Source organism: Daphnia carinata, chromosome 4 (genome assembly GCF_022539665.2).
Source record: "Daphnia carinata strain CSIRO-1 chromosome 4, CSIRO_AGI_Dcar_HiC_V3, whole genome shotgun sequence".
NCBI lineage: Eukaryota > Metazoa > Arthropoda > Branchiopoda > Diplostraca > Daphniidae > Daphnia > Daphnia carinata.
In genome coordinates this window covers 6,798,743-7,053,342 of record NC_081334.1, presented here as the reverse complement: position 1 = coordinate 7,053,342, position 254,600 = coordinate 6,798,743, and the positions used below count along the sequence as shown (strand labels likewise).

General features: G+C 41.0%; 29 protein-coding genes, 6 long non-coding RNA genes and 1 pseudogene across 50 annotated transcripts; 17 read left to right on the top strand and 19 right to left on the bottom strand.

Moving 5' to 3' along the window:
- Positions 1 to 24,407: 24,407 nt before the first annotated feature.
- Positions 24,408 to 83,386, top strand: LOC130687628 (teneurin-m-like). The gene is made up of 16 exons (XM_057510797.2): positions 24,408 to 24,715; positions 50,758 to 51,255; positions 68,680 to 69,129; positions 69,897 to 70,023; positions 70,246 to 70,445; positions 70,947 to 71,099; positions 74,403 to 74,680; positions 74,764 to 74,980; positions 75,076 to 75,270; positions 75,372 to 76,128; positions 76,426 to 76,452; positions 76,638 to 76,854; positions 76,949 to 77,361; positions 77,499 to 77,671; positions 77,761 to 81,717; positions 81,799 to 83,386. Exons 1-16 carry the CDS (start codon positions 24,505 to 24,507, stop codon positions 82,734 to 82,736), a joined length of 8,811 nt encoding a protein of 2,936 aa, XP_057366780.1. The 5' UTR covers positions 24,408 to 24,504; the 3' UTR covers positions 82,737 to 83,386.
- LOC130687640 (transcriptional enhancer factor TEF-1-like) lies at positions 50,566 to 129,996 on the bottom strand. 3 transcript variants are annotated; one of them, XM_059495137.1, is made up of 13 exons: positions 125,206 to 125,424; positions 123,505 to 123,725; positions 123,273 to 123,411; positions 120,799 to 120,926; positions 120,611 to 120,658; positions 120,157 to 120,297; positions 120,014 to 120,051; positions 119,629 to 119,947; positions 119,401 to 119,463; positions 119,174 to 119,340; positions 118,863 to 119,097; positions 118,646 to 118,772; positions 50,566 to 50,597 (listed from the first exon to the last, which is right to left on the bottom strand). In XM_059495137.1, exons 1-12 carry the CDS (start codon positions 125,267 to 125,269, stop codon positions 118,659 to 118,661), a joined length of 1,677 nt encoding a protein of 558 aa, XP_059351120.1. In that variant the 5' UTR covers positions 125,270 to 125,424; the 3' UTR covers positions 50,566 to 50,597; positions 118,646 to 118,658. The 3 variants fall into 3 exon arrangements, with proteins under 3 accessions (XP_059351120.1, XP_057366796.1, XP_057366795.1); XM_057510813.2 differs by lacking the exons at positions 50,566 to 50,597; positions 125,206 to 125,424 and adding an exon at positions 129,878 to 129,996 and having other exon boundaries at positions 117,347 to 118,772; XM_057510812.2 differs by lacking the exon at positions 50,566 to 50,597 and having other exon boundaries at positions 117,347 to 118,772.
- LOC130687634 (exocyst complex component 1-like) lies at positions 84,562 to 88,801 on the top strand. The gene is given in 16 exon segments (XM_057510807.2): positions 84,562 to 84,841; positions 84,922 to 85,014; positions 85,125 to 85,329; positions 85,386 to 85,549; positions 85,613 to 85,840; positions 85,911 to 86,043; positions 86,108 to 86,217; positions 86,289 to 86,556; positions 86,633 to 86,784; positions 86,865 to 87,139; positions 87,199 to 87,362; positions 87,365 to 87,408; positions 87,497 to 87,650; positions 87,754 to 87,899; positions 87,976 to 88,170; positions 88,223 to 88,801. Coding segments are annotated over 16 exon segments (2,652 nt in total). The 5' UTR covers positions 84,562 to 84,673; the 3' UTR covers positions 88,376 to 88,801.
- Positions 93,742 to 95,087, top strand: LOC130687662 (uncharacterized). The gene is made up of 7 exons (XM_057510837.2): positions 93,742 to 93,838; positions 93,892 to 93,963; positions 94,022 to 94,161; positions 94,232 to 94,415; positions 94,478 to 94,569; positions 94,640 to 94,822; positions 94,894 to 95,087. Exons 1-5 carry the CDS (start codon positions 93,811 to 93,813, stop codon positions 94,540 to 94,542), a joined length of 489 nt encoding a protein of 162 aa, XP_057366820.1. The 5' UTR covers positions 93,742 to 93,810; the 3' UTR covers positions 94,543 to 94,569; positions 94,640 to 94,822; positions 94,894 to 95,087.
- On the bottom strand, positions 97,139 to 98,254 carry LOC130687664 (uncharacterized). The gene is made up of 6 exons (XM_057510840.2): positions 98,188 to 98,254; positions 97,990 to 98,129; positions 97,736 to 97,919; positions 97,582 to 97,673; positions 97,329 to 97,511; positions 97,139 to 97,265 (listed from the first exon to the last, which is right to left on the bottom strand). Exons 1-4 carry the CDS (start codon positions 98,249 to 98,251, stop codon positions 97,609 to 97,611), a joined length of 453 nt encoding a protein of 150 aa, XP_057366823.1. The 5' UTR covers positions 98,252 to 98,254; the 3' UTR covers positions 97,139 to 97,265; positions 97,329 to 97,511; positions 97,582 to 97,608.
- On the bottom strand, positions 98,909 to 100,429 carry LOC130687670 (uncharacterized). The gene is made up of 4 exons (XR_009000206.2): positions 100,037 to 100,429; positions 99,870 to 99,972; positions 99,390 to 99,783; positions 98,909 to 99,308 (listed from the first exon to the last, which is right to left on the bottom strand). It is a non-coding gene; the product is annotated as an uncharacterized LOC130687670 (long non-coding RNA).
- On the bottom strand, positions 100,973 to 109,581 carry LOC130687642 (lachesin-like). 2 transcript variants are annotated; one of them, XM_057510815.2, is made up of 12 exons: positions 107,199 to 109,031; positions 106,605 to 106,688; positions 105,091 to 105,156; positions 104,711 to 104,808; positions 103,298 to 103,456; positions 103,194 to 103,242; positions 102,955 to 103,110; positions 102,734 to 102,862; positions 102,514 to 102,651; positions 102,282 to 102,434; positions 101,710 to 101,808; positions 100,973 to 101,551 (listed from the first exon to the last, which is right to left on the bottom strand). In XM_057510815.2, exons 1-12 carry the CDS (start codon positions 107,263 to 107,265, stop codon positions 101,298 to 101,300), a joined length of 1,452 nt encoding a protein of 483 aa, XP_057366798.1. In that variant the 5' UTR covers positions 107,266 to 109,031; the 3' UTR covers positions 100,973 to 101,297. The 2 variants fall into 2 exon arrangements, 1 of the variants encoding a protein (XP_057366798.1); XR_009000203.2 differs by having other exon boundaries at positions 101,527 to 101,551; positions 101,954 to 102,434; positions 107,199 to 109,581.
- On the top strand, positions 111,930 to 112,448 carry LOC130687666 (small integral membrane protein 20-like). Its single transcript, XM_057510845.2, has 3 exons — positions 111,930 to 112,106; positions 112,180 to 112,236; positions 112,298 to 112,448. Exons 1-3 carry the CDS (start codon positions 111,992 to 111,994, stop codon positions 112,351 to 112,353), a joined length of 228 nt encoding a protein of 75 aa, XP_057366828.1. The 5' UTR covers positions 111,930 to 111,991; the 3' UTR covers positions 112,354 to 112,448.
- Positions 112,366 to 114,148, bottom strand: LOC130687652 (WD repeat domain phosphoinositide-interacting protein 4-like). The gene is made up of 8 exons (XM_057510828.2): positions 114,008 to 114,148; positions 113,863 to 113,937; positions 113,598 to 113,790; positions 113,310 to 113,490; positions 113,037 to 113,245; positions 112,858 to 112,959; positions 112,667 to 112,788; positions 112,366 to 112,565 (listed from the first exon to the last, which is right to left on the bottom strand). Exons 1-8 carry the CDS (start codon positions 114,060 to 114,062, stop codon positions 112,456 to 112,458), a joined length of 1,047 nt encoding a protein of 348 aa, XP_057366811.1. The 5' UTR covers positions 114,063 to 114,148; the 3' UTR covers positions 112,366 to 112,455.
- Positions 114,266 to 115,603, top strand: LOC130687676 (uncharacterized). The gene is made up of 3 exons (XR_009000216.2): positions 114,266 to 114,616; positions 115,260 to 115,366; positions 115,437 to 115,603. It is a non-coding gene; the product is annotated as an uncharacterized LOC130687676 (long non-coding RNA).
- On the bottom strand, positions 126,525 to 155,496 carry LOC130687530 (suppressor of fused homolog). 2 transcript variants are annotated; one of them, XM_059495139.1, is made up of 9 exons: positions 155,167 to 155,496; positions 154,949 to 155,041; positions 154,582 to 154,892; positions 154,413 to 154,518; positions 154,254 to 154,342; positions 153,853 to 154,165; positions 153,578 to 153,785; positions 153,323 to 153,440; positions 126,525 to 126,538 (listed from the first exon to the last, which is right to left on the bottom strand). In XM_059495139.1, the coding sequence occupies exons 1-8, from the start codon at positions 155,385 to 155,387 to the stop codon at positions 153,369 to 153,371; spliced, it is 1,413 nt and encodes a 470-aa protein (XP_059351122.1). In that variant the 5' UTR covers positions 155,388 to 155,496; the 3' UTR covers positions 126,525 to 126,538; positions 153,323 to 153,368. The 2 variants fall into 2 exon arrangements, with proteins under 2 accessions (XP_059351122.1, XP_057366689.1); XM_057510706.2 differs by lacking the exon at positions 126,525 to 126,538 and having other exon boundaries at positions 153,069 to 153,440.
- On the bottom strand, positions 130,357 to 131,478 carry LOC130687663 (small ribosomal subunit protein eS10-like). Its single transcript, XM_057510839.2, has 5 exons — positions 131,338 to 131,478; positions 130,917 to 131,058; positions 130,744 to 130,857; positions 130,506 to 130,685; positions 130,357 to 130,445 (listed from the first exon to the last, which is right to left on the bottom strand). Exons 2-5 carry the CDS (start codon positions 131,055 to 131,057, stop codon positions 130,404 to 130,406), a joined length of 477 nt encoding a protein of 158 aa, XP_057366822.1. The 5' UTR covers position 131,058; positions 131,338 to 131,478; the 3' UTR covers positions 130,357 to 130,403.
- On the top strand, positions 131,625 to 136,156 carry LOC130687633 (breast carcinoma-amplified sequence 3 homolog). Of its 4 annotated transcripts, XM_057510803.2 has the most exons (9): positions 131,625 to 131,757; positions 131,829 to 131,983; positions 132,121 to 132,251; positions 132,323 to 132,481; positions 132,550 to 134,274; positions 134,333 to 134,424; positions 134,493 to 134,623; positions 134,690 to 134,872; positions 134,940 to 136,156. In XM_057510803.2, the coding sequence occupies exons 3-9, from the start codon at positions 132,123 to 132,125 to the stop codon at positions 135,377 to 135,379; spliced, it is 2,859 nt and encodes a 952-aa protein (XP_057366786.1). In that variant the 5' UTR covers positions 131,625 to 131,757; positions 131,829 to 131,983; positions 132,121 to 132,122; the 3' UTR covers positions 135,380 to 136,156. The 4 variants fall into 4 exon arrangements, with proteins under 4 accessions (XP_057366786.1, XP_057366788.1, XP_059351071.1 ...); XM_057510805.2 differs by lacking the exon at positions 131,829 to 131,983; XM_059495088.1 differs by lacking the exons at positions 131,625 to 131,757; positions 131,829 to 131,983 and having other exon boundaries at positions 132,011 to 132,251; positions 134,943 to 136,156.
- On the top strand, positions 136,361 to 137,593 carry LOC130687673 (uncharacterized). Its single transcript, XR_009000214.2, has 3 exons — positions 136,361 to 136,589; positions 136,738 to 136,893; positions 137,259 to 137,593. It is a non-coding gene; the product is annotated as an uncharacterized LOC130687673 (long non-coding RNA).
- Positions 137,602 to 140,529, bottom strand: LOC130687646 (UNC93-like protein MFSD11). 2 transcript variants are annotated; one of them, XM_057510820.2, is made up of 11 exons: positions 140,235 to 140,529; positions 140,010 to 140,127; positions 139,315 to 139,484; positions 139,147 to 139,238; positions 139,004 to 139,088; positions 138,804 to 138,942; positions 138,580 to 138,742; positions 138,397 to 138,519; positions 138,165 to 138,333; positions 137,964 to 138,099; positions 137,602 to 137,893 (listed from the first exon to the last, which is right to left on the bottom strand). In XM_057510820.2, the coding sequence occupies exons 2-11, from the start codon at positions 140,100 to 140,102 to the stop codon at positions 137,702 to 137,704; spliced, it is 1,362 nt and encodes a 453-aa protein (XP_057366803.1). In that variant the 5' UTR covers positions 140,103 to 140,127; positions 140,235 to 140,529; the 3' UTR covers positions 137,602 to 137,701. The 2 variants fall into 2 exon arrangements, with proteins under 2 accessions (XP_057366803.1, XP_057366804.1); XM_057510821.2 differs by lacking the exons at positions 140,010 to 140,127; positions 140,235 to 140,529 and adding an exon at positions 139,553 to 139,717.
- On the top strand, positions 141,099 to 142,849 carry LOC130687651 (sorbitol dehydrogenase-like). Of its 2 annotated transcripts, none has more exons than XM_057510825.2 (7): positions 141,099 to 141,297; positions 141,367 to 141,400; positions 141,512 to 141,676; positions 141,733 to 142,077; positions 142,140 to 142,315; positions 142,371 to 142,492; positions 142,561 to 142,849. In XM_057510825.2, exons 1-7 carry the CDS (start codon positions 141,244 to 141,246, stop codon positions 142,715 to 142,717), a joined length of 1,053 nt encoding a protein of 350 aa, XP_057366808.1. In that variant the 5' UTR covers positions 141,099 to 141,243; the 3' UTR covers positions 142,718 to 142,849. The 2 variants fall into 2 exon arrangements, with proteins under 2 accessions (XP_057366808.1, XP_057366809.1); XM_057510826.2 differs by having other exon boundaries at positions 141,257 to 141,297; positions 141,367 to 141,434.
- On the bottom strand, positions 142,371 to 144,620 carry LOC130687648 (uncharacterized). Its single transcript, XM_057510823.2, has 5 exons — positions 144,398 to 144,620; positions 144,072 to 144,239; positions 143,863 to 144,010; positions 143,220 to 143,796; positions 142,371 to 143,154 (listed from the first exon to the last, which is right to left on the bottom strand). The coding sequence occupies exons 1-5, from the start codon at positions 144,403 to 144,405 to the stop codon at positions 142,847 to 142,849; spliced, it is 1,209 nt and encodes a 402-aa protein (XP_057366806.1). The 5' UTR covers positions 144,406 to 144,620; the 3' UTR covers positions 142,371 to 142,846.
- Positions 144,603 to 145,572, top strand: LOC130687675 (uncharacterized). Its single transcript, XR_009000215.1, has 2 exons — positions 144,603 to 144,865; positions 144,931 to 145,572. It is a non-coding gene; the product is annotated as an uncharacterized LOC130687675 (long non-coding RNA).
- On the bottom strand, positions 145,376 to 151,238 carry LOC130687668 (metal regulatory transcription factor 1-like). The gene is made up of 6 exons (XM_057510848.2): positions 150,503 to 151,238; positions 148,839 to 149,496; positions 148,473 to 148,641; positions 147,950 to 148,181; positions 147,625 to 147,880; positions 145,376 to 147,505 (listed from the first exon to the last, which is right to left on the bottom strand). Exons 1-6 carry the CDS (start codon positions 150,733 to 150,735, stop codon positions 146,297 to 146,299), a joined length of 2,757 nt encoding a protein of 918 aa, XP_057366831.1. The 5' UTR covers positions 150,736 to 151,238; the 3' UTR covers positions 145,376 to 146,296.
- A 249-nt stretch (positions 155,497 to 155,745) lies between the features above and the next one.
- LOC130687533 (putative inorganic phosphate cotransporter) lies at positions 155,746 to 160,283 on the top strand. Its single transcript, XM_057510709.1, has 14 exons — positions 155,746 to 156,018; positions 156,230 to 156,420; positions 156,767 to 157,000; positions 157,105 to 157,192; positions 157,266 to 157,489; positions 157,554 to 157,706; positions 157,781 to 157,913; positions 157,981 to 158,102; positions 158,170 to 158,289; positions 158,340 to 158,361; positions 159,390 to 159,562; positions 159,623 to 159,762; positions 159,832 to 159,963; positions 160,025 to 160,283. Exons 1-14 carry the CDS (start codon positions 155,925 to 155,927, stop codon positions 160,221 to 160,223), a joined length of 2,025 nt encoding a protein of 674 aa, XP_057366692.1. The 5' UTR covers positions 155,746 to 155,924; the 3' UTR covers positions 160,224 to 160,283.
- A 310-nt stretch (positions 160,284 to 160,593) lies between these two features.
- On the top strand, positions 160,594 to 162,217 carry LOC130687532 (GDP-L-fucose synthase-like). Its single transcript, XM_057510708.2, has 6 exons — positions 160,594 to 160,906; positions 160,969 to 161,083; positions 161,164 to 161,292; positions 161,355 to 161,513; positions 161,578 to 161,758; positions 161,833 to 162,217. The coding sequence occupies exons 1-6, from the start codon at positions 160,770 to 160,772 to the stop codon at positions 162,066 to 162,068; spliced, it is 957 nt and encodes a 318-aa protein (XP_057366691.1). The 5' UTR covers positions 160,594 to 160,769; the 3' UTR covers positions 162,069 to 162,217.
- Positions 162,218 to 173,185, bottom strand: LOC130687529 (vesicular glutamate transporter 1-like). Of its 2 annotated transcripts, none has more exons than XM_059495136.1 (12): positions 172,744 to 173,185; positions 166,906 to 166,971; positions 166,146 to 166,336; positions 165,131 to 165,210; positions 164,947 to 165,065; positions 164,514 to 164,628; positions 164,279 to 164,453; positions 163,762 to 164,210; positions 163,591 to 163,672; positions 163,391 to 163,518; positions 163,073 to 163,294; positions 162,218 to 162,991 (listed from the first exon to the last, which is right to left on the bottom strand). In XM_059495136.1, the coding sequence occupies exons 1-12, from the start codon at positions 172,800 to 172,802 to the stop codon at positions 162,770 to 162,772; spliced, it is 1,908 nt and encodes a 635-aa protein (XP_059351119.1). In that variant the 5' UTR covers positions 172,803 to 173,185; the 3' UTR covers positions 162,218 to 162,769. The 2 variants fall into 2 exon arrangements, with proteins under 2 accessions (XP_059351119.1, XP_059351118.1); XM_059495135.1 differs by having other exon boundaries at positions 166,146 to 166,345; positions 172,744 to 173,183.
- An 8,073-nt stretch (positions 173,186 to 181,258) lies between these two features.
- On the top strand, positions 181,259 to 187,036 carry LOC130687329 (kinesin-like protein KIF3A). The gene is made up of 14 exons (XM_057510471.2): positions 181,259 to 181,683; positions 181,749 to 181,954; positions 182,010 to 182,200; positions 182,263 to 182,390; positions 182,466 to 182,675; positions 182,752 to 182,926; positions 182,999 to 183,099; positions 183,165 to 183,280; positions 183,339 to 183,756; positions 183,810 to 183,935; positions 184,010 to 184,164; positions 184,231 to 185,204; positions 185,274 to 186,251; positions 186,320 to 187,036. Exons 1-12 carry the CDS (start codon positions 181,453 to 181,455, stop codon positions 184,238 to 184,240), a joined length of 2,067 nt encoding a protein of 688 aa, XP_057366454.1. The 5' UTR covers positions 181,259 to 181,452; the 3' UTR covers positions 184,241 to 185,204; positions 185,274 to 186,251; positions 186,320 to 187,036.
- A 167-nt stretch (positions 187,037 to 187,203) lies between these two features.
- LOC130687334 (pancreatic lipase-related protein 3-like) lies at positions 187,204 to 190,953 on the top strand. Its single transcript, XM_057510482.2, has 7 exons — positions 187,204 to 187,919; positions 188,585 to 188,741; positions 188,965 to 189,113; positions 189,255 to 189,503; positions 189,776 to 189,985; positions 190,058 to 190,232; positions 190,309 to 190,953. Exons 1-7 carry the CDS (start codon positions 187,868 to 187,870, stop codon positions 190,364 to 190,366), a joined length of 1,050 nt encoding a protein of 349 aa, XP_057366465.1. The 5' UTR covers positions 187,204 to 187,867; the 3' UTR covers positions 190,367 to 190,953.
- A 248-nt stretch (positions 190,954 to 191,201) lies between these two features.
- Positions 191,202 to 192,977, bottom strand: LOC130687342 (pancreatic triacylglycerol lipase-like). The gene is made up of 8 exons (XM_057510491.2): positions 192,851 to 192,977; positions 192,699 to 192,774; positions 192,476 to 192,618; positions 192,288 to 192,405; positions 192,059 to 192,195; positions 191,751 to 191,957; positions 191,517 to 191,685; positions 191,202 to 191,370 (listed from the first exon to the last, which is right to left on the bottom strand). The coding sequence occupies exons 1-8, from the start codon at positions 192,924 to 192,926 to the stop codon at positions 191,307 to 191,309; spliced, it is 990 nt and encodes a 329-aa protein (XP_057366474.1). The 5' UTR covers positions 192,927 to 192,977; the 3' UTR covers positions 191,202 to 191,306.
- Positions 192,978 to 193,119: 142 nt separating this feature from the next.
- Positions 193,120 to 194,823, bottom strand: LOC130687336 (inactive pancreatic lipase-related protein 1-like). Its single transcript, XM_057510483.2, has 8 exons — positions 194,667 to 194,823; positions 194,521 to 194,587; positions 194,290 to 194,432; positions 194,113 to 194,230; positions 193,908 to 194,044; positions 193,630 to 193,842; positions 193,376 to 193,544; positions 193,120 to 193,298 (listed from the first exon to the last, which is right to left on the bottom strand). The coding sequence occupies exons 1-8, from the start codon at positions 194,803 to 194,805 to the stop codon at positions 193,241 to 193,243; spliced, it is 1,044 nt and encodes a 347-aa protein (XP_057366466.1). The 5' UTR covers positions 194,806 to 194,823; the 3' UTR covers positions 193,120 to 193,240.
- LOC132087892 (uncharacterized) lies at positions 194,772 to 195,335 on the top strand. The gene is made up of 4 exons (XR_009420832.1): positions 194,772 to 194,909; positions 194,987 to 195,058; positions 195,113 to 195,166; positions 195,232 to 195,335. It is a non-coding gene; the product is annotated as an uncharacterized LOC132087892 (long non-coding RNA).
- Positions 195,098 to 196,868, bottom strand: LOC130687338 (inactive pancreatic lipase-related protein 1-like). Its single transcript, XM_057510487.2, has 8 exons — positions 196,712 to 196,868; positions 196,585 to 196,654; positions 196,371 to 196,513; positions 196,191 to 196,308; positions 195,976 to 196,112; positions 195,690 to 195,902; positions 195,443 to 195,611; positions 195,098 to 195,354 (listed from the first exon to the last, which is right to left on the bottom strand). The coding sequence occupies exons 1-8, from the start codon at positions 196,779 to 196,781 to the stop codon at positions 195,297 to 195,299; spliced, it is 978 nt and encodes a 325-aa protein (XP_057366470.1). The 5' UTR covers positions 196,782 to 196,868; the 3' UTR covers positions 195,098 to 195,296.
- Positions 196,869 to 197,085: 217 nt separating this feature from the next.
- Positions 197,086 to 197,956, bottom strand: LOC130687561 (lipase member H-like; annotated as a pseudogene).
- A 456-nt stretch (positions 197,957 to 198,412) lies between these two features.
- LOC132087894 (uncharacterized) lies at positions 198,413 to 199,351 on the top strand. 4 transcript variants are annotated; one of them, XR_009420843.1, is made up of 4 exons: positions 198,413 to 198,553; positions 198,614 to 198,827; positions 198,892 to 198,994; positions 199,081 to 199,351. It is a non-coding gene; the product is annotated as an uncharacterized LOC132087894 (long non-coding RNA). The 4 variants fall into 4 exon arrangements; XR_009420842.1 differs by having other exon boundaries at positions 198,419 to 198,827; positions 199,081 to 199,249; positions 199,325 to 199,351; XR_009420844.1 differs by having other exon boundaries at positions 198,425 to 198,528; positions 198,598 to 198,827.
- A 4,642-nt stretch (positions 199,352 to 203,993) lies between these two features.
- Positions 203,994 to 205,070, bottom strand: LOC130687341 (uncharacterized). The gene is made up of 6 exons (XM_057510490.2): positions 204,974 to 205,070; positions 204,849 to 204,920; positions 204,651 to 204,790; positions 204,397 to 204,580; positions 204,243 to 204,334; positions 203,994 to 204,172 (listed from the first exon to the last, which is right to left on the bottom strand). Exons 1-5 carry the CDS (start codon positions 204,999 to 205,001, stop codon positions 204,270 to 204,272), a joined length of 489 nt encoding a protein of 162 aa, XP_057366473.1. The 5' UTR covers positions 205,002 to 205,070; the 3' UTR covers positions 203,994 to 204,172; positions 204,243 to 204,269.
- Positions 205,071 to 209,231: 4,161 nt separating this feature from the next.
- On the top strand, positions 209,232 to 210,241 carry LOC130687560 (U1 small nuclear ribonucleoprotein C-like). The gene is made up of 5 exons (XM_057510734.2): positions 209,232 to 209,360; positions 209,439 to 209,481; positions 209,548 to 209,656; positions 209,720 to 209,794; positions 209,857 to 210,241. The coding sequence occupies exons 1-5, from the start codon at positions 209,353 to 209,355 to the stop codon at positions 210,192 to 210,194; spliced, it is 573 nt and encodes a 190-aa protein (XP_057366717.1). The 5' UTR covers positions 209,232 to 209,352; the 3' UTR covers positions 210,195 to 210,241.
- Positions 210,242 to 210,570: 329 nt separating this feature from the next.
- Positions 210,571 to 214,725, bottom strand: LOC130687326 (ubiquitin carboxyl-terminal hydrolase 31-like). Of its 2 annotated transcripts, XM_057510469.2 has the most exons (13): positions 213,457 to 214,724; positions 213,211 to 213,389; positions 213,087 to 213,150; positions 212,892 to 213,030; positions 212,556 to 212,821; positions 212,291 to 212,502; positions 212,113 to 212,218; positions 211,915 to 212,055; positions 211,729 to 211,855; positions 211,417 to 211,647; positions 211,117 to 211,357; positions 210,891 to 211,047; positions 210,571 to 210,780 (listed from the first exon to the last, which is right to left on the bottom strand). In XM_057510469.2, exons 1-13 carry the CDS (start codon positions 214,381 to 214,383, stop codon positions 210,730 to 210,732), a joined length of 2,841 nt encoding a protein of 946 aa, XP_057366452.1. In that variant the 5' UTR covers positions 214,384 to 214,724; the 3' UTR covers positions 210,571 to 210,729. The 2 variants fall into 2 exon arrangements, with proteins under 2 accessions (XP_057366452.1, XP_059350950.1); XM_059494967.1 differs by lacking the exons at positions 210,571 to 210,780; positions 210,891 to 211,047; positions 211,729 to 211,855 and having other exon boundaries at positions 211,126 to 211,357; positions 213,457 to 214,725.
- Positions 214,726 to 215,121: 396 nt separating this feature from the next.
- On the bottom strand, positions 215,122 to 219,873 carry LOC130687343 (uncharacterized). The gene is made up of 15 exons (XM_057510492.2): positions 218,663 to 219,873; positions 218,518 to 218,601; positions 218,324 to 218,432; positions 218,186 to 218,247; positions 217,960 to 218,109; positions 217,819 to 217,886; positions 217,675 to 217,761; positions 217,232 to 217,606; positions 216,471 to 216,605; positions 216,199 to 216,400; positions 215,962 to 216,119; positions 215,808 to 215,891; positions 215,643 to 215,719; positions 215,421 to 215,569; positions 215,122 to 215,320 (listed from the first exon to the last, which is right to left on the bottom strand). The coding sequence occupies exons 1-14, from the start codon at positions 218,943 to 218,945 to the stop codon at positions 215,524 to 215,526; spliced, it is 1,920 nt and encodes a 639-aa protein (XP_057366475.1). The 5' UTR covers positions 218,946 to 219,873; the 3' UTR covers positions 215,122 to 215,320; positions 215,421 to 215,523.
- A 797-nt stretch (positions 219,874 to 220,670) lies between these two features.
- LOC130687331 (uncharacterized) lies at positions 220,671 to 237,331 on the bottom strand. Of its 2 annotated transcripts, none has more exons than XM_057510476.2 (6): positions 237,203 to 237,331; positions 230,104 to 230,442; positions 229,139 to 229,417; positions 226,900 to 226,984; positions 226,693 to 226,740; positions 220,671 to 221,691 (listed from the first exon to the last, which is right to left on the bottom strand). In XM_057510476.2, the coding sequence occupies exons 2-6, from the start codon at positions 230,425 to 230,427 to the stop codon at positions 220,832 to 220,834; spliced, it is 1,596 nt and encodes a 531-aa protein (XP_057366459.1). In that variant the 5' UTR covers positions 230,428 to 230,442; positions 237,203 to 237,331; the 3' UTR covers positions 220,671 to 220,831. The 2 variants fall into 2 exon arrangements, with proteins under 2 accessions (XP_057366459.1, XP_057366460.1); XM_057510477.2 differs by having other exon boundaries at positions 220,671 to 221,685.
- Positions 237,332 to 242,146: 4,815 nt separating this feature from the next.
- Positions 242,147 to 253,283, top strand: LOC130687324 (serine-rich adhesin for platelets-like). Its single transcript, XM_057510467.2, has one exon. The coding sequence runs from the start codon at positions 242,369 to 242,371 to the stop codon at positions 248,513 to 248,515; it is 6,147 nt and encodes a 2,048-aa protein (XP_057366450.1). The 5' UTR covers positions 242,147 to 242,368; the 3' UTR covers positions 248,516 to 253,283.
- Positions 253,284 to 254,600: the final 1,317 nt, after the last annotated feature.

Here is a 254,600-nt window from a genome sequence, read left to right as displayed (position 1 = left end):
TACTATTTAGTGCCATTTTTCATCCTCCCATCCAGGCTATTCAAGTCTGTTATCATCACCCAACACTGTGATCCAGCTATGTAGCAAATTCTCCAGCTATTGACTTTCGATTTTCCTATGGTATTTCTTAAACTTAAAACAATTTTCTCAAGCCATTTTCTATCATTATCAAGCATCTTCTTGCGGTATCTGCCCAACTGGTGGTGCCATCTAGCTGTAAATTATACAAGGGACAAACAGACTACACAGATCAGCGTGTCTTGTGAAATTCAGATCGTGGCGCACTAGCGACTCTAAATCAAATATGGCAGCAAGTTAGCGCCTAGAAATTTTAAAAATTGTGCGTGGTGTCTTTCTGTTTTGTCTACCGCCTTCCTGTTCATGTTGTGTGCAAACGGTGTTTTTGGCTTTAGATATGTTTAACCACCTGGCTTTAATTTATCAAAAAAGGCACTAAAGATTGCCATGGGTCGATTGACAGTGAACCAGAAACAATGAAGTTACTGTAGTAGGCTACTCAGTAGTAACAACTCTTGCACAGGAACCAGTAGCTTGAAATGTATTTTTAATTAACTGAACTACATAAAGTAATCTACTTCTACTTTTAGGTTGTAGACCATGGAATGCTTACCAGTTATCTGCGATGAAAATCTACTTGACAGAGCCCAAATGGGCCAAATATCTGAGACTGAGAAAACATGATTTAGCAAAGAAAGGATACTTGAGGTAAAATGGCAGAATATAGTCTTGAATTAGTTCAGCAGATAGTTAAATGTATTTTCTATTAGACACTGTTTAAAAAGTTCTACGTTATATTTTCAGAATTCCTGAAAATAGCATTATATTCTGGGAATGAAATAAAAAAATCAAACAATGAATTACTTGTGGAAAAGCAATCAATCCAAAAAAACTAAGTTGAAGTGTGAATCAAATTTTGGTGTCTGAAGTAAAAAATAATGAGAATCAAACTTGGTTCAGAATAACATTACATTCAAAACAGCAGTCTTAGATGTTTGGTTACAGAGTGTGTTCCGCCATTGCCTTACGCCATTTTACTCGGCAGCTGCACAACATCTTATTCATTAGTATATTATTAGTTCAACATTGTTTTGCGTTCATATAGCGAGCGAAACTGGGCTGCATTGAGAAAGGTGAATCCTCTAGGCAATCAAGGTCGAATCTATCGATATCGTTTGTGACGTGTTAGGTGACTTATTTGGAGGACGTGGCGGTGGCCATTTTACGTCAAAACCTAAAGTCGTAAATAAAAAATAATATAGTTATAGTAAATATAATAGTTATCACAATTTGTCTTAACTGCTGTATGTTTTCAGATATTGCTTATTCATGTAATTTATGCTTTTATTTTGTAGAAACATTGGAAGCTTCCAGAATCAGATCTTAAATAACAATGGAAGAGTGAAATAGAGCAAACGGGCAACGCGCACGTGGCAACGTCGCTTTGTAGAAGTGGTCGCAATCTGTTAATTGTGTGACTCATTAAGTTCTTCGCGATCAACGAAGCTGCATGCACGTGCATTAGAAGGTGGTGTGTTTCAAGGTATTGTGTTTTATTAGTTTTATCTGTATCCATCTTTATTTTCGTTTACCAATTTCAAGCAAAAGTTATAAAGCGTAGAAAATAATTTTGATTTTCTTGTCTAAATGTATTGAAACTTAGAATTTTATTTTCATGTTGAACTTACAACTAGTCAAAATTATGTTTGAAGCTTGAACAGCTTATAGACGTACACCTTTGTCTGTGATCCAATGTGTTATGAGAAATTTTAATTGATATGAAAATTATATCGTTTCGGTGTGACATGCTGGTTGTAGACTTCCAACATGGAGAGAAGCCACTTCGATCTGGTGAATGTTCACTGCCGTAGCCCTCGGCGTGGAAGGAGTCGAAAGAAACGTCCAAGTAGTAAGTGAACTCATTTTATATTTTACATAGTTTTCGTGATTGCGTATCTCTATGAGCCGACGTATTTTTTCAAAAATAATTTGTGTTGGTAGAAAAGGCGCCATGCTTTCGACACAAGTTTTCTGTAGTGGCTAAAATTCGCTCGCTAGGTGGCGTTCTGTTACTGTGAAAGGAAAAATGTGGGTTTTTGGCGCCAAGCGTTGGTTGCTACATTACGTGTTAGACAAATTGAATTTCGATCCTTGTGCTGAGAGAACTCTTTTTGTTTTCTGGGTATAGGACTAGCAGTTCTTTTTGGAGGCTTTCGGTAGTTGTTAAATCTCATTCGTCAGTAGGATTTTTTTTCTTAAGCTCTTCCATCTTCTTCCTCATCTCGTTATTTTTGTTTCTTCTTTTTTTTTTCATTTTGAGTTGCTATAGCAGCAAAGCTCAATATTTGTTTTGCGAGTGATTCCTAGAAAACTGGGCGTCTGCTTTGGTGGTTTTTCTTAAAATTTTGGATAAGCAAATAAACTATAGAAAATCGAAAGGAGCTTTTCTTTCCTTTCGACATTCTACTGATAAGAAAACATTGAAATCTCGCACTGCCACTTTCTCTTTTTGATTGAAATTTTCTTACTCAAAATTGAATTTGTCTTTTTTTTAAACTTCCAATCTGAAACTTGATCTATTTAGTGATCCAAGTTCTTTCGTTAATTTAGGACTGATTCCTCGAATTTTATCGCAACGGTTGAAAAATCACAACTCATTTTTGTTACTCTTTTGCCCGCATCATCCATCAGTTTGCTTTAACTTCAGCGTTTCGTTTACACGCGGGATAGTTCCCGGGTTTCCGTCGAACCATCGTTTATGTTTATCCATCACCTTTAAAACGGGAGTTTTTACATTGCGCGTTCCAGATTTAGAATCTTAAACATTGCGTATCGGTCTAAAATGCCCCACGGACTAAACGTTGTTGATCTTCCCGATACTTTCTCTGGCAGAATGTTTGAACTTCGACAATGTCTAAAGCACTGAGAGGTCAGTGTAGGGAAGAGAGTGTTTGCGAGATGGATCCAGCTGTTAATGGAAGGGCGATAGACAGTCTTGTACGCCAACGATTGCCCGTACGCCAGATGTAAAAAGAAGGTGATCTAATATGGGTCCTCTCCCTCTTGGTTCCTTCTCGTTGCCGTTTTCTTTAGGCGTGAAATGCGTATAAAAAAGCGAAGGGAATATAGTCTTTTTTTTTTCTTTCGTGTATGGAACAACTCGTCGGGAAATGGGGAGGACTGAGTAAAAGACTTCCTGTAACAGCAGCACTAGGCGCATTGATTGGATCATCCATCATTCGAGGAGTGGGGCAACATTTCTTCCTTTTTAAGACCGTAGTTTTTCTTTCTTGGTTCCTTTTTTTTCGCTCTGTATTCACCGGTGATCCGTCAAGAGCAATAGGTTAGCGTGGCGATGATGGATTCGACAGCCGAGATTTTTCAAGAGTCATGACGAAGGAGAACGTGAGTTGCAAAGGGAATGCCTTTTCCTTTTTGAACCCTATGGTTTCTTATCTTTGCTAGCGAAAACTGGGGAATGAATTAGAGATATCTTTTTCCCATTTATTTTTTTTTTTTTGACAGACGTTTCTGTTTGTTGGGGCCTATTTTAGCAATCCAATTTTCTTGGCTCCCCCTAGAAAATATTCGCAATAGTTTTACGCCATCAAACGAAATGGATACTCTTTAAATCTGTTTGGTTCGATATATGTTCCCCTTGTATACCTTTTTGATTCCGCTCTTTATTGTTGTCACCACTGGTCTTTCTCTCTTTTTACGCATCAACAATAACCGATTTCCAATTGCGGTGCATCCAACGACAAAGCTTTATTGAAAGCGTATTCATTTTTGTGTTGTGCGGATTGATAGGGGCGAACCGGGGATGCAATTTGCTGCCTGCTGTATTGAAGCTTTCGATCATTTTGAATGATCGCAGTTGCAATAATGGCTAGTAGATATAGTGCCAGTAACTAAGGGTGGCGCGGGGCTAGAGGGTTGTTTTGAGGCTTGCAAAAGGTTTTGTCCCTGATCGGTCCCCGATGGCTGAGTCACATTGCGTTATTACTAACTTATACCAGACGGATCCATCACACGTCCATCCGGATGGTGGGGAAAAACAGCAGCAAGATGTCAAACCCCATTGAATCCGCCCAACCGACTCCCCCCTCTCTCTCGACAGTTTTCAGGTTATCGTCATCACTTATCGATCATTTCATTTTCGGATGGAATAAAAAAAATAGATTCAAAAGAGTGGTGGTAGTCCATGAGCGCATTCCGTCATCGTATTATTTCTTTTTTTTTTTTTTTTTTGCTATTGAAAAGTGAATGGCCAGAAATTGAACTGGTGGCCGATAGGTGGCTCGAATAAAGGCGCAGACAATAGGAGAGAGACTGTAGTAGGAAAAAAAAAGAGAACAGACAAAAGCCGGAAGAAAAGCGAAAATCCCGGAAGACTGTGGGGGAAGAGGAATGAAGGGAAACGACAAAAGTAGAGATGCGCCCCATTGGATTCGATTCCGGTTATGGCTTCTTCTCTTAGTCATCTCTTTATTATCTTTCGTTTATATTCATTTGATTTTTCTATGGCCTACAGACTCTTTTCGATTGGAACCCCGGACTTTTTTTTTAGGCTTTTTTTTCCTTCTCTCTTTCAATCTCTCTCAAGAGCTTCCCCTTTTTTTTATTATTTTTACGATGGCAGAGCCGACGGTATTTCATCACTATACGACTCCGGATGATCGGAGTTGCATCCAGTAGCAAGCAGCAAACGGTTCGCTTCCGTTGCTGTTTTGGGGCGTCTGTTTCTCTTTCCCTCTTAATTCGATTACGCTCTGCATGCATTGTGTCGGTAGGGAGACGTACCAAGCAAACACAACAGACGCAAACGTTTCTATGTTTATGGTAATGGTTGCGTGTAAACACACGCAGTGATCAACGGTTATGTGAAAGAATAGAATGGCGCTGGGAGGGGAGGGGGTATACTCAAAGACGAGTTGTTGCTCTGTTGGCCGAAAAGAAACGGCATCTGATCCGGAAATGTCAAACTGCTGTTGCGATGTCGCTGTCTTTTCTTGTGTCCTTCCTCTGTTGTTGTTTTTGGTCGAGGACGGACGATTTGTTTGGTATTACATTTGTGCTGATATAATCGTATTGTTCTTAGAGGAAAACATAAAATCTTGTTTGATTTGTGTACCTCTTTTCTTTTTACTTGTCTGTGCGGATGCCCCCCACGCACAGACGATGAGAGTGATGACGTGGTTTTCCGGTCGTGAATTATCTGACACGGCGGAGTGCCGGTTCGAAGTTGAAAGCTTTGCGTTCGTTTTCCGTGAAAGGGGAAAGAAAAAATATCAAAAGAGGTTTTTCAACGGGAAAGTCAAGCGTCGTTGCTTACTACTGAAAAAATGCGATTAATATCAGCTGGCCCTTCATTTCTTCGCACGCTAAGCGTTCGATGAGGATCAAACGCGGTTTTTTTGGGGGGGGGGGCACTGACCTTGGTCTACACGAAAGATGGTGATGCAGTTGTCAATACTTTTTTGTTTTTTTCCATCACCTCAAACAACTTGAGAAAAAGCATTGAAAAAAAGGGATCTTTTGAATTAAGGCGAAAACAGCTAGCGCACACACATTGGAAAATAATTTGGGAAGAGAGATGAAAGGGCGGGTACTTATGGGTCTAACACTTTTTTTTCCCCCGTAAAGAGTCTTTCTGTGTAACACACGATGATGGATGCTGGCTTAGCTGAATCGATATGAAATAAAAGGAATTTTGCTGAGTTGAGATGGGGCCGAATCGGAATGAGTCGAGAAATCTATACCCACTGAATAGGAGAAGACGCCCGTAGGCGAAAGGAAGCGTGTCACGAGCGTCAATTGAGAAAGGCATATACACGCTAGTGTGTTTATCGATGGCAACTGGAAAGCCCATCGCATAGGAGAGTGGAGGATAGAGAGCTCCTGAACTTTGGGTTGTCATTTGCATCTATATTGCCTGTTTTGCTGGATTTTCCTTTGCGTGAGAACCATCCACCAATACGCCTATCCTCTTACCTGCTGTATAGCGCGCTAGGCAAATGAAGAAGCTCTTCCACCTTGATGGACTCGCTCTCAGCTTCCATCAACTCGATGGGCCTATTTGAACCTATTGACTTTTCCTTTTTTTTTTTCTTTCCTTCTTATTGTATAAATTTTTTTTTCTCAAAGAAAATTGGAAAGGAGGATAGTGAAAAAAGGTCTTGCCACTCCATTACACACAAAAGACATTGACTTTCATCAAAATGAGAGTCGGCAATCGATTGCCAAGGACTCTTCAAAAAAAAAAAAAAATATAAATCTTTGATTCTTCTTTTTATTTTTAAAGCAAAGTCTGTTATAAAAGAATGAGGTTTCTTTTTTTTTTCCCCTGTTTCCTATAACAAACCAATAGGTAATACCCGCAACAGACTAAAATCACAATGAGGTATGGTCGTACGGGAGAGTAGTATTGCGTTTGCCTTTCATTGCTCGATGGACTAGAGCCATTCTTCAACGTCGGAAAGCACTTTCAAATTGTTTGGAATCCTCTTTTTTTTTTCGCTCTCTTTTCTCCCTTCCTTCCATTTCTTCTTTTGACGTGTATATATTTAACAGCTTTAAAAGTGTGCCACTATGTGTAGGTAGTACTTTGTTTGTCATACCTATCGGAGTATATCTACTGGTAGCGAAAAAAAGGAAAACAAGGCATGGCCGCCAACGCAACGTGACACGTTGAAGCCCTCGGGATATTGTTTTTATTTGGCCAAAAAAAAAAAAGAAAAAGTCAACAGATGCGATCAATAATATCATTGCATGATGTTTGGGAGGGCAATGCTGTAAACTCTTATAATACTTTAACATTTATATAGCTAAAGAGATTTGAAGTTGACCGTGATTGGATTCATCACTGACCAGGAGCTTAAAAAGGGACAGAGTCCCATTTTCCTCCCTCCCCTTCATCTCTCTGTCATACGTTATCATTTGGAATACTGTCCAACCGGATTTTATATCCCCCCTCTTGCTCACATACACACGACGAATGGTCATCGTTATTTATCGGTTTGATTACAAACGGTCGAGACCGTCCAATGATGAAAACTCTACTGAATCATTGGATCCCTTTTCTTCTTCAATTGTCAATGTAAAATTATAAATTACGGATATACTGGAGAAGGAAAAAAAAATAGGGGTGTGTCACCCTATTTTTTTTTCTTTTTATTTTTACTGCCGACGAAACTAATGCGATTGATCCAAATCGTGTTACACACCAGGGAAACAGGAAAAAAAAGGATCAGGTTGACTCGACGCCCTATCACGGCTGAATCAACACACAGATGGAGTTGTTTCGAATCTTTTTTTCGGTTTCCCCTTCATTTTTTTTTATCTTGTTTTCGATTGTTCAATAGTGGACGCGTCCATGTTTGTTTGAGACCTAGAAAGGAGAGGGGAGTTCATCAAATGATTTATGCAAATATGTACGACTTTATACGAGAGACATCATAGCCAAGTCCGAAAACTTGGGCCGGGGGTCGTTTCGTATTCTTGCGATGGCCGATCTTATTTAGAAACTGTGGGGCGGCTTGTACAAGTGAAACTATACAATTCCTGAGATGCAGTAGGCTACACCCTTTTTTTTTTTCATCCTCTTGACTAGGCAGACGGTCGAGTTGTTTGCAGACGGAAACAAGGGAGGACAGTTGACAGAGAAACCGTATATCAGATGTAGGATCCATGCAAATTGGGAGACTTGGGATGTCTCTGGTCTCTAACTTTGTAATTAGATTTTTCTTTGGGGGCGCTTTAGTTTGGTGGTGAAACAAGCGCGTTGTTTCAGAGTCTCTGTCGGTAAAAGTTTTTGCGCTCCAACAATCATTGACTTACAATCTGGCCGTCATCAAGCAGCATTTAAAAGAAAATTAGGTATATCTACTTTTATTTGTCATGTTGCCGACTAGCTCGTGTCTCTACGACTTGACCATCTGCTCTTGTTAGCAACTTGTTTACCTCCCATTTCTCCCCTCGTACGACGTAATGCAATAGATGGCATTATGTTCGGTCTATCCTTTTTTTTTTTTTAATGTATATTCCTATCGAGTAACTACACATTTAGGAATAATGGCAGTTTCCCCCCTTATGTCCTTTCTACCTATCCTCGTTGATGTGTGTATGTCTCCAACCACCTAGAAAAGATTTGTCCTTATGTAACTGCACGCAATATCTTTCTATGTACCTGCACCCTCCTTTTGTATCACACATCCGCCTGTGTGTGATGGACGACAATAAGCGGGTTGCCGTGATTTATTCCGGCCTGTTTGATATTGATTGCGCATTGATCCTGGCCGTAGTGGAGGGGATCAAGAACGCGACTTGGAAATAGAAACCATTTTTTGAGGGGGGGGGGGGTCGTACCGCAAGCGGTCGTAGGCTGATCGGCCGCACGATTTGTTTAAATGGCTACGCTATGCAACAACAGCTGTTTGCTATAAAGACATTGGGTGGGAGGCAATCAAAGACGGTTCGTGAGTCTTGGAGGATATATGCATATGTATATTTTTAAAATAAAATAAATGAACAGTTGATTAGATTTTTTTTGTCTGACAACTCCATTCTTAATAATGGTGGGATTCTTACATGACTTGTTCATTGATGATGAGGAAGAAAAAAAAATGAAAACAGACGACGCTGCCATTTCAACAATACAGAACGAGAAATCTTTTGTCTTTTTTATTTGTTGATAAACGAAGAATGCTTCATATTGACGAAGACACACGTATAGGCCACTAAATGAATTGAGATTGCATTCGTGATGACGAGAGTAGAAGAATCAAGGTACAGAAATTTAGCCCGCCGATCGATATCCCTTTTTTCTTAATACCGCCGCTAACCTTGGTTTCTTATGCTCACCCCCGCGTTCCTCCCTTCTGCCATTGGACGTATCCAATCCAGATCGGATGGATCTGTAAGATGAAAAGGAGGGGCAAAAGAATCGCCGACTTGCCGACCGAGGGAAAGAAAGAGACAGAAAACAGATGACAAAGCACAGCAGCACACGGGGGGAAAAAAAGGCGAACACAATACTCTACATACAAAACTTGTATGGAATTTCTGTGTATATAAATCACGTTCTTTTTGTTATTTTTTCATGAGCCAGAACTATAATCTTTTTGGGATATATATATATAAACAAAAAAAAAATTTTTTTTTTATCCCTCTTCGTCTAGTTGAAATGCCGAGTCAACTGCGGACTTTATTTGGCATTGTTGCAATTCCCTTTTGGAATCTTTTTTGTTTTCCGGCCATGTTTTTGTGGATAATTTTTTTTTATGTCCGTGATATTGTCTTCGGTCGGATATGTTTGAGTCGACTGTTGCGTGTTGGATGCGGCATCGTTTACTTAAATAGGCGTTAGATGATCTAGGCCTGGGAGCTAAACAAAAAAACAAGACCAATTTCCGCTAACGAATCATCAGCATGGCCTATCTTTAATATGAGAAGGAAAAGAAAAGGGGTGGGAAATCGATTCATTTCTTCTCCCCCCCCCCAAAAAAAAAGAGATTGAGGACCGCGACCCAACCTCTTTCGATATAGCCTTTCTGATTGAAAGGAGATGGAGCGTCCTAAAAGAGATTCTCTTTTGTCTTTTACGTCTCCACCACAGAAACACTTTTATTTTTTGATAGTCTTTTTCTTTTTGCCTCATTGAATAAGTAAAACAAAACAAAAAATGTAATCGATTATCGATCGCATTTTTTTTTCGAATGTAAATTGATAAAAATTTTCATGCGAAAAATTCCCTTTTTTTTTCTCGTGAGCGTGAATTGTATCGTGAAAACTAAATTTCGTCTGCAGTCGTATACAAGTGAGCCAAAAGTAGCTTTTGGGGGTCTATTATATGTATATAAATCCGGGGCACTGGCGTCTTGCGTCTTTGTATATGTTAGCGAAAAGGAAACAATAACAAAGATGGGCGACACGGGGGAAAGGAAGAAGACGCGTGTTTTCAACAGGATATAAGCGTCGAAGACAGGCGCTATCGTCCCACCTTCTTTTTTTTTTTTTGCTGCAAATTTTCTCTAATTCGCAATTTCCGTCTTTCTCTCTCGCCCCTTTGAAATTACACGCCCGCAGGCATTCTAAAATTATTTTCCATTTTTACTTGAACGGAGCCAGTCTTAGTGCTAGAAACTTGTCATGTCAACAAGTCGATGATATCGATCATGTGTATCGAATTGATTTCTACACGGCCAAGGAAATAGCGAGGCCCAACTTGTTTGCCAACTGCTTTTGAAATTCGATGCCCGTACACAGACATTTTGTTTTTGAAAGACGAACAATTTGGCGGGCCTTGAAAAAAAAAGGGGGGAAATTGCAAATGCGATCAAGCACGAGTTCATACAGTCATCCCTTAATTTTTAAACCCCATCTTCTTTTTGGGTTTCTTTGAATGGCAATCGACTTTGTTTTCTAATGGCAAAAAGGTTTCGATTTTCTCCTTTTTTAAACGATGCAAAAAGAAGGCGAAGAACAGGCCAGGTCGTTTATTGCGTGGAAAGGGGGGGGGGCTAGTACCAAGGGAGTCTCTGAGCTTCTTCGGCGCTTTACACACACACAAGGAGAGAAGCTTCTTTCGTTGTTGAAAATCAGCCCAAGGGCCGGGAGGAGGGTTCAGTCGGCTTTAGCCTCTGTCAGCGTCGACACCAGCGCGCTCCCGCGTTCGCACTTTGAAGGCTATTTTTTCCCCCCATCTATTTCTGTTGCGCTTGTCATTTAAAAACTGTCATCAGGTGTGTTTTGTTTTTTAAAAAAAGAGACATAAAAGTCAAGAAGCCGTCACACACACACAAAAAAAAATCTTTATTTTCCTTCGCTCTTGTGCGTCGAACGAGTTGTGTTTTCGTACGTGTGTGAAGTTCGTGTTAAAGACGTTTTCCATCGAGCAGAGAGCTGTCATTTAATTTCGGAACTATCGCGCCAACGTGAGTTGTTTGCCGACTTATTGTATCGTCAGCGGGACGTGTCATCCTCGCAGTTTGAGTGATTCGATTGTTGAAGAAAAAAAAAAAGGACGTAACAATAATAAGAGCAAGTGTGACAGTTTAAATGGCACGATGATGTCCTGGTAAGTTTCCCTTTACCAGTTTAAAACTCGACATCTTTTTATCTCGGAATTTCTTGTTTAAAAAAAAAAAAAATAGTTTAGATCAGGCGTGAGAAAAGACGAGATGCATCGTTAAATTTTAAATGATTTACTCGATTCGGCTGTATGGATGAAATGTCAAAACATGGGTCTATCTTTTTCCTATTTTTTTTTTTTTCTTCGTGGGGTTGGTGGGAATACACTAAATGGAACACTTGAGGCGTGTAAGGAAGGACGTTGTATGATGACCGACCGAGTTTATCGCTGATGGCAGCTGCTCCTTTTGATTTCATTGGCCCTTTGCTTTTGGTGCGTTCGTGTCATTCGTCTGACCGGACTATTGACCTCTTGAACGGGGCTCACTTCCTTTGCCATCCCAATCTGTTAACGTTTGTTTGTACGAGAGTACGTGCGGGACGGTATGCTTATATAATGGCTGTGCTAGATTCCATTGATTCTTATTATCTAGTCTCGTCGGATATCGGCCCGTTTTCTTTTCTTTTCCGCCATTCTCCTTGGCGATGACTAAACGGACACTGTTCTTTTTTTAAAACTGCTGGAACAGCCAACTGCAAATTGTTTGAAAACGGAGCATTTTAATTGCCAGTTCGATCCCATTATTTCAGGAATTGCTTGGCACGTGATTCTCCAATTAATCCAACGTTGGAATTCTTGTTTTTCACATTAAATTTTTAAAAATTTCTTATCGTGTTGCACGACATGATGGGAGAGGGGGGAATGTTGTTCTCTCCCCTTCTGTTTTCACGGGGCTTCGTTTGGCTCGGTTCCTTTAGTGACACCAAAAAAAAAAAAAACCTCCTCCTTTAAAGTTATGACGTCAGGTCAGTGAGTAGTGATAGTATTGTGGGTGGTGGGCGTTTGCGGGATTCCGTATGTCCCGGAAAAAAAAAATAGCGGGAACGATGGTCGGCCGCAGCTGCAACGGAAGCAACAAAAAAGAAGAGCCAGAAAGGAATGCGTGTGTTCCAGCTGGGTTGGAAAACGAGCCGCGTCGCTCCTATATACAACGCACTACATCTATTTAGAAACACAAATAAATAAAAAGCATTGAAGCCGAAACGACCGCGGGATCCTGCGGTACGATCATGCCAATTCGTTTAAAAGTTTAAATGAAAGTAATTTTCACGCCAATTGTCACGTAAATGCGTTGAGATTTTATTGATAGGATCATGATCCCGTTTCATAAATATTCTTCGTATTTGAAAGTTTTCGCGCTCAAATTCTCGCTCATCGTTTATTGGCATCGCTCATGAAAAATGCACGAGGAAAATCGTATAGGTAACTCAATGTGGAAAATGCGGAAATGTCACGGAGGGGAGAGAGGAGGGAATCTATTTAATTAAACATACTCAGCATCTATTATAACACCTACTCACACTACCCCGATTTTTTTCCCTTTCCCCCTTGTTGTTTTGCTCAGCCGTGTCTGAGAATAAAATGATGAGGATCATCGTGCGCGTCTCCCTTCTTTCGAAAAAGAAGCCCATTGCCGCTCATGATGAATAATCGATTGAGACAGTGAGAGACAGTTCTTGTATTCCCATCGGCTGCCACACACAGGAACGATGAAACTGCAGCAAAGAAGAAGAAGAAGAAAAAAAAGACATCTTTCCTCGTCAGACGTTGTCATCATAGGATTTCGAGTCTCATCTCTCCTGGATCGATGTCTAATTACCAGCGTGGGCTTCATAGCAAGAGGAACATTTATTGTGGGGTGGAAGAGAGGGTTGGAGGGGGGGGCCCTATTCTCTCATCCCCGAGGAGAGAGTCAGTCGAATGTGTGTGCAACCGATATAATATAAAGAAAGAGAGAGAAAAAAAAAACGGAGCTTGATCCGTTGATTCCATCATCATCGTGTGCGGAGGGACGATTTCCAGCCACGGATGCGTCCATCTAAACAGATTCCTATTAGCTCTTAGCTGATGACAGCGTCGATCTCGTAGACTAAGAAAAGCTCTTTTCTCTTAATACCACCTCTTCATTTTTATTTTTTAAACAGTCTATCCCCCCTCCCTCCTTCCTTCCGTTGTATTAAGTAAACGCATGAGGAGAAGGGAGAAGAGATCGTTTATTGTTTTTGCCGTATCACGAAAGAATAAACAAGTAGGCATTTTGTTGAATAAAAGAACAAACAAACGAAAAATCTTTTCTTGTGAAAGAGAAGGGGGGGAGTGTAAAGATGGCGCATGGTTACGTCCGTGCACATGCAGGTACACGTAGCGACAGATGAACACTGTTGCAGCTGGCTCTCTTTTTTTTCTTACGCCGTTACTATGGGTCTTCTCCCAACGGGACTGTTCGGGACACGGCACAATATTTAACCAAGTAGAAGTCGATTCAAAAGGACAGGACGAATGCGCGACAGATTGGAGGAATATAAGTAGGGAGAAAAAAAAAAGAGAAAAGATGGAAGATGTTCATTCAAGTGGAATCGATAAAAAAAAAAGGGAAACCCGTGTGTCTTGCATAGTCACTGCCAGACGAAAGTCTGTTCTTATGTTTTCGGAAGACCGCCATTTTCCCGCCTTCGGTGTGTGTGTATATGAAACAAAAATACTAAGTCCCTTGCAATTTGATTTTACACGTCACTTGCTTCACTCTGGTGCACGTGAATGTAAAAAAAAAAAGAGGAGCTCTCCTCACGAACCACGACATTTCTGCATCCGCTGAACATGTTATTCAAATTTTTGTAAGTTGAACAACACAAAAAAAATGGCATTTCCCTTTCACGAACAAACTCATTAACGTCAGGCATATTGCACACGAGCCTCTTGTGTTTCGTTCCATCATACGCTCCACCCTGACTGACAATTAGTCATGCGGTCGTCGGTTCCGGTCCATAATAATAATGTGGGGGGGGGGAGCGTTATGATGGAGGAAGTGTATATGGAGTGAGAGGGCAATATCGTAATATCAAATGAGCACGTCGTCATCTTTTTCTTGTCCGACCACCCACTTTAAAAAAAATTCATTTCTTCAATTAAAATTGAATCTTCGTGGCGGTGAAAGGGAAACATTTTCTTGGGGTGTTCCAGCGCAGTAGCGGAATCCGAAATGTTTTTTTATTATTTCTTTTAATGGTGTATTTATATCCCGTACAGATCCTCCTTTTTTTTTTTATTACCACCGTCTTATGTTTCCTTTTTTTTCGGCTCCTTTTCGGCATCCCTGTGAATCTTCTCTTTAAGCGGCCAAGACATTTGATGTAATAAAAAGCGGAGAGGTTATTCTTGTTGTCGGTGCTGTCTGTGAGCGTTCCTTACACCTGCCTGGTTTTGATTTGATTAGAAAAAACGTGTTGAAATGCGCAGAACTTAAAAAAAAAAGAAGAAGATTTCGTAAGATTATTGTGCGTATAAGGTTCGTACGTCAGCAACGGAATGTATTTTAAAACAGCCCTATACATGGGGCTTCAAATGTTTCTTTGCAAAGGTGTCAAGTCTTATTTTCAACACACAAAAATTGTAAGAACGGGAAAAAAACGGGAATGATTAGCTTAACTAGATAACGCACGCAAGACAAATAGGATTTAAAAAAAAAACGAACATGTCTAACCCTTCTTGTCAAATTCCTTTTCTTTTCTAAACTGTGGATATGTCTTTTCGAAAAACAAATAGCGGAATATCCATTAGGGGCTGTATTTTTTTTTGTAACGTTAACGGACGACGAGGAAGAAACAAAGTCTTTTGGTACGTTCGCAGGATATTTATTATTTTTTTTTTTTTAAAGGTCCAATTGATTGCGAGAAAACTCCTTGTTGTCCGTGAACTGTTTGAACTCATCCTAAATAATCTCAATCCGTATCAGATTGGTTAGGGCCTTTCGGGAGGGTCACGTTAGGATCTTTTTTTTTCCGCTTGCACGCTCTCACCAATTAAGGAAAACTTGATTAACTTTCTGACGTGTGTCTAGAGAGGACAGATTTTTCGGGATTTATTACAAAAGCACGTGCCCTTATCCTGTTTTATTTTTGTTGACTAGTACGACTCCCGAAAAATCATCCCTACCCTGAAATTAAAAAAAACGCGTTCCGGATGACGTTGCATTAGAACTGCGTGATTTCACCCTTTGTACCTTTAAAAAAAAAAATATGGAAGACGAACATCATTTAAAAGGTATTGAAGCTGAGTAGCTTGGCCAGTTGGGACGATCAATCGACTCGTTTAAAAAAAAAAAGGCGGGGGGAATCGTTGTCGACGGGTTCTGCTAGGAAGGACGTGATCACCATTGAAATGGGGGCATGGTCGTTGTTGGTCAGGAAAAAAAAAGACACGCGACACATTTCCCTTAATCTCGTCACGTCGGGGGCTCGCCGACAATGGCGTCGGACCACCAAGTTCTTCCCGTCTATTGGGGAATAAGAAGGAAAGGGTGGGGTTGACGGTAGGCTGAATCGAATGCAATCAGCCGTTTGGCGGCTTCACTGTAGAGAAGGGGGGGTCCGTGTTTTCGTTTTCTCGCTTCTTTCTTTTATATTTTTGAACAGCAAGCCAAACAGAGTAGCGTCAAAGTGACTTTCAATATAATGAAATGCGAATTGCTAGCGATCGATTGATATTGAAAGAGACTTTGCTTAGACGCATCTGAATGTTCCACTCGTTTTTTTTTTATTTCTTGCTGACTCTACCGATTCCATTGGACATGCAAAAATAAGGCGCCCGTACAATTTCAGATTCTTTTCGCAATTGAATTTTCTTTTCTTCCGTCTTCAATTGAATCCCCCGAGCGAGAGGTGCGGCTACAAATTTCGTATTCATTGGGATATACTGTATAATATATATATATCTGTTCGTCTGGAACTTGCGTGAAAAAAAAGAGGGGAAGAGGGATGGAACGTATTCGCTTGATTTGTGAGTATTGTACGTAGAGCTACGACGCGTCCATTGAGTTGAGTGTTTGAAGGGGGGGGGAGTGTGATCCACTCGTCAGCACTGAATCTATTTGAATCGATCAAGTTCTATCTGTGTGTAAGCCATTCGACATATCTGCCTACGTTTGGTCAATTTCTTATGCAGATAGAAAGATGTACGTGAAAGCCAAATTGAATGTATTTTTTTTTTTTTGTTACTTGGTGAGTTGGTTTATGCAACTCGATTTGGAACACTGGCAAATCGTGTTTCAGCGTTTGAGAATGAAATAAAAAAGGAGCCCCAGACATGGATAAAAATAGGATAGGCAAACTCTGCGTAATGCATTTATTTCCAGTTGATGGATTTGCACGTGTGTCATCGAACCCCCCAGCCTCCAAATTGCGTATGCGGCCAAAAGTTTGACGACAAAGACTCTCTACGCGTCTTTCGAAAAGACAAAAACTTTTTCGTGCGTGTAAACAGAACATATTTTTATATATACATATATTTAGGAAAACGTACGTGTACCCAAAGTTCGTAGACTTGTGGGTTGTTAGGGCCATTCTATCATGTACACTGCTAGGCTACTTATAATGAACTAGAAGAAGCAGATGGAGGGACTGTGCGTGTGTATCCTTTATACACATCAGCTGATAGTCTATCTGTTTGTTCATTGTGTAATATTGCTTTTGACGCCACAACCAGGCACATGCTTTTCTTCTCGGATGTGATTAGAAAAACAGCTTGCTTTTCACATATATATATATATATAGAGTGTCTGGTTATTATTATCTCCTTCTTGTGTATAAGACCCCATCACAAGACACCACAACTCTTTTGCCAATCACATCTTTTGATGAATGCCAATTGTTTGGCGGTAGCTGAAAAGAGGAATAATGTTTTATTCCTTTTGATGTAACCTATTTATAAAAGATGTCAGTAAAAAAGAATGTTATTTTTTTCCCGATGCTGCACTTGTGTGAATAATCGATGATCAGTTTGTCGGCATCGATCGGTAAGCCTTGCCTTTGAGGAAGTGTTTACAATATCAGAGAAATGTCCCCCGATTCCTTCTGATCGCACATGTACAGTCCAAAAGTGCTCGAGTATAGTGGTGTTGTCTTCTTGAAAGCTCTCTCTTGTTTCTTTCACGCCAACGCGAACGACACATTTTTTTTTCTCAGCGTCCCACACATGGCCGCTTCTTATTCCCGAGCGTCTAGTTGGAATCTTTCAAAAACATCGGTGCAATCGTTTGCAAAGGTAGAAATAACACATTGAACGCGTGTGTGCGTCATTACGTTTTCATTCAAATTTATACACGCGCGATTAAGTATTTACTTGTAATAGCGTTTTGTATCACCTTCTGAATTTTTTTTTTTCCAAAAAACGAATCAAAAAGAAAGGGTGGGATTTTTATTTATCTTCTTGTTTGTGGATGTGAGGGTGAAAAAAAAAAAGGAGAGAGAGAGAAACTGCTGGCGTCGCCATTGATCAATGTCACTTGGCTGTCGTTTTTGATAATGGACCGGGCGCGGTTGCAGCAACCCACGGCTCTTGCAGCACTTTCTCTCACTGTGTGTGCCTTAATAAAAAGGCGCTGACATGCAGATTGTAACAGCAGCCAAGAGGAATAGACTTTGAATGTACTTTGGGTATAACATTTTATTTGGCTGTTATATGTGTGTATGTTGCTATCAAACAAAATGTTTCTTTGTGTTGTTTCACATGATGGAATAGGCCGCCATATTTTGTTGACCTTCTTTGGACGTTGTATAAAGATTGCGTTAACTGCGCGTGGGATAGGTTTGAAAAACGTTCACGCGTGAACGCACTTGAATGTTGAACGTGATGTCATTTGAATACTCGCAAAAGAGGCGAGATCTCGCAGCAGATTGACACATGAAATTTGAAAACATCGATCATCTCGTTAATTCTCAGCTATTTCTTTTTTACAAACTTTTCCGTTCGTGTTTTTCACATCGTTTTTCGCCTGCGTGAAAACGGCTATTTTCTAAAAAGAAAAAAAAAGTTCCATCGTGTGATGCGCGTTCTTCGATTTGTTTATTTCGCCTCTGCTACCCAACAGAGGGGGTGCGTGTGTATATTAAAAAGCCCTTTCAAATCGTTAGATGACGAATGAATTTTCTACGCCTAACAAACAAATAATTAAAAATCCAATATTAAAAGCTAACCAGCGCGCACCGTTGTCGGCCCCAACAGCGGTAGCCCAAAATGAGCCCGATGAATATTAATGAGTGAACCTTTTTTTTTTTTTTTTATTTATTTATTTATTGTACTGTGCGACGCATCTACTATATTTCGAATTATGTGACGCGCTCGGGGTAAAAAGGGACCATGTTATTGTGGGCTTTTTGCGCAGAATTACGGACGATGGGGGGGGGATAGATTCCATTATGTCACGCAAGTCGACGCGCGGCCATCAGGAACGCGTCAAGAGAGACTCGGAAGAAAAGGTGTTGGTTGAATGGCGGGGGGGGAGGAGGGTATAATAGTAGAGGATACCCTTTTGTTAGGGGGTTTTCTTCTTTTTACACGTGCCATTCAAATAGTTCTTTACTTGCACGGCAAACGTTGCCAGTACACAGAATGAATGATTATCCAATGATGTCTCGACTGTCAGTGACGTTCTTCGCTTCATTAAACCACCTCCCCCCTCTCCCGTTCAATTGTATAGTCCTGCGTTTTTCTTTTGAAAAATGGCATAATCTGTGGAAAAAAAAACCTCTGGCGGTGAAGGAATAAAAACGAGGGACTGTCACCGACTGCTGCCACATTAGCGTCGTAAGAGTTCCAGCTGTAATAATGACATCAAGACAGAGGGGGGGTATTTGTAAGGCAGGTCACGTTGGTGGACAACGAAGTGGGGAGACAATTCAGAACGGAGAAAAAAAACAAAAATTGAATCATTCCAGTTAATAAAACAAGTTAGGGACTAATATGGGGCTATTGAATTTAGAACAAAATTCCGAGGCACTGCGCCAATGCGTCTAATGCCCTGCAGCAGGTTCGTGAAGCCTTCCCGCTTGAATTTCAAATCGCCATTTTCTTTTTTGTTTTGCACGCGCAACGTTTAACCTGCCCAACAGAATATCGTTTCAAGTTAAACGCGTTATTTTCATTGCCCCATTTTTATTTTTTTGGAAATCTCTGGTTATTGAAATTGTCATAAAAAAAAAATAAAGAATCCTTTGCTCGTGGTCTTGCATCTAATTCCGGGCCGGAAGTTAAAGCTCTTTTCTGTCTCTCATGTTTTTGCAATCCGGATTGAAAAAAAAAAAAAATTGGAATGAGAAAGAGTTCCAGTTATATGCGCACACTCTCTTTGTTATGTCGGGAACGCGTTTTCTTTTTTTTTTTTTTTTTTACCCCTCCATTCTCGTTTCTCTCTCGATATGTATTTTTATTTGGCTTAGACTCGAGAGAGAGAGAGAGAGAGAGAGAGAGAGACGCTAGAACGCATCGTAAAATGCCGTGAAACTCTTTTGCTCTCTCGAAGAACTTAGTTTTTCTTTTTACTCTTCGGCTGTTTCCGGAATTATCTATATGGGATGCGACGTTTTAGAAAAGGAAAAAGGAAAAAAAGATCCGTCGCCGGAATGGATCGTGAAAATAGGATAGAAGACAAACAAATGCAGAATAATATATATATATATAAAAGAGGCGAACCTATAAAAAAGAACAAAAAAACAATAACATTCTCTCGTTCTTCCGTCGACACTCGACAAAATAAGGGGCCGGAATCCTTGCGGATATTTCCCCAGAAATGCATCTCGTGAATAAAACTGTGGGCTTTGCTTGCCAATTGAATCGTTTACTAGAAATCTTACCGCATTTGATGACGTCATTAGACTCTTTTTTCTTTTCTTTTCAAACAAACACATAAGGTGAAGAAAAATATGTTTAATCCGGATGGGCTAAAAAAAAAAAAATAAGGAAAAACATTTGGTCCGTGTTACCTCCAGCGGAGGAGCCGACAGCTGTCTATCCGTTTTTGACGGATTCGTTTGCTGACCTTTCGTCTTCTGCCTCTTTTGCTCCTGATTTCCAACACCCGATATCACTTCCGCCTGGCATGAGACAAGGAGGGGGGAGGGGGAACGTGATACTAGGGGGGTGGATCTAGAGGGGGATTGCCTACTGAGCGAAATTGAAAATAAGGATAGACATAAAAATCTGACTTCATCTAGCCCATCGTTATTGGCCATTGGGTAAAAAAAAAAATGCGTCTTCTATTTTTAATATTAGTAATGAAATAAATATCCCCTGTTAGATCGCGAGTCTGTATAATTTGGTCGCTGATTTGCATGCCTTCTCAATCAACTTTGAAATGAGTTGGGCAAATGGCTCATATCAAATTCCTTTTTTTTTTTTTTTTTTTTGCTCGGTTAGCGAGTAAGGAGGGGGAGAAGGTTATTGACAACAAATGGTGCCAACTTGGTCCTTAAATATATTTTTTTTCCTCTCTATCTATCTCTATTTTACCACTGTATTGGTTCTCCCTTCTTTCGCTGTGCGGTATTTAATGAAGCGGCCGCCGTGTGCGTTTTATGCGTGCGCTACCTAACTTTGCATTAGACCGTTTCTCCGCAGCCGGCACTCCCTCCATATTCCTGCCCTTTTTTTTTATCGATACGTTTATTACTCTATGCCTGTACAAAGACGAAAGCAAAAAAAATTGGGTTTATGTATATAAAAAAAAAAAAAATCTGAATCTACCCTCCTAGAAAAAAGAAAATATTATTCATGTTTATAGGAGAAGAGACTTGGCTATTGTGATTATTGCTGACGTTTGCGATGTAAAAAAAAAGGAAATCGGTGGTCGAACTATTATGCAGTTGACGCGTATAGTGTAAAAGCCATATCATTAGTAACATTTAAAGATTTCTTTTTACGTTACGTAAACAGGGAAAACCTCGTGAGGGGGGAATAACGAGCTGTTCTACCAATAGAAGCATGTTTTCGATGGTGGGGGGGCTGATGGTAAAGCTGTTAGACTTGTTAGTAGAGGATTTGGTCAGTGGAGCAGTTGCAGAATCAGCTAAAGACCCTCCCAACACTCCCTCCGCAATTCTATTTTCTTACCGAGTTCATTCCTTTTTTTTTTTGTTATGTTGTTGTAATAATCTGCGAGTGCGTTAATATTTAGTAGCATTACGTTTACGAAGGGGAAATTTACTATTGTTTGTGTATAGCAGTTTTTTTTTTGTCTTTCGTGTCAGCAATCGAGCGTGATTGCTGTTTAGTATGACCAGCATGTTTGTAGCGATTCTTCTCAAACTGGACGCACCACTCTCGTTCTCGTGCGTGTCAAGTGTGTCAATGTCTATTGGTGCGTCGCTTTGAAAACCTAATCAACTCAACACTTCCTTTTTTCTCCTTTATCTCGCGCAATTGAGACAATTCCTTTTGCCTAAAACATAATATTCATTATCTTTTATCGTCGGCAGAGATAACAAACGATCCGGGGCGCACCGTTGATCAACTTCTTCGACCAGTTGTGATGAACAATCCTTGTTGATTGATATTAGCGTTTTCTGTTAGGATCTTTCAGATGAGTCTCTAACACTCGCGAGATGAAGAACACCAAAGCTCGAAGATCATCAATACGAATAGAAAAACTTCTCCTTTTATTTTTGTTGGCTGTATGATAGCGATAGACGTCAAAGGAGTTTCCACCACCCCCAATCAGCTTTCCTTATAAAACAAGAGACAACTGATGAGGTGTAGGCGAGAGCAAAAGTTAACTCTTCTCGAACAAAAGGTCCGCCTCTCTCAAAGTCGGCCGTACAAACATAATACGCATCAAAAAGTAGGGCTCATAGAAATCGAGGATAGTACACGTATATAATGTCTGCTATGATTCTTTGGCCCTTTCACATCGTCTTCATGCTTCTTGTACAAAGTGCTTTGATTGGCCGGCCGAATCATTGTGACTTGTGGATGGGGCACTACTACACGTAAATGGATACTACGTCGAGGGATTCTATAGTCTGAACTGATGGTCTTCCGAATAAGAGAGCCATCGTCAGCAAATCGGTGCCATCTTTTTTTTTTGGCTCCGGAGACTTAAAAGAGCAATCAAGAGACAAGGAATAAAAAGTGAGACCAATAACAAAAGAAAAGTGGCACATTTTTTTTTTTTTGTTGAATCTGTACGTCAGCAAGAAAACGGCAATTGTTCCCTGCGTGATCTTTCAAAAAAAATAAGCTAAGAAGAACGTCCGTTTTGTACATGCGTGAACGTTTGTTTTTTTGTTTGAATAAGGCGGGCATGATTTCAGAAGGGAAATAGGAAAGCCCCTCCGTACCGAGAAAAAGAAAAAGGAAAGTCCGTTTCTCTCGAGAGACGAATTTATCGGACTGCCGGCCTTTAGCTTAACTTATTTTTTATTTTGTGTATGTGTCTGCTCTTATTTGAATCAGCTGTGTTGTTCCCCAATGTCCTCTTTAGCCCTCTAGTGGAGCAATTTTGCTTGGAAATGTTGCAGAGAAGAAAAGAAAGTAACTGGAACATTGGATATGATGCGTTGAGCTTCCTCGGTGATATACCGCTAAAGCGTGGGCCTTTTTTTATATATATATATATTGAATACCTTGTTATATCCACGGCCGATTCGTTTCTCCCGCGGGACAGCCACGCCCCTCGTCTTGAGGTCCGTCGTCTTTCCGTTTCCCTAATAGGAAACGGGGGAAATGGCAAAAGGATTTTTCTATCTTCCCCCTCAGAAAAAATTCAGATATAATGAAGCATTCAAAGCTATTGACTTTGAGTCATCAAAGTTGATGTCGACGTTGTTGAGTGCTGCGATGGCACAGCCAATCCCAACTCATTATTCCGCCATTTTGTTTTTATATCAAATGAATTTTGAGAAGAATAAAAATCGGTGTGGGGAGCTGCACGGTGGGGATAAAAGTTTTCAACTATTACTTCCACCACTTCAAAGCTATTTAACAAAAAGAAGGATCTATTTCTCTGCTCGAGTCGACAAAAGTCAGGCGGATGACAAATAAGCTCTTTGATGATTTTTCGTTTCTCGCTCTGACTTTAGCGCTAACAAAAGTTGGGCCAATCACAATCGTCTCATTTCTATTACTTCTCGCTCTTTGATTCAAGTTTTTTGTGTTTTGAATATATATATGTATTTTGCATTGGATTAATGAAGCGACGCAGGCCGATCGATTTCGAGAAAGATAAGGTCGTGTTACGTTGATGACAACGGTGAACAAATTGGACTGGGAGCGTTTGATATCCCAACATTTTGGACATAAAGCTTTAAAGAAATTTATATTTTTCATATTCAAAAGTTGTGGGAAATTCGATGTTTGATGAGTAGAATGCTAAGGAAACGATATGGTCAGTTAATCAAAAATAATAATAAAGATGAAGGGTGCATTAAAAAAACTCGTGGGTGCAATGATGTTGTCAAAGCGTCTTGATCAATGCACAAAGAAAACGAAAGAAGGATGAATGCCTAACGGTTATATCCCGAAAAGAGGGTGTCAAGTGATTGCGTCTTAGATGAGTTTTTATGTTATGGTAAGACTATAGAACGTAAGATATGATTAAAGACTAAAGGGAGCACAAAGCATACAAAGTTCGGCCATCTTTGCAGTCGCATGCTGTTTTTTTGTTTTGTTTTCTGATGTAGAGCAAACTTGACAACGTTGCGTCACTGTTGGAATTGATCCGACCAATCGAAAGAGTTGTTACATTTTTCATATTGGAATGCATTGACTTTAGATGGACATGCCTGAACTTGTTGCCCCTGATCTAACTCATGACCTAACCCCGCGCAATTTTTCATTGTTTCCCTTTCCCCTTTCTGACTCATGCCCAGCCCCAATTCGCAGATCATTAGGCAGTTGGGAGCCAAATCTCGAACGATAAGGACGTTACTTTCGTACTCGATTAAACACAAAAAAAAAAAACGTGGTTCAGATTTGCTCGGCTCATTTTAATCTAGTTAAAGTTTATGACAATCATCGAGATGTGTGTGACTAAGCAAAATAGATTGCAAAAATGTGGTTTCGAAGCTGTTGTTAACGAGGAGTTTAGTTCTGATTGGCTCGCGTGGCGCACAGCACTAATGAAGATGGCGGGAAATCTCTTCTCCTCACAAAAGGTTACCAGGGAGCTTCTGTCTCATTTTTTTTCTCTTGTTCTGAGCTTCATGAATTAGACATTCGGTAGATGTGTGTGTTTACATCTTTAAGGATTCTTGTTTCCACGGCAGCCCGTTCTGCCTTTGTCTTGTTGTTTAGGCTCAATCGAAAAATGTATAATTAACTCGTGTTTAACAATACCATTAGACGTATCACTGAATTTGTATTCGCTTGCTTTGTTTGCAGGTGTTTTTGAATAGACGCTGTCCACACACTCGGTTGGTGCAGTACAAAACGAGAGATCGTGGAACACGGAATTGCCACGCAGTTGTGGGACGTAATAAAGACGTCTGCAATTCGGCCGGCATAATTGATAAGCGCATCGGGCAATAATGGATCGAGATTCCCTAAGAAGTGGTGGCGTCGGCAGGAGGAGCGGGTCGCAATCGCGCGGATCGATGCAACAACGAAAGCCGCTCAGTATTCCGGCCAGCAGCGCTACCGACACTCCAACGACTGGATCAGCATTCGATCTTTGCGCACTCGACGCCCAATCAGCTCTTTACGAATCCATCGACGACGATGACATAGTCTACGATCAAGGTCAGTCTTCATTCCAGTTTTTTCTTTTTTTTTTTTTGGAGGGTTTTATTTTTGCTTGTTTTTGTCTCCACTCCCGCCTTTTTTTTCCCCTCCATTTGCGGTTCCACAATTCGTCACTTTGATGCAGGGAATGAGAAAGGGCCGTTCCGTCGACGCCCGCCAATAATACATTCAATTTTCCTCGTTGGCATTTCCATAACGAAACGAGAGGGAAATTGAAGTGACGTTATTCCGATTGTGAAAGGCATTTTTTTCGTTAAAAACAATAGACCGCAATGGCCTCGCTAAAATTGCCATGACCTCGTGACCGGGGTCTTTGTCGTTATCCTTTTTGCTCCGCTTTGTTATTATGATTACAAACGGCGACAGTTGTTTGGCCCGTCGTCGTTTATAATATCAAATGTTACATACAGGGCGAGGCGTTCTTTTCTTTTCTTTTTTTGGCGTGTTATTATACAGAAAGAAACTGAGAGAAATGAAGATAGACCTTCTCATTTAATAGCTTTTAACAGAGAGAGGGATGTTTAGATCTCTGATCCCTCTGGCGTCGTATGGCGTCGTTTTACCACCTCGTGTGCCAGTTGCAGTAAAAAAAAACGAGCGGAAGGAAAAAGAGATAAAGTTCTCCTTTTTTGCTTCCCACTTTATTGTCGTGATTTTCTTTTGTTTCTTCCTTTTTTTTTGGGGGGGGGGGACCGGTTCGCTCAGTGTGGTGGAGAGTCCGGGCGTGAAATTTGATGTTGGAAGTGCTGGAAATGACAGGAGGAAGGAAACAAAATGTCGTATGTTTCCAATCGAATGGACAAGCGTCCATTCACGTTTATCTTGATTGTACACATTGTTGCTCGTCTACGACCACTCTTTTCGTCAATATGATTGAAGTGTGTGTTCGAATTTTTGATTTCCAATCCTCGTTGGATGGCCCTTGACCTAACAAAACTAGCCGTTCGCATTTTGTTTGTCTGTTTATTCACTTTTCAAGTAGATGGGTCCGTAGAATTCCAGGGATCCTTGTCGAGCGTTATGTTTTTTGAATTTTGTCTTCTTTTAACGCGTCTCAGTCTTTTTTAAAGAAGAAATTAAAATAGGGAACAGACGGGAAAAGCCCCTGCGGTCCGGCGACGCGGACGCCGGCCCCTGTGTCGGGAACAGATGCCTCTTTTCTCAGGATTTTTACTTGTGAATAGCTGTTTCCCCTCTTTTTTATTTATTTTTCTTTTTCCACGGGATACATGTAACGTTAGAAGCTTTACACAAAAGACGTCACCTTAATAGTTGGGCTATATTCTACATTTAGAGATTTTTTCCCCCTTTTTTTAAAACGTGATGTAGCGATTTCCAGTAGATGATCCCATTTTTAGATTTTATTCCTTTTACATTTAAAAAAAAAAGGACCTGGGTAACTGTCCGTGCTGTAACAGAGGGTGGGGGGGGGGAAGAACGTCATATTCTCTGGGTCATTATCTGCTGGATGACGGTGGCGAATTGGATAGCCCTGAGGGCCTGTGTTGGACAGCCAAGACTTTTCATCTCCTGTCCAGGATCGAACTCTGCCGGATCTTTCAATACTTGCACCGTCCAAAAACCGTATCTGTCGACAACATAAATGCAATTTTCCTGATGATTTGGTTTATCTGTCAGTCTATGTGTAGGACGTACTTAAAAAAAAAAAAAAATGGGAGTTTGATATCATTCCAGGGATAGGGAGTGAAATGGAGTGTAGAGTTCCTGTTGCCTTGGGGGTTTTTTGTAGCGCGGGAAAGTGATGATTTCGTGATTGCGCCATTTCAATTGGAACCGTCAAATTAGCCAACTTGCTCTGATGGTCAGTTTTTTTTCTTCCGGTTGATTGACAACGTTTATTTTTTATTTTCTTTTTGAAATAAAAAAGGAAAACAATTTTTCTGGTTGAATGGCGAACTGAAAGATGAAAAAGAGGGAGTTATATTTTTTTTTGACATGGAAATCTTTTTCCTTCTCCTTGTTTTTTTTTTAACCCAAGAAAATGATAATCAAGATCATACGAGACGATCTTTTCATTCTCAACTTGTCTTGTGTTTTCCATTTTCTCGACCCCCCGTTGTTTTGGGGGCCCCTATCGATTTTTCTCCTTTTTTTTTTTTACGTTTAAAAATATTGTTTGTTTTTTTTTCGACTAAAGAAAAAAAAGGAGGAAGTTTTCCTTTCCTTTTTTTTCTTTTTGCTTAACAAAAACAAGAGAAGAGCAACACATTTTTTGATTGATTCCCCGGGACGGGAAGGCACGAAGGCGGGGGACGTTGTGTGATGTGTCTGTTTGTCTGCTCTTGTACACACGCACGCACTATCGGTTCATCGCTTTAACAAAAGGAAGAAAAGGGCAGAACAAACAAGTTTCAACTTCTTCCTTTTTTTCTCTTTTTTCCTTAACGGCCATCAGTTGCACCTGCCGTTGACGTCAACTTTATCCGGTACAAACGCATGTCCCTCTTTATTCGTTACACACACACAAAAAGGGTCCCAGGTGTTGGTGTCGTCTGCTTGTACAAAAGATACGTCCCCTCCTTCAACAAAGTGGGGAATTTGTTTCGTTTTTTTTTATTGATTACCTTGTCTCGTTCGATGTCGTGAAATGCCCCTCGATGTTTCTCACATATTCATTCAATTTAAAAGGGGTTTGATCGATCATTTGTTACCACCCAACTCCTCCCTATAATTGGGTTAATAATAGTAATAATAAGGCAGCGAAGAAACCCAGGAGGAACTGATCACGAGCCACGCAGAGAGACGGGAGGGAAGGGGGGTATGTTTTGCAGTGAAAAGGAGGCGGAGGGGTTGGGTTACCAATTACCGGGTTTGCTAGCCTTCCCTCTGACCGTCGTAACAGTAGTTCTATTATACCAATCTTCCTCTACTGATCCTCCCTCCTTTCCAGCCCGCCAATTTTGAACACGAAAAGGTCCGCTAGTGAAATAATAAGATGGGCGACGGACACCTGAAACCCTCCCCATGCCATCGTCTCTCTCCCCTCGCGCTTTTTAGGGGGTTTTTAACTTTGATTTTCATCTTGCCGTGCTCTCATGTGTTCATGTAGGAGAAAATCTCTGTCTTAATTCCCCTAGCGGTTGGGCATCATCGCCAATCATCCTATATCGGTTGTGGTCGCGGAACGGGATTACGTTATCAGCCCCCTCCTCCTCTCGTTCACGACGCACCACCGGTTTTTTTTTTTTTTTTTCATTCCCATCATCCCTTGCGGTTTTGTCTTATACACGGGCCCTCCCCATAGCACGTTCCTAATATAATGATGATAATTCTACCTGTCGTCGTCATTATGGAATCGATCGATCGATTCCCTCAATCCGATTATGATTTTCTTTTCCTATATGGGGCATTTTCTTTTCTTTTTTTTCGTTGAAAGGTCGGGCCCAATTTTGGTGGTCATCGTCAATCTGATGGTCGATTTATTTTGTGCCATATTGGTTAGATTGTAGGACGTTGAAATATGATTGTTTATACGATTATATCTCCCCCCTCCTCCCACTGAATATCCTATCCGTTTTTTTTTTAACGACTATCCTCATGTGGCTAACATCTTATGTACTGTACCAGGAAACAGGAATATGTAGGTCCATTTCCTCTTCTTTCTTTTTTTTTTTGCGCGCGCCCTCTCTACCAAGAAAAAAGGGGGTAGGGGAGGGGGTCGGTTACGTGATTCACTACTGCGGCTAACGGGGGGTTTGTTCCGATTCTGTCTACCGCACACACATATACATGTATTGCAATAAGTCCAGGATTTCCTGCTCTTGAGAGAGTTTCGTTGCAGGGAGAAGGAAAAAAAAAGAAAAGAAATCCGGTCGAGAGAGAGAGAGAGAGAGAGAGAGATTGCACCGAGAGTAGGTTAGTTTTGTTGTGTCTGCATGCAACCGCATCGTACAGTTCCGTCTATTATCAGCTTGAGGCGAAATTTGATGGCGATCAAAGATGAGTTGAGTGAGGAAATGTGTTTCAATCTGATGTTACTGAGGATTCCAGTGGCCGCGACGTGGTTTCCCAGTTCTAGATGAAAGATTGAAAGATTTTTTGTTGTTTTTGAATTTTCTTTATTTTTGTTTTTCTTGTTAAGAAAAATAAGAAAAATCGTGAGGATTTTGGAACGAGTTAGGGAGGAGAGAAAAAAAGATGAAAATGTGAGGGCATCTGGTGGACGGTATAAATCAGGAGAGAGGGAGGATGAAACAAACACACAACCAGATGAAACATATGAGCTGAAACGTGCGGGTTTTCAATCTTTTCGTTATCCACAGTTTCTCTTTTTTTTTTCGTTTTTCGTTTCTTGTGTCACGACCAACAAAATGGGAAAAAGGGGGGGGGGGCGGACTTGGGAAAAAAAAAAAAATAAAGTAAAAATGGACGGGCATAGGAGCTCATTTTCCAGTCGGAGAAACGTCGTAGAGAAAAAGAATACGATGCGTGAGACATTCTTGAAATACCGAAAAGAAAAAAGAAAGTGTGGAAAGGAAAAAAAAAACAAAAAAAACTGTAACATTATTTTGGGAAAATAAACGTAAACTTTTCGACCTCGACTTCGTAGATGCTATGCGTCATGGAACAAGCCCAAAGGATTTTATACCACCAAAGAACCGATGGCTTTTTCTTTTCATTTTGTCTGAAACACGAATAAAACAAAAGGGATATACAACAAAACGAGCTTTTCGCCATAGTAAAATTGCGCGACCTTCTTTTGTTTTCACGAAAATGCCGCAGCTGTCGACTTCAATCTTTTTGCTTTTTGGAATGTCGACTGTTGTTTCTCACTTGTGCCTTTAGTCTCCAAATATAACGTGGAAAAGGTCTACACCGTGTAGGCTTGCATTACGTTATATTGCGTAGTAGCTCTCGTGAAAATGCATTTCCTCAATGTTGTTTTGTTGAAAGGTGGGAATGTTGTTCTATCATTTGCAGCTGAATTTTTATTTCAAACACATTTCAATGCCCCATCAAATCATTCCAATCCACTGCGCTCAGTTTTTTTTTTTTTCTTTCAGGCTATCGTTGCGTTCGCGAAAGTTGTTGTTGTTTATTCGAAGGGAAAACCTTTGGACGTGCCCTAGCGCGTCCATCACATCCACTTTCGTTTATTGAAAGAAAAACCTGCTCAACATTTGCATAAAAAAAGAAGTTTTTATTGCCAAGTTTAACATTCTTTTTTTAAAAAGAAAATTTTGAAAGGGAAATTCTTTTGTTTTGGTTCCAGCACAACCCTTTTTAAAACCCCAAATCGTAAATTATCATTTTGATAGCTTTTATAAAAATTGGGGGAAGAAGAACAAAAAATGACTCATGGGAAGCGGGACTTTGGTAACTGACCGCACGCCGGTCTATAATAAAAAAAAAAAGCGGAACAGGCCTACTGTAAATTATGTTTTCACGTTTCTTTCGTATTGTTTTCCCCCTAGTGTATTGTGGTAAAAAAAAACCAAAAAAAAACAACAACAAAGAAATGACAACTTTTCAAACGGGTCCCATTTTGTCTCCGGCAGTTGCAAAAGGGAGGGGGTGGGGGGAGGTTAAAATAAGCGGGACAGATTCAAACCATGTAACGTAAAAGACAGCAAAAAAAAAACTGGACGAAATGGAGGGGAGAATACAAAATGTGGGGCCTACCAAATACATGTACTGTATACATTTAAAAGAGGCAGCTGCATATTTAGTATTCACGAGCTCCTCCCTCTCGTCGTCAGTCTCTTTTATAAACTGTGTCAAATGTATTTATCCGCGTTTTTTTTTGTTTTTTTTGAGATAAATATAAATTTGATTTCCTCTAAATATGAACAACCCTAAAACGGTTGCTGGGCGGCGCTATATTTTGGTGTACCCCCTATAGTTTTCCGTAATGGAATTTGTTTCAGTAAGAAATTTGAAAAAAAAAACTAAAAATCTTCTTCCTTTCAATCGCGAAATGCGTCCATTATGCGTTAACGTAGCCGCAGATGCGTCTCTTTCTATCCGGGCGGAATGATTTGATGATGAAGTGTTGTGGCTCATTTCTAAATACTTGTCAGAAAAGAAAATAGAAGAAAATGTTACATAATATTGAGAATGCAATGGATCGCTATTGCACGCTAACTTTACTCCCCCCCCCCCCGATTTTTTTGTGCATAAAAAAAAAAAAAAGAATCACTAAGCAGCATCTCTTAGAATGAATTCCTCGTGACATCCGTTCGTTTGCCGCTCCACTGGCTCCGCCTATCTTGTTCCTATTTTTTTTTTTTTTTTTTTTTTTTGGCCAAGTCTTTTCACTTTTGCTGACACACGAATGTTTTTTTTTTTTTCCTCCACCCCATTCAATGCGGCTTCATTGAATCCATCGCTACACTTATGATGTTTGGAGAAAAATGCATCATTTTAACCTTGTGGGAAAAAAAAGGTTCTTAAACTCTTGAACAAAGGCCCTGTGGAAATCCGTTAAAATTTCCTGGTTTAGATTTTGATCAAAGTTGGTGGTTGTGTCTTTCTTCTGGTCATCAAAAAATGGTTGAGGGTTTTTCTTTTTTTTTTTTTTTTTTACAGCGGGTGGTCTCGTACAAGTAGTTAAAGCTTATAAGGGGTCGTAGTTTTTTTTGTTGAATAATGTGTCTGAAAGGAACACAAACCCCAACATCATTAACTATTTGCTACACACCGATTGCAGCGGGCGCACTCTACCGGACAGTTGAGAGTAGCTAAATACTTTTGGAATAGATGAAGAATTTTATTTATTATTTTTTTTTTTTTTCGGATGTGTTGTGTGTCATTTGTTTGGTTTTGAAGGGCACTTGGATCGCTGTATACCCCCTGAAGTAGAAAAACAAATTGTCTACCACTATACGTACCCCCACTTGCCACGACCATGGGGTCTTGGGTCCTTGATAAATGACAGCCTTCAAACCATGTTACAGCACTTCTCAATCCCTGTTGCTCTCTGTGCTCAATATTTGCGACGTGCACACTCGTACGAGTTGCTCCTCCAAATTATAGGGGTTTGTTCTTTAGCGCCAAACATAATTTTTTTTTTTTTTTTTCAAAATCAAAACATCAGGAGATGTCATCATCTGTTCGTGCCTTCCACACACATACCCATTTTTTTTGGTCACCTATTCGCACCACAGATACCTATTGTCGTGTTGTGATGAGCAAACGTACTGCTAGTAACGTGAACGGCGTAGCGCATGCGCCGCCAGGGGGTAGGAGGGTCGCCCCTTCGACGTCGTGTGACGTTAAAGGCGTCGGGACTTTTAGTCGAGACCTTCGCGTCAACCGAACAGGTTGTGTCTGTGCGTGTGCGCGCTGGATTGCGTTTTTCAGGCAATCCGATCAAGTTGTTTTTGGACATTGTGTTTCTTATTTTTCCTTTTGTTTTCTTCTTTTTTTGAGTGATGCGCATTTTGAAAATTACTGGCATTTTCTTGTCGCCTTGACGTTTTGTGCCAAAACGACAATTTGAAATTGAGCGGGTGAAACTCCATCGGATTTTTTCTTGTTGAAAGTAAAACTGATTATTGTTGCCCAATTGCCCGTAGACAATTTTTATTTTTTTGTGGAACAATCGGCTGTTATTAACCCCGAACGAGGAAAGAGAAAAAGGAAAGGGCACACCGCCCGTCCGATTGTCATTTCTTATCGATTCCCCCGTGAAAGAAGAGAAACAAAAAGCGGAACGTCTAGACGGAAAACAACAAAAAACTTATTTTTTTTTAATTCTTCTTTTCCTCGTCTATTATTTACCATAATTCCACCTCCTCCCTCCCTCAAAGGATCAAAAAGGTAAGAGTGTGAAGAATTTATTATTTAGTTTTTGACCCTCGTTAGTTTTCATAATAAAGAGAGAAGAGAAAAAAAAGGGAAAGCATTTCTGGATCGTAGTTTCCTCGTCAAATCAGGCAAGGGTGATTAATTTGGTAGACGATTTAATTGTCATAACATAGAGGCGACGTAAGGTTGGGCTGGTGGGAGGGGAGGGGAAGTGACTGAGGAAGTTACACCGTCTAATAGATCGACGCCACGCGATACCCCAACACGGAACACAAGTTACAGACGCAGGCACAAACTCCGTACGATGCGTTCAGTACGCGATGTTGTCATGGCAACCGTCTCCTTTTCTTTCTTTCTTTTTTTTTTTCGCTTTCTATTTGTTAGGTTCCTTTTTTTTCGACTCAAATTGAATGGCATCGACAATGAGACTCGGCTCTGATGCGCTGCTCCGTGTATATGTGTCAGAAAAAAAAAGGGGAGGACAATACCTCTTGTAATTGAGTCACGCCCTCTCTATATAACTGTGTGTGTGTGTATAAAGCCGCTGGCTGCTGCTGCTGTCCAGGTTCGTTTCCTATCGTCCTTCTATATGTGCGTTTGTATGTTTGCATTCGAGAAACGAGGGATAGAAAAGGGAGGGAAAAAAAATCATCTGGGGACTGAAACAACTTTGGCACCCCTTTCACACCGAACGCGCATAGTCGACTGACGCCGTACAATAAAGTCGTCCGAACGTTTGATTCGATTTGCTGCGAAACGTTTTTTTTTTTTTTTTTTTTTATTTTCTCTTTTTCGGTTGTTGTAGTAAAGTTTCACTTGAAAATTGGATCAAGTCTGAAATATGAAGACAGCGTACTAACTGCGTAAAGACGAACGGAGGGAAGGGGGGGGGGGTGAGCCGAAAACTTGTCTTGACAATACCAGAACGGAAACGACACTTTAAATCAAACGTCTCTGTGTGTGTGTCCGTATCTGGAAGTTGGCCAAGTGGAGGACATTTGGTAGCGGGGTAAAAAAAAAAACTAAAATAAAATAAAATAGATGTTGTTAAAAGAGATACAAGAGCGTGTACTACTATGTCTTCGTTTGATGACGCAATTGCCACTGCTCAACTATATAAATTGTGTGGATCGATATTTTGTGCTAGTTTCACGGAAAAAAAAGCAGGGTCGTAACGAGAGGCTCACTCAAACTGTTTCTAATGACTTCCGATTCTTCTTTTTGAAAACGAGACGAGACGAATGAAATGGCAGGAATCAATTCAACACGTTCTCGTTATTATTGATGGTCGTGTCAACTTTGCGAGAGTCACGAAAACTTTCTTTTTGATTTGTGTCTGTGTGTCTGTTGAATCGAGCGCGAATGAGTGTCTGAAAAGTAAGGAAAGAAAAATATTTTGGAGGATAAGTTTTAAAATTTGCAAGCGGCAAAAGTCAATGTTTGGGTTGGTTGGATTGTTCGCATTTTTCTTTCATCTCTGTTAAATTATCTTTGGAAAAAAAAAAGTTGAGATTTTAGGGAGGGAAAGAAGTTGACCACCTTTTTTTTTCTTTTCGGTTTGGGATTCGTCTGGAAATGTTTTGTCATTGCGGTTTATGGAACACTCTTGTCGGCTCTTTAAAAATAAAAATGGGGCAGCACTTTTTTTTTACCCATTTCCCTTAAAAACTTCTTCTGCCGTTTAGTGACGTCGTCACCTTGGAGCAATTTCACGCGGCTGTTTTCTTTTTCATCCGGACCAACTGAGAAGAAGAAGAATACGTCAAAACTAGGGAGGTAAAAGGGGGGGGGGGGAGAGGAATAAAAATGAGAAACGAACCTTTCTGTCTTGTCTGTTCTCTTTTCGGTTTTGAACGAAGGGGAAATACGTTTTTACAGCTTCTCTTATTGACGGCCCACACAGCGGGTTGACCTCTTACACCCCCGCCGGGGTCAAAACCCCACTCTCTAGAAAACTACTCACACATGTGAGTTCTTCCTACTTTTCCCTTTTTTTTTTTTTTTCTTTTCTTTTCTTTACTCCCTTCACTTTTTGAAACGTGGAATAAATAGAGAGAAGCAGTACACGAACAAATTGGTGAGCGTAAAGAAACCCCCCCCTCTGCCCCAATCCCAGTTAGTTTCACATCTGTCGGGACCATTTTATCCCTTTTTTTTTCTTCTTCCTGGAATAGAGCGCATGAGATATGACGGCGTCGAATGATATGTCTCTGTATGGGGGGGGGGGGTTCGTCTCCGTTGTATAATCTCACGCTCATTAAAAATCGTCGCAAGAATCTTCTTTTTTTTTTTTTCTCTCACTGGGCCGCGCCCTTTTTTCCCCCGTTTTTATCCCAGTCAGTCAACACCTTGATTAAAAAATGATGACGCCACTGCTGCTTATCTGCGTGGTGAATATCCTCTTTTCCCTGACGAAAGAGAAAGATGCAATCGCTGGCGTTTCTTCGTGTTTAAGCCGAGATGATAAATATATTCATCAGGATTGAAAACAAAAAAAAAAAAAAAAAAAAAAAAAAAAAGAGGTTCGTTCTTGATGATTCTCGTGTGACTGACCATACTTTCCGCGTGCGTGTAAAGCTTTATAAAAAAAAGGAAGAAAAATTCCCGTTCTTTAATAGGCTAACAGGCTTCCTTTTTTTTTCAGTAGGGGGGGGGGTTTAACTATTGATCGCTTGGGAACTAATTTGCTAACCTCTACGCCCAAAAGTCTCATGTGAAGCAGCAGCAGTGCGTGACTTCTCTTGATGGTCTTTCTTCATGGCTCTGTCATGATATTATTACCGACCTCTGATAGCGCATCGATGAACCAAGAATTCTCGTTATTCGAGTCTTGCGTACGGCGTTCGAATCTGTTGGATGTTGTTTCTCCCTTCCGCCCTTTGCATCTTGATTATGACCAGGTTAAGTCCGGCCGCTTCTCAGCGCTTCTCTAATGTTTCCATAACACTCAACTTTCTGTCAAAGGTCCCTCCAACTCTCTAACTGCAAGAAAGTTTTCTGCTCGCCAGCCAAACTCTCGACTGACTCTTGTACACAAGCCATGAAACGTCAATGATGTCTGCTGGATTGAAGGAGGGAGGGGGCACACATTCGATGACATGACAGACGGTCCGAAAAGTTTTTGGCACACACACACACACACACACACACACACACACGCACACACACACACGCACTGCTGTGTTCGATATTACGGTCTGATGGGCCTTCTAATCTTGGAGGGACTCAAATAGATTTGCGCTCTCTGAAGACGTCAAAAAGAACAGGGTTGATTAAGATTTCTGTCAACAAATGGGAAGTCATACGTGTTACCTGGGCGCCACCTAATTTCGAAAGAATCTTGGAGCGCGATCCTCTTCCACGTGTTTGAATTACGACGGCGAGTATTGATCGTCACGTGCAAGAAAACGTCACATACACTGGGGCTAGGCATAAAGAAAAGCGTTTTGAAAATTGTAGTTTGTGAGGCGTAATATCGCGGCGAAGCTTTTCTTCGTTATCGTTGTGCGTTTCGTAGATATTGTGTTATCGCTTTTCGCAGAGCATGTCGACCGACTTTGTATTGCAGGGCACCCGGTTTGTGTGTTATATTTACACGGGCTAACAAACGAGTATAGACGGCGGGGCGTATATCTACACAAAAGCTCGAGCACCTCATTAACTCTTTCCAACTCCACTCCTTTTTTTTTTTTTTGCTGCTGCTCCTCCTACTCTTCCTTACACATCCCTCATTTGTTATTTCGCCTTTGTTTTTGTTCCAACTTTTTTTTTTTTTTTTTTGTATTTGATTTTTGCTGCCTTTTCTCTCCTCTCCTCCAACGCTTGTACTGGCTACTAGCCCAGGATCTAGTTATATTCCAGGCAGTTGCTCTATTATATAGCCGAAAAGGAGGTTGATGTGATGCGACAGACCGTGAAAGACTTTTGGTTATTTTTATTTATTTATTTTTCAAGCGAAAAGAAGAGAAAAAAAAAGGGAGCCAGAATAACTCATTACCTTTTGCCCGCATCCCGTGATGATGACTTTGCTTTGGCGCCAGCCAACGTGTTGACAGATGAATTCCTCCCGCTTCTCGCAACAGAAAATAATAGCCCGTTCGTTATTTCGTTCATCCCTTTCGTTCCCTTCTTCTTTTCAAGACTAACGACCTGGTTCAACAAAGGAACACACTACCACCCCGAAGCCCCTATGTAAAAACAACAACAACAGCCTACGACGACGACGACGACAAAATATTTCGTTTGTTTCCTTTTTAAGTGCCTGGTTCTTATCTCTGAAGACGAGAGACTCCTCATTTGCACCTGTTATTCCTTAGCGAACATTGGCACTTATGGTTATGCGATAGCAGATGAGATTACGGAGGGGGGAAATAACGACACGACAGCCTGCTAGAGATATTAAATTGTGTGTTGGAATATCTCTGGAGTATCTTGATATTTTAACATGCCTTTCAGTTGTTGTTGTAAACTATTTCAAGAATTTTCTTTTTCTTTTTTCTATTTTTTTTTTTTTTTTTTTTTTTTTTTGTTTTCTTTGTTTTCTTTGCTGGTGTTTTGATATCAAGAAAAAGGGAAGAGAAAGGGGTTGTTCATTTCGGGAATCCCGCAGTGAGGCTTGTGTACATACATATTGACTGGCATAAAAGAGGGAACTGCTATCGTTACAGGGGGGGTTCGAATGTGGCATGGCCTCGCCTCGAAAGGTATTTTGATTTATTTCTTTCTTGTTTGTTTTCGTCGTACCCGTTTCGAGAGAAAGAAACGGAGACGAGGTAAACAAATAAGGATGCGCATCAATTGAAATCGCTCTGTGTCTTTGTCAGTTTCTCTTTCTTCCTCTGTCAGAGACGCTGTTTTCGATGACAGGAGAACTGAAAATCAACACATTTTCTAGTTTTGTGGCTCTTTTTTTTTGGGTCTTGGGATGTCCCTCTTTCCTCCCTGTTTTTTACGATGAGAACTATTCCAAAAAGCATAATAAAAGTTGGGTTTAAAAAAAAACAAGGAAACGAGGACGAGTTAGAATGTCTCCATCAGAATAGAGTAGAAGCAGAGCTATATTTTTTTATACTGCATATAGCTCTACTCTGTCTTCATCCTAAATCATAAAAAACAAAACACAATCGCGGCTTCTGCCTTCGCATGTTTTTTTTTTTTTGTTTTTTTTTTTCGACGATGTAATGCTGTTTAAGTTTGTCGTCGTTGTTTTTAAACCGTGCAAGTTCCGCGTATTACCCACCAATAGTCAACCAGCGGGGGGGGGGGGGGGGGCACTTAAGTGCGCGTGTCCTCCGCCTCTTTTGGGGGCTTACGACTTTTGTGAAATAATTGAAAGCCATTCGGACGAATCACATTTTTTTTTTTTTTTTTTTTTTTTTTTCCTCCAGTCGCCAGTCTTATTGTTTTTTATATTTGATTGTGTTTTTTTTTTCTATTCTCTTTCAAGTTTTTTATGAGGAGGTATATATATAGAGCAGAGCAAGGGAGAGACAAGATGTAGGGGAAGAAAAACATGTTCTCCATTCCCCGAGTCAAGTCTATGTGTGTGTTTGGATATATATCTATATATACAGCCGAGGGAGCAATTACGTCGTCGGGTCCCTCCCTTTTTTGCGCGCTCTCCGTCGATGTGTTACTATCTTGTTTGCTTCGCTATCTCTTTCGTGTCTCCGGTTCTCTGTTTGCCGTCATCGCTCGTTTTGTGGCCCGTTTTTTTTTTTTTTTTTTTTTTTTTAACATTTTGTCCTTGCGATGATTTTATGGGTTTTGAATGAGCGACAGATAACTATTCGGTGAGGCTTAAGGACACAGCTAGACTCGTTTCATAATTGATTTGTCGACTCTTTTTTTTTTTAATTATTATTATTATTTTATGCCCTTATCCCTGAGAGCTAAAGATCGAATAGTTCCGCAACTTTCGAGAGTTTCCTCCAGCTTTAATAATGTCGGATATAATCAGTCGACAGCCCCCCCCCCAAGGCAACGGTATTTCCCGTTTTTTTATTTTCGCTCAAGCCGGGGATGTGTGTCGTGTACGTCATTCACCTTGGCCGTAAATTCACACGCACTGGGTGGGGAGGGGAGGAGAGGAAGTGGTGCTCACAGCCCGAAAAGGGATCAATACTTTTACTTACTTTATACAACATTGGATGTCGGAGGAGTAACTCAATGCAAAATGTGGAGGCCACGATGGCGATACTCTGCGGGATAAAATCACGTCAGATTGCGCAACCTTGTAGTCATTTCTCGCTAAATTTTTTTTTTCTTCTTTAACATCAATGTCTGGTTTATAAGTCGTGAGGCGATTCGACTGAAAAACCTTGTCACACATTTGGTACAAAAAGAGAAACATTCAAGGTGGAAAGGGTTTGCCGGTATTTCGTCGTTTTGTTGTTGTACTCAAACACACGAGGGGCTACGGTTGGTCATGCGGTGCTTCTGATATATGCCGCCACTTTGTGAAAGAGAGAGAGAAGAAGAAGAAGAAGAAGAAAAAGAAAAGATTCTAAACAAAGAGATAAAGACGAACCGCTTTTCTTCAATGTTTCCAGGGACATGGGCAACGAAGGCTCTAAAAAGATAGTCGTATAAGTCGTTCTGTTGGGGAGGGATCTTGGCTGTCTTCACAACTGGCTCAAAACGAATCCTAATGTCCTCCACAACCCTCCTTTTTTTTTTTTTTTTTTTTTTTGAGTTGTTGAGACACCGTGAAACGTCAGGGAGGCACTATACCATACCACAATCCCCCCCCCCCCCCCCAACAAAAAGTGACAGTTTGGTGTTTCTTTTTTTTGTTTTGTTTTTTTTCGAACGGAAGATGGAAGCAAACTAGGTGGTCGTGTCCCATCATAAAAGCCCCCCGTACACAAGGAGAAAAAAAACAAAAAAAAAAAAAAAAAGCTAAAAGACGAAAGGCTGGACTGTATAACAGTTGACCTATGACTGTCATTCTAAACGTGTAGCAACTTAGCAAGTCTTGAGGAAAAGAAGACAATCAACTTCATGTTTCTCTCTTTTCTAAATGTCGAATACACCTAATAAAGCTGGCCTTGTACATAACAAGTGTGCGCGCTTGTTATGCACAGGCACTTTGTTAGTGCCCACATTGATTTTCTGTTTTGTTTGGGTCATGGCTCACATTTTATGATGTCAAAAGTTTAAAAAGAAAAAAAAAAAGGGGGGGGAATTTGAAAGAAAAGAATTTTGCTCGAGGTATTTACAAGATGTTATGAAAGAATCTTTAGTAGTTTCGGGGAGATGTTATTAAAAAGAAAAAATGCTTTTTTTTGTGTGTATGTACCCTTCTCTCCTGTCTTGTTTGTATAGAGCCAGAAAGAATATAACATGACATTGCGTGAAAACGTCCATCACTCACGGGCCCAGGTTAGAAGAAAGAAAACAGGGAAGAAATGTCCGGTTTCACGGCTCGCACGAGAACATCGTAGATGGTTTTTTCTTCTTTGTATGATTATTTTGTGCGTAGCGGCCGTCTGTCTGTCCGGCTTTCACGAGTCGTAATAGAAAACAGGAAAATCCTCTTTGAAATTCATGGGACAGAGTTGGGAAAGAAAAAAAAAAGAGAGAAACTAAAATAGACGAGCGGGAACGACAGAAGAATTAGTTGAAGCGCACGAACCTTCAACTTGTAATAACTACAACAGGGGCATGGCGGGGGACGTCAATTTTGATCGGACGGGAGGGAATCACGTTGAACCCACCTTGAGCCACTTGATAATGTAGAAGGGAAAACAACGGACGAGACCTACGAGTTCCCGATGACAGATGTAAATAGATGACGGGGAGTTTGAATCAAGAACGGCCAGGCTTTCATGGAATGCGTTGCATTTTCAAAATGTCATTGCCGATGGGACGGGACGAAGAAAACGGCCAAGAAAATCGGCACCTATACACGTCTATGTATATGCAAGGGCGACCATGTCAACTGCGATACTTTAAATAGTTGATGTGGTTTATGTGTACGAGCACCGAGTATCGTTAATCCCGTATGCGATGCAACTTTTTTTTTTTTTTTTTTTTTTTTTTTTTTTTGTCCCTCGCTTCCTTTGTTTCCGTTTCCTTGCCCATTTGAATAATGAATGAATTTCCCTGAATGACTGATTTATCGCATCCAGCAGCGCACACGCATAATCTATCCGCTTGCTATTGTACCAGAAAGTCTATTCTACTATTTACCTTCATCCCCTCCCTCCCTCTCAGTTCGTTTGATGATGAGGGGGGGGGGGGGGGGGGGGGGCAAAGTCTGTAGAGAAACTTTCAATTTCTACAGTTTTCCACCATTTCCGACTGTGTTTGGAAACTTGTCGCCATTTTTATTCCTCGTAAAGTTTTATTATTTATAATTATGCAGTACTTTTCTTTCGTTACGGAACTGCCCACCTCTTTACGTTTGGTCGTATGGCGGCATTTTTAACCCTATCGTACCCCCCCCCTCCCCATTTTCGATATTTTCAAACTTCCACCCCCTCCACCGGTTTATTTTATTTTTCCCCGGTTCCGACGCCCAACAGAACACACGCGCCATTTCATTTTTGGTAGGCTACGTTTTTACAGTTGTTGGGGGGGTTGAAGGCGATGTTCATTGGGCTTGAAAGAACGGTTGTTAAACGTAGCGGTATAACCCTCCGTTTATTTCTCCCTGCCTATCCCCTCGCTCCCACCCTTTTCTGATGCGTTAACCGAACTGTCACGAACCTTATAGACAGAGGGAAACAGGAGCAAATCAGCTGATAATATTATATAGGCAGTCAGTAGCACGACACGAGTCCTCTTTCTTTTTTTTTTTTTTTTTTTTTTTTTTTTTTTTTGTTTTACCCTCGTTTATAACGGAGCTTTGCGTGTTTCAACCAGATGTGATGTATAGCTTCCCTTTTATGTTCCAGACGATAGAAGCACTTAAAAAACTGGGGAATTTATCTGTCGACAATGTGTAGGCGAAAGCTGGGGCATGGAAGATGCACTTTGCAGTCGGCTTGAAAAAAAAAAAAAAAAAAAAAAAAAGAGATGGCCGATCAATCGTCTTTGGGTACGAATTATTTGATTGAAACGTGAACTGGTGGTACATGTGGCACCCTTTTTGCTTCTGTTCATCTTGATTTGGCATTTCTGTGAAAAAGAAATCAATGAAGAAAAAGCGAGTAGTAATGTCTTCTTTGAATTGTAGAAAAATGGAGGGGACCAGACGGAAGTGCATTTGAAACTTAAATTTTTCTTTTTTCGTGGAGAGGCTTTGAAAGATCGTATAGAAAAGTCGAACATCAAACGCACTTCGTTGGCATGCGATCGATAAATTTAGGGTACTGACTTCAACCGATTCGTTGTTTTTTTTATTTTCACTATCTGGAGAAAAGAGAGACGTCGAATCCATGAGCGCCATCAAAGACCTAAAACAGCAGCACTCCCGCCGACATTTTCCCCTTCGTCGTTGGTGCGCTCTTTTCTCCCAACTGATATTCATCTTCTTCAAGTTTCTGTTGTACACGTCGATCGATTGTACACGAAACTGCTCGTTTCTTTGTATTCTGTCTCGATCGATTTTTTTTCTTCTTCTTCTTCTTCTTCTCTTCTTCGTGTTTAGTAATCCGTAGTTTTTTTTTTTTTATTCTACTGGAGGCAAACCTGTTCGCTCTTGGAATTCAAATTTTTCTGTTGTTCAAGGCAAATTGATTTATCGTTCCTCTTCGCAATAGTCGTTTAATATCGCATCAGTTATTCCCTTTTTTTTTTTTTTTTTTTTTTTTTTTTTGGCCTTCGAATTATTAACGTCCTGATTACAAATAGGCCGACATCAGCGTTGGTAATGAATTGGTTATTTGTCTAATACCATAGGATTTCCCATAGGCATTTTATAGGCTCCGTTTGACTTGTGCACGTTTTTTTTTCTTTATTGAAATATTTCTTTCATTTTTTTTTTTTTTTTTTATTTCTCTTTTCTTAATTGAAAAGAAAAGGAAAATGGTTGAAGCTGAACAACAACGTCAAGCCCAAATAGATTGAAATCAAAACATACCGCCCTTGATTTGTGTAGATATTCCATCGTCATCATCACGGGGGGCCCAGCATCTCTCGTTTTTTTTGTTTTTTTTTTTCTTCTTCTTCTTTGACTTGATGTTGTGGACGTATAAGCCCTCTCCATCTTTTTTTTTTTTCCCTTTTCTATCTCTTTTTTTATCTGGTGGTCTAATCTCCGTCAACAGAACCACACACACAAAAAAAAAAAATAAAAAACCTGAAAGCCATCAGCCAAACGGACAGAAAGGAATATTATATTAGTGTGTGTGTGTACCTCGATTACATTCCCAAGTAAAATAAGTTAACGAAAAAAAAAAAGAAGATTGAAATCACGGTACAAACGTTTTTCTTGTTTAAATTGGGGAATTGATTTATATGCCACAGTAAAAAGTAAAAAGGAGTAAAGACAGTCTTGATACGACCGTGGTCCTCTTATTGTTATCTCGCTTTAATTCTATTTTCTTCTCGAAAAACAAACCCCCCTTTTTTTTTTTATTATTATTATTGAAAGTAAATTCTATCAAATAGGAAAGAGGGGCCAACAGCAGGCCCATTCTTTTGTATTCGAAAAGCGGTTGGTTTTGTATATCAAAAGGAAACAATGCGAAACTTTGGGAAAAAAAAAAAAAAATAAGAACTTGTACGTGTATTATTTCTTTAATATTAGCCATTGTACGTAGCCGATTGTTTTGTTCGGCCCCTTTTTCTCTCTCTTCAGACCGCGTACCCATCGTTCAATGAGTGTGCAATCAAGCCGAAAAACGATGGGCCTGTCTGTCTTAATCTGCATGGAGATAGTAGGAAATCCTATCGTCACTCATCCGATAAATAGAGGCCTCTCTTTCAATACTTTTTAGACAGGCACTTTTCACTTGCAGCTGTGCGGTACAGCCGTCCTTCGTTTGTTTTTTGTTTTGTTTTTTTCCCTTCTTCTTCGCTATCCTATATTCGAAAGCTTGATTGAATTTCATCGAAATAACTAGAGAAAAACGGAAGGAACGGTGTGCCAAAAAAAAAAATGAAAGGGTATCCTGGTGGTACATCTTTGTTGTTGTCCAAGATTGATGTCTATTGTTGATTCACCTATTTCTGTGGCAGCGTTGACGTACTCGCTGTTGTCCACAAATCCAGAAGCTAAAAAAAAAAAAAAAAAAAAAGAAAAAGAATGGCGGAAAAGACATGGAATATATGACAGATTTCAAGCTGAGGCCAATCTGTCCGCATCGGGGATACACAATAAAAACGTGTAGGCTCGATCGACACAGGAAGCCAAAAGCTACTAGGATCATTCTTGTATGCCTTTCTGCTTTTTTTCAATCTTTTTTTTTTCTGTGTAAAATTTCATATCGTTGTAGAGGGTATAGGGCAGCAAGCAAACAATGCAAGTAGCTTTTCGATATATATGTATACATGTATAAAAAAAAAGGGGGATCGTATGTCAGACAAAGAGCTCCCCCGATTATAGTCAAGAGGCAAAGTTGACATGAAAGTAGACAAGTCATATGGATGCAAAAATGTGTAGTCCTGCCCTATCGATATTGGAAGACATACGAACAATCAGCTTTTTTTCTTTTTCCGATGCTCTTTGATGTGAATCCCAGTGGAGAGGCAGACTTTAATTTCCCTCTTTTTGCGGACGCGTAAGTTGCACACGGACCCCACCTTCACGGTTCGTCTCAAATTTGTGTGTGTGTGTGTGTGTGTGTGTGTGTGTCGGTATAGCCGCTTCCTCTCCCAACACCCTGTCACTGATCCATCAAAACTCTTTTTTTCTTTCCCCGACTGAAAGGAGCGAACCAAAAAGTCCGGAGATGAACGGCATCGATAAAAAGTGCATTAGCCGATTCTTCCTTTTTTTTTTTTTTTTTACTTTATTTTTTTTTTGCGCCTCCTACTCAATCCCCTCTGTGTCCTACCCTAATCCATCATATTGCCTATAGTACCGAAAAAGACGGGGAAAGAAAAAGAAAAAAAAATGCCTTGTGACTTCTCTTTTTACTAGGCCTCCACACAACCCCCATCCCCCCATACAATTCCATCTACTAGGGAAAAAAAAAAGGAAACCCATCGGATAAGCAATCAGCCTTTTTTTTTTTTTTTTTCTTCTTCTTCCTCCTTCAACTGCAGAGGATGCGGACGGCGAAATGAGGGGGCTATCTCCTCCCCCAATTTTTTTTTTTTTTTTTTTTTTTTTTTGGGGGGGGGGGGGTTGTCCCTACTGTACAACCAGCAGAGGCAATGGCCTGCGCCATGCCTGATAATTGGTCTGATTGGATTCACTCCGTCTCTCTCTCTCTCCGTCCCTCTACTCTCAGGCGCGCGCCGCGCGCACTATCAGAGGCACGCACACAATGACAGCACGACTTTTTTTTCCTTCCCTTTTTTTTTTTTTTTTTTTTTTTTTTTTAAAAAAAAGATGGGTGGCTGTTTTTTTGAGAGAGAGGGTCTATCGATATACCACCATAACAAGAGGGAAGAGGGAAATATGAAAGAAAAGAGGGAGATGTTGCTAGTTAAGTCAGGTGACTTTGCAAGAAAAAAAGAAAAGGAACAATCAGACATCGTTAAGGGAACAGTGGCAGCAGAAGCGAACCGTTTTGTTGCGACTTTTATTTTGGGTATACAACAACAATCACACCCATTTCTCGTGATTATTAGCTGGCCTATTGTGATGCCCCGATTTTTTTTTTTGGGCACGAGAGCCTAAAGCGTTTTTTATGACTAACGTTTTTTCCCCTGTTAATAGCAGCTCAGCTCTTTGCCCTTTTTCAGCTGTTGATTAAGTCAATTTGAATAGAGCAAAAAAAAAAAAAAAAATGTCTATTGTTAAAAAATATGGACAGTTAAAATCTATCCCGGATGTTTCGTGTTGTTCGTCTTTAGGTTTCGAATTTTTGCACATGGGACATCTATCGGATGTATCCAGTTTTTTTTTTTGTTTTTTTTTTCTTTCCCTTCTTTTTTAAACCAGTTTTTTCCTTGTGTCTGCGCTGACATGGGCGGAATTATAAGAGCAATCCGTCAAACCGATCGGTGACAGTCGACTCGGCGGACGGTGCTGTGCGTGTCAAAAGCCAAAAAGCTGTTTTTCTCTTCTTCTATTTTTTACTTATTGGTCTCTTCTTCCTCCTCCTCCCTGTTGGTTCCTGTCTCTCCCTTTTCCCCTCGTCCATATGACTCGACACAACACGTTTTCTGCGCACACACCCGATCCGTCCTCAGCAGGAAGCAGCCGTGAAATTGAACCGCGTGCATTTTTGAAAGAAAAAAAAAAAAGCGGCATAGATGGCGTACAGCATTAAATGAGAGATTAAACAAAGCAGACAAAAAAAAAAAAAATATGAAAAAGAAAATCGGACCAAATAAGGACAAACTTTTCTTGGAGCCGCCAGATTTTTATAGGAAAGTTTCGAGTAAGATCTCGTGTCGTTTTCCAGTCAAGTAATTTCATTTCGTTTTTGTCTTGTTTCATTGAAAAACGAAGTTAGATGGAACGAAAAAAAAAAAAAATGAAATAAAAATCCTCTATACTAACACGGTGGCGTGATTGAAACCACTTTCTTATTTCTTTCACGTTACCTGGGCTGTTATCTCAAGTGGATATATATCCCACACACACACACACACACATACACACAGACACGTAGAGAAGAATCACGACCGCGTGTCTTTATAGTCGTAGACATCAGCAGGTGCTTCACATTTTGATTGATTTCACGTGCGTGAATAGCATCACGCCCGCCTTTCACTTTGGAGTTCTTCTTCGTTTTTCTTTTATTCGGTTTTTTTTTTCCCACTTGACGATTGATGACAGAGACGGACGCGACAAGTTGCCTTGTAAGGGAAATAAAAGATACAAAAGTCGGGATTTCGTGTGCGCTCGCGCCCCGCCACAATGCGCGCTTGAACCATCATCCGGCCGAAGGCGAACGAAACGTCGAAAAAACATATCGATTCAATCTAACGACTCATTCGTCCTGTTGTTATTATCATGATTATTGCGTGTTCGAACTGGAAGAAAGAAAAGAAAAAAAAAAAAAACAAGTATGGAGGGGTTAAATATTTTTTATGGGGCTCACTCACGAAAGACACGATGACATTTCACGAGTTCAAATTCATATTTATTGTTTTTTTTTTTTCAACCTTATTTTCCTTGTCTATACTAAAAAGAAAACGAGAAAAAAAAAAATTATCGACTATTTATTCATCTTCTACCTGGGGGCGCTGGAAGGCAAAGCCCCGAGTTTCTTCTTTAAAGCGTGTAATGTATGCAACCAAATGGAAATGATGGAAACAAACAAAACAAAGTGGTCGGAGAGAGGGAAGAAACGAGGGTTTTTTTTTTTTTCTTTTTTCTTTTTTCATCTCTGATATTTGAAAGAATAATATTAGTCACGGTGAATCTAGATATTTTTTTTTTTCTAAAATTCTATTGTTCTTGTTTTTGTTTGGGGAGGGGGGGGGGGAGGGTAACGTTTGTACTGTACAGTCGGTTGCGGCACGGGGTTATGGCAAACTGTACAGCGGAGTCGGTGCAGCGATGGGCGTAGTCGACACCATCTGTCAATGTACGCTGATGGCGTCGTTATTGAATTTTAATTGAGGGGTCTTGATGAGCCAGTGGGAGGTTTGCCTTCTTCCCTCATCATCTCTTTTCAAAAAAGCACTGCCATGGGTGCTGATGTATTTTTCACGCACTGTTTGAACCTGTACGAGCATCGATGAATAGACTCTTGTACCCGCGCACCGATACGGCCGTGGAACAATGGAGTTTTCTTTTTTTTTTTTTTTCTCTCTGTCTCTCCCTACGTAGGGGGGGGGGGGGAAACAGCTGAAGGGGAGTTTTGAACTCTATAAGGTTTGACTTCATTAGACGGAAAAATTGGACGGATTCGTACACTCCCACAAGGCCCTTTTTGCCCTACGTTCCCCAATTGGAATGTTTTTATTTTATTTTTGCTTTTTGCTTTTCCTACCTGTTTTTGTTTTTGTTTTTCTTGTGTTGTTTTCTTATTGTTGTTTGATGGATTTCTAAATGAATGCCGTCATTAACATTTTTGTTTTCGGTCAGCATTGTGTGCCATGCCAAAAAAAAAAAAATTAGGAATTCTAAAGAAAAGCCAACTGAATATTTTGTCCTACTTTTTTTTTTCTGATGTGTTTTTTTTTTTCTTGGCCTCCAACTACGAAATTCGAATTGGTTTTAGTTTTTTTTTTTTTTTACATTTCTTTTCCACCCACATTCGATTGGATCCATTGACTCACTAGGGAGGGGGGGGGTATCAATCCACAATTACATATTCATCTGGAATTATTCGAGGAACCGTATAACGGGAGAAATGTCTTGAAGGAGGCGGTCACGAATATTATGCGAGGCTCAACCAGTGCGTCTCGAGTTAAAGGGAAAAAGATTAACGGTGTGAAAGGCGGGGGGAGGGGGGGGGGAAGGAAAGGTGGGAATGATCCGAATAATCACATTTGTTGTTGGAGAGAAATTGGCCTTGCCCTCTATACAACCGTCATATTTATGGATGGAATCGTAAAAGGTTGTAGATCATTTTGTTTGGGGCCAAACGTGTCAGAATGACGATCCACTTTGCTGCTTCACTGCCGTTTTCCAGTGAATTGTTAATTTTATTTTGTTTTATTTTATTTTATTTTTTTTTTTTTTTGCGTCGCGTGCACATTGCTGCTTGATTCCTTGGCGCCCCGAAAGCTATTAAACACGCGTCTAAAGAGAAACACACACACACACATTCAAAAATGTAGTAAACCTTCAAAAAGTCTTTGGGGTTAGGAGGGGAGGAAAACGGCCATCAGTGGCCTCTGTTTTTTTTCTTGAAATTTCGAAGAAAGGGGGGTGGGGAGAGAAAATGAGGAATCGTTGATGATGAAACCCTCGAAAAGAAAAAGGAAAAATTGAGGGGGGAAAAAGAAAAGGTGTGATGGAAGCCATCAGTGTGTGGTGCGTGCGCTAACGATGAAGTTGTTATATACCTGAGCGCCACATCTATTCTTCACCTAGTTCATTTTCATTTCAGCTTTTTTTTTTTTTTTTTTCCTAACGCAAGAAAAAAGAAATAAATAAGCCTCGATTCCCAGCAGGAGAGCATTGCATATTCTCAGTTTTTTTTTTTTTTTTTTTTTTTTTTCTTCTTCTTCGTCTTTTATATATTCCTAATGCTTCCACTCTCATTCTCCGATCGTAAAAAAAAAAAAAAAAACGAAAGAAATTCTAACACAACCTTTTACTTCTCTCTCGCTCGTTTTCCCTCGACACATTCACCTTTCAACGCCCCTCTCTTGAATTAGACAAAATATCGCACCTCACACACATCCCAGAACTCCCATCTTTTTTTTTTTTTTTTTTATTCCTATTTTCTTGTTTTGTGTTTTGTGTTTTTTTTTAAGGTACGATTTCGTTTTGTGAGTAGGACTAATTTGTTTTCTTTTGCTAAAAGTACCGAAAAGAAAAAATCAACGCAGCTTGAATTTTTCATGCCATTGAAAAATTGCATACGTCCTTTTCTTTTATTTTGAATCATAAAAATTGTTTTCTTTTTTTTTTTTGCTTCTTTTGTTGCCTTTCTTTTTGTGTTTGGCCTCTAAAAAGCAAAATCGAAAGGCGGATGACGTCGATTTGGCTCAATGCCGCCGACACGCCGAAACTATAACAATCGTTCAGCAACAACAACAAAAAAAACCACATGTCGTCGCGTAACCAAAAAGATTGGCATAATTTTTTTTTTTTCCAGGGCTCTCTGCGTGTTTCTTTATTTTATTTTTTACATAAGGAATCGAAGAGGGGAAAAAAAAAAAATGCATCGCATATTACACGCAGTCACAAGCGGTGTGTAATTTATTGTGACTCATGTTTCGTTGCCGCCCCCTTGTGATCGCATCACACACACACACACACACACACAAAACACACACAAAAACAACTCTGAGAGATAGAAGAAATGGAACCATACGGTAGCGATGAGTTGGGCCAGATAAATACAGAGATCTCTACCATTTTTTACGACATGCTTACACACAGTGCCATTACGACTACCACTCTATAAGATGTATACGGACAGAAGAATCCAATTAAAGCGCCATGGTATATACAACCAGAGATAAACAGCTGATTTGAAAAAGAAAAAGAAGAAAGAAACAAAAAAAAAACTCTGACCGCGATTGCCTTTGTCGTGTAATGAAAACTCGAAAAGATTTCAGTCTGTTGTACTCTGAGAATAATAATAAAAACATCGAGTGAGGACTGGGGATAGGAAATGCGGCGTAGTTATAAATATAATAGTGCACCCCTATAAACGCAAGCAAATGTTTGTATCAAGTTTTTGAACAGGGACATGTTGCGTTCACGGAGTGTATGCACAGTATCACGGCGTTGATTGCCGTTGCGTCTTGCAGATGGGCCACACGGCCCCGCGGTGTGTGAAACACACACGCAGAGAGCCGGCCGGGAAAGAAAGAAAGAAAAAAAAAAAAAAAAAAAAATAAAAATCTAGAGATATACGACGGGACCATTTATTTTTATATAGACCATCTGGACTGATGGGAAAGATGAGAGTGAAACGAGTAAAAGGAAAAGATGGGGTTCTTTCTTTGACAGAAAGCAATTGGGAAATCTGTATTCCGGTCCCGCACACATACACACACACAAACAGGCGTGCCTTGTTTCCTATCTGATATTATGTCTTCTTTTTCTTTTTCTTTTTTTGGGGGGTAACCAACCCCTTGACCTTCCGGAAGCAAAGTTGGCGGACTGTTTCTTTCTTAGTATTTTTTATACATTTATTTATTTTTTTTTATTTTATTTTTTTGTGTGTGTGTGTGTGTGTGTTTCCCTTCTGCCTATTTCGAATCCATTTAAAACGAATTGAGAGGAAGAAGAAAACGAGCACGACATTCAGTTACTTTCCATCCAGATTCTTAGCCATTACGTTTATATTTGTTTTTTTTTTTTTCTTTCTCTTATACCCTAACCATAAAGATAAAGACATCAAGACGATAAAAAGATGTGGAGACGTAAAAGAGCCTCCCCTCTCTCTCTCGCTCTCTCCTTCGTCCACCCCTCACTTCCATAACATATCCAGTCATCAAGTCGCTTGTATTATATATTGTTTGTCGACTGTGATATTACTAGACTCCATATTCACTCTCCCATCATCTTGATTTGATCGGTTTTATTTAGCTAAAATTGATGTTCTTTTGTTTTTCGTTTTTCCCATAAGGTTTCCCAATGTCTTCACGGCGCCAGACCGTCGACAAGCTCGACCGGACCATCACTCGGCTTTATACATATCTGAGTGGCTCCGAAGAGGGCGAGGACGCCAATGATGTTGCATCATCGACGGCCAATCATCAAGCATCGCCCAGTCATCCGATGCAACAGCAGCCACAGCGTGGCAGGAGGTCGCAGCAGCAGTCGCAACAGCCACCGCATCCACCGCAGCGCAGCAGCAACAACAATAACTTCCAGCAGCATCATCATCAACAAGAGCCCGAGTACCAGCAACCGTACGCTTACCCGCCGGCCCATGCCCATCCGTTCAATCCGTCGTCGCAACAACATTTCGGCGGGGGTGGCGGCCCACTGGCCGGCGCGGCCAACTCGCTCGGCGGATCGACGCCCACATCCAACAACAGCAGCGACCACGCCTCGGAGATTACCTTTACGGAATCGGAACTGGCATTGACTCACCAGGGCACGTTGCCCATCTCCAACAACGGTACCGTACCCACTTTTCATTTCTCGTTTTTTTTTTTTTTTTGTGTTTTTTTTTTTTTTTTTTTTTTTTTAAAAAAAAAAACGTTTTTTTTTTTTTTTTTTTTTTTTTTTTTTTTTTGGCTCTACGTGCAAAAGAGACGCCGCTCTGTGAATAATTAAGCGGCGCGCACAGTCGGTGCGCTAACAAGTAGAAAATGATTTGGCTTTCAAAAGCGATTCGATGGACGTTAAAACCAGGCGAGCATTGTCGGTTTGTGTGGAATAACACGCGCGCGTTTCTTATCGATTGCGAGGGCTATCGTCAAAAAGTTGGATAATGAGAGACGCATTATGCATGTGTGACTGGGTTATTCGCAACAACTTTTGCTGGGCGGTCTGGCCCGTTTTCTCCTACAACGACATCATAGACTCTCTCTCTCGTTTATTCTCTCTTTTTTTTTTTTTTTTTTTTTTTTTTTTTTATTATTATGATTTGGCCTGGCTGTTAACAAGGTTTAAGGGCACACGACTGACTCGGGCAACGGCAATTTTTTTTTTCTGGGGGTGGGGGGGATGGGTGGGATGGGTGGGTGGGTTTTTTGAAAATTTAGTTGACAGCTAAAAGTCTGAAGAAACGAGTTGTGGCCTCGCATTTAATGTCGGCCATATCTAGCGACGGCCAGTTGTGCCTCTCATCATCTTTTTTTTTTTTTTTTTTAACCCCCGCAAGCTTTTGTTTTGTTTGTTTTGTTTTGTTTTGTTTTTTAATATGAAAAGGAAGACTGGTGATGAAGAGCTCCCACATTTGAAGGAGCTTTCGTCTAGCAGCTTTTGAGGTCTTTCATGATCCCCTTTGACGTTGATTTTCCCACCGACTCGAAAAAAGATTCTTTTCTTATTTTCCTGTGCCTCGTGTTATATAAGGACACGTTCCATCCCTAGTTTTACGTGGGATTTAGCGACAATGTCCCTCTGGCCAGCAAGGGTCGTTTTTTTTTTTTTTTTTTTTTTTTTTGTGTGCATGGTGTCGAATAAAAACAAAAGACTACAGCCGACGCCCTTTTTTTTTTTTTTTTCCTTTCATGTTGTTGAACGAGGCCTTTTTTTTTTCTTTCTCATACGTCGAGTAGTTTTTGTTGATGCTGTATTTTTTTTTTTTTTTTTTTTTTTTTTTTTTGATCGATTTTCGTTTTCGCTTTTGTCTTCACGTCTTCATCAAGAGGCAGAAGTGCTTCGTGACGAGGGGCGTGGCGCGTGCAAAAAGAATGATAAGTTGCCATTCTTCTTGCATTGTCTGTCGGTCTGCGATACTCAAATGTGAGTGTGTAATCAGAGAAGGGGCTTTTGATCTCGGGATTAGACTTGTCTCTATACTCACCCCCCTGCCGATGAATAGCGTCCCACCCTTCCCCGTCTCATTCATTTCGATTCCGATATGAAAAGGACATAACTTTTTTTTTTTTTTTTTTTTTTTTTTTTTAAATCGGCAGTCCCTTTTCATTTGATGTGGATTTTGCAATTTCTTTTTTTTTTTTTTTTTTTCCTGACCATTGAAAAGGAGCCGTCTAGCTTCCTAACACAAACATCACATTCACATGTATAAGATCCGTGGGATCAATCGTGTTTGATCCGCCAGAAAACACAAAAGGGAATCCCCTCTTCATCGATGTATGAAGAAAGAAAAAAAAAAAAGAGATTGAAAGGAGGTTTAACAAAACATAGGGCCGTATGTATCTCTTTCTTTTTTTTTTTTTTTTAAGCATTCTGACATTTGTTGTATGTGTGTGTATGTTACGGTGGATGCGACGTTCGTCACTAGTAGTTTTTTTTATTTTTTTTTTATTTTATTTTATTTTATTTCATTTTCGTCACCTTTTCTTTTTAAATGTGTGTGAGAGACAAACCGGAACGGAACACGGGGGGGGGGGGGGGGGGGAGGGACACTCGGCTATGTGACATTCTTTTGTTGATATTTTTAAATGAAACAAAAACTCATTTTCTCGTCTTAAAAAAAATGTTTTTCAACTCACGGCGTTTTCTTCGGAATTTTTTTTTTTTTTTTTTTTTTTCGACTTGAACTTTCAAGTTTGGTGGACATTGGAAAATTGGATTTGAATTCCTTACAACATATTTATTTATTTTTTTTTTTTTTTTTCCTGAATCGAGAGGAGGAGGGGGGGGGAAAGATTCTCGGATGCCTTTTCTATACCCCAACTGTCAAGAGAGTTTGCTTTAGCATGGCATCTTTTGCTCGGCTCATGTCTGAATCTTTCATGAACGTGTGTCGGGAACGATATCCCCAAGTTCGTATAGTGGCTGCATTTCTTTTTATTCCCCCCTCTGTTCCTTTTTTTCTTCTTTTCTACATACACACACACACACACATGATGATGACGTCGAGACGCGCTAACCCCATGCAGAGCAGACCCACCACCGGCCTTTATGGGTCGCTCTTCTTGAAGGCAGACGGTACACCCAAACACGAGAATAAAAAATGATTTGTAAACACTATACACATATAGAAGAAGAAGAAGAAAATGCACCTTACATATGTACACAATTATACCGTGTGTGTGTGTGTGGGGGGGGGGGATGAGATTTATAGAAATGTTTGAGGGAAAGGTGGGGGGGGGGGGGAGCCAGCAGTGATGATGAAGTCGTCTCACAAAAGTCGTCTTTGACTTTGTAATCGCAGACGCGGCAGGGTGCGTCTTTTGCTCCAGCACTCTGAGGCCTCTTCACGTTCCATCTTTCTGGTGTGCTGATCGATTTTTATTTAGTTTGCGTTTTATTTTTGGCTTTTGAACAGTGCGTGAAGGGAGACCTTTGACTAGTGTAGTAGGTTGGTTGGCTTGTTTTTTTTTTGTTTTTGTTTTTTTAACTTTACGATATCAGATTTGAAGGGTATTTGTTTTGTTTCGTTTTGGGGGTTCGAAATCGTAAAGCTCGTTAAAGGGTCGTACGTTTGTTGGAGAAGCCGATCAATTTACCGTATTTGTAGTAAAACCCACCCTTTTTCTCATTGTGGTACGTGAAGGGGGGGGGGGGAGTCGGAGAAACGGTACCTTATTCGGGAGAGAGAAAAAAAACAAGACAAAAAAATAGGTGGTTTTTTTACCAGCTCTCCAATTACTTCGTTACTAGGGTTTTTTTTTTTTTCAAAAACAAAAAAAAAAAAACGTAAAGCGCACCAGACCGCGCCATTTGCAGGGGAGTTTAACCGTTTAAGTTCCATATTTTTCCCCTTTCAAAAAAAAAAAAATGTAGGGTTAAAAAAAAAAAAAAAAAAAAAGGCAAGACAAAAACAAGAAGAAGAAGGAAAACAAAAAAAAAAAAAGCCCCAACCAAGGTCCTCTCTCTTCGACTCTCCTGTGTGTCTTGCTGCACACAAGCCGCGTCCATCTAATCCTTTAGCGACCTTGTCGGTTGTGTATATTTATATGCCCTCATTCGTTCCTCACTCTTTTTCTTTTTCTTTTTTTTTTTTTTTTTTTTGACTGACAATAAATAAATAAAAATCAAATACGTAAATATCTCCCTCACCCTCTTTTGAGAGAAAAAAAAAAGCGAGTTGAACAGAGAGGGTGATGTAGACGTCAGTTTCGAAAGACTGTCCCCTGGACCATTCAACTGCCAATCTGGACGTCATCCATGCAATGCGCCCTTTTTATTTAAAAAAAAAAAAAAAAAAACTAAACGCGTACGAGTAATGCGCATTCGTAGAGCCCGTTGATGTGAAACGTGTTAGACATACAAGTACCTTCATGGTAGGATTTTTTTTTTTTTTTTTGTTCTTCTTTTCTTTTTTGTAGCCCAATTCACTGATGCGGTGATGTGCTAACCGGACCGAACGGCTTTCACTCACTTTTGATTTTCCCGCGCTCTTCTTCCTCCCTGTTCCAGCACCCCTCGCTCTCTCTCTCTCTCTCTCTCTCTTTTTTAAAATGCAGACGTGATGTGTGTAAGGCATAGGATAAAAAAAAAAAAAATCTCTTTTTATTCCTCCATCACATTTTGGGTTAAACTGATGGAAATTCGACACCAAAGAGAGAGAGAGAGAGAGAGAGAGAAAAAATGAACGTCGGCCGTTGTAGCGAATGGTGTTTCAACCACCGCGCCCTCTCATTTCTCTGTATTTGTGCGTAGTAGGGCATTACTATTCAGCCCCATTCCTTGATGGGCATGGCCAGCCTTATTTTTCATTCCAACCAGGAAAAAAAAAAAGAAAAAGAAATACTTTTTCAACTTGATTCATTCAAATTCTTTTTGATAAACTCCCCACTGGAGAAAGAAGAAAAAAAAAAAGAAAAAAGAAGAGTACTTTTGGACTGTTTCAATGTCGCTTATTGTGTGGAACCGGCGGGATGACCTCAACTGCGTCTGTATCCACTTGAAAGAGAGAGAGATGAAGATCTTGCTATACACATAGAGAAAGAGCATTGGCCGCCGTTGTGGCCAGCCGCCTGATGACATTAGCCAGACAGGCCTCTTCCTTTTCTTTCTTTCTTTCTTTCTTTTTCCATTTTCATTTCTCCTCTTGGAGAACTAAACCATGGAATCATGTACAACTAGTATCTGGTCGTAACGTACGCAGTCCGATGTCCTATATAGAGTTTTTTTTTTTTTTTTTATTATTGTTGTGCGCGTTTCTCTCTATCTGGACAGGATGGAATGATGTTGTGCGCCTGCCTTTTTGCCACATCTCTTCATCTCTCGGCCACAAACGACTCGAGCACTCACTCGTTGACTCTACAGTCGACACATACCGGCCCCCAATTATAATCTCGACAGAGTGGCATGCCGTCTCTCCCTCCTCTCCCCCCTCTCCCCCCCCCCTCTCTCTCTCTCTCTCTCTCTCTCGCTCTATCCCATCATCTGTCTGCCTGGTATAGTGGACAGCATCCAGCATGTACGGCTGGGCATTGTATAATATCGATACGAAACAGGTCCGCCACGAAAAGTTCAATTTAGTTGTTGGGAACGAGACGAGATTCGACGACAATAGAAAATAATTTTTGAAAAAAAAAAAAAAAAAAAAAAAAAAAAAAAAAAAAAAATGGAGAGCTTGATGCCTTTGTATGTGCTGTTAACGTCCTCCCCCATCCGGGCTGGACGTTAGCGCATATCACTTCCGTCCATAATGTCCCCTCCTCTTGTTTAAAATTTGGGATTGGGATCATCAAAAGAGGGACAGTCACGTCGCCATCACATGATGGCCGATTTCAATTTGATTTTCGATTTCTTTATGTTTTTGAATCAGTTAGATGGTGTGAATTGGTGCTCGCATGCTCCGTTCGCACATTCTTGGCTTATTGGGCAGTCATTGAACGGGGTAATCCCTTATAAAAATAGAGACATGCCCGTCTGCCTGTCCGTCTTCTTCTCCTTCCTTTTTTTTTTTATGATGAACTACTTTGTTGGCTGAGTCTGTTTCAATTGTAGACGAAATGGGAAGGGAGGAACTTTGGTGGTCTCTAGAAAGTATGTTTTTCAAGGGAAAAAAAATGTTTCATTAATGGACTTCCTTTTTTTTTTTTACCCCTGTGAAGTGCTTCATACCACCACCTACTTGAATTTTTTTTTTTTTTTTTTTTAACTCTTCCCCCCCCCCATTCTTTTTGTTGAAAAGAAAAAAAAAATGAATTCACGTTCAGAGATTCAGAATAGCACCTGGGCAAATCAGGGTAGATGATGAGAACGCGAGAAGAAGCGAAAAGAAATAATAAAACCTGACGTGTTAGAGTGGGAAGGGGGGGGGGGAACAGAGTAAAAAAAAAAAATGGGGGGGGGGGGGGGAAGGAGAAGGAAGGAAAGAGCATTCCTCAGCTATCACCAGCAGCTCACCGGAGCAAAGTATTTTCCACTTAACATTCCACATCATTGTATTGCATTGTACTTGTACGTTTCTTTTTTATGTATATATATATATATATATATATTTTAAAAAGGGAAAAATAGCGGGAAGATGCTGTGTGGGATAATGGCCGGGAATGGGACCAATGTGTGTGTACGTAAAGCGCACGCAGGTGTTGTTGTTATTGTAGCTGGTCCATCAATGTTCAGTTCCCCTTTTCTTCTTTTTTCTTCTTCCGCTTTTTCATTCTTCCTTGTGGTGGGAAATTTTGTGAGTTTGGAAGGAGAAAAAAAAAAAAAAACTTGTTCGGAGCCGTAAAGATCTTGTGTCATTGTGTCTAGGAAGAAGCTCACGGACTAATATCCGTTAAAGTTTTAAAAGAATAAAAGAAGATAACAAGCAAAAAAAAAAAAAAAAATAAATAAATTTTTTGAGGAAGAAGAAGAAGAAGGTGGAAATGGGGTAGGGGGGGGGGGGATTTAGAGTTTGTTTCATAGAAAACTGCCGGTCCGTGACATAACACAAAAACGAGTGTCTTTCAACACTACTAGAAAGAGAGTCTCTTTCTCGTAGTGCTATCCATATCCAACGACGAAAAGGAAAAAAGAAAAAATACTACAACATAGCCCATTCAATGCGTGTGTGTGTGTCTCTTGTCTTTCTGTAAAAAACTTAAGACTCCGTCGTCGTCGTTGTCCCCTCTTTGTCGATGACCCCCCCCCCCCTCCCCCCGCTCTATTCTTCGTCGTGGAACCCAGGAGCCATCGCAAGGATTACGCTCTTCATCCTTTCTGCCTTCCCTCCTCTCGCAATGGAACATTTGTGTGTGTTGCTCTACGGGAGTAGGCCTCCTCCTTGTTCTACCAGGCCGTTCTTCCAATCCAATCTCCCCGCCGCGCAAAACTCCTTTTTCTTACTGCCCTTCCATCTTGATAATATTTTATTTTATTTTATTTTATTTTATTTTTTTGTTTGAAATGGGGATAAAAGAAAATAGCCAAGTCGGTCTTTTTTCACAGAAAAAAGAAAAGAAAAAGAGAATGTAATATGGTTTTACAGTCTTAACTGCCATGGAGTAATAGCATTGTCGTCGTCGTCGTCGTCTACGTCGTCTATATGAGTTGTATTTCTGCGGTCAAATGTTCTGTGTCTCTGTACGCACGTACGTTCCAAAAAGGATATTGTGGGTTTGCGGGGTACTTTGGAGTCTTCTTTCGCTGGCCGTGTATCCGCCCTTTTACCCCGCAGGGCGAGAGAGAGAGAAAGAGAGAGAGAGAGAGAGACCGAAAGTGCTGCTGCGCTGGAACACACCAAACCACGGCTCTTGTAGTTGAAGGGTGGGTGAAGAAGAAAAAAGAATCCGGTCGTGGGGTTTCTCACAACATTCAGTCGATTGCCGTACGCCGAACAGGACGGACGTGTGTTTTTTGTTTGTTTTTTTGAACGAGCCAAACTCGTTAGTGTGTCTCAGTCTCCTTTTTTTTTTTTTTTTTTTTTTTAAGAAACATTTTTGTTTTCTTTCAATCATTTTTGAAAAGGTTGTGTGTTGTTCCATGTTGATCGTTGACGTTATATTGAACAATCTGGGATTTCTCACATTTTGGACAGTGTCAAAGCGGACGGATTCCCTGCCAAAAGTACAAGGTAAAAAGGATACAAGATATCAAAAGGGGAGATTGGGTTTTTTTTTTCATTGATACGTGCCGTTCTTCTTCTTCTTCTTTTTTTTTCCTTTTTACGGGATGGACGGATCACTCCCGACGTTCAGATTCCTGATTTGATGTCGTTGTCAAACAGCTGCTGTTGATATTTCTTTTTCTTTTTCTTTTCTTTTCTTTTATTTTCGGCTGTGTCTCGGTTGACAAAAGGCACATAGCATTTGGCCCCCTTTTTTTCTTTTTATTTTATAACGATGAAGATCAGTTTATTCTTTTCTTCTTTTTTTTTTTTTTTTTTTTTTTTTGTTTTCCTCTTTTTGCCGTACGTCGATGACGTCTCGCTCCCTTCGACTATTTTATTTTTATTTCGTTTTATTGCCGGACATTAAAGAGGAGAGAAACATCTGGGCACGAGAGAAGAAAAGCGGAGATAAAAAAAAAAAAAAAGAGAGAAGATTCCGATCGGTTCGCATCTTCTTTTTTTTTTTTCTATTTTTATTTTCTTGTTCTCCCAAAAGTTTTTTTTTTTTTTTTTTTTTTAAAGAAAAATTTACTTGTTCTTTTTAAACGCATCGCTTTACGATCGTTCCAGCCCGATTTACACAACGTTTGGGGAAAACGGATAGGCGATTAAGGCAACGAAATGAAACCGTTTGAATAAGGCAATGTAATAATGAAAGGAAAGGCCTGCGATTGATGGATGGGGACAAGACACAAACACACAACCGAGCGAGGAGGAGGAAGAAGAAGAAGAAAACACGAGGAGTTTTTCGATGGCGTGTTTTGTACCTTGATAACCTGCTGGGAAATCTAGTTCTCTCCTTCCTATCAATCGACAGATTCATTACCGTTTCTCTCTCTCTTTTTTTTCTTCTTCATGTTTAAAAACCCTTTTCATCGCTGTCTCGTAACACCTGATCAGACGACCAAACCCCTTGACTTATAACGTGGCCAAACAGAATCAGAAATGCCCAGATTTTGTTTTTGTTTTTGTTTTGTTTTTTCCTTGTAAAAAAAGAAAAGACTGACACAAACACGAAAAGGAAAAGAAACAAGAAAAAAGAAATAGACTTTACTTAGTGCCTTACAAGGAAGGCCATTAGATTAGCATATATATCGGGTCCAGCTGGTTCTGTTTTGTTTTTTTTCTCTTTTTCTTTCAACTTTTTTTTTTTTTTGTTTTTTTTTGTGTTGTCTTCTTTTAACTCTGCACCCGATCTCCAGTGGCACGGCAGCAGCTGACACAGAGACGGCCATTGAATATATTGAAATAACCCCCCCACACACATAGACACACAGACAAGCCGTATCTTTGTGTGGGTTTATTCCTATGATAGCTCGTACATCTCCGCGCGTTTTTCATGTTGTCGTCGTCGTCGTCGTCTTGCCTTTTCCGGTTATAATCAAGACGTCGCGCGTTCAGCGGCGTCGATAAAAGATCGTCACGACCGCCGGCCCTTCTTGTATGCGCGTGTCTGTGTGTGTGTGTGTGACGCTTCGACATTGATTTGCCCAATGTTTTTTGTTTTCCTGCCTGTCTCTCGCTCTCTCGCCTTTGCTGTTTGTATCGGCAAAACACACGGTCCCGGCCGAGAAAAAAAAAAAAGGAAGAAGTTAGGGAGGTAAAAAATGGACGAAAGGCATATGCTGTGCATAGATGAGATATCATCTTTCTCGAAACGTTTGGGTGTGTGTGTGTGTGTGTCTTGTGTGTAACGAGCCAGTGAGACAACCGTTTCCCACCCCTGGCTGCTTTTCATCTGGCCGTTTTGGGGGCCCCCGTGTTGTTCTTTCTGTTGGGTGGGCTCAATTTTTTTTTTTTTTTTCTTCTTCTTCTTCTTCTTCTTCTCCTCTGACATAAAGCTAAAAGAAAGAAAAAAAAATATTTATATATAAATAGAAAAATATTGGCACTTTTACGACCGGCGCTTCTATTTTTTATTTTTTTTTTTTTTTTTTTTTGTGTGTGTTCGTGAAAAACCATTTGGGTTTTGTTTGCCTCATTTATCCGATCTGCGCAATCCATCCATCGTTGGAAAGTTATGAGACGGGGGCCAAAACACAAGATGAGAAGGGCTGACAAACATTTTTTTTTTTTTTTTTTGTCTTTCTCTTGATATTTATCGATTGATATCTACACTGCGTGTTACATCCAGCCGAGATGTTTCTTTCTTTCTTTTTTTTTTTCTTTTTTTTTTTTCTTCCGCAAAGTTCCCGACTCGTTTGTTTGCCATTTCACGTTTGGCTTTGGCCAAGTGGTTGGTTACGTCGAAAATGATAAAAGATGTTGCGTACCGGCGACGTGCAACATTTTGTTTGTCAACTCCGAAGGACACCAATGAAATGTTTTTCGCGACGCATTTATCGGTATGTGCCTTGAGCGATCCTGGTGGCCACGTAGTGGCAAGCAAAATTCCCATCTTTCAAAACTCGACTCTTTTTTTTTTTTTTTTTTTTTAATATTTATTTTATTTTATGTCTCTTCAATCAACCCCGTTTTCGAGGCGTCTTTGCTACTCTGTAGGTTTAAAACAAAACAAAAAAAAACAAGAGTCCTGTTTCAAATGCCTGTAGTTATAGCTGACCAGCAGCGTTCCATCATCCAACTCCTTTGGTATGTGACTGTCTGATGTGGATGGAGGGGGAGAGAAAAAAAAAATCCCTCGTCATCTACAACCTCAAATGTTAAGGAAAACAAAACTTCGAAAAAAAAAAAAACAAAAAAAAAACGTCCGTGATTCATCAGTGATGGATGATCGACAACATCACAAACGGCCATCATCAATTTCTTCGTTTTCGATTTCGTTAGAAAAGAGTTTGTCTTCAACAGAAAAAAAAAAAAAAAAAAAAAGAAAGAAATGAGACGAGTCTATGAAAATAGTGGACATGGTGAGGAACGTTCACGAGCAGGCATGTTTTCCTTTTTTTTTTCTCCTTACTCGAAACGTACGCTGGAGGCAAACAAGATGGATCTGCTCTTCAAAGTCCAGTCGAGTCCAGGAAGCTTTTCTTTTTGTTTTCCTTCTTCTCTGGGAATTACATCTTGTTAGATAAAACTTCTGACGAAAAAAAAACAAAAAACAAAAACCATCGTTTGGAACACCAAGACACATCCATTTGTAATTGCAGCGTAAATGAAAAACTAGCATTACGTACTGCCGCAGGCAACGGAAGGGGCGCGTGAAATTTTTTGAAGAGAAAAAAAAAAAAAAAAATCATTTTTAACGAGCTGGGCTTGTATATGTAAACGTTCATAGAGACCGGTCATCAAAAAAAAACCCTCCGCCCTTGTGTTCCAGTACATCCTTAACGAGTTTTTCATTTCTTTTTTGTTTTTTTTTTTTTTGTTTTGTTTTTGTTTTTGCTTTCGAGAAAAATACTATCAAGACATTTCTGTTGGCATTTTCTGAACACGGATCATTAAGATTGCATTTGTTCCGGTTCCCGATATCTTTCCGTCCATTTAGTTCCGTTCCGTTTCCTGTCGGCGTCGATGAAATTTTTTTTTTTATTTTTGTCTTTTCAAAGTAAAAGAACAAGAAAAAAAAAAAAAAAAAAAAAAAAAAAAAAGCCGAGCAAAAGTCTGTTGAAACCAACGGGCCGGAATGTGTGGATTGTGCTGGACGGACGAGTCGCACAGGAGACAACACCCCGCTGTGTGCGAGATCACTTTCTCTCCTGTGCCTGGCCTTCTCCACATTGTATCCGGCCTTCTTCCCACCACATCGCCCCTTCCCCCTTTTCTTTTTCTTTTTCTTTCGAAAAGAAAAAGGGATGTCTGTCTGTGCTTTAGCCAATAAGGAACCAAACACCTTTCGCTCTTCTTTTTGCCCCCTGATTTAATTAGTTATAGCTCTCGCCCGTTCTCTTGTTTTCCTCCTCGAAAAAAAAAAAAAACAAAAACAAGGGAAAAGAAAGATGAGAGATTTCAAGCTGACAGATCAGCACTGAAACGAATTCTGTGGGATTTTTTTTTTTTTTTTTTTTTTTTTTAAACTAGAAAACATGTCACGCGCAGTTCCCTTTTTTTTCTTCTTTGCTTCACAGTCCCCCGGTGCGAATGGAAGAGCTTGTGGGGTAGTACCAAACTGAGTAGTTGGTATCGATACGTGCGTGTGTATACTTTTGTTCGTACACAGATATTTGGGGCTTGGAAACAGGGTTGAAAACACGGGGCTGGTCGACCATTTTCCATAAAACCAACAAGACGTGGGACTCGTGAAAAAGACCTAAGACCCCCAGTGTGTGTGTGTGTGTGTGTGTGTGTGTGTGTGTGTTTAAAGGGGGGACGGGTAGTAGTAGTGGTAGTTGTGGTAGTTGTGGTAGTAGTACAAAAGTCCTATATGTAGACTGTGGCCCTCCACTTGTCCCGTCTCGTCTCTTTCCTGTTTCCAGCGTTTTCACTGGTTTGATCAATTGATCTCGCGACCGACTCTTCCCTGCCGAGTGACGAGCTCTGCTTGTTTGTCTTGCCAGCCTCAAATGGCAGAATGCACATCAGACGTTGTACACCTCCCTCCCCCCTCCCGCCAATCCGTCTCTCACGCACCGACAGGGGGTCCCATCTCCTTCTCTTTTTTTTTTTTTTTTTTTTTTTTTGGGGGGGGGGGGGAAGGGTGTGCAAATATTGGCGTGGGACACGACAGATAAGAATGCGGACCAACTGCTCAGACACAAGAGTTGAAGAAGTTTTTGAGAGGTCCTTCGTTTTTTTTTTTTTTTTTTCTTTGCTTTTCTTTTCTTTCTTATTACTCCGGAGCATACCAGGGTAGTATAAGAAAAACAAATGCGGTACCGCCAGGCTCTTCCGGTGCTCGTTGTTGTTTGTTTTCAAGGGGGTAAAAAAATATTTTTGAAATAGAAAAGAAGGGCTGGAGAGGCTGTTTGTTGATGGACGAACCGCGTGGCGAATGATGAGCAGAATAGGAAAAGGAAGAGTTGAAGGAAGTCAACGGATCGATGATGATCCATTGCTGGATGGATAGAAATCAATACGCAATTGTTGTAGGTATAAAGTGTACCTATTTATAAGAAAAGGGGGGGGGGGTTAGTAGCCGAGAAAGTAGTGCTCCAATAAGACGAAAGTCTCTTCGTCAGAAACTGTATATCCATATACAAAAGAAAATAAGAAGTGGGGGGAGGGGGAGGGGAGCGGAGGTGGAAGTAGGGAAAGAAAACACACAAAATTGGAGAAGAGTCAAGAGATTCCGGATTTCGTGAGAGCTTCAGCCGGAAATGATGCCAATCCCGCAACCGTTCCTTCTATATCGATCGTGACAGTGTTGTCTGCTCTGCCTCTCTTTCAAAAGTGTGTCTCTCTCTCTCTCTTTCTCTGTGTGTGTGTGTGTGTGCGTGTGTTGGGTAGGTTTTGATATTGTGTGTGTGTGTGTGTGTGTGTGTGTGCAAGTGCAAACGCGTTCTATACACTTCTCTCTCGCTCTCTCTCTCTCTCTCTCTCTCTCTCTCTCTCTCTCTCTCTTTCCCCGCCCGATGGATGGATGACAGATATGTTATTGTATACACATCCGAGCCAGAAGCCATTAGCTAACGAAGCTTATATAGAGCGCCATGCGATCGTCGTCCTCTTTTCTGTTGTGGTTTCCGTTTGCCGGAGTCGTCGCAACGTGAAATTCATCAGCTGCCGCTCCAACTTCCGCATCATCGTGAATATATCAACAACAAAAAAAAAAAAAAAAAAAAAAAAAAAGAAGAAGAAGAAGGGGTGCAAGAGGGTTGATTTGCAGAAAAAGGGATCGACTACATTTGCTTCTGCTTCCTTTTTTCTTTTTTTTTTCTAAATGTGTTCGGTAGAAGAGAAGACAGGGAATGAAAAAAAAAATAATTTGTTCAAAAGTTCGAAAAGGGAGTTGTTGTTGTTGTTGATCTTTCTGTAAACGCCAGCCGCATCTAAATGGGAGAGAGTTTGGGTCGATGGCGCAGCAGCCGGTTATAATTCCATCGTGACTTTGCACAACAAAAAAAAAATCTGATTCTCTTTTCTTGCCTCTACTAAAAGATCTCTTTTTGCTGAGCGTTTGTACGCAACAAGAACATTGAATTACGCCGATTAATGATAGCCTAACGATAATACCTCGTTCTTTTTCCCCACCACAATTTTGTGTGTGTGTGTGTGTGTGTGTGTGTTAGTTGAACCCTAGGAATTGCGTGCCCATTATCACAAGGCGCCATCGTCAAAGCGAATTGCTCCCAACCGCTTTGGGTGTGGACTCTAGTAAGAACTCTCTCTCTCTTTCTCTGTCTCACTTCCAGTAGGGGGAAAAAAAATGAAATACTAGGAAAAAGAAAAATTCTTGAAAAAAAATAAAAGGCGAATTATTTTTGAAAAAAGAAAGAAAAGAGAGTGGATGTTGATAGTGCCATCCATCGTCTAGTGTGTGTGTGTGTGCATCAAGTATAAAACATGTAACTCGTATAAATATGCCAACTAAAAACAAGGGCTATGGACCTCCACCTTCGTTACCACCAGAAAAAAAAAAAACAAAAAAAACAAGCGATGGAAGACAGGCCCCTTTTTTTTTTTTTTCCTCTCCTCTATCCTTCTTTCTCTCTCTCTCTCTCTCTCTTTTTTTTTTTTTTTTTAATTGCGCGTCGTCCTCCACTTGATTTGTACACTCTGCTCGGGTGACAACGATCCGCTCTTTCTCTTTCTGTCTGCCCGATATTTTACGACCTGATGGCGCAAGTTGTCGCCACACTCGTTTTTATTTCTCCCCGAACGATGTTGTCGTCCATTTTCTTATTAAAAAGGGCCGATAACACCGAAAGCGCCGTATAGCCTTGCCTGCGTGTCGTTCGTTGCACGGCCACCAGCTGATGTCGTAGAAATATTTCAAGATGAAACAAACACACACACACACACACAAAATCCCATATGGCATTGCGGCGCAATTCACTCTTGTAATTATTCAAAAGGTGTTTTTTTTTTTTTTTTGCTTTAGGTTTTTGTACGTTGATTTTTTGATTTTTGTTTGCACTTTGCGCGCGTCTATCTAAATTGCTCTTCTGCTATTAATCAGTCGAACTCAGTCACTGTCTTTGCCGCTTGTCTTCTTCGGTGACAGATTGATGGCTCGCAAACGTCGACTCGTGCGCGCCCTCTCCGCCTCCGCTTCAGACTTTCAAACAAGAAAGAAAGAAAGAAAGAAAGAAAAAAAAAAACATCTATTTTTTTTTTTTTTTTTTTATTCTTTACGTGTATATGTTTTGGATTGCCTTTGGCTTCCCCGTGGTGATACTTGTATAGTACGCTAGTAAGTACAGTGTGGCCTATCTCTGTGCTAGAGAGAGAGAGAGAGTATGGAAGAAGGGGGGGGGGGGGGGGGCGCGACCAATCTGCCGTGAAAGTGCTCCCCGAGAGACGCTGATCTCGACTTTTCTTTCTTGCTTTTTTATTTTTTATTTTTTCGGGCCATGGACGATCTGAGAATAGCTCTCTTACTCTTGTCTATCTTTTGATCGATGTCGCTGTCTCGAGTGCTCGACTAGTCAAGTGGAACACACACACACACACACACAGACACACACACATCAAGTTAAAAGAGAGTGAAGGTGGTCATGAATGTTCCATTCATGAATAGAGGCCTTGCGTGAAACGAGCAAGTCCGAACGAAAAACGAAGGAATGAGATCACGTAGAAAACGCTCAATCATCTGCGAAACAACAACCACTCCAACAACATAAAAAAAAAAAAAATGCGTTTGAATGAATGTTTTAAATTCAGTTCATAGAGAAATCAGTTTAGCCTTTTGATCTGCGTTTAAAATCGTGATTTTCCTCTTTATCATCAATCTTTTCTGTTCAAGCAAAATCATTGATTAAAATAAGTGAAAGTCTTTTATTATTATGATTATTATTTTTTATTTTTTTATTTTTTTATTTTTTTATTTTTTTTATGCCTCGCGTTGTCGATTGCTTGTTGTTATTGATTGGGACGGAAAGAGAGCGCGCCCTTGGTCAGGAAGCGTGTCTGGCTATTTATTATTATTATTTTCTTCTTCTTGTCACTCGTGGCGAAATTCATTTGAAGTGGGTTTGGCCTCTCACTTTGTGTGCGCCTTTCTGTGTGTTTTGTGTAGATATTGCGATGCAACGAATGTCGAGTGTCCAAATGCGCTCGAGTCTCCCTCTCTACGTGTGTGTGTGTGTGTGTGTGTGTGTGTGCGCAAAAGAGATCGCAGTGTGAAAATGGCTTCCGCCCCTGAAAACTGTGCGAGCTCTTTGATGATTCGGTTCCCAACCGTGTCACACAACGTTGTACGTCTGCATGCAGGTCTTCAATAACACGGGATTAAAACACTCCACCCAACTCTTGACAAATATTGTTCCAGAGTAACGTATTTTCTCAGCTCTGTCTCGCTCTCTCTCTCTGTCTGCGGAAGTCTTTTCTCTGACGGCCAGCTTCGCACAGCTCAGCGATCGAGAGTCGAGTGCCACTTGAACGTGTCCAACGTGCATAGCACTTCTCTATTTATTAGCCATTTTCCCCCTCTTTTTGCTAGCACACCCCTTACCATCCAAAATAAAATAAGGTTAAAAAATATATATATATATATATATATGGAATGGAAATTGCCAAACGTGTTGGGAAGAAGCCCACTGAGTCAACATTCTGCGTGTGTATGGTTACTTCAAAAGTTTGGAAAAGAACGGACAGGGGAACGCCTTCGACCGCTCAAAGTTGACCGCTATTGATTTCGTCCACTCCTTTTTTGCGTTCGTGTTCAAACTTCTTTTTTTTTTTTTTTTTTTCCTTTTCACCCCTGTTAAACTTTTTTTGTGTGTGTGTGTGTGTGTGTGTTTGCACCTTTCAAGAAGAATGAAATGGACTTCTCTCTTTTTTTTTTTTTCTTTACGTTCCATTCCACGCGTCGCCTCCCTTAATACTTTGACAGTGTCAAATCCACGCCTTCCAAATAAGCGCCAGACCCAGATCTCCTGCTGCGCACTCTCCCACGCTTCGGCTTGTTTCTTGTTCCGCCTCTTCTTCTTCTTCTTCTTCTTCTTCCTCCTCTTTCTTCTTTTTTGCTATGGATTTTTCTCAGCTTCAACTTGAACGCCTTCGTCCCCCCCCCCCCATCGACGTTTTGCTCTCGGAATTCTTTATTATTATTATTATTATTCCTTTAGTTTTTTTTTAGTTTTTTTATCATCATCGGAAATCCTAGAGATGAAAAATAGATCCCCCTTTAAAAAAAAAAAAAAAAAAAAAATCCTGATCATGTACTGTTGTTTTTGATCATAGACGAAAATGTATGGATCTAGGCAAAAAAAAAAAAAAAAAAAGAAATGGCAAAGACTATTTTGGGACATCATAGGATTATCCAAGGTTGAGGCATAAACGAAATCGATCTGGCCCGCTGTTCCCCCCCCCCCATGAAAATTGATGCGCAACGGTAGCGTGCGGCACGCTATCAACAAGCCTCTGACCGTCCAATAATTAGACGACAGCCGTGATGACAATGTCCCGTCTTCGATTCGAAAGAAAGAGATGCGACCTTTTTTTTTTGTTTTGTTTTTGTTTTTTTCATTTTTTCAACGGCAGTCATCGCCGTTGAAGGATCGAGTGGAGGAGTATGTGCAAAGCTCGTAATGAGACTCGTTAATGACATTCGCTGCCGTGTTCTTGTTGCGTAGTTCTACTTTATCTATGACGACACACGTGGAATGATGAGTAGGATCATTTCGCATGCAATATTCAGAATGAGCTGCAGCTTCTTTGTACCCACCGGCGGGAGTGGGAATTTATCGATTCGGTTCTGTCACAAAAAAAAAAAAAAAAAAAAAAATGAGCAGAGCAAAGCGGATTCAGCTTCCCCTTTCCTGCCCTAAAAAAAAGAAAAAAAAAAATAGGCGAGGATCAATGAAGAATTAAACGTAATTTTTCTGTTTTGTTTTTATATATTTTTTTTTTTAGTTGGACTTTTGGTGTTGGACGACGAAGACGAGGAGGATCACGACTTGGATGATCACATTGCCGGGCAACATCAGCAACAGCAACAGTATCAAACGCCTCCGTCGAGAGGTACGAACAGCAGCAGCATGGGCCGCCTGAATGGCCGCCAAATGGGACATGCATCGTCGACGGGCATGACGACGCTCGTCTCGTCGTCGTCTTCGTCGAGCGGATCGACGTATCCGCATCGCGGCGGAATGATGATGGCGCAGCACGTCCCGCATTACCAACTGCCGCCCACGCCGCCCCACCATCCCATCCACGCGCACCTCTCGGGCTACGTTGTCCAGCATCCACACCACGTCGCCAATAACAGTTTTAGCACAAAGGACGTCATGGACAACGAGATGGACAGCGATCCCACAACTCTGCTGAAACAGGCGCCTTCCAGCTCCAAGTTTATTCCTGCCGGTAATCAAACGTTGATCCTCTTTCTTTTCTCTTTTCCTATTTCCGCTTCGTCGCTCGTCCGTCTGTCCCACTTTGTTTTATGCGTTTGCCAGAAAAAAAAAAAAAAAAAAAACGGGGGCCGTACCGTTTTACGCTCTTGGTCCTTGCGTCGCATTAGAACGCGGATCAAACAGATCTAGCCAATAAAAACGGGCAATAACTTTTTTTTTTTTTTTTTTTTTTGGGGGGGTGCCCGTTTTGCTGGCATTGTGCCTCCGCTTCTCTCTCAGTTATGTTTTCGGATGTTGTTGTTGTTGTTGTTGTTTTATTTGATGTGGACAGTATTCATTGGTTTATTTGTCTCTTGTCTCTCCGCATTTTGGCCCGTCTCGCTTTATTGTCGTTGCCTTCGCTCGGGATGCCGTTCCCCCTTTTTCTTTTTTGTTCTTTTTACGGCTCAGTTCCGCTTTCATTTTTTTTTTTTTTTTTTTCGGAGAAAAGCGTTGACGTCGCAATGGTGGGTAAAACGCGCTAATACGGCAAACGAAATGAGCGGAGGGGAGGCTACGTCATTTAAATAAAGTCGGCAACACCAACTCGAGAGAAATAACCGACTTGTCGTGTGTGTGTGTGTTTGTGTGTGTGTGTGTGTGTCGCTAATGTCTTTCTAATGTCGTTCTTGTTTGTTTTCTCCCCTTTCTTTTTTTTTTTTTTTTTTTTTTTTTTTTTTATATGTGTGTGTCTCTGCTATGTCTGTCTGCCGGGATTCGATTACGAAAACTGCACAGACCTGCCCAAGAGCTCGACGCTGGACTACAAACACAATTTGGCCGGCAGTCCCACCAAGAGTAATAACGACAAGAAACAGCAGCAGCAACTGCAACAGCAGCAGCAGCAGCCACAGCAACCCGATCGGTAATGGCTCCGCTTGTCCAATTGGTTTTCCATCGAATCCATCATCCCGTCCATTGCAGCTTTCTCAACCCTATCTCTACCCTCACCCTACTCCCGTCTCTTCTTTTTTTTTCTTTTTTTTTTCTAATCGACTAATCAAAGAAAATCCATTTATCTATGTGCGTGTGTGTGGGGGTTTTGATTACTGGATGATGATGATGATGGTGATGATGGGTTGTGTAGGTGTTTGCTGAGAATGTCCGGCGTCCGACCGCAGTCGAGTCTGTTCAGCCCGACCAGCCCACACAGCCGGAATGTCATGGGAGGTGTAGGTGGTTTGCGCAAAAGTCTCAGCTTCTCTTCGAGATGCTCCTGGAAATGCACGGCCATCCTCCTGATGTTGACTTCGGCCGTCCTGGCCGCCGCTGTCGCTTATCTCACAGGTAAATATTTGATTAGCCCCGCGAGACCTCCCATCCCATCCCACACCCCACACCCCCCTCGGCCCAACATTCACGAATGGGGGACGGACGTCGGGACGAAGAAACGAATCAGCACAGAGATCCATTGCCTTGCTTTGTTTACGTTTTCCACTGGTAACGAAAAAAAAAAAAAAAAAAAAAAAACGATCAATCGCATCGGTTTTTTTTTTTAAAAGGATACAGCTCCCTTAAGGGGCTGCTGATCATTAGTATCAATGACCGAACGAGGGCTATCGTTCCACTCGCCTGACTTTGTCTGTGTCGTGAATACGGTGTGACGAATCCCCATCGTCTTTTGTTTGTCTCCCTTTGTCCGCCTGTCCAGCTTTTCTTGAACACAGCTCAATCGATTGTCCGCCTGACCTTTTTCTCCCTCCCTCTCTTTTTTTTTTTTTTTTTTTTTTTTTTATTTTGGTTTTTTTTTTTTTTTTTATTGTCTATTTATTCGTTTGGATAATATAGCGGCCCACTTTGTCAACTGGCCACCGCAGCCGGCCAAGTCTCACGTTGTCATGGTGGACGGCGGCGCGGACGGTAACGGCTACGTGACGACGGTCGTCGACGGTGTCAACGGCAGCCTGGCGACCAGCGGCAACAGCATCGCCAATCACGGAGGTAATAACGCGTTAGCCTCTATCCTTGTCCGTCTTTCCGAGCAAGAAAAAGGCCATCTTGGCCGGCTGGCCCGTCGCGTCGCTTTCAATCAGCGACGTCGGCCTCGCCGTTCGGCCAATGTCCCAACTCTGCCCACCACCACCACCACCACCACTGCTGTCCAATTTCCTCCTCTCTCTTACCCCGCTCTCCCTTTGCGCGTCGTACACGGCCGTCGGGCGAAACGCAACGTCCCGGCCACCACCGTCGGCCAGCGGAAAGAAGGGCGACGTCAAGAGGACGATCGAAACGATGACGATGATGCCATCTGGGAAATGCTGCGCGATTGGATAGCCCAAGAGCAGCGCATGATGGCGGCCGATCAGCCGCCGTCGGAACGGCCTCAGCGCAATGAGGAGACATCCGAGGCCGGGTCCGATAACGTCGAGCCGTTCGAAAGCAGCGGCGATATGAAAGAGTTGGCCATTGTCAGCAAAGAAAAGAAGCAATTGGGGAAAGTCGTTGGGTCGGAGCCGAGCGGGAAGGAGAAGAAAGTCGATGCGGCCACGACGCTGGATGAAGGTCGTCCTGTCGATGACTGGGTTGTTCCGTCCGAAATGGCCGCAGCCGAATCGCTTATTCTTCTGCTGCCAACTGCCACGCCGTCACCTCCACGTCCAGCTGTTGGCTCAATTTTCGCTCGAGATGCGACACAACGGCCGAATCAGCCAACCTCAATAACGAGCCGGCTCGGATCGGATTCGTCATTCAACCGAACGCAATCGACTGCCGTTGGCGACGGGCATTTGTTATTGGTGGCGGAGAGAGGCGAGGGCGAAGACGAGGACACTTCGACGGAAGAATTCGCGTACGACGATCACGTCATCGAAATCGTTCAGCTGGATCCGTTGGCCGACGCGGTAATTCCCGTTCCGGCGCCGCAGCTGCGTCACGAAGACAAGGAGGAGGAGGAGGAGGAGGAGCTGACGGCCGCTGCTCGGCAGCAACCTCTTATGAATAAAACAAGATGCAATTCGACGGCGGTGGTGGATGTCGTCGTTGCCGACAGCCCGTCTCATCCATCAAACGGAGGCGACAACGAATTAAAGCTGGAGCTGGAGCTGGAGCTGGAGCACCTCGCTGCTTCTCCTCTGCCGACGGACGATGGAGTCAGCACGATGCAGCCGCAAAATGATGACGTTGCCAGATTAGGCTCTGTCGAGGCTGGCGGTGGGCCGACAACAGCATCCACCCAAGCGGCCAGCAGCGCATCGGATTTCGTTGGCACCCTCGAAATTGGCCGTCGTCTAAATGCTAATGTGTCGCAGTCGATGCCGTCGTTGTTGAACATCACTAACGACACTCTTCCGCCGGACGCCGATGAAACGGAGCCGGATGCGAGCGTCAACGAACGAACCACTTGGCCCTTGGTGATTGTGCCTCTGGCTAGTCCTTTGGCGGTTGCAGACGATGCTAATGGCCTTGCCGTCGACTCCTCCTCCTCCTCCTCCTCCTCCTCCTCCTCCTCCCCCTCCTCCCAACCGATTCTTTCCGTCAGCCTAGCGGGCAATATATCTGAAGAACTCTTGTCACCCTGGGCGCCGCCGGACGTCATCAGCTATCGCGGGCCTGTTGTTGTCGTCCAGCAGTCGGCTGTCTTGACGCCCGATGAATCCACCACCACAACCACCATTGACAACGCCGCCGGATGCGATTGTCAATGCCCTTCGTACACTCTTAGCCCTGATGATGTTGTGCCCACCGACGCCCCAACGACTTCCCTCTTCATCACTCGATCCATTCCCGAGCCCGAGCCCGAGCCCGTCCCCGTCCCGCTCAGCTGTCCACCTCCTCCGGCCTGCATAATGACGGAAGCTCTAACTAGCACCACCACCACCACCACTGCGCCAAAGCCAATCGTCCCGACGGAAGCGACAACCACCCCGACAACAACAACAACAATCGCCACTACTACGACCACCACTAAGATGATCCCTCCGATATTGATCCTAGAAGGTGAGGGGAGGAAGAAGGCATTTGACAGAAATTAGGGGCGAGACATTCCTGCTGACTGGGCTATGTGTGCTATGCCTGGCAAAAAAAAAAAAAAAAAAAAAAAAAAAGACTTTTGAGAGTAGGATGAAAGGAGGAGAGAGAGAGAGAGAGAGAAAAAGAGGGACTGAGAAAAGAAAAAAAAAATGGCGAATGCTAAATGGGAATCTTGACGATGCTATGCAATTTGTGGAAGAAATTGATGGGGTTCCAAATTATTGCTCCCGCACGGCTGCATTGGGGAAAAAAATATTGGCCCAGCGCTTGGCAATCCAACCCTCGAAACATTTTTTTTTTTTTTTTTTTATTATTATTTATTTTGAATGCCCCTGCTTTTCGTGTTGAAAAACGCCCAACACTTGCGTTTTTCCCCGGCAAGTGACGTGTCTTTTCCTCTATGTCTTGTCCGTTTTTTTTTTTTTTTTTTTTTTTTTTTCATCATCTTTTCCCTACTACTTCCACAACTTTGGCACTCTTCCCATCCATTCTCTCTCTCTCTCTTTTTTTTCTTTTTTTCGTTATGTTCTTTGACGAGGCGTGTCGGCTGTGTTTGTGCTGTTTATGGAACTGTTTTTCCGTACAGTTGGCTGGTCTGTACGTTACTCCACCGCCGGACTGACGAGATTTGCAATGTCTACATAGAAAAAAAAAAAAAAAGACTTGGATGTTGATTGTAAATGAACCGCTCCGTCGCTTCTGGGTTCTCTCTCTCTCTCTCTTACACACCCTTTTATTTCCCTACTTTTTTTTTTGTTTTTCTATTCCGCACATCTACTTACGTACTTTGGATTTGTTTTGTTTACTGTGATCAGATGGAGAGAATTGCTACCGCTGATGGGCTATCTGTCTTTGACTTGTCTGATGTTCTCTCTCTATTTATCCTTCGTTATCTTTGTGTTTTTCTTTTCCTCAGCTTTTTTTTTTTTTTTCCTCTCCAACAAAACAAAAAACTTCCTCTTTCTCTCTCTCTCTCTCTCTCTCTCTCTCTTTTATCATCTCGGCTCCTCCATCCGAACACAAACACAAGTATCCTTCTCCCCTCACCGGAAGCGCACGATCTCTTTTCTTTCCGATGCGGGGGAAGACCGGGTTCACCTTTTTTTCTTTTTTTTTCTATTTGCTCCTTTATCAAAAAGCAAACTGGCAAACAAAACAAAAACAATCTTGCAAAGTTATAATGATTTTTTCTTTGTTTTTTTTTTTTTTTTTGTTTTTTTTTTTTTTTTTTTTTTTTTTCTATTTGTCTCGTTGTACTTCCATTCGTGAGTACAGGTAGCAACACATTTCCGGCCCGTAGTTTCCCACCGGACGGGACGACGTTCGCCCAAGTGACTTTGGGAGACAAGACTTCCAATGTCATACCGGCCTACAGTTACTGGAACATGCAGTTTTATCATTCGGAAGCCGCCTACGTCCGGTTCGAACTTGGTCTGCCTCGTAGCGCCAGTCTCGGACTCTACGGACGACGCAACGCTCTGCCCACGCACACCCACTACGACATGCTGCACGTCATCAGCGGCTACAAGAGCCGAGCTAGACGTGCCTCCACGGTAATTTGAACTTGTAATGAAGTTGAGTTTCTTATTGGATGCTTATTGCCATTTGATTTGTTTTTGAAAAAAACAAACAAAAGTCTTTGGTCCAAAAGGAAGTTCTCCAGTACATGGAGCCCGGCCATTGGTTCGTCTCACTTTACAACGACGACGGAGATCCGCAGGAGGCGACGTGCCTCATCTCGCAAGCTCGCGATATGACTCTGAGCTGCCCACGCGGATGCAACGGCAACGGCGAGTGCATCCTGGGCCGGTGCCAGTGCAAATCCGGGTTCGGCGGTGACGATTGCAGCGACAGTAAGTTGTCTTGTATTTGATTTCTCATTTGATAAAAACTATTCAATGAACACCAATTATATCTCTGTCCAATAACAAAAAAACAAAAACAATAGGTGTTTGTCCAGTACTCTGCAGTGGTCGTGGCGACTACATCAACGGCCAGTGCCAGTGCAATCCAGGATGGAAAGGCCGCGAATGCAGTTTGAAACACGACGAATGCGAAGTGCCCGATTGCTCCGGACACGGAAAATGCTCCGGCGGTAAATGCCTCTGCGGACGCGGATTTAAAGGCGAATACTGCGATATCGGTAAGGAGGAGTATTTCATTAGATTTTTCTCCAATTTCCTCTGTTTATAAATCTGTTTAAACGGTGCTAAATTGACGTTTATTTTTCTGGCTGGAAAATAGTGGATTGTCCCAATCCGACCTGCTCCGATCATGGTTTCTGCGTTGAAGGCACTTGCGTCTGCAAGAAAGGCTGGAAGGGCCCGGATTGCGCTTTGGTCGACAGCGACGCGATGCAGTGCTTGCCCGACTGTTCCGGCAGCCAAGGCGCTTTCAGTCTGGAACTACACAAATGCGTTTGCAACGCCGGCTGGACTGGTGACGATTGTTCCAAATCGGCCTGCGGTATCAACTGCGGTGGACACGGACGTTGCGAAGCCAGCGCTTGCGTCTGCGACGCCGGATGGGCCGGCGAATTCTGCCAGGAGCGACTATGCGATTCCAGATGCAACGAGCACGGCCAGTGCAAGAACGGTACCTGCTTGTGCGTGACGGGCTGGAACGGTAAACACTGCACGCTAGAGGGCTGCCCGCGCGATTGTTCCAAACGAGGCCAGTGCAAATCGTCTGAAGGAGCCGGATGGAGTTGCCGTTGCGACAAAGGCTGGGAAGGCCCGGATTGCAGCATCCCGTTGGAGCTGGAATGCGAAGACGGCAAAGACAACGACAAGGACGGGCTGATCGACTGCGAAGACTCTGATTGCTGCACTTCGCGCCACTGCAAGAAATCGCCATTCTGCGTCACGGCTCCTAAGCCCATCGACATCCTGTTGCGCAAACAACCGCCGGCCGTCACGGCTTCCTTCTACGAGCGGATGAAGTTCCTCATCGAAGAGGGAAGTCTCCAGAGCTACGCCAAACAGGATGCCTTCAATGAGAGGTACTGAGAGACCGCGCCAACATTCAATTTTCAAAAAAAAAAAAAAAAAAAAAAAAAAAATGGAAACATAACAACTGGCCCTGTCTATGCTTTTTATCCTTGTAATATCGAAGGTGGGGGAGGGGTTTATCGAGCGCGGTTCCTTTTTCCCCGTTTTCAACCATCTTCTTTTCGCTTATTACTTTTCATTGGAAATTATAGACGCACTAACTCAAACTAACATGCAAAATCACGCACTATTAACTCTACAACTAATCATCACTTTGGCTTTATTGTTTGTCTTCTATTCCTGCTCAGTATGTTCTGGAGTCACTTCAATTCGAGGTACAGTAGCATGCGACATCCTATGTGTGCATGTATTTTTGGGCTTGTTTTTTTTTTTAAACATGACGTAGCCTTAGTCGTCTTGTTGTTCGCATTCACCCGTCTTTCTGTCAATGAATTGAGCACCGTCACGTGGCAAAAACACAGGAAATTGCATCATTTATTCGTTCATCGTTTATTCACAGTCGATCTGCCGTCGTACGAGGCAAAGTGGTGGCCGCCAGCGGGCTGGGACTCTTTGGCGTACGTGTCAGCAGCAGCAATCCATTGGAAGGCTTCACGCTGACGCGAGACGATGGATGGTTCGATCTGATGGTGAACGGAGGCGGATCTGTCGTCATTCACTTTGGACGCACCCCTTTCCGGCCGACATCGCGAACAGTCAACGTACCCTGGAATGAGGTAAGTTTTTTTTTTTTTTTGTCCTCTTTCAATTATTTCCTGGAACACATAAAAAAAAAAAACCCTAATTTTCTTAATCATTGCTGCCCGGCAGGTGATTATTTTGGACGTTGTAACAATGAAAACAGAAGACGTTTTAGCCGCTCCGGCAGTGAGCGTCCTGTGCGAAGCTCACGATTACGACGCTATGCGACCGGTTGTCTTGGCTACCTGGAAGCACGGTTTCCAAGGCTCCTGCCCGGCACAAAGCGCCATTTTGGCCGAGTCTCAAGTAGTGCAAGAGAGCCTGGAAGTGCCCGGCACTGGTGCCCACTTGGTCTATCACAGCTCTCGCAGCGCCGGATACTTGTCCACCATTCAACTGCAATTGACGCCCGACGTCATTCCCGACTCGCTCAGCCGAATCCACTTGCGGATTACCATCGAAGGCGTTTTATTCGAGAAGCTCTTTGAAGCCGACCCGGGCATCAAGTACACCTACGCCTGGAATCGCTTCAACATCTACAGGTAAATTGATGAACCCACTGTCTTATTTTCAATTCATTTTATTTTATTTTATTGTATTTTATTTTATTTTATTTTATTGTATTTTATTTTATTTTTATCATTTCTGAAATGGCTAATATGAAATGATTTCATGTCAGGCAACGCGTTTACGGAGTGACGACGGCCACCGTCAAAGTCGGTTACGAGTATTCCACTTGCCCCGACGTCCTGTGGGAAGTCCAAACGACGAAACTCAGCGGGCACGATATGAGCATCTCGGATATTGGCGGTTGGAACTTGGACATCCATCACCGATACAATTTCCACGAAGGCATTCTAAATCTTACACACACACACACACACGCACACGCACACACGGCCAAAAAAATTGCGATTAACACGCTCGCCCCCATTTTCTAGGTATTCTACAAAAGGGTGACGGAAGTAACATGTACTTGCGCTACAGACCCGAAGTGTTGCGAACGGTGATGGGCGACGGCCACCAGAGACCACTCGAGTGTTCGAGCAACGCGTGCGAAGGGCCAGCCGTCAAGCAACGCGTCCTGGCACCGGTGGCTCTGACAGCTTCGCCCGACGGCTCCATCTACGTTGGCGATTTCAATCTGATCCGTCGCATCGGAACGGACGGCAACGTCAAGACCCTCCTCCGACTCAACGCCACGCGAGTGTCCTACCGCTACCACATGGCTTTGAGCCCCGTAGACAACGTCCTCTACCTTTCCGACCCGGAAGCTCACCAGATTATCCGCGTCCGAGACATGAACGACTACACCGATCCCGAACGTAACTGGGAACCGGTTATCGGCTCGGGTGAACGTTGTTTGCCCGGCGACGAGTTCAACTGCGGCGACGGCGGATTGGCCCGTGAAGCCAAATTGGCTTACCCGAAAGGAGTTGCCGTGGCGGCCGATGGAACCGTTTACTTCGCCGATGGAACCAACATCCGCGCCGTCGACAAAGACGGACTCATCAGCACGGTCGTCGGCAATCACCAGCACAGGACCCACTGGAACCCGATGCCCTGTGAAGGAACTCTACCACTTGGCGAAGTGCGTCTGCGTTGGCCGACCGAGATCGCCATCAATCCGCTTGATGGCGCTTTGCACATCATCGACGACCACATGATTGTGCGCCTGACTAGCGACGGCCGAATGAAGATTGTCGCTGGCAAACCACTGCATTGTCCAGCCACTTCGACATCGGACGCAGTCGATTTGGCCACTCAAGCCGGCCTGGTCATGCCCCAGAGTTTGGCTTTCGGACCCAACGGCGACCTGTACGTGGCTGAAAGCGACTCGCAACGCATCAACCGCGTCCGACGGATCGGAACTGACGGCCGGATCATTACGGTGGCCGGCGCCGAGTCCAAGTGCAATTGCCTGGACGCCGGATGCAACTGTTACGACGAAGAGCGCCATCTGGCGACGGCGTCTCGTTTCAACACCATTTCGGCCATCGCCGTGGCGCCGGACGGCGTCTTGCACATTTGCGATCAAGCCAATTACCGGCTGAGGGCCGTCACTTCCAGTCTGCCCGCCGAGCCGGGCACGACCAGCACCTTCGACATTTACTCGCCCGAATCGCAAGAGATTTACGTCTTTAACCGTTTCGGCCAGCATGTGGCCACCAAGAGCATGGTGACTGGCCGCAATATTTATCTCTTCGGTTACAACGTCAACACGAGCAACGGCAAAGTCAGCACGGTCACGGACTCGGCCGGCAACAAGATCTTTTTGCTGCGCGATTATTCCAATCAGGTGACGTCGATCGAGAACACCCGCGGACACAAATGCCGTCTGCGCATGTCCCGCACCCGACTCCTCCAAGAGTTCTCGACTCCGGAAGGCCGTAACGTCACTTTCGACTACTACGGATCGACCGGGCTGCTCAAGTCTCGCGTGGACTCTGGCCGCGGTCAGGGCGTTTCCTACCAGTACGACGATAATGGCCGTCTCATCTCGGCCATTTCTCCGACCGGAGAGATCGTCAAGCTAACGTTCGACTTGAGCTTGAAAGGCGCCTCTGTTCAAGTGGTGCACGGCAATCGAAGCCCGGTGGTTTATTTCATCAAACCGGGATGGTCCGTCAGCAAGAAAGTCGGACAAGCGGAAGAAGTTGTTTCCATGCAGCCTGATCGCAGTGTTGTCATTTTGACTCCGTTCAATCATCTGACGGCCACCGAAACAATTCCTTACGGGGCCGTCTTGGGAGAATCCGACTCGTCTCTGGCTGAAACTTTCCCCGTACCGGCCAAGCAGAAGGTGGAAATCGGTGGCGAACTGGTTAGTCGACTCGAATGGCGTTACTTTGTCCGCCGACGCAGAGCGGAGAAGAAAGACTTTGTCCAGCTGGGCAAGCGGATGCGCGTCAACGGCGAAAATCTACTCACCGTCGAGTACGACAAGGAGAGTCTGAGCGAGGCCGTCTTTATGGAAGATCGAGCTGTCGAGTTACTCAACATCACTTACGACGACATGTCGAGACCCATCAGCTGGTCGCCAGGCCGTTCTTCATCCTTCGCCGCTGTAGAGGTCAATTACGACCGTTTTGGCCAGCTGGCCCTGTGGAAACAAGGCGACCTGTCGGAATCGTACAATTACGACCGATCCGGCCGTCTCGCTGAAGTCGTTTTCGCTGATGGAAACAAATTGATTTATTCCTTCCGTGATGCCTTCGCTACTCTTCCGTCGCAGTTGACGACGGAACGCGGACACACTTTCCTCCTCCATCACAACAACATCGGAGCTCTGCAGTCCGTCACGACTCCTCGCGGTCACATCCACTCGTTTGGTTTGCAAATGGTCCCGGGCGGAACTAAATTCTTGTATCACTCGCCGGCCAGCCGCCAACCGTTCCAGCTGCTTTTGGACGACCAGGGTCGCGTTCAATCCAAGTTGTACCCAGCCGGCGCTCGCATCGTCTACATTTACGACGACGAATCGCGATTGGCCAAAATGATATCGGGCGTGGCGGAGACGTCTCTCGACTATTACGGCGAAACGGGCCTGCTGAAGACGGCCGAAGTGAAAGAGCGTCCCGGCTACGAGGTGCGCAGCGAATTCAAATACCACGGAGGCTTGGTCAAGGAAGAGCGGACTAAATTCGGCAGCAAAACAGGACTGGACAATGCCAGAACTCGCTGCAAGTACGACGGCAACGGCCGTTTGGCTCTGATCGAAACGGAACTTAACGGTCGCGAGCTTCCGCCGCACGCCTTCTCTTACAATCAAAACCTGGGCTTACTGGAAGGTGTCAACGACTTGCGTGTCTATCGCAACGCATTCAACCGCACCGTCATCCAAGATTCCACCAAGCACTATTTCCGCATTTCCGATCGCGATCAACACGGACGCGCCGCCATGACCCTCATCAACATCAAGGGCTACGATGCTTTCAAGTTCGAGCTGGACTTTGACGTCCGCGGTCGAGTGCGCCATCGGCGCGTCACCGTTGGCCAGAAGCTCTCCAGCTACAACGTGACGTACAACGCCGAAGGCGGACTGCTCCAAGTCCAGCACCAATCGCAATCGCAGGGATTCTCTTCCGCCGCCGCCGCCGCCGCATCGTCGGCCGTTGGCGCCGGAGGGAGGAGTTACACCTACGCTTACACCTACGATGACAATGGCAACATTTTGACCATGTCCAACGGAGAACAGGCGAAAATCAGCTTAGTCTACGACGCCGGCGATCGTGTTAGCTCTTTCGGCGAAGGCCAAACTGTCACTTACGATCAGCGCGGGTTCGTCGTGCGTCGCGGCGGCCTCAAAATGGCCTACAACGACCGCGGTCAGTTGTCTTACGCCAGTGATGGCAAATTCCGTGTTTGGTACAACTACGATTATCGCGGCCGACTCTCCGTCTGGCGCGATGACAAGGGCAACGTGACCCAGTTCTTTTACACGAACCCGTTGAAGCCTCAACTGTTGACTCTGTTGCACTGGCCCAAAGAGAGCAGGACGTTGAGGATGTACTACGATGTCAACGACCACCTGATCGCCGTCGAGTCACCGGAGCAACGCTGGTACGTTGCTAGCGACGAAACTGGCACACCTTTAGTCGTCTTCAACGTTCACGGGTCCGTTATCAAGTTGATGGAGAGGACGCCGTTCGGCTCGACGGTCTTGGACACGGAGCCTGGCGTTTACATCGGCGTCGATTTCCGCGGCGGCATACTCAGCCCGCACACTGGAATGGTCCACTTTGGCGGCAGAGTCTACGACCCGTCGATCGCCCAGTGGCTGACACCCGAGTGGGAGCACCTCGTCTCGCGCTTGACAAATCCGCAAGACATCTTCGTCTACCGTTTCCATGGCAACGATCCCATCAGCGTTGAAAGAGAGACGCGTTACATGACAAGTAAAATTTAAAAAAAAAAAATTTATTTCAACTGAAAGTGTGTGTCCTAAATGTTGTTTTGGTTGTTGTGATTGCCTACAGGTCTGGACGACTGGTTACAACTGTTTGGCTACTCGTGGAACAACATTGTCGGTGCGGAATACAGTACGGCTGCTGCGTTCAATCGCGTTTCCGAAATGGACACGAAAAATGCCGTCGGCCATTTTGGAGTCATATCCGGCCTGCGTTGCCTGACTGAGAACGTGCAAAACGGATTTTCCGTGCTGAGTTTCGTGCCGCCTCCGAAACTGAGGTCGGGAGGCGAGCTTCGTCGCAACCCTTTGCCCGGCATCGCCTACAGGAAGCCGGCCCTCGGCGAAGGCATTTTGCTGTCGCGAGCAGGCGGTCGTGTCGCGGTCACGCTGTTGCCCGATTCGCAAGGCACCAGCGGTGGCATATTGCAAGATGTGTTGGGCTCGGTGCTGGGCGACAGTTCCACCACGCACTGGTTGGACATCCGCACCGGAATGGGCCAACAGGAAATCTTCTACTTTGTCAAAGAGAGTCTGGCGAAATTGCGCGACGACCAGGAAGATTTGAAACGTCTCAGTGGTCAGTTTAACATCACGCTGGTGGAGAACCCCTCCGAACAAGGTGGCGGCTCTGAGCTGCGATTGGCCAATGCCGATTTAGCCGTCAGCATCAGTTACGGCGTCGAAGTAGAAGCGGCCAGACAGAGGATTCTTCGATCATCACATCGACGGGCCGTTGAAGCTGCTTGGCTTCGCGAGAAACAATTGGTGGAGAGCGGTTTGCCCGGGCAGCAAGTCGACTGGAGCGTTGAGGAACGTGTCGAACTGTTGACAAACGGGCGGGTTGATGGGTTCGTCGGAGCGGATTTGCACAGTATCTACGATTATCCACAGTTGGCCGACGACGCCAGCAACATCATCTTCCGAAGAGACGACACGAAGCGGAAGCGACGAAAGAGCCACCGTCTTTCGGCGCGCCAACAAAGACGGGGGCTTTCGCAACATTGAAAAAAAAAAACAAAACAAAAAAAAAAACACGGTTGTATAATCAATCCGCCAACCAGATCGTCGTGCGTTGAATATTCACTATATATAACAGTAATGTGCTTTTTTTTAGTAAAAAAAAAAAAAATAAATAAAATAAAGAGTGAAAAAAAAAGGGCAAAATAAGAAAATTCAGATTGAAACCTTTGTCATTCTACGCTGTAAACCTTTGACGGAACCACCTGCGTTGTACTTTTTGCGTCATCAGAAGACTGCTCGAGTCGAATAATGAAGTGTAGTCATCACCCCGTCTCATGTGATAATCAAATATCGAGATGGAATCCGAGTAGATGTGGACATTCTTCGACATATTTGATGGTTTTTTTTTCTTCCCTGTCCATTTCTATATATTACATACACACCAACCAGTAAAAGAGATATATTGGAATCACTATCGACATTGAAAATCATGTTTGTTTTTTTTTCTTTTTTTTTTTTTTTAACTGCATTTTTAAAGTTGTGTTAGAGTTGTAACGGTTTTCTGTTATTCCTTTCGTGTAAATATTTTTCTTATCTACGTAGAGCGAAAATGATTCGCCGACATCACACCGCCAGATTCATTTTGGAATTTCTCCTCCCTTTTTTTTTTCCCTCCACATCATGCATATGTTAATTTGAAGAGTGCGCAGTTTGATGATTCAACATGCCAAATTTCTCGTTTTCATCTGTGCGTGTGTTATTTCGACATGACGGGCCTAAACTATTGCGTGCGTCAAGTGTAATAATATTCACATTTTCATGGTATAATAATCTTGGTATGCAAAATAAAACAAAAAATAAGAATGAATCTGATTATGATGTGCATCTGATATCTGATATAAATACATATTGTTGTACTGTAAGTCTTTTTCTTTCGAATGTTCTTCATATAAGACGGCAACTAGATTTTTTCTTTTCAATTTGTTTTTAATCTCAAATTATTAAAACACGAAAAGCAAATATTTAAATAATAGAACAATAAAGATTCGAACCCGAGAAAACAGCATGGCATCCGCGAACTATGCTACAGCGCCATACTTCTCTCACATAATCTATACATAAGCTATCTATTGTAATGGGCTACACCGAAAGCAAAATTTGGTTGGGATGTGCGGTCCTGGCACAATGGTTATCACCTTCGCTTTGTATTCTGTCGGTCCCGGGTTCAAATCCCGCCACCTCCAATTTCCCTGCCCTCCCTCCCACTCCTCCCACCAGCCTCCTTCCCGCCCACCATTCAAGATTCATCACAACACAAGATTCTTCACATCGGATTTCAAGACATCGAAAAATTCTTCAAATCGGATTCTCAAAATTCTTCAACTCATCGCTTCGGACATCGGAAATGACAACGCTGGATATGAAAAAAGAAGAAAGAAGAAGAGCCATGCCTACTATAAAGGGGCTAAAAATGGCACAAAAAAACGATCTGTAGTACCGTTCATTACATCGAAGATCGACCCACAAACTCAGGTAGAGAAGGGGTAATCGGAGCTTGTAGGTTGTTCGTAAGTTCTCCCCATGGCCACTAGGTTCATGGATGCAGGCAGCTAATTATCGAGTAATGTGACCCTCTTCGATACCGTTTTTTGTTTTTCCTTTCCTGTGTCTAACACCATTATGGTGTACAGTAATGCAGTAATGCGGTTTGCAACAGCAGTTTTGCACCAGCTAGCAGGTTAGTAATAATAATTTTTATTAATTGGTTATTTAATAATAATTAAAAAAAAAAAAAAAAGACACGTTAGTTTCCACCACCAGATCGCGTTGGCTCCCTGTTTTGAGCTTTTGACAGATTACCTCATTCAGCAGACGGACTGCAATTATGTTCTGTACGGAGTTACTTCATTCCGAAAATTGATAAATCTTTTATTGACGATTGAGAATCTTGTTTTACATTCGGTGTTACATTCTCCAAATAAATGGCGGCACTTAGGCATAGCTTACAACGAGAATTGTTTACGCCTGGCGAAGAGAGACTTGTTGGTTTGGTTCATGTGACTAGTGTGGGCAAGAAGAAAAAAGCAGCTCCTTGTTTTTTATGTGTAGCTGTTACTGCAGATCAAAGTATTGGAGCTGTTATATACAAGGTACTTCAGCCGCCACATAAGAGTTACAGAATCATGTTTGTTTTTCTAAATCATTAATTTGATTAACTGTTCATTTCCAGGTGAAGAAAACGGAGAAAAATAATATTTACAAAAAGAAAAGCAATTGGCCCTTGAAAGAGCTGAAGCTTGTAGATGGCATTGATGGGAACAAGGTTGGAAAAAATTTCCACGTAAACCATAGTTATGTTGTTGAACTTTATTATTGCACCAACAACAACCGATTCAAGCTCCAAAATTCTAGTTTCTCATTTTGTGTTGCCAGGAGACTGCTGAATTCAGCCTTCATTTTGACAAGGTTTATCACTGGTCAGCATCAAATGTTCAGGAAAGACTTCTATTATTTTCCATTCTGTGGAAACTATGTTCAAAGTATTTGCCGAAGCAAAGCCCAATGTTTAACAACATACCTCCAGGCATTACTGAAGATACTGTAATACCAGAAGCATCCACAGCACTAGACCATGAAGGTTTGAAAATTTACAGCATTTCAAATAGAAATCTAAAAATGCATAGCTTTGTGTAGTCAGTGGCCAGATGGATGGAGGCATTGGTGAGGATGATTATCAGGCTCTTACTGATCGAGAAGAGAAGGATCTGGAACGGTTATTATCGCAGTCTAATAACGCCTTGAGCAACGCAGAAAAGTTTATGGAACAACTCGCTAAAGATTTGTCTTTACTTGATGGAGCATGTTATATTTCAATTCAAAATTTTTCTTGAAACATAATGATGATTTGATTTTTGCGCCAGGCCAACATTCAAAGTTTAATGGGTTCTGAAGCTCAAGTCATACAATTGTTGAACCTTCTTGAAGCGGCCGAAAATGAAGCTGCAAGTATTGAATCAGAATTGGACAAGTACGAAAACATTCTTCTCCAAGCTCGTGTAGCAATGGCAACAGTTGGTGAGAAAAACGTATCGTTGGAGACCGCCAATCGCAACAATCGTCTACTTCTTATGGAACTTAACAATTTAGTTGTAAAATTTCTTTTCTGAATTTTGGTTTTCGCCTGCAAACAACTTCATTCTTTTTTTCTAAATCCCGTAGGCACAGCTAGATATTCCACACGCCCAGCAGGTCACTTTGAACAATCCCGACTTGAACAGTCCCACTGGCCTTCAAAACGCTATATTAGCCGCCAAATCTCTTCAGCGTGCAATGAATGCTGAATTGAAGCCAGGTGTGAAAATCTTGTCTAGGAAAAATGGATTTCCGTTTATTCATTCATTTTATCATTTCCATAGGAATAGAGAAAATGGTTGCCGTTCAAGACCAACGGCGACAATTAGAAAAATGGCGAGCAAAGTTTACGCCCACAGTTACCCGTCAATTGAATAATCTCTTTATTCACCTAGTAATATCTGACCGTTTTCATTGTTTTTGGTTTAATTTAAGCTTATCGAACGTATTAATTTTTTATTGTAGAGCAATGATTCTGGAGAAACTAGCAGTCAAAGCTCTAAGAGTTCCAGCTCGTCCCAGACAACTGTTTCACTAGCCAAACACGGAAAACTACATTCTCAACTACAAATGTATGCACCTTTAATGCATTGGCTTAAAGCTACAGATCATGGCTGCTACGAGAAATTGCTTGAGGTTTACACCACTTCAATTTGCAAGTTGTATGAAAGAGATCTCCGCCAATTCTTTGATGAAGCTCGGTCGAAAGTGATTGGACTTCGCGAGAGAAAACGTAGAGTACCACTGCATTGCCATGCTATGTTACCGTTTTGTGTGCTGCGTCCTTTAAAAAAATTTCCCTGTTGTAGTGCGTGGAAGTGACTCTGGCTCAGAGGTTGGGGCCAGACATTCCCTATCCATAAAAAATCCATCCGGAACTAGTGTTACTGCAGCAAGCCCTAGTGGGACAATACAACAACCAAGTCAAAATTTGCTAGGCAATGAGAGAGAGCTTTGGACGGTAAGCATTATAAAAAACAGAAGTCTTTTCTTGATTAAAATGGCTTCAATGTATTTATTAACTATTGGTTTTACACCCAGGTGGAAGTCGATATCCATGAGAGGAAACGTCTTGAAGACCTACTCGAATGTGCTCTCGCGGAACTTGAACCAGTTTGTCTTGTAGAACAAGAATTTTGTGTTGCGTTCTTTGCTTTAGATCAAGGAGGCAACGAAGGGGATGAATCGTCATCAAGTAACAAATCTCCGGAACGTTCCATTAACGAGGAAGTACGAAAAATGATGAGTGTTTTATTTGCTGTTCTTGAACCGGAACTTGTCAGCTTTCTTGCGACATACGAGAAAGTTGATAGTTTGTAAGTGTTTTAAGAACCTAAATTATGGATTGTTCATTACTTATTTGTGCCATTTTTAGTTCACCTTTATATGTTCTCGTGAGGCTGAGCCAGCACGTGTTGTCTGCAACTGATACTGGCTCTTTTCTCAGTGTTACGTTTGGCTCGTCATTAGTTCACGTGAAACGATCATTCGATCGATTTTTCATGACCCAACTTCGATCGATTGAAGAATCTAGACAGCCTAAAAATCAAAATGCGGAATTCTTCCTTTTATTTCAAATTTTGAAGTATAATTCTTAAATTCTTGAACTATTTTACCAACTGCTGGAGTAGCTACTATAAATTCTAATTTTTAATCTTTTCTTTCTTTTGAAGGAGTTTTCTATGATTATTGAAAATATTTTTAAGAATTCCGAGCGACGTGTTGATGTTGACAAATGTTACACTCGTTTGGTGCGGGCTATGTTTGACGTTATTCCAAGAATTGCTGTTGAAAATTCTAAAACTCCCGCTGATGTGATTAAGATGGGTACTTCATCTATTATTGTTCTTATTTCATTTTTTTTTTCATGTAATACCGTAATTGAAATAGCAATTATTTCTAACATTTTTTATCTGCATGCGCTTCTTAGAAAATTATCATCGGTTACATGCTTTGTTATCACAATTAAAAATTGCTGTCCTCGAAGCGGAGAAGAAGGAGGCAAAGCAACGATATCAGGAAGCCCTTCAATTGTATGTTATCCTCTATTTTGGAAGGCCATTGGAGAAGCTGAACGTAAGCATTATTTAAAGTCATAAAACCTGGAGCTAGTAGCGTTTTATATTAACATATAAAAAAATGTATGTGATAGATATTTTTTGATGGTGTGCAAGCAAAAGTTTCACAAGGAGTTAAGGAGTCAGAAATTGGATACCAAATGGCGTTTAGTAAACAAGAGCTTCGGAAAGTAATTTCTATTTACCCAGGAAGAGAAGTTAAAAAAGGCCTCGAATCTCTGTACAAAAAAGTAGAAAAACATCTCTCTGACGAAGGCAACTTGTTACAGGTCATAACATTTCAATATTCTTGATGACACATAATGAAACGCTGTTAAATAGGTTGTATGGCGTGCAATGCAAGAAGAATTCATTCGACAATATAAATCACTTGAAGACATGATTCAGCGTTGCTATCCCGGTGCCCTGATAACTTTGGATTTTTCCATGAGTGATATACTCGAATATTTTTCAGACATTGCCCGTTCCCACTAGTTAAAAAACGTAACTTGTTGAAACTTTTCTAAACGGCATTAAACTACAAAATTGATAAACAAAGACACACAGACACACAAAATTCATTTACCTAGACAGTTTCTTACAGAATGTCATTTGACCGTCGTTTTTATAGCTTACCATTGTTCTCTTGTTAACTATTTTTGGGAAAATTTATAAACAGCATTTTCATTTCTCACCTGCTATTTTTGTATGCAAATAGCCTCAAATCCGCATCTAACTCGTCTATTTTCTTTCTCCCTTATTTATTTTTTTTCACTAAGTGAACAGTTTACTAAGTACAGCGAATGTTTATGCTGCATCGCGCTAAAAACCAGCGCGCCAGTACGTGATAGCGCTTTGTACCTCCTTTTAAATTTTTGCCCAAATTTGGCTTGAAATACATGATTTCAATTCAGAATTAAATGCTGATCACGGAAATCAAGTTTATTTTTCAATTGGTCGTATAGTTTTTGAAATAAACGAAGAGAATGACCGTGGGAAAATTGCCTCAAAAACCTCCAAAAACTGACACTCGTTGGAATTGGCTGAATAATTTAAAATATACTCAAAATTGAATGCTGATTACGGGAAAATTGTTATTTTTTTCATTAAGTAAACCGTTTTTTCGATACAGCGAATATTTGTGCTGCATCGCGCTAAAAACTAGCGCGCCAGTACGTGATAGCGTTTTGTACCTCCTTTTTCATTTTTGCCCAAATGTAGCTTAAAATACACGATTTCGATTCAGAATTAAATGCTGATCACAGAAATCAAGTTTATTTTTCAATTGGCCTTATAGTTTATAAATTAAACGTCAAAAACATAAGGCCGGGCTTATTTTGTCGGGCTTAAAATTTGTAACTGAAAAAACTGACACTCACTGGAATTGGTTGAAAATCACAGGATATACTCAAAATTGAATGCCGATTCCGGATATATTTTTCATTGGGTTAATCGTTTTTTAAATTTACCGAATATTTGACGCAATGCTAGCGCGCCACGGCGCCAGTACGCCAGAGCGCTAGCGCCATGCAGCAGAAAGTCGGGCTTATTTTATCACTCGGGCTTATTTATCAGTCAGGCTTAAAATTTTCTTCGGCATAGATGCAGCAGAAATATTCGGTGATGATCCATTAATCAGTGCAGCCATCTATTGTTAAGGTACGCAGATTTACCTGACTCAAATGTTCGCAAATTTACTTGAAAACAGTTGCTTTGACTTATGAATGAATGTCGGTACGGGAGAGGGTGGAAAATGGTCGAAGTTTTCCACACTCGTGTGAGCTGACCTGGCGGCGAGACCGAGGAAAAGTGTTTGGTGTGGTGATGGATATGTTTTGTTTGAAATGGATCACAGTCAAAATAGCAGAAGGAACCACTGCTGCAGAAGTCTAGGAAAATACCTGTCGGTACAGTCTAATCAAAGGTTTGATAGATCTAGTTTTGATGATGGTAAAACTTGATAGGAGAGAAAAGAAAATTGAATTCTTGCTGTATGGTGTCCTTTTATTGTCTATATAGGATTTTATTGACGTCCATTGGTTCTATTTTTAGAGAACGAAAATGTTGTGGGAGATAAAAGTGATGCTAACCACTAACTACGTTGGAGATGCCTCTTGTCATCTGGAAAATATCAGAAATTCAGGTCTTCAAAAAGTTTCATATCAGATATTTAAAAAATGTTTTTAGCTGATTTGAATTTATAATTTTTAAAAATAGGAAACACCATCGAATAAAAAAACCATTTGACATTAAACATAGATTTTAGGTTGATACCTGAATCAGAAAGGAATTCACTTGTACAGTGGTTTTGTTTTTCTTCCACACAGGGACCTGAAGCATTAAAAGTATTTCATTCATTTACAAACAATGTTTCTGCTTTTTAAATATTTTTTAGTTGTAGACTGTGGGGTACTGACAAGTTATCTGTGGTGGGAATCTACTTAAATAAACTCAAAATGGCCAAAAATCCTGAAATTGAGAAATAAAACGAGTGAAGAAACCCAAGAAAGACATATGCTAGGTAAACCGACAGAAAATATTTCACAATCTGTTAACCAAATAGTTAAATATATTTTGTATCAGAACTGTTAAGAAAGTTCTACCTGACATTCAAAATTCCTGAATATAGCAACATCGTGAGTAAATGGAATCATGGTTATGAAAATTATCTGTGTTAAAGCAGTCAAGCTGGGAAGTATGGAGAAGGACAAACCAAACGTTGGTGGCTGAAGTTCAAAATGAGAATGAAATGTAACCAAGAAAAACACCATATTCAAAATTATAGCTTTAGCTGTTAGTGGCTACATTGTATTTTCTGCCCATTGTTCCTATATTTGGCAGGTTAATAGTGGGGGCATTTGTAGGTGTGCTTCGTGGGCTGACATGTATCCCAAAAATTGCAACAAAAACTGCCCAGTGTGTAGACCAATTCCATAAAGATTCTTTTGGAGAGTCCTCGCAGTCGGAAGAGCTTTTTTCTTGGGGTTTCGCCAGCTTAAATGGATTTCGGAGTTTTGGCGAAAGAAAGGAAAGTGGAAAGCTAAATTATATTAGTGGCAACACTGATGTTTCAAGTTAATAATACTGCTTTTATTTAAATAGATGAAAGTTTATATTAAAAATTTTCCTATCTTGTGAGCGTCAACTGCCTGTTGAGGAAGTTAGCTGTAATGCCAAAAACAGCTTAAGAATTCACCGTAGTCCCGACGTCATGTCAAAGGATAAAGGATAAAAGGAGTGCTTTAAAGCCTTCGCGTATGTTAAACAATTTGAGTGGGCCATTGTTATATGTTTCTGTATATTTGTTTGCATATTTCTAAAATGTTAACAATCTTAAAGTATTGTTTACCAATGATGAGCGTGTAGGAGCAACCTGAAAATTCGACTTGTGATAGCTTGGTGATGTTATCAGTGAATGTGGGAGTCTTACACATTGTCTCTACCAGACAAGCTTAACGCTTTGGCGGAATTCCCTACTAATGGTTTAAATATGGCCCCTTATTTCATTGATTTAAGTTTAAATTATGCCATTGATGACTTAATCCTTGGCGGTGTGGAGGAGTTGGTTGCGTCTAACTGCGTACGTCAAAACTCAAAATGATTTAACTTGGAAATGTACATTTTTTATTAATTTTAGCTGTTGTTTGTTCGTAGATTCGGCTTTGCGAAGAACAAGGATGGTAGTGGTTTTAGTGCCATTTTGGTGATATTGGCGTCCCGAACATAGCGAGAAATCTGTGTAAATAACTGTTTTGTACATGTTGGTTATAGTTTTTGATTTATTGTTTGTCACTTTTTCAACAGTCTGAAGCGGCATTTTTTAAAATTCTACATCCATTGTTATCAACACGGCCGATGGACTGAAAATGTCAGACTTCCCTTGGTTATGTTTTTCCCAGGACATATCCACAAGACGCATACGAAACGAAAAAACAGTAACCTACAGCTAGCAGATTCGGACTCAAATTGTTCGTTTAAGCAGAAATTGATATTCGTTCAAAGGATGACCGAAGAATTCCGGATTCTTTTAGGTTTTGGTATACGGAGGTATGTTTATTTTTAAAAAATTGAAGTGTATATCTGGGCTCCCTTCTTTTCTGCGGCCCCGTTTCCCCTTGATTTGTAATAAGCCCGTAGGGGGTCATGCCCCTACTGTGATCAGCAGTAACGGTTGTGAGTGCGCTGTCTGGAAAGGGGACGTGGGGGTCCTCATGGTCCGATGATATCATTGGAGGGCTATGAGGCTACCCAAAAATCCGAATTAACAGTTAATCGCTCACGTAAAAGCTTGTCCGCAACCTTCGCTCTTTTTCCGGCTTCTCTTAGCCACGCACCGGGTAATCTCCCCGGTGAGTCAAGTGAGGTAGTGTCTCCCCCTACCTTGGTTGACAGCAACTTTGAAATCGGCATTTTTGCTGTTTCAGAGTTGCACGTCATTAAATTATGCAGAGTGTTATCAATTTCTCTGCATCTGACAGAAGAATATGCTCGCAATCAACTCACGAATCATGTAAGGTATGAACTCTATATATGAATTAAGAGTTTTTATGCCTAATGGTGTTTTACTGTATTATTATAGATGAACAATAAATTTTGATCTGAAAAGGTTTCTGTTTGGGGGAAGGTTTGGATACACTACATGGAATTTCCATACTTCATTCAGATTCTCATTTAAAAACGGTATTTAATTTTTCATAAATTGAAGTGCATATCTGGGCTCCCTTCCTTTCCGTAGCCCCGTTTCCCCTTGACTCGTAATAAGCCCGTAGGGGGTCATGCCCCTACTGTACGGTATATATAAAAACAACATATACCGAGGTTTGGAGGGCTCTGGCCGGAAAGGGGACGTGGGGTGCCGCTTCGTCCGATGATGTGTTCACGGAGGGTGACGTGGCTGCCCACAAATCCGAACTAAAGGTTAATCGCTCCTGTAAAAATGTTCCAAATCTTCAGCTCTTCTTCCGGCTTCTCTTAGCCAATCACCGGGTAATCTCCCCGGTTGGTCAACAAGGCAGTGTCTCCCCCTGCCTGGGTTGACGGCAACTTTTGAAAGGGCTATTGTGCCTTTTTAAAGTTGCAAAAATAATTGTAATGTGCAGAGAATTGTCAATAAAATTTTTTTTATAAAATATTTTTTCCAAAATTTGTTTCTTTCATTGTCTGTGTTAGCTGTGTTCACACATTACATTTATTAACTTTTTTTTTTGCTTTGCTTTATTTGTTTTTGTCACCTTTGATGGTAATCATTGTTTCCATTGGTTTATCGTTTATCTGTAAGCATTCTATCATTATCCAGTGATCGAACCCTGGATGTTCGGCATACCGCGCCGATGCTCTACCAATGAGCCATGAATCATATGATGTCAAGTTGGCTTTTTTCTAGTCACTTGTGGACTTGCATTTACACTTAGAATAAAACTGAAATGAAATTCTGCAATATACTCTTCTACATTTATTTTAACACATTTTCTGGGGTTTGAACTCAGGGTAATAGGTATCTCAGCTATAGCCTCTACCACAGAGCTATGAACCTTACGAAAGCAAAGAAAGATAAACATATAGTTCCTGGTAGTTAGTAGGTGAAAGACTGCATAAACATCCTAGACGATAACATATGATATGCGATAATAAAATGTTTAAATATATCTCGTGGCAGAAAAAGCAAAAAGTGATTTTTTTTTTTTTTTTGGCGAATTTTTTTTTTTCTGTGTAAAATATGGCAATATGGCAATCCGTTTTACATAAAAAATAAAAAAATGGCGGAAAAAAAATAAAAAATCGCACTTTTTTGCTTTTTTTCTGACACGTAGCCATCTACCGCTCAGACTCATTATTACTGGCGTAGGCAATTTCAGTCCATTGGATGCCATTCGCAGTTAGTTCAGTAGCGTGGATGGAGAATAACGCGTGGCTGGAGGAACAATTGAAAAATGGATAAGATAATACAACAAAAGGATGGTAAGTATAAACATTATTATATTTGTTTTGAATTATTAATTATTGTTTATTAGATCAAATTATGGACCTGCAGGCTCAATTATTGCAACAGCACAAAATATTAGATAACAGCAAAGCTAAGGATGGTAAGGCCTAATACATAATGATTCTATTTATTTGCTTTTATTCATTTGTGTTTTGTAGCTCAAAGTTTGAGTCTACAAGCTCAGCTAGGGGAAAAGAACAAATTGGAATGGAACAGTTTCCAAACAGTGAAGGAGGTTTTTCCAAACTCAAACCTAACTGAACATGAGGATGAATTGGCATTAGGCGAACACATTCAGGTACATAAACTTTTCAAATAAGAATTCAAAATAAGTATAGAATTTTAACAAACAATTATTTATTGTTTAGATATTCAGTCTACCACCTGACAGTGTGTTAAATTTAAATTCTGTTAGTGCTGCACAAAAAGAATGGTTAGTAATAAGCCCATGCAGTGAAGGAAGTGAACAATTGTGGGACCGTATTTGGGCCGAAAATGGGTGTGGTACGGAAACCAAGATATGGCACAAGTTCAACATGAAACATGGATTAGGTACTTTTCGGTTTTATGTCTATTGAAAAAGTATTTTTAATGCTATTATTTTGCATTCACAGAATTTAATGGGGGATCAAATCAAGTCTGGAAGTGTTACAGGATGGAAGAGTCAGCCTACAGATGAAAAAACACAGAGTGCATTACCATTAAGGTATGAGGTAAATTAATAGAGTAATGCAAATTGCTTAATGAGAAGTACCATCTTGTGTTAATGAATCCAGTACAACAGCAATCCTTTATAGTTCTGTCACAGCTAGAAGCCTCAAATAATTCTGCTTCTCTGTCTAAAGAACAACTTGTCCTTTACGTTCAGAGTGTTGGGGAAACTGGGTACTTAAATGGCCCTAAAGATGTTTTAATTTTGCTGCTATTGCAGAGATGAACATCATACATGGACTCTTTAGGTATGAAAGGATTTTTCTTCAAATAATTTTGAATTTATGACGAAGAATTTCTCCTCCTTTTTGCCAACCAGGTCTTATCTACCAAAAAAAATTTTATCCAATAGGAAAGGATTTTCATGTACTGGGAACACAACTATCTACAATGCAACATTCTACAGGTGCTAGTTTATCATTCAAGAGCCTTATACAATGAAGTTAATCTGCAATTTGTATGTCCTTTCCCAAGCTTCCACCAGAAGTTGAATCTGTGAGTCATGTAAGTTCCATGATCAACAATTGATGTGTTTAACTGTGTTGTTTTTCTTTTCTCAATATAGGTTAATAGTAACATTGGATCTGAAAAGATTCTTGGTTGGGGCAAGACACTGAATAAATTGTATTGATTGGATGGATTACATGACATTGCTATACTTAATTCGGATTCCCCAGACGGTATTTGATATTAAAAAAATTGAAGTGCATATCTGGGCTCCCTTCTTTTCTGAAGCCCCGTTTCCCCTTGACTCATAATAAGCCCGTAGGGGGTCATGCCCCTACTGTACGGTATATATAAAAACAACATATACCGAGGTTTGGAGGGCTCTGGCCGGAAAGGGGACGTGGGGTGCCGCTTCGTCCGATGATGTGTTCACGGAGGGTGACGTGGCTGCCCACAAATCCGAACTAAAGGTTAATCGCTCCTGTAAAAATGTTCCAAATCTTCAGCTCTTCTTCCGGCTTCTCTTAGCCAATCACCGGGTAATCTCCCCGGTGGGTCAACAAGGCAGTGTCTCCCCCTGCCTGGGTTGACGGCAACTTTTGAAAGGGCTATTGTGCCTTTTTAAAGTTGCAAAATAATTGTAATGTGCAGAGAATTGTCAATAAATTTTTTTTTATAAAATGTTTTTGCAAAATTTTTTTTCATTGTCTGTGTTCGCTTTGTTCACACATTACATTTATCAACTTTTTTTTTTATTTAGCTTGCTCAATTCATTTTTATGGTTTTTGCCACCGTTGTATCGCTTATCTGTTAGTCCAATTAGTATTTATTACACTTTTTGAATTCTTGAACTTAGACAAGGAACAACGTGTAATACCTGTATATTTTCTTAAGTAATTTTATACTTATATATTGTTTTACTGGTATGGGAATCGATCCACAGACATTCAGCGTGCAACGCCGATGCTCTAACATTGAGCCACGAGATATATCTATCATATTATATCTATTATGGCGTATCATATGTTATAGTCTAGGATGTTTATGTAGTCTTTCACAAGTATATATTTATCTTTTTATAGCTTTCATAAGGTTCATAGCTCTGTGGTAGAGCATTCAGCTGCGGTAACAGTTACCCTGGGTTCAAACCTTAGTACATGTATGAAAATCTACGTTTCAATTTAATTCAAAGTGTAAATGCAAGTCCGCAAGTGACTAGAAAAAAGCTAACCTGACATCATGTGATTCATGGCTCATTGGTATAGCATCGGCGCGGTATATATAACATCCATTCGATCCATATAATAATTGAATGCTTACAGATAAACGATAAACCAATGGAAACAATGCTTAACATCAAAGGTGGCATAAACAATAACGGTGAATTGAGAAAGCTAAATAAAAAAAAAGTTGATAAATGTAATGTGTGAACACAGACAATGAAAGAAAAAAATTTTGCAAAAAACATTTTATAAAAAAAAATTTATTGACAATTCTCTGCACATTACAATTATTTTTGCAACTTTAAAAAGGCACAATAGCCCTTTCAAAAGTTGCCGTCAACCCAGGCAGGGGGAGACACTGCCTTGTTGACCCACCGGGGAGATTACCCGGTGATTGGCTAAGAGAAGCCGGAAGAAGAGCTGAAGATTTGGAACATTTTTACAGGAGCGATTAACCTTTAGTTCGGATTTGTGGGCAGCCACGTCACCCTCCGTGAACACATCATCGGACGAAGCGGCACCCCACGTCCCCTTTCCGGCCAGAGCCCTCCAAACCTCGGTATATGTTGTTTTTATATATACCGTACAGTAGGGGCATGACCCCCTACGGGCTTATTATGAGTCAAGGGGAAACGGGGCTTCAGAAAAGAAGGGAGCCCAGATATGCACTTCAATTTTTTTAATATCAAATACCGTCTGGGGAATCCGAATTAAGTATAGAAATGTCATGTCATCCATCCAATCAATACAATTTATTCAGTGTCTTGCCCCAACCAAGAATCTTTTCAGATCCAATGTTACTATTAACCTATATTGAGAAAAGAAAAACAACACAGTTAAACACATCAATTGTTGATCATGGAACTTACATGACTCATAGATTCAACTTCTGGTGGAAGCTGGGGGAAGGACATACAAATTGCAGATTAACATCATTGTATAAGGCTCTTGAATGATAAACTAGCATCTGTACAATGTTGCATTGTTGATAGTTGTGTTCCCAGTACATGAAAATCCTTTCCTATTGGATAAAATTTTTTTTGGTAGATTAGACCTGGTTGGCAAAAAGGAGGAGGTTTCATACCTAAAGAGTCCATGTATGATGTTCATCTCTGCAATGGCAGCAAAATTATAACATCTTTAGGGCCATTTAAGTACCCAGTTTCCCCAACACTCTGAACGTAAAGGACAAGTTGTTCTTTAGACAGAGAAGCAGAATTATTTGAGGCTTCTAGCTGTGACAGAACTATAAAGGATTGCTGTTGTACTGGATTCATTAACACAAGATGGTACTTCTCATTAAGCAATTTGCATTACTCTATTAATTTACCTCATACCTTAATGGTAATGCACTCTGTGTTTTTTCATCTGTAGGCTGACTCTTCCATCCTGTAACACTTCCAGACTTGATTTGATCCCCCATTAAATTCTGTGAATGCAAAATAATAGCATTAAAAATACTTTTTCAATAGACATAAAACCGAAAAGTACCTAATCCATGTTTCATGTTGAACTTGTGCCATATCTTGGTTTCCGTACCACACCCATTTTCGGCCCAAATACGGTCCCACAATTGTTCACTTCCTTCACTGCATGGGCTTATTACTAACCATTCTTTTTGTGCAGCACTAACAGAATTTAAATTTAACACACTGTCAGGTGGTAGACTGAATATCTAAACAATAAATAATTGTTTGTTAAAATTCTATACTTATTTTGAATTCTTATTTGAAAAGTTTATGTACCTGAATGTGTTCGCCTAATGCCAATTCATCCTCATGTTCAGTTAGGTTTGAGTTTGGAAAAACCTCCTTCACTGTTTGGAAACTGTTCCATTCCAATTTGTTCTTTTCCCCTAGCTGAGCTTGTAGACTCAAACTTTGAGCTACAAAACACAAATGAATAAAAGCAAATAAATAGAATCATTATGTATTAGGCCTTACCATCCTTAGCTTTGCTGTTATCTAATATTTTGTGCTGTTGCAATAATTGAGCCTGCAGGTCCATAATTTGATCTAATAAACAATAATTAATAATTCAAAAACAATATAATAATGTTTATACTTACGATTTTTTTGTTTTATTATCTTATGCATTTTTCAATTGTTCCTCCAGCCACGCGTTATTCTCCATACACGTTAATGAGCTAACTGCGAATGGAATCCAATGGACTGAAATCGCCTACGCCAGTAATAACGAGTCTGAGCGGTAGATGGCTACGTGTCGGAAAAAAGAAAAAAGTGCGATTTTTTTTTTTTTTCCGCCTTTTTTTTTTTTTTATAGTAAAACGGATTGCCATAAGCCTGACCAAATAAGCCCGACCAAATTTCGTCGGGCTTACAATTTTTTTCTTCAAGAACTGACACTCATCGGAATTGATTGAATATCACAAGATATACTCAAAATTTAATGCTGATACCAGTAAAATTGCTATTTTTATCTCTAAATTGATCGTTTTTTAAATAAATCGAATATTTGACGCAATGCTAGCGCGCCAGTATGCTACAGCGCTAGCGCGATGCAGCCGAAAAAAACTTTAAGCCCGACTAAGTCGGGTGTTTTACCGATATTTTCATAGGTAGCCGATATTTTTTTTTTTTTTTTTTTTTGGGGGGGGGGGGGGGGGGGGGTTAAAACAGTTCGCCATATTTTATTTTTCTCTTCTATTTTTTTACATTTAACATTTTACAAAAAACTATGGTCCCAATGAAAAAATAAACTTAATTTTCGTAATTTTCGTTGAATTCTGAATCGACACCCTTTATTTTTAATTATATCTAGAATTTTGTCAAAAATTAAAAGTGGAAAGGCTATAAGTTATAGCCTTTCCACTTTTCATTTTTGAAAGGGGTTATAGCCTATAACCCCTCTCACTTTTGTCAAAATTCCCCCAAAACGACACCTCGTGGAATTCAACGAAAATCATACATTTTATACAGAATTGAACGCTGATTTTCAAAAATGGATTAGTTTTTCGTCAGCGTAGCCATTTAAAAAATAAACGGATTCCCATATCCCGTCTCATACTTAGGGAACACTTACAGAAAGTCCATTTGTGGATCGCCTAGTTGGGCCATAGATATCGGTATAATTACCATGTACGACTAGATTAAACCAGCAAAGAGAAAAAAACAAATGTTAATACTCAGCTGTGATGGTGTGTGATCGGTATATCCAAAAATTACGAAAGGTGCCTAGCATGTGAATTTCAAATCCACGTTCCAAGGCCTGAAACACCATAAAAGCACTAAACGCGGCAGATCTACAATCAAAGAGCCAGAGGATATTTTATTCTCTGTAATAGAATTGCCTAAGGTCATTCTTCTAGTCGAGATCACTGCAAAAGGTCAAGGTAGAATGTGAAACATACAGTAAATATGCCGTTGCGTATATAAGGACGGCAGGTAGCTCAACAATTCACAGTCATGGAAGTATCTTCCTTTGCAGCAGTAGTTTGTCCTAAGGCCACAGCAGGAAGCCCCATACTTTAAGGCATGTAGAGACTGACTCAGATTTCTTTACTTCATTTGCCAGTTTTACTAGAAAATAAGTAAAGATATTGTTGAGTAAAAGCTAAAAGCATCTGTGTACGCAAATGCACACTTATAATTTTGTCATTTTATACCACTGATATAGTTTCTGTTATGTGATGTGTTTCCATAATTGTTATTATGCTCGGTCCAGCAGTGCAAATTATTCACAACATTAGTGTACTTTCAGATTGGCATCTAAGTAATAAACATGATGAAAGTTATTGCTTTGCAATTTGATGTATCAAAAGGCTTTAGTTACTTTTTATGTTTCCGATATATGAGTTGCCAACAATGTTATTATCCGTCAGGTATGTGACAGGTTATTGGTTGAAAGGGAAGAGCATTTCATTGATGACCAGGCATATTGAAACTCTTTAGAATGGAGCCTGCAGGGTTTTTTCTCGCTTCACGAGATATTTCATTTTCCACGTACTGTTTTGCAATTCACAGAATCAGACACTATAAAGGAGCAACACTTCAAAGAATAATGTGGCCCATATCTGCCTTAATTTTAACTAAAACTTGTAAATCGGCTGAATTTGTCTTTACTGAGAATTCTTAATATTTAAACATTTCTTATACATTAAATAGTAAAAAATTTAGTAAATTTTACAATCTCCTGATTAGATTCACAACACTGTTGTTCAACCATTACCTGTTTGTTTTTTTCCTGAGATAACTGATAAACAGAAATGGTCAGCTGAGAACAGGACATAAGAAAATTCTCCAAAAGCCCGCAACGAACGCCACGAGTAATGTGGCCATATCCGCATTTTATTTTCTTGTTTTACACTTATATATATTTTTAAAAAACTATGGTGCCAATGGAAAACAAACTTAATTTTTGTAATTTTCGTGGAATTCTGAATCGAAGTCAAATATTTCAAAGTTTAATCTGAATTGGCCAAACATGAATAAGGGGTAGCCACTTTTGACAAAATGTGCAAAAAACCACATCTCAAAGTCAACGAAAATCATATACATTTTTCTAGTAACGTAATAATAAAGTAATTCCCCTTTATGAACTATTTCATGTTTCTTTTAAGTAAAAAACCGAAAATTTACCAGACAGCGTAAAAGGATTTGACTTGGCTGTTAACTTGCAGTAGTAAGCTTGCGACCAAGTGTTAGGAAAATAATCTTTCTAATAGAAGCCTCCTCTCCGCTCGATTTGAGCTCTCTGTGGGCTTTCCAGTGACCACCAACGTCTTTGTTCTGTTTATTTTACTATGATACAAGCGTACAGCACGCGCTTTTAAAGAACAATTCACAACGTATTGCAGTATTTCAGGTAGTCGAGAAAACTAGGGGGGCAGAATAATATCCGGTGAAGATTGGAGCCAATTGAAGGCGGAAAAGCGAGAATAGGGTATTGTTATTGCTAATTAGATGCAGTAGTAAACGGCGGTGCAGTATGCAAAACAAACTCGAGGGGGTTTTAGAACGAAAAACGAGGAGAGGTTATAGTATTGACATACGAATAAATGGCCTGGAGAGAAAAGACCGGACAAGACTTATTGTCATGCCCACATTTGGAGTGTGCGGTGCAGCACAACAACAATCGCAACAACAACGGCCAGACAATGAGTCGCAAATGGGAATAATAACCCGACGCCCGAGGAGTTTGGCGATGCTGATCCATTGTTGCGCGACTTGTCAGTTGGCTGGCCAACGGAGACTGATCCTATCCGCGTAGATTCTATGATAGCTTTAATGCTTCCACCAACGCTTCCGGCTTCGTGTCCGTTGCTTCCCGATGGTTGGTTGTTCTTCTCTGACAATAGATGTGCGTAAGAAAATATGTTATTTGTCGTATGCATAAAAAGCGGACAACATTCCACGTAGGGACACGTTGTGTTCTCTATTATGTGACAAGGATAACGACTGGCCGTTTGCGGCTGTCTGACGAAGACCGTATTAGACGAAACTTACCGCGAAGTTTGAGCTGGGCATTGTCCGATTGTGAGTCATCCATTTCCGAATCATAGGGAGGGTCTAAATCGACGGACGAGCGCGGAACAGCCGGAACTTCTGTAAATACGATAAAATTCCATTCAATCGAAAATTCTACCAATCAAAATTGTCGAGTTTTAAAACGAATGCTGAAAAAAGAGCTGAAATCCAATTGCCATTGAGTCTGAAACACCAAACTGGCATCGAGATAGTTCTGTTTCACCTAACCGCGGATAATTTTATTGAAAAGCCGGACGTGTCCTTCAGAATCCTATCAACTGCAGGTCTGTCGTCTATAGTTCCGTCAAACCGCTCACGTACTGGAGTAGGTCTTTAAGAGAACTTCACAGCGCTGTTTCGGATTGCGCCTCAAGCAGATGTTCATCTCCAGCACGTCATAGTACGGAAATATGTCGTCCCGATCGATATGCTAACCAGATGCGATAGCGTCTAGATTACACAGAGAGGTCTGCCCCTATAAATGGTGGATCTACCATGGGATGGAAGGGTCCAAAACAATAGATAAAACAATTCTCTTGTTGTCTGGTTACCATATAGCCGGATCATGCCGTCCGTTTCTCCTAGTGAATTGCGCACTATACATCGATATCCGCCGAAAAATTCGGTAGATAAATTGCGGATATTCAGAGTCATGGTCATTTTATATTCGTTTTCCAGCGTCACCGTCATCGTGAAACGAGAATCTGTTGAATAAAACGGACAAGAAAGTGGATTATAGAATCACATTGACCAGAAAAATAGGACTTATAACGTCTTTCGTACTATCTATGATGATTTCTCCGTTTTCCGTGGTCCAGTAAACGATCGGTATTGGGAAGGCTTCAATCTGGCAGACAAGTGAGACTTGCTGTCCAACAACAGTGCCTTCCAGTTGATTGGGAATCCACAAAACTGGGGCAACTGTTACCGCAAAAACAAAATAGACGATAACAGAGGAAAATAATTTCAAATCAATGCAAATGAAAAAAAGGCGCGTATTTACATTGAACATTGAGGACTATGCGCTTTGAAACCGATGGCGGTACACCATTGGAAGCAATGCACAGATAAGCTCCAATGTGAAGCCGGGAAACGCGCGGCAAACCTAGGACCTCGCCATCAAAAGAGTTGGCTACACATTCCAACACGAACCATAAAATGAAATAAAAATCAATTTTTAATAAAAAAAAAAAAAGCATTAAAAAGATATGCCAAATTTATTACACTTTAGTTTGCCTCTGGTGATGGAAGCGCCATCCTCACGCCTCCACAAAATGTGGGGCTGCGGATGGCCACTGGCTGCGCACGTCAGCGATACGTTAGATCCTTCACGGACTATCGTATCCGTGCTTGATTCACTATCGATGATATCCGGAGGCACTAAAAAAACAAACATAACGTACATACCGTTGAATAACTGAAAAACAAATTTAAAAAGAAAACGGGGAAAACGTAAAAGATACCGACTACTTCGACGTAGGCTTCTTGGTAGCGCATAGGGTCTGTGTTGATCTATATGTGATGCTAAAAGAATGACAATCTCTTTGAATTCGAATCACAATAATACCTGGCACATGTAGAATCCTCTATCGGATTCGGCGACGTTGCTGATCTTCAAGTCCCAATTGCGACCATCTGCTTGCGCCAGTCCTATCCTGTAATTCCTTGTGATGACTTTGTTGTGGATGGTCAGTATAGAGTGGGTGTCCACTCGCACCCATGCCACCTACACCCCCGTCAAAGATAAACAAGCCGACATCGAGTTATCCACGTAAAAAAAAAAAACTGGTCAAGACACAAAGAGAAAACGACGGATATAATCCGTAAATGCACTTCACGCTCCGGTAGACCTGATGCATTTCGCAATGGATACATCATTACATTCTCGTCTATTTCCCCCCCGCATGTTTTTGTTTTGTTATGTACGAACCATCCTTTCCTGAATGGAATAAAAACACATCCAGTGGGCGGATTAGTCGCGCAGGTTATTCCACTCGCAGGCATAAAAAAAAAACACAGAGAAAATGAGAAGAAAAGAAGGTTCGTTTTCTGATCATCAGAACTCATTCGACTGTGTACCTAAGATCCGTAGGGGTAGTGGGTAATACAGCTAGGATCATCAGAGAAATGAAAGAATTCCCACCGCTGTACTTCTATTCTATATTTACAAGGCTATGGATGAAGATTTCCATTTTACGCTGGCGGCGCATAACTGAGTAGATGCGTCCAGTCTGTCCCGCACAAGTCCCGAGATTAGAAAAAAAAAACGAGGCCAACCTGCGCCGTATGGCACTCATGTGGCTGTCGGATTCATTTGGATGAGAAAAAGACGCGCAAGATCTTTGCCCGTCTTAGTGTACAGATATTCTAATACCGAAAAAAAAGGATAAAATGAGGAGTAGAGCGAGTAAGAATATAGAGTTCGGTGACATTTCGTCTGTTGTCTTTTACGCCCGCTCGCTTTTCTAGATGCATCACATTGTGTATGCAATATACGCATGACTAGGCTGATGCTTGCCGCTGGTTTCAGAAAACGGAAGACAATAATTAGCAGGGTTAGTCCGACTGGAAAGATTTGTAATGGTCGAACGTGAGCGTCAGCTGTCGTTGCGTCTCCGGCTCTCTAATAAAGACGAGCAATTAAGCCAACGGAAGACCACCGCCATCGCGCGCACCTACATGTTGGTCTAATAGGAACTGTCAACGCGTATGTCACCGACAGCGTCGAACCACGCATTCCAAATGAACCCATGTGGAAGATTTGAAGAATAAAACAAAAAAAAATAAAATTTAATAAAAAAGGAGGGAGCATCTGAGTCAAAGACGCGCCTGTTCAAAACTTGTTTAGTTACTTTCGATCGTCGCGTCAAGGAAAGAAATGCGCAGTAGTAAAAACTCGCATTTGATCAAATCGTTAAAAGTTATTGGTGATGAACGATTACATTTCGCCCGAAATTGGCTATAACAATTGTTTTAATACCTTGAATTTTTGGAGATTGTCAACGACGCAGTGCAACGTGGCATCGCGCCCGGCTACCACCGTAACATTATTAACAGACTCGGCAAATCGTGGCAGAACTATCAAGGAATTGCAGACATTGAAAAAAAAAGGAAAAGAAATTATTTTCAGATCAATAAATCAAACCTTAATAAAAAAAAAAGAAAAATAATTCGATTGCAAGCACTAATCAAGTGTCTTTCAATCGAATATTAAAGCTACAATGGCCATCTTTCGAATTACGGGTTGTAATTTCGTGAGACATCTGGCACATTAGCATGCAGGTGTCGACATCGTTAAATCTGCAGTTTTGGATGACATCTTAAGAAGTTAACATAACAATCCGAAAATGGATAACTTACCAAAATCGTGGCCACCAATTGGATACGAATATTCGTCGTCGTTGAGTTGCTTCGAAGTCCACAGTCCTGCGAATCCAAATAAAAGAATGATCAATGAGTATTTCACAAGTTGATAATCCATAAATTTAAGATCGGAAAAAAAGAAGAAGATTGTGACTTAACGGCACATCGTTGATATATACCCCATAAAAATAAGTAAATAAATAAGCGGATAAATTTTTGTTTGTTTTTTTTCTCAAAGAATACCGGACATGCATCTATCGCTTCCACACTCCGGCGTATAAGAGGAAGCATCCATCGAATTACTTTGTGATCGAGCAAGCGGATAGGCAAAGCAATGAACTTATATAGAATATTACCTACTGGTACTCGTAATGCGAGTAGTTGTAGCGAATAAGAGATGGACTACAGAGTGATTTTGTTATTGAAGTGTGCGCCAAGAAATGAGAAAAGTAGGGGACGCAAGTCGAATAAATAGACATGAGAGAATGAAAAATAGAGTAATAAATACGAGGGACTCGCCAATCTCATGACTTTTAAGGCCAACTCAATTGTTCGATTCCTCCCATATCCACATCTATTGTTTATTTGGGTCTCCTGCCTTGTTCTGTTGGAAGAGCCTGGACAACGATGGCAACTCATTTCTGTTTCTCAAATCATTTTCGTCTCATCATTCTTTTTTAATCCAGCCTTTTTTTTGTGTTCTCTTATTTATTGTTGTTCTCACGAGCTCCGTCCGTCAATGATATTTGCTCTTCGGATTTTTTTTTTCTCTTCAACTTCATAGAAAAAAAAAGGGGGAGAGAGGGGTGGATGAAGAAAAACTGGTACGGCAGGCTGTTGAAACCATTTATCTTTTTACATTTCAAATCTATTGATTTTTTTTTTCTTTTCTTTTTCTTTCATCGCTGTTTCCGGTGTATCTAAGCTGCTGCCTCGATCAAATGGAATGCCAAACACGAAAATAAAAATCAAATAATAAAAAAGTAAAATCTAAAACTTTTCATACCGGATTGACTTTGAGCTATTGGGTAAAATAAAAATAAAACATATTTTCAAGTATTGAAGTCAAATAACAATAACAATAATACTCTTGATAATAATATAGAAGCCTAGCCCGACTTATTCTTTTGCATCCTGTTGGCTTTCCAAGAGTTATTAAACTACAGAGACTACGATAGCAATACATTCCAATAGCGCCCTCGTTCAAACGCGGAGAAAGACGCGATGGGATAAGGGCGAAAAGAGTATAGGAAAAAGAAAGAAGAATATATAATATAATAAAATCAATAACAATTGAAAGTGAAACCATTCGGAAATGCCCATGTTTGCTTCACCAAGATGTTTCCCAGCTACACGCCTCATTTCTTATCGTTTTGCAAATGTTCTCTGGCTTCTCAGATTAACAAAACAAACTGTCATCATTCTTCTTTATCCTTTTTTAAAACATTATTGACAGCGCAGGTGGCACACTTTCCTCTCCATCAAAGTGAATATACCGTCAAATGGCTTACTATTGTCAAGGGCGTCCTGATGGCCGTCGTCTTCGATCGCGGGCTGTTGCTGATTCGTCGTCGTTCGCGAATGGTGCCGAGAACCTGTGAAAACGGAAAAAGCTTTTCAATCAATTCCGGTCGCCATCTGCTGTCAAGAAGTTTTAGACACTACTTTTACATTTACCATACGTGCTAGGGATTGCTAATAACGAACGACGGCAAAATATTCAAAAACCTGCGATAGAGCTCTACTTACTCAGAGATCTAAGTTACGTATTCGATGAAAATAGAATCAATTCCACGGACGTAAAAGACAATAAAGCTGTTCTAGAAATCCACACGTACTTTGAAATCACGTTAGTTCCGCCCATTTTTGTGCTCCCAGTCACCCCCCCCCCCCACAAAAATAAAATGTCAAATCCTATGTGGATCAACTTTTTCAGGCTTCATCACCCCCTGGTGGATGGACAAAAGATTGTGGCCAGCAAAATAGAGTTTGCCCATCCCTCTTGCTCTGCTTGTAACTTTCGCATGGGCGGGGATCAACTTTTTTCATTGCAAACATAAATGAAATCCTAGACTAGGAGAAAAGGTAAAACAAAACATGCTTACCTTGACAGGTGCTAATGATGATGACGGAGAAGAATAAGATGAGACGGTGATGATCCGTTGACATCATTTTCAATTGTAGCGAAACTTTGTGCAAATCTTGCGAAGTTCTTCAGAATGCGTAACACTGAATCAAGTCCGTAACGAGCCACGGCTTGTAAATCACTTTGAGAGAAATGACACGCATCTCCCAGAAGGTTTTTTTTTTTTTTTTTGCGTAATCGAAACAGTTGAAGACTGAGGTCAATGTTGTTAGTTGAAACAAAAGACAGACGGGGTGGAAAGAAAATGAAGAAGCCGGGATGCGTCCTACCAGAAGGTTGCTACTATACAAACTCATATGCGAACGGTAGTCTCGTGTAATATACAAGTTGGTTGTTCCCGCTCCAAATACAAGTACCCCCCTCCCGCTCAAGATCGTAGGATGCGGGCGAAACGCGGGCCGGCGCGGCGCAGCTGTACAAAATGTTACCGGAATAATTTCCCGCCAATAATCCACAGACGTGCGCGCACACGGTGAATTTATAGCGCGACGTTCTATTTGATTTATTTTTAAAACTCTTTCATGAAGAAAAATGTATAGCGCAAAATGATGAGGCCCCGAGATAACAAAAAAAAAAATATATAACATTCTTGATGGGGGTGAATAAATTAAGGCAGGAAATGAAACGTTGGCTGGTAGATGGCGCCAATTGCGAGTCGTAAAATTCTAAAATTATCATTTCCATTTAATGGAATTTTCGTTCAAGTGTCTAACGTTTGCCTGATTAGCAGATTGAACTTTAGAAAAGGGTTTGAGAGAGGGGTGGGAGCAAACTTAAATGAAGACATCATTTACCGCTCCATCAGACCGGAATTCGGTTACATCCGTATGTGTTTTTCACGGCTAAAGAGATGTGATGCCTGACGAGATGTGTCTCACCCTCCGAACGAAAACTCCGCGTAAGGCAGAGGAGGGTCTGATTGAAAACGATGATCAAAGTCAATAGAAAAAAAGCAGCAAAGAAGCGCTACTATCAAATGTCGACGAGGTAAGAGATCTTTTTTTTTTCTTTTTCTTCCCCTTCACGTGAGAGGATTCACGACCGCCATTGATCTACCAGAGTGTAGGTGGTTCAACAGATTCCAGCAGCACATCCAGCGCTCTACTCGAAGGCTGAGGTTGACCAAAGAACCCCCAAGGCCGGTGCAAGTCCTACGTGGGACTTTTCAAATACAAAAAAAAAAGAAATGGGAAAAAGAAAAAGTCCGGGATTTCCCAAAGGTAGCGTTAAGTCGCCGCGCTCAACTGCATGGTCAAGTACGTGGCGAGAGACTCGTGTCGAGCAGATTTCACTTGATCTCTGCGTTTTTTTTCTCGGAAAGAGAAGGGAAGAAAAAAAAAGGGAACTGTAATCTAATAAGAAATACAACTGAAAAAAGAGAAAACTTGGCAAACTGTAACTTTGTTCTTATAAAACAGCTGATCCTCCGCTTTAATTCTAATCAGTTTTCTCGCTTGAAATCTATCGGATATCCATTTAGATGAAAAGGAAAACAAATCACACACACACAAAAAAAGCACAAACGACAGTTTTGAAGAGAACTGCGCAAAAGTGTCGTGTTAGTATCCCATTGCAAATTCGCAGGTGTGGCGAACCAGTTGATCGCTTTCTGGTGCCCTTAACAACCGCACCAACACCTGGGCTTTTTGAACGCGACTTGCGAGACACGTCCAATCGTTGTGTAAGCCTTTAAATCTCTCAACGACAATAGCGTGACTTTTATACTTCCATTTTTTTTCCTTTCCTTTTCAGCCGCCAGAAAATTTAAGTGATTGCTAATGTTAATGTAGTTGGACAGCAAAAATTCCAGGTCAGGCCCGCACAACATGCAAACAAGGGTATAAACGAAAGCCCCAGCTGTTTAGTACACGAAATAGAAGTCAGCATCCAACATCACAAACCATCGCTTGATTGCTCTATCCAAACCTCTTTGCCATCGAGCGAGTTTTGGCGTAGTCCCCCCCCCCCCCTCTCTAAAAGCCAACTTTCAGGACAATTGCAGAAATGATTGAACTTGCTGGCGAGACTGCACGGGGAGGGGCCCATCTGTATTTCCGCCCGCTGTGTTGTCTATCTACTTGTAAAACTGTGTTTCTAGTAACGTACCACTTGACTGCCAATGGCCGATCGATCCGTAAGAAAACCTCGTACAACTGTTGGAGCAAGTGGCAGTTGGCCGACATTGACGCGGACTAATGGGAATCAAGAGCCCATGCACGTCACGAGTATGAAGTGCGGATGAAGGATACCTTCCGTCCTAGCTACGCTAAGGAATGACGGTCCACCTATTCCCTTTTTTTTTTTTCGTGATAAAAAAAAAAAAAAAAAAAGAAAGACGGCCGATGGGCGTCATCATTCCAAAGGAGAGCGGGCGCGTCGATCAGAGGATGAGTAACGGAAGCTTTTAAATACGGACAAGTACGCGCCATCAGTGATAACAAACTAACAGATTACCACACCACCCTCAAGCATTAGAGAGTATTTTTCTTTCTCTTCGTCTACGAATCGTCCGATCTTTTTTAGCTGACGAATGGTCCGATCGGAGGAGGAACAAAAAAGAGCTGTGCGCTTTTCCATTGTGTGCTGATGAACGATACACATGTGCTTTCCCTTCTTCTCACGGCAATGATCACACGATTCTGATCATCACAATCCGACGTAGAGAAACCTCTCCGACCTGTCAGTTCACCTCTGATTTCTCTCGGGTTCAATTAGCGATGGAGAAACTTGAACTATTGCTCTTATGGCGTCATAGCAACGAGATCCTTGCTACACACAATACTTTATAGAGGGGAGTGTCCTTATCTAAGGACTGGGTTCAATTAGGCATCAGCATGTAACTCGTCATTGTGTGAAATAAATTACATCTTTTTTTTTTTTTTTTTTTACAAAGTATCCCGAGCCCCAGGCAAAAATAATCGAATCGCGTTGACCGCTCTTATTCGTTCGCTTCTCATTCGAATTGCTAATAAAACCATTTCCCTATTTTGGGGCGCAGAGAGAGAGCTACTCCAAATCTACATGGGACGTGTCCACGCATTCAAACTACAAAAAATGGGGACGGCTACGTAGGGTTCAAGAACGGTATACGGTCCCCCCCCCCTTTTTTTTTTATTCACACGAAGACGCAAGGTCAACAGATTTTGCTTGTCGGCCATCTACGGATCAGCAGCTCTCACCCAGCACAATCATTTCCGAACGAGGTGGGAGTTGGCGAGCTAGAGCTGTGTCCACATCAATCAATGTGATGGAGAAACCCCTCTACCCACAAGCATGAGACCGCTCACAGTTCAAATAAGTGGACACTTTCAGAGCGGCAGTTTGCAATTTTCGAAATCCCCAACTTCCGCGCATTTTCCTGTACAACGAAGAGAAAAGATCGACTATATTCTCTGGCTGGCGCTCCAGGGAATGATGAACGGCTTTGTCAAAACGATCACGCCGGCAGCTGTGAATCGGTTGTTACTTTGCTGGGCGCTGAAGAAGCTCAAATATGGGAATCGCGAAAGGGGAAAAAAAAAGATTAAAGGGCACGGTGTCCCATTAGGGTCTTTTAAATGCCAAATAAATTTAAAGCCCCCCCCCCTTTTTTTTTTGTTATTGTAACTCCCAACTAAGAGAAAGTTTTTTTTGAAAAACAAAAGATTGTGAATGGGAAGTCAAACAGAGAATGGAGACAACAAATGCCGCAAATGTAGTAGGGTGCATAACAGCGTGAAAAGTCCTTGTTTACACGCAACGCACATAAAAGATCGACACCATTCCAGCTCGGATGAACTGGAAGGCTTTGGTGTGTTATTTGCCTCACTGTTCATCTAATCTTTTACGCTATGGACGTCACCTGCATAAATAATCCCGACAACGCCTCTTTTATTGGATGCAGTTACTGACCGCTACATTTTTTGGGGGGGGAATTAAAAGGTGTCGATTTCTATGTTTTCTCTAGTTGAATAATTAGATTGGATAAAAAAAAATCATTTCAGATTTTCCTACTGATTTCGCATTGAGGTTTGGGGGAACGATGAGGGGGCCGATCACAATCCAGCGGATTGTATCACGGGGACATAACAACTGGTGATTATTTGTGTATGAGGAATCATCTGCGGATCGTGTATGGCTTCAGACGACCCGGATTTACGCCCCAAAAACTCGTAGGAAACCTAAAAGGCTATCACAGATTGGAACCACATGGGCACTCAACCTTTCTTTTTATAGACCGTTAACCGAACGTCGCAACAAGATAGTTTGCGTAAACCGTACGCAAAAATTGAGAAGATTTCCAAGAAGAAACAGCACGTAGCTTGTGGTATCGATCAAAAGCCTTTTCAGGCACTCAGTAGGGAGTATTATTTATATCAGCTTAATGCCGTAGGAAGATTCTCTCGGGGGACAATTTCTTAAATGTTTCAAGATTGGAGCCGAAATCAGGAATGATTACGTGGGCGCTTCAAAATGAAAACCATGTAATACCTTTCTCGAAAGGCGATGGTTGCAATTCAAATGCTTTCAACAAGATGCCTGAGCAAAGCATGGGCAAAAAAAAATTACTGTTAACAAGATTTGAATAAAGAAAATGAAAGGCGAAGGGGAAAAACGGAAAATCACGTAGAATTTGGTTCTCGGAAAGTCAGGACGTCATCTAGGTACGCAAAATGCAAGCTGTTCTAAATTCTACGGTCGTCTGCTACAGCCACATTTCACAATAAACAATCCTAAGCCGCTTACAATCGCATAAAAAAAAATCTTTAAAAAATGGTTTTGTTAAAAGGTTGGAAATATGCTGCAATGGTCAGTTCAGTTATTGGCGTAATTGGTTTAGCGATCTATCCGATAATAGTCAGCCCTATGATAAATCCAGAGCCTTACAGTAAGTAAAAGATTATGAAAAGTCAAGTTATGCAATAGCCTCCCCATTCATAGAAAAATATTGTTTTCTCTAGAGAAACAGCAATCAGTTAACAGGAGGGGAATAAAACAAGAGGAAGTTCAACCAGGAAGTATGTTACTTTAACCCATCCCAATAAATGACTTGATGTTAATTTTTCCCCTCTCGGTCAGACATGAAAGTATGGTCAGATCCTTTCGGCAGGCCAAAAGAGGCATTTGAAAAATAATGCACCCCTCACGTTGTATGTATAGAAAAACCCTTTGTGTATGAAACATTAAAACACCTGAAAGTATACATGCATTGATCGTTTCCTTCCCTGAATATGGTTTCAGAAATCATCATCCTCACACACATCCAGGTACACATCGAAGGACTCGCGATTGCAGTTTCCAGTTGGTGTAAAAACGTATTTATGGAACGTGCCGTCCATACAGATGGCTGAATTTCAGAAATACAACAAACAAGAAAAATCCCCCCCCAAATCGATAAGCGCTCAGTGTTAAAGATAGTTAAAGAAGTTATTTTTAAGGGGGTCTTACCTACGACGCTGGATTTATTGCTGCCAAATGCGCAAATGCATGCGCATTCGGGTGGCACCGTGAAATTGGCTAGAGCCCACTGCGATTCAATGTAGTTTCCTAGGAAGCTCATTTTCTTTAACCTGAAAGTTCAACAATTTCGTTTATAAAGAGCTGGACAATCAAAAATTCATTAAAAATATAATTCTTACGAAGAACGGCGATTAAGATGCGTTTCTTTGAGGGCAAATATATGAATTGTTCCTTTGTCGCTGGAACAACAGAGAAATTCGGAATCAGGGCTAAAATTAATACTGTTACAAAGAAGCACAAAAGGATATGATTAGCATATGACGACAAGGGTCTGTGATAGAAAGAAGATATGGTTTACCAATACAAAGTGGCAGGGTCCGATCCGCGTCTGAGTTCGACTAAAAGGGTTCGTTTCATTGTATCCCACACGCGAATAAGAGTACCCTTGTCCGATGCAGTGGCAACCAAAGTGCCTTGCGAATTCAAAGCTAAGCAGGCCACTTCCCCTTGATGAGCACTAATAGTTTGAGGGGCACTAGAAATACCTAACTCAGTGACTGACAGATCCTGCAATTAAAAAAAGCCAAATAATGAATATGAAGGCAAGTAAGAGAATTTTATAAGGTTATACCACTAGTTGAATACTTCCTAGTTTATGACCCAGACATATTAGCAACTGTTTTTCTGACGATATTAGAGAGTTTATTTGACAAAGTCCCTTTGGATTGTCCCTTGTTTCCAGGGTGAAAAGTTTTTTTGAGTTATTTGGAAAAGAAAATACATGGATTTGCCTCCTTAGTACTGCTATCAATCTGCAAATACAGAAAATAAAAATTGTTAAGTAAACCATGTTGCATTGCACAATGTTACGCAATCTTTTAAAATGGAAAAAAAAACTGAGGCAAACAGCTGATTATACCTGTCTCTTTTAAGGCGAACAGCTACAACTGGTTGAGTGAAAGTGTAGTCAAGGACAAACTTTTTCAGCACATCATCGTAGATCAATATTGTGTTGTCTGCAAACTTTGGACGTGGACCACCACCAACCACAGCAATCAAATTTGTCCTGTGTAACATCTCACAATGGAGGATGGTGCCCATTTCAGAGGTGTCTGTTTAAGTACAAGCAAATTGTTCGGCTATTCCTGTGCGAGGATGAGCAATAAAACATATCTGATCATTACCATAATGTGCTTTCTCTGTAAGGGGTTCGACGTTGTATATACGTACACCAGCATCAGTGCAGCAAGTAAAACAGCCTGTAAAAAGACAAAACAGTCGACGATAACAAAGGGGTAGTTTCCAAGATGGAGCGAAAAGAGGACTTACTGTGATCCTGATTGAATTTCAAGCTCAAAACTTTCTCACCACCTCTGGACGTCATGACTTGCGTCCAGAGTGGTTCTTGAAATTTTTAATATTGCGCAGCACAAATATCGCACCCTTAAAAACGTGTGTCCTCGATTAGCTTATATATACACATGGATTTGTTGTGTGTCGAAACCAACACGACATAAAATAAAACAGCGAGGTAACGTTACCTAGCGGCCATTACTAAAACCGGAGATGAAAATCGCGCGGGAAAAGGAAATCGGGCTTCGTTGTCGAATTATTAATCTCTTTCAGAAACAAAAGAAAAAAAAATTAAAATCCATTCTGTTCTTCCCAATTTTCTTTCTAGTTTATCAAAAGAAATCTCATCATAAACTTTGGTGGTCTTTTCTTTTCGAACAAAATAGTTACAAACGACTATGATTCATCGTAACACGTTGTCGACGATGGGGGCAGCTCAGTTCATTACATGTGTACAGAAGCTAGAGAATGAAATCGATACCTGTTGAGAACAGAAAACGGGTAGCCATTTGTGTGGCGTCATCGAATTTGATTGATGCACCGTATTTACTTCGTTGGATCAGCATATTCCACATAGAAAAGCAGGTAGTTTACATACGAGTAAGTTCCGAACCTCCTTAATGAAGGCATTCAATAACCTCATGCAATTTCCCAATCATCGGTTTGACCTGACGTTACCCTCATTTCATCTTTTACCTTCCTCCTCGTGTATTGTGCTGGTGTTCAGCACAATACCACAAAAGAGGGGCGTCAATGATGGAGTAATAAATGACGTTCACTCGACACCCGATATTTCCTCATGCATAAATTTCCCGGTTTTTTTCTTCAAGCCTTGGGCCTGAAAATAACAGCTGATCAATTTCCAATACGTTTCCAAACATCTGCATTCGGCTCCTAAACATTTTCTTAAAGAAACGTTGATATTTAATCATAGATAGTGACGAAAAAGAAGTTTACCTTTTTCTTAGACTCTTGAACCGTACAGAATGTGTGTTTAGAATGGGATCTGTCTCCTACAATGAAAATTGTATCACAGTCACGTTCGCCATTTTGTTTTTTTCCCCTCCAATTCTTTGTTTTTGTTTTGGAATAAAGAGGCCGCATATAATCTGGTCACGTTTCGTTGAAATTCATTCAAGTTTACATGCACGAAGTATATATATATATATATATATATATACGCATCTTTATACAATTTGAAAAATTTCTCTTGTTGTCTCGTTCCAAGTTATGCACCATCACATCTATCGGCGACGTCGGGATTTTCCTTCTCTAGCGAAAGAACGTTTTTTTTTTTACTTCTTAAGACAGAGAATATATAAAAAATGACATTCCGTAAGTACATACATACAACTCGGGAAAAAATGTGTTTCGTTCACGATACATTTTTTTTTTTGTTTTTCAGAATTTCTTGGACCAACGCAGAGAAAATGCTCGGCTATCCGAGCAGAGGATCGCAACTGAAAGGGGGAAAAAACATGCGGGGAATGTCACATTTAGAGAAAAAAGAGCGGGAATTTTTATTTCTTTCGATGATATGGAAGTCACAAAAACACATTTTTTCCCATGGACAATGAAAGGTAAAAACGAAAAAAAAAAAAGGAAGGACTAAAGGAATTTTCGTCTTCCATTTTTCTTTTTGTTTCTCATGTCTCCAAAATGCAAAAATTTAATTGTTTTTTTTTTCTTCTGATGTAGAGAAGAAATAAAAATGACTCAAAATAAGAAAGGAAAAAAAAATCGTTTCAATCGAAACGCATTCCACGTACGACGGAATGCGAAGGCCGATGGATAGAAACGGAAACCAACATTTCTACTTTGATTCTTTTTTGTTTTGTCCGTTTGAACTCCACCGACGCAATTAATAATTTCTCTTGCCCCTCCGTTTTTCGTTGACATCGTGCAGCCGAAGAATTTTTCAATATGTCTTTTCTCTAAAAAAAACTATCTTCTACTCGTATCTGACTTCTCTTCCGCTTTTCCCACTCTCTCGTAACAAAATAAAATGATCCATTTTTCAAGACATTTCTTTCATATTGTTTGTTTTCTGTTTCCGTTTTATGCTGACATCATCGGACACATTTTGCGTCGTCATAATTTTCACTGCACACACACACACACACACACATTCAAATTTCATAAAGTTAAAACTGTACAGTTCACAATGTTTTTTTTTTTTTCTTATTTTTTTTCTTCATTATTATTTTTTTTTTCGGATTTTTTTTTTGTTTTTTTGCTTCAAATTAGAGACCGGAGAGGGCAGCAGCACATGAACAAATCAAACACAAAACACACACACACACACACATACATACACATAGACAAACAAATTCATTAGTATAGAGAGAGGAAGAGGTAAGGGGAAAATTCTATTCTTTTTTATGCCAATTTTTATGTTAAACTGCAGCTGTAAACAGTTCATTAACAATTATTATTACGAGTCGTTTTGATATGGAAACGATGATATTATTTTGGTTTGTTTTCAGCACAACAGCTGCAGCCAGTTCTTTTTCTTCTCATTACAATATTCAATTTGATTGTCAATATTCCAAAACGTTTAAGTCTTCTTTTAAGTATCGGATGGCCTTTGGAATTTAACACATCAAATTTGTTACGTCACTGAAAAGAATGATACACTGACACACGAAAGAGACGAGGGATCACATGAGAGGAGTAAAACATCCGGTAAATTTTTTTTTAATGAAAAAAAAAAAAAAAAAAAGTGAGAAAACGATAGAAACTCCCGAACGAAGTTTAAAAAAAAGGGAAGATTTGAAAGAACTTCGAATCGGAAGACGTTGCCATTTTACGAAAGAAAATTTACTTAAAACAAAATTCGGCGTCTTTTTTTTTTTACTAGAATTTTAGCTCTGTTTTGTTGTTTCAGCAAAAAAATTGTTAAGAAAAGCCACGAGAAAAATAAAGAAATTAACTAGACGTTGAGATGTAAAACGCAGTTTAACAGATGAAAACTGCGTCCGTTGGTGGGATTGTGTGTATAAAATTTCTTTTTTTGTTTTAAGGTGAAAAGAAAACCGGGCCAAGGCACTGTAAGTTGCTGGACAAACAATACATACTGTACTTTTACACAGGATCAAAAAAGGAGGATGATAAATTTAGTCTAGTATCTGAATTTAAAAAAAAAAAAGAATTTAAATCATTCCAGCTTGTCTGTAGTCGTTTAAAAAAAAAAATGTAAATATTTGTTTTTAAAATTCATAAAAGGGAGAATGAAAAACGACAATTTCAAAATATTCTCAGGGATTTGATATGGCAGTACCGATATGGCGCGATTTTATTTGTTTTAATTTTCAAAAAAAAAAAAAAAAAAAAAGATTTCAAATGGCTTTATGCAAAAGGTAAAAGTGACGATTTGCGGAAGAGGCGGATGTTGGAAAAAGGAAAGAGTCTCTTGGCACGGGAAATCAAGATGAAACAAAACACACACACACACACACTCTCGCTCACGAATTATTTCTAAATGGCAGACGCACGCAATCTCGTGAAGGAAAGAGGACGGGTTCCCCCACCTCCCATTGATAATATGTCTATTAAAAATATGATATAAAAAAAAATAAGAAGAAGAAGAGGGGAGAAGACGAAGAGGCACACGCCACACATGCAAAACGTTTCATATTACATGTTATTCAATTTTTTTTTTCTTGTTTTGTTTAACGTCAGCTAAGTGAGATCTGGTATTGTCGATCATTCCCCCCCCTCCAAAAAAAATATTTAACATAAAAAAAACAATAAGAAACAAAATAAACAAAAACAACAGTTTCCGATGCGTTTTAAACCTCCCGCCAAATGAAAAAAAAAAAAATTCGCGAAAGGATAAAAATCACGTTCACAGAGAAAAAGCCGCCACTGATTGGGTTTTCGTTTACCCCCTTCTTCCAAAATATTAAAAATGAATTCTAATGTCTTTTTCTCTGCCGTAAAAAAAAAATTTGTTGAATTCAAAAAAAAAAATGTTTCACGCAATTTGCGTAGCATTGGAGCTTGGGAGGGGGGGGGAGGAGGGATTGAATCGAGGAAAAAAAAAACGAATCCGCAACACACAAGAAAATAAAACACGATAAACGAAAAAAAAAAGAGAAAGAGACAAAAAAATAAGGGCGTATGTTTGTGTGTGTATATGTACACACACACACACACACACACACACACAAAAAAACAAGAGATTTGATATCGCCTTGGTACTGGACACGGGTCTACCTACCCACACAAAACAAAACGGACCCTCCCCCTCCTCCCACAAATCTAAATTTTTTTTTTTTTAAACCTGTTTGTTTTGTTTAGTTTTTTCTCAAGAAGAAGAAAAAAAAAACTTGATGCTATAGCTGCAACGGTACGCAGGGAAAAAGAAACAACAACAACAACAAAATATTTATAATATATAAATGAAGAAAAAAGAGAGATGCCTTGGGGGGGGAGTGTTGTCTCGCTGCTCTTCCATCTTTGCTGCCATCGCGTATCACACACACACATCGCAATGTATATAATCATTTCTTTTCTGACAACTTCTTCACGATCTCCTTCGTCGATTACGAGTGCAAAAACAAAAACAGAAAGATATAAACGACCTCTCTGTCTCTCCTCTCGTGCAAAAACAGGAGAGATGTGGTCAGTCTTTCACCAACCGGTAGATATGGTGTTGGGCTCCGTGCTCCGACGTGGACACTTCAAAGACGTAGGCCACGCACTGAAGCGTCTCTTGCGTGTCCCGATTCGTCACCACCTGGTGGCAGAGAACGCACAAAAAAACAAAAACAAATGAAGATCGTTTTAAAAAAAATAATATTCAAATTGACATGAGAATGGAAGTCACCTGCAAGATGGTAAAGTTCTCGAGAACGCTGTTCATCATGTACTTTTCGGGCAAGTGCTTGAGCTTGTGGATAAAGTTGATCATGTACTCGCACATGGGCGACCGGTGGATGCGGTAGACGAAGCGGCCGTTCTCGAAGCGGGCGTACTCCGTTTCCACCTTCTCCACGACTTGTTTGCCGAACGAGCACACTTTGGTAGAACACGTGATTGTCATGTTCTCGTTGCTTTCATACCTTTACCGGACGAGTTAGGAGGTTCTTGTTTAGTATCATTAGAAAAAATTGCGGGGAAAAAAAAATGAAATCTTACTGGGAAGTGACGGCGTAAAAGGCCCCTGCATCCTCGTTGATGTTGGTGCTCAAATCAGCCCAGAATTTCACCAAGAAGAAAGCGTTCTGAGGACCTTTATCAAAAAGTTCCTTGAGTCCGCCTTTCTTCTCGGGAAACTTGTCGTAGATTTGTCGGATGTCGACCGCCTAAAATTCATTATTTATTTATACAAATCCTGCCAATGTGAAACAATTGATTTTGTTTACCTCCAACATGGGATCGGAGTAACTGGTGGCGCCCCCGATTTGAACAAACAAATGTTTGTGATACTAAAAATAAAAAAAAAAAAAAAAATGAAAGTTAAATTCAAATTGTTGATATCTCCCCTCAATGTAATCTGATAGATCTTCATGGGAAAAAAAAAATATTCTAGGCGGCAAAAGAATGCGTCCATCACGAAAAATGATGGAACGTATCAGATTACAACAACGTACCGTATCGGGATCGCGTTGCTGCTCGAGGAAGGCCGAGAATTCGACCAGCCGCAACTTGTGGGTGGCGATGGCCCGTCCTTCCCATGGCGGAGGCGGAGCAGGAGGGGTGAGACCGGCCGCCGTGGCCACTGTTGTCGCCGACGCCGACGAAGAAGACGAAGGTGCGTTGTTGTTGGGTGTGGCGGACGGCGCCAAAAGGGCCATCTCGCCGCCGCTCCCGGCGGAGCCTGTTCCACCATTCGACGTGCCGTTCCCCGATTTATTGTTGGTAGACGGGCTGGCGCCAACTGCGTAGTGTGATTGTGCGAACGGCTTGACACTATGTTCCATTTAGAAATTTAATTGAAATTTTCAAATTCAAAAAGAAAATTGATAAGAGACTTACTCTTGAGAAGGTCCGGGTTGAAGACCAGGCTGCCAAAACTGCGATAATTAAACGAGGGAATTAACAAAACAGGAAATGAATTATTTAAAAATATATATATATATACATCTGATAACAAAAAGGGCAAAGGGATTTGAAATTACCGGTGGCGGGTAAGAGACCGGGGCGGGTAGTCCTAGTCCCGAAAGACCTGTCTTGTTGTTGTGCAGTGCGCTGGCCGACACGATTTGGGCACTAGACATACTGGACATGCTCTGCAAGGCTTTCTCCTTGGTAGCTTGATCCTTTTAAAAAATAAATAAATACATAAACACATAAGAAAAAAAAAACACATTTCCCAACTGACGATGATTTTCAAAGTCCATTTTTAAAAGGCGTACCCTACGAACTCGACTTATAAGTGACACCAAAAAAAAAAGATACACGCAAAAAGAACACACAACTCAACAGGGGGGGGCGAGCATCACACACCCACAAAAAAATACAAGAACCTCAAGTTTGTTCTTTTCATTTTTCTTTTTTTTTCTGCTAGATTGAAAAAAAAAAAAAGATAAACAATTGAAAAAGAAAAACGCGATTGGTGTGCGCGTTACTAACCTGGGCCACAGAACCGTAGAGACGGAGGACTTCATCTTTGGAGGCATTCTATGGAATAAGGCCGAGAACAAACGCAAATGATTTCATTTAAAAAACAAAAACAAAAACACAACCGGGGCCAACAACTTTGAACACAAAAAGATCAAACGAGCGAGATATTTTCAAACATTTTTTTTTTTTAATGTTACCTTGATTTTCGATTGAATTTCGCGCAATTTCCTTCTGGCCAAGACTTGGATGTGCGAACTGACTTGTTTTCTCGTCCGCGTCTTGCCCGTCCGTAACTTGATGTAGCGCGCAATTAACTCATTACGTCCTGCAAAAAAACAAACAAACAAACAAAAAAAAAAACAATTGAAAATCGATGCGCACATCATTCGATGAATATTTTCGCCATGTCGACGTAAAAAGAGAAGAAGACATTTCTTTTTGGCCGCTTCTCTTCTTTAACAGGGGGGGGGGGGGGGGGGAGTTTATTTTCGAAACGGTAGGCGAAATGTGAGCCGCTCGTGTGCGGTTGAGCAAGGGGAGTTGGAAACAAACCAGCCCTCGCCGGATTCCAGGCGGATTGTTGGTTTAAATACACACACACGCGCACGTTATACGTGTAACATCCCCCACGTACTGGGCGAAAAACTCAAACTTAATGCATCTAAATATATCTATATATATTACAGACATAAAGATTCTTTCTTGTCTCCATCCGGTTTGCATCCCCCCTCTTCTTTTTTTTTTCCGGAGGGAGAAAATTGTCTCTCGATGTACTCCGCAGTTTTGGGATGTGGAATGTCTGACGGAAATTGGACGATGCAACAGCCCCCACAGACGCACAGAGAGAAAAAGAGAAGAATAGAGAGAGAGAGATAGTCGTTGTCAAGGCAGCACAGAGAGACGGAAACTTCGCCTCACTAATTGCACATTCCCGACATAGCTCAACGTCCGGAATATCGTAGTCGTAGAAAATAAAGGTGGAGGGGTAAAAGGGGGGGGGGGGGTTCTCGCAAACAGATGCGGAATTGGAAGCGGGTGCATAACTTTCTTCTATCTCCCTATTTTCGAATTCACATTTGATGGGGCATTCTAGGAAATGATGCGCATCTTCTTTTCATTTTTTTTTGTGAGCTGATCGTCTACCTGAGGAAACTGAGCCAAGTCACGTGGTTTCCGGCTAGTGACGGAAACGTGAAAAAAAAAAATCGCTACTGAAAAATAACGAAGACGGGCCAAAATGTTTTTGTTTTGTGTCCGTTTTCAAGGTTTCCGGCCCCTCTCTCTGCTTGTTTTGACGGAAAAAAAAAAAAAAAAGATTTTCGGCAGAGAATAGAAAATGCTCCATCAATGTCAAAACCCTGGAAAGAGGTTGCTGCAACTCGTACGCGTGTGTCATACGAGTCCCGATTGGCTCAAGATTGCGCCAAAAAAGAAATGTTGTGTGTTTTTCTTTTTAAAAAAACAAAAGCACATCGAAAGGAATTTTTAGTAGCCAAAAAGAATTTCAATAGAATTTTGAGATTTTTTTCTTTCTATCGTCAAGCAAAGACGCACAGAGGAAAAATATGTAGACATTCCTCGGTGAAGTGGAAGAAACAAAAGAAAAAAAAAAAAACATTCCCGTATTAAAAATAAAAATCAACTTTCAGCGCTGCCAACCCTTTTTCAAGAGAGACGCCGCCGTCGCTCAGTGGCGACATGGGCCAGTCACGTCCGCATTCACGAGAAACGGGCAACGGGGGTTTGCATTTCTTTTTTAACTAGCCCCGCACACACACAACAAAAATCAATGTCAATCTTCTTTTTTTTTTTTTTTTTTTCTCGACCTCTGCCTTCGTATCTTAAAAGCATTTTGTTTTTCAAAAAAAAAAAAAAAAAAAAGGAAAAAACCCTGGGCTATCTCAAGCGACGATTACAGTCTGCATGACAACCGAAAGACAATGCGCGTTGAGTTCAATTTCCAATTTCATCCGGATGAGTCATAAGGCACCGCCCCACACAAAAATACAAACCCCTGTGTATATGCCATCTTCTTTCCCGAAAGGCGAACAAAAACAAATTGAAAATGAAAAACAAAAAATAAAAACAAAAAAAAAAAAAACGCTGTTTGTAATGTGTCGACAGAGTTCACTGGACTGTGTGAAACGCAAGAGGAAACCCCTCCCATATTTCCGTGAAAAAAAAAAAACAATAATAAAAGAAAAATAGAAGAAAAACAATGGCGAAAGGGAGGCAGCAGCTACCCTCACCAGGTGCGGCTGGCAAGCTCCTTGTGAGGCAAAATGTCGCCGCTAGGGCTTCTAGAAACCTTGATTGCGCAAGCGTCACACCGCAATCCCAAACATACGTCGACATCCGATATCCGCGTTTGAAGCCGAACTCCTTTTTTTTTTCCTTATCTTATTTAAATTCTTTTTGGCTTCTTTCTAATTTCCCTTTTTTTATTTTCGCATTGTTATCGACTTGCAAATTTGTTTTTTTCCCTGTACGTTAAACGGGAGCAAAAAGAAATTCTATTCGTGCTCGTGTCTCTGCATGAGATTTCTACCAAAAAAATATCATTTGAGAGGGGAAATACCTGCCTCGCAGATTGAATGATGATACGCATAAAAATAGCAAGGATAATAATAAAAAAAAGAATTGGCTCCAGATGGAATTCGATCAAACTTACCGTACATCTTCCCTTCGTCAGAGAGGATGATTTTCCGCCGGCCGCATGGCGGATAAATGGCCAAAGCTTCCTGGAAGCTCTGCTCAATATCGGGACTCCAGACGCCCTCGGCATCGGCCGACGCCAAATCTTTTTCATCCTATCATCACAAGATATAAAAATGTTTCATCATTTCAAAAAAATAAATAAATAAATAAAAAAAAGGCGATAGTTTGATGAAAGCATTATTTACATCACTGGATAGGTCTTCGGGCGAGAGAGGTAACTCGCCGGCCATGTTGTGATCCACGGCGGCGTCCGTCCTGCTGGACAATGTTGTTGGCTCACGCTGGCTGCCCGGAATAGCTGCCGATGACGCAGACGAACCGCCGTACGCTTGATTTTGTTGTTGCTGCTGCTGTTGCTGCTGCCAGGAGGAAGTCAGTTTTGCCCCGCTCAACGCCCACGCCTCACCTGCACAAAATGAAAAAAAAAAAATTGTTAGAAATCGCAAGAAAAAAAAAAATGAATGACAATAATGGGACACTAGATGGAACCCCAATCGTTTATAGCATAAACCAATTGGTTCATTCCATACGATAAGTTCAAATCGATTTCTCTTGTGTCCCTTTGATGTGGCCTTTATATAAGCCCCTCTTCTATTCTTTTTTTTTACCATTGACTTTCTTTGACGATGTTCATCATCAAACGAATACAAAATGGTTGCGAGGATAAAGTTAATTGTGCAGACATCAAAGCCAAAAGGTTCTGTCGACATTATCCAGACACAGGGGAGAGACACGTACACATACAACAAGTCCTCGTCTGTGTGTAGGGGCAGGGCGATGACGCAAAAGTCTTTTCTTTACAATATATACACACACATCTTTCGGTGTGTGTATGCGTGTGCTTTAGCTTGTCTTCGGTCGGACGAGCGACGCCCGGAAACGGTGAAGCGCGTGCACCATCCGGATCGGATTCCATACCATTTTTTTTTATTTATTTGTTTGAGAAATTTCACGATTTTTTTTTTTTGATAAAAAATGTAAATAAAAAGACATGGAATAGGAGGAGCAGGTAGGACGACAATCAATGCGGCGGAACAAATCGTAGTCAAGAACTAAGATTATGTAATATCAAAAGAAAGAGTGTCTGCTCTTTGTCCAATGACTCTAACACACAAAAAAACAGGTTGCCCCACTGGAAGACAGATGACCGGATGTTTCATCAAATGCGCGTTTGAAATGGTATTCCTTTGGAGAGAGAAAAAAAATGATTCACGCGAATGACGCAAAACGGGATTGCCCAATAACACACGATACTCATTTACAGGCCTTGATTTCGAACGAGTTAGACGGGGCTAGTTTTTTTTTTTTTTATCTAACCGCTCGATCGAAACGAACGTCGAGATTCTGGAAATTGCCACACATTTTTACGTTGTCTATGAAAGAAAAAAAAAATAAATGGGGATTCCAAGAAATCGTAGAGTTTTAAGTACACGCACAAAAAAAAAACCAGTTGAGGCTTTTCGGGGAGGTGATTGCTATCTCCTTACATTATACCCCGTGTTGCATCAAAAAAAGAACTCTTGGTAAGGACTGTGTGGTTTCGCTATAAAAGTTGTTCTGAGAAAAAAAAAAAAAAAAAAAAAAAAGGGGGCCGGAAGAGCCGGAATGTTTTTTCTCGAGAAAAACACAACAATACAGCGTCCTAGTAGTTTTCAAAAAAAAAAGATTGTAGCCGCAGGGAGCGGATAAAAGTTGGGCGGGAAAAGAAACATTTCGAAAAAATGTCTTGAGGTTGCATGTCAAACAGGAGGAGGAACTTTGGTTGGTGAAAGGTGTTAATTGGCAAGGTGTGAAGACACGACAACATCCGATTTTCACAATCCCGCGCTAATTAAGATGGCGCTCGCCAAAAAAAAAACACATTTTCTCGTTTTGAAATGTGTTACCGGGACTGACGAGAGGCCAGGCTGCTGCTGCTAGTGGGGCGAACATGCGAAACGAATCCTTCATCCACAGCCCTACAAAAAATCGGGGCTCCCTTTTCTCAAAATTCAAACCCCCACAAACACACACACACACACACACAATCTTCACTGGACAAAAAAAAAATAAAATCCGTTGGCTCTTCACATTTACACTGGAACAACTAAGTAAAGCAACTGTAGGCAAAGTGGATGGATCGAATAGAAAGAGACGACAGCACCGAGACACTGCCAGCACTAGACTATTTCAAAAATGCTTCCTGCCATCCATTCCCGTCCGTTACTTCTGCTACCGACGGAGACACACAAGTCCGCACAGGTTTTTCTTTTTTTTTTTTTTGTGATACCGGAGAGAAGAGCGGCGGATAGTACACACACAGACAGAAGCCCAGGAATGTTATAACGTAGAGAGAGAGAGAGACAGGACTTTTGGGAAAAATTCATCGAATTCAGTTGAGGGGGAGGGCACAGTTGCAAACGGGGGATGTAGTTGGGTCCACAACAACACACACAGAAGAAAAAACTTTGTTACTAGCTCTCTCTCTCTCTCCCCTCCACCTACCCCACCCAAACGAGGGGGAAAGAGGAGGAGGTTTTTAAATAAAAAAGAAGATTTTGGCGCCCCCTCAGGTAATAACCCAACTCCTCCTTCTTAAGTTCCCTCCTACTCTCGCTTAAAGAAAGAGACCCCCCTCGATATTTAACCCCTAAGTTCTCATTCTCTCTCGGCCGTCTATTCTGCAGAATTGTTCAACTCGAAAATAAAAAGCCAAAGAGGGGCAAACGTATTTTCAAATGTCTACTGCAGGTAGAAAACATGCGAAGATTAACACGCGCTCTGATGAGCAAAGACCCCAACGTCTTTTCCATCCACCGAAAGGGTTTTTCTTCTTCAACTTAAAAAATTCAATGTGATCAATGACCTCCTTTCGACACACACAAAAAGAACGGGACAACATCAAAAGAATAAAAAAAAGAGATTTTTTTTTTCAATGATGAAGGGGTTCCCCTTATTTTGTTTGTCGCTCGCTTAATGAGCCTATCAAGCGTATTTCATCTTTTGTGTGCGCGTAGTACTACGTGTTTCTAGACGCACAGACAGACGACGAAAACATACACAAGAAAAAAAGTTTGTGTGCCGGAAGATGTTTTTATATATCAATACAATCCGTAGCTCATTGTCGCCCATCACGTAGTGGGAGCAAAAAAAAAAAAAAAAAAAAAAAAGTGGGGGGGAGATCCCTCCCTGCGGCGCACGGACAATCTCTTAATCCATCAGAGCGAGAAAAACAACCGTCTCACATTTTCGTCAGAGAATTTTTGGTTGTGAAAAATAAAGAAAAGGGAAAAGAAAGAATTGTCTATAGGTCACGGGAGGAATAAACAAGATGTCATTCACGAAGCCGGTTTTTCTTGTCACTAGTACAAAATATGAGATCGTTTGAAAAGACGATGTTGACTGGTCACTTTGGCATCGCAGATGATGTAGACCGATTAAGTTTATATTGAAGAAGAACCTTTATAAAAACGAGATGTTTATCGATATCTTTTTTTTTTTAGAGAACAAAACGTGCTCGCCATTGTTCTTCTTTTTGTGCGGACTGGTTTTTCTTTTTTTGTTTTCGTCCCCTTTCAGTTGGAGGACCCCGCACTAATCCATCGATCCTTGTCCAACAGGTTTCAAATGATTTTTTGTTTTATACATTTCTTTATCTAATTCCTAGACAATCGATCAATAGTTGCTGTACGCATTTTGAATAATATCGTATAGACCATTTCCATCGCTTTTTTAGCTCCAGGTTCTTTAGGCAAATTTGATTTTTTGATGAGGGTGGAGGGGGGTAAACAAAGTTGGTGTTACGCTCCAATAGATGGGGTTTGACCCCCTCAAGTCTAACAAAAAATTTTTTAAATAAAAAAATTATTTATATCCCTCGTTGTGTGATTATTAAAAACGAAGGGAAAAAAAAGCTTTTTAGGTTGTGGTTGGGAAAAAGAAATATAATAATAATAATAATAATAATAAAAAATGAGGGGGGGGGGAGTCTTTTGACCCGAAACGTATTAAAGAATAGAAAGAGAAACGGTGCATTTGAATACACGAGCTGCTGCTGTTGTGGGGAGTTCTCTGTCAAGGTGAGATCGCCTCCAGCTTCCCAACAGGTACACAGGTACACACACACACACACACACATACACACACACAAAAAGGGTCTTCTGGTGTGCTGAGGGTCGGTTAGGTGAGTCGGTGGGTACGTATATACATACAAAAAAAAATGTATATGTCTAGTCCCCCCCCCCTTCCTTCTTTGGCTGCTGCCATCGCCTGCAGCTCTGTTGAATTGGACAAGGTGGACCTCCCCTTCCACCTCTTCCTTCTTTTCGTTTGTACACGACACATAAGAGGAACCCAGCGAAAAAAAAAAGCTTCTCCTTCTTCTTTTCCCTGCAGGTAAAGATTTCGAAAGAACGATAAAAAAAAAGCCCAAAAGTTTTAGAGAGGGTGCAGTCCAGTATGGACACACCTGATGGACGGCGCCATCCTCCTAAAAAAAAAAGATCCGCAAAATAAGATTTTTTCTTCTCTCGGGTTGTAGGCAAATTTACAAAAAAATAGGGGGGATCGATATCGAAAACAAGGGGACGTTATTCATCACCAGAGATTATTTGCTATGTACACAAGAGTTTTTTTTTTTTGCCCTGACAAAACCCGCCTCCCAAAAAGACATGTGTCTCTGTGATGTAACAAGAGGAAAAAAAAAGCCGAGCACGTCTCTTGTTCTATTCTCGTATTTTACATACACACACACAAGCAACCACACGTCATTGCAATACGAGACGCCGCTGGAGGGTCCGTCCTTTTTTTTCTGATTTAAAAAGAAAAGGAGTCCAGTAAAAAGAAAAAACAAGGAGCCCCGGTAGCTAGCAGCCTCCCGACAAATTTCATCATCAAACGGTTGACCGTGAACTAATCAAGGTCTACCATATCTTTTTTTTTTCTCCTACCATTTTAAGTCAAACATTTTTTTTTTTGGCTGCTACGACCCAATGTCTCGTGTCTCGGTAGAAATTGAGATTTCGAAACGTGTTGCATGCAACATGAAAAATGACGTCACGTAGTTATGATGACATCAGTGAAACGATACAAATGATAAAAAGGGGAACCTTATTTTTTATATAAAGAGATAACGTACACGCTACTATCATTTAGTGATCTTGCGAGATCGTCGACAAGATTTCTCACACATTTTAAACACACAAAGAGAAAATTTCAAAGATGTAGACCGAGAAGCTTTGGTGAATGATCAAACAACAGGTGCTCAAAAGAGCATAGACGTCGTTTTTTGTTCAAAAGATCAAACGAAAAAAACCAACTCGTCAACTCGTCTTTGTCAGATTTTAATTAGAACAAAAGAAAAACCCGTTCTTTTCTTTTAACTAGATATTGAAAATAAAAAATGATTTCCGGAAACACGCACTGAGAGAGAGAGAAACTCGTTTGTGTATATTGATCCTATTTGACCTTTTAAAGCTTTTTTTTTTTTTACTTATGTCTGCTACGTTTGATAATGACGTCACATTTTTCTAAGACACAAACTCTCTATCTATCTCTCTGTGTGTATATGTTTCTAAATTTAAACCAGCGTCTAGCTCAACGTGACGCCAGATGCGCTCTGTAGAGAAGCCGACGGCGACGCTGGCTCAATTTTTTCTTTCTTATATAGAAACAAGAAGTTGATATTTTTTCACGCACGAATGTTTTTGAATAAAACTACAAGGAGCGCCAGATAGTAAAAAAAAAAAAAAAAAAAAAACTCTTAACAAATCTGTGAGTGTGTGTGTACAAAAAGGAAGTTTTTTTTTTCTTTTCTATTTGTTATGCGTCCAGTAGTAGGGAAAATCGAGTGGTGGTCAATGGCCACCGGCGCGGGTCACGTTCAAGCCCCCGATGTTCAACAGTCGGCCAGCAACAGGTCGTGGCCTTGGTTCAACCCCTTTTTTTCCTTTCTACCCAGAAAAAAAAAGGAATAATCATCATAACATCAAAGAAAAATCTCTTTTGCTTTCCCCCCTCACTTATTTTTTCCCCCTTCAAGAAAGTAAAAAAGAACATCAGAGGGGGTTAAAATATGGACAAACACCCCCGTGTCCACAAGACCCTTCTTTCCCCTTTTTTTTTCCATCGACTTTTTAACAACCCTGTGGTAGTTAAACGTAGAAATACATTTAGAAAAAAGAAAAAAAGGAAAATTTCACGAGAGCCCTTCAAAATGGCGCGTCAGAGAAAAGAAAGAAGAAATGTCACAGAATAAAATGAGTTTTTTTTTTAAGGTTTCAGACAAAGACGTGTGTGTGTGTCTGGATCGGTTGGTCAGAAAAAACATTACGACACACGAACGAACGAACGAACGCTGGATTTTGTGTTGCAGCATCCATTGGTGACACAATTCACCGATAGAGGGCTACACGAGCCTCGAGAGAACATACACTAGACGAGGCACGCCAAGTATGCGAGGGATTTTTTGCCAACGGTTTCCCGGGCTCTTGTGTATGTCGCGTCGGTCGATAGTTTCGAGTCACTCTTTTCGAAAAATCGCTTTAACTCACAATGTGCACACCTTTCGAGAAGACTTACCTATTGAATTGTGGTCACTTTGGTGTATTCCCCTATGCAGTGGCGTCGAAAACACTTGGAAAACGAGTAGAAATAACTTTTTTTCCCGTACGCCAAATAAGTTGTTGTGGGAGAGTCGTGGGTTGTGTTTCGCTGCGGCGAACGGTGGGACTGACGCTGGTATGCTAGAAATGCACAAAGAATTTCAAGACTGACGGGAGGCAGGGTACAGCCCACACCAACGCGCAGGCGCGGCGACCGTGCTGCTACCTGGTGGCTTCTACGTCACGCGCTCCGCCTTTCGTACATTCCATGCCATCTACCGCTAAAAATAAGAACTAATCTTTCGAGCTGCGGAAAAAATCAACCCACTACTTTCAGATTTTTTTTTACCACCTTACATCACTATTTTTTGGACTTATACGTCCATATTTAGCCACCTAATAGGTTATCACACAAATACAAGATGCCTCAAAATAAAATAACGAAAACGAAAAAACTGATGGTCGAGGACAAGTTTATTCAACCTCCCTCAAAAATTACACGTTCATTGGGGTGCTGATCCACGACCGCGTCCATATCCGCCTCTCTGTATAATGCAATATAAGTGACTACACATTTTTAAAAATCCATTTACGAATAAACTTACGAATTCCAAGTTGGGGTTGGCACCAGCTCCAACATCAGCTTTCTTGTCACCACCAGCTGGGGCCGAACGCCTGTAAGCGGTACGATCCTCTGACAGTTTGGAAGCCTCTGGCCTGGCTGCAGCGGCCGCTCGTGGACGAGCAGACTCAGTCCTCTTGGGCTTCAGAGTGGCTGGGACAATCTAACATGCAAACAGTTTAGAAGCTACATCCAGCAAAATAATGTCAAGCAATCATTACCTCTGGGGGTAGATGGAGATAGTCCCTCAAGTACTGGATACCCTCGTTGGTAAGGTACCAGTAGTAGTGGCGCCAAGCAAACTGTTCAGTGACATAGGCACGAGACTTCAAAGACTGCAAATTGGGAATAAACAATCAGTAAAATAGTTTTCTTCAAACAATAAATGACATACCTGAAGGGCCTTCATCACATGGAGGTTAGGCACATCAATCTCGGGGTGCTTGGCGAGATGGGTATCCTTCATCGCCACAAGAACTCCCTCCTTGAAGAGGTATTCATAGATGAGGGCACGGTGCCTTTTTGGCATCAACATTCTAAAAGGAACACACAGAATTATAGCACATAGTTAAAATACAAATGCTCACGACTAATAATAACTAAAAATGACAGAAGCCATTTCTCGAGTTAGACCGCTGGTCACACACTCAAGTTGCAATGGCAAAAACATCGTTCAATACAATTTAGAAATTGGGTACTTCTATTTAATATCACACAAAACGAAGTAAGAGAACCGAAATTGGGTTCTAAGGCTTGATAACATAAAGGATGTTTAAAATAAATAACGATTCAAAGTTAGTTTCCATCAGACTTACTTGACAGTATTCTATAGGCTGAAGAACGACGACGAAAGAACCCAAATGCAAAGAGAGAAAATCGTAGACGACGCGGAATGGAAGCTTTTCCGCGCAAATCATGAAAGAAGACTACTGCGCTACAACTTTTAAATTTTACATTTAGAAATAAATTTATGTTTTCAAATTGAATGTCCTTTACAAGTTTTAAAAATTTTAATCAGTATAGTATCAGTTAAATTTTTTTATTAATACGCAATTTTTTTTCGTAATTATTCAAACTTGCATACGCCCCGACTGGGACAATGAAAAACAGACTCAGCTGTTTCCCGTAAACAAGCTGCAGACTAAGTCGTAGAAAAAAAATAGGTAAACTTTAGGTCATCGACTGTAAAATCATTGTATTTAGTTTCTGGGAGATAGTGTCCTGCCCAAACTCAGGTAAGGATTTCACAATAATCTACCCTTTGTTCTTTTTCAGTTTTAAAGACAAATTTGTTTTCAATTCTTAGTTAAAATAATTCGTCGTCATTCTCATTTGGATATTCCTCGTCAACAAATCATTTTCTTTGTTGTTCTGTTTTTCTATTGACCTACTCCCTTGATTTGCTTATCGCACTTAAACCTCGCCATCATCTTCTGACTATTGCTATTTTGTTGTTGTTGGGTGAGTTAAGAGTCCTCCATTTCAAGCCATGTATTGAAAATTTAGGTGGTTTGCAGGAATATATATCGAGAGAGCAGAAGAGACACTCTCTACACTCGGAAACTGTTTTTCAGTCAGTCTCTCTTCTTTATACTCAGAGATGTCTGCCAGTGAGTCCCCACAGCGTCGCCTGAGTCGCCCAATTGGGCTTACTCTCAGGCCAGAATCTGTTGCCGAGAAGTCTTTCATGGAGAGCATGGCAGGATTCATTCATGAAGTGGTCCCACAGGTGGTACTAACATTTTATTTATTTTTTTATTTTTTTGTATTTCGAATAAAACCTTTTTCTTTGAGATTCAGGCGTATGGAGGCTGCCACACTGCTGGAGAAGCATCAGACCCAATCTTGTGGGCAAAGATTGAGCAAATGGATGGCGGAGTCTGCCATTCTCAGAGTTCCATCTTGCACAAGACCAATCTACCTCTCTTGCTCGTATTGGGCTTTAACACAGGAGTTCAGGTAGCAGAGTTCTGTGTATGCAATTGAAATCAAAAGTAAAAGATTAACTTTTCCCGCCATGTGCGTAGATGTGGACTATACAAGCATCTGGAGAGGCTCAAGAGATTCTCTCGTGGAATGTAGGACCAATTAAGGTGTTCCGCTTACTGCCCGATCCAGTCTTGAACATATCGGAAGATCTCTACGCGACCAAACGTCCGATTGTGGCAATAAGCGAAAGCACTGGTCCTGCTTCGCAACTACATCCAGTGACATTCGTATCTCTCCGTACGGGAGAGCAAGTCAAAATTATTCGCTTCAAAAATCCCGTGGCGGATATTTTAGCCAATCGTCGTACAGTAGTGGTTACTTTCCCCGAGAAGGTGGCCGTCTTCAGCAGTACTACGTTCGAGGATCAAGTAGTATTGACTCATTGCTACCCACCGAGCTCGAGTCCTTACTCGAACCCAGTCGCATTGGGGTCACGTTGGCTGGCCTACGCCGAGAAGCGCCTTCTTTCAATTCACCGATGCGGAGGTGGCTTCGAGGGCGAAGGCATTCAGTCCTACACGGCCACCGTCATCCACGCGGCCAAGAGCTTGACCAAAGGACTTAGAGAATTTGGCGAAACGTTTCTTACTGGCCAACGGAACGTTTCTTCATTGCCGTCTACATCCTCTCAACAGGGACCTCAACCAGGTGTAGTGACGGTTATCGACCTGGAAGGAGTAGCTCGTGGAGAAGTAAATCTACGAGATGATGTTGAAGGCGTAGTGGCCCATTTCGTTGCTCATGCCAACCAGGCCATTAGTTATTTGGCCTTTGATCCATCAGGGACCCTGCTCTTCACAGCTGATAGACAGGGCCATAATTTCCACATTTTTCGGTTGCATCCAGCACCGTGTGGTACTAGGCAAAGTGCCGTTCACCATCTGTACACTCTCTACCGAGGTGATACGACGGCTCGTGTTCAAGACGTGGCCTTCGCCACCGACTCACGTTGGGTGGCCGTAACAACCATGCGTGGCACAACGCATGTTTTCCCCATCAGCCCGTACGGCGGATCGGTGGGAGTGCGGACGCATACATCTCAAAGAGTGGTGAACCGCCTAAGTCGATTTCATCGAAGTGCCGGTCTGGATGATACGCCTTCATCAGGTCGCAGTAGTCCCGTCCTTTCTGCTTCGCCTAGCAATAGCCGCCCTCAAGAATCAACCACCCTCTTGCCCTACCCCAATTCACGCCTGCCACCATACCCTCATCCGACAGTTGTTGTCCCGCTAGTGCAATTGCGCTCGTCTTTCATGGGAGGAACTACTGGAAACCGTGGAGTACCTGCTTCTCCAGCTCTTTCTAACGCTCGCAAGTTTTCAGACTTGGACGACGGCACGGGAGTTGTCCGCGTCACCTGTTGCTTTGCTCCTCCAAGAGGAGCTGTACCACTTGCAGGTCACGCTTTGAATGTGGCCAATTCAGCCGCTCACCGAGATCGTCTTCAACGACGTACCGCTGAATCGCTCTACGTCATGTCGTGCCACGGATCACTGGTGGAATATGGACTTGAGCCTCGTTTGGCGGCCGGAATTCCACGCGAAAAAGTTTGCGATAAGAGTTCGATCGAGCTGGACATTGTCCCATTAGCTCAGTGGCCTATACACCGACCACTTTACAATGCTGCAGATCTTCCACCTCCTCTAGCATCGAGCATCCTTTCATTGATCACCAACGGACCTGAAACGGATGATAAAAATGAATCGCCTTCAGCTAGAGTACCTTTATCCGGCAAAGAGATGCAGGAAACTTGGCTAGCACATGTACGTTAGTATTCTACTTTACCTTTTAAAGTGTTATTGTAACTTTGTTTGGGTGTAGGTTGAAATCAACACACATGCCGGACCTCACAGGAGGCTTTGGATGGGCCCCCAATTTACATTTAAAACACTTAAACGAGACAGCACGTGCAAGTATTCACCAGATAAATTTTAACTTAAATAAATTATTTACCAATAATGCGCCTATTTCAATCAAATAGTCTTGCTGAGATCGAGGCATCAGATGTTGATATTTTGACACGACCAGCCCGCTCAAACCCAGTAAATATGCCTGACAAGAATGAAATGCCAATTCAAGGACTGCCGGTGATCACTGGGGAAGGCTCTGCCAGTAATTTAGAGAAGAATTCAATTTGGTGCAACAAAATTCAACAAACGGTTTCTGTTTACGTTATAGGCAGTTACGAGCAATCCCCAAGATTTCTAGCAGGTTGTGGAAGAGAGCGCTATAGCACTCGTCGCTGCGATTCAGAGGGTTCCATATCCGACATGGTCCCCAAAGTTGAAGTGGAATTACAGTTGAAAGAAAATTTAGCAGACGCAATGCAAGAAATGCCGTCAACAGGATCTCATCTTCCCGGTACGTAACTGAATGCAAGTTGAATCTTGAACACTTTGAAATGCAGCTTTAATTTTGTTGCCTGTAGAAGATGATGGCAGTGAGCGTCGCACTCATTATTTCATGGATGATGATCGTGTCAATTGGCCTCAAACATCTATATCCTCGTCGAACCCACCGGCATCGCTCAATAATGACGAGGATCTTCTGGATTTTGAGCTGGAAAGTGAGACATGCTTGCGGTCACCTCCATTGCCCCCGCGGTTTACCATTGACTCTCTAAATCGTAATTCTTCGGCGATCAAGGACACTTCGGAAGTGTCTAGGGTTGACAAAGACTACAGCTTCTTTGCCAGCGATGAAGTCGTCAGTGGCTTGTCGGTCGATGTTGCCTTCTTTCCCGACGCGTCGCGAAGTGCCGGAGAAAGTAGTTCTAACGAAGAAGATATAGTGACTGTCCCCACTTGCGAACAGGACGGTTCTCGCTCTGATCGCAAAAGTAAGAAAAATCGTAAAAAGAAGAAGTGAGTACGGTCTTTCTGCAGGTCGGTTGTTGTACTCTATTTTCGGGTTTTCTCTGCGTGTGGTTCCAATTAGGTTTTCATTTTTTTGTCCTTCGCGACTCCATCAAGTGAGACATAGCATGACGCGGAAACTTCTTCTTTATTCTGCTCGTTGTTACACGCCTTTTTTTATTTCTTGAATATATTATTCAGCCATGCATCAGAAGGTAATTCGTATGATTTGTCATACGCATTATTAAGGAAAAGACAAAAAAAAACGCAATTTTTAGTCTCCTTATCAGTTTCTTCGTTTTCTCTTGTTAAATGCGTATTTGCAGGTGATGCGTAGATGTGAGCTCTTGGTGCAGTGTCCAATTTTCAATCAGTCGCAAATAGCGATTATCGCTAGTTTTCTAGCTAACCCACAATAACATATTTTTAGTAGAATAGACTTGTCATTGCACCAATCTCTTGTCGGTAGATCTCAATCATCTCACCGCATCTTTGTGCTTTAAGAAAACGGTATAGGTAAATAATCATCTAACACACAATAAGCCTCAATAGCAAACACCTGCTGACCTTTAACTGTTTACTCGCTTGATTATCCGAGCGTGATATATCATTGATCGATGCCCATCGCTCGTCTTCAACCTCATTTCTCCATGGGCTGTTATGAAGAAATCATTCAAAAATATACATAGTTCATTCATAACATACCGACCACATAAACACTGGAGAACTTTCTGTCACGTTGATGTGTATCGTTGAACGAACGTCAATACAAATTCATTTCGTGCTCAAATATCTTTTCGTTACTCAATGTTTTTGATAGTTTAATATTACATTACCGTAAATTTGTGTCACCCAGTAAGTGTCCTAAAGTTCTTAAGTTTTCCAGTAAACCAAGCCTGATAAGGGTAGCGTTGCCAGTAAATATCAACAAGTGAAGAATATCTAGAAGAAAAATAAAAATTAGGCAATTTGAACATCCAATATATAACATTAAACATATAACGTGATTAAAAAAAACTAGCTTTGCATCTAGATTAAGTAAAAATATAAAAATGATTTCAAGTTTATCGCCCGAGACCCGTGAACTGGTGTAAATCGTAGACAAAATGAAGCCTTGTCATAGCAATCGAGGGATGAAATCTAAAACATCAAATTAAGTGGCGAATTGGTCCCGGTTGAAGTCACCGAATAAAAATTGCTGTGGACAGTATATCTATCACAAGGTAACTAAAATCAATTAGTTCTAATACTGAAATAAAAATAGGAGCTAGACAAACTTGGAAACCTATGGAATAACATACTTCGACTGACAACTGAAATTGTTGTAGCTATAATGTTGAAACAGAATATTATCTATTCTGTATTATCTAGGTTCCAGGAAGTGTGAATGTAGGCAACTCAGTTCTACATATGATGCAGCCAGTAGCTACAATTTGCTGAGTGTTCTAATCGTGAAAAATATTAACCATCTTAATAACATGTAACAGAAATACAAACCAAAACAAAATCAGCGTCAACACTTTCAAGGTAACTGTAAAGTTATTCATGATCTGAGATGGTGATCATTTTAGCCTAGACTAAAATCATTCACAAAAGTTATTTGTATATATATCACTGTCTTATACTGCACACTTAGTGAAAAATTTGACTATGTCTAGAATACTAAAGTTCGATCACTCTTTGTCTGTGTGAGTGCCTTTTTAGAATCTACTGTTATTTTAATTGGGTAAGTTTGACTGATAGCTGAAGCTTGGCTAATGTGTTTACAAAGAAATATGTGAAACCAGTTCAACTACAAATAGATATGAATAATTATAAAGGAATACTCTTTTCTTACTTTATTTGTGTGCTTGAGCTACACTTGAAGCCAATAAAAATTTCCACTCTCTTAGGTCACTTGGTTTCCAGCCAAAGGCTGAACTTCCAATGAAGTCCAAGCATACTATCTTTTTTTTTTTGTCATGGTGTTTGTGCAGAAAAGAGCCAACAATTACCTTCAATACAGCTAGAGGGAAGATTCTACCGAGATTAAGTGGAAGTCATGCAGGGAACGAGCTAAACTTTTTAAAGATTTCACCACTGACAAGATTTTACCACGTGTTCATTCGATTTTCTCGGTCGTACGGTTTCTAAATCCCGACAGCATTCTGTTGTATCTTTTTTTTCAACTATACTTCTGTTCTTAATAAAAATTTAGAAGGCAGTTAAGAAATGGGTTCATTTCAAACTCCGCTGTTTGCATAAAATATGTGTATTACATCTTTTTAAAAATCCAGTTTCCGTCTCATCAGCCCTCACCATTAAAAAAAAAGTTAGAATCTGAATGTAACATAATTTAATCAAATTCCTTATCGACTGCGGAATCGGGATTACTCGTCTCTATCAAGTGCGCTTTCTTATAAACACTGCGCCACTCGACAAGCCAAAAACAGATTGTTCCAGCGAATAACAAAACTCCAATTATTATCAACTGCGGATGGATTCCTATGTATGGGCTGTAGAAAAAGCTAGCAGCAGACGCCAATGACTGGCAAAACAAAAAAACTCTGATTACTTTTAAATTCTATTAATTATTCATCAAAGAGCATGCTGATTACCGAAACGAATTTGAATAGCGCAAATGCTGGCGCACTATCATTTGGGTAAATGCCTCCAAGAATACTATAGACTTGCGTATTGAAGCAAGCATCACCAAAAGCTACCAGGAAACTGCTCAAAATGGCTAAAAATGAACTGCAATATGGAGTGGGAATGAAATATTACCAGGAATTTAATCTAAACCAATTTATAAATAGTACCTGCTTGTAATGAATGCAGTGTCAGTAGTATCCCCGAAGGGAGCATTATCTGGAATGTTGAGGAAGATGATAAAGAAGCCAACGGCCTGTGTTAGAAATCCAGTAAGAATAATCGGATCACGGCCATATCGAACAGTTTTTGATCCAAGAATTCCAAACAGGGCTCCACCTTTAAAGATTAACAACTTTTAAAATACTAGCAAGACGATATACAGTAGCAAAACAATAGTACCTGCAATTTCACCGACACCAATGAAAATTCCTGATAAACCAACCAGTCGTTTACTGTCTTCAAATTCGAGCGTAAATCCAATACTTGAGCTGTAGACGCCACTTAAAAAGGAATACTCGATACCTGAAATATTTATATTTAGATCAGTTTAAATTATAACTTCTTAAATAATGTTTTGATTACCAATATAAAAGAATGCGACGGAAAGAAGACCCATATCTTTTGTGAAAAAGAGTTTAATTGATCTTAAAAATGCATCCAATGGGCCTTGAGTAGGCTGTGCTCCGCGAGTTGCCACGGCTCCATCATTGGATTTCGAATTTCTGGATGCATCGGAATCTTTCATCTGAAATTAAGTTGAAGGTGAATAACTTACAAAATCCGGAAAACGTATCAAAATTGATTACCGCTGGTAATACAAGGACCAATAAGAGTCCTAGCGTGCCAACTACCAACAAAACACCGTACAAAATGGTACGTGTTCCCTGATCGATTTGTTCTCTTCCTTGGAACAAAAAGAAAACGAACAAATTTCCGAAGAGAAAACTGCGACACAAATAATCGTGAATACGAAGCAAGATTAAGTCAAAGTATTTTTGATCTCAACCTGCATTGGAAAACTGCCCAAAATACACCGGAATTTCTGGAAATATTGGTGCCATCGGAATTAAGCGTTAAATAGTTTCCCTGTCCTGTAAAAGAGTGTAATATTGTACCCATTCTTGCCAATAACACACACAATTAGATTACCTGTCCATATAAGAGCCGCTCCAAATCCGAGGAGAGCTGAACAGGTGTAAAGAGCCCAACTTTGCTGTAGAAAGAAACTCGCGATATAAAGCCTAGACAAAAAAAAAAATAATAATAAAAATTAATATATGATTTTTTAAATCGCTAAATCTTTTATCCGGTTATTACGAGTAAAAGAAACCTCCAACTAGCATAGACCATTTTGGTCCAATGACGGAGATGATAGATGGAGAAATCCAGTTTGAAATGGATAGGACTGCATAAATGATGGCAAGACTAGTGAAGCCATCCGCTTTGAAAGTTGGATCCTCTTGAGTTATGCTTTTGATCACTGTTTGCTGTTGCAGAGAATTTTTGTTTGTTTAAGTCCAGAGGTTTGTTACATTTCAAGGGAAATCGATAACACCTAATCTTATTGGGCATGTCAGTAGGTCATTGACTCATCTCCCGCCGCCTTTTTGATCTGGTTTCTTTACGCTAATCTATTGATATCTGTTTTAATAACACATTTTCACGCTTCTCTGTGTGACCTCCACTCGTAAAATGAGAAAATTTCCCGCACGACAAAAATGGAATGGAACTAAATTATGAATAGAATTTGACTGGAAGGTAAGTTGTAACCTTTCTTCACCGGCTAGACAACTGGTTTATAGAAGTGCTGAACTAATTGCAAACAACTTTCTTTTTCCTTTAGGCTCTATTCCATGTGCTTTTAAGGAGGGAAAAGTAGCATGCAGAAAACAGTATTAAATTTGAAAATTTGAATCAGTAATTTTTTTGGATTGGTTCCATATTTATTAAGTATACTAATGGTCCCAGCCTACCACAAAAAGGGTAAGAATAGTGTGTTCATTCCAACATACCTGAATGTTGCCCATTGTCTGGAATGCTGTAAAGATCAGCATAAAAGCCAATCCCAGGATTATGACATTGATAAACTTCCTATCAATTTCCATTTTGATGTTTGCCGGAAAGTGACACCTAAGACAAAACTAGAATTAGCTAAAATTTGCAAGCTCATTTGCTGATCTTTTGTAGCACAGGGGATCATCAAAATTTGGATTTTAATGGTATGGTATATTACTAACCAGACAGAAATGAAGAGGTCACAAGAATTAAATTAGAAAGAAGAACACTTGTTACTGATAATGGAATGATTGTGTGGAAAGTGATGAACTCGAAAGGAAATGTATGTAAAAATTTAAGCCACTACTTGGGAAAAGCAGAGTAACTCGATGTCGATAAGTTACAATCGTCTCTTACTCTTCGCTAATCCTACTGAAGCATTCGGTTTACTTCTTAGCATTTTGGGAGAACCGGAGGACAACTTTCACTACGTCTCTCCCGCAACACCAAAACAAATGTCAATTATGTTTTGAAAGCCTGCCCTCTATTACCATTTAGTGAAACTATTTTTTTTTGCATAGAATTTTACGTAACTTAAGATTTTTTCCCAGGCACTCCAGAGTCCAGATATGGACAACGCCGAAAGAAATTTTCGATATAAGTTTTGTTTTCATAAACATACTGCGCATTTCGGTGACCTCTATTTCGAGAGCAACGCCCCCATCGTTGTTATCCCACCGGATATTTTTCATTGACATTGATATTTCCTTTATTGAATATCACCCGTTAACGGGAGATGTTAAGAAAGATTACCGTACATTTGTTTAAATATTTAATTAGAATTTGTATCGCTAACAATCAAAAGTAACAGTTGGCTGACAATCTCTCAATACGTCCGTATAGGAAAAAATTGTTTGGCAAGAATAAAATTTGTTTATATTGCATGGATGGTGTTTTTTATTCGTAATTTTACATCTTCAAATAACAAATAAACGTACAAGTTTGCAATGTTTAAAAAATTGGCGGGTTGGGTTCATGGATTTGCATCCTTGGAACCTCTGGTGACGAAATCTTGAAGTTTAACCAAAACAATGCCCCTCAGGTGACCTTCGGTGTCAATTGTCTTTCGAGTATTTTGATAACCATTGATGTAGTTCTTTTCCTACGCAATACCCATTTTTGCTGTGGTTAACCTGTGCAATCTATTATTAAGTTTACCTTTCAAGCAAGTGTATTTCATCTTACATAGCTATGACGACTGAAAACCTTACAGCGGTTCTTCACACGGTCAATGATCTTCGATTGGTATAAATTACTTGTATTAAAAATGCTTGCTTATCTTTATTTACATCTCTAGGAATTGTAATTTTTCAGGAAAATCGCCCTATCCCCCAGCCTAAAGAGAATGGTGAGGAAGTTATACTTTTATGTGCCTATGAAGTGTAGGCAAAACATAGTCCCTGCTTTAAATGTTCTATCCCTGAATATGAATGTATGATTTTTCTTCTTTGCCATTTAGAGGTTTTGTTGCGAATGGACAAAGTTGGAATATGTGGATCTGACGTCCATTACTGGGTGAATGGAAGAATCGGAGACTTTGTTGTGACCAAACCGATGGTGTTGGGCCATGAAGCTGCTGGAGTGGTACAAGAAGTTGGAAAAGGGGTTACACATTTAAAAGCAGGTTGTATTTTATATGCTTTCTATAAAATTGAATACTCATTTTCCTCTTTTGTTTAGGAGATAGAGTAGCTATTGAACCAGGAGTTCCATGCCGAACATGTGATTACTGCAAAGGAGGTCGCTACAATTTGTGCCTGGAAATGGCTTTCTGCGCCACCCCGCCCTACGATGGAAATTTGGCGCGCTTTTATACTCACGCCGCAGACTTTTGCTATAAGCTACCAGATCATATGAGCATGGAAGAGGGAGCACTTCTGGAACCCCTTTCGGTGGCCGTTCATGCCTGCAGGAGAGCTGGAGTCACCATTGGACAGAAGATCCTGATTTGTGGAGCTGGACCAATAGGTCTTGTATGCCTGCTAACAGCTAAAGCTATGGGAGCATCAACCATCATCATTACTGGTAATCGCCGATCGTATGTTAATATTCTAAATATTATTATAAAGCCCAATATTTCATTGCAGATATATCTGAAAGCCGATTGGAAGTTGCTAAAACCCTTGGAGCTGACCACACTTTATTGGTCGGTCAAAATGGTGCAGAAACATTGGCCCAGCAAGTTGCTGAAAAACTCGGTTCCCCATCCGATGTCACCATTGAATGTAGCGGTGCTGAATCTAGTATACGGCTAGCGATTTTTGTAAGTAATTAACTTTCAATTCTTTCTCACTGAGCTGAATAAAGTGTTGTTACAGGGCACTAGAAGTGGAGGGGTAGTAGTTTTAGTAGGACTTGGACAAGCGGAAATCAAAGTGCCTATCGTCAATGCAGCTGTCCGTGAAGTTGACATTCGAGGAATATTCCGCTACGCCAATTGGTAAAGTTTGACTTGTATAGATTACACGAAAAATATGATAAACGACCTTTTCGTATAACAATTCCTAGTTATCCAACTGCGTTGCAACTCGTGGCGAGTGGACTTGTCAACGTTAAACCGTTAATTACTCATCGTTTCACGTTAGAAGAGACTGTGAAAGCCTTCGAAACCGCTCGTGCGAGTGCAGCTGGAACAATTAAAGTGATGATATCGTGTTCAGATTAAAGGGATTTCTATCGCCTTTGTTGTCCTTTCAGGTTTGGGCAAAACATGTTTTGTGTTGTTGATTAGCTCACTGGGGAGATGGGAACAGAAAAAACTATAACAAAAATTAAATACACAAATCTTTACTGGTTACATAGGGCTGACTACTCCTTTTAGCTGATAGAAAGAGACGCCAGATCCTGCTCCAGAAACAGCAACCAACGGGACAGTATTGGGGCCACAACGTCTTTTGAAACGTTCAAGACATGACAGGCTTGGTACATTTGAGCTCCATTCGGCAATCGCTAACATAAAGCATGGTGGACCAGGATTGGATTTACGAAAGTGCCGCCCGGGTGAATAGACATGGTAACAAATCTGCAGATCATCATCATCAATTTGATTCAGTTCCTCATCCGTTGGATTGTACAATCCATCAGTGGCATAGTAAGGGTCTCCTGCAATTAAAGATGGTGATCAATTAAAAATGAAGACCGGAATCCCGTGTCCTGCGATAGATTACCAATATAATTCCCAAGTAAAAGGGGCTTAGTTTTCCCGCTAAAAAGAGGATTGTTGGTAGACGCCGAGCTTATGCTGGTCGCAACTTCTTCGCGATCTACACTAAAATGTAAGAAATCTTTCTTGCTGATGACATAGCTACTTTCCCTGTTACGGATGCTTTCAGGAAGGTATTCAAGATCAGAAAACTGAATAACAATGGATTCCGATGCCGAGGCTAAGAAATGTGGAATGCAATCATAATCGGATTGTTCAGCTGCTGAAGAACCAGGTAATAACTTTGATTTCGAGTCATTTTGGGTTTCACTGGAAGTGCTAACACTTGTTTCATGTTCGACTGAGTAGTTAGACGGTTCATCCGTCCTGACTCTTTTAGGACTAGAAACCTGGAAAGCATCGCCAGAACGCTTTGTCGTAATTGATGGAGAATTTACTCTACGAACAAGCCTATAGCCTTGCCGGCATAGGTGAGAATATACACGGTACTTGAGAGTTGAACACAAATCTTCTACCAGTAGAATTTGATAAGCTTGCTGAACACTGACTGGGGTACCAGAATACCACAACTCCAATTTTGACTGCAATAATAGCAGCTGTCATTTAGAATTGCTTATGGTGAATGTCAGTGTAATAAAAAGGTGTACCAATTCGATGAGAAATAGGGCTTCCTCTGGTTGGAGATATGTCTTCCCATTCTTATCGAATCCATAAGCATCCCAGCCACCGCCAAGCTTCTTTTCAATTTTAGCTACTTTTTCTTGAGGAAGCCAATCAGCTTTTGTAAGCAGGTTCCTAAAAATTACAAGTCATTTTTTAAATGTAAGTAAAGAAGGTAAGTATAATTAGGTAATACCTTCTCTCTGCCCTTTCTTCTTTTAAATAAGTCATTTTCTCTTCAACAATAGCGTTAATTGTTGCTGTTTCTTCGGCAGAATGAGTGGGGACGAAATCTTTTGGTGACATGGTGGGAAGGTTCCTGGGATGAGCTTTTCTAGACCTTAATTCTAAAAGCTCTTTGGCACTGGAAAAAGTTAAATAACAATGAGTACCAAACCCAAAAACTTTTCGTCTTTGTCTACTGTGGTCATAGACTTTATCGTTTACACACACAAAACGATAAGCCCTCCTTTTCCGTTAACACGTGTCATTTAGTACAAAAAATCACGTTATTATTATTACCTGAGCATTGTATAGACATAAATTTCCACGTGTCAAGCGGTACAATATATTTGCCCACGTGTTCTAAACGTGTGTCATTTTTTTTTTCTGTTAGCTCTGTTTGTCTAATTATGAATTTCGAATGCAACAAAACTTCACAAAACTCCATGTCTAGCCAACAGCGCCACCGCTGCGTTCAATAAATAAATGCTACGGAACGCCAAGGTCGACGTTTGCCTCTGGCTGAATGCTCAAGTTTTGGCCGTTGTTGTTACAATAATAGTTGTACTAGTGTAGCAAAAGAAGAAAAACTGCTTTTGGCAAATATTTGGAGCATGAATATCCAAATGAGAACGAAATAACGAATGCTGACGAAACTTGTAATGCCACCAACAAAGAAAGCATTGTGTAGCAAGTTAGTGCGTGACGTCAAGCGCCAAGTTGAACGATGGCGTCACGGGAGGAAAAGTTTACTTCTCGGGTTGTTGCGTGAGTTGTGGGTTCAACATTTTTTTTTATTTATGTATATACGTTTCCTTGAAAATCTTTCCAAGGCCACCTGTTGGTTTGAATGCCACATTCTTTTGCAATGGACAGAAATAAATACGAAACATACGTCAATTTCCGTTTCATCCAAAGAACAATTTATTATGTATTCGAAGACAACAACAAAAAAAAAAGATGGTGGACATAATGGCTTTCTGATGAAGACGGAATAGTGTGTGTAAAGCAACAACGTCATATCAAATTAAAGAACAACTTTTAATGGTGGCTTCCTTTTTTTTATCGGAGAATTAAACAAAAAAAAAACGTTGAATTTTATGTTTTGTTTTCTTGTATCACTGGAAGAATTAAGCGCCAAATGTGTGTCTATGTGGGAATTATCGTTTCGAAATTATAAGTCTCCGATACAAGTGAAAGAGTTATACAAGGATAATTAATTATGTATATATAACATCATTCAATATCGCGTTTTTTTTCCTATTTTGTAGGGCGTGGTTTCCTCGTTTTTGGCGATGTTTTGGCGAGTTTTAAAGAAACAAAAATAAAAATGTGTGGAAGCTGAAATAAGAAATAAAACTCACGCACCGCGAGATACACACATACAGAAAACAAGAAATCCGGACGAACGTGACACACAAACACTCACACAGAAGGGGGCGGTTTTTTTTTTGTTTTGGTATGGTTAAAAGAATTGAAAATTATAATAAAAAAACTTGAAACAAAAAAGAATAATTTTTTTTTTGTGTTAACAAAAGAAAAAAAAAAAACACGGGGGTTTTCCTTCCTGGAAACTGATTGAAAAATAAAAAAATGAATAAACAACATTTTTCACGGTTATAAACGTCCAACACGTACCGGTTTTTTTTAAAAGAAAAACATTCATTTTTCAAAACAAATAAAAAAAAAGATCAATCAATCAATGAGGGGGAGATTCTCATCCATAAAAAAAAACAATCCAAACACACGGGTATCGAGATTAAACAAATTGAAAAGTGGGTGTTTTTTTAAAGAGAGTATTTCGATAAGATTTCCAAACAACAGCTACAAGCAACAAATTTTTTCTTCATATTTTTTTTTTTAAATATAAAAACAAACAAAAAAAAACTATCCAAAAAATTAATTTTCTTTCTCTCTAAAAAAGAAACGGGAAGATTGCCACTTCATTCAACAACAAAAAACAAAACATGCCGTCAAAAGATTGAAAAAAAAAAACGGGGGAAGCCGTTGGGCTCACGCACAAAAGTGATAAAACACAACTAGAGTGTATACAGCTCTTTTTTTAAATTGAAAACAAAACCCACACGATAATGTTTTCAAAAAATGGCGCGCTAAATGGCGACATCCCGGGTACGTCAAAAAATTTTTTTTGGCAAATTGGCGAAATTAAATTTTGGAATATGCAATTTCGTCCAGATTTCAATAGTAACCGCCGTACGGATTACGTGGGTAGGGAGACGGCGGTGGGAGCGGATACGTTTGCGAGTAGCCGGACAGACCCTGCATGTTGACATTTCCCCAGTTTTGGAGACCATAACTGCCGGAGAAGACGCGCGAAGTGACGGAAGCATATCCCGGACTGGGCGCCGGACTTGGATACGGGTTCGTTCCGCCACTCGTCGATGAGGAAGAAGATGAAGTCGTTGTTGTGCTGCCCGCTCCAGCAGTGGAAGCTGATCCGGGACTCGTTGAAGTCGGTGGGCAACGTTGGCTGGATGAAGCGGATGAGCCCGTTACAGCCGCAGCAGCAGCCGCTGCAGCCGCGGCCGCTGTGGCAGCGAACCGGGCAAACGAAGGTTCGGTTGTGCTCAATGATGGCGTCGCACATCGGGAAGGATCTTGTTGTTGTTGTTGCTGTTGTGGCGATGCCGGTGGAAGTTTATTACTGGATCCGTACGTCATTGATCCAGGTGTAGGTGGAGGTTGAAGAAGTTGTCCGGCATTGTAATTCTGTTGTTGTTGATTCCCATCGAATGAATAACAACTAGCTGGCCGTTCAGGATAAAAGGCTGTTGGAGTTTGTTGTTGCTGACCAGGTCCGGGAGTTGCGCGCGCACTGACCGCTTGTGGACGTGCCAACGATGGATAATTATCATCAAAATGTTGTTGTTGTTGCTGCCACGGGGAAGGACTGGCCGGTGGATAATTCGACTCACCGTACGTACTTTGATTCCGTGAAGCTGCTAAATTGAGCGCCATTGCTTGTGGTTCAGGTGTCATGGGCATCGGTCCCGGGCTGTTGTGGTAGTTGACCGGCTGTCTACCTCCTCCACCAGCCGGAGAATTGAGATCAGCATGATGATCCGGCGGGGAGCTGCCATTACCAGCAGCTGCTGCCGCTGCGGCCGCTGCTGCTAAACTTTGAATGGCCAATTCGGCCACAACGGCTGCGGCTGAAGAAGTAAATGATGGCAAAGGACCGGAATTCAGGACATCGTTATCCTTATCGTGTCGTAATTTGTGCAGAATCTCGTCCGATAAACTCGTGTTTTGAGAGGATAGGCCTCCACTCACTCCCCCTCCACCATTAACGGAATTGGCCTTCCGCCAGCCGGGTTTCCTACCCCGACGCGGCATCTCGGGGATTGGGTATGAAGCTCTTGGCGTTCCAGGCGGATTGGAACCGTCCTATTAAATAAAAAAAGGACGTCAATTGGCGGAAATAAATAAAGATGAAGTCGAAATCAATTTCGGGGAAGGTTAAAATAATAAAAGAGGGGTGAAAAAGAAATCAAAAAAACATTTACATCAACGGTATCGAACAGCACCTGCTGGCCGGTAGGATCCAGCTGCTGCAATCGCGTAGGTGTTGTGGGCGGGAAATCGGGCAATTTGCCTCGGCCGGGGTCCTTGATGACGCCACCGGAATAAGCATCGAACGTGTAAGGGATGCTGCGTTGCACCGTCGGCATATTATCTTCACTGAAACCGTGGGCTTTGCGCAAGTGAACCTGCAAACACTGTTTCGTTGAAAACCCCAATCCGCATTCCGTTTCGGGACACCTTGAAAATAAAAATCAATTGAATCACCATTTTTTCAATATTCACGCGTGTCACGAAAAAAAAACTCACTTGAACGGTTTGACTCCGGAGTGAGTCAACAAGTGGATTTTCAAATTCGATTTCGTTTGAAAGAGTTTGCCGCATTGGTCGCAGACGCACGTTCCCGATGCCCCTTGCCCGTGAATTTCGCCCAGGTGACGTCTTAGAGCGGCTCGCGATGTAAAGACAGCCGGGCAGGCTTTACACGGATGATGCGTTCCTCCGCCGCCCGACAGGCCGCCGCTTATGTTGGAGCCATCATCTACAGATATCACGAAAAAAAAAAAGAAGGTAATGGTATGTCGGGAGAAAAAAAGATGTGCGTGTGTGTGTGTGTAGATCGAGCGCGTGTGTGTAGCGACTGTTTTATTGATCGAGAGTCAGGCCAGCTACGGGCGGTATAGAGAAAAAGGGAGTCGAAGGTGAGAAATGTTCCACACGAAAGTCATTTTCAAATGTGACTGGAACATACATAAGGGAATGTAGTGGGAGGAGAAACAGCTGTCAAAAATGTTTCTTAAATGGACATGTGGGCAAGAATTGAAAAATGTACCGCAGTGTCCGAAATCGCTGCCGGCGTGTTCGGCTTCGATGTGGGCCTTTAGCTTTTGCGGCTGCGAAAAGTCTTTGCCGCAGACATGGCACTGAGGTCGGCAACGGTCCGGATTGGCCGGGCAGCCGTACGTCCGATGCACGTTCAGATAAGTCGGTCGCAAGAAACTCTGTAAATGAATAAAAATGCATTAATGGAACGCCTCCTGTCAATCCCTAAAATCGCCAATGGCAACACAAATTGCAAAGCTTTTCAATATTTTATTGCCCCACTACAAGTTTGAAAAAAAAATCCTTGTTGTCAAGCGATGGCCGGTCCAATAAAAAATAATCCCTCCTCTTAAAAAAAAGCGATTTATGACGTTACCTTGTTGCAAAAATTGCAAACGTATTCGCCGCCCTGATCGTGATCGCCCGCAGTGGATGTATTGGCCAGACTATTGTCATCTTCTTCGTCCACCATGTTATCATCATCGTCGTCATCGGACGGGTAACTAGCGTGTTGTTGTTGTTGTTGGTCACCAGTCGGACCATGATTTCGATTGTTGCCGTTGTGAGCGGAGAAAGCGGCTGCAGCTGCCGCTGCGGAAACTCCATCCGCGTGATGGTAATCGTAACCATGGTGATGCGGATGCTCTTCATCGTCCTCATCGTCTTCATCATCATCGTCCACGGCGACAGCAGTTGAAGATCCGGCAGCAGCGGCAGCGGCTGCAGCGGCCGCAGCAGCTTCTTCCATTTTGAGTTTCTTGTGCGGATGGGCGGAAGACACGGGATTGTCGTCTTTGGGTTCGTTGCTACGACGCGGAGAAGAGGAGGAAGAGGCGCGCCTGAGCTCAAGGTCGTGTTGTTGATGATGGTGCGGATGACTGGCGACGACATCGCCTCCAGAGGGCACACCACTGCCGCCGGCCCTCTGATGATGATGCTGCTGTACTGGCTGTTGAAGTTGATCGACCCGTCCACCACCACCGCCGTTGATTTGATTGCGGTGTTTCGGCTTTTCGCATACCTGCTCTTCTTGGCTATAAAAAGTCGTAAAAATACTTTCAATAACGAGGTCAAATGATTTTTTCGGGGCAATTAGAATGAAATGTATTTTACTTCTTCCGCGTAGGCTTTTGCCTGTGACCTTGCTAGCAAAAGAAATACATTTTTACGAGTCTTTGGAAATGAGAGCGAACTGGCAACTGTTGCACGCCCGTCATCTCATAAGTGCGTAGCATAAATCGTGATAGTATATATATATATATATATACACACATATAAAAAGAAGTTGCCTGGATTCTCCTTGAACGAAGAAAAAGAGGACACACACGAGTTCTGGTTGGGATTGATTTCTTCTAGGGCGTGTAAAAAAAGGGGGTTCTTTTCTTGGGCGAAGGGCCATCTTTCTTTGCCGAGCTTTTTTCCTTATTGATTGGATCCCCGAGTAGCCCTCCCACCACCCTCCTACCTTGAACCCCCTTCTTTTGGCTAGCGCGTATCCTTAGGCCTAGAAAAAAAAGAAGAGTGACCGTCACTCAGCCTCTTTGGCTCCTCCCATCTTCAGACTAAAAAAAGTCTACCCTCTACTTTTAGGGTCACCGCGGGAGATCTTGTCAGCCCTCCACGATTGGGGTTTTACCACCCCATCTCATGGGGAGAAAAAAGAGGGAGGCGAAGTTCGCCTCCCTCGCTTTTCTCGGTTGCGGTTGGCCGAGACGCAACTTGGGAAGAAAAGAACTGTGGCGCCGCGCGCGCCTTCTTCTTTTTTTTCTCCCCACCACCCACTGACCGTCACCCGACGGGTGGAATGGGGGGCCCTTCTTTCCCCTATGGTCAAGAACGTTCTTCTTTTGTTTCGATTCGTTCTTTCGGGGGGGGGGGGTTGTAAACGAAGGAAAAAAACATAAGAAGAAACGACGACCTGACGATGACACGACATTTTTTGAACCCTCGGAATTGTGTACCCAAAAATGATCAACGCTGCCGACACGATGAACAATCTTTTTTCGTTTGGCCTTCTTTTTCTTTAGAATTAGTTTTTACCTGAGTCGTTCTTCGGCTAGTCGCAATAGGAAAGAGACGAAATCGACGTCGCCATTGTAACCGAGTCGTTGTTTGAGATCGGCCCAGTGGCGGGCGTTGTTCTTGCCGATGTAAATGGTGCGGGCGGGATCGGTCGACGCCGGATACGGATACGGGTAGCCACCTTTGGGCGGTCGACCTTTTCTTGGTCGCATAATCTGCCCATCGGGACCGATCGCTGCCGCTGCTGGCATTTTTTTTAATGTGAGTTTTTCTCTCCCTTTTTAGTCCTTTTTTTTTTCTAGTCCGTGCAATATTTTGAATGAATTGCGATTCGTTCCACGAGCTCAACTTTGGCACAGTTCAAAAATAGATCCGCAGTGAAACTTACACGTGCCTTTACACGATGGCCAATCGTTTCACTTGACACTGGGTAACACGCACATGGTCCCTTGCACGTTGCACCTGCATCAAAAAAAGAAACATTTGTTTTGTTTCTCTTCTTTTTTCACGTTTGTATTTCACTATCGTGTTTGTTTGTTTGTCGGGTATTGAGATGTGATGCGGGAAAGTAAAAAGAAATAAAAAAATAGAAAAAAAAATAAAAATGTTTGGCGCCAAGAGAAAAAGGGGCGAGGAGTAGGCGACGGCCGCGACCTCACCGCACGGGAAGCTTCAAAGAGACTGAAGCTCCCCTAGCGGCACGACTTAGCAAAAGTGTGTATAAAGAACTCCCTTCCTTGTAGGGGGGCGGGCGCTTTGGGACGAAAGGAGGGAAAAAGAAAAAAAAAGAATCGCCTCTTAACTATCGATTCATATATCGTTCAACCATCGAAAAGAACATCAAAAAGTGTTGGGAGCTACAAAAAAAAAAGAGAAAAAAAAAAGAAATAATAATAATAATAAATAACTTCCGGAATGGGGGAACCCAAAACACGATCAACACACACACTCTTGTTTTTGTTTTTATTTCTACTTTTCTTTTTCCTTTTTCTTTTAGTTTTTTGTTTCTTTTACCATATTCAAGAATCTTTTCTTTTTCAATCTAGATGCGTGGTGGTATGACCTAATAAAAGGGTGGGGACACCTGCTGCTGACCGAAAAAATTGAACAAAAAAAGAAATGTTGAAGTCAAAACTTGGTCTTTGCATGCGTGTTGCGGGTCTAAATTTACAATGGCAACAAGACACCTTTGGAAAAAAAAAGTCTTTGCGTTCGGGTGTTCTCCAAGGTTAACCGAGAGAGCCCTCGAAGACGACGTCTTTTGCTCGTATATACACACACACGTTCAGAAAACGGCGAGAATGAGAGAACGAGGAAAACAAGTGGATGGAGGAAAGACCAGATGAAAATAAGGATGTCCTGCTGGCCATGGGGAGGAGGGGAATCTACGCATACACACATGCATCTATTTTCAAAAAGAAATGGCGTCTCTTGTTTTTATTTTAAAAACTCCCGTCAAGTGCGTATACATATGTGTCTGGACACTCTTTACATTTTTTTTTCTAACGTCAAAACGCTTTTTTTTAACGATTCTTCGTGAATAAAAAGAAGAAACCCAATTTTCGTTGATGGGCTCCATACACGTCGGTACGTCGAACATTTCCCGCGGGATTCAAAACGAAAAAGTTTTTTTTTTCTCTACAAGATGATTGGGCGAGAATCAAGTTCATTGTTGACTCTAAAGTCTGAACGCGTATAAAAAAAAAAAATAAAAAAGAAGCCTCAGCCGCCCGAGTCAGCAACTCCCCATTTTCACCCACCCAGGGCCCTCCTGCCGGGAGTCGGCCATGTTCTTCTTTTCCCCTCTCTTTTTCTCTCAGCATCCGCTCTTTTTTTTTCTCTCTTCTTCTTCTTCTTTTTCGTTCTGATAGGCTCTCCCCCTCCATCCGTCGTCTGTGTTAAGAGCCTCGTACGTGTGTGCAGTGGAATCAACTCCCCCTCCTCTTCTTTTTTTTTTTCCTTCATCATCGGCGCAGGGTCCAGGGAGACTGGTCCGTCCGATCGATGCCGTGAACCTTTTTTTTTGCCTCCTTTTTTCCTTCGTTTTCTCCATCCCTCTTTTACGCATCCTTCCGATTTTTTTTGGCCTTCGTGAAGCATTTTTTAAAAATGTTGTAGTAAAAATGGTTGAGATAAAAACAAACACGCAGAAAAACAAAAAATGTGTTGTTACGTCATTTTTGCTTTGATTTGTTATTCAAAGATAAAAAATAAAAGATCCCGATAAACAAAAATAAACTTTTTCTACTTGACTCAGACTATAGTTTAAGATGACCAATGCTGCTTTTAATTGCGCTTGAGTGACATACCACCTCCGGTCGTTCGTTTTTTCTTTTTTCCTCTCAGCTGCATGTATGTCTGCACGCCTCCCCCCCTTCCTAAAAAGAACTCTTAGACGACTAAAGGCTGGGATGATGGCCTCTTTTTCTTTCAAGGATTTTTTCCCCCCCTTTTTTTTTTTGCACGAAAGCCAAGGTTTTAAGAGCAGAGAACAAAACGCGAGTTGTGTATGGTACACCTCGTGCAACTTCTAATAATAGAAAGCAAACGAAAATGTCTTAAAAGAGAGAAGAAAGTTATTGGCAAGTTTTCAACGTCATTATAATTGCAGCAAACACGCAGCTTCCGTCAACATCGCCTAGTTGAGAAAGACGGTTAAAAAAAGGGAGATTCACGCAGGTCAGGTTCTTTTTCCACGCGTGAATAATAACGCGAGCACGAGGAATAATAATAAAGGCACGTGGTTACAGTTTACAATTGTAAAAAGAAAGAGAAGAGAAAGAAAAGATAAAGAAAGACAGGAAAAAAAGGGTCGGAAAAAGAAAAACAATATTAAACAAAAAAAAAAAAAAAAAAAAACTTGTAGACAGGCAAGATACGGCTGTCATAATTCGTCCGGGACTACCGTCAACGCCATCTGTCGGTCAAACCAGCAAAAGGTTTTCGGCACCACCAACTAAAGGATGCAAACAAAGATGTTTAAGAGTTAGATGGACATGTCAATATTAGCACAGCATCCATCAATATTTGAATATATTTAAATCTAAACGAAAAAAAAATAAATAATAGGAGATAGTAAAATGTATAGTCTACCCCATCCGGTTGCTGGAGACACGCCAGATCCGATTCGAGTTTGGCTAACCACTCGGAGTCGACGAGGATTTGAAGCCAAGGACCTTTGGCCACCAAAGGGGCAGATGGTGAAGCCAATGCGCCTCCTACTCTGCCCGTCAGTAACGTCACGGCCGTTTCACCCGCCACAGCTTTAAAGGTAAAATGTCGGTCATGTCTGAGTCTCCCTCTATATGAATCAGAAAGTTTCGCTTGAAAAAAAAGTTAATATAACAAGGCTTAAATATGAACCCTACCGAAGGACGACGGGCAAAAGGGATGCGGCTTCCAAGTTGAGAGTGAGATGAACGCCCTTGTAGAGACGTCGAATTGGCCAGATTTCGCCGTTGGTGGGTTCACCATCAGGCGTCGGTCGATGGCGACCGAGGGTCGCTTTTCCGGCTGCTGCTTCCGGTTCATCCTCTTCGTCTTCCTGACTACTAGAGTCGTCATCCTCTTCTTCATCTTCCGGGCTTCTCCATGCTGAACCCGTTTTCGAAGTGACTCTCCTCTCCTCCCAGTGGCAACGGGCACTGACGCCCGATAAACTGCATCCATCACGATCGATGCCTAAAAATATGACAAGAGGGAAATACATGGGATCCTATAAATAAACTTTCAAAATGGTTCCTATGAGGGGCAACAAACTTTTCTATACCATGTTCGACTTCACGGCGGAAGGATGGCTGCAATTCAAATAGTGATAACTGACGCTGCATATCGGCAACCAGCCAAGGGCCTCCCGCACTGTGTGTAAGAAAAAACAAAAATTGGCAAATAAATATACAAGATAGTTTGGGAAAGAAAGTTTAATTACGAAGGAACTCTTCGCAAAAGTTCCAAAACGCTAGTCCCGTTCCAATGTTGGGACACTTGTAATTCTTCTTCTGTCACAGCGACGACTTGCAAAAACTTTACGGTGCCTGCCAAATGATTTGAATTTTGATTCTTTTTGTCATTTCTGTAAGGCGCCTTATTTATTTTACCTAGTGGCCCCTGTACCGGTGGTAAGAGAAGATCTTCCGCCAGCAGCATGTGTTGCAAACGACATTCAAAATCGGACCCGTCCAATGGGCAATGCCAAGAAACGTGGTCGCCCGCGAAGAAGGAATTGCCAGTGTGGAAAACATACTTGGCTAGGGCTTGTAACAGAGCTGCTGGCCAAGTAGGGGGTGATGTGGCTTCCCCAGATTTTTTGGCAAGTCGGAAAGTTAACTCGAAACCAAAACCACTAGGAAATTCTGGACCTGAAGGTTCATGAACCCTTCCATCACCATGCAGGTCTGTTAATCCAAAACTGTCAAAGAGCGATTTTACGAAGTGTGTTGCAAATAACTGTCATGTTTAACCAACCTAATATAATGCCAATGTGGTGGTATATGTAGTTCTGGAATTCCTGGGTGATCATACATACTTATATAATCTAATGGATCTGGGCCACCAAGCCTGTAATAACAAATACATCTTTTTATTGTCTCAGATGGAATCAGGCCGTCAATTCTGATAACGGAACAACTGTTGATGACTGTTGATCATCAATATTTTTCCAGTTTTTTAAACTATCCTCTCACCAATATTTTATGAATGCTGTCACTTGAAGGGGGTTTGGTTGGTGAGGGTACACTTGTTTACATGATTCATACAATATTTCCAAGCCGAGGGCTGATGAAGACGGCATGAACTGTTGGCCATCAATAGCACTTTCGGGTACGTAATTGTTGCTAGCACCTGTCACATTTACGGACGCACACGTATTGCTAACTGAAGAAACGTGCACTTGTGCTTTTTGCATTTTGGGGTTCAGTTAAATCCCTACATAAGAAGTGATGGTTTTTCACTTTTGTTTTTGTGGTAACAAAGCCTCCATTCCAAACATTTTTTATACCTAGCAGAGGAATTTTTAGAAAAAAGCCCCGCCATTAGTCGATTGGCAGCACTAGCTTATACGATTTTGAATTTAATTCATTAATAAACCTGTGGTCTGATAAATTAAGATATATGTATACATATGTATACATATATTTAAGACTTTGAATGTGTTATAAAGACCTATAAAATCATTTAGGTCACATATTTTCTTTTTCTTTTAAAGATTCGATCATTCGGCCAAACATCCTTAACAGCGACATCTATGGATAAAGCCGCAGGCTATTATACGTGTCATCGATCGGTCACAGTATTTTTATTTACATTTCCAAGTACAAAAAATACCACCCACACGCACAACTACCCGTCTCCTTTGCACAATTTGCACCAATGGCATATTTAGTTTAATAGCTTAACATTCCCGTCCAACCTTCCCCATATAGTGCAATAGAAATAGTGCATAATGGTGCAACAATCTAGTCTACTTGTGAATCCAGTCGAACCCAACGAGATAGATGAAAAATTACGATTGATTCCTCAGGATGATGAAGACCAAGGTATCAATTGTGTAGTGTGGAAAGCAGGCTTGCCTCCATATCTGGTTTTTCTGTTCTCTAGCTAGTTTGATGTCTCAACCTACATGGAGAGCCAAACGAGTGCTTTATGTTAAAAAAAATGCATGTTTTATCTTCTACGATCCATTATCTCTTGTTTTAGATTTACTAGAATAATGCTGTGTAGTAAAATGGTTTCTGATATTTACAACAGGGTGCTGGGGGACACGACATACTCTTGTCTTACTTGGTTTTTTGGGGTTTGCCAATGTTTATGCCATGAGGGTGAATTTATCCGTGACGATCGTAGCGATGGTCAACCAAAGCGCCATTCCGCACATCAATCAAACAGCAGTCGATATCTGTCCGGTGACTCCGGGAAGCGATCAATCTGGACTAGTTAAGGTAAAAATACTCCAACGATGTAAACATGTCAAATAACCCAACTGCAAAGTTACTAGCATATAAGCCTCGGCTTTGCGTGCACACTATGCCGTTGGGTCCATATTCAGAGATGATGTATTGGAAGCTTTCAGTAGACGTTGTTCATCCCCTTATCATCCCTATTTTCTATTTTTCTCTTCCGAGAGTTAATCCCGTCACGAGTCTTGGCTTTGTTGTATAGAGCCCCCGAAAAGGCCACTGGCACGTAGACTGGCGCACAACTTAAGCTTGTCTATTTGTCATTCTCCGTCAAACATAATTCCATACGAAACTAATGATGTTCATTCTTTCGATTTTCAACCAAAAGGATGGAGAATTTGCCTGGGATGAATATAAACAAGGCATCATCCTCGGATCCTTTTTTTGGGGCTATGTTTTAACGCAGATCCCTGGTGGGAGGCTGGCGGAGCTTTTTGGCGGTCGAAAATTGCTTGGCTACGGCATTCTCAGCACTTCCATCTTCACTTTATTGACTCCCTTCGCTGCACGTGCTAGTGACACTTTACTGATCTTCTGTCGCGTCTTAATGGGATTGGGAGAGGTAATACAATATTGCCGTATTCATATGCCTCATTTGAAAAAAGGCCTGTTGCTATTATGGATCGTTCTCGCCTAAAAATAATCATGATTTATAACGTCTATTAGGGCGTTACTTTCCCCGCTATGTATGCTATGCTGGCGGAATGGGCCCCACCGTGGGAAAGGAGTAAAATGGCCGCTTTCGTCTTTACAGGTACAGCTAATAATCTGTTACTTGCTGTTATGTCCAAGTCTTTAATGGATTTTACATTTAAAACAAAATGTAGGTGCTCAGTTTGGAACAGTTATCACGTTACCTCTGTCAGGAATCCTTTGCGAACACGGTTTCGACGGTGGTTGGCCAACAGTGTTTTACGTATTTGGAACGTTAGGTATAGTGTGGTTCGCTGTATGGATGCCTTTGACTGCCGATTCTCCATCACGTCATAAAAATATTTCTAAAGAAGAAAAGGAATACATCTGCAGCTCGTTAAGGGATTCCATCAAAAGGGTAATTCATTATTCTGCCTTCAGCGTCAAACGGATTAATTGATTTTTGTAAATGTGCCTTGCAGAAAAGCGCTCCTGTTCCATGGCGATGCATGTTCAAATCCAAAGCTTGTTGGGCCGTCGGAGCAGCCAATGTTGGCCACGCCTGGGGATTCTATACACTGTTGACTGAACTACCAAGTTACATGGATAACATTCTTCATTTCAATATGAAGCAGGTAATTAAACGATACACCAAATGTGCGTAGACACTTTTAGTTAAGTTTAATACAAATTTTTTATTTATTTACAGAACAGCTTCGTTTCTGCTCTCCCGTATTTGGCAATGTGGCTTTTTTCGCTCTTATGCAGCACAATCGCAGATCTGCTCATTTCCAAACAAATATTTAGAGTCATAACTGTTCGGAAGATATTTAATTCGATAGGTAACTAGAAGCAAAAGCAGACTTGAACTTTTCTGGATAATTTTACAATTCATAAAATAACTTATAGGACAATATGGACCAGCATTGGCATTAGTTGGTGCTGGATTCATTGGATGTAACACTGTAGCAGCCGTAGTTTTGCTGACTCTGGCCGTCGGACTTAGTGGTGCTTCTTACTCTGCTTTTCAGGTAGAGCTCTAAAAAGATTTATTTTGAAAAGCCTATTGTCATCAAAGCTTGTATTACAAATACTCAGGTGAATTTTGTCGAAATCGCTCCACCATATGCCGGTACCTTGTTTGGTGTTACTAATGCAGTAGCCAATCTCTGCGGATTCATGGCTCCTTATGCTGTCGGCGTGCTAGTGAAAGGAAACGTGAGTCGTATACGTTAATATTAATATGTTTATGTACTAATTTATCTTAGGTGCTTGTTCTACTAACCCTTGGTATGGCAATGGAAAATTTGAGAATAATTCTCTTTTCGAAATTCATTGTTCTAATTGTATACGCTTTTTGTGTGCATAGCAAACACTAGGGCAGTGGCGCCTGGTGTTTTTGATCGCATCTGGCGTATACTTCGTTTCAAACACTATCTTTCTGATATTTGCTTCGAGTCAAGTGCAGCCATGGGCCGAATGCGAAGATCTCGGTGAAGATAAAACTCGAAAAGTGCTGTGAAATCCGTCCATTTTTAACCTAACCCTATCTTTCTCTCTTTCTTTTTCTTCATGCTGCCTCGCTTTGGATGTGTAGGAGCAGAGGAATCAATCCATGTTGAAGAAAGTGAAGAAAACAATGACTTCCTTTCTCGTCCCTTTCCTTACATCCAACCGGATACGTTGTTTTAATTCCATAAATCTTAACTTTCAGAATTACGTATTATTAATTTAATTTATCGAATTGTTTTAAATGTCGCTTTAAATGTGTTGATGGAATACAGACTAATGCAGCGAAAAGGACGTGCCAACATCTTCGACAAACAAAGTCGATTTTCAGAGCCTGAGCGACTTCTCATCATCGACGAAATTCGTTTCCTTACATTACCTGCGTGAGTATCCCTTGATTTGTGAAATATGTGATTTGTGGTTTGATTTTTTGGGTAAAATATCGGAGGACGCAACGAATGTTGTACGCGTTGTATGCGAGAATTCGATGTAGGGCTATGCAGTTCCTACAGGGACGATAGGTGGTGTTCTGCGTCTGTAGACGACGGGACACGTCTCAAGAAAATAACAAGTTGGAATTTTTTCGAAACAACGTCTTACTATTCCTAAGTAGTACTGCGTTTTGTTGAAAATGTCAAAGAAAGATGAGACCCTTCGAGGTGTCTTAGACTCGGAAGAAAAAATCGCACATTGGGGGACCATAGGAGTCGCTTTGATTGTTGGTTTCATCACGCTATGTACTATTTGATGATTCTCATTACGTTGACAGCTGTTGAGATTTTAATTCATTTTTTTACAATTTCTTTTAGTTATTTTCATTTTTTTATGGAGAAAAGGACGTGTATCACGTCGTGGAATCTGCTTGGTCGGTTTGTGTGAATCTGGAAAAACACTAATCTTCTCTCAATTGATTTATAAAAAAGCTGTTGAGAGCTTTACCTCGATGAAAGAAAATGTAGGAGTATTAGACATTGCCAATAAGGTAAGAAAAATATAGTCTAGGCAAACTTTCTACTCACATTTACTGAGTATGTTACCAAAGGGGGCCTTAAAATTAATTGATATCCCTGGCCATGAACGTGTTCGCCAACGTTTCTTTGACAGTTACAAAAACACAGCAAGAGGGATAGTCTTTGTCCTTGATTCTTTTAGTCTTAACAAAGATATTCGTGATGTGGCTGAGTATGTTGTTATTACAAAAACTCAAAGAAAATTATATAAACCACTGTAATGTGTCACCCCTGTAATTAGGTACCTTTACAATATTCTGAGCGATCCTGTAGTGTCATCTAACCGACCCCAGGTGCTTATCCTATGCAACAAACAAGATCATCCTTTAGCTAAGGGACCCCAAGTTATTCAGTCTGTTCTTGAAAAAGAGATGTAAGTATTACCAACTGATAAATGTTATCTGAAAGACAAATGTTTTACCCAGTTAACAAAGGAATGTGCTGAGAAACACTCAAACCAACCAGCTAGAAGCTGTAGCTGAAGGTGGAAACAGAAAATCGTTTTACCTTGGACAAGAAGGCAAGAATTTTGAGTTCGCTGATATTCGTTCATTGCGCGTGGAATTTGCCGCATCAAGTGCCCAAACAGACGATTTGGAAAATTTAAAAAAGTGGCTGCAATCAGTTGCTTAACACTCATAAATTCATTGTGTTTCTTCTGTCTATAAATGACCTAAATACATGACATCCATCCGTTCTTTATTTCTTTTCTTGGCTGCCAAAATACATATATGGTTTCAGTATCGTTCCGTTGCCTGATATACGCAATAATACATGTTTTAGGATGTACAGTTTATTGCAAAAAAAGTATTAAAACAAAAAAAAAGAAACCTGTATCATATAAAAGTCGTTAACCTATGCATAAGACCTACTTAGCAGAGGGTATGACGTAGTGCGCCACTTTTCGATTTAGGTAACATTCGCAGGAGGCGTTTGTGGCGCTTCCCTCAGGTGGTTTTAAAAGGGTGAAAAGCTGTTGCCGGCTTTTATGAGCAGAAGACGTGGCACCCTCGCTGACATGACAATCCCATAGTCACTTCACGAATAGTCTTTCTTCTGTCGAATTCGAGTACAAGTCTACACCGTTCCGTGAACGCTTAACATTTTCCTCAGTCTACTAGTGTAGGTTTGATTGTAAGTTCTCTTGTATAAGTTATTCGAAAGAATTCAACTCGAGTCATGGGTAGCGAAAAGAAAATCATTCTGGTCACCGGCGGCAGTGGTCTAGTAGGACAAGCTATCAAGCAAGCTAAACAGCAAGATCCGAGAGAAAACGAGACTTTTATTTTTCTCAGTTCCAAAGATGGAGACCTTAAGTAAACCTTTTAGTTGTAATAAAAATAATCACCTCTCATGAATTTTTTGAAAATTCCTATAGGGATCCAGCAGCTGCGCAGAGAGTATTTGAAAAATACAATCCCACTCATGTCATTCATCTTGCTGCCATGGTCGGAGGACTCTTCCACAACATGCAACATAATCTTGATTTCTTGGTATAACTGCATGCATGACTTACTGAAAAGTGCAATTGTCTTTGAAGGACAATCTAAAACTGTTGTTTGTTTTTTTTTAGCGGAACAATATCCTCATTAACGATAATGTACTTCATAACAGCTACAAGTTGGGGGTAAAGAAAGTTGTCTCATGCTTGTCAACGTGTGTTTTTCCTGATCAGACAACATACCCAATTGATGAAACTATGGTGAGTTATGTGAACAATAATTAAAGGAACAAATTCATTACATTGCTTCTATGTCTTCACAGATTCATGATGGGCCTCCTCATTCTTCCAACTTTGGTTATAGCTATGCTAAACGGTTGATTGATGTTCAAAACCATGCTTACCACCAGCAGCATGGTTGTCACTTTACTTCTGTGATCCCTACTAATGTTTTTGGAGCTTTTGATAATTACAATCTAGAGGTATGTTCTATAAACGTTTGTTGGTTCAATTATAGATCTTAATTTTTTCTGAACAATTTATTAGGATGGCCATGTCATCCCAGGACTCATCCACAAGGCCTACATTGCCAAGAAAGAAGGAAAGCCGTTGGTAGTTTACGGATCAGGAAAGCCGCTGCGGCAGTTTATCTACTCTATAGATTTGGCTAAACTGTTCCTATTTGTACTTAGAGAATATGAAGAAATTGATCCAATCATTTTGTCAGGTATTGTAAATAATGATTTACAATTCTAATTCATTTTCGATAGACATTCATTAGGGATTATTGTTTGTGCTTAGTTGATGAATCCAGTGAAGTGTCGATCGCTGAAGTAGCGCAAATGATTGCGGATGCCTTCCAGCTAGAACACGGAATCGTCCTGGACTCCACCAAGGCCGACGGCCAGTACAAAAAGACAGCATCCAATAACAAGTTGCGATGCTATCTACCGGACTTTCAATTCACGCCGCTCAAAGAGGCTATTGAGCGCACGGTTCAGTGGTTCAATCTCAATTATCATATCGCCCGAAAATAACCAAGACTGGATCAGATGATTTTTAAGTGCCGTCCCTTACTTTGGTATTCCTCATTGGCTGAAAGAAAAGATATTTTCCATTTGAGTGTAAAATTTTCTTTTCTAAATTAATGTCACTGGTTACTAATAAACGATTCTAGGGGTGTGAATGTCGTTTTGAACTTGTATATTTTTTTGTCTCTTATCTTAAATTTTCTAAATTTTCACTCATAACAGTAATAACAGCAAAACATACAAATCCAACATGTATATATGAAACATGGCTTCTGTTGAATAAATTTAAGAGATTGGAATTTGATGCAAGAAAGCTTTAGTTTACGGAATACTGCAGCGAAAGAGGAAATTTGACTATTGTTTGACGTAAAATTAAACGGGTGGAGGAACCTGCACGCGAACATGTATGTATACGTAGACACGAAAATTGAATAAAAGAAATAGAAAACATCGAGTTATTGCCACAATTATGAAACAAACCGGTTAACGTCACTCATAGAACAAATAAGAAACAATCGTTTAACAGCAGATACATCAATTTTTTTTTTGTTTTGCTTTTCTTTTGTTTGTTTTTTTTTAAGAAAAAGTTCTTGAGAAATAGTCCACTGATCAAGATTATAAGTAAATGTAAATCACTTTCTTTCATAATAGATATTTTTTTTGGGGTTGAAATCATGTAAATCTTTTCCTTCTTGCTTCCTAGCTATCTAGTAATTCCTGTCTTGTAGAGTTCCGTGCATGTAACTGTCCTGAGCAGCTGGTTGAACCTGTTGAACATTGGAGAAATCTGCGGGGAATGATCCTGGATTAGGATAGGGCGGTCTGGGCGGAGCCTGCTGTTGTTGATAGGAATAGTCAGCAGTGGCTCCATAGGAATGTAATCGACCGTTGAAAGGATTGTTGCTACCCTGAACAGCTGGCGTCATCTCCTGCATTCAAAGAAGGGGTTTTAGGCATTTATTTATTCATCCTTTCTTCGTAGACGTGAAAGCAAAAGCTCCAGATCTTACCGTAGAGGCGTAGTTAGGCTCTCCATTATACTGCGGTTTTTGCTGAGAATCGAATGGATTCCACGCTGTGGCCGGTGCTGGCAAAGCTGGCACATCTTCTTCATCATCTTTAGGTTCAGCCCATGGCTGTAGTTCGCCAGACGCGAACACTGCATAAAAACCCACGCCCAGGAAGTGAATCACCGACGCTATGACAAAGACAGTCTGCCACTCCTCTGGTAGCTATTACATTTTAATCAAGAAAAGTGGGTGAATGAGAAAAAGGGGCTGATTAAGTCGTTGCAGACATCATCCGCTGTCACTAAGTTGAAAGCTTACTTCGTTTTTGGTGAGCGACTCGACCACGATGGGACAAAACATTCCCGATAGGGTACCGACACCGTTGGAAATACCCATCAGGATACTAGCATAGCGCGGAGCAATATCCAAGTGATTGACGTTGAAACCTGCATATAACAATAATGGTATATTACCCGTCAGGGTCCTCCAAAGCGTTGTGGAAATGGAATTTTTTTTACCTGATATAGCGAAACCGCTGAAACCGACGGCCAAAGTCAGGGTAGTGATCGCTATGGTCGTGTCGCGCGTGTAAGCCACCACCTAGAGACCATTCAAAAAGAGTTTTCACGTTTTAAATTAAAAAAGAGAATTTCTTGACATTCTTCAATCAAAAACGACTGTCATCTTACCATTAAGAAGATAGCTTCCATTCCGAATCCTCCGCAATTGAAAATCTTGCGTACAGATGTCGTCGAAAGGATCTTGTTGCGACGTAAATGATCGGCTAATTGTCCGCCAATCGGTACGATAATTGTCATGACCAAATGAGGAAGAGCAGCCAAAGCTCCCACTTTTCCTATGTCGAACTTGAAGACTTGCCTGAAATAACTGGGCTGCGAAAGGATAAGCAAGTAGAAAGTCCACGAACGGCAGAAATTTGCAACGATGATGGCGTAGACGGGCATGGACGTGAAAAAGCACCGCCATGGAGTCGTAAAGAAGTTGGGAATGGTGCGCTGTACATGCGACAATGATTCTTCGATGTACAGGCGCTCGCTGGGCGTAATGGTCGGATGCAGACAAGGTTTCTCAAACGATAGCCACACCCAGAAAACGTACCAAATGATACCGAATGCACCTGTTAAACAAAACAAGACAGAAATTGAGATGAAGTAAATGGAAACAAAGTTAATTCGATGTAGTTACCGTAGAAGTAGAAGGGTGCTTGCCAGCTAATGCCATCCGTCAGCCATCCGGACAAAGGCATTCCAACTACAGCACCTGCGTATGACCCGCAAAAAGCTAAAGTAGCCAGTCGAGATCGTTCCAGTGGAGGAGCCCACCACCTCCAAATACCGTGACACGCCGGATATGTGACTCCCTGTTGCATTGTTGTACTGGTAATGTTGTGTGCTTGTTACATCCTCATGTATTACATTACCTCGACCAGCCCTTGGAGGATGCGAACGAGGGTAAACACGACTGGATGGATTTTGGCCGCGCCGGGTAGGAGCATATTAAGACAAGCCGACACGGCGATGGCCGATCCGAATACCCTTTTTAAGTACAAAAAGTTCTGCTGTTAGGAATAACTTCAATCTATTGCTGTTGTGTACGTACGACAGTCGGAATAATTAGGGGGGTTTATTTTTACACAAAAATGGCGTGGAAACAACGACGAACAAAGGTGGATGTAAAGCTTTTACAACAGTTTGACAACTGGCAAAGGGAGAACATGCAGTAATGAGGTGGGCATAGGCTTTATGCTGTACACTGTCCAAGTTCTTACGTTAGTTCTAGGTAACGAGCTTATCAAATAATTGCACGAAACGATGTGGGTGATGAGATTTATGGAGAGACAAGAATTTTCGTACTTGTTAGCAGCGTATTTGGAAGCGAGGAAACCTCCTGGGACTTGGGTGATCAGGTAGCCCCAAAAGAAAGATGAATCTACTAGGCCAATCGTCCTTTTGGTCCAATCAAATTCTGGCATCTGTGTCATAAGCAGAAGACATTTTGAAAAGCTCCACATTGGAAAATTAAGAAATTAATTATTACGCCAGTTTCGGTATTGTTGGCCGTCATCTGAACGATGGCAACACCCAAATTGCATCGAATACCAAACGAGATCAAAAAACCTACAAAAAACACACAATTTTATATTTAATTTGCCATATTAATGGGGCTAACACTAGTTATCGATTGAAAGCACGATATCGACAAATTGAAATTCGAAAAAAAATTCGGCAATGCCGCCTCTTCCTCCCGTTGACGAATGTCGTTCTCTTCTTGAGGCAGATCAGAACATGAAAACGAAGAGAAGAAATCCAAATGGCGGTGGTATAAGTAGATCACACATCTCGTCTTGTTCTCTTTGCTGACGACTACCACTCGAGTTAGATTAAATGTCAACGACAGACTTTCTCGTGTACACCCTTCCTTTTTGTCTGGGGTGTATCACTTGATTCCGACCAATTACGCCAGAATTAAAGCAGAGCAGCGACAGACAATTCAATTATGCTTTGCCCTACAAATCTTCATTCTCTACAAAAAGCAATAGTTCTCAGCAGTTTTGTCTTGCTCTATGTGCAACAAAAGGGTTGTGTGACGTCGAAAAAAGAACAAATCAGTATGACTGAACAATCGTGCACCACGTGTCCTTCAACTCAACAGCCAAGCGAGAGAATTCAGCATTCAAGTGGTAAGTTTTTTTCTTTTTATAGTACTCTATTTTAGCCGTTATTTTTTATCGAGTTATTTGCATCAGTTTCAATCGTAAGGCTAAATGCAAATGTCTTGGCATGTACGATCTTTTGGGCGCTTTTTTTTTTCCCTCTCCCACCCCCCGCCGCCATTTTGTCTTGGCCCGATTCAGTTGTTTCCTTTCCCCATCATGAAACTGAAAAGTCGTTGACAATATCGTAAATCATCGCCCGAAATGGGCTATGAATGTTTCATGGCCTAATCTTTTTCCTTTAAAGTTATTCCATACGAATGATGTTGTTGCTAGGCGAATCTCTTAGAATTTTTCCTTTTTTTTTGTGAAAATCAAATTCATCTTTGCAATTCTTACCGATGCTAGCCATAAATGCCACTGTGTATCTTTTCGACATGCTGCAACAGGGACAATCTGGTCGGATGTACTGGTCGATTTTGCGTAAAGGTGGCCGTTCCAGCTCCGGCAGCGATTCGGGCGATCCGAGCTCTCCCATTCCGGTGCCGCCGCCATCGGTCGTAATGAATCCCTTCTCATCTTCTTGCTTGCTAAACGGACTAAATATTTTTAAAAGACATGACACGCATATGAGACATGTAGTATGGAACACAACAATTCATTAGACGTCGCCTAGACGCGACTGTTGAAGCGACCATGGCGTCTAATATAATCGGATCAAAAGATTTAGGATCTAATCGGGCGACAAGGAGTGGGACATGTGGTTGCAAACGTTGTGTGATTTTTCTTGCTGCCTCATTTCTCCCTATTTTTTGTCCTCCACGCTTCGGCAACATTTACCACTCTATGCTAACAGTAGCATCTCGTTTAATGTTTCTCAACCAACCCTCCCTCGTTGTTACGGTCTTTTGCCCCTTCATCTTTGCGTGTAATCTCAAAAAAAAAAAAGAGAGCACTCCATGCTCGATGGAGCTCTACACTTTTGTCGTTGTAGTGGCACTAAAAGCGAAGCTTGCCCAACTTGAAGAGGGATGGCCTCTCTCTTTCGTGCATGAAAGAGTTATTATCGGCCTTTGCATTATTTTTTTGTTGTCTAAGGTCCACTTCTTTTTTGTTTCTCTACTTGATTTTTTTTTTGGAAAAAAAAATCCAAACTTACTTTGGTTTGATGTTTTTGAGGTTCCTCATCTTGGGCATCTCGAACTCTTCGTAATTGGCTCCTCGCCTGTTTGTGAAAAAGAAAATGAGAAAAATTAATCGAAAAGGCATCAGTGTTTCTCTATAGGCGATTAGAATTGTACGTCGTTGTGTGCTTTGACTAACGTTTCGTTAAACAGCAGATTGCGCTTTACGTCATGAATTGCCTTAGGCTTGTTTTTTCTCCCCCTCAAATCAAAAGCGAATGCCTTTTTTAAAAAAAGAAATGATTGGTGGTCTTCAACTTAATGATCGCAACTCTTTTCACGTCTTACGTTGTGCGGTGGGGTACGCGCATAATAGAGACTTATTATTCAGTACAAACACACAAAAGGAATGACAAGAAGAATGATGTACACAAACAGATAATATCTTTGTTATATTTCACAGTGGAGGCAAATTCAAATGATTGGCCTCTGGCTGTCAACTCGTCTGTTTAATAACTTTCAGAATTCGAACGAAAAGTTTATAATAAAAGGACATGTCTGGGCGATGTATTTTTTGCCATCCTCCCTTCAAATCCAATTTCAAAATGAAGTCACTTTGTGTCCAGCCGTTGCCATAGTGACGTTGTCTCCCTTTTTTTTTTTTTTTTCCTTCTTCTTCATTTAAATCGGATACAACAGTTCGGTTGGATGGCATCCCTCGTCTCTTCCGGCTGCCGGAGTAAACAAACAGGAAATTGCTTTTCCATCTAACCTCTCCCCCCTTCCAACTCTCTCTCTCTTTACGTCCTTATTATTCCTTTCCCTCCTCACTACTGTCGTCCGATAGCTTCAAATTTTAGCCGTTTTGAGTCGACACATGAACGATACGATGAAACCGTCGGACTTCCTCCTACGCTTCTCTAACTTATCCCACCCGCTGAAATGAAAATTCCATTCAACACGATATTCTCAATTTTTTTTTTTTCTTGCCTCTTCACTGACACCTCTTTTTCATCAGTATAGCAAAAGAGTGATGCGCACTGTCTACAATGTCTAGGGTTATGGGCTTTTTTTTCTATGGCAAAAGTAGGTCCCCAGACTTTGTAGTTACGTAAAAGAAAATGAAATGCCTTTCTCATTTCCTTTACTTTGTTTAGAATCCGTGCTACTGTTTACACTAATATCGTAGTCTTTTCGATGCACTCGATCGAATTGATTTTAAAGATTACTCTGTCTGTCCCCTCCACCCCCTTTTCGTCCCTGCCTTCGTTCATCGCATATAAATCAACAGCTTAACTCGTAAAAGTTAACGTCTAGGCCCCTTCCGCCTGTGTATCTACAGAATCCAGCATCCATCGTAAATAGGGTATTTCCTTCCGATGACTGTATAAATAACACAGCCTCGATGATGGAACTATTCTTCAACGGGCAAAACTTTTTTTTTTTTTTCTTTCTTTCTTTGACGCTCTTTGTGATGTGGTGGCCATCCGACTTTTGGAAATTTGAGGCGTCTGCTAAACTTTCCAATTGAAAATGGTGAATACAATAACAAGTGAAATGAAGTTCGAGTTGAATAGTCAGTTCAGGCTCGTAAAGAATCGTATAATCCCGCTATCTTGTGTATACTGCCACCCCAATTTTTAGTTTTAAAAAATGATGGCGATTTATGACGTTGAGGGCGAAAATAGGGGAATCAAATGCGTCCGTTTGTTATTATTATAAAACAGGATTTTTGTCTATTCCACTACTTTTTTTTTTTATGTGCTACCCTTCTTCTCTGTCTGCATATCTATAATTGAACTTGGCTTGTGTGAAAATTGCGGATGATGATAACACGTCGGAAGGGATGGAAAACGTGATTTTTTCTTTTTTTTTCCCTTCTTCTATAAAACGGTTTGTATATCAAGATGCAATCGTTCGGGATGCCGCTGGAATCTTCCTTAGGGGATAGGGTTGCTTTTATTTTTCCTCCCTTCCTAAGATGTTTTGTCATGGTCTTACATTAACTCTTGGGGACAAATCAGTTGTTCACAACTGACACGACCCGGAGGAATACACGCAGATTTACCACTAAAGATGCCACGTCGAAAATCATGCGGAAGCGGGTAACGGACACGAAAACGTTTTGTTTTTGCTTCTTTTTGAATAATAATTCGCCTGCTACGATTATAGTAACGGAATCGGATTATTTGGGGAACTTGCATCCTTGTTGTGTTAATAGCGTTCAGTACACTGCTGATTAGAATCTATGGGTCGGAAGGGAACTTGGCAATACGATGGACGATAATGAGTACAAGGAGGACATCTTTAATCTTGTCCAACCGACGCGAAGACTCGTGAAAATCGAATTTTCAACGAAGAAAACAAAAAAAAAAAAAAAAAGATATTGATGAATTTTCGTTTCTTTTTTTTCGTGAGCGATCTGCTTCGCTATCCAGTCATATATAGGTGCCACTAATGAGGTAGAGGGCTTTTTGCCAAAACAGATTGAATTTCAGGCTCCGAAGAGAGCATTTGGGCGTAAAAACCTCGTCATCCCTTTTTCTTTTTTTTGTTGCCCCTTTTCTATTCTAACTCTTTTATTCTATATAACATATTAAGATGCTATACGTTTCCAGTTGGTCGACTTGCCATACTAGCTAGCAGATGACTTTGCGATGAGGAAGATTCAATTTCGTTAGACCCCCCGACTCCTCCAGACCGTTGATATATCGATGAGGACCCAAAGTCCAGTTAGATGCATCAATCTCTTCTTCTTTTCGTCCCTTCTTCCTGATCGGCTTATATAGGGATATATATATTTATCTCGTTCTAGTCCAGAGACTATTCTATGTAGTGTATATATATATATATATATATACTGTATATTTATATATATATCTAGCCTAGATGCGATTATACGTCTTTTGTGTGTGTGTGTGTGTGTGTGTGTGCGTCTGGCTTTCATATTTTTATAGATGGGAAATACGTGCGTATCTGTTACTAGACTTTCTTTTTTGCCTACAACGTCCATTTTCATCAGCGTCCTTCACCCCTCCCCCTCCCCGAATATATATTTTTCTTAAATAGGAAGTTTAGGGTGATTATCTTCTCCTCCGGCTCTGTACAGCAAATCTTGCGACCTTTCCATCTAAATATACCCGGGCCCCGATGTTCAAATCTTCAGATCCGAAAATGTCCCTGGCGCAATAACAGAAGCGTGCATGTAGTCCTCTGTATTCTTCTTCTTTTTATTTTTTTTTTTGTGGGGCTAACCTTGTTTGTCGTCCGTCAATGGGCAGACCCATTTCTTTAGAAATGTATCTAATCAAAACAGGATGAACATCAAAAGATGCTTAGAATAAAAGGGCCGGCTTGCTGTACATTCGTACACGGTAATGTAAATTTGTGACTGGCCCAACTCGCTGCCCTTTCTTTTAAAAGGCAAATTGATATGAAATATCGCACAGTGTCACGTCATAGATGGCGGCCTGAATGAGATCATTTAATCAAGTCTGCGTAAGAGTTTTTTGGGAACGGATCATTTCGAAATAATTTTTTCAAAAAAAAAAAAACGGGAGGGAGAGCGACTTGCGTCATCGGGTTAACACTGAATTACGTCGATTAGCAACATAGTTGCTATAGGCAGGTAGAAAGAGGGAACACATTTCTTCAGGTTGAGGTTACCAGGGGATTTGTAAGGACAAAAGAATATGGGACGAGCTTACGGAGATGATCGGATATTTAAAAAAAAAAAAATCTTTTCGAACGAGGCATGGATTCATCGATGTCTTCTTCTTATTTGTCCGTAATACCAGTTCAATGTTTCAGTGGATTTTTTTTTTCTCTCGTATTTGGACAATGGGATCTTTCTTTTCCCTTTTCATTTTATTTGTTATTGAATGGAAGTCTCATTTCCTGGAGCTCCTGTCGGATGCGACACATGGTAGCCTACAGCGACCTCCTCCCTCTTGTGTTTTGTGCTTAATAACAATGAACAATGCGAATAGACTCTAAATAGGCATGCGATTGAAAGGTTTCTACCTTTGTTCGCCAGCCAATGGTCTGCGCTACAAATCATGTGCAGCGTTCTAGACTAATTAACTACACAACGGGTGTCACCGACGTCTAGTACACGAACGCACGTCGTCCTTAATGTTTTTGTTTGTTTAAAAAAAAAACAACAACGAGTCAATTGCTCTACAGCAGTTACTCGAATTGGAGTGGAGATAGGGGGGGGGGCTTCTGGTATATATTTAATGGCTGTCTCTTTTCTCTTGTGTTATAACGTGAGTGGGTGTGTGTGTGTGTGTGTGTGTCTGAACAATAGAGAAAACGGTCCGAGGCAACAAACCGCTAAAAAGTCAGTCGACAGTTTTGTTCGGTGGTGGGACAATTGGGTTGTGAGAATGATTTTGTTGTGGGGGGGGAGCAGTCCAGATTGACGACGACAGTGATTGTTCAATTATATTCCATGAATATATATATACAACATTAAAGAATAGTCAAATGAAATTCAAATTTTTCCAGTAAATAATCGAGAAAATTTCTTTGCAAAACTTTGGAATGGGAATTTTTTTTTTTTTTTTTTTTGGCAGAGTAGTTTGTTGGAAGGAGGAGGGAAGGAGCCAAAAAAAAAAATCTTTGGAACAGAGTTATGGATGGTGTCGTGTTTCTTCGTCCATCGAAAACATATATTCTGTGCGATTTTTTTCTTTCCCTGAACCGACCTCGACCCCCCATTAGGAACGTACAGTCGTCTAGATAAAACAGGGGAGTATATTGGGGTCGTGAAAACATGGATATATCCTGCGAAAGAAAAGGAAGAAGGAGAAAGGGGAAAAAAAAATGGTGGGAGAAGAAGATCGACGACGTCGATGTCTTCTTCTTTTGGCTCTTCGCCCATTGTTCCTCTTTTATTTTGAAGGAATTCTACTTGTTTTCCCCGTCTTTTCTAACCTCCCCCCCCCCCCACCATTTTGAGTTCCAGTCGGATATCCTGCCTTTCTCCATATCTTTCTTCCACTATGTCTGCTCTTCTTGTACCATCAGCCTCGCAGTTCGGCGTGACTCATATACTGAATGTACAGGCCAGTGAACCGACGTCTCACCAATAGATATCAAATGCATACATAAAAAAAAAAAAAAAAAAAAATGCGGATGTGCACATCCGCCACGAGTTTTTCCGCCGACAATCTTTTTTATGAAAAAAAAAAAAATAATAATTCAGTACTAGTCAGAATTTTTTTTTTCTTCTCTTGACTGACAGTGGTGACAGGATGTTCGAGAAAAGAGTTTGAATGTAGATCGTATCCATTATTTTTCTTAATCGAATGAAGAGCTCGTGATTGATTCGATCGCGTGCATAATATCTCAACGTTCGCTGCTTACTAAATTGAATCGACGATCGTTTGATACCGTACACGCGAAATCATTTATCAAAGGATCCTCTTTTTTTTTTTTGCGATCATGTTTAAAACATTTTTCGTCCTTTTTTTTTTATTCTTTTAAAATCAAAAAGTATGAAATTATTATAGGGATTGCGGTGCTCAACAAATTGGGGAACGTAGAAAATTAATCAGCTTCCTTTTTTTCTTTAAATTATTATTATTAAAAGAATTCTGCTTTATTAGTCTGATCAGTAAATTGGTAATTTTACACGGCTCTTTTCTTACGTAAGGGATTGTGTAGACTATACCCTGCCGCAAACCGATCCGCCCTCGATTTTTTTGTTTTTTACTCGTAATTGAAACGTACATTTTCAAATAGGATTTGCACGGTCGATTGAAAAAAAAAATTGAACATGGTCAAATTTCCTCCCCCCCCCCTTTTTTTTTTGCATGCAAGTAACGGATAAAAAAAAAAAGTACTTTCTAAAGAATGGATTCACTTACCGGAAAGTGGACAAGCTTGACATTGCCCGATCTTTTAGACCGTAAAGAAACTCGGACATGATGAATAATCGCTTGTTCTCTCGTAGACAAATAACCGGCTCAACTTTGCCCTTTTATTTTTTTTCCTTTTAGCCTTTTTACTTTCGTGGTAGTTAAAAAACAATTCCCAACTGAAAATTGCTTCCAATAACGTAGAGGCTGTTGGAACACAAAGCGCGGACCGGCCCGCTCATCTGTTACACTTTTTCAAGAAGAAAAAAATTTTTTCTTCCGTAGGCGATTTGAACCCACAAAAAAAAAAAGAACAAGATTTGAATCTCTTTGTTTTTTTGTTTTTTTCCCTTCTGCAAGTTGTAAACTGCTGGCCCGGCTACTACTCGTTGAGCGTGTGTGGATGCCCAGTTTGTTGTCTTGTGTTCCGGGTGCTCCGTGCGGATACGGTGGTTCGCTCGACTGAAGTGGCCGCAATGGTAAAAAGCTCGGGGATTCGAGGCAGAGAGACAGTTGGGGTGGGCGACGAAAATGTTGTACGGGTTGCGTGTTAACCGGCGCGCGGATGGAGCGCTGCATTTTTTTTTTTCCCTTCTTTCTTTCTTTTTCTTCCTTTTTATTTTTCATTTTGTTGGGGGAGCTTCCCGCGCGCGCTGGCGCCGCTACCACCACATGATTTTAAGCCACCTCCCTCCCTTGCTACCAGTCAAAAGAAGAAGAAGAAGCATCTCCTCCTTCCTCTTGTTTAGCACGACGTTCCTCTTTGAAGATTCTCGTCGCTTTTTGCCCATCGCACGATGTGCACATATCTGGTGACCAGAGTAGACGATTTATAAGCCCCGAAAGCTTTGACAGCTGCTATGTCCTTCCTTTTTTCTTTTTTTTTGGGGGTGGGGGGTGGGGGGTGGGGGGTGAGAGCCGCTGTTCATTATGCAAAAGAGATTCATTAACAATAGACGATATAGGATAGCGAAGGAATGTATTCGAGCAGTTCGCAGTGACTGACATGCAGCAAGTGAAAAGGACGCGACGTGTTAAAGTGTCCAATGACTTTTGCTTGTACCAGTTAATATTAGGCGAGGAGAGTAAATGGAACCGGCCATGGCATGTCCCACACTACTCTCCAATCTCTCCCTATTGTTTTTTTTTTTTTTTTTTTTTTTTAAGAGGAAGCGGGTGGAGGGCCCCCCCTTGTGACTTGTAAAATGAACGGTATAGCCTGAAATTGTATAAATTTAAACGTAATTGACGTCATCTATTGTGTGTCTACGATTTGGAAAAACACCAACACACTCTTATTGTTCGTCCTTTTTTTTCCCGTTGTCATGGATCGGTTTGTGATGACGACATGGGGACCGGAAACTAATCTTCTTTTGATTCTCCCTTTTCTGCTTTTTTTTTTTTTTTTTTGGTGAGGCCCTTTCCTTTTCTTTCCTGGACAACGACGTGGATCCTAAAAACAAAGTGATCGCCTTCAATTAAAGCAAACTTGCGTCATCCGTTGATTGCGTATTGTTGTCTTGCGTTAGAACGTCGGGACTCCCTTTTTTGTTTCGTCTATTGGCTTTTTATCCAATAGAAATAAATATCAATTTACCCTATAATAATATGGAGACGCGATGGTCACGCGTGGAACAATCCCGATCAATTTAGCGCCGACATTACACGCCGATTCAATTAAGAATTTTCGAAAGAAAAAGAAGCACGAATACAAATCGCTTCGTATTTTTTCTTTTTCTTTTTTTATCTTCGCTTCCATTGATTTTTGATTCGTCATAGTCCGTCCCTGTTAACCACGTGCCATTCTTTGACGCACAAAAGACGTCGCGTACCGAGGACACCACCAATCAGCTGATTGCATATTAAAAAAAAAAAAAACGGAGTCGGCCATCATTAATACTTTAAGTCTAAAAAAAAAAAAAAAATGGCGAGCCGATGTGTTCACTAATGAAATGGATGACGTCGTCTCGTGCATTCGTGGCTCTCTCTCTTTTTTTTTTTGTTTTATTATTATTATTTTTTATTACAAATGCATGTCCCGTAGGCTGTTTTCATTAAGCTAAACGCTTCTATAGCCTTCAGAGTCATTTACGAACCGCTTAGTTGGATCATATTTTATGGATGCATCGACGCTTCATTGAATTTCGAATTGTATCCGTTTAAAGACCCTTTTGCAATGCGTCGTCGAGAAAATCAAAACATTGTCTACGGACTTTTCACGAATGAAAGATGATCTTTTTTCCAGTCATCTTCAATGTGTTTTTTTTTTTTTTTTTTTTTATATATATATCCTTTTCATAGCTGAAAATCGTGATTGTCGCTAATGACGTTAGGGATACGATAAAGGCATTAAATGTAGAATGGCCTTTTATGGAGTTGGTGAGCTGCAGTGGCGATGCGCTATGCAAAAGTGAACAAGAAAGAAGGGAAGAGGGGGATTGTGATGTAACATGGGTGTGGCCAAAAAGGAAAACACGTGTCGCCTCTGGAAATGCATGCAAGTCAGAGACGCTCTGGCACAAAAAAAAAAGAAAGAAAGAAAGGCTGCTCTTTATTTTTTTGTGGTATAGATTTAGATATACACACAGTTCGCCGATATGTGTGTATTATTACATTTCCCACCGCGTGAAATTCAATTAGTTGTATAGGCCAGACGTGAGCAACATGTCTATATCCCCAATCTATTAAACATACCTTCTTATTTGATTTACCTTTTTGTTCATTTAAAACATGAAAAAGAAATATCAAACATTGAACGATCGCTTCGTTCGTCTTATCATCGTAACAGTAGACTAAAAGAGGCAAAGCTATGCACATTTGTCCAACGTCAATTTTGTTCTTCCTTCACCAAAGGTCATTGATTTACAACCCCCTGCCCTCATTGCCGCCCGCACATCATCGTGTTGTTAAAGCAGCAAAAAAAGACAATGATAAACTCGTGTCGACATGTTCCTCCGTCATCGCGTATGGAAAGATGCTGTTTCATCATCATCGCTTCGTAAAACACATCAGCAAGAAAAAACAAAACAAAAAGGATATAGAGCAGACTCATCTGAAGAATATTTCCTTCTTCTTTTCTGGGTGTGCTCTGGCTGGATGGATATATGCAGACTACAGCTATATAGAGATATAGGCGGTGCAATCAATACTAGGGCTTGTGTGCTGACTGCTCAGATTCTGTTGCGTATTCATCACTCTCTTCTTTTTTTTTTTTTTTTTTTTTTTTTTTTTTGTGCCGTCCTCCAGTCCAACAGCCATACAGATATTCCTCCATGTCTTTATTTTTTATTTTTTCATTTTCTGCTTGTCTTTTTCTTTCTTCCAGTGGGAGGAGCAAACAAGCAAAAGGGGGCAGAGTAAAAAGCTGTGTGTTGCGATGCATTTGGATGGAACTGGAACAACTTGGCATCGGTCCCATATCCGCCAAGATTTTTTTTTTTTTTTTTTTTTCCCCTTTTGAAAAGAGAAAGGCCATGATGAATTGCCCGGTTTGAATATAAAAAGAAAGGGCGAGTGAACAACATCGTATTTATCGTTGAGAGAGAGAGAGAGAGAGAGTGACTTTGATACGCGAAAGCCACTCTCTCTCCCTAGCAGACAACTCTAGCAGCCAGAGAAAAGCAATTAAGAGTCGCAAAGAGTTGACGTAGACCCCAACTTAAGTGCGAAAGGGGGGAACGACATTCTGTCGATAGACAAAAGGCGGCGAAAATGAACAGTCCATAACTGAACGAACTCTTTACTTTGTAGTTGCACGTTATTAATGCAGTGCTATACGTATATAGCGTACCAACGTCAATCAGGTTTTTAAATGAAAAAAAAAATAAATAAATAAAAGATGGTGGCGGCTTTAAAGGCGATTCTGTTGAATTAATTGATCGGAAATGAGTAAAAAAAAAAAGGGTTTTTGGTACACACAATTTCGGCCCCTCGCTAGTGGAGTGTTGGCAAACGTCGAAAAAAAAAAAATTGGAATCGGAATCAAAAAGCCAGTCAAGTGCTGCTGCTCTCGTGTGCGTTTGTGTGTGTATGTACTCTCTGCCCGGTTGTGTTTACTCCGGACATCTATAGGGGATCAGACCTTTATTTACTCTCGTCTTGACCATCGATTAATTTTTTTTTTTTGCTCTTGATCGAATGATCAATTAAATGTGCGATGATGATTCATCATCGATTGCCAAATCGAGCTAAAAGTAGGGAACGAAATTTTATTATTATAAGTTCGGACGCTCTGTTATTGTGATTAGAAACGAGCAGGGAATGGGGGAGGGAAATCAGATGACGTCAGAGTCTGCGTGATGGGAAATCGCCCTTTTTAGACGAGTCCTCGCAGCTCTTGATGCTCGTCCCCCCCCCCTTTTTTTTTTCTTCGTCTTCTTCTTCTTCTCCGAGATATTGTGAGGATTATTTTCTTTACTTCTCTCTCGTTCCCTCCATCTTCTATCAGCCTTTCCACTTGGTTAGACGATCCATCTTTCACACACACATACACATCCTCTCGCGGCCATCAAGGGCCGATCTGATTTTATTTATTTTTTTGAATTTGATCGTCATGCTGTTTTATATTGCCCCCAAGTTTGTGGGGTGGAATGTTGGCTTTTTTTTTTTTTCAAAGTTAAAAAAAGAAAACGCTGAGGCGGAAAGACGGACACCGATGAAATCAGCCGCGTGTCCGATTGGATGCGCTGTAGTGGCCGGCTGATGGATTGCGCTTCGCAATCAAAAAGCTTTTTCAAATACTCTTTCTATCGTACCCTCTGCCGTATTCTTGAATTTAATTAATAGATCTATTTTCTTTTTTCCATCTCTCGTTTTTACCTTCATGAGGATTGAAGACGCGGATTTTTTTCATATTTTTTTTTTAAGGAATTAAAAGAAAAGAAAAAAGGATATGAAAATGAATTTTTAGGCAATTGTCCAAAGTTGACGTGATACATCGAGAAGAAAAAAAAAAGTTCGCGTCTTTTATTGTGCGGGTCCGTCAATAAAAAAAAGGGGGGGGGGGAATCGGTGGATGGATTATATTCATAAGGATCTAAAAGACGTGGATGGATTTTTTGAATGGGGCGATTCGATGAGGAGTGTCTGTAGGATTAGGGTTGGAGTAAGAAAAAAAAAAAGGGGGGGATGACGCTCTTATTTTTTTTAATTCTTTCTTCTTACCATCGGCTTTTTGTCGTCTAATCTCTGCGTTCAGACCGAAAAAGTCGAGACGATATGTAAGAGGGGCGCGGTGAACGCGACTTGGATTGAAATCCTTTTTTAATGGATCCTGCCTCCCCCCCCCCCCCCGCCCTTTTTCTTTCTCAGTAGCATCGCCCTCGAATCAATGTGGCGATATCAACGCCAAAATGCACAATGAGTCGAATTGAAGGGGGGGGGGGGTGGAAAAATGTGTGTAGGCGATCAGGGATTTCTTACCACCTTTAAAAAATAAAAAAAATGTAGAGATTTCCTCTTCGAAAGCTGCTTTTGATTCTTCTTGTTGGATATCGGGATTTATTCAGTAATACCGTCTAGATATAGAGCAGTGCGTCTGTACGTATCCATACTTTACGCGCAATCTATGCGTGCGCACGGTTGAAGCTTCAATGGCCCGTAACGTTTTTCCATAGAGCCCTGCCGTTCTTTTTACCGTTTTAGCTATTACGTATATCCTGAAAGTATCGTTGCTGTTTAGGTGTATTCTCCTTCCCTTTTTTTTTTTTTTCTTTTCTTTTCCATCGGCAAGTTTCTACGTGCTAGTATGTGTTTATTATACTTTTCTATCCTGGGTTTGAAATGGAGGAATTTTTTTTTTTTTTTTTTTTTTAAAGAAGAGAATAAGAAAGAATAACAATAATAAAGACGAAGGCGATTGAAACTCAATGAGGCAATATATATCCAGTCTGTGGAACCTTTCGTCTCTTCTTTTCCTCTTTGAGTGTGTCTGTGTGTAGATGTATATACAGCATAAAGCTCTCTCTATATAAAATACGCATATTTATACTAGGCTCTTGTTTTGCTTTTGCGGTGAAGCCTCTACAGAGGAAGACGGGCACGATTCTTGTAGTCCCTCCTTTTTTCTTACGGGCCCCGTTGCATATGTCCACGAAACTAAGATCCGCTTCGATTTATTGGTGAAGAAGCAACTGTCTCTCTCTCTCTCTCTCTCTCTCTCTCTCTCTCTTTTTGTCTTTATAGTTTCTGCACGTGGGTCACGTTATTCCGCGGCATAGAGACAACGATTGAGCAAGACACAGTTGAGTTAGACAAGATTTCATTCTTCCTTTCTTGTCGAATCTCCCTTGTTTTTCGCTGCGTGTGAATAAAAATCGTTGCCAAAAGATGAAAAAAAAAAAAAGGAAAAAGGGAAAAGGATCTCTTAGCTGAGCTTTTCTACAGTTCGAATTGTGTCGCTTTGGAGACGGCACATCGTCCGAAAGCCCTGCAAGGGATACGGCCTTACACGGATGGGAAGAGAGGACTATCTAGTATTACTGTGATGAACTCTAGTACATACCCATAGGAAGAACGGATTGTAGATGGTTGCGTATAACTCGCACACCCGTTCCACAGAGAAATTCGAATTCGAAAGAAACCGTTGTCTTTAGTTTCAATATTGACAAGAGCGGCGCTTCGTTCGGGTGATCAACAGCGATGAAATCTCAGCTTTATTTCGTTCTTTGCCAATCCTCGTCTTCTATTGTTTGCTCTCGCCAGCAGTTCGAAAATCGCGTCGCGCCCATCTCAAACTCGTTTTTTTTTTCGTGCTTTCCCTCGAATATTTGCTGACAGCTCTCCAACGTCCCTCCCCACCGTCGTCTACGTACACAAACAAGTACTAAGGGGGAAGGCAAAGGAAGAACACAATCGATCGGCTTTATTTTTTCTTCGTCGTTTTCTTCAATATATATAACTGGTGGATAGACTACGAAGAAGAATTGGCCTTCTCTTCTTACGTTTTCTTATTTTTTTTTATTTTTATTTTCTCTATCCGCCCCCTTTCTTTCCATGGCTGTTTCTCAGACAAGATTCTCTTTATTTATCTCTAACTCCTTGTCTCCTCTACATCGGGACAACTTGATGACTCGTTCAGACGAGCAGCAAAGAAAAAGGGGTGGAAAAAAAAATGTCAAGATGAAAAAGATTTGGAGCTCGGGGAGGGTGGTAGACAGGAGAAAGAGCCTCCCGCCGACGATTATACACGCTAACACGCGCATCGAGTAGAACATAACAGATCTTTTCCCGATGATGGCACATTGCGCAGCTTTTTTCGCAACAAAGAGAAGAATGGAAAATAATATCGGCCTTTAAAAAATGTGGGTGTGGCCAAATTCGAAATTGACTGGAGAAATTATTCAAATTATTTTCTCTTCTTTCTTTTTTTTTTTTTTTTTTTTTTTTTTTTTTTTTTTTTGGTATTCTCTCTCACTTTAGACGTGTACGCATTTCACGTGAAATGTTGTACGTCTGCCGAAAAGTGCAAAGATGGAAGGGCTAAAGAGGCAATATGTGTAGATGGCTGAGCGGTAAGAGTTACTAGAGTGGCTGCATTCACGCGTGTCTAACCGATCTATATTGCTCTGATGTATACATCCTCCTTTGATGTACAGCTTCGACTGTTGGTCGACCGTGAATCCCTGTGCCTGCTTTTGGCAGCTATTCTGTCCCCCCTCCTCTATGTGATGTGTCTCCTCTTACCATTTTTCAATGCACATTTTTCTCTCTCTCGATCGGGACTTTGGGTTGGGGGGAAAAAGAAAAGTTTGGATCTTTTCTTTCTTCTTCGATCAAAACGTTTTCCAGCTCATAAACGGTGCCTGGGTAACGCTAGTCACCTGGTGAACAGGATTCAGAAGGCGCAACTAGGGCAACAAGAATATAAAAAAAGAAAGAGGATCCAATATGTGCGCGCAATGTGGGGAGATGATAAAGTACAGACGGACAGAGCTTTATTACATACGAGTCAATAATGAAGTAGTAAGGGACACATACACACACAGAGTCGATGCCAAACGATGTCGTGTGTGTGTGTGTGTGTTCCTTTTAGATATACGCGATTGCACGTCGTTTTCCTATTCATCACTATAGAGGGGAGGGAACGGACAACGGGACTCTAACCAATCAAGGGCTGCTATAACTTCCTTCCGTTCGAGATGCGCTCGGTCTCCTATCGAGAGAAGCTTATTACAGTTTGGCTGCATTTATTGTGTTGACATAACCTCCAACATGCTCTGCATCCAACCCCTTTGGCAAAGCAATAAGCGATATCCCGTTTGCCTCCCATGTTCATTCAACGGGATTCCCGCGATACTCAAATGTTTATTCTACGTTCGATTGCAGTCGTTGAAGGGAATTTAATTTTATCAGATTGTAATGGTGGATGCGTTGCTTTATAGACTTCAAGGTTGACTGTTAATGATTTTCATTCTTTCTTTGAATATAGAAGGATCTCCGATGTTGCTGAGTTACATTATCGGTCTTGGAACGTTCTTCTCGGGAGTACTACAAATGGTTGTCGTAAGATGGCGACACGGACCGTGATTGCTACGGCGAACTTTCGTCTCCATGACAATAACGGACGCATGTCAAAACAGTATCGATTAATTTTAATTCTGCCAGAACGTGGAAAGAGAAACATGGGGTTCGGGACTGATTGGAAGTGGTTATAAGGGTGGATAGTGATCTCAAGCTTCGTCCCCCTGCGAGATCTAGTAGCTTGTTTTTATATTCAACATGACCGACACCAGCCCTAGATCTGAAAACGTCAAAGTTGTCGTAAGAGTCAGACCACTTAGCGAATCGGAGAAAACTGCCGGTTACAAAAATGTTGTCAAAGTTGATTCAGTCAATAATAGTATCATTCTCCGGCAACAGCCAAATAGTGGCAATAGCGCTAACCAATCGTACAGCAATGTGGATAGAAGCTTTGTGTTCGACTCTGTGTTTGATCAAGAATCGTCTCAGGTATGATGACTCACAAGTCAAGAATGTCTCCCATATTGTTGCATCAGCCCTGGTATTTCTTACAGATGGAAGTCTACAACCAAGCAGCCCGGCCTATAGTCCAGAATGTCTTGGAGGGCTACAACGGTACCATCTTTGCGTATGGACAAACAGGAACAGGAAAGACTTTCACAATGGAAGGCAATCCTCAGGCCCCTGAATTGAGAGGAATCATTCCAAATTCTTTTGCACACATATTTGGTCATATTGCTAAAGAATCAGAGAGAAAAAAGTATTGCTGCAGACAAGCTCAAATGACATTGCCTACCATCGGTTTTCTTTTTTAGGTTCTTGGTTCGTGTCTCTTATTTGGAAATCTACAACGAAGAAGTCAGAGATTTGCTTAGTAAGAATCAAAGTGTTCACCTGGAAATCAAAGAGCGACCCGACGTTGGCGTGTATGTCAAAGACCTGTCGACGTATGTTGTGAACAACGCAGAAGACATGGAACGAATTATGACGATGGGCAATAAGAATCGTAAAATCGTTTCCCAAATTGTTCCGATCCAGAAATAAGATTAATTCTTATTCAATAAATAGGCTCAGTAGGTGCTACGCAGATGAACATCCATTCTTCACGTTCTCACGCCATTTTCACTGTTGCAGTCGAATGCAGTGAAAAAGCAATCGATGGAAACAGTACTCTTCATGTTGGGCGACTCAATCTAGTACGATCCAATATATCTTCTCTATGAAATTGTTTTATGGCACGATTCAATTTCTCATTTTGCAACTGAAAACAGGTGGATTTGGCTGGAAGTGAAAGACAAACAAAGAGTGGTGCATCAGGCCTCCGTCTGCGAGAGGCTTCCAAGATCAATTGGTCCCTTTCCACACTCGGAAACGTAATTTCGTCTTTGGCTGACGGCAAGGCTTCACACGTTCCATACCGTAATTCGAAATTGACTAGGCTGTTACAAGATTCTCTCGGTGGCAACGCCAAAACGCTTATGGTAGCCCCGTTGTTTTCCCTTGCTCTTTCGTGTAATTAGTTAACGAAATGCTTAATCATTGTGAAAACGTTTTTAGTGTGCCAATGTCGGACCGGCGTCTTTCAACTATGATGAAACTTTGAACACACTTCGTTATGCAAGCCGGGCCAAAAATATTCGAAACAAAGCCCGTATCAACGAAGATCCAAAAGATGCGTTGCTCAAACAATTTCAGAGGGAGATCGAGGAGCTTCGCCGTCAGTTGGAAGAAGGTTTATCAAAAATATTTCTAAAAGAAAAATGCCGATAATCGATTCGTTTTTATTTTCTTTGCATCTTTAAAGTGGGCAGTGCTAGTTCTGATGAAAGTGGCGACGAAAACTACGAACTGCGCAAAGACAAGAAGCGGAAACCCCGAACAGAGAGTGAAAGAGCAGCCGTTAAGGTGTTTTTGCAATCGATATCGTATCTCACACAGTACATAAACCAACTACTATCAACTATTTTTAGGCAAAAATTGATGAAGAGCGACGATTGGTGATGGAAAGCAGCCAACTGGCAGAAGAAGAGCGTAAGCAAGTAGCGCAAACATTGGCGGAACAGGAAAAAGAACTCCAAACTGCAGCGTAAGTTATGAATGTAATAGCTTTTTATTTCAAGTTTATTTACTTTTTGTATCAACAGGGAAGAGGAAATGCGTCTCAGACAAAAATTAGCTTCATTGGAGAGCAAAGTCATCGTAGGAGGTGAAAATCTACTGGATCGAGTGGAACAACAAGCTAGTCTGCTGGAAGAGGCGAGAAAAGAATTGGAAATACGAAAGGCCAAAGAAGATTTATTACGTCAGCAGCTGCAAGAGAAAGAAGCCGAGCGCATTGACATGGAAGAACGTTATAGCTCGTTGCAGGAAGAAGTACAAGGTAAGACGCGCAAGCTTCGCAAAGTTTGGACGTTGCTGCATTCGTCCAAGAGCGAAATCGAAGACATGCGACAAGAACATCAAACGCAAATGGAACAGCTACTCGAAGGTGTGCGTCAGCTTTCTAAAGAATTGAAGCTGTCTACTTTGATCGTCGATCAATACATTCCGGCTCCTTATCAGGTATGTTATTTATTATTACCGGAAAATTTAAATAATGTTTTATCTCTCAAAAGCAAATCATCGAGCAACATGTGAACTGGAGTGAGGAGTACGGTGAATGGCAGCTGAGAGGCGTGGCTTACGCTGGCAATAACATTAATCAGTACAATTCTCCACGCCGCTCTGCTCGTTCTACATACGTACGCCATTCATATTGTTATTCACCAGCTATTTAATTGGATCTGGCTTCACGTAACGAATTTCCTGTTCACAGAGGCCCGAACTGGATCTTAGCTACGTGTATCTCTCCTATGATGACATCATTGGTTTATCTGATCCCGTGCGACCAAAATCAGCGAAAATGAAATCGCGATCGGCAACCAGTGCTCGTCTTACAAGCAAAGGGGGGCGAGCTCCCTCAGCTCAACGGTATGGGACACTTGAATTTAGGTTTCTACGTGACTAAAAACCACGCCTATTCTTTTTTATTTTTAGAACAAAGTAAACTTCAACGGAATACTCCCTAGTCAACAAACGCACGTAAACGTACCATTGTATAATTTAATAATTCCAACTTTTGGATGCCCCAACCACCTAAATAAAAAGGATTTAATTCCTAAATGTGTGGTAAAGCAATCTATTCTGCTTTAAGTGACAGCTTTTTGATGAAGTGCAAGGCCATCATTTGTTTACACGGTGGCTGAAAGTAAAACAATATATTACAGGTCTCGCCACCTGTCACAACACTCATTTTTGTCTATCGCGCTTATCAAAAGCAACAGTCATTGTGATAACAAGGATGTTGCTGGAAGCGTCCAATTGGCAGAGGAATTCTTAATTAAAGTAGATTTCCAACGACGCAGTGACGAAGAATGGTTACATCAGTTCGACTAACATGACTGTTAAAATTGTTGCATAATATTGTGTACGACTTACGTATGAATTTGAAAGGAAATATCTCGTTTGAACTGTATTGGCAGTCAACCAATCAGCAGTTGGCTTATGCAATGTTGGTTGACGTCATGGGTGCTAAACAGCAACCTCTATCAAGCTTTTGCTTCCATTATGGCCGACATTCTATAGCTGGCTTTCAAGGATTCACATAGCACAGAACGAGCACGTTGCGTAGAATTTACTTTGTTTTTTCACTTTGATTCTTTTTAGTCCAGTAAAGTTTTGATTACTCGGCCGTCATCTTAACAACGGATTAATCGAGAAAGTGTTGCGAGTTCAAACGTTTCTCATTCGCCTTTTCAAAAGTAAAGGAATGGGTATATCACTGAAAAATTCACGTTTAATTCTACCGAACAAGAACCCTAAATTGGCTGCATTTACCAACTGTCATTGTGGCCATTTTGGTCATTACTCACAACATAGAACCCTATTCGCTTGTTTATCTGTTACAGAAGAACCGTGGCATTCTGAGAAGCAAAACATCTTGAAGCAAAGCAGCAATGTCTGTTAAATCAGTAAGTGGTTTCTAATTACCAAATTCCTTATTTTGTCTGAACTTATGTTTTCCTTAAATTTGTTTTCAGATGATGGGTTACATTAGAGGGTCTGAAGATTGTTACAGAACACCTGCATCGAGTGACTTGATACCCTTCAATAAGATGACCAGTATGCCGTCTGCCAGCAACTGTGTTATGTTGGACAACTATCCAATCCAGATAAAAAAGGAGATAGAACAATTTCCAGGCACCAAGTTTTTTCAGCCACCACGCTTTCTAGTGGGCGGTTATGTGGGCAGTAAAATTTGTGACAAAAATGGGTCAGTTAACTATTCAGATCTGCTTGGACATATATTTGCTACAGTGACGTCTTTAACACCCATTCCTACTCAGAGGAAAACATATGATGAAGGAAATTGGCGGAAAAGGCCTATGCCAGCTCCTAAAAGTTGTCCCAGAGTGGTAACAGCAATCAACAGTGAAATTCTCGCTCCCAGCGTAGTGATATCCTCCCCCGCAGTGACGCAACAAACAATTTTACCCATTTCGCCACCTATAAAACCTACGCCTCCAGAAAACAAACTTAGCCCTTGTCGGACAGCGAGCGAAAGCTCGGATACTAGCTGGGCAAGTGTTAATCCAGAAGAAAATCGAGATGTGCTCTTCTCTAACCCGTGGCTGAGCAACATCGTTGTTTGTGTTAGTGACAGCGATGACGCAGACGACTCTACTTCGGACTGGGACGACGTTGAAGATTTCCAAAGCGAAAACGGCGAAGTTATTAGTGACTTTAAATGGAATGGTGACTCACTGTCTCCCATATCGTCACCCGTTAGTCGGACGCCCCCGACTCCAGCCGCTGCCTTAGACGACTACGATAGCGATGAGAGTGATGGTGTGTTGATTTCTTGTGGTCACGGGTATTTTGTCGACGAGGAAGAAGAAGCCAGAGAACGCAAATTGGCGGAGGAGCGCATTCACGATGCCAACAGCAGATGGAACCAGCAAATGTCTGCAGATGTCGACCAAATTGACGGAATTCGAAAAAAGACGCCGTCTAAGCAGGTAAACTGATTAATCGGTCAGTTTTGCCTTATTATTCCGTTCGTTTTTGTTTCCGCTTTAATCAATAGGTTCATTTCCCTGCCGACCATCAACTTACTCGTGTGCGTCCGATGCTGACCTGGACTCACGCTCATCGCGCTGCCCGTAGAGGCGATTGGGAACGGTTTGCCCGCGATGCAGACCGATTCCGGGAAAGAATCGACTCTACTGCTGCCATCCTAACTCCTATCCTAGATCCGTTACATCGCGATCGCATCCGCCAGAGAAATTTAAAATATGATATCCAATCGGAAACAATTTGAAATGATTGCGGGCGTAGTAAGGTATTTTTCCGCGACGTAAACAACGTTCCTGTACAGTTCTTTTTTGTGAGCAGGAAAGAAAATGCAAATTCTGTATTACTATGTGTAGGACAATTTTTGAAGGTAATTTTGTTCCCTGCAAAAAAATTTTAATGTTTCTACACTACTTTAAATCTACTATAGAACGCAAAACAAGAAAACACGTGTTATGATTCTTTCTTGGCCTTCCGAACCTAGCTTCTGTAATAGAAATCAAGTATGTTTCGCATAGAACAAACGATTGTTATATTCATTTCAAAATATATCACATTGGGTCAAATAATTCAACCTTGACCTCTATGGTTCTTATCTTTCAGATTGTGGCATCCTCCCAGACACTTGTCAAAGGGTCTCGATTTCGAGACTCACAACTTGCTCGAATTTAAGACCCAGAAAAAAGGCGGTTCTTTTTCGATTGGACCGTTATTGACAAAAAAAAAGACACAGTTATTTCCCATTTTGCTCGTTTGTTCTGGCCTTCCTCTCTTACTCTTTTTTCTTTCTTATCCGACCCCCAGACAGATGGTTTTTGAACGCATTTCTTACAATCGCATATGACGCCAAACCCGTTCGCAAAGTAAGTTTATTTTTTTCTTTTGCTTACTACTAAGGTGCACGGTTGCATGCCATTTTGGAACGCTGTGCGTAAGACCGTGACAAGATGACTTATGATTTCGAGAAGGAGGGGAAGCCAGGCTGTTGGAGGAACATCGAATTTCATTATTATCTATTTTTGACAGCTTAAATTTCTGTTAATCTGAATTACGATGTAACTGTAGGACGTGTAGGCCGTCACGTTTTACTGATAACGGGTGGTAATCTTTTTTTATGAGTTCGATAATTTTTTTTTCTCCCTCTTGATTACGTGCCGTTAAAAACCGGCACGTAAGGTAGGTGCCGAGTGAGTTCTGGTTGGAAGGACGAGGGAAAGAAAGGGAGAGAAGAGCCGCTAGTGTGGAGGCATGCCCACCTGAGGCCACGGCTACTTTATAGTTAATGGTACGGAGAAAAAAGCGGGGCCTTGTCCGTGTTCAGTCTCGTCTGGACAGTGGTCCTCGATGGCCGTGGATAAGAACAGCTGAAGAAAATTAATAGGAAGAGAGGGAAGCTCACCGGTTCATCTGGTTGATGCCCTCCACTCTTTCATTTACCCGAAAGATAAGGACGCCTTCTCATTCTTTTGCATATATGTATCGGATTATTCGACGGCTTTCAGGGGTGTGTGTGTGTGTGTGTGTGCACCTGTGTATTGGCGCTTCTTCGCTGTCCTTGTGAATGGTTCTTCTCGGATTCATTTGGGCCATATGGTCCGGATTACAAGTAACTTGTAAGTTTTCTTTTATTCCATTTTTTTTTGGCAAACATTTAATTTGATGCTTTTCAGCCTTGAAACCTTCTTTAAACGTCTTCTTTGAACCCTCCTTGTTTGAGATCTAGGGGAAGCGGCAGGGGGTCATTTAAATTGCTGGTTTCAGAAGTCTTTGTCCTCAAGATAAAATACCGTACGACACTTCGATGCCGCTTTCTTATCATTAAAAAAGGGCGCTGCTACATTTGCCATTAAATTCAAATTCACGTCGTTGATGTGATGCTAATGACGAACTGGATTGCTCACGTCGCGAAGGAAACGTGAATCCAAGAGAAATAACGAAACAAGCGTGATTCGAAAGTGGCATAGAATTCGAGGAAAATCGTTGTGATTTTCTAGGGTCCGCCCTAATGTCCGTGACCCAGCCAAGAAAATCTGCCGAGCCTTTTTTTTCCCATTAATGTCCAAAGCAGAGAGAACTTCAAAATATTGTAGACTTTCGTTGCCATTCCACATATGGCGAGAGAGTTCCCATTATTATTATCCAACATTGTAGATACGATCTCCTGACCCAGACATTTACAATGCAGAATGATCAAACACTCGCCTTACTTTCCCTTCTATCAGTTTTCACTTTCAAAAACAAAATGATTTTAATAATTGCGTGTTTTATTTGTTAATAGTTTTGGCGATGCGGGGGCAAGTGAATCCAGCTACCAACATCTTTTTCGTACCCGACTCTGACGGATGGGTCTACTATCCGGCTGTGATGGACGACCCGTCAATGGATCTCCGACCCTCGCTTACTCGACGCAACATTCGCTTTTTCCTTTGGACCAGGTAAATTTCAGATTGAGATTTTTTTTAAATATATAAAAAGAACGGGAAATAGAAAATGATTTCATGCATTTCCCCCCTCTCAATGGTTGATCTCTTCCTCATTATCAGATCAAATGAGAAGGTCAAGGGTATTGGGTAGCAAAAGAAGTTGCAGGCAGCAAGCTTGACCTTTTCATGGTTGACCGATTGATGAATATTTAATTTTCCGTCTTATCGTCAACAGACAAAATGCACACGTGGCCCGCGAGCTCTTCGTTGGCGAGTCGCGTCTCTTGCGTTTGTCAACCTATTCGCCCAACAGGTATACGAAAATTCTCTTCCACGGATTTACCAATGATGTCGTGTCGGAATTTGTCATCCAGACGCGCAACGGTATTTCAAAAACGTTTCATCTTGTGTCAAACAAAAATATCTTGTCCTTCCGTAAACCGCCACATTTCGTATACAGAACGTTACATTTTTGTTTTTGTTTTCCTGTTCTTTTTTTATGTTAATGGACTCCCTTGTCAACAGCTTACCTGTCTGTTGGTGACTACAACGTCATTGGCGTGGATTGGAGTGAACTGGCCCGTGCTCCGTTTTACAACTCGGCCGCTACTAACACCCGTGACGTGGGTAAAGCAGCTGCCGCCTTAGTGGATTTCCTTGTTAACGAAGGAACACCCATCAGCTACATTCATTTGTTAGGATTCAGTCTTGGAGCTCACGCGGCTGGATGGGCCGGAGCAAGCGTCAAAGTCGGTACACTGCCGCGAATCACCGGTATTTGCGTGTGTTCTTCTCAGGAAATTCTTTTCCCTGTTCTTGCGGTCCAACCGCAAATCCTTTTACTCCAATTCCAATGTTCTAGTATATCCGCCTTTCGTATTTGTGTCACGTTTTTTTTTTTCTAGTTGTATAGCTCTTGATTCTTAAGCATTTATCACGGTTAAAAGATCACGATGTGTCGTGATGTCTTTTGTCCGTTGCCGCCGCATTTACGGATTTTCCCCCGTCTTCTTTTATTTTTTTTTAATATTTTGTTTATGATTCAGCGTTTGATCCGGCATATCCGGGCTTCGATGGGCCTAATGCTCGACGTCGGTTGGCCAAATCGGACGCCAAATTTGTCGACGTCATCCACACAAATGCTCGTGTCGGCCTAAGCAATGCGGTCGGCATTGAGACGCCTTTGGGTCACGCTGATTTCTATCCCAACGGTGGCTCCCGGATGCCTGGATGTATTGGTTTCTCTTTTCAAACCAGTAAGAAAGACATTCATTAATTAGTGTAGTTGTTACAAAACCTAATGGAGAAATCTTGTGCAAATTTGATAGATAAATGCAGTCATGTGCGATCGAGACAATATTTTGTGGAATCGATTGTCCAGCCATACGCTTTCGCTGCAGTACCTTGTTCGTCGTACAAAGAATTTATGAAGGGAACTTGCGGCAATTGTGGCACCAATTCCACTACGAAATGCGTTTATATGGGTGAATACCTCACAACCAGGTAAGTTTATTCATTGCCATTGTTATTTACATTTTTTTATTAATGAGCTCCTTTTTTTATGTTATTTGGACGATAGTGCTTCCGGGTTGTATTTTCTAAGGACGCGGTCTTTTCGACCCTACTCACTGGACTAGCCTTACCCAGAAGAGAGACAACCAACGGGTTTTTAACTCCTTTTCTTTTCTCTTCTTTTGTTCCGTTCACACTTTCACACATCCACGCATTTGTTATTCTAGTCATTGACCACGTTAGCAACTTTTTTTTTTTCTTTCCCTCTTCCTATTTTTACCTTTTATATGCTGCGTCATCCGAGCAGAAAGCGCTCGATGGCGTGGCAGAGGACCGTTTGCGAACGCCAGCGTTTTTCGTTCCCTATTTTTTTTTCTTCTTATCCTTCGTTTTGCCGTAAGTGAAGTGTGTTCTTTTTCTTTCGAATCCATTCAGGGCTCCCGTTTTGCCATGCCAACGCTCTGCACATTGACTCCCTTTATTTTTTATTATTATTTATTTACAGACCCGTTGGTTTTTTTTTCTATCATTTTTTTTTTTATTTGCTCATAGTTTCTACCTACTGACGATAGCAGACGTGTCTTAACGACTATGCAATCCACTTGAGCGCGATAGTTTTTTTGTTGTACGTATGGTCTTGTCACGATTTACTTTTCCACTCGTGTTTTTTCAGCCTTAAAAGTGTCCAAAATAAAAATGCCAATTGGGGCCAGTTGCAAAAAAAAAAAAAATCGAGAACGTGACTCGGAAAACGAGAATTGTTTTATGAAAATCCAACACGACTTTATATCATGCGCAAAAAATTAAGATTGGGTCAAACTGTCAGCTCAAATCCAGACAGATGCAAATCCTGGCAACCACTCAACACACAAAAACAAGTAACTTTTTTCTTCCAGCACATTTCTGTAACTGTTTATTTCATTTACTGTTAATTTTTCATTTTAATCTTTTCTTTTCTCCTTGGAAAAACTCTCGCAACAGGTTGTGTCTGTAAGAGTTAGTACAGTACGGTCAAATCTTGCCGAGAGGTTTTTATTTCGCAATAGGATGCGACGAATGGGAATCTTACAGTAGCCCCATGGCAAATGGTTCCACGTCGTTCGTTACCAAGTAGTAGATGCCTCGAGTTCTGTAGGGTAAGAGAGAAATCGCACGTTATTGCGGTATATATAGACGAGGCGTCGCCTGATCAACGATAAAAACTAGTTTTTTTCTCACATGCTACAAGAAAAAACCACTCTGTCGAAAGAATTGGGAAAAGAAAAATTTCATTACGTGACTGGAGTCGGTTCCCCCATAAGAGCAGCCGAGTTGCCGTCACACAATCCTGCTTGGAATTCTTCGAATGAATTGCACTGGACGCCCCAAAATCCGATCTCACTATTAATGGATTCATCAAAGAACAGAACTGATCTGCTGTGATCACAGCCTCTGGTTTCGCCATCTTTAAACAATTACAAAATTGTTGAATTTGACAATGTGTAAGAAAATTCGTCTGCACTTTGGCACCTCGTGTTTCGGCCAGTAGACAGCCAGGCTGTTTCTGTCCTCCATTTGGATAAAAATCAACGTGCCCAATGGCTTCTTCCATTGATACGTCTCCTAGATATATCGGTCCACTGTTCGTATGTATTACATCAACAAAATCAGCGTCAGTAGTGTCCAATCGTGTTTCTGTGTCGTTAATGGAAAACCCTGGAGCAGCCGGATCCAACCCTTGTGTCGGGAGAAAAGTAATCAAAATACATTAGGATATGAAAGAAACGTTCTAAATGTGACCTGTCTTGAATTTCAATTATATAGATTAAATTACTTACCAGTAATGCGAGGTAAATTGCCCGAAACTACAGCAGCCCCGGCACCGCCAACGACATGTGCCCCCAAGCTGAATCCGATCAAGTGAAAAGAACCCAACGGTGCACCGGTATTTTCGTGAAGAAAATCGACAAAAGCCCTGCAATTCGACAAAGATGGCTGATGGGCTATTCTTTTTCTTCTCCCGAAATGGCAAACAGGGGTAATATATCTTTTAATATTAATGTGTACCCTGTTTCCGATGCAGCCAGTGGAACATTACGTATTACAATCAAAGGGTAGTCGATGCCCGAAGCCAATTCAACCCAATCGATTGTTATAAAATTGCAATTTTCGCGCTGCAGAAACTCTAAATCATTTACAGTAGAGGCCCTTTTATAGAGCTCAATATTTATAGACAGTTGTAAAGGAGGTTATACCATCTTTGGTAGCATTAAACGTCCCCGGATCGCCGTTATATCCGTGGGCCACCATTTTAGTCGGAAGAGACGCCATGTAGTTTGATTGTTGGAGCGATTCCAAATCGCCAACTTTCAGAATTTGAGGCTCAAATGGATTTTGCCTGTCGTGTTTTTATAGCCATTTGTTTTTCTTGTCACCAATTGGTCGGAAAGGAAACATGCAAATTGTTTATTTTACTACCTTGTGTACAAGTTGAAGAAGACAGAACTCGCATTGGCAAGATACGTCTCCGTCTCTTCAACAGAGTTGTTTACATCTGAAAATTGATTTTAAAGCGAGCTTTTATAGCGGGAATCCTGTTTCAAAATTGTGAAGTGAAATTATAGAATTACCTAGAAAGTACGAGCAAACGGAACTTGTCCAAAATAAAAGGCCACATGCAATAAACCATTGCAAGACGAGAGTCATCTTGGCGAACGTGAAAAAGAAGTGTAGCAGTTTTTCATGTATTTTCAACAATTGAAGGTGTTTTGAGTTCAGATTGCTATCGCTTTCAGACACAATAACCGAATTGAATGTTTGCTACGCATTATCAATGTTGTTTTCTTTTAAGTCTATTTACGTCAACTTGTTTTGATAACTAACTTTGAAATAGGTAGTCTAACGGAGTTCAAACTAGTGTATTTGTTGACTAGAACATATCGTCAACACCCGAGTCGTAAGTACGTCATTCTTATAGAAGATTACATTCATTTTTTTTTTTTGTGGATAGAACACAGCTGTTATCCTAAAGCGAATGGAGTTCTGTCACTTGTTGCGAGATAATAGATGCCTCGAGCCCTTAAGTTAAAAAAAAATTAATACGAATGATAACTTTCAAAACTTGACTAATAAATAAACAAAATTTCTTTTTATACGTGGATGGTGTAGGGTCCCCCATTAGGACGGCGTTGTTATCCGCACAAAGTCCGGCATTGAAATCCTCCTGCGTGGCGCACTCGACGGCGCGGAAACCAACTTGACTGTTGATGGACTCGGCAAAATAAGTAACAGACCGTCCGTGATCACAACCGCCTCTTCCCTGGCCTTGTTACAGGTATAATAAAAATAAAACTGCTGTTAGAAAACGATTTCGATTGATTATACTTTTATTTTCTTTTATGGTAGTTACCCGTCCATTCAATGCTATTCGCTGTGCAGCCTGGCTGGAACTGACCACCGTTAGGGTAGAAGTCAATGTGTCCCATGGGTGGTAAGAAACCCAGTTCGTCGCCAAGTAAAGTTCCACCATTCGTGTGAATGATATCAACAAAATCACCGTCGGTTAAGTCCAACCGCGTATCGGTGTCATTGAGGGAGAAAAAAGGTCCGGCCGGATCCAAACCTGTAACGTATTTCTTCCAGATTAATATCTTAAAAATACGTTTGGTCTTCATGTAATATTGTTACCAGTAATGCGGGGGATTCTTCCTAGAGTGACTGCCGCCCCAGCACCGCCTACGACATGAGCTCCTAAGCTGTGACCCATCAAGTGAAAGTTGCTCAAAGGTGTGCCAGTATTCTCGACGAGGAAATCAATGAATTGTCTGATGCAGAAAAAATTGGTAAGAAAAAATTATTCGTGGTCAAATTAGTGTTTTTTTTTTTTACTAACCCTACATGAACCGCAGCCCGTGGAACATCACGTTCCACAATGAGAGGGTACTCGATACCCGACGCCAAAACGGACCAATCTACTGCGATGAAATTACATTCCTCGCGGTATATGTAGGCTATTAAGGAATTTTTGTTAAATAATGTGTCTTTTTAGAAATTGTGTTTAATTCTTTACCGTCTCTGCTTGAATAGGCTGAAGGTGGGCCAGAATTCCAGCCATGAGCAAAGATCTTGGTTGGTAGCAATGGGTCAAAAAAAGACAACTGAAGCATTTCCAAGTCGCCAAGTTCAAGAATTTGGGGCTTCGTAGGATTAAATCTGATTCACGTACAATAATAAGATATAAAGTAACCATCATTTTCATTGTTTTTTGTTTTTTTTTTCTTTTTAGCAATTTATTTCTTACGTGGTGAAAAGCTCAAAAACCACCGTGCTGACATTGGGTGCCCGTCCTTCGATGGAATCTTCAAATGCTGTAACGGAAGTGTTAAAATTTGCGTAAGTAATTCCCTTGTAACGAAAGTACAAATTGTATAAACTTCTTTTTGTTACTTAGGACGTAGCACCAAGTGGGAGATACTACAAACACCAAAAATGCGATCAGCAGTCGAAGGGAAGCCATTTTTGCCGCGTATTTCCGGAGCTGCAAATAACTTGGTTGACTGGCACAGCACTGATTCAAGAATAACATGCGGCTGTAAATATAGACAGTGCAACCAAGTTTCGATTATTGCAAGAGGCGTATTTTCACAGATAGTGATCGCTTGATAAAGTTTTTGACGGACGTGATAATTAGTGAGTCCGTGCTTGAATTTGCCTTATTTGATAAAAACTGTACGTACATTGATAATTCATTAAATATTTTTATACAGCTAACTCTGTAACCGAAGAAAGGATATGCTACATCGACGGCGAGAAAAAAGAACATAATATCGCTAAAATAGGTAAAGAATTCTAATAATTTTCACAACATCAATAAACATGTAGCCTAGTTACAGGAATTTGGAATGGCAACAAGATATCGTGACCGCTACATTAACAACTGATTTCTGGTAATGAAGAAGTTGTATAAAAATTTAAACTGATAAATTCTGTTGTCTGATTGTATTTTGCACAGTTTGCCAATTGGAGGTGTCATCGCCATTGCTATAGGCCAATTTACATTCTTCATTGTGGGAAAGGTTATCCCAACGCAAACGGCGCTTTGCCATTTGTTGCCAGGTAATAGATGCCTCGAGCTCTGCAGATTGAAAAAGCATAACACAAATTGAATTAAATTTTGCTTCATATGGATTGTTATCAAAATGCCATAAAAGTAGAGAAATTACGAAGACGGAGTAGGATCACCCATAAGAACGGCTACGTTATCGGCGCATAATCCTGCTTCAAAGTCTAATTGGCTTTCGCATTCTACAGCACGAAAACCGACATCACTGTTAATGGATTCAACAAAGTAAGTTACCACCCTTGCGTGATCACAGGCACCTTTTTCTTGCCCTGCGTCGATGTGAAACAAAAGAAGAAAAAACATCTGCTATTGTAACGGTAATCACAGAGGGCTTCTTTGTCTAATACCTGTTGCCTTAATAGTGCTGGCCGTGCAGCCAGGTTGAAACTGGCCACCATTTGGGTAGAAGTCAATATGCCCAATGGGGGGTAAGAAGCCTTGCTGATCGTGTAACAGTGTACCACCGTTTGTATGAATGATATCGACAAATTCACCGTCCGTCGTGTCCAATCGCGTATCCGTTTCATTGAGGGAGAATAACGGTCCTGCTGGATCCAAACCTGCAATGTTTTTTTGGTCAGTATTGGAATATTCATTTTAACCTGTTACAGACGACAAAAGCTATACGTTTACCAGTTATACGAGGAATTCTTCCTAGAGTCACTGCGGCTCCAGCTCCTCCAACGACATGAGCCCCAAGGCTATGACCCATCAAGTGAAAAGACTCAAAAGGAGTTCCTGTGTTCCCGACGAGGAAATCAATGAACTGGCTATTGCACAACGGTATGGAACAAACATGTTTTTAATTGTTTATTTGCTATAGCGTCTTAAAGATTTGTTATAGAGACCCTGTATGTAGGGCTGCTCTTGGTACGTCACGTTCAACAATTATGGGGTATTCGATACCCGATGCCAATACGGACCAATCAATGGCAATAAAATTGCAATCTTCACGTTGTAGGTAAGCTGTCAAAAAAAAGTTTTCTTTAAGTCAATAAAATTTAAATAGACTATATGTATGTGTTTACCGTCTCTGCTAGAATAGGCAGCGCCTGGGCCATCGTGTAATCCATGAGCAAAGAACTTAGTTGGCAGTGATGGATCATAGAAAGACTGTTCCAGTGCTTGCAAGTTATCTAATTCAAGGATTTGAGCCTGTGTTGGATTGAATCTAAATTTCATGAACCACAGTTAACGTTGCCATGGTAGGTTTTCATAACGTCAGAATTAATTATGTCCTACCGTGTGAATAGCTCAAAAACCACTGTACTGACGTTAGGTGCCGCTCTTGCAGAACTGGAGCCAAAAGGTGCTATTATACATAGGTGATCAAATTAAACAATTACCATTGAAATAATTTCTGTAATACTTATAACATAACCCCAAATAGGAGCCAACAGAAAAGCTAAGGATGTAATCACCAATGGAAACCCCATCATGTTCACTTTGTATTTCTTTTCACGTGACACAAGAATGACAACACTAACTCGACACCAGCTCCACTAGTGGACATATTTTATAGCCTTCACTGTGCAAATGGTTTGGTTATCATTGTAGGTATCACTCTCTAAATATCGTTCGTTTATACGCAGTTAATCCTAAACGATTGACAGGTGATGGACCGTAACTTAGATAATTCTTTTATATGTAGAGTTCAGTGTTCCTTATTTATTCTAGAAATATTGGCAATTTTATCAGTTAAAGGACGTCAAAATTCTGCCACGAAGCAGCCCGAAAAGATGTTGATTCACCGGTCTATCCCTTTGCATAAGGTGGTGCGTCGTTGGTAGTAAGGTATAATACGCCCGTAACCCGTAAGACAATTCCAAAAATATAGTCTCTCACACAGTTTGTTGTATAAAAACTATCAAACGATTTAAAGATTTAATAGTGAACCGTTACGTTTCAGGAACGTATTCTCCCATTAAAACGGATTCGTTTTCGTTGCAGTCGCCGGATAAGTACATATTCCAGAAGTCATAAAGGACGGCACGAAATCCCACCTCGCTTGTAATGGATTCGGTGAAGTAATCAACAGTTCGGCAATGAGAGCAGCACTCTATAAATTATTAAAGGTTGTGATCACTTAATATATTAGAGGGCAGGAAAACTTTTCGTACTTGTGACACCGTCGCATCCGTCACTTACGTCCTGCCTTTCATCGACATCATCAAGTGGGAAAAATTCATCCGTATGAGAAGGATCTAATCCTGTAGAAAAATCTATAAAGTTCTAGCAATCTGGCTTTCTAGGGTAAGTGTGATTTTACCTGTAATCCTGGTCACTTTTCATCCTGATGCTATTTCGGCTGCTGCGAATCCAACTACATACGCTCAAAAAGTATACTGGAAAAGCTTAGTATGGAACATCAGTTCGAAGTCTGGAAATTTTTGGAACCGTTTCGGATCTACCTATGTCCAGTAAGATGAAAATCGTCTAGCAATGGCTCCATGCGAAATGAGAAAATTGATTAACTGTCAGGTAAGCATGCCAGCTAGGGGTACGTAATTGATGGCAACGTTTGAATAATTTCCAGTTGCCATTGTGGACCAATCGACAGCAATAAAAAATTGCAGTCTGGTTTCTCCAAATATCCAAGATATGATAATAACATTTCATTTGATAATTTTAATAGCACCATGTTTTGGCGCAATGAAAATACGGTTTTTCGTAGGGTAGCTGTAGGTACGTGAGCTGTTCTTGGATTGTTACTGCGTTGTCAAAATGGAATAGCTATTTGTCAGTATCGACAAGATGATGATTGATCGACGCATCCTGGTAACAAAAATTTGGCAGTGAAAATGATGTGGCAAAGATTTAATTGCCAGCATTATGAAGAAAAAATAAAATTGAAAGGTAATGCTTAAAAATTATTCTGTGATTCAGTATGTTAATACCAGAAAAAAAAATTAAAAGCAGATATGGGACACATTACTCGTGGCGTTCGTTGCGGATTTTTTTACTATAGGCGAACCATCTCATGTTCTGCTCTCAGTGGCAAAAGTCGGGGAAATCGGAATGGGTGGAATGAAGCTGCGGCAAGTGGAGTTCGATTTGGGGTATTAGGCCCCTGACCGTTCGTGTTTACCAGTAAACAGTGAGTTTGGTTTGTGTTAGAAATTTCAGGAAAAAACAAACATATAAAAAACAAACATATGATGGTTAAAGAACAAAATTCAGCCCAATGTAATGCCTTACCTAATCTTTTAAAGTAAGTTTTCTGATACTAAAAATTGCAAAACATTACATGGACAGAACATTAAGCGAGAAGAAACCCTCGGGTTCTTTCTATTTTGAGTTTGACATCCCTAGCCATGATCAACAAAATGTTCAACATTTTCAATGAAAAGTTCTTCCCTTTCAACCAACAACCTGTAACATACCTGACATAATAACATTGTTGGCAAATCATAATAGCCAATAGCCTGTCACATACCTGACGGATAATAACATTGTTGGCAACTCGTATATCGGAAACATAAAAAGTAACTAAAGCCTTTTGATACATCAAATTGCAAAGCAATAACTTTCATCATGTTTATTACTTAGATGCCAACCTGAAAGTACACTAATGTTGTGAATAATTTGCACTGCTGGACCGAGCATAATAACAATTATGGAAACACATCACATAACAGAAACTATATCAGTGGTATAAAATGACAAAATTATAAGTGTGCATTTGCGTACACAGATGCTTTTAGCTTTTACTCAACAATATCTTTACTTATTTTCTAGTAAAACTGGCAAATGAAGTAAAGAAATCTGAGTCAGTCTCTACATGCCTTAAAGTATGGGGCTTCCTGCTGTGGCCTTAGGACAAACTACTGCTGCAAAGGAAGATACTTCCATGACTGTGAATTGTTGAGCTACCTGCCGTCCTTATATACGCAACGGCATATTTACTGTATGTTTCACATTCTACCTTGACCTTTTGCAGTGATCTCGACTAGAAGAATGACCTTAGGCAATTCTATTACAGAGAATAAAATATCCTCTGGCTCTTTGATTGTAGATCTGCCGCGTTTAGTGCTTTTATGGTGTTTCAGGCCTTGGAACGTGGATTTGAAATTCACTATATATACCGATCACACACCATCACAGCTGAGTATTAACATTTGTTTTTTTCTCTTTGCTGGTTTAATCTAGTCGTACATGGTAATTATACCGATATCTATGGCCCAACTAGGCGATCCACAAATGGACTTTCTGTAAGTGTTCCCTAAGTATGAGACGGGATATGGGAATCCGTTTATTTTTTAAATGGCTACGCTGACGAAAAACTAATCCATTTTTGAAAATCAGCGTTCAATTCTGTATAAAATGTATGATTTTCGTTGAATTCCACGAGGTGTCGTTTTGGGGGAATTTTGACAAAAGTGAGAGGGGTTATAGGCTATTATTAAATTCTAGATATAATTAAAAATAAAGGGTGTCGATTCAGAATTCAACGAAAATTACGAAAATTAAGTTTATTTTTTCATTGGGACCATAGTTTTTTGTAAAATGTAAAATTTAAAAAAATAGAAGAGAAAAATAAAATATGGCGAACTGTTTTAACCCCCCCCCCAAAAAAAAAAAAAATATCGGCTACCTATGAAAATATCGGTAAAACACCCGACTTAGTCGGGCTTAAAGTTTTTTTCGGCTGCATCGCGCTAGCGCTGTAGCATACTGGCGCGCTAGCATTGCGTCAAATATTCGATTTATTTAAAAAACGATCAATTTAGAGATAAAAATAGCAATTTTACTGGTATCAGCATTAAATTTTGAGTATATCTTGTGATATTCAATCAATTCCGATGAGTGTCAGTTCTTGAAGAAAAAAATTGTAAGCCCGACGAAATTTGGTCGGGCTTATTTGGTCAGGCTTATGGCAATCCGTTTTACTATGGCAATCCGTTTTACATAAAAAAAAAAAAAAATCGCACTTTTTTCTTTTTTCCGACACGTAGCCATCTACCGCTCAGACTCATTATTACTGGCGTAGGCAATTTCAGTCCATTGGATGCCATTCGCAGTTAGTTGAGTAACGTGGATGGAGAATAACGCGTGGCTGGAGGAACAATTGAAAAATGGATAAGATAATAAAACAAAAAAATGGTAAGTATGAACATTATTATATTTGTTTTGAATTATTAATTATTGTTTATTAGATCAAATTATGGACCTGCAGGCTCAATTATTGCAACAGCACAAAATATTAGATAACAGCAAAGCTAAGGATGGTAAGGCCTAATACATAATGATTCTATTTATTTGCTTTTATTCATTTGTGTTTTGTAGCTCAAAGTTTGAGTCTACAAGCTCAGCTAGGGGAAAAGAACAAATTGGAACGGAACAGTTTCCAAACAGTGAAGGAGGTTTCTCCAAACTCAAACCTAACTGAACATGAGGATGAATTGGCATTAGGCGAACACATTCAGGTACATAAACTTTTCAAATAAGAATTCAAAATAAGTATAGAATTTTAACAAACAATTATTTATTGTTTAGATATTCAGTCTACCACCTGACAGTGTGTTAAATTTAAATTCTGTTAGTGCTGCACAAAAAGAACCGTTAGTAATAAGCCCATGCAGTGAAGGAAGTGAACAATTGTGGGACCGTATTTGGGCCGAAAATGGGTGTGGTACGGAAAGCAAGATATGGCACAAGTTCAACATGAAACATGGATTAGGTACTTTTCGGTTTTATGTCTATTGAAAAAGTATTTTTAATGCTATTATTTTGCATTCACAGAATTTAATGGGGGATCAAATCAAGTCTGGAAGTGTTACAGGATGGAAGAGTCAGCCTACAGATGAAAAAACACAGAGTGCATTACCATTAAGGTATGAGGTAAATTAATAGAGTAATGCAAATTGCATAATGAGAAGTACCATCTTGTGTTAATGAATCCAGTACAACAGCAATCCTTTATAGTTCTGTCACAGCTAGAAGCCTCAAATAATTCTGCTTCTCTGTCTAAAGAACAACTTGTCCTTTACGTTCAGAGTGTTGGGGAAACTGGGTACTTAAATGGCCCTAAAGATGTTTTAATTTTTCTGCTATTGCAGAGATGAACATCATACATGGACTGTTTAGGTATGAAAGGATTTTTCTTCAAATAATTTTGAATTTATGACGAAGAATTTCTCCTCCTTTTTGCCAACCAGGTCTTATCTACCAAAAAAATTTTATCCAATAGGAAAGGATTTTCATGTACTGGGAACACAACTATCAACAATGCAACATTCTACAGGTGCTAGTTTATCATTCAAGAGCCTTATACAATGAAGTTAATCTGCAATTTGTATGTCCTTTCCCAAGCTTCCACCAGAAGTTGAATCTATGAGTCATGTAAGTTCCATGATCAACAATTGATGTGTTTAACTGTGTTGTTTTTCTTTTCTCAATATAGGTTAATAGTAACATTGGATCTGAAAAAATTCTTGGTTGGGGCAAGACACTGAATAAATTGTATTGATTGGATGGATGACATGACATTGCTATACTTAATTCGGATTCCCCAGACGGTATTTGATATTAAAAAAATTGAAGTGCATATCTGGGCTCCCTTCTTTTCTGAAGCCCCGTTTCCCCTTGACTCATAATAAGCCCGTAGGGGGTCATGCCCCTACTGTACGGTATATATAAAAACAACATATACCGAGGTTTGGAGGGCTCTGGCCGGAAAGGGGACGTGGGGTGCCGCTTCGTCCGATGATGTGTTCACGGAGGGTGACGTGGCTGCCCACAAATCCGAACTAAAGGTTAATCGCTCCTGTAAAAATGTTCCAAATCTTCAGCTCTTCTTCCGGCTTCTCTTAGCCAATCACCGGGTAATCTCCCCGGTGGGTCAACAAGGCAGTGTCTCCCCCTGCCTGGGTTGACGGCAACTTTTGAAAGGGCTATTGTGCCTTTTTAAAGTTGCAAAAATAATTGTAAAGTGCAGAGAATTGTCAATAAAATTTTTTTTATAAAATATTTTTTGCAAAATTCGTTTCTTTCATTGTCTGTATTCGCTGTGTTCACACGTTACACTTTTTATATTTAGCTTGCTTAATTCACCTTTATTGTTTTTGTCACCTTTGATGGTAAGCATTGTTTCCATTGGTTTATCGTTTACCTGTAAGTATTATTTATTACACTCTTTGAATTCTTTAACTTAGATTCAAGGAACAATCTGGATATTTTATGAAGTAATTTTGTATTTTGTTTTACTCGTATGTCCGATCCCCAGACATTCAGCATTTAACGCCGATGCTCTAACATTGAGCCACGAGATATATTTAAATTTTTTATTATCGCATATCATATGTTATCGTCTAGGATGTTTATGCAGTCTTTCACAACTATATGTTTATCTTTCTATTACTTCCATAAGCTTCTTAGCTCTGTGGTAGAGCTTTTAACTGCGATACCTGTTACCCTGGGTTCAAACCTCAGTGGATGTGTAAAAATAAAGTAGAATAATGTAGAAGAGTATATTGCAGAAATGCATTTCAGTTTTATTCTAAGTGTAAATGCAAGTCCACAATATATAAGAAAAAAACCAAAAAATCATGTATTCGTGGCTCATTGGCAAGCATCAAGAATTCAAACATCCAGTTCGATCCCTGGATAATAATAGAATACTTACAGATAAACGATAAACCAATACCCGTCACCTTACCATCAAAAATGACAAAAACAAATAAATAAAAAAAAAAAAAAAAATTGATAAATGCAATGTGTGAACAAAGCGAACACAGACAATGAAAGAAAAAATTTTGCAAAAAATATTTTATAAAAAAAAATTTATTGACAATTCTCTGCACATTACAATTATTTTTGCAACTTTAAAAAGGCACAATAGCCCTTTCAAAAGTTGCCGTCAACCCAGGCAGGGGGAGACACTGCCTTGTTGACCCACCGGGGAGATTACCCGGTGATTGGCTAAGAGAAGCCGGAAGAAGAGCTGAAGATTTGGAACATTTTTACAGGAGCGATTAACCTTTAGTTCGGATTTGTGGGCAGCCACGTCACCCTCCGTGAACACATCATCGGACGAAGCGGCACCCCACGTCCCCTTTCCGGCCAGAGCCCTCCAAACCTCGGTATATGTTGTTTTTATATATACCGTACAGTAGGGGCATGACCCCCTACGGGCTTATTATGAGTCAAGGGGAAACGGGGCTTCAGAAAAGAAGGGAGCCCAGATATGCACTTCAATTTTTTTAATATCAAATACCGTCTGGGGAATCCGAATTAAGTATAGCAATGTCATGTAATCCATCCAATCAATACAATTTATTCAGTGTCTTGCCCCAACCAAGAATTTTTTCAGATCCAATGTTACTATTAACCTATATTGAGAAAAGAAAAACAACACAGTTAAACACATCAATTGTTGATCATGGAACTTACATGACTCATAGATTCAACTTCTGGTGGAAGCTTGGGAAAGGACATAGAAATTGCAGATTAACTTCATTGTATAAGGCTCTTGAATGATAAACTAGCACCTGTACAATGTTGCATTGTTGATAGTTGTGTTCCCAGTACATGATAATCCTTTCCTATTGGATAAAATTTTTTTTGGTAGATAAGACCTGGTTGGCAAAAAGGAGGAGAAATTCTTCGTCATAAATTCAAAATTATTTGAAGAAAAATCCTTTCATACCTAAAGAGTCCATGTATGATGTTCATCTCTGCAATAGCAGCAAAATTAAAACATCTTTAGGGCCATTTAAGTACCCAGTTTCCCCAACACTCTGAACGTAAAGGACAAGTTGTTCTTTAGACAGAGAAGCAGAATTATTTGAGGCTTCTAGCTGTGACAGAACTATAAAGGATTGCTGTTGTACTGGATTCATTAACACAAGATGGTACTTCTCATTATGCAATTTGCATTACTCTATTAATTTACCTCATACCTTAATGGTAATGCACTCTGTGTTTTTTCATCTGTAGGCTGACTCTTCCATCCTGTAACACTTCCAGACTTGATTTGATCCCCCATTAAATTCTGTGAATGCAAAATAATAGCATTAAAAATACTTTTTCAATAGACATAAAACCGAAAAGTACCTAATCCATGTTTCATGTTGAACTTGTGCCATATCTTGGTTTCCGTACCACACCCATTTTCGGCCCAAATACGGTCCCACAATTGTTCACTTCCTTCACTGCATGGGCTTATTACTAACGATTCTTTTTGTGCAGCACTAACAGAATTTAAATTTAACACACTGTCAGGTGGTAGACTGAATATCTAAACAATAAATAATTGTTTGTTAAAATTCTATACTTATTTTGAATTCTTATTTGAAAAGTTTATGTACCTGAATGTGTTCGCCTAATGCCAATTCATCCTCATGTTCAGTTAGGTTTGAGTTTGGAAAAACCTCCTTCACTGTTTGGAAACTGTTCCGTTCCAATTTGTTCTTTTCCCCTAGCTGAGCTTGTAGACTCAAACTTTGAGCTACAAAACACAAATGAATAAAAGCAAATAAATAGAATCATTATGTATTAGGCCTTACCATCCTTAGCTTTGCTGTTATCTAATATTTTGTGCTGTTGCAATAATTGAGCCTGCAGGTCCATAATTTGATCTAATAAACAATAATTAATAATTCAAAACAAATATAATAATGTTTATACTTACCATCCTTTTGTTGTATTATCTTATCCATTTTTCAATTGTTCCTCCAGCCACGCGTTATTCTCCATCCACGCTACTGAACTAACTGCGAATGGCATCCAATGGACTGAAATTGCCTACGCCAGTAATAATGAGTCTGAGCGGTAGATGGCTACGTGTCAGAAAAAAAGAAAAAAGTGCGATTTTTTATTTTTTTTCCGCCATTTTTTTATTTTTTTATGTAAAACGGATTGCCATATTGCCATATTTTACACAGAAAAAAAAAAATTCGCCAAAAAAAAAAAAAAAATCACTTTTTGCTTTTTCTGCCACGAGATATATTTAAACATTTTATTATCGCATATCATATGTTATCGTCTAGGATGTTTATGCAGTCTTTCACCTACTAACTACCAGGAACTATATGTTTATCTTTCTTTTCTTTCGTAAGGTTCATAGCTCTATGGTAGAGGCTATAGCTGAGATACCTATTACCCTGAGTTCAAACCCCAGAAAATGTGTTAAAATAAATGTAGAAGAGTATATTGCAGAATTGCATTTCAGTTTTATTCTAAGTGTAAATGCAAGTCCACAAGTGACTATAAAAAAGCCAACTTGACATCATATGATTCATGGCTCATTGGTAGAGCATCGGCGCGGTATGCCGAACATCCAGGGTTCGATCACTGGATAATGATAGAATGCTTACAGATAAACGATAAACCAATGGAAACAATGATTACCATCAAAGGTGACAAAAACAAATAGAGCTAATAATATAACAAAAAAAAAAGTTAATAAATTTAATGTGTGAACACAGCTAACACAGACAATGAAAGAAACAAATTTTGGAAAAAATATTTTATAAAAAAAATTTTATTGACAATTCTCTGCACATTACAATTATTTTTGCAACTTTAAAAAGGCACAATAGACCTTTCAAAAGTTGCCGTCAACCCAGGCAGGGGGAGACACTGCCTTGTTGACCCACCGGGGAGATTACCCGGTGATTGGCTAAGAGAAGCCGGAAGAAGAGCTGAAGATTTGGAACATTTTTACAGGAGCGATTAACCTTTGGTTCGGATTTGTCGGTAGCCACGTCGCCCTCCGTGAACACATCATCGGACTAAGCGGACCCCCACGTCCCCTTTCCGGCCAGAGCCCTCCAAACCTCGGTATATGTTGTTTTTATATATACCGTACAGTAGGTGGCATGACCCCCTACGGGCTTATTACGAGTCAAGGGGAAACGGGGCTACGGAAAGGAAGGGAGCCCAGATATGCACTTCAATTTATGAAAAATTAAATACCGTTTTTAAATGAGAATCTGAATGAAGTATGGAAATTCCATGTAGTGTATCCAAACATAATAATTTATTCAGGACCTTCCCCCAAACAGAAACCTTTTCAGATCAAAATTTATTGTTCATCTATAATAAGACAGTAAAACACCATTAGGCATAAAAACTCTTAACTCATATATAGAGTTCATACCTTACATGATTCGTGAGTTGATTGCGAGCATATTCTTCTGTCAGAAGCAGAGAAATTGATAACACTCTGCATAATTTAATGACGTGCAACTTTGAAAGGGCAAAACAGCCAATTTCAAAGTTGCATTCAACCAAGGTAGGGGGAGACACTACCTCAGTTGACTCACAGGGGAGATTACCCGGTGCGTGGCTAAGAGAAGCCGGAAGAAGAGCGAAGGTTGCGGACAAGCTTTTACGTGAGCGATTAACTGTTAATTCGGATTTTTGGGTAGCCTCATAGCCCTCCAATGATATCATCGGACCATGAGGACCCCCACGTCCCCTTTCCAGACAGCGCACTCACAACCGTTACTGCTGATCACAGTAGGGGCATGACCCCCTACGGGCTTATTACAAATCAAGGGGAAACGGGGCCACAGAAAAGAAGGGAGCCCAGATATACGCTTCAATTAAAAAAAAAATAAACATACCTCTGTATACCAAAACCTAAAGGAATCCGGAAGTCTTCGGTCATTCTTTGAACGAATATCAATTTTTGCTTAAACGAACAATTTGAGTCCGAATCTGCTAGCTGTAGGTTACTGTTTTTTCGTTTCTTATGCGTCTTGTGGATATGTCCTGGGAAAAACATAACCAAGGGAAGTCTGACATTTTCAGTCCATCGGCCGTTTTGATATCAATGGATGTAGAATTTAAACAAATGCCGCTTCAGACTGTTGAAAAAAGTGACAAACAATAAATCAAAAACTATAACCAACACGTACAAAACAGTTATTTACACAGATTTCTCGCTATGTTCGGGACGCCACTATCACCAAAATGGTACTAAAACCACAACCATCCTTGTTCTTCGCAAAGCCGAATCTATCAACAAACAGCGAAAATAAAATTACAAGGTTGATTTCCAAGTTGAATCATTTGGAGTTTTGACGTACGCATTTAGACGCCACCAACTCCTCCATACAGGCACGAATCATATCATCAATGGCATAAACTGAACTTGGATCAATGAAATAACGTGCCATATTTAAACCACGAATAGGGAACTCCGCCAAGGTGTTAAACTTGTCTCGTTGAGGCAATGTGTAAGAATGCACTTTCAACGTACGACTTCACCAAGCCATCACAAATCAAATTTTCAGTTTTAAAAATAATAGCGGGCGAATTAATTGTTTAACATAGGTGAAGGCTTTAAAGCACTTCCTGTACCCTTTCTCATGACGTCGGGGCTACAGTGAATTTTCAGCAGCTTTGGCATCACAGCTCACTTCCTTAGCAGGCAGTTAAAACTCACAAGATAAGAAAATTTTTGCAGCAAATTTAAACCTTTAAAAATTTAAGCAATATTGTTAACTAGAAAAACTGAAGTTACCAGCAAAATAATTTAGCTTTCCTTTTACCTTTCTTTTGACAAACCTCCACAATCTGTTCAAGTTCTCGAAACCCAGAGAAAAAGCTCTTCTGACTGTGACATCTTTGCAAAAGAAGATAAATGATTGGTTTCCAAACTAGGTAGTTTTTTTCCGTTTATGCGATAAATGTCGGTCTTTACACTCTCGAATAAGATGCTTCCACTGTTAACCTGTAATATGGTAAAATATCGGAATAATGGGCAGAACACCCTTTATAACCACAGACAACTAAAACCATAATGTTGAATATAGTGTTTTCCTTGCTCACGTTCCAAAGTTTGGTTTGTCGTTCCACATACTCTCTTGTTTGATTGCTTTATCAAAGATAATTTTCATAATTTTGATTTCGTTCACTGATGAATGTTGCTTTACCCAGGAGTTTTGAATGTCAGGTAGAGCTGTCTTAACAGTTTCAGAAAAAAAAACAAAAAAACATTTAACTATTTGGTTAACAGATAATGATATATTTTCTTCGATTAACCTAGCATATTTCTTCGTTGAATTTCTTTACTTGTTCTATCTCCCAATGTCAGGGTCCTTGGCTGTTTTTAGTTTATTTAAGTAGATTCCTACTACAGACAACCTGTCAGTATCCCACAGTCTACTACTATAAAACATTTAAGAAGTAGAAATTTTGTTTGTAAATTCATGAGATACTTTCCACGCTTCAGGTTTCTGTTTTGGAACAGGTCGGAACCACTGAACAAGTGAGTTCCTTTCTGGTTCAGGTATCAGCCTAAAATCAGTGGTTGCTGTCGGTGGTCATGGAACCTGCAGGGCAATAGATGTCATCTGCTTTTGTGTAACATTCCAGCTTGAATAATAAACTTCAAAAGGTAAACCCCATTAGCAGGATCATCTGGTTAGAAATTTTTTTATGAAGCTTACAATAAGATTCTCTCACACAATCATTTCGAAGACAACAAAGATAATTAAACTGGTTCTAGTTCTTATAAATCTGTTTGACTTGTAACTTCCAACTACGATGATTAGCCTACAGACTTGTACCTTCAACAATAGTATCCCAGATGATGGCAGTATTAATAAAAATTTTTAACAGTATTAAAATACAAAACGAAAAAAACATTACTGTCATGCAGTGAAACTATAAGATCTTAACACCAACAATCAAGAAAACTGCCAAACAAACAAGCGGTTTGCCTTCCTTAGAAAACAGCAATATAAAGTAACAATGACTCAGTGAACTTACCAAGAAGCCGAGTCAGGATCCAGGAGCTTAGGATAAACTACCCTACTCTTGGGTAGAAGACAGCATCAAGAATCAGCATGGCAGACAGCTGTTAATGTCCTATAATTAAAAATACGGTCAGCAGATGGCTTTGTATTACAAAGGTTAGTTCTTGAGAATAGCACTAGGCGCTGTCGGAAATGCCCGGCAGCCGACAGCGTTAGTTTTGAGTTTCTCATCTTTCGTTCCGTTCGAAGTCACTTGAAGTTTTCTTTACGTAAAAAATAGTAGTTTAATTTCATATCTACCATGCCGAAGTAAGTGAATATGTTAAACTTAGCATTAATATGAAACGTGGAGATTATGTTTACATTGTTATTGGTTTTGTTTTCCAGATACTATTGCGACTATTGCGATACTTATTTAACTCATGATTCGGTAATACGTTATTGGTAATTTTCTTTAATCGTATATTCAATTAACCACGTTTGGATTTATTTGAAGCCTTCTGTGCGAAAAACACATTGCTCCGGCAGGAAACATAAAGAGAATGTAAAATTTTACTACCAGAAATGGATGGAAGATCAAGCTCAGAGTCTCATCGATGCTACTAGTAAGTTGTTTTATTCATGCTGATTGTTTGTTTACATATCACATAATTTGAATTACCTCACAGTTGAAGCATACAAGAAAGGAATTATGAAAGGAGGGGCTGCCATTCCACCCCCAGGAAACTTGAACATTCCTGGAAGTATGAATAGTATATTTTTGTTTCACTTTTGTTATCTTCGTAACTCTATAGTATACTCGCAGTGCCACCAAGACCCCCAGGTCCTGGTCCACAGATGATGGGTCCTGGTGGGCCTATGATGGGAGGCCCGCCTGGTGGGCCAATGGGTATGGGTCCTGGTGGGCCTATGGGTATGCCAGGTGGACCACGACCACCAATGGGGCAGATGGGACCTGGAGGACCTATGAATCCAATGGGCCCCATGATGATGGGCCCTGGTCCAGGTGGTCCAATGCATCATATGATGATGAGACCAGGGATGCCTGGTATGCCGGGAATGCCAGGAATGCAACAAGGAATGCAACCTGGTATGCCAGGAAGACCACAAGCTCCTCAAGCACCTGGTACTCAAGCAACATGATTTTTCATTGTATTGACATAACATTTCATTAAATATAACTTTTTTCCGACATGGTTTCTAACATGTATTGCCTCACTGTCTGTCTGACGAACACATATAGTAACACATAAACAAGAAACTAAGGCGCGAAATTTGTACACACGATAGAATTAAGGGTACAATCATGTTTTTCAAGAGTCAAGAGGTTTAACAAAGACATTGATATGTCCATCCCATTGAAAATAGTCTGGTCTTCAATAATTAATATAATATCAAATGAGCCATGCAACCAATGAGCCGCCTTATTAATTTAATTTAACATCTCACATGGTTGTTAAATCAATAATAAAAGCAAAAAAAAAAAAATAAAAAAATGAGAAACCCAAGAAAAAGTAACCAAAAGGCCTCGGGTGCTGTTTTCAAACTGTATGTATATAGATAGAGAGACAGATGGAGACTAGGGCAATCGTCAACTTACAAGAGGTTCACATGGTCATGAGAAATGAAGTTTAAATGGTCATCTTTCTTGGCGGAATCAACGGAGGATATTTCTTATTTAATGTTGCGGTTGAGAGCTATCATTGCGTCGCGGAGCTTCTGGCGTACCCTAAATGAGAGGTATTAAATGACGAGTGCGATATAATGGAAGCAGAAAACAAGCTCAATTTTTTTTCATGTTCGAAAGGAAATAGGACTAGTTTGAAAATCATAGTTTACCCAGTCTCCATTCAAGGCAACTGCGTCGTCATCTGACCAGTCAGCAGTTTCTTCATATCGAGCAAGACTAGCGCTTCTAACCCCTCGACCAACATTGCCTGCTGGTAGAGTGGAATACAGTCGATCCTTGCGACTGAAATTTTCGGTGGAACCCCTCCTTTATACCAACGGAAAAACATGGTTGGTTACATAAATTATAGAAACTAAGAGAATTATTAGAGCCCACCTTGAATTGGATGCGGACAGCTGAGAACGCGCCTCTCCGCGCGGTAACCGGAAAGCCCAGTGTTCAGAACCTGAACTGCTGCTACTTGATGCCTCACTTGATCCCGACGATGTCGAGAGGCAGCGGCGTTGATAGAAAAGTATGTAAGCCGAAGTGGTCACGATATCTGATTCTTTGACGCGTGATACATGGGCGTCATCAAATAGATACCACATTCCATCGGTTGGATTGCGACAGTAAGCTTGAGAACAAGAATATATTAAATTATAGAATAGGATGATTTTATGCAAGGACCTTTACCAGTATAGTGACCACCAACGAGTCCAGTACCGTGGTGATTGCAGACCGCATAAAGATCGTAAACATGTTCGTCCAGGCCCCTTCGATTAGACGGGTTATTGGGCAGGCATTCAGTGTTGTGGGAGTTATAAGCGATAGTTGAGGATCGAAAAGATGAACGCATTCTGAGAGGTGACCACAGCGACCGCCATCCGACTCCACTAGGGTTTTGATTGATATATCCATTATTACCTATAAGAAATTATTATTTATTAAGAAAGTGTTAAAAAAAACGGAAGAAATCGACAGGTATAAGGCGGTGAATAGAATTACTTTGAATGTCTTGACTGTTCAAATGAGAGGAATGAGATCTTGACGCCAAATGGTTGGTTAGATCAAGCCCATGCACCGGGAAATCTATCATCACCGACAGCTTGGACATTGTTCTCTGTTTAGCCGACTGTAACAACAGATAGCTAAAAATGTTGTTAACTTTGAAGAACTACGCAATGATAATACCTGTTTGAAACGTTTGAGATGAACGATGAGGATATCAGGCGAGGACCATAAGGCTAAACGCTTGACTACTTCCTGTTTTCGATTACAAGAAGGACAGTGCCACGCGTTTTCAGGACCCAATTGCTCTGCTTGCGTGTATAGCTACAAGAAAACCAATTATAAGGACTAAAATTACGAATCAAGTTTCTTATTCAGTACCTGGAAACACTCTTCCAAAGTTACTGACGTGCATTCTTCATTAGTAGCCTTCAGCTGGCCAACACTGGAATGTTCTTCAATCACATCTTCGTCATTAACAATTGCTCTATAGCACAAAAAAGGGTGGCTTTTAGATCCAGTTGGTTGTCTTAAAATCAATCCTGTGTTTGAAATATACTTTTCCTTATTATCTGGGTCCCATTCGAGAACAATTTTAACGTGTAGTGGCGTTCCGTGTTCCGGGTCGCACAGACTAAGGGCAGCATCAACAGCCTCAGTGTACAAAGGATGATCAACAGTCGCATCCAGATAAAGGGGACCATCTTCCCCTTCCTCTGAGTCAATGAAGCGGCATACGCCGTCAATGATTCGAATATTGAATAATGGATCCTAAGGAAAGCAAACTATAGAATTGCGTTTTTTTCACAATACATTACACATACCTCCTGCTTTTGACAAAGAACTTGATGGTGGACTACTGTGGCCATTTCTTTGAGCAGAAGCTTCTGAAGGTCCTCAAAAGAAGTTTCTCTGGCGACTTGCATGGTATAACAGCTGCCTAGACGAGTCTGGCTATGCTCGTCAACTAGCACATTGATCCAACATAGAACCACAAATGCCCCATCTTCTTCGCATGGTTCTTTTACAGCGGGAAGCTCAATACAGTAAAGGGGGTCAGTTTCTCTCAGTACTGATATAGGTTGGTTATCTAATTTGAAATGAAAAAAAAAAAAAACCATCATTTGGGGGAAATATGCATAACGGAATAAAAACAATACCACTATGAGTACGTAGAAATCCTTGTTCGTCGATTTCGGTCAACAACATTCGATTGAAATCAATCCCTGTATCCGATGACAGGACTTCCTTCAGTTCCTTAACATCCGCCTGGCCGTTCATACATAATCCAATTCGCACCTAAAGGAAAAGATTTGTAATTGTAACATTTTCATAAAGTGATATAGTCACCATACTTGTCTTGGTTGTTGACAGAGATAAACAACATTCACGTAAACATTTTGGGTCCGTTTGCGAGGGCTATAAAAAAATAATATTAGTATGAAATCATGCGTAAACGTAAAAATGCTTATATTTTACATTGGTAAAGAAACACAGAGGAAAGGATCGAAGGTGGAACTCTGCTTTTGACAATGAGGACAAGTAAGTGAGGACCGAAACTGCGCTTGAAACAGCTGGTGAACAAAACTGGAGTTGCATCGCAGGTGGTTTGCCATCGTTTCGGCAGCCACGATTTCGTCTGGTCTTCCGTACGAATTCTGAAAAACGGGTCAGCGATCAAGAATAAGTGAATAGAAAACTGAATGCAGTCGAACAAATAATTACCTTGATTTTTTTGTACTTCTTTTTTGTGGCCGTATTGAGATCTTCGTGAACCTTATCAAGCAGCCATAGCAAAAACTCTTGAGCATCATGTTGGGCCGCCCCACGGTATTGCGTCCCGTACTTGTCGATAACTGACTTTAATTTGAAAGTCATTTCCGGTTCGTACTGACTAGACCAAAGGGCCTTGAGCAACTCGGCTAGCTGTTCCGTGATTTCACCTTTGGTACCGCCAAATTTGCGAATGTTCAAACGACTCCGTCGATTTAAATCCGACTGATACTGATCGGTAACAAAATATTCAGCCAAAAGGTCTGTATGATTGAGGCACTGCAGGATCGCATTGATAAAGCAGGTATTGCCGTGATTGCGTAAACCGATGACTCCGGGAGTGTAATCTAGCCTTGCTGGAAGAGTGCTGCACTTTCTTGTAGTGGTGGTGGCTTTCGGTCTGTTGCCATTGGTGTGATCTAGATGACTGGAATGAGATATAGACTGGGGTATGGGAACAACTGGAATAGCACTGTCCTCATCTAGTTCTTCTTCACTATGTTTTCGCCTTTTCCTTTGGCTAGCATGGTTTATTGTCAAGACAGACATCTGCTGAAGAACTTTTGAGAGAAAGCCTCCACTCCTCTTGCTGTTACTATTCTTAGTGTTGACATTACCAGCACCTACAGTGTTGCTTTCAATATTTGTCAAATTGCTGATGGACTTCCTCCTTGAAGAAAATTTGTCATTTTTCTTTCGGCTAGGGGTTCCAAAAAAAGGGTTTTGAGCAAAACGTGCTGAAAATCCTCTCCTCAGGTTGCTTTTGGGGTGATAGTCATTTGAGTCTAGGTCATAGCTGTTGGGATGGTGAACAGGCTGCTCATCAAGCCCATCCATAGGGGTAAATACACCCAATGTGTCAGGGGGGTAACCCAACATGGGTGTGCTCCAAAAAAAAATAGTATTCTTCTGGTTCTGTAAATATGCCACTCGATTTGATGATAAAAGTGATTAAATGTATTCCACCGAAGTAATTTTGATGATCGCCGACAAGCAGGGTAACAAGTTGGGCCACACCTGTCCTGATGTTTTGTTTAACACGTAAAATCTATATGGTTCTCAATCACTTCATACACTTTGCAATACGTCCTTTGATCTGAAAATGACAACAACCCCTTAGAAATTAAACTTTACAACACAAATACAACTGACCGAGCCCTTTTAGCTCGTATTACTTTTTTTTCCCTTAGTTTTCACTTATTGCCGTTGGAGTGAGCTGGTGGATGCTAAACAGTATACTTTCCAAGCGACTTCTTGCCGCGCCAGTTTCGCGTTATAAAGCGATCGTCGTAGAATATTACGTTTTGATCTCTTCGCGATATTAACCGTTCTATGTACGGCTTATGGCACCAAATCGACATTGGAAATCTTAAAGGCAATGAAACAAATAATAAAATGTTACAAACTTCCAAATCTTAATGTGGGACTAGAGGAAACTTCAATATTGTCGTGGAGGCGCCCAACCGCATTTAAACAGCTCCTAGAGCTCACGAAAATTACGCGGACTTCAGAATATTTTACAGGCAAGAGGTTGACGAAACCCGGGCGGGAAACAAAAAAGAAACCTACAGCATCATGACACATGACCAAACGGTTACTGTCCTTCAACAGGTATGCTACTTGTATTTATAATTATCGGGTAGTTCATTCAGAGAAGAATTCGGGTATGAGCTAAGAATTTTAAGACCTTAACGATCAACAAAGCACGGGATCTCTTTAAAATTGCATTAGACTTAGACAGGGATTACGTCGTGGCAGAATTTTTTTTTTACGTCGTGCATGTTGGCGTTTACAGAAAACAAGGAATCACGATTTTCTATGCAAAATAAAAAAAAAATGAATAAAATAAAAATGAATAAAAAACTATACAGGTATAAAATTTAAAAAAAATTCAAAATAACAAAACTATGTCATACCGCAATGGCGTGAACACGGTGCGAGAATTCGATAGATATTTACAACAATTAAGTGTCAAATTCACACGCAAATGGAACAACGACCACAATGTTTTAGTCAAAACTAAGAGAGATTCTCCATTATATCTAGCAGCTTTTTTATTTCTTTCCTAAAAAAGAAAAAAAATATGTTATGTTTTTGATAAAATTGAGAGAATCTGTTGCATTTGTATGTAACATTACACTTGATCAGCAAGCTTGTAGATGGGTGTCATGGCTTTGCTTAATTCTTCACACTTTGCCATTAGTTGATACATTGACTAGTAAAAAAAAAAAAATAGCCAGAAAAAGAAAATATATATTTATATAAGTGAAGGAAATGGGAACTTGTTATGGGCATCCAAATACCTTTATGTTACTGTCCATGGCATCACAAGTTTTACACACAGAATCTTTGTAAACAGTTAGTGACTGTGCAGTTACTGCCGAAATCTGCAAAATGATTGATTTCGAACATTGAAATTATAAGTCTTTCTAGGTATAACTAGATAAAACTGCTTACTGTGTGTAATGAAACTGCCAAATGTTCTGTCAGCCCATCTACACTTGCAGCAATACTTCTGGCATCCCTTTCCAACTGTGCTAAAAAAGTTGACTCAGGTGTAGCTATTGGCAGGCCATGCTTTGCCAGTTCAGACTGTGATACAATTTGACTTGCTTCTACAGATTCATGATCAGAATATCCATAATTCATTATAGACAATATCCACAAGACGAAAGAATAAACAAATCTTAGCACCTGATATGTCAGGACTTGACAGTCGAATTTTGCTCTCAAGGTTTTTTGCAATGAAGTGTATCATATCACCTTCTTTGACAACAGTACCTTCTACAGCCAAATTTTGAATTGAGGGTTTTGCATCATCTACTGGCACTACTTCAGTTTTGAAGTGTGATGGAGAAAGTATCTCTGAATATGAACCAGACATTCCTAGTTCAAGCTAAAAGGAGGATAACGTTAAATGTATGTGGCTGTGCTGGTGCCAATTAACTTTAAGAAAAGAACCTTACCGCTGCTTCATCCAAATCTCTGATGGGATTCTTTGTTTCCAGTAATTTTTTGGCACCACTAACAAATTCTTCTGCTGCAGGAAGCTGTGCAAGATCCTCATTAGAAGTAGAATTTGTGGCAACAGAATCCTCTTCCTGAACGGATCTTGCTTGTTCAGCACCTTCGGAAAGATCTACTTCTGCGCTGGGCATATCATCTTCGTCACGGCTTGCATCACCCTCCTGGTCCGAAACGGACATGAGATCGTGTTGCAAACTTTCGCTGCTACTATCATTCTCTGAATCACTCATTGCTAAGTATTTTTAATACAGGGGGGATACCACCAACACGTCTTAGAAAACTTAGCCAAAGTTGAGCCAATCAAAACAATATGAAGCTGTAGGGCATCTGGTGAGCGGTTGAAGCATCGAATGGAAATGAAATTAATTGCAAAATATGTAGATATGGCATATTTCATAATATTCAATGGGAAAAAAAGACGGAGGTGCAAAATTTGAGCCAATAGGAAAAATGAATACGTTGTAGTTTACATTTATTCGGCAAATAGTTCAGCAAGTTGTTTTTGTAACCGCAGGCTGACATTAGGGGAATCTTCAGGTTGTCGAGATGGGCGTAACGGGTCCCGGGGTCTGAGAAATGCCGAGTGTTGCGGGGTCTTCAAAAACGAACAGCTCTGTCTAAATGACTTGTAAATTTTGTCTGGTTGCTTGGACTTGTCTAATGTTAAAAGTTCAAGGGGATCAGTGGAAACCGGGCTGACCACATGAGCAAAGGGACTGTCAGCTTCGTCTTCACACTGTTTGTTGTTTTCGAATGCATGAGTTGACTGATGTTTTCTTTTATCTTGCAATATCCGAAGTTGTTCGTCAATTTCTTTCAACTCAGAAGACATGTTGTGAATAGCGTTTTCAATTTCTTTCTTGCGGTGTAAGAGGCTTTTTTCTTCTCTATCAATGTCATCGGCTTGCTTATTACTGAGCGAATGCAAATTTTCCGAGCCCAAATCATTATTAATAGTCGAGGGTCGATCAACTATATTCGCTTTCGAGCTCCCATCTTTCAAGATATTGCTATGAGTCCACTCTTTGTCGTCATCATCCGGAAAGTACAAAACACGCTTAGGAATACGTGTTTTCTAAAAACCGAACACAAGCGGGGATTATTCGAATTTGAGTGACATTAAACAGATGTATGGTCAATTACCGTGAGTTCTGATGAACTATAATGAGCATTGTCGAGCGTAGCCCTTGGCAGCGGGATTCTAGATGACAACCTTTTTCCTGTTCGAGGCTATATGAAGAATATGTTAAGTAATAGTGTCTGGCATTTTTCTCAATTGCATCATACCCGCAAAACAACTGACATATCCGCAGAGTCGTCTAGTTGACAGATTCCAGACACATTGCTCTCAGAATCTAATGATGGCATTCGTAACAGGAAAAAATGGCTATAATTCATTTCACGATAGAACCACAACTAAAAAATCACCTTCATTGATGACATTCAGAGAAGGAGTTGATTCAACAGGTTTACAGGTCTTCCTGGCACTGTGCACTAAGCCTTGCACGCTACTACTGTGAGACATGGATGATCGCGGCTTCCAACTAGATTGGCGGTCAGGTGCCGCTCCGAAACCAGCTTTTATATTCGTGAAAGCATAGATCAACACGGATATTAGAAATGAAGATACATTGAACCGGTTTTGATTACTTACTCTGTTTTAACGGTGCCAATCCAGATTTTCTTCGTGAAAGACCGTGCAAGACTGCATCAGAGCTTTCACGTATAGCCAATAACAAGTTCAGGTGATGTCTAAAGAAACATTTTCAAATTATTTTGAAAAAAATTTTACCTTTTTTCTCCTTTCGGAATGTGTTTTGGGGCAGCAAAGGTAAATGGTTTTGTTTCTAGTGCAGATGTATCATTCTTGGCTTGTGATGGATAATATGGCAGTGTGCCTCCTGTAATATTACAAATGCCAATAGATTGAGACAACAGAAAAACATTAAAACATTTGTAAGGAATAAATAAACATCTTATCCAAACCAGGTTTAATTGGCTTTAAGCCCGACTTTCTTCTGGCAATAAACGTGGAACAATTAAATTCATCCACTTGCTGGGTTTGCACATCTAGTTCGAAAAATCTAGATTAGGGTATTTTCATATCAGTATATCATAACAAAATTGTCACTTGGCTTAATAGGCTGGAGTCCAGATTTGAGCTTTGGCTTTTGAGAGAATGGGCTCTTGGCTGGCCCCTGCGAAACCCCTGGACGAACAGGTGTCAGGCCAGATTTAAGTTTCATGCCAGTTCCAGGTGATTTAGTAGGCCGAATGGGGGTCAACCCTGATTTGTTGGGTGTTTTATTTTGAGGTGGGCTGACGGAATCGTTTACAACCTTTTTCCTATCAGAGCCAACCGTTTCAGACCTATTGGAGCAGGACGAAACATATCCATTTTTGTTGGCAGGCATTTTCGGATATGCTCCACTAAAATTGGAAGAACTGTTATTGTTTAAAGAGATTGGCACGACAGTCGCACTGATGTCAACCCTAAAAAAAAAATGAGAGAGGAAATAAGGATCCACAAATTACGAAATGAAAACTTAATGAACGAATGATATGCACTGAACGAAATTTTCAAATCCCCAAACAATGTAGTCTACGGGGTGCGAAGCCTCTACCCAGAAGTGCGCGCAAAATTGAACATTTTACGTAATACTCATAGATGGAAGCACAAGCACGTGACTACTTTTTCAACTAAAAAAAAACTCGGGAAAGGGCCCACTTCTCAAATGAACATTAATTAATATCCATTTTGCTATTCTCGTCTCCATATTTTCCCGACAAACGAAAAAACAAACAACAAACTAATTTAAACATCCAAATAGCATCGCGAATCGCTAAATCATTCCTCGAATTGTTCACTTATTCACATCTGTGACAAAGGGATGGCACATTCTCGGGGAAAAAAAAAAAGGGTCCTCTTTCTTTCATATTCGATCGCCTAACCCAAGACTTTCTTCGTCACGTCATGTCACGTTAAAGGTAGGTAGTTACGGTGCATATACATACATGGGAAGCACCACTGGCAAAAAAGAGCTTTGCTGGTAGAAGGGAGGGGTGGGGGGACAACAACACGCTGGATCATTAAAGCAGCGAGAAACAAGACACTTTGGTACCGCCCACTCTGTTACAGTTGTCGACCTAACAAAAGAAGGCCAGTTGGACTTTTGTGCCTCACACACGGAACGAGGGGAGGGGGGTTTAATTATGAAGAAGAACAAATGAGCTTAGATGAAGAGGATTTTCATTTTTTTTTTTTCTCTCTTGTTTTCGTGTGAGCCGACATCGAAAGGCCGGACATCGGAGACGCGCAAGCTGTCTGGGCCCGCCGACGAGTCATAACTAGAACTCGTCGATGGATCTAATGAGACGCGTCGAGCGAACAAGAGAGGAAAAGAAAGGAATTTATTTTCATTTTTTTTTTTTCTTTCTCTTTTTTTGTTTTGTTCTCTTTGCTCTTGTTTGGTTCTATTTTATTCCTCCATGTTTTGTTATATTTTATTTTTGCGGGCAGACGGACGAGACAAAGAGGAAAGTGTCATCATTAGCAAAGGTCTGGTGCATCGTCATCATCATCACGTCTGAGATTTCGGACGAGGAAAACAACGAAAAAAAAAATATATAAATAGGAAAGAACGAATATAGTGAAAGAGAGAGAGAGAAAATAGATATAAAGAAGAAGAAGAAGAAGAAAAAAAAAAAAAAAGATGTGAAAGGTAAGAACATTTCCAGCCTCGTAGAGAGCGCAGCAGGGCGCACTGTCCGGATCTCATTAATTTGGTCTCTTCATTGACTAATGAATCACGTTCGACTTGGTCCTCTCTTCAACTCTGCTTCTCCTATTTCCTCGAAGCGTCTTATCCTCGGCGTTATCTTTCTTTCTTTTTGCCCTCAGCTCCGCAAGCAGCTGCATCATCGATCGCCAACCAATTCCATCAAGTCTGGAACCATTTCAACATCTCTAACTTTGACTCTCATTCCTATTCTTCTTTTTTTTTTTTGGCTTAGACTTCTTCCTCCCACCCTCGTTTTATTTAGAAGGTTTTTGCGAAGCTTCACGACACATGATCGACGATGTTTGAATATTCATTTAAAAATGATGAATGATCGTGACTGGTATTTGGGCCCTCCTCTTAACGTGAGACGCGGATCCGCATTTTATTTCCGTTTCTTTTACATTATTTTTTTAGTTTTTATCTCTTTTAGTTTTCTTTTTTTTTTTTTTTTTTAAAGGTTGTAAGAATAGAGCGTGAGGTTGATTGTTGTGTTTATGGGGCGTCCGTTATTGTGAACACTAGAGGCGCGCTGAATTGGCTGAGTCGTAACCCGATCCACTTCCCAATTCAATGTCGACTTCCTGAATGCCGTCTTCTTCGTACTCGATCTCCTCTGCCGCCACCTGAACTGTTCCATCGCATTTCTCGTGCGCACCTCTCGCGTTGTCTCGCCTCTCCGACTTGACGGCACCGCGTACGGCTCGGCTCGGCGGCGACTTGGCCGCATGTTTCGTGTCCTCTGTCTTGGCCCCGCCGGTAGATGGCTCTGCTCTCCGGACCGGGGAACGAGATCGTTCGTGATGGCGATGGCGATAATGTCGGGGTTGGCGTGTCATTTTATTCAGCATTTGTTCGCGGTCGTGTTTGGCGGACGAGTGTCGATCGCGTCGATGAAAATCAACACAATCGTCCGTCTGTTGATGAAGACTGGCCGGCCTTCGGGAAGGCCTCGCATTCAACGGCTGTTGAGCGCAATGGGTAGGAGGGACAGGGTCAACGGACGACCTGTGTTGATGAGCGGCGTGTCTTGCGCCGGACTGTTTGTGCTTGTCGCTGAACGAAGCGTCTTCACCTGTTTTCAGGGGTCGATGGATGTGTTGGACGGGCGTGGTCAGAGGGGCGTCAAACGAAGAGGCGACAAGATCGGCGGGCCATTCATCGTCTCCTTGGCCCTCCTCTTCCTTTTTCAGCAGGGCTTTAATGGCTCGCGCTCGCATCTCCAATTCCAGCAACTCCATCAGCGTTTTCCCACTGGATTCGTCTTCCACTTGGTCCTCTTGCGTCGGCTCCAATCGTTCGCCTTTCTTCGCCTTCGCCGACTTCTTTTTCTTGCTCTTTTTCGATTTCTTCTTCTTCGATCGCTCCCCTTCACCTTCGCCTTTCAATGAAAAAAAAAAGCAAATCAAATTCGATGAGAAAATTCAATTTAGCAAATTAAAAGTAGAGACAAACAAGCGGAAACGTATAAAAAAATAAATAAAACGACACACATTTGGAATTACAAAACGCATCCCACCCTCCTATTTTCAACTCCCCCCCCCCCCCATATTTTTTTTTTTTTTTTTTTTTTTGGGAGAGTTTGTTCTCTATTGCCAATCGATCTACATTTTTTTTTCCCACACGTTTAGTACGTCTACAACGTCCGGCCATAATTGTAAAACGCCAACCTCTTCTTCCCCCCCCTCTCTCTCTCTCTCTCTCTCATGCGCTGGACTGTGCTGCCACCGCTACATCGCCTTCATGAATTTTAATATTTCCCGTTTCTTTTCTTCTTCTTCTTCTTCTTCCTTTTTTTTTTTCTCTCTCTCTCTCTTTCTCCCTTATCTCATTTCTCTCTTCTTTTTTTTTTCATGTTGTTGTTGTTGTTGTATTACTCGGGCATTCTCTCCCTCCACTGCTACCACCGTTTCCCCCCTCTTGATTGTCCATCGGCGTCGCCGTCACCACTGGCCGTCCCTTCGGGAGGGGGTGGCGTCGTCGGGTGGTAGGGAGGCTCCACCCGCTGTGCGTCTCTCTTTGCGCATCCCTATTGGCGCAAAAAAGTTCACAGCCCCCTTGTAAAAAAAAAAAAAAAAAAAAAAATGGCAAAAACAAACGACGTCGCTATACGACACGACGCTTGGAAATAAGGGGAAACAAAAAAAAACCGAGTCAAGAGGGGATGAACAAGAAAGAGAAGGAAAAAAAAAAAAAAATGAATCCATCCATCCATAGAAAAGTTGGCGCTCGAGTGAATGAATCACGAATCCCAAACGTAGCCAAGCCAATCAAGTGGAAATGAAGCACAAGAGGCATTTTTTTTTTTGGGGAGGGTATACACAAACAAAATATTTATAAAAAAAAAAAAAAAAAAAAAAAAAAAAAAAAAAACATTGAAAGAAACTCATTGAAGCATTCACGCTCCCGGCCATCAACCGACACAGCCCTCCCACCCCCTACCGATTTGATTTTTTTTTTCTGTTAAACTGAATAAACAAAAACATGCAGAAGACTCGCTCATTAAAAAAAAAAAAAAAAAAAAAATGCGTGAGGTTTTCTTTCACGTCCACCTTTAATTTTTTTTTTAAATAATAAGATGTCATGACGATGAGCCGTCAATCAGCGCGTAATCGCTTGATTGAAAATTGTTTGAAAGCCAAGCTAATAAAAAAAACAAAAAAACAAAATGAAGTACGGCGATTATCATTGAGTTTGATGGAGCCATTCTCCATTTGAGAGCACCTACAATCTTTTTTTCTTTATTATTTTTTAAAAAGATATCCTACGATCTAAAGCGCATTGATGTACCTGTAACCAGGTGAACATCTGTGAAGAAAAAAAAACAAACGAGGATCTAAAATAAACAAACCCATAAAAAAAAAATAAACAGCTTATAAACATATCATACGATAAAGGCCATTTGAAAAAAGATTGTTGGACGAGCTCGTTCCAGGATCTCTCTCTCTCTCTCTCTCTGACACGAGTCATTATAAAAAAACTAAAAAAAAACTCAAAAAAAAAATGAATTGATTTAAGTTTTCCCTGTTTGGAAAGTTTATAGAGAACGAAGCGGCATCCCAGTATGGTCAACATATAATAGAGTCTCTTGTTTTTTTTTTTTTTAAAACATCCGATTCGTTTTTGTTTTGCTTTTTTTTTTTTTTTCAGTTCTCTTATCGTTGGGCTTAAAGAAAAAAAAAAAAAAAAAAATAAACAAATGATGGGAGCAGCCAAACCGAAAAATGTTTTCCTTCTCTCATCATCATCATCGTCGGTGCGGGGCATTAAAACTGATTTACAATGGCGAGCCAATTGAATTGGAATCGTGGCAATCATCATCATCATCATCCTTCATCCAAACGCAAAAAAAAAAAACAAACTTATTTTTATCTCCATTGTTTTGTTTTGTTTTGTTTTTTTTTCCTCGTCGTACAACAAAGTTCGACGTCTGCGTTCAGATCAAAAGGAAGTGAACGAGTGGCGCCAAATATGAAATGGACGTCCATCCGATTAAGGAAAACAAACAAACAAAAAAAAAATGGCAGAAAAACGCGGACGATGTAAAAAAAAAACAGTTCGATTGGCTGCGGCCATTGGCTCAGGGGAAAAGAGAGGAAAATATTACAGTCACAAACATTTTTCTAAACGTAACCCGAAGGAAATAATAATAATAAAAAAAAAAAAGTAAAAATAAAATAATACATCATCTATGAAAATAGACGTGTGAGAGACCGGAGAAGGAGGGGTGAACGATAGGGGGAGTCAAAAAAAAAGGAGAGTTAAGAGTATATACCGTAGAAAAAGTAGGGAATAAGAGATGAGAAATAGGCACGTGCTACTTGAAAAAAAAAAAAAAAAGCAAGAGCCGCTACCCACCGACGTACATCCCCCCCCCCCCTTACTAAAAAAAAAAAAGCCCAGCAGCCGATAGGAGGGGACGATGAATTGGCTATCCACATAGAAATAGAGATCCGATTGGGATTCGAATAGTCGAAATGCGGAAACAAAGCCCCTCTCTCTCTCTTTTTTTCCATACGTATTATGTTGTGCGTTGTACATTTCCCCCCTCTCCTTATGTAGAAAACCCGCGTGTCCAAATGGCGACCTTTTTTTTTTTTTTTATATATATTTTTCTAGGGGTGGCGAACGGACTGGGCAGATGTTGTTTGCGCACATTTTGCAGGGCTACTCCGTTTTTCGACTTAACTTTGCAGCCCCAAACATCCCATTTCCTCTTTTTTTATTTTGCGTTATGGTCCAACTTGTTTTTACCCCCCCAAAAACTAGGCTCTTCTTTTTTTTTTTTTTCTATTACGCGTTGACAACAGTTCCCATTTATTGATTATGTTAATAGCCTTTTCATCTCGAATGTGCAACCCAACGAATTTTATTTTATTTTTTTTTTTCCTAAAAAAAAAATATTGAGAATGTTCCACGTAGCGCGAGATCGTACGACACTATGCGCGTGTTTGACAGATGAGCAAACGAAACAACACGCGGGTTGTTGATAATGACTATCGAATACATCGGTCCAAATGATGAATCGTGTCATGTAGATTTCTCTCTCTCTCTCTCCCTCCCCCCCACGAAATGATTGGTTAAAACTCTTTCGGGGGCTGATGTTTTGGAACGAGCCCTTAGTCCGTTTAAGGACGACGGGATTTCGTGTGAGACCGTAGCAATTTGCTTTTTATTTGAAAAAAACGTTTGAAACGTTCCAACGAGTTAACGAGGTCGTAGCTTTAAAAAAAAAAAAAAAAAAGAGAGGAAAAAAAGAAAACGGGCCGCTAACGATCGCCTGTTGTGTATGTGTAATCAGATTGATTCACGATGGATCATTTCTTTCCCCCCCCCCTCCCGTTGCTCATCGATTACCAAAAAAAGAAATTCTCTCTCACAATGAATTAAGATTTTTTTGTTTTTTTTTTTTAAAAAGGGACGCACAAAACTAAAAGCAATGAATTAATATACATAAAATAATAGGGGGGAAGTTATTAAGTAAAAAAAAAAAAAAAAAGAGAATTTTTTTTTTTTTAACATTTTCTTTCGAACCAATAGACCTTCACGCAAAGTTTCCCTGAGCACGCAGACGGGATAAAAAAAAAAGAAAAAAAAATCACGCGTGAGGCCAGCCAGAAGACTTCACAGAGTTCTGGATCTTTTTTTTTTTTTTTTTCTTTCTATTCTTTCTCATCTATCTTTCTCTTTTTTTTTTTTTTTTTCTTTCACGTACAAGAAAAAATAATAAGACCAAAGAATTTTCCCTTTTTTTTTTTTTTTTCGAGTGCCTCCTTTTTTTTTTTTTTTTTTTTTATCTTTGTCTCCCACTGGATAGAAAAGAGTAACCGAGAGAGAGAGAGAGAAGTTCTCCCTTGATTTGTTCCAATTTATCCACCAGTTTTCTCTTTTACTTTCTTCCTTCTTTTTCCGGTTCGGCAGGGAGCACACACCAGCTTCCTTCCCATCCTCCTGTCTTTTTTTTTTTTTTCTTCACGTGTGTTCCCTTCCCCCACCCTTTCTTCTTATCTGTTCCGTTCCCTTCCGTCGTTTCGGTACACACGAAGACAGCACATGTCTTCCGTATTCCTTTGTGTTTGGAGAGCTGGACCAACGGGGGCTACCCACCAACATCCCGGTATTTGTTTTGTTTTGTTTTTTTATTTACTTTTCATTTTGATTTGATTTTGGAGATTCTTCTTTTCTTTTATTTATTTTTTTTTTTTTTTGATCTATGCCGTTGCTCACGGACCCCCCGTTTCGCGTGATTGAAGCCGGCCATTCAGGCAAAGGAGGAGCTCCAACGTGAAAGAATGGAGAACAAACAAAACAAATGACATTTAAGCGTGGCGCTTTGGCATCAACCAATGAGACAAAACACGACCTAAAAGCGGTCCGTTTCTCGTTACCATGGGGATCCCCGAAAGAAAAAAAAAAAAAAAATAAATAAAAAAAAAAGAAGTTTTGACAACTCGATTTGCTTTCACGGCTGATGGTACGCCACACCAGCGTTCATCAACTATTTTGTTAGTTCGGTCTAGACTTTCTTTGTGAATGTGCAAGTAAAACGATCGACAACAGTCGATGCTGATCGAAGCCTCTACTTCCCACGCCTTTATTTTTTTTTTTTTCTTTTCCCCTCCCGTCCTAAAGTGCCGATTCTGACCGTTTTTCTTTTACCCTGACGTTCACGAACGAAAAAAAAAAAAAAAAAAAAGCTGTTGATCCGAGAAGCGAGTTCCTATCATATTGCGGGCGGCCAATCGCACACGTCCCATCTGATTTTTTTTTTTTTTGTTTGTTTCGTGTGTTATCTAATCACCCGGTTATGCTACAAAACGCGAAACACATTTTTTTTTATGTTTTTAAAGGAAAAAAAAGAAATAAAAAGAAAATGCCTTACCTGTTTCGGAGCAAACGGCTTTTCCAGCTGGTCCTTGATCTCCGCCACCTAATCATCCACAACGTCCGGGCCAGTTATTAAAGGTCCGATAAGGACAGGAAACAGTAGAGGAAATCAAACAGAAAAAAACAAAACAAAAAATCAAATGTTTTTTTTTTTTTTTTTTTTTTTTGAATTGGTAACGGCCATTTTTTAATTGGTTTTTACCATTGATGATGTTCAAGATGGCCGAGTCGGAAAGCTGTTGCAATTGTTGCAGGCAGAGCTGTTTCAATTCGGCGCTGTTCATTTCCTGTCCGTTTCCAAAGAAATAAGAAAAAAAAAAAAAAAAAAAAAAAAAAGTATAAGTACAAAATAAATAAAAGAAAACCCTTAGGAAAGCCGTCGCTTTCTGTTATGATCCGACGTATTGCTAAGGCTTATTATATAAAATACACAACGCAAACGTAGGTGAGTCGGATCTAAACAATGTACAAGCAAGAGAAAAACGTTTGACGTTGAACGTCTAACTCGTATGTGTACCTCCATATCGATCATCATCATTTTTAAAAAGGGACGTCGAGATTGCCGTTGTTTTTTTTCTTTCTTCAAGAAAACAAGACGCAATACGAGTTTTTTTTTCTAAATAAGAAGAGCGCGTGCCTCATTTCATTTGTTTTCTGCCCCCCCCCCCCCCCCTTTATTTATTTATTTTTTTTTTTTTTTTACCTATTCTCTTTGAAAATGGCCACAACTTTTCCGAGGGGAGGGCGGCCTCTTGTATGTAACGAGAAAAAAAAAAAAAGGGATATTGCAGAGGACAAAACAGAAAATACACGAGCCGGTTATGAAAGGGGAGAATGAACGGGGTTATAAAAAGAAAAAAGCAAACAACAGGCACGAGCTACAAACACGAAAAAAAAAAAAACACCTACCCCGTCTTCTTCTTCTTTTTAATATTTTCTTATATCTCTTCTAAATGGTGGAGTCGTATCTTCGACGAGAAAAAAAAAAAAAAACGAATAAAAACGTGCTTCACGATTGAGGAAGGTTTGTCACGAAAAAAAAAAAATGGCTACCTCCCTCCCCCCCGCTGAAAGATATGTAAGGGGTAGGAGGTGAAGTAATAGAAGAAAAAAAAAAAAAAGAAAAATATTATTTCGTTCCAAAGTCGGCGATAAATGTTTGATGAGCCCTTCGGCGTATTCCCAGGCTCGAACGTCGTCGGGGAGGGCGGGCCTACCCCCATGCGCAACAAAAAGTCCTTAATAATATCAAAACTAACGAAACGAAAAAATATATATATCTCTCTATATATTTATACAATAATAATAATAAAGAAAAAAAAAAAAAAAAAAAAGAAAATAAAATGATGTATAAAAGTATAACTGGAACCCCTCCTACACCTCCCCCCCCTGCCCCCTCAAAAAAGTTCTTTTTTTTTTTTCCTCCTCTTTCTTCCTATTCTTATCCGCAAGATATTATTATGTTTGACGATCGACGACGTTGGCAAAGACGCCGATGACGAAAAAAAAATAAAAATAAATAAAAGGAGGACGTCGTCGGGTGGTTGAATGGGGGACGAGGGGTGGGGGTTCCGTTATTGGAGAATGAGATGAGGCAAAGAAAAGACGGGCGTGGATTTGCAGCTCGAGCAAAGATAAACAAAAATGACTTATCGATTGGCATTCCTCTCTCTCTCTCTCTCTCTCTCTACATGCTCCTCCCTCTCCTACCCCAACGCTACTCTTTCAATTCCAACTGTGTGACAACGGTGGTAGCTACTCCCCCCCTCTCACACCACCATCCCACGGTATGTTTCTACGACTTGTTCCGTCATCTTCAGACTCTCTTTACTTCCCCCCAATTTTTTTTTTCTTCTTCGTTCAACTCCCCCCCCCCCAACAACAGAAAGGGGGGGGGGGGTAAAGCGGATCGATAGTTTGAGATGTTTCTTGCAGGGGGCGCCTAGTACTACTCTGCGTAGTGAGTCCAAAATGAAATAAAATATATAAAAATAAAAAAAAAAAGCAAACGAATCGATGGGTGAGTTTCACAAGATTCGGCCGTCAAGAGACGAAGAGGAGCGGTGGGGGGGGGGGGCAGGATTTCTAAGAAAGAGCAAGCCCAATGTGCCGAGGAGGAAAAACGAAAATAGAGGGGCTGGGTAGGGATTTGCTCGTACGAGTACTTCTTGTGCTGGGCACTGGAAAGGATTAATTAGTGGGCCGGAATTGGATTTGTTGGGGGGAAGGAAAAGGAAGAAAAAAAAAAAAAAAAATGGAAGGAAATGCGGAAGAGGAAAAAAAAAAAAGGGGGGGGGGTATGTGAGCACCTCCTTATGTGGGCGGGCATAAAGAAAACTACGCAACTGGAAAAAAAAAAGATGTTGAACGGACCATTCATTTTCTATCTCAACTTGCCATCCCCTCACGAAAAGAGAAAAACAGAACGAAAATGTTCTTACTTTAAGAACGGGAGGAAGAATGGCCTGCCATTGGGCGGCCGGAACGGACGACATGACGTGTTCCAGTAAAACGGCGCGATTTTGCGGCCCTCCGTGAATGACATAGTGACCGATAGGTAAAGGCAGCGGCTCAGCCGGCCTCGATTTGTCCATCAGGATAGCGGTGGCAGCAGCTGCCGTACTTGTGGCCGAAGACGCTTCTTCCACTTCTTTAAGAAGCTCGGCTCCCAACAGCAACATACTGCCCACCTCATTGTCATCATCCTGATCACGTCCTACCTACAAAAAAAAAAACAAAAAAAAAAACAATTAGCCACGAAAAAGATGTGACATAAAAATCAAATGTTGCAAGAAAAGAAAAAAGAATGAGAGCCCCGGATGATGATAATGAGGCGGAAATGAAGACACACCACCCCAATCAAGAGGAGTTGGGTAAGGAGAGTTTTCTGTTGTGTTTGTCCGCGTCGGTGATCACATTCGAATCGTTGCCAATCAAGCTCATTATTATCATCGGTCACCAGACCATTCTTTTTTTTTTTTTTTTTTTTTTTTTTTTTTTTTTTTTTTTTTTGTATTATTATTAGTATTATTAAGATTTTTTTTCTTTTCTTTTTATTGCCGACTCCGATTGCCGACCGAAATGATTCAGACCGGATTGCCGAGAGCGTCCAGTTGCTAACGATGATAATGATCTCGTGATGATGACAACGCACCAATGACTCGTCTTCTTTTTTTTTTTTTTTTTTTCGCAACAAAAGGGGATCCCATTTTTTTTTTTTTTTTTGTTTAATTTTCTCTCTCTTTTAAATGATGAAAATAAAAGAAAACCGGTATAGATGATGATTATCTCTAGTTGTAACGAACGACTGTTCGCCATCATCAACGGCTGAATTCATACAATCAGTCGGGGAAGGTGGCGCTCTTTTTTTTGTGTGTGTGTGTGTGTGTGTGTGTGTGTGACTTACCAACGATTTGCTGCTCTTCGTTCTCTTCTTCCTCTTGCCAATCACGGCCGTCGATTTCTTCGATTTCTTCTTGGGATTCTTCCTCTTCTTATTGTCGGCGTCTCTTTTCTTCTTCTTCTTTTTGGACGGCGAGAGATCGGACGAGGCCGACGACGTGCACGTAGACGACGAAGACGACGAGCTCCAAGACGATGACGAATCCTCTTCCGATGTGTCGCCCGATGATGACGACAACGACGAAGAAGAGCCCGATGATGAACTGGTCGACGACGATGTCGAAGACGCGTAACGATCGCCAACCAGCGCCATCGCTACAGCCGCCATTGATGAGTTTCTTTCCTATCACAAAAAAAAAAATAAGAAGAATTTTTATTTATTTATTTTTTTTTTTTTCATTAAAAAGAAATGAAAAAATAACTAAATCGAAACGTGGCCAAAGAAAAAATTAATATAAATATGTATAGATCCGAAATAAATCTCAATATTCGAAAAAAAAAACAAAAAAACAAAAAAAAAACACAAGAAATTCTTCATTAGAAATGCGCTAGTTTGCATATAGAGTGGTGGTCTGGCAGTATTGGTCATCGGGATTTTTTCTTTTGATTTAAAAAAGAAAAAAAAAAAAAGGGGGAGGAGGAGGCGGATAAGCCGCGCGGCCGGCAAAAAAACAAAACAAAACAAAAACAACCGACCAGGTGATTAAGCAAAAGGTCAGCACATACCGCACGGGTCCCAATTGGGTCTTGGAAAAAGAACAACAACAATAACTTGCAGGAAGAAAACTAAAAAAAAAAAAAAAAAAAAAAGCCATATTTAAATAAAGAAGAAAAGGGGCACCAACGTGCGCGCGCTTTGCACGAAATTCAAATTCGACATTTCAGTATTTTTTTTTTTTTTTTTCTGTTTTTGTCTTTCGAACGAACGAACGAGAGAGGCCATTATCAAATGCAAATGAGCGTGTAGTGTTGCCGTGTTTCTCAAGCGGGAAATTTTGTTTAGTGGATGTGGGAGTTGGGGCGCTTTGGAAGCGGCCACGAATGAACGATGATGATGATGATGATGAACAATCAGGCCATTAAAATATATCAGTACGTAGATATATATTTAAATGAGTAAGAGAGAGAGAGAGAGAGAGAGAGAGAAAAAAAAAAAGCTAAAAGATTCAAAGGAGGAGGAGATCGGACAGCATCACCGAAGAGAACACCGAACCACCAAAAAAGGGTCCGGAATCAATCAATTGGAATAACATTAAAGGAGGTCTCTCTCCACTCTTTTCTGTTCTTTTCTCTTACGGATATTTGCATTTCAAAATGGACGGGACACAAGAGCTGCAACGGCAGCAAAAAAAAAAAAAAAAAAAAATAGCTTTAAAAAAAATTGAAGAGATAAATTCAACAAGAAAAAAAAAAAAAAAAAAAAAAAAAAGGGACTTGGCCGCATTTCACATCCTTCCCCCAACTATACACAGGCGCGCGCTCGCGCGCGCGTTCATTTGCATAATGTTTCCAACCTTTTTGTGTGTGTGTGTGTGTGTCTGTTGATTAAAGCCGGGTGGAGAAAAAGAGAATTCATCCATAAATCAGCTCTCGAACGAGAGAGGGAGTCATCGAACAGCCATGAGGCAAAAACAGCGATACACTCCAATCAAATTGTTCACCGAGGAGAAGGATGTAGAAGACACAACACAAAGAATGAAATCAGAATTTTTTTTCTCTTTTTTAAAAGAAAAACAAAACAAAAAATGTTGAAATAGTTTCAGTCATCAATAGCTATCCATCAAATCATATTTTGTTTTTTGTTTTCTACCTTTCATTCTCCCATTTTTTTTTGTTTTTTCTTAAAAGAAAATATTTTTCGATCTTAAGTATTTGCCTGCCGGTTTCAAAGCCGATGGTTCGATCGATATTTTAGACGATGGTATTTTTCTTTCTTTGAATTGTGTTTCAATCAAAGTTTGAAATTTAAAAAAAAAAAAAAAAAAAAAAAAAAACGGAGGGGGGAAACCATAGCGTACTCTCAAATCTAAGACACACGAGAACTTTCCTTTCCTACTGATGAGAAAGAATGAGAGAATTTGCATTCGGGGCCTCTTTTGTTTTTGTTTCGGGACAAAACCTGCGGACGTGCTTCGCGAGGGGGGCCCCTGCGGGCAGCACCTTTTTTTTTTTCTTTTTCTCATCCATTATTCAAAACTGCACATCATCATCGATGGCTTTTCAATCATTATTTTTTTCCTTATTCAAAACATTTTTTCTTTCATATTTGTTTTCGCGTTTTGAAAAAAAAACAAAAAAAAATGATTTTGAAAACAAAAAAACAAAAAACGTTCGTTTCGTATATACATTATGCAACGAAACAAACACAAGGTTTTAAGGGCGCTGTCGATGACTCGTTGATATTTTTCAAATTTTGGAATTTTTCAAGGAGGAGGGGGTCTGGTTTGAAATCATTAATAAAACAAAAAAAAAAAAAAAAAAAAAAAAAAAAATAGGACAGAAGAAACAGACATGACAAATATTTTTTTTTCAAACCCCCCCCCCCCCCAAAAAAAAACAAAAACGTATAAATAAATAAAATTTCCGAAAAAGAAAAATTCAATGATATAATAAAAACAAATAACCGGGATGTTACTATAGCTTTTATCGGTTCTACTCACACACCCGAAACGCTTTTTTTGATCTAATCTTTTTTTTTCTTTTCTTTTTTTTTTCGATTCCCATCCTATTTGACTATCAAATGATTTGAATCTGAATCCGGTTGACCAAATAAAAAAAAAAAAAAAAAGAAGAGCGGCACGATGGGGATGAAATGGAATTTCTGTCCGTCCCCGAACGAATGGAATGTTTTTGAAAAAAAAAAAAAAAAAAAAAAAAACTCAAATGTGTACCTCACATACACACACACACATTCATTATTCATCTATCATTACGTAGGAACATTGTACGAACGGAGACAACGGACCTTCTTTCAAATTTCTGATCGTTTCTAGATATTTTTTTTTTCTTCTTTATCCGTTTGCATTCATTTCAATGATTTCGATTCAAAAGGATAAAAAAAAAAATAAATAAATAAATATGCCGGTTGAAACGGTTCCGGTCGTGAAGGTTATTAATTTTATGAACACGGAGGGAGAAAACAAAATTTCCTATAGAAATAAAAAGTCTTCCCCTTTATCGATTCATTTTTTTTTTTTTTTTTTTTCAGGAATATCAATAATCATTTCAGGATGTGAACGCCGTTGGTAGAGAATAATAAAAAGAAATCTAGAAATAAAATGTAAAGAAAAACGGAGGGGAAAGAAGAAGAACAAAAAAAAAAAAATCTGCTTTTTTATGGGCCTGAAAAGCGGATTTTTCCGTCTAAAATTTCGACACAATCATCATCATGGTAATAATAAAAAGAAATAAAAAAGAAAAAAAAAAAAAAGAGGGGAGAAAAAAAAAAAAAATCGAGCGTCGGCGTCGGACATGCACCTGGCAATTTCTCTTATTCCCCGTCATCCGCACAATTTTTTTTTTTTTTTTATTCTTTTCCCTTCTACTGGGCCGCTTATGCACAAGCGTCGTTTTTGTGTTTGTACACGGCACCCGATAGAGGGGCGAGCAGATGGCCGCGTCCGAAAAACCCGAGCAAACACTCCAACCCCGAAAATTCCCTCCCTCCTCTTTTTTTTTCCATTTTTGATTGAAAAACGGCAACTTTTTACCCCAAAAAATCAATTCAAAAAAAAAAAATCAATTCAAAAAGTTTTTTTTCCCTTTATTCCTAAAATTTCCTTTTTTTTTTTTTTTCATTTCCTATATGTTATTTACCACCGACCCTCCCTTTCTTTTTTGATAGCCACACACACAGAGTGTGGCTATCAAAATAAAGAGAGTGAACAGCTGATAAGATGGGGATGCTCTTGAGGGGGAGGTCGGATGATTCAATAGGCTTTAGACACACTACTACTACAAGCTTTCGGTGTAGGGCTTCTGTTATTCATAATTTTTCCCTAAATTTGGAAATACCCCCTCGTTTCTTTATTCTTCCTTCCTCTCTTTTTTTTTTTATTTATTATTTTTTTTTTACTCGTACATGTCTACACATTATAGTGCCTCATGAACCCCCCCCCCCCAACGTCCAGATTATTTCTTTCAATCCCTCCCCCCCCCCTCTGAATCATTTTCTATTCAATTGGAGCGCCAGCCGCACGCTTTTCCTATCGAAAAATCGAGTTTTTTTTTATTATTATTTCTTTTCTCTATTTTTTTTTTTCCCTAAAAACAGGAAAAACCAATTTTCGATGAAAGAAACGCAAAAAAAAAAAAATTGTAGCGGGTGGAATTGACGTCGCAGACGCCGACGATGCAGATGTTTTAATTCCCCCCGTTTTTTTAAAAACTCCCCAATCATTTTCCCTCGGTACACTTCAAAATGTAAATTGATACGCATCCTGTCTCGACATCCAACAAAAAAAACGGATAAAATAGCTAAACCCCACTTCTTTTCTTCGAAAAAAAACAAAACAAAACAACACAAAACCGGAGGTAACACAAAAAAAAAAAATACTTCCTCGGGAGTTAGGCCGAGGTAAAAAGCAAAACGTTTTAAACAAATGGTGTTGACGATGGTTACGTACAGGGAGCGCGTGCGGAAGGCAAGGTGTTATAAAACAGGGAAGCTGTTTTTTGTTGTTCGAGTTCTTGTTATGACGAGTTTTGCAACAGTCATCAGGAGGGGGGGGGGAATTATTTTGCACACTCCTCGCTTTTTATTCAAAAAAAAAAAAATAAATAAATAAAAGATAATCGCAACAGCTGTTGGCCTGTTGCGAAAAACAAATTTTTTTTTTCTACTTCGACGAACTACCATTATTTATTTTTTTTTTGGCGACCCACATTTCCCTTCGACCTTTATAAGAATAAAGAAAAAAAAAATAATATTCAAAAGAAGAAAAAGGGAACCGCCCAAAAACGGGCAATACCCAAGCGTCGATAATAAGAATAACATGGTGCAAAACAGGCCGAGACCTCCACATACTTCAATAAAAGAAAAAAAAATATATGGCGATCAAATTAAGGGGAAAAAAAATGAACGTCGTACTTAAAGAGGACGAGAAAAAAAAAACAACTAACATTTACCACCAATTAAAAGCAAACCGTTCGTTTCGGCTTTCTTTAATGGGTAGCGTGTGTGTGTGTGTACACACTGTTAGCCGTTGAAGCTTTTTAGTTTCCTTTTGTTGACACAGCGGGTTCGCATCGATCCTGATGGAATAAAACGCGCTCCATTCCCCTCGTCCCGTCTATTTTTTTTTTTTAGATTTCGCCGTCCAAAAAGTCAACAATTCTTTCGTTGCCAGTGTCCCACTTTTACCCATTTCGATCAATTTTCGCGCAATTAACGAACGACATGGCCGAGTGTTTACATTGAAAAGAAAAAAAAAGGGACAACCGCACAGATGTCGCCTTTCGTTGTTTTTAAAAGAATATATTAATAATGCCTCAGCCTTTGGCTGCCTGATTTTCATTTGAATTATTCATGATCAAATGTGCGTACATATGCGCCCTTTTTTTTTTTTTTCCTTCGCAAAAACGTTCGGTTCAATCTACATAAAAGCGGAATTCATTGACCTCCCTCCCAAAAAGAATTTTTTTTTTTTTTGTTGTTGTTGCTCACAAACCCCGAAATGAAGGGAGAATAGGGGAGGGGGAGAGAGAGAGAGAGAGGGCAGTACGTGCATTTAACATGGCACTGGTAGTTCCGGAAAGAAGAAGAAGAATGGCAAACGGCACGGAATACGATGGGGTGTGTATGTGTGTGTGTGTGTGCAAGAGTAAGAAAAAATAAATAAAATGTTTTTAGAACCAAATTCACAATATTTTCCCTAACTTGCGTTTTATGAAAAAAAAAAAAAAAAAAAAAAAATATTGAAGCCTTCAGGTAGTCATGGCAACGTTTAAAAAAGAAATGTGTTAAACACACATAAATAAAATAGGGAAATAAAAAAGGGTTCGTGTTTGTTACTTATGGCTTTACACAACCGCTCGATAGAGTCATTACAACTGGCCCCTCCGCCCCCTTTGGCTTCCTCCTACACCCACCTTGACGACACTACCCCCATTCTGTTTTCCCTTCCCCCCTCTTTCGTTTTTAGCACCAAACAACATCGCCCTTTTTTTTTTTTTTTTTTACTTCTTCTTCTTTCCACGGTGACCGCCGGCCAACGCATCCCCGAGATTTCCGTCCTTGCTTTTCGTTTAAACACTTCGACATCCCCACCGAACGACGCAACACACACGAGAAATCACCCCGCGTTGCATAACCCTAACAACAAGATGCCAACATCGTAGTAAACACACACACGATGACGTCATAACCAAGTGTTAAAACCTACTCACCTGTGCAAAGGTGAGGCCTAATGCGCCGTGAATTTTACACAGAAAAAAAAAAAAAAAAAAAACGTTATACCAACAACAACAGACGGGCATGTACACACCGTGAATTGTTCCAAAAAAAAAAAAAAGAGAAACGTTGCGATGTGCGGATTTTCTTTGGAACAGGAGAACGGAGGGTTGAAATGGGCTCCTATTCGCCCCGAGGAGTTACATATTTTTTTTTTTTGTTTTCAAAGCTCACTGCAGATAATGTGTGTGTGTGTGTTCCTATACACGTATATATTCCTACTACGACTACTACTACACACACTCTCTCATACATATAAGCGTTACCTTTCCCTGTAAAAAAAAAAAAAAAAAAATGAAAGCCCAGCCCTTCAGACGAACAACAATCGGGAACGGAGGTACGGACGGCACAGTCATTGGCCGTCATCCACGTCGATCGGACCCCCACGACCACTTGTCTCTTATTCCCCCTCATTTTTTTTGTTTTGTTTTTGTTGAGTGTGTCTTTTTTTCTTTATCCTAACCTACATCATCATTTTGCTTTAGCGTTCGTTCGTGCGTGTGTCAGTGTCGTTCCCTCGGTCATGTTTCTCGCACCGTTTCCATCATCATTGGCAAAGAAGAAGCTGCACGACGAACGGATTCACGTGTGTGTGTGTTGTTGAAAAAAACAAGAAAAGAAAGAACAAGCAACAAAGTGTTTGGTACGTTACCTTTTGTCGCACTCCCCGTTTCAGCTAACTCGCGACGTGGATTGATTTTATTGAGTGGACCACCGTCGGATGATTTCCAAGTGTTGCGTGTTGATTTATGCGAAGCGTCGATTTTCAATTGGACAACCTACAAGTGGGTGCGAAATAAAACTGTTAGAAAAAAACAGGAGATAACAGCAATTGATTTAGAGGTAAGTGAGAACAAAAACAAAACATTTTCTCGTGTAAACGATTTCAATAGCTGACATTTCGTTCAATCAAGTCGTCAAAAGAAAAATAACCTTTTGGGAAGGTTATCTCTCTCTTCCCCCCCCCCCTTCAGCCTTTTCTTTAACGACCACATGTGAAAGGATAGACGTATTAGCATGGGGAATCTGAAATTGAGGGAAATCTTTCAAGAGGGTCCCACCATCGAAATTTTCTTCTTTTCGAGGACCCCGACATCGATGTTGAAAGTCTCATGGCTTTTTGAATAGAATAATAACACATGATGCCGATAGAAAATCGAATATGCTAGAAAAGATCGGAGGGTTCAAGAAAAATGCAAATCGCCGGCTTGCTCCGCAACCGCCCCCCCCTTTTCCCTGTTAACTTTGCTCTTATCCTCCCAATGTTTCTTAGCATATTTTCTTTTCTTTTAAAAAATCGAAAACCGAAAAATTCCAAACTGAAACCGAGGAAAAAAAAAAGATGATGATGAAAGAAAAGAAGGAAAAAAAGGTCTTTTTCCATTAGAGAAGTGGAGGGCGAAAAAAAAAAAAAAGGAAAACCCGAAAAAAGAAGGAAGGTGTTTGAAAAATGTAGAAAAACAAAATTGCTGAGGATAAGAGAAGTATGGGGGAGGGGGAGCCTTCTTTTTTTTTTTTTTCTCTTGATATTTTCATTTTTAAGAGAAAAACAGGAAGCAAGCCCTCTACTTGAAAATTCTAATAGCCCCAAGGGAAGGATCAGGCCCTCTTGTTTTTGTTGTCGCCGATCCGCTCAAAAGAATACGACATCCTTTCTACTCTGTCCGCAGCTCTTATTTGTGTCTCTGCTATATAGCGTGCGTGGCTATGTTTGTGCGGATTAACAACGTGGGCGACAAATGCTTCGTGAGTAACACGAGATCGGCATTATCATTGGTCATTAAGTCTTTCTTACTCACAAAAACACGTATGGCATCGAATTGCAATGTTAAGAGAATAATGAGAGAGGCTACTACGACTAGCAGCTGGGTGCAGTGGCTGACTGTGTGTTGGAAGCAGCACAAACGCAGGGCACCCAGTCTCAGCACTCATGGACTCGACCAGGCAGGCTCAACTCTTAGACCTAACAGCATCGTGGATTGTGTAAGGGCAAACTTGACTGATGTCGTACTCCTGTAGTTAGTGTCAACCCTGCTGCACATTACACTTAAAGAAACCTGAAGTGGGTCCTCCAGTTTTTGTTCCCTCCCAAGGCCATGACAAGTCAACAAGCAAATGTTGCTCCTGGTTCTGAAAGTGAAGAGTTGATTTTCTAGGAAACCAGGGCACTGGCAATTATAACCTCCGTCTTTTATATCACAACTGGCTTCCAGAGAAATGCTGATTTCTGGTGTTATTTCTTTCCTCTCCCTTCCCCTCTGCTTTTTAATAATCTGTTCTTAGAACTGTTGGCACCATCGCTAACAGCGAGAATGATTCAATCGAATAGCGAGTATTGTTGGTGAAACACTATGACAAACCCCTCACTTCTTGGCTGTAACAAGAAATGGCGACACTTGGGAATAGGTTGAATCCAAAAAAACACATTAAATCAACATCGAAAAGAAAAGGGGATTATAACTACCTGAATAATCATGGAATGGCCTCGTCTTATAATTGCTTTGTAAATCCCCGGTCGAAAAAAAAGAAACGAAAACACTTGCAGACGTTTCAGAGAATGTTTTGTCAAAGCACTGGAAGTGCTTAGCAGACGCAAACGTAGTGCGACGTTGCCGGTCAAAACGGTTGTGCAAGTCGTTTTACTTTCTTAGTAAATTGCGTCGCCCACTGTAAGAGTAAACAAAAGTAATTGAAATTCAAATTCTTTCGTGAAAAGAAAAAACATAACTTTTCTTTACCTGAGATTCATAGTAATGACGTCATGCATTGACGTCGTTAGGTGGCGTTGATGTGCTGGCGTGATGACGTAGGGCCTGTTTTTTTTTAAACCTATCCGAAATAAACTAAAAAAAAAAAAAAAAATGTTGGCCAGAATGCGTAGAGTAAACAACGATGAAGAATTGAATACGAGGGCACCGACCTAAATTGCCAGATGATGCCCCTGCTGTTGAAAGCGATGAAATTGGATTCGTTGTCTGCATTCGACTATTTCAGCGCGTCACGCGCCAATGTCCGGGTCTGTTTTAGGGAGAGCGCCGGGGAGGACAATCTACTAAATAAACAAACGAATAAAATATACAGGCCATGCCCACTTGAGTAAATGTCTACCGATTTCCACTCACCATCACAAAAAAAAAAAAAAACTATTTGCTTTTTTTCTTGATCGAAAAATTGTTTCACCATCTGATTTTCATTTTGCGCAAACATCGTGATCAGCTTAATGTCTCATTCCACCTTCTTCTTTTTTTTAACACACTCGAACTCCACCTAGAATAAAAAATAAAGTGAAAAGAGAACACACACACAACAAAAAAAAAAAAAAAAATGAAATTGAGAGATTGAATCGATCGATTAGACCCCGTGGGCTCTACATGGGCTACAGCGTTGTTGTTGTTTTATGCGTTCTAATCCTTTTATCATTTCTTTTTGCCTTCGATCGGTCCGCAATGGTTTAGCAGTTTCGTTTATTTTTTTTAAGAGAAAGAAATTTTTTTTTTTTATTCATATCCAACTGGTCATTTTATCGATCGTTTAGCAGCGGGAGCAGCGGCGCGCGGGTGGGAGCGCACGGATCGAATGAAGTACACACACTCCAACAAAAAAAAAAAAAAAAAAAGGTTTGACCCCTCCCTTACAGTCTACAACACTATGCAACAAAGAGAGCACAATAGGCTCATTCCATATTACATACTTATATTATATATATTTTCTATTTAAAAAAAAAAAAAGCCCTTTTGGTCTCACATAACCGTACGGCAGCGGGTAGCAACACAAAAGTCCATTAATCCGCTTGGCAATCGCCGGAATTATCCCCCCCCCCCCCCCCCCCCGAAAAAAATGGTGGGGGATACGTAACTTTATGGCCGTTTTGGCAACGATAGATAAAAAAGAATAGCATCCAATTCTTTGATTGGTTATAGAAAAAAATAAAATAATAAACGAAATGATATCAAAAGGGTTAGAAGATCATACCCCGCCCAAAATGAATTAATACACCCTTTCCCTTTCAAATCCTTGTTTTAAATGAGTCATTTAAAATAATAAAAAAAAAGAGAAATGATGTTAAAGGTGAGATACTTGTGTTGTTGGAGGTGTGGCGACATGGGCAGCAACATTCCGCAGCAAGTGTTGTTGGTTGTTGGGTACACGACGACAGAGAGACAAGGTTAAACGACCGCCACACCTTAACCGCCCCCCCCCCTTCTTCTTTCACCTCTGCGGGGCTATATAAACGGGAGGGGTGCAATGAAGGAGGACCTGAATGGTGTGGCGTGACCGTGTCCAACAACTCGGCTGATAGCCCCCTAGTCGTCTATGTGTGTGTCCAGTTTTGTCGTTCTACTCCGGGTGTAGTATAGCCCCTTTTTTTTGTGTGTGTGTGTGTGTGTGTCCGTCCAGTTACTGGGTACGGGGTCGTTTCGTTCTCCATCGTCAAAGATCATCTCCCATCATTTCCCTCCTATAAAAGAATTTAAAATGACATTATTTTATAAAATGATGACGTAGCAAAAACAAGGCGGGTTAAATTACAAATGAAAAAAAAAATACGGGAGAAAGGGAGGAGTCGTAGTTGAACCGAAAGGGCGTCGGAACAGCGTTCACCTTCTTCCCTGCCCCCTTGAAAAAAAAAACTTGTGCCCTGCCTTTTTTTTTTTTTAGTTGAGAGTTTTAGACAGCGCCATCTGCGACCAATCGGCTCGGTCACGAACGGGGGAGGAAAAAACAGCCAATGGGCGGAGTTTGGATGCAAGAACTTGCAAGCTCGATTCAAGCTCCGCCCATCTCCATCTCTTTCGATTCCGGAAACTTTCCTCTCTCTCTCTCTCTCCTTTTTATTTTTGCTCTGGGTCCCTTTTTTTTTTTTTTTTTTTTTAGATTTTTGTACAAGTTTTTCTCGCTGGCTCGGAGAAACCGGGAGGGGAGGGGAGGCAAAGAGAGAGAGAGAGAGAGAGGAAACAGTGGGGGCCAACATTTTCAGTTTCAGTTGAGCTCCTGACGCGTGATGGCTGCGGAGAGCTCCTTCTCTCGCTCGCGTTTCGCATCTTCATTCCGTTGATTTTGTTTTTTGTTTTTTTTTGTTTTCATCCTCGAACATCCAACCGCCTGAAAATAGAAAAAAAAAAAAAAAGAAATTTTGTTTCAATTTTTTGTTGTTGTGAGAATCGAAAAAAAAAAAAATAAGGCAAATCGTATGCAAATCGTTTTTAGTGATGGGATAGTTTGCGTTGCGTGATTGGCCGTGTGACAAGTGATGTAAAAAAAAGATTGCGAGGATCAAACGACGGATAGCGACGGCGAGAAGCGAGTGTGAGGTAGACGTCCATCATTTCGATCCTCGAAACAAATGCCTGACTATCTTTCTTTCTTTTGAATGCAATTTTATACTAATTAGAAATGTTTGAATTTTGTTGAAATAGGAAGGCAGCGAGTAACGTCATCTCCCAGTTCACGTCATTCCCCTCCCCCATTTTCACAAATAAAACAAACGAAAAGGTAGGAAGGAACACACACACACAAAAAAAAAAAAAAAAAAATCGGACAAGTGGATCCGTTTCGGGATTCGTTTGTATTTTTTTTTTTTTTTTTTTTTTTTTTTTTTTTTAAATTTCCCCTTCGTGTGTGTGCGTGTGGAAATAAAAAAAATCGGCCACTGTTCCGGATAGATGGAGCAACCGTTAAGGAGTTGTTCACCGTCTCTGGCACGGACTGTCTGATGATTGAAGAGAAAATAAAAGAGACAAATCAAATAATCCCGAAAGAAAAAAAAAATAAATAAAAATAAAAACTAAACAAGAGAAATTACAAACAAGAAAGAAGGATGGCGTCATCGGTCAGCAGCAACGGCGGCGGCAATAACGTCATGATCAGGAGCAAAGCCGATTCGATTGGAGTCGCCGGAGGAGGTCACACGACAGCGATGGATGAACGCAATACACAAACAGTCGTCGCGAGCAACGCGACAACGGCCATGATGGCCACACTGGCGGCCGGGCCGGAAAAGGCGGCTGCAACGGCCGATGATTCGGCCATTTCCTTCAGCGAAGAAGAAGAGGAGGAAGATGAAGAAGAAGACGAAGAGGAAGAAGACGACGATGACGAAGAAGGTGAAATCGACGACCAAGATGAAGATGACAACCGTCGGCAACAATCTTCGCCCGGCACGGCCTCTTCGGCCGCCGCCTTCAACGCAGCCGCAGCGGCCGCCGCTTTCCAGCGTCAACTGCTGGCCAATTTCCCGATGTTTCATCACGCGACGGACGGATCGAGTAAACTGGAAAACGACCCATCAAACCCGTCGGCAGCCATGCGAGCCACATCGTCGCCCATCGAACACAACGGCCCCAATCCGTTCGAGTCGTACATGGCGGCCGCAGCGGCCGCCGCTGCGGCCAACGCCGAGGCGCTCTTCCGGCACCAGCGGCAACTGCACAACAATTCGGCGAACAGCGCCAGGCTCAGCGAGAAACGGACGGCCCACGACAGCGGGACGGACGATAACGACGTGTCCATCGGAGGTGGCAAAGGTGCCGATGGGTCCGGGAGCGGCCAAACCAATCACCAGCAATTGCCGAGCAACAAGCGCCGCAAGCAATCGAAACCTGTGCGCATCAGCAGCGACGAAACGCAAGGCCCCAACGACGAAAACGCGGCCATGACGGCCTTCCTGGCCGCCCAGACGGCCGCCGCCGCGGCCGCTTTGTTTCATCAGAACAATCCGAACGCGTCCAGCGAGGAAGAGGAAGAAGAAGAGGGCGCCCTCTTGCATCCCAATTCGAGCGCAGCGTCCAGCGCCAAGCGCATCAACGGCCAGTATCAGCAGCAAATGATGGACTGGGCCCGATCGGCTCACTCGGTCGTGGCCGGCAGCAACGAGGGCGAACAAGAAGAAGGTCAAATTATCCGCACTTCTTCCGGATTGGCCTTCGGACCCATCTTCGATCAACAACTGGCCAATCGTTTGCTGATGGCCGGCCCCAATTCTTCCTCTTCGGCCGCTCGCAATTTCGCCGAACTGTTCGCTTCCGGCGGAGGCCCCAACGGCAAAGGATTTCCCATCCCTGCGGCCGCTTACGGCGCCAATTGGAACCAACAGCAGCAGCAGATGATGATGAACATCATGTCGATGAACCGAAACGGCGCCATGCTGGACGACGGCGAGCTGAGCCGCGGCAGCAGCCACTGTTCCGGATCGCCGACCGGCGGATTGGCGGCAGGCGGAAACCACTCGACGTCCGATGCGAAACGGAACGACGAGAACGGCGAACGATCCCATGCCGATTCGCCGTTCGCCTTGCGCCACATGTTCAAATACGGATCGACGTCCGGCGCATTCTTCCCGCCCGGCGGACCTTCCATCTCATCCGCACACAATCCGTTCCTCTTTCCATTCCTGTCCTCGTCTTCGGCCGGCAATTCCCCGCTGGCCAATCAGTCGATGGGAAGGGGAGGGCTGGTGGGGTCTCCCGGCGGCCTGGGCGGAAGCATCCGCATCTTCAATCCGGACGCCTACTGCGAGCTGTGCAACAAAGAGTTTTGCAACAAATACTTCCTCAAGACGCACAAGGCCAACAAGCACGGCATCTTCGTCGACAACGTCCCGACGACCAGCGGCGGCGGAGGGACTCCATCCGTCACGCCGGATGGCCGAATAACGTGCCCGACTTCGATTGCGACGACGCCGACCGCCAGCAGCGTCCACCAGCCGCTTCCGTTCTCCGTGTCGAGCTCTCCGTTTGGCCCGCCGTCCTTGTCTCTGACGGTCGGCGCCATGACGTACCCGATGCATCCGCCGTCGACGGAATTGGCCGGCATGGACGCGATCAGCTATTCGCCCGTGGCCACAACGTCGTCGTCTTCGCCGTCGAAATCAATTTATCCGAGCGTCGGAGCGTCGTCGACGTCGGCCGCGACGCTCTCGACGACGGCCACGACTACCATCCCATCGCTGGCGCCCATAACGACGCCAACGAGCGGAATGAGCGGAATGAGCGGAGGCGCCGGACTGATGGACTTCTTCCCGATGTGGCCGTCGCAAACAACGACGCCTCCCGTGACGAGCGTCAACAGCACGATGGTGACGTCGTCGATGATGCCCTCCTTGTCGACGTCGAGTGGCAAACCGCCACACCTGCCCGGCATCGTCAATCCGGAAGCGTATTGCGACCTGTGCCAGAAGGAGTTTTGCAACAAGTATTTCCTCAAGAGACACAAGGCCAAAATGCACGGCATCGTTCCGCCCGAAGGATCGACGGCTCCTTCCGGGGCTTCGGCCCCATCGTCCGGCGGAGGTGGGTCTTCGTCTCACAAGAGAAGCAGATCTCATTCGTCCAAAGCGGCCTCGTCGGCCGCTGTTGATCTCATCAAAATCCCGCTGACTCCGGCCGTCGGTCCCGTCACCTCTCCGGCCAGGAGTTTCAACCTGTCGGCAGGCGGAAGCGAGACGGTTTTGGAACACATCCATCCGCCGTCGACGTCCGGCGAAGATCCAAACGCCCCGACGCCTTTCAATTTAATGATGCAAAGCGGAGGTGGTGGTGGGCCGGCCAGCGCTAACAATAACGAAACTGGTGCGAGCGCAGCTGTTTCGACATCCAGCGCTTCCGCTAAAATGGATTCCAACAGCAGCGCTGGGCAGCAGCGCCAGGACGGCCACAGTTTGTCGTTGCTGAAAATTCCGACGCCGTCGCTGTCCGCCATGTTTTCATCACCACCCATGGATGGCCATCCGGCCCGCGTTCATCATTCCAAAACGCCTTGTTCGTCGTCTTCCGGAGGCGCTAACGCGGTAGCACCTCCGCCGCAGCAAATGTTTACACCTGAGCGTCTCCGCCAGATGGGCGTCATCAACACGGAAGCCTTTTGCGAGATTTGCTGCAAGGAATTTTGCAACAAATATTTTTTGCGGACGCACAAGTACAAGAAGCACGGGATTGGGTCCATGCCGGAACAGCCGCAACAATCTCAACAACAGCCATCCAATCCATCCGCATCGTCGGAATCATCGACGGGCATGGTCCGCCAACATCATTACAACAACAACAATAATAACAATAATAAAAGAGGCGGACCGAGCCCAACCGGATCGGCCAAACAAGCGAACGACATCCACGCGGAACAGAAGACGCCCTTGAATTTGGTATCCACTCCGCCCGTCACGACGCCAACAACAACAACAACGCCAACAACAAATGGGGGTCAAGCGGACGGTGGAATGCCGCTGACTTGCGATCTCTGCCAGAGGCCGTTCCAGTCGGCTTACCTGTTGCACATGCACCGCACCTACTTCCACAATCAGCCGCCACCTGCGGCGGATGAATCGATCCACGAAAACGACACGTCCGTCACCGGAATGGACGAAGACACTCCGTCGGACAACGAGGAAGAGGAACAGCATTTCAATAACTCACCGAGGCCGGCGTCGGTGGCCGTCAAATCAGAGCCGGAAGGCCGGAATGCGGATGAAGATCGACCCGTTTCGACGGGCGGAGGAGAAGCCAACAATTCATCCGGCGGGATCACCATCAGCGCAGACTTGCAGAAACTCCAGTCGATGATCATGGAATTGAACGGATCTCCATCGGCGGCTGCGGCCGCGGCCGCTTCCATGGTCAACGAAGGCGACCGGAGGCGTTGCTGGACGGACGGACCTGTGAAAAACGCGAGTAATAACATCATCCAGCCGAATTCCGCTGGCAATAACGAGCCGGGCAATCATTACATTAGCGGCAGCGGTGGCGGCATCGTCAAGATCGTCAATCCGGCGTCCAGCGATCCGTCCGATTTGACCTCATCATCGTCCAGCATTTGCCACCTGTGCGGAAATAAAGATTTCTTGACGCCATCCTTCCTACAAATTCACATGCAAAATTACCACGGCATCAATGCCGGCGGAGGAGTGGATCCATCGGCGGCCGCCATGGAAGCGGCCGTCGCCGCGGCCGCTTCCCAACTGGGTCTGGATCGTTTGCTCGATTTCGGGCCTCCCCCCGCACCTTCGTCCACATCCGGACATCATCACCATCACGGGGGCAAACGTTCCGGCGGAGGCCGTTCCACGTCGTCGGCGTCGCCGGCGGCAAATCGCAGCTTCTGCCAGATCTGCAACAAGGAACTCTGCAACAAGTATTTCATGAAGACGCACATGCTGAAGATGCACGGGATTCACCTGGAGGCCAGCGGCGGCGGCGCCCAAATCGGCGGCGTCCAGTGCGACATTTGCCATAAAGAACTCTGCTCCAAATACTTTCTCAAAGTCCACAAACAAAATACTCACGGCATCGGATTCACCGACCACGAAATGTTACCCAACGGCCTGAGCGGCACCATGTTGAAGGAGGCGCAGCATCCGGCCGTCATGGATCTCTCCTTCCACCAGCAGCAAATGCAACACGCCGATGGATCAAACAGTCCGAGCAAATCGTCGGCCGTCAGCGAATGCTGTCCTTTGTGTCCCAAGAAATTCAAGAGCACAAAGGCCCTGAAGGCGCATTTGAATCACGATCATTCCGGCTCTTCCGGCACGTCGTCCGCAACGGCCTGCTGCTACATTTGCAATCAACAGTTTGGCGACGTCGTGGCGCTTCAAGTTCACCTGATCAAGAGTCACGCATCTCATTTGATGGATCACCAGACTCCGCCGCCGCAAGTTCCAGCCTCCGGTGCGGCCACCACGTCCGGCAACAACGAGCAGACCAATCAGGGCTGTTTGTTATCGTCCCCATCGCCAAAGACTTCGCCAACGTCGTTCCAGCGTTCGAATTATTGCGACTTCAGCGCCGCATCGACGCCGGCCTATTTGTTCGCCAACGAACGGCCAGGACAGGTGGCGGACGGATGTCCTCCGATGCCGGGTCTCGTTCCAGCGTCCAACACTGCCAATTCTCGGCCATCCAGCGCCGTCGGAAGACGATCATCGCCTCCTGCCAATCAGCAAAAGATTCAATGTCCGCTCTGCGGCCAGCAATTGCCGCTGGAACAGTTCCAGACTCACCTGATGGCCCACCAGTTGCCCATCAATTTCCTGCACACTCTGATGCCTCCGTCGGCTTCGGCTGGAACAACGGCGCCAGCCTCTCACGCCGACGAAGAGCAGGACGATCTGGCCGTCGTCAATCAACAGCAAGGCCAGGCGAAACGGAGGCCAGCTGGACGTCGTCGACGTCGTTACCGATGTTCCGTCTGCAGCCGGAAATTCGCCACGCGTCAGCTCTGCCTCACTCACATCTTGCAACGCCATCCGCCTTCGATGCGGAGCCACAACTGCACGGCCAGCAAAGGCAGCGCGTTCGGCTTGTCCTCCCCGACTTCGCCCGCCTCTTGCCAGACGGTCCAGTCTCAGCAACGGACGTTAACTTGTCCCCGTTGCGGCTACGCGACCCGCCAGCCGCAGTTGCTCCGGCTCCACTTGCGGACGCAGCAGTGCATTCCGGTCGTGGCGCGCAATCCGGACCTGCAACAGCTGCCTCCTTACCTGGCCGTGCCCACTTCGACGGCCAGCGTGGGCAACGCTGTAGGCCACCCGTCGCGTCTGGCGGCCATCGTCAACAACAAACAGGGACTGGGCGTGCAGAGCGTGCAGGGCCAGCACGCCCATCGTCAGGATTTCGTCCTGCAGGCGTTCCTGCTGACCCAGCCGGACGCGGACAAATCGTCCAAGAGCCGACGGTCAGCCGAGAGCAATCAGGATCAAGCCAACGGACATTACGATCACGACGATTCGGTCAGCGATCGTTTGGCCAGCAAATCAAACGGCAATCGCGTGAGCCAAGAGTCCGGCAAACAGACGTCGGACGATCAACAGGACGGCCCGGCGACGGCCAATAACCAAGGAGACAACGGCGAACAAGACGAGCAGGAAGAAGGTCAGAATCAGAGTTGCAATTTCATCCCGTCGTTGATTCTGTTGCCCGTCAATCGACGCATTGCCAATCCGCTTTCCTTGACGTTTAGCCTCACACCTGCTTAAAAAAAAAATATGGGGCGAAAAAAGAAAAACAAAAGAAGGTCGTTATTATTTTTCGATTTATTTCTCTTTTTTATCCCGCAAGATTTGAATTTCGTTTCTAGTCCCGTGTCATTTGTTTTTCTCTTTTTTTTTTTTTTTTTTTTTTTGGTGTTGCATTTTGATTTGTCCCTTTCGTAAACATCCGGCGGTAAAATAGCTCTTTTTAATTTCAAGTCAATTCTTTTAACTTAAAAAAAAAAATATTGTTTTTTGGACGGAGTTTAAATAATGAAATTTAAAAAGAGTCTAGTCAGCCGCTGGATTAGAAGGACAACTACACGTGAGGAAATTGATTTCTCTCCATTACAACACAAAAACACAGGGTCTTTTCAAAAAATAAAAAAACAAAAATTCGTTGTTATAATAACAAAAATTAAAAAAAAAAAAAAAACACAAAAAAAAAGATGGGGGAATTTTGAATTCAAAAAGAAAAGAAATGATTTGTCTTGGCATTTTTTTTTTTTTAAATTGCCACTGCAACAACTGCAAACTATAATCAAATACCGGGGCCTCGCTTATGTCTCTCTTTAATATCTTACATAAAAGAAATTTTCTTTTTTTTTTTCTCTTTTCAAATGTTTTTTTTTTTTTTCGAGTATGTCTTGATTGAATTTTAGTCTGAATGAGATCGTGAATTTTTCACTTCAAATGAATTTTGTACGTTTTAATTTTTTTTTTTGGGAATGTTTCGTTTGGTGTGTGTCGATTAGTTGTCGGTATTTAAAAGTGACCCTTCGTTCGCGTGACGTCCCCCCCCCCTTCCACCCCAATAAAAAAAAACAAAAAACTATTGCTGATGGATGTCGCGCACACACCTCCACCCACTTTTGCTGTCGTCTTCCTGTGTCGTGTTGTTTTTCTTTTTTGTTGGTTACTTGTAAAGAACAATTTCGGGACACCACAAAAACGCGGACGTGTAAAAACGAACATGTTGCGGGAAAAAGTTTAAACTGCCGGGAACGACGCCAAACATTCAGGGATCATTTATTATTAATTTGTTTTTAAACGTGAATGATCGCATTTCTTTTTCTTTTTTTTTCAGTTTAATATGTAAAAAAAAATAACATTCCAGAAATTTAAAATTCAGCCATTCCATACAAAATGTAGCGCATTCCAATTTATCCTAGTCGAATATCATTTGTTCAGTTTCTTAAGTTCATTTGAATTCATTTTTCGATTATTTTTGGACAAGGAAAAAGAAAAACTAATTGTCTCTTTTTGTTGCACGTTCAACGTCGTGTGTTATCGATTTTGTTTTGTTTTTTTCTTTCTTTCTTTAGTTCCTCGTCTTAGTGTGTTATGTCCGTGTGTGTCTGTGTGTGTATGGCAATTAATATAATTGATTTAGACCTGGTTTGCTTTGTGTTTCTTTTTGTTTATCCCCACATTTTTTTTCTTATTTAAATTTGTTTTTCATATATTTTATCCCATTCCTTTTATTTATTTTTTTTTTTTACATCCATTCCCGGAAAAAAAATTTGGACGTCCAGCGCTACTGCCCATTTTCTGTTGTTCCAACAGATTTATTATTTTAAAAAAAAAGATATGACGAACATCAGCTAAAAAAAAAACATCGACTTTTTTCTCCTTTTAGCGACAAGAAAACATAACGTGAGATACATAAAAAAAAAAAAAAAAAAAAAAATGGGGGGGAGAAAGATTGACCTTCCGTGCGGTTCAAATGCCCCGCCCTTGTTTGCCCAGAAAAAAAAAAGCGGATAGTCGATTGTCATCAATTTTTGAAGAGCGTTTCGCGAAGACGCAAGAAAAGCTCCTATCAAACAGAAGTACACTAAGCAATGCATTGTCCTAGTCTCTCTTTTTCTAAGAAACCAAATATTATTTCGTGATTACGAGGCTAACCACTTCACCTTTTCGTATTTTAAAGAATACAAAAAATTCGGCTTTCTTTTAATGACGAAAAAAAAAAAAATTTTAAGTTCTATCCAATCGAAAAAGAATAGAGAGTTATGTGTAGTACAATATTTCAGGCTCCACCCCATTCTTGTTAGTCCCGCGCTCTGGCGTCCCGAACGTCCGAATCAATAATAGCTTCTTTCTTTCTCTCTCTCTCTCTCTCTCTCCCCCCCTCTCTTGTTTTTCAACTGGGTGGAGAGGGGGGGGAGAGAGAGAGACAAGAAATAGAAGAACTCGAAAAAGTGGATGAAAGTGAAAATAGAAGAGAGAAAGACAAAAATACAAGAGAAAAAAAAAAAAAAAAAAAAAAGAGGGGGGACTTTGACGCGCCCTCCCACCCAACTTGATTCGATTCCTTTTGATTAAAGACTCCTCCGCCATCACTTTTTCCCCCTCCTTTTTTTTTTATCTCCATCCATCTCTTTCTGTCTTATATTACGTATTGTACACAGAGTAACACACGTACATTCAGAGAAGATATAAATACCCAAGTTTTTCATGACTCCAACTGCGCTAAAAAAGGAGAAAGAAGCTGAAGCAGCGCATACACAATGCGTCAGATGGAAAAAAAAAAACGGGCCGACTAAGCGAAAAAAAACAAAAGAGCCAATCCAAAAACAGGACAAACAGAAAAGGAGTAGCAATAAAAGTTGCCACATCAAAAACGTTCTTGATGTCTATTTAGGAAAGCCAAACATTCAGATTTACTCGTGAACAAATTGAGTCACTAATAAAATCAAATGTAAGCGACATCCTCTACAAAATGAAACGAAAGGTTCTAAATGACCCCAACAGCAGCTACAACACACATCAAACAAGTCTACAATTAATAAGTTTGGCGGTGCTGTATTCATTTTTCTTTACTAGCGGAACATGAACCGGCAAACGTAAAGTGCTAGACTGTAAAAAAACAAAACAAATCTAAACTTGTGTTTGTAAGACGATAGCAAAGAGACCTTTAAAGGGCATTTGAAAAGGCTGACCACCTGCTGCCCCGGTTGAAACTCTTTAGCATTCACACGACGAGCTTTGTTTTCATGGTTTTATAGAATCGATTGATTTTGTTGGATAAAAACAAGTTCATTATTTTGATTTTTAAAAAATTCAACTTTCCCGAACGAAATTCAATTCAATTGGACTCCCGCGTATTTATCCTGCTCGGAAAAAAAAAAAAGAATGTAGAAAATAATGGCAAAGAGGCAAACGTCATAGCGGGGGGGATGATTGTTGTTCAACCCTCTGTTCTTTTTCTTGCGACGCCAGTGGAACGCAATAAGAGATGGGGGGGGGGGGGACGTGATGAGAAAAGAGGGTGGACTGCGACGGCGCCAAATATAAGGGTCGATTGATATTTTTCCAATTGCTCAGCGTCCAAAACAAGACTTTCCCCCTACTGATATTTACAGCAGTTAATATGTCTAGTCAATCATTTAAAAAATAAAACGATATGGGCTTATTTCCATCGCAGGCAAGAGGTAATTCAATTCGGAAGTACTGGCCATCATGTACCGCGACGCCTACCGACGTCCCTTTTCCTTCGTCCTTTTCCTTTTATGTTTCTTATTTCCTACATGTTTACGCTTTTCTCGAAATTTTCAGTTTTTGAATTATTTTTTTTTAAATTGCATGATTTTAAATGGTTTCTTAACATAATGGCGTCGTCCGGCAATTTTCAATTGATTAAAAAAAAAAAAAAGCAATGACGGGACACGGAGATGGCGATTTGGTGGATTTCCCTCATCTACGTTTATGAAATGTTACAATTTACGTTGATTGTATAGCACGTAGCAAAACAAAAAACAAAATGCTTTGTGTTTTTGGGATTGATTCGTTTTGAAAATCTCAGCACACGCGGCAAACTACACGAAAATCAAAATGGTCGAGTCCTTAAAAGAGTTTTGAACAATGTTTTAATGAATAATTCTTTTACGTGTGTCTTTTGTGCGTGTAAATCGTGTCGTCGTAATACTCGAACGTAATAATTCAAAAACCCAATTTCGAGAACATGAAAATATTCCCCCGTAATTACATGCGACCTAAAGAAAAACCGTGAATAATAGGCGAGTAATCGTCTCTAACAGAAAAATCAAAATTGATCGTGGCTTTCTTATCAAACAATTTCTTGTTCCCCACAGTTTTTTTTTTCGTGTTTTGATTTTTCCCATGCAAATTGTCGTGTCCCCCTGTTTTTTTTTCGTATTCAAATTTGAATTGTGCTATTTATATCACGTGACGCAAAGGTATCAATAAGGAGCAGAGAAAACAAAAAAAAAAAAAAATTGGAAAAACCTGAAAGATGTGGACTTTAAATGTCGTCATTCGTCGTATTTCGTCTTGTTTTGATCCACCCCCAAAAATCGAGAATGTCCATTTTGAATTACAATCGATGTGAAATTTCATTTGCAACTTCCCTTTTGTTTTTAAAAATTTTTTAAAGTTCCTAAACGATGCCAACAAAAGACAAATAAGTTCCTATGGACGAGGCTTTAAAAAGAGCAACGGTCAAGTTCCTACAATGATTCATCACCATGTCGTTCATCCCCATTTTCCAAAACATTCAACGTCTTGTCCCGCATTTCCAAATCTGTTCACGCCGTTCGACTCGAAAAAAATTCCTTGTGTGTATGTGTGAGTGTGTAAATGAGCGCCCCCTGATGGAACATTTCTTCCTCTCACTACCTTCACTCAGTCTATCCCCTCCCCCCCAAGAAATAAAAAAAAAAAATAAAATCTCCCGCCGTTTCTAATTTGAATCCTGTGAATTTTCTTTGTTTAAAATTCAATTTTATGTTTGAAATCTCATTTTGGATTCCCCCCCCCCCTTTACATTCATCAATACATGGTATCATGGTTTCGTGTAAAAAAAAAAAACATCGTCTTTTTTCATTGGCTGACATCCATCACGAACGTCAATTATTAATGAGACATTTGCCAGCCCACTTTTCCCTGCTGCGCAGCATCACGACTTGAATCAATGCCATTGGTCGGATACAAAAACTCAACACGATGAATAGATTCAACAAAAAAAAAAAAACACGGATTCAAAAAGGGGTGGGTTTAAATTCCACCCCTTTTTTATTTAAAAAAAAAATAGAAGGGGAGTGGATCAAAAGAGGGTTGGGCACGGTGGATTGGTCGTCACGATCAAACACGACGCCATTGTCACACGCCCAATCAAAATCCCGCAATTCGATTCCTTAAAAAAAAATCCTATTTTTTTCTAAATGAAAAACAATCTTTAAAATATAAATACTACTCTTCAAGGCCAAAAAAAAAGGTCTATGTGCGAAGCTTCGTTTTTGCCATGGCAACCGTACGTCTACGTGCTTTATAAAATAAATATCCACATGTAACTAATGGAGGCTGAAATGACAGCGAATTACGCCAGTCTTTTATTATACATCCTCAGTCCCAGCTCCATTCTTGCAACTGCTCCTCTTTAATATATATATATATATATACCGGTATGGGTTATGTCACGATCGCTATCTCGACGGACACGCAGATGACTTTGACGCCAACGCAACCTTAACCTAACGGTTGAGGTAATACTTTTAACTATTAGATAGGGCGGGTTACGGCTATTTCCGGTCGAAAGCAAGAAACAAGAGCAAGTCAAATATCATTTCTTTTTTCTTTCTTTACTATATATATAACCAGAGTTGAAAAAAAAAAATGTTGGTCTTTTTTTTTTTTTCATCATCTTTTATCCATTTTTTTTTTTTGTCCCCCCTTGGGCGGCCGTCAAAGAGCAACTTTTCTTTGCAACTCTAACTGTATATGTACGGCTCTGTGTGTGTGTGTGTGTGTGTATAAACGATCAATAAAATGGAGGCAAGCTACGACGTCGTCCTCCTCCATCACATCGCGCCGGGGGAGGCAAAAAAGGGGGAGCTTAATCTATAGAAAAAAAATATATAAGAAAATCGTCCAGAGTTTCAAACCGACCGATGGTTCTTGGTCCCCCTATATCCATCTAAAATTCTAGTAGATATCTTCCGAGATGGATGTAGAACTCGACAATAACACAACCCCTTTTTCCACTCTCTCTCTCCCCCCCCCCTCACACGTTGTTGTTCACGAAGCTCCCTATTTACATTATGGAAAAAAGAGTCAACCCTTTCCCCCT

Excerpts from the sequence above, each read along its gene's own strand:
- LOC130687628 (XM_057510797.2), top strand. The coding sequence starts at position 24,505 with ATGGATCGAGATTCCCTAAGAAGTGGTGGCGTCGGCAGGAGGAGCGGG. Across the intron at positions 71,100-74,402 it reads CAGCATCGCCAATCACGGAG|GTAGCAACACATTTCCGGCC; the intron begins GTAATAACGCGT and ends TCGTGAGTACAG. Across the intron at positions 77,672-77,760 it reads CCGATACAATTTCCACGAAG|GTATTCTACAAAAGGGTGAC; the intron begins GCATTCTAAATC and ends CCCATTTTCTAG.
- LOC130687662 (XM_057510837.2), top strand. The coding sequence starts at position 93,811 with ATGGATAAGATAATACAACAAAAGGATG. Across the intron at positions 93,964-94,021 it reads TAACAGCAAAGCTAAGGATG|CTCAAAGTTTGAGTCTACAA; the intron begins GTAAGGCCTAAT and ends TGTGTTTTGTAG. Across the intron at positions 94,416-94,477 it reads CAACATGAAACATGGATTAG|AATTTAATGGGGGATCAAAT; the intron begins GTACTTTTCGGT and ends TTGCATTCACAG.
- LOC130687664 (XM_057510840.2), bottom strand. The coding sequence starts at position 98,251 with ATGGACCTGCAGGCTCAATTATTGCAACAGCACAAAATATTAGATAAC. Across the intron at positions 97,920-97,989 it reads CATTAGGCGAACACATTCAG|ATATTCAGTCTACCACCTGA; the intron begins GTACATAAACTT and ends TTTATTGTTTAG. Across the intron at positions 97,674-97,735 it reads CAACATGAAACATGGATTAG|AATTTAATGGGGGATCAAAT; the intron begins GTACTTTTCGGT and ends TTGCATTCACAG.
- LOC130687642 (XM_057510815.2), bottom strand. The coding sequence starts at position 107,265 with ATGATGTCAACGGATCATCACCGTCTCATCTTATTCTTCTCCGTCATC. Across the intron at positions 104,809-105,090 it reads AATTGGTGGCCACGATTTTG|TTCTGCCACGATTTGCCGAG; the intron begins GTAAGTTATCCA and ends ATTCCTTGATAG. Across the intron at positions 102,435-102,513 it reads CGGAGAAATCATCATAGATA|ATTCTCGTTTCACGATGACG; the intron begins GTACGAAAGACG and ends TTTATTCAACAG.
- LOC130687666 (XM_057510845.2), top strand. The coding sequence starts at position 111,992 with ATGGTTTTGTTAAAAGGTTGGAAATATGCTGCAATGGTCAGTTCAGTT. Across the intron at positions 112,107-112,179 it reads GATAAATCCAGAGCCTTACA|AGAAACAGCAATCAGTTAAC; the intron begins GTAAGTAAAAGA and ends TGTTTTCTCTAG. Across the intron at positions 112,237-112,297 it reads AGAGGAAGTTCAACCAGGAA|ACATGAAAGTATGGTCAGAT; the intron begins GTATGTTACTTT and ends CCTCTCGGTCAG.
- LOC130687652 (XM_057510828.2), bottom strand. The coding sequence starts at position 114,062 with ATGACGTCCAGAGGTGGTGAGAAAGTTTTGAGCTTGAAATTCAATCAG. Across the intron at positions 113,491-113,597 it reads GTTCGCCTTAAAAGAGACAG|ATTGATAGCAGTACTAAGGA; the intron begins GTATAATCAGCT and ends CTGTATTTGCAG. Across the intron at positions 113,246-113,309 it reads TAGGAAGTATTCAACTAGTG|GATCTGTCAGTCACTGAGTT; the intron begins GTATAACCTTAT and ends TTTTAATTGCAG.
- LOC130687640 (XM_059495137.1), bottom strand. The coding sequence starts at position 125,269 with ATGAAGGATTCGTTTCGCATGTTCGCCCCACTAGCAGCAGCAGCCTGG. Across the intron at positions 119,464-119,628 it reads AGCAACGCGATCCCGATACG|TATCACAAACATTTGTTTGT; the intron begins GTACGTTGTTGT and ends TTTTATTTTTAG. Across the intron at positions 119,341-119,400 it reads ACTCCGATCCCATGTTGGAG|GCGGTCGACATCCGACAAAT; the intron begins GTAAACAAAATC and ends AATGAATTTTAG.
- LOC130687663 (XM_057510839.2), bottom strand. The coding sequence starts at position 131,057 with ATGTTGATGCCAAAAAGGCACCGTGCCCTCATCTATGAATACCTCTTC. Across the intron at positions 130,858-130,916 it reads ATGTGATGAAGGCCCTTCAG|TCTTTGAAGTCTCGTGCCTA; the intron begins GTATGTCATTTA and ends CCCAATTTGCAG. Across the intron at positions 130,686-130,743 it reads ATCTCCATCTACCCCCAGAG|ATTGTCCCAGCCACTCTGAA; the intron begins GTAATGATTGCT and ends TTTGCATGTTAG.
- LOC130687633 (XM_057510805.2), top strand. The coding sequence starts at position 132,123 with ATGTCTGCCAGTGAGTCCCCACAGCGTCGCCTGAGTCGCCCAATTGGG. Across the intron at positions 132,252-132,322 it reads TTCATGAAGTGGTCCCACAG|GCGTATGGAGGCTGCCACAC; the intron begins GTGGTACTAACA and ends TTTGAGATTCAG. Across the intron at positions 134,873-134,939 it reads AACAGGATCTCATCTTCCCG|AAGATGATGGCAGTGAGCGT; the intron begins GTACGTAACTGA and ends TGTTGCCTGTAG.
- LOC130687646 (XM_057510820.2), bottom strand. The coding sequence starts at position 140,102 with ATGGAAATTGATAGGAAGTTTATCAATGTCATAATCCTGGGATTGGCT. Across the intron at positions 138,943-139,003 it reads TGGGCAGTTTTCCAATGCAG|TTTTCTCTTCGGAAATTTGT; the intron begins GTTGAGATCAAA and ends TTTGTGTCGCAG. Across the intron at positions 138,520-138,579 it reads CGTCGCATTCTTTTATATTG|GTATCGAGTATTCCTTTTTA; the intron begins GTAATCAAAACA and ends TAAATATTTCAG.
- LOC130687651 (XM_057510825.2), top strand. The coding sequence starts at position 141,244 with ATGACGACTGAAAACCTTACAGCGGTTCTTCACACGGTCAATGATCTT. Across the intron at positions 142,078-142,139 it reads ATCAACCATCATCATTACTG|ATATATCTGAAAGCCGATTG; the intron begins GTAATCGCCGAT and ends ATTTCATTGCAG. Across the intron at positions 142,316-142,370 it reads GTATACGGCTAGCGATTTTT|GGCACTAGAAGTGGAGGGGT; the intron begins GTAAGTAATTAA and ends GTGTTGTTACAG.
- LOC130687648 (XM_057510823.2), bottom strand. Across the intron at positions 144,011-144,071 it reads GAAGAAAGGGCAGAGAGAAG|GAACCTGCTTACAAAAGCTG; the intron begins GTATTACCTAAT and ends TGTAATTTTTAG. Across the intron at positions 143,155-143,219 it reads TTTACTTGGGAATTATATTG|GAGACCCTTACTATGCCACT; the intron begins GTAATCTATCGC and ends CTTTAATTGCAG.
- LOC130687668 (XM_057510848.2), bottom strand. The coding sequence starts at position 150,735 with ATGCCAGCAGCGGCAGCGATCGGTCCCGATGGGCAGATTATGCGACCA. Across the intron at positions 149,497-150,502 it reads CTAGCCGAAGAACGACTCAG|CCAAGAAGAGCAGGTATGCG; the intron begins GTAAAAACTAAT and ends GACTTTTTATAG. Across the intron at positions 147,506-147,624 it reads TGCTGTTCGATACCGTTGAT|GACGGTTCCAATCCGCCTGG; the intron begins GTAAATGTTTTT and ends TTTATTTAATAG.
- LOC130687530 (XM_059495139.1), bottom strand. The coding sequence starts at position 155,387 with ATGCAAAAAGCACAAGTGCACGTTTCTTCAGTTAGCAATACGTGTGCG. Across the intron at positions 154,519-154,581 it reads ACCGGTACAGGGGCCACTAG|GCACCGTAAAGTTTTTGCAA; the intron begins GTAAAATAAATA and ends ATCATTTGGCAG. Across the intron at positions 153,786-153,852 it reads CTTTTGCCCGTCGTCCTTCG|AGGGAGACTCAGACATGACC; the intron begins GTAGGGTTCATA and ends TGATTCATATAG.
- LOC130687533 (XM_057510709.1), top strand. The coding sequence starts at position 155,925 with ATGGTGCAACAATCTAGTCTACTTGTGAATCCAGTCGAACCCAACGAG. Across the intron at positions 156,421-156,766 it reads ATCAATCTGGACTAGTTAAG|GATGGAGAATTTGCCTGGGA; the intron begins GTAAAAATACTC and ends TTCAACCAAAAG. Across the intron at positions 157,914-157,980 it reads GAAGATATTTAATTCGATAG|GACAATATGGACCAGCATTG; the intron begins GTAACTAGAAGC and ends AATAACTTATAG.
- LOC130687532 (XM_057510708.2), top strand. The coding sequence starts at position 160,770 with ATGGGTAGCGAAAAGAAAATCATTCTGGTCACCGGCGGCAGTGGTCTA. Across the intron at positions 160,907-160,968 it reads TCCAAAGATGGAGACCTTAA|GGATCCAGCAGCTGCGCAGA; the intron begins GTAAACCTTTTA and ends AAATTCCTATAG. Across the intron at positions 161,514-161,577 it reads TTGATAATTACAATCTAGAG|GATGGCCATGTCATCCCAGG; the intron begins GTATGTTCTATA and ends ACAATTTATTAG.
- LOC130687529 (XM_059495135.1), bottom strand. The coding sequence starts at position 172,802 with ATGTCCGAGTTTCTTTACGGTCTAAAAGATCGGGCAATGTCAAGCTTG. Across the intron at positions 165,066-165,130 it reads CCAACAATACCGAAACTGGC|ATGCCAGAATTTGATTGGAC; the intron begins GTAATAATTAAT and ends CTTATGACACAG. Across the intron at positions 163,295-163,390 it reads AGTCGCTCACCAAAAACGAA|CTACCAGAGGAGTGGCAGAC; the intron begins GTAAGCTTTCAA and ends AAAATGTAATAG.
- LOC130687329 (XM_057510471.2), top strand. The coding sequence starts at position 181,453 with ATGACCGACACCAGCCCTAGATCTGAAAACGTCAAAGTTGTCGTAAGA. Across the intron at positions 182,927-182,998 it reads TCGCCGTCAGTTGGAAGAAG|TGGGCAGTGCTAGTTCTGAT; the intron begins GTTTATCAAAAA and ends GCATCTTTAAAG. Across the intron at positions 183,281-183,338 it reads AAAGAACTCCAAACTGCAGC|GGAAGAGGAAATGCGTCTCA; the intron begins GTAAGTTATGAA and ends TTGTATCAACAG.
- LOC130687334 (XM_057510482.2), top strand. The coding sequence starts at position 187,868 with ATGGTTCTTCTCGGATTCATTTGGGCCATATGGTCCGGATTACAAGTA. Across the intron at positions 187,920-188,584 it reads GTCCGGATTACAAGTAACTT|TTTTGGCGATGCGGGGGCAA; the intron begins GTAAGTTTTCTT and ends ATTTGTTAATAG. Across the intron at positions 189,986-190,057 it reads TGGTTTCTCTTTTCAAACCA|ATAAATGCAGTCATGTGCGA; the intron begins GTAAGAAAGACA and ends CAAATTTGATAG.
- LOC130687342 (XM_057510491.2), bottom strand. The coding sequence starts at position 192,926 with ATGACTCTCGTCTTGCAATGGTTTATTGCATGTGGCCTTTTATTTTGG. Across the intron at positions 192,775-192,850 it reads CGTTTGCTCGTACTTTCTAG|ATGTAAACAACTCTGTTGAA; the intron begins GTAATTCTATAA and ends ATCAATTTTCAG. Across the intron at positions 191,958-192,058 it reads CAATTTACCTCGCATTACTG|GGTTGGATCCGGCTGCTCCA; the intron begins GTAAGTAATTTA and ends TCCCGACACAAG.
- LOC130687336 (XM_057510483.2), bottom strand. The coding sequence starts at position 194,805 with ATGTTATTCTTGAATCAGTGCTGTGCCAGTCAACCAAGTTATTTGCAG. Across the intron at positions 194,588-194,666 it reads CACTTGGTGCTACGTCCTAA|CATTTGAAGATTCCATCGAA; the intron begins GTAACAAAAAGA and ends CTTCCGTTACAG. Across the intron at positions 193,843-193,907 it reads AAGAATCCCCCGCATTACTG|GTTTGGATCCGGCCGGACCT; the intron begins GTAACAATATTA and ends AATACGTTACAG.
- LOC130687338 (XM_057510487.2), bottom strand. The coding sequence starts at position 196,781 with ATGATGGGGTTTCCATTGGTGATTACATCCTTAGCTTTTCTGTTGGCT. Across the intron at positions 196,309-196,370 it reads TGCCTATTCTAGCAGAGACG|CTTACCTACAACGTGAAGAT; the intron begins GTAAACACATAC and ends TTTTTTTGACAG. Across the intron at positions 196,113-196,190 it reads AGAGCAGCCCTACATACAGG|CCAGTTCATTGATTTCCTCG; the intron begins GTCTCTATAACA and ends GTTGTGCAATAG.
- LOC130687341 (XM_057510490.2), bottom strand. The coding sequence starts at position 205,001 with ATGGATAAGATAATACAACAAAAGGATG. Across the intron at positions 204,921-204,973 it reads GATAATACAACAAAAGGATG|ATCAAATTATGGACCTGCAG; the intron begins GTAAGTATAAAC and ends ATTGTTTATTAG. Across the intron at positions 204,335-204,396 it reads CAACATGAAACATGGATTAG|AATTTAATGGGGGATCAAAT; the intron begins GTACTTTTCGGT and ends TTGCATTCACAG.
- LOC130687560 (XM_057510734.2), top strand. Across the intron at positions 209,482-209,547 it reads CTTATTTAACTCATGATTCG|CCTTCTGTGCGAAAAACACA; the intron begins GTAATACGTTAT and ends ATTTATTTGAAG. Across the intron at positions 209,795-209,856 it reads AAACTTGAACATTCCTGGAA|TGCCACCAAGACCCCCAGGT; the intron begins GTATGAATAGTA and ends GTATACTCGCAG.
- LOC130687326 (XM_057510469.2), bottom strand. The coding sequence starts at position 214,383 with ATGTTGGGTTACCCCCCTGACACATTGGGTGTATTTACCCCTATGGAT. Across the intron at positions 213,151-213,210 it reads CTCTGTGTTTCTTTACCAAT|CCCTCGCAAACGGACCCAAA; the intron begins GTAAAATATAAG and ends ATTTTTTTATAG. Across the intron at positions 212,219-212,290 it reads GACCCAGATAATAAGGAAAA|AGCAATTGTTAATGACGAAG; the intron begins GTATATTTCAAA and ends TTTGTGCTATAG.
- LOC130687343 (XM_057510492.2), bottom strand. The coding sequence starts at position 218,945 with ATGCCTGCCAACAAAAATGGATATGTTTCGTCCTGCTCCAATAGGTCT. Across the intron at positions 217,607-217,674 it reads ATAGTTCATCAGAACTCACG|AAAACACGTATTCCTAAGCG; the intron begins GTAATTGACCAT and ends TTCGGTTTTTAG. Across the intron at positions 215,720-215,807 it reads CCATGGACAGTAACATAAAG|TCAATGTATCAACTAATGGC; the intron begins GTATTTGGATGC and ends TTTTTTTACTAG.
- LOC130687331 (XM_057510476.2), bottom strand. The coding sequence starts at position 230,427 with ATGGCGGCTGTAGCGATGGCGCTGGTTGGCGATCGTTACGCGTCTTCG. Across the intron at positions 226,985-229,138 it reads TTCTTCCTCCCGTTCTTAAA|GAAATGAACAGCGCCGAATT; the intron begins GTAAGAACATTT and ends GGAAACGGACAG. Across the intron at positions 221,692-226,692 it reads AGCCGTTTGCTCCGAAACAG|GCGAAGGTGAAGGGGAGCGA; the intron begins GTAAGGCATTTT and ends TTTCATTGAAAG.
- LOC130687324 (XM_057510467.2), top strand. The coding sequence starts at position 242,369 with ATGGCGTCATCGGTCAGCAGCAACGGCGGCGGCAATAACGTCATGATC.